A 284,459-nucleotide genomic window follows, 5' to 3' on the forward strand; every position below is an offset into this window, starting at 1 on the left:
CTCCCATTTACACAGGGGCTTATTGGATGTGAATATGAGCCTGTGTGTAGCTTTCCTTTCAGCTCAGGCCAGTGAGTTTGAGTTCTTTTGAACAGGCAGCAACATGAGACAACTATGACAGGCAGGGACGACCCTTGATCACTGTTAATTATCTAAGTGGACGTGAGGCTCCCAAACCACCAGTGCAGAGCAGCAAGCGCTCCTCATCAGGGAGGGTCTGTGCCTGTGAGCGCGCACACACACACACACACTGGTAGGAGAGCCTTTGTGTGTGGACTCGTGCTGTAGTGTGCCATCACTACTTGACATGTTGCCCTTCAAGTGTATGTCACACTCGCAGGGAAATAGCCACGTTCTTAAAGATCATTTAATAGCAAAGCAGAGTTCGTCAGCGCTGCCAAATACAAACACACACAAAGGAGCATGTTCATAAAATGTCTGTATAATGAAGCCGAGGCTGCTTTGACATTTATGAAATAGTTTTGCATACTGCTACAATAGACAACAGACTATCATTACACTTGACTTCATAATGGTTGCATCATCTCTGAGGAAATGATCTGTACTTGGATTGTGGAGATGATGAACTGCATCCCAAGATGATTAACACAAGAAGCACGGTATCAATTTTAGATTTGCTTAAAACATGTGACATGAAAAGGAAGTGAAACCTGATGTAACTTAGTCCTGTAAAATATTTAGTGGAGGTTTTGTGATCAGTCCATCTCACATTTACAGTCTGGTCTGTTAATGTTGTGTCTTTGTGGGAATCATGGCCGTCTTATGGCCAAAACCCAGAGAGCATAGATGGTCAAAGTGTCCTTGGATACGATTGATCGATTGAATCACCACCGCCCACTTTGAGATCTTAATCCTGGTTCTTCTCATGGGAGTGAATCAGTGTGTGCATATTACCTGCTTTTCGGGCTTCAGTCCGCTGCCAAATCGTATAGAAGAGCCAAACAAATAATGATCTGTTTTGCACAATAAACCAGTAAGGAAAATAGGTTGACTGCTTTGTACAGCCCAGTTTGTTGATATTCACTGGTGCTGCCTACATTTTTGGATAGAAACAGAGCTATTGATGTTTACTTTGATTCGTGGATGAAATAAGGAAATTAGTTTTACATTTTGTTTTTTGCTTTTTGTCTTTGTCTGGGATCTATTTAAGCTCAAAAGCTAGTCTGTCATATTAAAATAATCTCAAACACACAATAAGTCATAAAAAATGTTTTAGTAGTCAATAAATACTCTAAGTCAGGGGTGGGCAACCTCCGGCCCGTGGGCCATGTACGAAACAATTTTGGCTCTTTCGATGATGGCACATAAATAATTATTATGTGATCATAATCTCCCCGTCAGACCGGCAGATCGCAGCGCAAATTTCGACTTTTGACTGGTAGTGTATTTAATTTTAAGCAATGCACACATAAGGGACACACAGGAGGAGAGGAGGAAAAAAATCTTTGTCCACTGATCTGTGATAGAAATGTAATTATTTTATCATTCCAATCATTCCAATGATTTTTATAGTGAATATCGCTGAATGTGTGTAATTTCCTGTTGAAATACGGGGGAAAGACGTGAAAGGAGGCAGCGACTGGCTGAGCCTCCTCTCGGGTTGCGCAATCCCTCACAAAGTGGCCAAAACCGGCCCGCTAGGGAGTTCAATCCGGCCTGCAGGATGCATTTTGAATGTGAAAAAATGCATGAAAGACACGAACTAGGAATTTGGGATGATGTCGTTTTTTTTCCCATGGGGGGAAACCGACTTATTACTAGTCTTGCTGATCTGACATAACGCTACAGTGAAAAAGCAGGAGGGGAGGCAGCCAGTACCTCTGCCTCACTGAGGGGGGCGTGTGTGTCTGTGTGAGCACACAGGCTTGTTCTACTATTGTTCTTCTTCAGGTGTTACAGACAAATGGCATTGTGGGTAGCTAAAAAAGTCAGGTAGAAAAAGTCAAGTGCGCCGCATCACGACTTTCATCCCTAGCAATAATTATCTCTATTGACAGAGAGACTTTTAAAACTAAAAGTAGATAAAGAGGACTTTTACACCAATGTCATAGAGATGTTTGTCCAGAAGGACAGGCCAATGGACTTCATTTACAAGTAAAGGTAAGACATGCATCCACTCACTGCTGTACAATCTACGACAACAATGAAAGACCAGCCCTTTTTTTAATAATAAATAAAAAAAATATATACAAAACAAGGTAATAGAGAGAGGGTTTTAGAGAATAAAACTACATTTGTCTTTTTGTTGTGGACTGTATATGCTTTCGTTTGTATTGAATGAGTATAAATTGTGGAATTGTGATGGCAAATTAAGAAGACACGGAGGGTACAGCAGAGCAAATGCGCTCTCTCTGAGCCGCTATAGATTTTTGTTCTTCTTGGGCTACATATGTACCTATGTGTGTGTAAAGAATGTTTATATGAGGTATGAAACATAACCAGTAGTCAATGTACAAGCAGCCAATTGAATGGTGTGAATTTATGCTACTCTGTTGAATTCATATATTTGTAAATCTAACTTTGAAAGAGTCAGTGCCTCCCCAGCCAGGAACCTCACCGCACCTCACTGGCTTGAATAGCTTAGAATTGAATGCACAATAACAGGGTAGCTATGTTTATACTGTACATGGCACTAGGCCCAGTTTGATATAAAACACAATTTTATATATAGTAGGGGGTCCCTGCTCCATCTCTCCATCAGTTCGGGGGTCCTTGGCCTGAAAAAGGTTGAAGATCCCTGCTCTAGACAATAAGAACAGTGTACAAAACACTATTCAGGCAAAGTTTTAAGCACCTCTGTTACATCCGAACTTCCCACAGGATGCTGAGCAAATATTCCCGTTTTTCAGCTTAAACATGATCTGTTCGTGTCTTCTGTCACTTTTTTTCCATCAGCTCCAAACAATAACAACCATTTAACAAGTGAGAGTTTGTTGTCGGTGTTCCTAAGCAGGAACCGTATTGCATTAGCTGTATAGGTGCTTGATAGAGAAATATTCATTTCATTCATTTCATTTACATCATGTCCATGGACTTTGTCTTTATCTTGATCTTGTCATTCCTTAGTCATAGCAAGAGATGATAGTGTAATGGCCCCCAGGTACCACAGTGAATCCATTTCCAGCAGTTCAGGGTCATTGGACTGACTGAACATATTGTGTGTGTGTGTGTGTGTGTGTGTGTGTGTGTGTGTGTGTGTGTGTGATTAGGCCATTGTGCCGATTAATGCTTGCAAATGACATTGTGTGTGAAAAGAAGAAGCAAGGGAAAGATGGTGGGAGAGAGATGCAGGGGAGTGCAGAAAACAACACTATCAAAGGAGGGCTTCAAAGACTATCAGCTACGTCTCCTGGGTAATTTGCGATCCTGCATTCTTTCGACTTCAAAGGGGCCGCTGTGTGTCGGAATACTGCAAGTGGGAGAGAGTGAGCGGGAGGGTGGGGTGGGGTGGGGGGAGGCGGGAGGCGGGGGGACGGAGAAGGGGGAGAATCTGATTTCTTTAATAAATGCTGACACCAGGCCTGTTTGATATTAGATTCAGGGAACAGTTTGATTTGTTATCGCCTTTGAAACTCTTCGGATGTCCTTCAGAGAGGCATGGCTGACTACTGCCGCAGCACTCAGTGCAGCACAGGAGACACACAGGGTCAGACTGGTAGGACAACTGTCCCAACATGAATAAAATGACCACTCAGCCGCTATCGATCAGGAGTGCGTCTCTCTGTCTCAGACCAAGTCCATACACATTTAAATACGCAATTGACAATGCGCCTCAGACACATTTTAAACGTCTACCAACTCAATACGATTCGATCCAGATCTGTGCGTCGGAGCAATATTATGTCTTTCAATATAGCGTTCTGTGATGCAATGAGATTTAATAGTTCCATTTTGTTTCTCGGTTCGTCCACCAGTTGTAAGGAGGAAAGTATAGGACGCCTTAAATAAATCCATTGACTTGTATGAGAAAAGACTAAACTTGTCTTCTTCGCATTGTGATGTCTCATAGGATAGGTTGGCACACAGGATATTTCCCTGCTGCAGTTCTGGAAGATTCCAGTTTCTTGAAAGCAAATTTGTAAGCTTTACGTTTGTGGGTCTTTGTGCTGTCCACTGTCTGACTTGACAGGGACTGTGAAGCTGCTCTGTGATTGAGGGTGAGGATGCAAGATACAAGCTTGCACTGATCTGACAATAATCAATAACCAGTTGGAGTTATGAAATGAAATAACGATGAAGAGAATCCACACTGGTTTCCCGTTAAAATCTGTCTTTTTTGGCTACAACATATTGAAGGACATTTAGATTGTCCTGTGGGAATTCAACAGGATTATTCAGAGATTTTGTTGTCTTAGCTCACCTGTTCATGCTGGAGTTCCAGAGAAGATGCAGACATACAACGCCAATTCTTACTTTAAATCTGGCAAACTCGTCTGTTGATTAACTTAACCACTTTGCCTAGTTTCCAAATAAACAATATGGTGTGCTGTGCATTTTTGGCTTAATGGTCAAAGTTAGAACTGAAAGGTCACTAGATGCCTTCAGGCCCAGAAGGACTATTAACTCACTATTTTGCTGTTTTCATTCATTCTTACTAACATATGATAGTGTAGTATTATGAGCCTCACCGCTAATTACACAACTTTTGTTTGAAACTTGTGATAATATTAAAGATGTTACATGCCGTTGTTGAGGTCATAGGGTCACTGTTAAAAAGATTTAAAAAGACAGAGATTTCAGGAATAAAGTTGTAATGTTTGTAGCAAAAAGTCATAATGTCAGGAGAATACAGTGAGGATATTTTTAGATGAAAGTGTGTGTTGTAGTTTTAGGAGCAAAAGGAAGAGAACAATCCATCAGCCTGCGCGTCAAAGTGAAGAATGTGGAGGCTCTGAAGTGAACGCTTCACTCATTACAACTTTAATCGAACATTTAAACTTTTATCTCAAATTGCTGGAACTTTATTCTCCAAATCCTTTTCTCTCTCTTTTTTATTATAGTGCCACCAAAACTCTGCTGCAGACACAAAAATCAGCCTGTCAGAAAATGATGGTGTGCAGTGTAATGTTTTTCAACCGTCTAATGTCCTCCAGCAGCGCTACCAAGCCATCTGAGCTACACATTGTTGTTATTAAGCTCAAACTAAATGGCCCCAACACCAAACTTCTCCAAAAAACAGAACTTTTGCTGCAGTTTTTAGAAATATTTCACAATAGTCGTCAGTGCTGATGCTTTTGCAAAAAGGCCTTTAAGAAGAAGATGTTGTAATATTTCAACAGCTTAATGTCCTCGTTATCATTATTCCATTGATTGACTGTACAGCAAATGGTGTTTATAGGCTCCACTAAGTCTGCTCCACTTATCAACAAGCCCAAATGTGAACTTACATCATACATCCAATCTGTAGATACATTTACATATACCTGACACACACACACACACTCAGACACACACACAGGTACAGGTAGAGCCGCTTTAAGCAGATACAGCTGTGGTGTCATCATCTTGCTTGACGCTGACAGTATTCAGTGACCCAAGGGAGGTGAGCGGTCTTTGATTATTCCGCAGGGTGATTGATGTATCTTACAGCGATGTGGTTTGTATGCGTACAGAAAGCATGCATCGCCATTGATCTCCTGATGCATGGGATAGTGTAATGAATATGCACCATTCAGCGTGTCCGCGTGATTGAATATTGATGATATCCTGCGTAAGTCACAGGTGTTTGATTCGCGCTGTCCAGACACAACATCCTCCAGGCCCGTAAATGAGATGTAATCCGTACTAACACTCCTGCAACAGCGCCAGATGAAAAATACGCCATCACACTGTGCTCAAATCTCTTGCCCCTCCCACTGCTTTTTCTTCTTCTATCTCCTCATTAGTGCTGGGTTTGGAACAAGGAGCCATCTGGGTACAGGCTGCCTGCCAGCTCAGGTGGGTCTTTACACAGAAAAGACAGCGTCTCTTCAACAGCTGTCTGCGTGGATCAAAGACATTTCTGTTTACCCCCTTAACTCCCCCTCTTTCCATCCCTCGCTTTCTCTCCTCCTGCACCTCTCTCGCTTTCTCTGCCTTCCTCTCACTGCCCCTAAAAACTTCCCCACATTAGACGGTAAACATGCTTGATGCCCTCCTCCCTCCCCCCTTCATGTCCCTCTCAAATGTGGATTGGGAACTTCATTCTGCTTTTTATCTCAGCTGTCATTTATATATATCCAGTTCATTATCTTCTTATCTTACATTTGGATTTTAGATCAGAAACTAGTTTTTTTTGTTTAATGAGAAATGTTTTGTGTATTTATACATCATATATACTTACATTATACAGTATTCTTATATATACATTTTGGGTTTAAACATGTTACTGACATCGTTTGTGAATGAGACAACTTTGTGAATTTTGTGAATTTTGTATCATAAAATTATCTATTTTTACAAATTTAGTGTTTATTCCTTTTCGTCGTCAAACTTCTTCCACCGCTGATGCCTGGAGAACCTGTCGACAGTTTGGTATAAAAGCGGCTGAAACTGATTGCCGACATTTTTATGAGAGTTCGTACGACATATTAGTCCACGTCTGGTAAAATCAATAACGGTGCTGGGTCATATCCTGTATGGGGCAACAGTAAAAAAAGCCTGAGCCAGATTTACAGTTTGTAATCAGATGCAGATTGGTCCCCAGTCCCTTGGTGAGCGCGGGTCATATCATGGACGGTATCGATGTATTTTTGTGCACTATCCACTTTGAGAGAAACCATGCTGGCTGCTGTTGCCGTAAGTAACCCGGCTTCTGCTTGTGCGATGGTGTACACAGCTAGCCTGGACCAGCAGACACGCGGGATCAGTGGGAGCGTTATCCTTTAAGCCAGGTGCTGCTGTTCAACACACTCAGTTCCTGCTGACTGAAACGTTTTCCTACACGCTTCTGTCTGCTCGTCTGTCTCCGTTCTCACTGCGCGTGCGTGTGTGTGTGTGTGTGAAGAGGTTACTCAGGCCGGATCTGTTTGACAGAGAGTGTGTTGTGTTTGTTTGCGTTTGATTGTCTAAGAACAGAGTTTCTGGAAGGCCCTTCAATAAAATGTGGTTGTGTTTCTGTTGTTCTTTCCGGCCCGGTGCACAGAACTAATAAAGATTGATTAGTCCTTTGTTGGAGATCAATGGGGACGCTATTTTGGTTATGCCTTATTGCCAGGATGCACTCGGATCAATGACAAAGCTATTTTTTGTGTGGAGGGCAGGGCCCAGTTTGCTTTAGAGAGCGGTTCTGCCGATGGAGCACTCAAGGCCACAGACACTCCTCTTTTCTCTCCTGTCCTGTTGCTTACAGAAAGTGTTGACAGTGAATACATTTTGAGAGGCTTCACATGCACCAAGTCACACATATTACCAGCAGGGAGAATCAGATCACTGTCAGATTACAAATTGCCGCCCTCTGCTCTGCCAGTTAATAGAAACACTGCCAGGAAACACTAACTAAAGCGTTATTTGATGTTTGTTTTTTACCCTCCTCCTTCGACACTCCTGCATTGACTCAGAACAGGGAGGTCATTGCCTGCTTTTCTCCTGCATCGTATTCAGCAGGAGACGGCCAACTGGAGCATAAAACAAGGCTGCAGTCTGCAGGCAGGCACCGGCTGATCTCACCTGCCACTAAATTCACTCTGACAGGTGAGATCACAGCCTCCTGGCGGGGCATCGCACCCGACAGAGAGGAGAGAAGCTTGTGGGTGTAACAGCTCAGCCTCGTAGCGCCGACTTCTGTGCTGCAGCTCAGTGGAACAAGATGGTTAACAGCAGCACCTCTCACAGTTTACAATGCTGCGCAGGCTTTAGTCATTCTGTTGAATGGAAATGTTCTGGTCCAAATAATACTTCCAGCTGGACAGAGTGACTCAGGCTACTTGTTAAAATTGCTACAGTAAGTACAGTTGCTCAAGTGCTGCTCTTATGTAAGGGTTTACTAGTATTTCCATTTTGAGAGACTCTTTGTTTACTCCCCAACATCTCCAAGTGAATAACTATACTTATAGTCATAAGTTACTTTGCAGATTCAGACTTTACCTCCATGTTTTTCCCTATTTCCCTATTTATGTTTCCCTTCTTTCCTTATTTTCAACATTTATCTTTTTCTGTTTGTGGCCACTGTAAATGCTTGTTTCAAGTCTATTGAAAATAGACTTGATTCTCTAATATGAGACTTACAAAATGTTAAACACTGTCAAGAAAGGGCAGCAATACGTTCTACTCTTTCACAAATTACATAGTTTTCATGAAATAATGATTTGACAAATAACAATCCCCTTTCTTTACCAATAGTTTTGTAAGAGTTTCATGAGAGAAGAGAATTCAATAAATGCATACATTCTATTACTTGCAGGAAAAGTCTATCATTTCTGGAAATCAGGTTGCAAAAAGTTGAATAAATTGCAGTCAAGGCCATCGGAGATTTCACAATCAGCTGTCAAACAAAAGCTTTTCCACTGTATAAAATTACCAGCGGGAAGTTTCTCTTTTTACTCTGTATTTTTGCTTTTCTATCACTTTTCAAAATCACCACTTATCGTTACAAATGGATCTCTTCCAGATTGTGCAGATGAGACCACATGTGCACTTTGAAGTGCAACTCTTGACCATATATGTGATTTTATTGGTTTAATTTATACCGAAATGGAGTTTAATCTTTCATTACCCGAGGGAGGCTAAGGCCTTGTGGTCCTAACAAGCTGAGAATTAATGGCTACTCTAAAAATAGATTCTACTCTAGGGTCACAGATAACATTTGTTTGCCAGCAGGAGCCGAATGACACATTGACCAAGTTTTGTCTCATTAACAGCACCAAAGTCACCCCGTGCCTGTAATCATATGGTATTACGCCTGCACGCTTTGAGTCATAAAGCAGTTAAATGTTCATTATTTGAATGTTTCTGTAGAATGACAGGCATCTCATAAACCTTTAGTGTTCTGTGGAATACTTGTATGTGGCATTTGATTTTCCCCTTTTCGCATTTTGAGTGTTTTTATTTGTTTCACTCCACACACCCCTACACACAAACACACACACACAGGCACTCACAAACCCTTAGTCCCCACTCCAACTTATCCACCGCTGCAACTCAGCAAATGTGGCGGGCAGGGTTTAATTTTCTGGCCCCCCGCCTCAGCCCCAGCCTCATGCATTTTTCATCACCACCATCCTGTTCCCACCCAGCCGCTGCAGCTGCACAATGCTATTGATTGGGCGATTAAGCCATCAAACTGTTATAAAGAGGTTAATATTTTAAAGCTGTTACACTTTTCCACCCTCCTTCCGTTAATGTGTACCCTCTAGTACAGTTTCAAGGGTTTTTAAGAGTTTCCGCTCTTTTGCCAGGTCAGGTTATAAATGTTTGATGTATTGCAATGTAGTTTTTGTAAGTGTGTGTGTGTGTGCGTGTGTGTGTGTAATTGTGTAAGTGTGTGCGCGTTTCCCGACTCCTCTACAGCGCTTACTGCAGCTCTGAGGTGGTCCGTTCGATCAGCTCACTGCGCCAAAGGTCAAGGGGGAGCAGTGTCAGTCAGCAGGGAGGAGGAGGAGGAGGAGGGTCACAAGCTGCTAACCCCAAATGTGGAATATGTCGTGTTGTTGACCAATTTGTTTATGGTAATTGTAATAGATCTCTGGGGGACCGCTTGGCAATATTGAAGGTTCAGCGTTAATTGTGACCACTGGGCAAAGAATCTGCAGTCTCATGCTCTTCTATTAGTAACTGACGAGCATCCTGTGTTATTTTTAGGCATTAATCCCGAGGAGGTGGTCTTCTCTCCTGCTACTTAAAATAATATGTGAAAATATATTCAAGAACATTGTCTCTCTTGCATACCGACCAAAATATATTCACAACGGTTCGTCTTACTCATGGCACTACGCTCATCTTCACTATTTGTGTGAAAAGTGGATATAAAGAACAACATCAATCTTTGTGCGTGTTTTTGCTCATTTTTACGCCACCACTGGTCTTCATCCAAAGCTTTTCCTATAGTTTGAGAATTGATATCCAAGCAGCATCAGCAAGTATCAGTCCATTTATAACAAAATACTACAAAAATCAATTTGCACAAACATGAAACTCTACAGAAACACACCTTTTAGTTCAGTTATAACCAGGACACTGTGTAAAAGGGAATGTTGCTTGCAGATTTCTACTGGTTGCTTGGGTGTGAATGGAAGTTGCAATTAGTGGGTGGGAGGGGCGGGGGGTGAGACAGCTTGAACTTCCAAGCTCAGAGTGAAGCTCCCCACTGGTGGGATTTCACAACCACTCCAGGCCAACAGTAAGAGCTGGAAGTGACAAGGACCATATTGGAAGGCAAAGTGTATGGCCCAGATCTGACAAGAAAAAAAAGCAAAAATACAGAGTAAAAAGAGAAACTTCCCGCTGGTAATTTTACACAGTGGAAAAGCTTTTGTTTGACAGCTGATTCTGAAATCTCAGATGTCCTTGAATGCAATTTATTCAACTTTTTGCAACCTGATTTCCAGAAATTATTTGAAAACAAATAGCTGAATGAAACGTAGTAATTCCGTCTAAAAGCATTCATCACACCTTTTCCTTTGAGCAGTATTTTTTGTTTTCAGTCTTGGTGTATTCTGTTGAGCGACTGAGACAGGGGGGTGGTGTGTGAACAAAGGAGAGAGGTGAGAATGGACACAGAGAGGGAGAAGGAGAAGAAGAGGGAGAGAGAGGAGCGTTGTGAATGAATGAGATTCATAACAGCAGACTGGTTGGTCACAACGTCGGGGTGGCAGGGATGGGAGGAAATATTACTAAATGAACCCCTTTGCTGTCGTGCGTTTCCTTGGAGATATTCAAAGGCTCTTTCATAAAGGCCAATGTCGTACACTGGAAAGGCACAGATTTCACCTGCCATGTTTATCTCCCACTTAATCCCACTCACCGTACACAAACCGGAATCCGTTCTGTCGATCTTCTATTTCTGTATTTGTCAATCATCTTCCCTCTCCCCCTCCGTGTTCTTGTCAGCACAGTGGAAGTGACTTGTATGATGAGAGTGGTGCTCTCTCCATTAGTGCCAGTCAATTTGTCCTGTTTAGGTCCTTATGTAGCTTCTCCTTCAGGGCAGAGCTGGATAACACGCTCCAGCAGTGTCCCAATCACTGTGATCACCTGTGACAAACCACACCGAGGTCCAATCAATACGCGACTCTCCTGGGTGGGGAGTGGGGGGATTAATGTAACACATGCTGCTTTGAGTGTGGATGTGTGGCGCTCTATACCCATTACCAAAGCTCCCTATACATTTGGAATTAATCAAATAAGGATAAAGCATCAGACTGTCGGCGTGCCAATATGGTTATTTTAAATGTTTAAACGTTTACTCTAATATCTCTAGTTATTCAGATTTTACATTCAACATGAAACATTATTGTTGTCGGGTTTGTTTAAAAGCAGATATTAGCTAGGAAATTCAGTGTACCTGATCTGAAAGCATGAAAATAACTGGAATGTGAAGGGTAAAAAGGCAGTGTGTCCATTTTTGGGATGAAAAACATTACATTTTACATAATTAACAATGAGCACTTACTACTTCTACTTAAAGGAGAATGTTGAATGAAGAACATAAACATGTAATGTAGCATTTTCCAAATGCAGTGTACGAGTTTAGTGCTTTAAATGAAACGTAATTCTTCGGGTAAAGGATTTAAGTTTGTCCACCAAGTAACTAAAACAAATTGGGCACTTTTGGCCAAAGCTGAAAAAAAGATCAGATTGTCGTAGGAGAAGTTTTGAAAGAGCTGAAATGATGGGAGTGTGTGGGAGATGGTGTATGGGGGTGGGGAGTGGTGAGCTCAGGCGCCGACTCCTATGGGAGAACTTTCACAGCTATATTAATATAACACAGAGGGGGTAGATACAGCTTTGTTTGTCTTGGGCTAAATTAACACCCCCCCATATCTTATATGATAATAGTCGTGCCGTTACAGGCTGGAGGATGAAGAGGATGACGAGGATGAAGAGCGTTTATGTCATTGCCCCCCCCCCCACCCCCACCTTCTGCTTAATTAGGCGGGACTACTCCCTTACAAATAAGCAAGCAGCTGAGCTGACGGAGATGTTGGTGAGGTACAGCCATTCGCCCGGACATCTAAGTTTCTTCATCTTTTTAGAGCCCTGAGCTGCAAGTTTCACACACAACGTCACACACCATACACACATGCACACAGTGTACCAAGATGTCCAGCTGTTCTTTAATCTTTTGTGGGAGGTATTTTTTTCACCCTTTTCTTCTCCTCTGATTGCTTCTTTCTGCAGCATTTCACCGTCTTGCCTTTTGTTTCCGTCTTTCTGGGCTTCTCCTCTTCTTCCTCCAACTCCCTCCCAGCTCGCGCCGAACCTCCCGCTGCGGTTGCCTACAAACGCCAACCGCCCACTGCCGCTACCCCCATGCCTCAGAGAGTTTGTCCCTCATTATCGGTCCTTACTGCACCCTAACCAACCTTCCCACCCAGCATGGTGTCGTAGCTTCAGTGCAGCATTGTCTCATTATTTCCACAGACACCAGAGAGGCAGGGCATTGTGGGACGTCAGACACTCCCCCTCGGTCAGAGGCCTGTGGGCGACTGACAGAGCCGACAGGTGATTAAGACGGGCCAAAGGTTTCTCTCGGTTCCTATCCGTCGCACAGCTACAAAGATATCATTTGACACGATCGCCGCACATTTACAACAATTAGTGTAAAGCCAGTGAGCGGTCAAAGGCAAACGTGCACAAACTTAGCAGCCTTACACTCTTCAAAGTATTAACACTGTTGAGAAACGCCCTGTCTCAAAGTGCTTTATGTGGCGGTAGAGTTGAACGATGCAAAACAAGAAATGGATTTAGAGCAAGAAGCATTATTCAAACTGCTGGATTGGGTCAATTGGGAAGCACTTTACCCCGGCTTTGTTCCAATTATCTCTAAGCTGCAACCTCCTTTATTTCACAACCCACCAATTCCACCAAGAGTGTTTAAAATGAACAACATTACATTAACCTTCCATTTCAAAGCAGATGGATTGTAGACGGTGCCGAGGAGACGACCAGGAGCACGAGCAGATGTCTGTAATTAGACAGCGATGTCTGTGGACAGAAATGTGAGAATCATGCATGTTGTGAAATTCATTCGCCTGTTGGTATGACAGAATATGTTAATGTTTAACGTGTGCAGATTGGGCGTAACTGACTCTGACTTCTTTAGATATTCTCTCTTTTCCATCTTCCGCTGTTTCCAAAGATGTGACCACATTATGTTAAATCATGTTAAATAAGTAAATAAGAGAAGAATGTTAATGTTAATGTTTTTAATTCTAAGGATAAATCCTCTTTACAGCTCTTTATATGTTTCAGTGCTCTTGGCGCTCCGTCTCTGCCATGAGTCATCTCCAAATTCCTTCTGTCTTCCCAGTGTTCCAAAAAGCAACGCGTAACGTTCATGTAACTGTTGGGCCTGTTTGCTCGGTTTGGTGGGGGGGGTTTGGCGAGGACACACCGCTGAGAAGGAGGAAGGAGGAGGGGTTGTCTGTCCTCGGAGACAGATGGCGCGGGGGGCTGGTCCGTTATGGGCTGGTGCTGGACGGGCTCCATGTGCTGTAGTGGGTAACTGGGGCCCAGGGTGGAACGTAGGCGGCACTCTGATCCTCAGCGCCACAGTATTCCTCAGGCACAGGAGTCCACTTCCCCCGCCCATCTGTTCCCTCCATCGCAGCTATGGCACAAGTTCCTGCACGCACATGCACACGCAGATACACACGCGTACTCCAACATATACACACATACTGTACGTCAGAGACTGCCCCCCCACCCCCCTGCTCATTCGGTGAGTTCAGTTATAGTGCAGCAGCAGCAGCTCTTCCCCCAACATTCCGCCTCCCCATCTCACAAAATTAGCCTCCAGCTTTGACTTGATCCTGCACCCGTTTGGTGTCACACTGACTGTATCTGTTATCGAGACGCTTAATCTCTCCCACTCAACCGTTGTTGGTGTAATCCTACATAATATTTCACGCCGCCCACGCATGCTTGTCGATGTCCGCAACCTTTGCCTGGATTTAATTGCCCTGCTGTCACCTGAGCAGGTAGATCCACAATCTGGGAGCCACAGAGCGGAACAAAACAAGCTCTTAGAAAAAACAAGTCGCCATAATTTGTGTCACGTATGACGGAGGGCGATGTGTTGTTTCTGTGACTGATCCGTGTCCCCGGTGATTTTTTTTTTCCTTTTTCACAAATCATAAATGGTTTCATAATCAGGGTGGTAATATATGTGCTAACACATGTGCTGCATTCGAAGTGATAATGACATAAATGGGAGAGATGACATGAATTTAGATCAGGAGGCTGTTTGTGAGTAAAGGTCAGATGGAGGCAGAGCACAGGGAGATATTTCCATGTGGAATCGGAATATTTGTCATCATCAGAGCGTGATTTCAAACTTTTTATGTGCCGTTTTAGATGAAAACTGTCATTCTTAACATGCTTAATGGTTTGTCTTTATTCCCTCCTTTCCTCTGGGTTTCATGCCGGGCTGAAGCCAATCCCATAATACAATGTGTGGACAGCAGGAAAAAACGCCTTCAACAGGTTGCTGCTACAACACGAACACAGACGCCACCACTTCCGCTTACAGTCACACATAGAATATTGGCTGTTTAAGGGTTGAATCTACATGATTTTGCATTATTTTATTCTAGATTCTGCTTGTAAACTGAGGCTCTCAGAAACCTGAATCATTCTAACCCCAAGCAGACATTGCAAAAAAGTCAACTTTGTAACAGACATTTGGAAAGTAAATGACTCACAAACACAACCTGCTCAGTTCATTTTAAAATAACTGAATTTGTCTTGGACTTTCGAAAGCTGTCAGTGTTTGCATCCATTTCACATTTCATACAAAACCATTTCCCTCCTCTACCAAACACACATATGCAATTCTGCATATAAAATAATACTCAGAATAAATACATAATAGTACATAGAACAAATACTACATCCTTAACATTAAGTAGCTTGATGGACAAAGGGACAAGCCTCAATAAAAAGGACGGACATTGAATACATATAGGTAGCCACATGTTCAATCGCTTCCCTGTGAATTAAAATTGAATTAGAATCAAACTAATTCAACATGAATCTGCCGTTAATGCTTGTGATTTAACTTTTAGCTGCAGCTTTTGAGCAAGATTTAAGTGTCAGAAAATCCAATATAAATAAACAACCACAATAAGGATTTTGTATTTCCACACTTAACAATTCACAATCAAACAAGCATACATGACTTTTCCTGCTGAGCTTGACACGCTTTTACACAGGGACCCTTAGCCAACTGTCTGAATGCCAGTTAGGGAAACATGAGACCTTAAATATTAATGCAGTAATATGGCATTGTTGGAATGCTTACTGAGCTGTGGGCTCCGGGCCTGCTGGGTTATTTGTCACACTCCAGAAAGCACACAGCAGCCAGAAGAGAAACCTTTATGAGCCAGAGAGCCAGAGAGCCAGAGAGCCAACACGCTGTGCTGTGCTGTGCTGTGCTGTGCTGTGCTGAGCTGAGCTGAGCCGCGGCCTCCTCAGCTGATAAGGCAAAATACGGTACCTTTTCATAACGTTTGTCATTTATTAGATATTGGCGTAACGTTTGGCCTTATCTTGTTGGTTTATAGTTAATGCTTTGGAGTAGCTGTGTGGAATTCACGATGACCCTGAAGGAGATAAGTGATACACTCTTTCTTATATGAAAGCCGGAGTGTAACAGATCACGTTTGTCTTTACTTTGTTGCCGGACCCCGAATGAAATGTGATGGCTCGCTCAGAATCTGTTTGCGATTATATCATTTACACACAAAAAAAGAAAATGAATTAAACTAATAGTCAAAGTCGCTCTCCCCCTCTCTTTCTATCTCTCTCTCTCTGGAATCTTCTAGCAACAGATGGCTGATGGAGAAAGCAGCAACACATTTATTTTCTCTGTCCTTTATTTGAACAAAAAAGTGTCATAATTGGACCGCCATCCTAACACACATATTTTAGTAGATATTGATTCTGTTCCAGTAGAGATATTTTCATCATCTACCGAGCGAACATGAGCCCCTTTGGGAATCGTTTTTCACCGAGAGCATGTTTAATATTAAGTTACAGAAAAATGTGCAAATATGGTAAAAAAAAAATATTATAAAAAAATAAGATACACCTCGCGTACACACACACACCACAGTTTTCTGCCTGGCTGCCTGTAATGTATTGAGTTAACCTTGAAGACGCCCTATGGAGCTTCATCTACGGAGGGCCGGGCTGGCATTGATGTGTGCTGTGCATCCTGCTTTGCTTCCACTCTGCAGGGAGCAAGGAGATGAGAAGACGGGAGAGAAGAAGAGTTATCGATATGTTAAATGTTGGAGTTCAACTTCAGAGAAAGAGTGAAAAAGGGGGAGTGTAGTTTGTGGCCACCTTCTTTAATATGCCACGGGCTTATTTTTCAACATTTTCTCCGCGTGTGTGTGTGTGTGTGTTTGTGTGTGTGTGTGTGTGTGTGTGTGTGTGTGTGTGTGTGTGTGTGTGTGTGTGGATGTTCGTGTGTGTGCGCGCTTGTGTGTCAAGAGGTTATGTTGGAGCTTCAGATCTGCCTGATTGGATATGTAAAGAAATGCAAATGGGAATTCAGCGATGGGATGCTGGAGCAGGATCACGACTGAGGGAAGCGTTGCGGCTGGGTACTTTGGAGAGGTCGGGAATGTGGGGGGTGGGTGAGGGGGGTTTGGGGTTGAACGGGGGAGTGGGGGTCAATGATGTGAATTCTATCGATCCCCAGTTTCCTGACAAGTGTTCAGTGATTTCCTGTCCCTGGCAGAAATATTGTGCTTGTTAATCCATTTGAGTCAGAGCAGCGAGGGGGCTCAGTGAAAGAGGCAGAGAGAGTCTGTGTGTGTTGGTTTGCGCGCGTGCGTTTGTGTGTGTTGGAAAATGGTGGGGGTCAACGCAAACAGGATGCTAATGAGCCTGCACAAATCAATGTGTGCTTAATCAGCGATTCAGCTCTGAGTGGCCAGGGGAAGGGTGGAGGAGGAGGTGAGGGGAGGAGAGGGAGCAAGGGTGGTGGAGGTGTGGAGGTGTGTGTGTCGGGGGGGGGGGGGGGGGGGGGGGGGGTGATTAGTGTTGGGAGGAGTTCATGAGAAAGTGCAGGCCCAACCTCTGATTCACTCCCTTTGTGGAGAACATTGGTGCTGTGGAGCTCCTGTGTGAATGCAGATGTAGATTCTTTCAGACGGAGCAGCAGCCGATCGCCTCTTAGTTTGTTGAACCGGCGCTCACCAGAAACAAAAGATGATCTCATTGTAAATCATTGTTCAGATTCTGTTTTTCACCTGAATGAATGAATTGGATCAAGGCAAACCTGTTTTATTATGAATTTAATCTCATTTATTTTTGGAGGCATTTGTATATTTGGTGAGGGTTTTTGAGGCGTCTGCTTTCCGGCGTTGATGCAAAATGATCCTAAATCTGCAACATCCGCTGTCTTCTGATGAGGCTGAGAGACTGAGAGCTCGTCAAGTCTGTTCCCTTCTTACAGAATCATGCAGGAATTGTGTCAAGCTGTGTCAATTCTTAATTACTCTTAAAGAAGATTATGTTCCGCTAGACAAAAGCGTTTATGTTATTATGAGAGTTATTATGAAAACTGATTCCTCTCTTATTATACTATGAAAGAAAGGCTCAGTAATGCTTTGTGCAACTAAGTGATTTCAATTAATAATAAATCATCATTCATAATAAGCTATTTACACCTACTGTACTTACCACAAGCTGTTCTTTTCATGTCCCCACAGTCTCATGGATGATCACACACAAGTTTAACATACAATTTGGATCTTATTGAACATAATCCTCTTGTTCATAAACTTTGATTATTTGACCCTCTCCCACAGGACATTTTCTCGCTTTTTTCCCCCCTCGGCAGGATGGTTACAAGAGTTCTGCATTAATCCTGCTCTTTACCCACTCACAAAAAGGCCACAACTCAATCAGTCTCCCGTCCCCAGGAACGGCGGCCTTTAAAAAATGACTCCATACCCTGAGCTGACAGCCCAAAGATGGGAAAAGAGGAATTAATCTCACAGAAAGACCCCGGATAAAAAGGGGGGGAAAATAAACTATAAAAGAAAGAACGTGGGGAGGGGAAGAGGGAGGGAGGTGCGGGAACAAGCTGTGTGTTTGCTGAATGCGAGGTTCACACTGAGGTCTGTATACAAATTGTACACAAATTCTTCAGCGGACTCGTATACACATTGCACAAACACACGTACACAAACCCAGTGTGTGTGAAGAGTAGAGGCAGGAGGGAGTAAGCGGGGATCAATCCATATTACGGTCTAATCTGTATCGCCCCTGGGCTGCTGCAGACCCGGGCTTTTGGGGGACTTTATGAAGTGTTGTCAACATGTTGTGATTCCAGCTGGAGCAGTGCCAGGCAAATAGGCCCACTGCATTCAGCTGTTAATATTCTATAACAGGAGCCTCTCCATGCAAACATTCTGCGTGTGGTGTTTTCTTGCAGCTAACACGAGGAATCTTTATTTGGATGTGACCTGATGGTGCAAACTGATGAAGGGTGAAGTAGTTTGTAATGTGCTGATTAGTTACATTAGTGACATTTAAGTAGAAATTGGTAACAAGCACGGAGCCGTCAGCAAGCTCATAAAATAAAATAAAATCCAAATTCAGTGATATTTAATTAGAAACACTGATCGATGAAGTAAAACAGCATCACAACCTTTTTCAGCTTTTCAACTGCAGCTGCTGAAAAATTGAGATGAAATCACGCCACAAGATCAATCCTTTAATTCTTATTTGTTAATTTGCACGTGCCCTTCAGAGGCAGATTTCACACAGAATTGACCCTCACTATTTGACACTTGCAGAGAATACTTAATTAAGCACACTTATAATATCCCCGCCTCCCTTAAATGCATATGTGCAGAAATGAGAATAAGGAGGTGCAATTTCCAGGCCACAGATGCATGTTTGATACATAACATGCATGTTTTCTTGAGTGGGATGCGTCACACCTGCGCCCCAAACCAGCGCCGGAGGCTTTGGACATCCGGCCCGGAGTGTTGATTTCTGCCGCCTATCCTTATCGATGCACACGCATCGAGAATGTCGGTGCGTTTGCATCAGCGTGTGCGATTTTGTAATGGAATCTGGACGGAGAGAACAGAGGAGACGCGGAGGCAGATAGGGGGAGGGATAAATGAAGTGAAAGTTAGATCACAAAGGAAAAATGTGAATCCCTGAGAGCGAAGCATCTCTGTGAAGTCGTCCTTTGTGACTCGCGAACTTCAGTAAATTTATCACATCACAGCCGACATGCATACAACACTCCTCATTCTGTTTCATTGCTGCTCTTGATCATCCTGGTCATTCATCCTTGGAAACGGCTGCGTGGACACGATGATGCCAATTGATTAACTGTTTGGACAAATACACATTAACATGCCTAACAGCAGTCATGTGCTTAATCTGTGACTGTAATTTAAATGGCTCAAGTCTGGTGTCATCTTGTTAGTGTTGGCGAATATCTGATGAGGCGACATCATTACAAACCCCCCTATCTATCTACATATCTGTTGGGGTAAATGAGCAATGGCTCCCGTTTGAGCAGGAGAGCCGAGCCGTCATTAGTGCGTCTGTGAATCCGCCCCGTTCCCCTAATGATGCAAAAACACGCCTGGCTATGCCTGAGCACGAGCCGTTTGAAGCGCGTGAAAAAAGTGAAATAAAAAGATTTTGAAGAAAGATGGATGCAGGGAGAAATGATAGGGTCTTTTACTGTGGTGGGGCTGCGTGTGTGTGTGTGTGTGTGTGTGTGTGTGTGTGTGTGTGTGTGTGTGTGTGTGTGTGTGTGTGTGTGTATGTTTCATTTTTATTTTCATTTTAAGGAGGAACGGCCTTTTAACATGCAACTCAGAATCTGTCTGTCTGTCAACCGCTCTTTGATGTCCTGCTGCTTGTGCAGCCTTTGAGAGGGCTTGGGTATCATTAAGCACTTCCAATGAGTTGTGCATTGAAAGATGACTGGATCCCCATACTTTTTCATCATGAATGAAAAGGAGTCTGCCTCTAATTTAACTGGCAACCTCAGTCAGCCTTAATTCATTTATTTGTCTGAAAAGAAAAAAACGGCCTGTGATTGACCAAATGATATTCTCCCACCATTGTTAGTCCATCTCTCTTTGTCACAGATGCTTCGTCGTGGCAACGTCCGGTATGTGATCGGTATTGATGTGCAGGTATGCGTCGTAGGGATGGGATTGGCTAATAGGTGGAGATATAATATATGCTTGTCACTGGTGAAGCAGAGCATTCCAGGGGGCTCCGCGTGTGGAATCTGAACGAGGAGGAAAGACATTAAATATTCTTTTTGATTGCATATCCAGCTGCATATTCTCACAGAGGGATTTCACTTTTAACTCGATGTGCTGTACACAAGCACTTTGCAGTTTAACAAATATTTTTCCCCTGGCAGCGACTCAGCGCAACGGTGGTTTAGCACTTAATCCTTCCCAACAAATCCAACGACTAGATTCACCCAGAGGTGGGCGGGGAGCTGCCATCTCTACAAAGGGAATTATTGACATTATTAAGCTATCGGTTTACCATATAAAACGCATTTTATATCATAAACAATTGTACGGTTTCCAAATCTCAAGCCCTCTTTGGGCAACAACTTAGCTGATAATGATGAAAGTGACCTTCCTCTAGACAGTTGAGTGGGCAGGTTTTATTAATGCAGTTAGGAATACTTCAGGGAATACTAATGTTAGTTGAGGCAGCATCTTAGACCTGCTTAAAACAGTTTTCACCACAAGTATCCCTTAGAATCAAGGGTCCTTTTGAAAAAAAGACCATCTTCTCATCTCTGACTCTGTTCTGAAAGCTCATTAGGGCGAGAGATCAAAGAGTGGGGCAGCCAGCTCTGTGAACTGTACACTGTGGGCTATTTCCATCTATTTATCACTCACACGGCTATTTTGGCTCTTCGTCGAGGTGATCTGCATCCAGAATGCACCACAGCTTTCCTCTGTAAGCTTGCCATTCTGGTGACATCCATCAGCGGCCCTCGGTGCAGTTTGGCACCCGGCGTTCGCTGAATTGAACGTCCATTTCCACCAAACGCTGGCCTGCACATCAAAGGTTTTTATACCTCCAAGTTACAGTAACAAACTGCTTCAACCTTGCCAAAAGGAGACCCAGATATTTATCTCTGGAGAGGAAAATAGATGGTCCAGGGCTAATTTTACAATGTGCCATGCAGCTGAAAGTATACTGGCATACAATGTGAGATACAGTATGCACAGTAATATGTCACAGTCCCGGATAATCAGAAATATTCCAAGGGCAAATAGTGATGCAATGAGGATTGTTCTTTCACTCAGGAATCACGTGTGTGTGTTGAAGTTGCTGAACTGTGCTATTCTCATCATTTTGACCTTAGCTGGATGCATCTTTCACATGCCCCAGATTTCAAGGGCCATCAAATTATTACTCTAAAAGACTGATTTTAAACTTGTTATTTGAAATTCCTGTAAAAAATTAACTGAAAAGGGAACTAAGGCTTTGTTTTGAGGAAAAATGACCTGAAGGAAGGATAGAGAGAAAACTGATTCAATGCATTCTGGTATTTTTTTAATATGTCTTTCCTAAAAAGCAACAGCAAATACTTGATAACTTTGCTACCGAAGACACAATTATGGTATGAAATTGAAGGCTGCATCAGTTAGTTAAGCTTAGAGGGGCAGAAAGACTTTTGTCATAGATATGGATTATAAGCGAGACATATCAACAGGAATAACAGCTCACACTTCCAGTTTCATTCCTCTCCAAGGGGCACAGACATGGCAGGGTTTCTCCCAGATTGAATTCCATCAGTAGGTCCATTTTCACAGAGCACTCTACTAAAAACAGTGTGTAAAAAGTTACATTGTCACATTAGAATATGTTGTATTACATCCAACTTCCTAACAAGCCTTTCTAGAATATGTTTGGGTATATTGTGGTACCTTTTTATGGCAGGCTGTGTGTTTGCTGTCTGCTTACTCACCTGTGTATGTGTGGATGTCGTTTACCTCAGGCTGGATGCCAAGTGGAAACTTGACCAGCTGAGTGGGAGGAGGACATGACTAACAACAACACAACCTGTCTCTAAGGAGGAGGGGGGAGAAAGAGAAAAAAGTGGCATATTGTTGCTTCAAACGTCTCCTAGCTTTTCTTTTTTTTCTTTGCTTTGCTTAGTCTGGGACCAACCTCCCTGCAAGAGCCCATATTTACACACGTGGACGGAAACACACCTGTGTCTGCATCGCTGGATTGGTGTGACTGCTCGGCGCAGGTGATGAGCAGGATGATGGAACATCTGTCAGTCTGCCTTTTACAGATGTTCAACTGTGACGCGTCGAGCGGGCGTATTGAAAGCATAGAGCGAGGACGCGTGGTGTAACTCGACTCTACCTGGAGAACATGCAGTATTTATATAATATTTAAAACCTTTTTTTGCTTACGGCTTACCGGACAAGAGAGAACGCAAAGGGGAGAAAACAGAAGGCTGTGATGGACGAGCCATTAGGGAGGGCGTGTGACGGACAGTGTGTCCTCTCTATGCGTACTTTATACATTATAGATGACACACACATACACACGCATCGCACACGTGCATATGCACTCAAACAGGATGCGTACCCTCATTTGTGCAATGTAGGTGCACTGACCCGTTCCCTGGAGCAAACGTTTGGTTCTCACAGGCCTGTCCAAACATTTCCTCTTCTGAAGGCCCTGTCTCCGTAAAAGTAACACTCACCTGATTCGTTCTTCAGAGACGCAGGAGAGGAAAAGAATGTATACACATATAAATGTGTGTCTGTGTGTGCGTGTGTGTGTGTCTGTATGTGTGTGGATGTTTCATTGCAGGGCTTTTTCTTTTTTTATTTAATTAAATACACGCTACAAAATCTGTCAGGGCATCTGAGCGGTGAGACTCGGGGGTTCCAGGTTGCTGTTGTCGCAGCGTTGCAGAGGAAACTAGGTTACTCCGTCTACATAAAGAAGCTGAGTGGAGTGCAGCACATCACAGCCAAAACAGCCCCGACAACCCAATGGCTGTCGGAGCTCAACAGATGTAACTGCCTTTTGCTAAATCGGCTCCTGGAAAGTTGTCAACACGACTCCGCCAGAACTGGTGCTTCCCTTCTTTGCGTTTGATATAGTTGCTTTTTTTTTCTGTCTGCTTCAGTGTTTTGTGTTTGCTGACTGACGGAGGGACAGATAATGAGGAAGATGTTCTTTCTTTTTTGTCCATGTTCCTCTTTGAGTCTTGTTTTTTTCTTTGCCCCGCCGCACACACGTTCACACAGCATGATGCTCGTATGTGTGGTTTGGTTTCATCTGTGTGTGTATGCGTGTGTATGTGTGTGTGTTTGTGTGTGTGTGTGTGTGTGTGTGTGTGTGTGTGTGTGTGTGTGTGTGTGTGTGTGTGTGTGTGTGTGTAACTACAAAATCTCGGTATATATAGTTGACTCTACTGGAATTAAGACAAAAAACAGAGTAAGACATATACAGTGCATGGATGGTGTTGCCTCTTGTGGATACTTTTGTTTCATCCTGCACTTGTGTGTGTGTGTGTGTGTGTGTGTGTGTGTGTCTGTGTGTGTGTGTGTCTGTGTCTGTGTGAGCCATGTGTCCTGGTCTTTACTCCCCCTCTGTGTACTGCATTCAGCCATAGAATTTGCCCCAAACTGTCACCCAAATGACAGCGAAATATTAAGGTGACTAGAGTGCCCATGAGTGGTATGTGTGTGTGTGTGTGTGTGTGTGTGTGTGTGTGTTCGTGTGTGTGTGTGCGTGCGTGTGTGTGTAAGTAGGACACTCCTACATTAATAATGGCCTGTCACAATGTATTTTTCTAAGCAATGGGAACGATTAGGCCTGACTTACTCCCAGCTTGTGACAGTGGGAGCAACACATGAAATACGTCAGAGGAGAAAGTACTTGCTTTCGTTTCTCCACCGTAGCACCTTGCGTATTCATAAATGAACGCACGCTGAGAACCCATCACGCGTACTCACACATGCATAGACGAGCTCAAACCGCTCTCCTACATCATTTAGCTGTAGATATATAAATACGCTAAGAGAAAGTCCTTGAGAATGTTGTTTAAGAAATCAGATCTGTGATAATTAAAAGCAGAATGAATATGAGGGTTAAATGATGCTCTTCTCATCTAATTTAGCCGTTAATATTATTCCATCCAAATCTCAGTACGGCTGCACAATTCCTAATTCATTTAATCAAAGCCTTCATCACTGAGGCTGTTAGATGTCCCTCGTGATGATGTGTCGTGTATCGATGGTCCGCCAAGCCATGTTGGAGGACTACCAGGCGAGCAGAACAGCGAGCTCATAAACTGCGTCCCTGTGACACCCACAGACACTCCGTTCCTAGTTCAGATTACGCGCTCCTGTCAAAAAACTGAGCTCCGGTGTGATCTAGTGTGAACAATGATGCATCCTGGTTAACAGCCATGTCTGCTCAAAAACACCTACCAGTAATAGACACTGAAATAGTGGCGTGATTTGTGTGAGGCGGTAAACACTCAGAGGGCAAATTTTACTGCGTCTGATTCGAAAACAAGGGCAGGTGCTGAAATTTAGTGTCGCTCAAACGATAAATAAGCATGAGGTGCGTCGCTGGGAGGTAAAAGTAGAATTTGTAATATCACAAAGGGAAAATGATTTACTACAGGGTGTTAAGTGAAAGTAAATATATTAGTGTTAGCAGTGGAGTGTACTTGTCGACTACTTTTAGAGCAATGCATTACTATTGGAGTTGACATGCATCAGTTATAAGATTCCCAAAACTGGACACCTGGATGGGATGAAAACCCTCGTGTCTCCCATTTTACAGGGTCTGGCAATTAAATGCCCCCGAAAATTGAATTTTTTTGCGTTTACAGGTTGATGTTCTGTTCTACAATTCTTGAGATAATATCAAAAAAATGCATTGTGACATCAGCCTAACACCAAGGATGAGATAGAGGGCTTTCACCTGACAATAGTGATATGATTTAAGAGTTTAACTGCAGAATGTACCTTACTCTGCGTTGCATCATCTAAAGGAGAATAAGCATAAAGAATGTCATCAGAAGTGAGACCTTCATGTGCCTCTGACCTGTTGTGCAGAATAAAGTAGAGGATGCACGCTAACGTTTAACATTCCAAATCACTGCAAAGGAGATCCAGACTCGCTGAGATAATGATGTAAATAGGTGTAAATTGTCCTCTGTGTCTCCACTTCACAGGGTTGACCTGTGAACTCCCGGGTATTTGTCCTTTTCTACCCCTGGCCGTGAGTTCATCTCTCAAGCTGAGGGTGCCTGTGGTCCCCAGGGACTGGTGCGGCTAATGAACAGAGGTTCCGGATGGGGGAGTGGCCAGTCTCACTGTGCCACCTGCTGCCTGTATCATTTAATGCTCTTTGGCCCTCTTTACTGTGGCCTTGGACTTAAATGTCAGTCAGGAGGACCGGTGCAGCGACAGTGGCAGGTCCTGCCTTTTGAACGCACCACGGAGGTAAAGAAAGAGAGACGACAGTGATGGAGAGACACAGAGTGATAGAGCGAGAGTTTAGGGAGTGAGACTTTCGCTGTCATGGCAATAGGACAGAGCAATCTTGAAAGGCAAACAGCTCTGCTTTCTAAAAGCCAGGGCCGCCACCCTGTAGCGCTCCAAAGAGCAGCACAACAATGCCTGCCTCAGCACATAAATAATTCCTGTGTTAGACCGCGTACGCATCTGCAAAACTGTTTTGTCTCTTATATGGCCTGTCATATACGTCATAAAAACAACTCTATGCCACATTACTTAACCTTTGTGTGCCTTTGACTGTGTGGGAGTTATACTGTATGCACAAAGTGTTTGTTAAGTACTCATCACGTTATGTGTGCATCGGAAACAGCGTCCCTGTCTGTGTTGGTTTTTCCATTGGCTGCTGTCAATGACCGCCATCTACTTTACCCAACCGTGTCAACATGTGTCTCTGTGTGTTTGTCTACTCTGCTGCGATAGCGACCAGGTTATGACCTAGACGTTTTGTCCTCGTCCGCCAGCTCCTCTCTGTCTTCAATCCGCGCTGAGTTGAGTCAGACCCCCACTCGCCGTCCATCTTTATTCCACTGTGAAGAAGACATGAAAAATCACCCAGTGGTTCCTTATCAGAGAGAGACCAAAGATGGAGAACCCTACTGGTTGTGGAGGCATTTCTCCCCGTACTCTGTCGTTTAAGCCCCTCTGATTCCTGCCCTCTTCCACTAACTCTCAGATGTGAGGCAGACGGCAGGCCCTAACCGCTGGCCAAGGTTAACAGAGCCTTCGACTGTGTTTGAGCTCTGCATCATACGCCCACCACCGTAGAGATCAAACACTGTTCTTCTCTCAGCTACCAGCTTACAACTCCCAGCCAACAAAACTGTCTCACGTCTGCCGTCTCTGCCCTTTGTATCATAAACCAAATCAGAGCTACATAATATAAAAACAAATGTGTTCGATGGAGGTTTTTAGTGACTTTTATTTTCTATTATCAACTAAACTTTTGTTCAATTATTCTCATCAGTAAAGCATTAATTTTACTGTTGTCATGCCATATTCTGGTACATCAAGCTAATTTCTTTCTGATTAGTTTTCTTTCCAACTGTGCATAAGGTTACAAATAAGCCATTACAGCGTGGACATGTCTGAGCCCCAAACCACACAAATGATCAACAGTCCATCAGCACCACCCTGTGGTAAAATGGTAGAACAGCAGCATTTGCATTGCACTGAGTCATGTAGCCAGTAGATAGCAGCAAAGAGTTTGAGTGCAAGTGAATGACACCACTGAGTTTGACTGACAGGATCGAAATTGACATGGCAAACTGACAGATGTCAATGATCTGGCTGAATGCACTTACTTTAGGAGGCAAACGTCAAATTTTTCTTGTTCACGTTCTTGTTAACGTTAATGAGACAAGTTGCTTGAATGACAGAAAGCAAAAGGCCTTGTGGAGCCAATATTTTGGAGCCAGTTGTGTAAATGACCTTTGAGTCAGGCAGCTGCTGGGCTGCCTCAAGTTACGCTTCAGACAGCCTGTGTTTAGCCTGTCAAAGAGAGCGAGGTACTTTACAGAGACCTGCTGTGTTCTGTGAGCCCTTTCCTGCCCTGACAGGTCTGACACTGCACAAGAATCCATTGTCATACTCCTGTGACTTAACCATAGCTCGAGGGAAGGCATTCCAGCATCTCCACACACACACAAGCACGCACACACACCTACACATTCCACCACATTCTCATATCACACACACACACACTCACCAGCACGCCCACAGCAAGCACTTCACATTTGTTATGGGTGTGGTTTCTGCTGTGCAATTCAACGGCACAAGGAACAGTATCAGGCTTAATGACTGCCAGTGTAAATATGAACTTTTGACTCTCTTGGGCTTCGTTTGATAAGTGGAAATGTTTGACGATAAGGAGAGCAACACTAGGCATAAAGAAAAAAGCCTCTATGCTGAACGCAGCGTTTGTAACACACGCTTCTGGTCTTAAATGTACACACGGACCCAGAGATCATACAAGAGAATGTAGATCATTCTGTCAGTCAGATCAATTATTCATAAAGAGATGACAGGGCTTGGTTGTTACTTGTTGACATGCCAGAGACATGATCTAATGCTTGCTCCTTAATGGACGACGTAATGTGCAGCCCTCGGTGGGCAAAAGCCAATGTCAGCACTTAACTGAAATCATCGTTAAGATATAGGTTAGCCTTCCCCTGTCTGCTCTGCTTCACCCCTTTTCATTTTCCTCTCAGGAGACAGGGAGTGTAACTGGGGAATGGAAGGCAGATGATAAACTCTAAACTATTCAACAGCTGCATCCTGGACATTGGAGTCAGGTTTTCAACATGTCCATTAGGGGGCTCTCTGTTATTGCAGTTGCAAATGCTTTGAAACAACATAAACGGAAATAAACTGTTGAATATCAAATTAGCTATTTCTATTTCATTCACAATGTTTTCTATAGATTTAAGTTTGGTAATCAATCTAGCTTTACAATTAAGCTCAATGTAAACTCAGCGGGACTAACATGTTGTACATGCACTGGTTTATCAGTAAGTCAGTAAGCAGAATGGTCAAGTGTTTGATTGTCTATGTACAGAACAACACAGTGCTTTAGGAAAGAAGATGTCGATCACAGCACAGCAAATACATCGCCAGGAGGGATCTTTTGAGGGGCAACAGGAAAGTTAGTTGAACTTGAAAACTGTTTGAATGTGGCCATCAAAATATAAACATCAATTCAACACCAAAGTATGTTTACAACCAGAAATCTCAAAAAGTGGCTGACTGAGAAGTTTGTGTTATGCAAACCCAAGGAAGAACATCCATGCATGAATTAGAAGTGGCTGCAAAGACAGGAAGCAAACAAACATACATATACAATACGTTTAACAGAGATAAACAGAGATAACTACAACAGAGATAAATGAATAAAGAGATGAGATGAATAAAGGCAGAACTCCATGAAAACATGCATTAGCAGCAGATATACCTATGTATACCTATGCAGACTGACACTGCTGTGGATCTGCTCAAGCCACAGTCGCTCTCAGTTCACTTAGGAATTAGGAATTAAATATGTGTGATAATGGCAGAGGAAAACATTCACTGGAGCGAAAATGACCTGAATACAAAGCTTGAAATGTGGATAGAAAGTGAATCTCGAGATTTTGAAACCGCTTTATATTATGAAAACAAACAATGCAGTTTCTTCTTAAATGAAATTTACATCTATTTGAGTGGTTTTGTTGAACGGGTTTTTTGAACTAGGCAGGACATTTGAGTCACTTTTAGCATCTGTCATATAACATAAAAAGGGGCTTGGATCATATGTGTAACTCCCACAACATGTGTTGTGTTTGTGTGCAACTGAACATACAGTGGAAAATCTATAATGTTCTAATTAGCTGCTGATGTTATTATTCAAACAGAACCACTAGTTACATATATATATTTTAGCTTATCCAACTGTACCTACAGCATGTCAAGTTGTTTGATTTTTGTTGCACATTTGCCATCTGTTTAGAGGGAAACACAGAGAAAAAACACTTGTGATTTCCCGAGAAATCATCATTTTGTTTTCATCGTACAGTAACTCGTTCGTCTTGTCATGACATGATATAAAGTTCAACAACAATAGTAGGGATAACACAAGCTTCCTCCCTTCTCTCTTTCTTTCTCTCTCCTCTTTCCCCTCTTTCTATATAAAAAAAATGATCTCCAAAATATTCTACACCTGTATGCACAATGTCATGTACAATGTCTGCTTCGATAAAAACAAATTGCAAATAAGTGATTTCCCGACAAATCATTATTTTGTTTTCATCGTACAGTAACTCATTTGTCTTGTCATGACATGCATGCACAAGACTTTATTTGTGAACAACACTTTCATACTCCTCTCTGCCTCCACAAAATGCTTTTCCTCCCAACAGGTCTCCACCCCCCCGCACACACACACACACACACACACACACACACACACACACACACACACACACACACACACACACAACTCTGAATTGGAAATTGAATCCCACCCATCCTCTTGTTGACAGATTAATATTTCTAATTCCTAACACAGGGGGGCGCTGTTGTACCGGACCAGAGCTCCCCCTCCAGTTCGCGGCTGCCTGAGTTCAAGACAGTAACGTGTGTATGTGTGCAGTGTGTGTGTGTGTGTGTGTGTACATCCAGTGAAAATCAACCAGGGACAGACTGAGGACAGATTCGGACCGTACAGATGCGTGTGTGTGGCCCGTAAATCTGCTCCACTAAGCCCCAGCGAAATCATCTCATGGACACAACCGCGTATGGAAAATGAGGGGATAATCGGAGGAGATACGCAGGGGGAGGCTCGACTGTAGCTAACGTTTTGTTCAACTGCGAGTGGGATCACAGCTGCTGGCTACGAAAATGTCGGGGAAAATAGAAAGCAAGCAAGGTAAGAACTGCCCGGCTACACTCCAGCGTTACTGGGCTGCTTCGGGGGTGCTGTTATAACGGCGTTCATCACACACGGAGGGCAACGGGAAGGGCCGGCTGTGTTCACGGACCGATATGTTTGCTCGTTCCATCTCCCAATAAAAGATATTGGGCGAACGTATTTAAATGTTAATTATCATTTAATTGGGCCTTTTAATGGTTTTTCTTTTTGCTACCCAGACAAAATAGACCGTCACCCTAATGGCTAGCTGCTGTTAGCTCGCGTTACTCATTGGAACAAACGGTTCTCTGTGGTGTTTTTGGTCTTTAATTCTGGCTAGCTGCTTCAGATACGTCAATGGTTCTTCACTCTAGGTTAATTAGTTTTCCGACAGTTTAACGAAACATTGACGCTGTGGGCTTTATCTCATTAATATGTGCAACTGTGTGCTTCTTCACCGGCAAGCTTGTCAACCATTCACACACACAGCTCAACCAAACGTAGTAAATACACCGTGCTGTGATTGTTTGAAAGCGCCGCTCAGTGCCAAAGCTCAAGAACAAAATGTGGCTTTATGTATTATTATGAATTGTGTGACCGAATTACGCCAGATGACGAAACAAAAGAGCTTGTGCTACTTGTTTGCGGGGGTTTTATCTCCCAGCTTCAGCGCCTAGCCACGGAGGTTAGCTAGACGTTAGCTCCGCTCAAGCTAACCTAGCTACGTCCATACACTTAACACACTGAAGTTGTGTTGCGTTCACGCCCAAGATGCTTGTGTGTGCGTGTGTTTGCTTTGTGTTGATTTCAACATTGCGCACGTGGCATATTCGATCGGACAGATATTGTTCGTGTGTGTGTGTTAAGCACCGCGTCGTTCATTTTGACACAAACACAGTTTATTAAAGCGTAGATAGAGGTAGTGATGGTGGGAGGGAAACGGGTGGTCTCGGCTCTGCTTTGGGAAGGAAACTTTATACGTGCCAGCTACACTTGCATCCCACCCCGCCAGCTGTCTCCCTGCTTTCCCCCCCAAACACACTCCTGTCTAGTGATGCCTGCAGTTAAGACACGCACACACGCACACACTCAAAATATTAGCTCCAAGCAGCAGCAGACAGGGAGGGAGTGTCATCCACCACTAGCTCACTCATTCTCCTCATAGGCGTAAAAGTTTCCGATCCTTTCGCGTCGTGCAGACAGATGACTACATATGGTCACATTTGAATGAAAATGGTTGAGGGCTGTAGTTTAAATGTTGAAAGAGGTGAGTTTGTTTGGGTTGCAGTCAGTGTTTAGGTGCAGTGTGTATGGGTTATGTTTACTGGCTCACTTGTTGGTCAGTTGACTCTGCGCCCTGTTCAACATGTGCCATTGATCCCCAGATATGTGAGGTGGAAAGTGGGGCTGAGTGAGGTCCGAGCTTTATGGTAACACTGAAAACTTTTGTGTAGCTTCATCGTCATCCCTTTCAGCATCTTCCTCAGAGGGGAACTCGGGCTGGAAGAAATGGATTCTGTTGAAAGGAGACTACTGTTGTCTGCGTGGGCTTAAAGCCAGTGTGGAGACTGTAAAGAAGGGACCAGTTTTAGACCTTAAAAGATGGAGATTAATTCGCTGATGTAGATATAGAGATAGATGTAGGTATAGACATGGGTTATTGTTTAAATTGTGGTTACAGCACAGTTGTATCTTGTAAATGGTCTCCATAGCGGACATACTGTGTCAAGTAGGCCTATTCAAGCACATTGCATGGACATTAAGTCCTTGTAGGAGACTTATGGCCGTGCTTTTTGTTTTTCCCAGAGTCACTAGCTGCATTAACACACTTCCTCATCACCATGGATACTGTGTCTGTACTGCTGTCCTTGAGTTTTTGTCTTTTGAGGGGGTGAACGCTGACACTGTGTCGCCTGTTTCAAGCTGTCTCTGCACTCTCTGTTGTGTGCAGCTTTAGAGGATGGCATAACCAAAGTTGTCTGGTGGCAACGGAGATGAATGGTAGAGTAGAGCAGTGTTTCCCCAACCTTTTTTGAGCCTAGGCACATTTTTGCATGAAAAAATTCTTGAGTCAAATCACCAACCAAAAGTGTTCCAAAATGACACAAAACGGGGGTGTGTTTGGGAGGGTGCGCGCATGCTTCGAAATTTGCGCTGCGATCTGTCTCCCGGGCCGGATCGCCGGATCGGATCGCGGACTAATTAAGTGAACTTGGATAGTTTCCCACGGCACACCTGACGATCTCTGCCGATGTCTGTGTGCAGCGGTTGAAAAACACTGGAGTAGCTGCAGGTTGTCAGTCAAACCAAGCCGAACCCTTCGCCAGCTGAACTTGCCCATTAATTACTCCTATCTGATTTGAAGGTGTGTTAGTCCTTGGAATCAGCTTGTGTTGTTTACCCGATCAAAAAGACAAGAAACTGAAATGAATTCAGCCCGATTACATAAATTGAACTCAACTGCAAACAATCATTGTTTTCTCTGATTCATTGCCTCAAGTCATAAAGTTGTTTCTCGAATTGTGCATTTCACAATTTTCTTTTCTGATAATGAAATGAGCTCGGCTGTGACTCAACTACAAGGTTATGTAACAACCATGACACCCCCAGAATATTCCCCTTTCGTGACTTTGGAGGAATGTGTTGTGACTGTCTGAGTGTATTTTTTCAATCTTGCTGTAAAATTGCATTTGCTTCAAAGCGTATATGTAAAACAAACATCTGAACATCAGGGCGCTCAATGCGTATGTGCTAAATTAGATCTGGACACAATTTACTGCAGGAACTATGCAAACACAATGGCATGACTTCAGGAAACGAGCCTTAATTTAGACAAAACTATTGCAGTACTTTGCACCTCTGATGCCAAACTGCATTTTGTTGTCTAGTAGTTTTACTGCAATGAGAAATAGGGTCAAGTCTGACTTGGACAATGATACAGCTGATAATAGCACTTTTTTGCACTTTTTGCATCCTGTTTGTATATTTTAGAATCTGTTTTTCCTCATAGAAATACAATTTTCAAACAGTGTTCACATGTATGTATTAGTAACAAAGTTATGACAGAAACATAATTAGCCCCAGGACTCGTCTGGCACTGGACAGTCAATTGGTAGTAGCCAACCGTAGGAGAACTGATCCATCAGTTCCTTATTTTAGCCTCCCTGCCCCCCAACATAGTGTTTGAGTGTGTATCTGCGTGTTTGCCTTTCACAGCGTCGGCCGTGATGCCGAGTTTACGCTTAAGCATTCCAGGAGTTAACACTTGTGTGCGAGTCATTTTGATGGCTTCGTGTTGGCTAAGTGGTTACTGCATCGCTTCATACTGGAATATCTTTTTGTCTGTCATTTAAAAATAGCAGGCCCTGCATACCTTAGTCACCAGGGCTGTGAGCAAGAGTTAAAGTTGTTGTGATTACCAAAGGGTTCCCCAGTTGATTACACTCACACCCAATGAATGATCCCGATGTTGCACAGGGCGAAGCTGTGGGCCTCGGTTTGACATGCTGCAATTTTGAGGTTTGATGCCTTCGAGCGTTTCACCCGGCCTCTCCCCGCAGAATGAGAGGCTTGCTTTTCCCATATAGGTTTAGCTGTTTTGTAATTAGTTTTCTGTGCGCTTTGTACGGGGAGAGCAAGAAGAGGGAGGGAACAAGGCTTAGGTGGAGATGGACAGAGGGCAAGAAGAAGCATTGATGGGAATCGAGTCCCTGCGCAGAGAGAGAATCTGGAAGAACGATGGACGGCTCAGATGTTGGCTAATAACTGGACCGAGGATAGCAAACGGAAACGGGAGACTGCGCCGCACGTCTGGGGTCTTTGCTGCAATAATACTGTCAAGACTAAAGAGGTTTCTTTCAGCATCATTGGGTTTTCTCCACAACATCTCCAAAGGATCTAAAGAAGGCAATTAGAATTTTGAACAGCTGTTGTTTGTCGCCCGAGGACTTTCTTTTATTGGTCTCATCCTTCCGTGTTCTTCTATCTCTGAGGAGTTATGAGACGATGCTTTACCTGATTCCGCTGCAGCCTGCTGGCCTACATGCCAGTGAACAGGTGATTTATCCCCACATGTGGTCTGCTCCTCTGCCTGTTCAGTGCATCCACAGTTCAGACAACTGTGGGTTGGACCATCTCCGGCACCACTGATGATTTAGACTGCTTCCCTCTGACACTCTGCTCAGGATTATGTGATCATTCTAATCACATTTTACAGACATTTACAAGATTTGTCGAATTAGCGCCCGGCCGGGGGAAAAGTGCACTACTTTTCAATTCCCGCCGTCTTCTCACAGTGCTATTTGTGGATCGTTCCTCTGAAGTGCTGTGCACCGCCTCTGAGTCAAGTGAGAATGATCATGAGGGCCCGTTAGTGTGTGACTAACCCTCAGCAGTGCCCTTTTGAAGGATGCGAAAATGACCAACCTGGCCAGCAAGTCATCAGTATACATAAACTGTAACAATTGGTAGCAAAATTGAAGAGCTCCCTCAGGTGTCACTGAACAGTCGCCGGGCTGTGATAGCCTTTCATAGCCACTCGGTGCCACCTGGATCAGTCGCTGAGTGGACAGAGGCGTCTTGGATGGGGAATATAAACTGGAGGAGCCAGGCCTCCTCGGAGGACACAGACTCCTCTCTTCAGGGGGACCTGGATGAGGACACAGGTAAAGACATGCAAATTATCTCCCTCTCCTGATTGCAAGCAGACTGCTGTTATCCCCTTCATCCTGAATTATTCCATCGCACGAAAACAGGCTTGTGGACTCTAATTACTCCCTAAAGTTAAAGTCTTTTGAATATGCTTTTGTTAGGCTATTGCAAGCGATAATGATACACGGAGAAGAAAGTGGATGTAGATGCGATTGATGTTCTTGTGTTTGGTTTAATGATTCAAAAAGCACAAAAGCTAGTTGGAAAAATGAATGTGAACTCATCAGGGAGAAGGCAGAGGCATAGGCCTTAACAGAGTCTATTTGCTACTTTAAATGTAAGATTATACTCCAGCACAGCACTTGGTTTGTCTTGCGAACTTTGTTTGTCTTAGAAATACATACTTACACTGTCACCCCCCCCCTCGCCCCCCACCCCAGCAGTTGCAAGTTTGGTTCGCTTTAATGTATTGTAAAATAAGCGCAGCCTGGCGGGATGAAATGCAGGGGACATTCCTCGCTGTGCTTTTTGTGTCGTGCGGCTTTTTGGAAGGTGCTCATTTGCTCCGCTCAAGGCTTGGCTGGACCCGGCCGGAGGAGGCTGCTCTGCATATTCTTCCCACACTGGCCGTCTGCTTTCCCTATCACCTCATCCTGTCAGGCCAATACACCGACACTGGTCGCGACCGAAGTTGCGCAATCCCCCCCGCCCCAAGGAAGAAAAAATCTTAGCATTTTTAACCAAAGCTCCCTGCCTCCCTTGGCTGAGCTTATTTATTGACCCACATTCGGGGTTAACAGTGTTTGAGTTATTAATGTTTGCAGTGAGCTGGCGCTTCCCCTGTTAAGCTGTGTGAACTTATCCACCCTGGTGAGCCACTTGCACATAGAGGCGCCATAATTAAGGTAGTTGAGTCCATTATTGTGTAATTACACAGTGCCGAGCGCCATAATACTGTGTTTCGAAAACATGTCAGCCTCTGGTGCGCTCGGCTTAATAAATCTGTGCATTTAGGCCCAGCAGGCCTCTGTTTGTGCGCTGTGTGTGTATCTTGTCCGTCCAGCCCTAGTCTCCACAGCCGAAACGGACCTAATGAAAGACGGGCAGAGTGAGTAATGTGTCTCAAACAGAGGGACTAAAATGTGGTTGATGGTAAAGACCTTCTACAGAAGAAAAGGTCTCGGTTCAGCCGCGTTGGCCGTGCAGCACGTCTGCTTCTGTTGCCTCGAATAGAACAGTTGCAGCACAGCGGGTTCAGACTACAAAAGCTCCGCTCATTCTTCATCTACGTTAGACTTGCATAACATTACAGATGCATCCTGGGATTTCGTTTCTTCCTGTGGAATCTGCTGATGGCAATCTGTGCAACAAAATGGAAGCAGCAAATATTCGAAAGACAGTAGGAAGCTTTGACACTGAAGCTAATTACACAGTGTCTCCTGTGTCTTAATTCTTTAATTGTAGGTGGAACGAAATCTGTTTCCGTTCCGAATCTGAATAATATTGTAGGACAAATAATGAAACTGGAGGATTTGAAGTCCTGATCTAATTACCCAGGGTGCTGCTGGTTTATGTGCACCTTCTAATTAATTGTGTTCAAGCCTTCCACCTGATGTCGCAGGTATAAATTAGTCCCTGATTAGATACTGGAACAAGAACCAGCAGGACTGAGAACCACAACTGAAAGTCAACATGTGGCGTTTTCTCTTAGTTCTTTTTTTGTTTTTGTGTGTTTGTTTTCAACGAGATTTCCACAGTGTCTATATTTGTTTCGCTGACCTGTCGTTTCCTTTGTCTGTAGTTTTTGTGAACTGCAACAGTTCTGGACACACAATTACACTTCAAACCAGAGCACATTAGCAATGCTTTGATCTAAAAATACCAGACAGAGCTGTTTTGCTATTTTTACACTACTTTACACATACTATACCCGGAATGCCACATATTTAGTACAGTTAGTCTGAATCACACAACTTCAAAGGATACGCTGTAGATCTCGAAGCTTTTCCTTAAAATCTGTTGTTCAGTCCGACTGCGCAGACCACCGGCGCTGTCGATGCCTGCAGGGGTGATCTGATAAACGATCCGTACCGAAATGGACTGAAAATAACTTACCGTGTAACCATTAATACTAACAGTACATTACATCATCTTGGTCCAAGTTACTGTGTGATACATTTCAGAAATAATGCCACCGTGAATGTAGAACTTGCATGTTTTGTCTTTTCTATGTAGCAAAGAGCAGAGGAGAGCATATATCAAAAATGGCTTATTGTTGAAGCGTGTGTGCCTGTGTGTTTGTGTGTGTGTGTGTGTGTGAGAGAGAGAGAGAGAGAGAGGGGCAGTGTGGGAGAGAGAGTGTGAATGAGTGTGTCAAATTATTCAGGCTCTGTGGTGGCATGGCTGGGTCAGTGAGATGGCATACAATGAAGGGGATGTCCCTAAGCCGGTGCCAGTTTCCGACGCCTGTCTAAATCAGGAAAAGACAGAGAAGATGACATTGCTTTGCGAATAAGTCATCGTTGTTATGGCGTGCGCGCGCGCGCGTGTGTTTGGTCCATCAGATAATGCGACAGAGCCCCTTGCCCTGTGGGTAAACCCTGGGCTTTCTGTCTTTCAATTGTGCCCGCCTTCACATGACCCATTTCCTCTTAGATGTTCTCCTTTACTCCACTCTGAATGACAAAAGGTTTATTTAAAACAGCATTAAGACATATAACTGAAAAAATGACAAAATATTTATACATTATTTAACAAATCCTCTCTGTACATGTATCTTTGTCTATGTATCTTTGTCTATGCAGGTTTCTTTCAGCATTAGACCTACATATGTGTGTTTAATTTCTTACTACCACAGGTTTGTGTTTTAAAGGTTCTGCCATGTTGTTTGTTGGGTGAAATGTGTGCTAAAGGTTTTGTTGACATACCTAAACTATGATGTATACATGTGCTGTGATGAGACCTGATTTGTCCACGGTCTAGGTGTGTGTTCAGTGTTCAGCATTCTGAGAGGGGCAAGGGGACAAAACCCCAAGTCCGATCAATTCGCCAGCGGAGGCTTATGTGCAGATATGCAGACGCAATTTTTAAAAATTAATTATTTAATAGCATGAGTACAACATAATGTAGGTTAATGTGTATAGCCTGCTCTTATTTATCATTCCAGTCGTCTCTCTGCGCCTGTTTGTTAAAAAATTTAAAAACTGACAAGGTTTTAGAATTCATCTAACACACGGCAACTTTGCTACCACAGCTTTTTAACGCTATGAGCTGATAGGAATATATTCAAATAGGGCATAAATAACTACAAAATTATACATGACACCGTGTGGGGCCGAATGCAAATGTGCCTGGAGAGGAATGATTGCATTGCCCAGCATTTGCAGCCGAAGGTAATGTAGTTGCGGGAAGAGCACCTTTAACCCCCCAAACACGTCGGATATAGAGCATAACACATAAATTTGCGGAACGTGTGCATGCTGTGTGCTGCTTCCATGCTGCTTTCTCTGTTTTGATGAATTCTTAAATCCAGCAGTTAGTTCAGTGTTGGGTATCACTTGCAGAGTCTCGCCAGCCACCGACTCCAGTTACTCTTCTCCTTTGAATCCAGTTTTTTTTTCACGCAGAGCTGAGAAACAATCGTATTGCGATTTATTCCGTTTGACACAATGCTTTCAAATGGCAACATCTGATATTTTTATTTGGGATAGATCTGTCAGTCCTGCCCAATACAGAGGTTGTATAGAGGATGTCAAGAGGTTGACAAGTAGCCTGCTGTGTGGACAAGAACAGCTTTGTACAGCACTCCAGCATGGGGAGAGTGGAACCACTCCTCACTGCTTGAGGCCATTTACTCACAAGAACACTGATGCTTATGCTACATGTCTTCCTCTATCGCTGTCTTGTTCTACGGGAGTGAAGTGATTGGTCCTCTTCTGGCTGTTTGTCCATGTGTAGGATCCGTCCCCTATCTCAAGAGCTTTATAGTGCCTATTTGCCTCTTACTCGTCTCGCCAAACAGCTGCCGTCCACTGAGAACCCATCTCCATGCTGGAGATCAGAGGATTTCTGGTTGTCACAGTTTCTCTGTTCTGCTACAGCTTGATGTCGGAGATACTGACAAGCTCTGTATTTATAGCACTTTGTGGTTCTTCAGCATATCAGTCACCCCAGGTGAAACTGCCGCCTGCTCTCAGCAAAGCACAGTCTGCTGAAACACTCGGTTCATAGGCCATCTTAAAATGGAATGCAAGAAAAAATACTACTGTAGCAAGAAGGAAGGTCACGTAAAGAATCAGACTATTATGAGCATATTTGCGCTGTTGAGAGCTTCCTTGTCTTCTGCGGGTTTCCATCTAGCTGTGTGCGGGTTGTGCTATTAACCACTGAGATAAGTTTTTGTACAGTGGAGCTGCCGAGGCAAGCGGCTCGAGTCTAGACTGCGAATATGTCATAGAAAAGAGGGAGTGGTCCTGAAGGAGGGAGACAAGGGACAGGAAATGGTGCCACTGACCTCAGCGTCAGGGGGGAAGGAACAGGAGGGGTACCCAGGATTGTGTGTGTGTGTGTGTGTGTGTGTGTGTGTGTGTGTGTGTGTGTGTGTGTGTGTGTGTGTGTGTGTGTGTGTGTGTGTGTGTGTGTGTGTGTGTGTGTGTGTGTGTGTGTGTGTGTGTGTGTGTGTGTGTGTGTGTGTGTGTGTGTGTGTGTGTGTGTGTGTGTGTGTGTGTGTGTGTGTGTGTGTGTGTGAGAGACTTGTGTTTTTAGTGGAGAAGGACTGGATTTCTTCTGAGGTCGCTCTCACTGTATTACTGGGATTACATGAATTTGACTGCAGGAGTATTTATGCAGTCCATGTTTTTATGCCACACGCCGGATACACTGACAGTGCAGATGTTTACTGGAGCTACCTAACAACATTCTCTGTGTGTTTCTGTGTCTATGTGTCTCAGCTCAGACTCGGCACTCAGAAGGAATGCATTTTCTGTTATATTTCCTCTCCGAACCGTTCTTTACCCTCATTCAGTACAGTAACCTCAGATCAGAGGAATTCACTTTTTTTTGGTGTCCTTATTCTGTAGCAAGCAGCATACACAGTGTGTGTCAGCTGCTAGACGCACAGGGAAACGTTTCTATCAAATCTTGGTCAAGTACAAAAAGTAGTATAACGGACAACACACAAATGTACACACTCACTTACACCACATGAGTAATTGGGATCTTGTCTCAACAAAAGCTGGGCGCTTGCGTTCTATAGGCTGTGCCGTGTACTATTTGTTGTTGAAAACCGTAGCCTATGGCGTCCCCTCAGCAACCTTGCCTTGTGAATGAATAGTTTAAAGAGGCTCTTTGTGTACTCATTTGTGTCTGTCTGGAAGTAGATGTGTGTGTGTTGTGTGTGTGTGTGGGCATGCGTGTGTGCGTTGTACAAAGCACAATTGAATGACCCAGACCTCAGGCCTCCCTCCACGTCTTACAATGCTCCTCCAATGAGCTGCTACGCCAAGTGCCCCAGTGAACCAGATCCATTAGATCCTACAATCGGCCCTACTATCAGACCTCTGCTCACTAAATCCATCAAACATGAGTACATACAATACAAGCAGAGTATCAAGAAAATTGAAATATTCATAATCACCTAAAGGTTACTTATAGCCGACAGCTATGTGTTGTTTGATGCAATTGTCTCCACGTTGGTCTATCAGTCATAGTATCAGTAGTTAGTACAGCGAGTCGTACATAAGGATGCGAAGAAAAACAGATGGAAAGGATGGCGTTTACTTGGCAGATGGAGGGAGCTCTGTGGAAGGAGGAGTTTTGTCGGGCTACATAGTTAAACAGAGAAAGCATTGAGGCAAGAGACTTGTAAATGTTTATGCCACCACACAATACACAGGCCCAATGGTTCCACCCTCTTCTAAAACACCACCTTCCAGGCCACTTGCCTTCATTTTTCACAGAGCATAGCGCTGTTTCAGGCAGATGTTGTAGTTTAAATAAATTGACCGGTCCGATAATGAGCATCAGAACTGGGCTCGGCGAGTTTGACTTGTAAGAACACACACACGTACAGAGCGCGGTGTATTCTAACCTACAGTAGATTGCCTTTAGTAAGAGATTCCGAAACAGTTCAGCTCCCAACTTGGATTGAACTTCATATGCTTTGCAAAGGTTCTGCTTTCATACAACAGACGTATTAGATTGGTACATTGTATTTTGATGTGATGTCGTATTGCCTAACCTCAGCTACTAGTCCAAGGGAATAATAGGATTACACCACCATACAAGCATGAAATCCAGGAATGCAAGGTGTGTCACTGGAGATTAAGGTGGGTTTTTCCTCAATGTGTCCCTACATGCTACCTGAAGACACTTTTTATTTTTTTGGTTTTCTTCCTCTGCCGCAGACGTTTTGACTTGTCGTTGCAGGAGAAGCACAGGTGTAACTAAACGCACCAAGGACGGTTCAATTCCATGTAGGTGTGCCAATGAGTTAACATAGTTGCGAAAAACGTCCACCGCAAGAAACTTCTACACTCCTTATTGTGACTTCACAATTGAATGTGTTAATATTCTATTCTCATAGGGGCACTGGTGCTTAACAGGAGATCTCACAGATCCAGCAGTTATCTGTCAAATATCCCCGTGCAACTCCTTCCCAACACTTTCTCACTAATTTTATGGACCTGGTTTCTATTTTTAATTTTATCGACCCGGTTTCTATTTTTTTGCCAATATGGATCTGCCGTATAGATTGCCGCCGTCATGCTCTGTTAGTCATGGTTGAGCGGCCCATCTGCTCCCATGCAACATCACGCACATAGCACTTCCATCAACACATTGATATTTGCTCCCAGCCATTGACCCGTGGCTCGGTGGGCTTGCTTTACCAGTCACTGACATGTGAAGGGCATGTTTGTGTAAATTGTTAATTGTGTGAAGTATCGGCCGGGGTCTTTATCCTTTATAGATGCAGAGGTCGGCGAAAGGTTGCGCGGTTATTCCCTTCATCACAAACCCATAAGCATTTCTATTATCAAAACCTCTGATGCCTGCGATCACTGGGAAGTCACTGGAAAATGGCGGCCGGAAGAACTGCAATATTTGGGACGTGTCGGTTTCTGTTGATAATCCGATTGTCCACATGGAAACCATCTCCTGTGTCTCGTTTACCCGTTTGCCGATTGAAATACAATAGATTTTAAGTGGACTGAGCACTTAGTATCCGCTGTATGTCATTTACGTGATCTGTAAGTGTGCCCGGCTGCGTTCAGTCTTCGCGCCATCCCGTCGGTGAACTGCAGACCCGAGCGGGAACAGCTGGAAAACCACCACTAGAAGTCTTCCTCCATTACTCAGCTCAACCTTTAACAGGGAGCACGTTCCATGCTGTTTCTGGCTTGTCCTTGGAGAATAGTGTCACTTTCTGCTGATAACCAAGAAGCCTCTGAAGACTCCAAGTGAAAACAACAAACCAACGACTACAATGGAGAGGATTAAATAATTCACTAAGCACTCAACTATTTCCTGTTGGATTTTTCTCTCTTTCCTCCTTATTTGCTTCTCTGCTGTCCATCTCACGTGCCTTGGGCTTACATTCCATTCTCTTGCTCCACAGCAGGTCTCGCCTGTGGAGATATGATACTTGGCACGGCTCTGCTGCGGTTTTTGTTTTACAGTGTAGCAGACAGTATGTCGCGCACTATGCTGTCGGTTTATAGACAAATCACGCTTCATTACAGTCAGAATTGCTCGCTAACAATGCTCATTAACAATCTATTTAAATGCATCTCGGGGCAGGGTTTCGCTGATATTTCGAAGTGATTAAGTGCGCAGTTAAGTTTGTCTGTATTTGTGTGTCAAGTACAGTAAATAATGTGAGACCAGTTACAGAAAGATTGAAACTGAATACAGCACGACTTCTGCGTCCATTTATAGCAGAGGCTTTTTATAATAGGCTATTTACCGTAATGCGCCTTTCTCACCACATTGTCTCACTTTTAGGTTATTATTGAACGCGTGCATGAGAAAATTGGATGTCAACATTAGAGCTACTAGAAAGCAGTACAGTAGATGTGTCTTGCGTTACAGTATGTCCTGTTCTCCCACTTTGAGATGATTTTCCATTTTACTGCCTTTGCAAACAGATGGCGCGGTGACCTCTACGACTCTAGATTGTAATTTTTTAGCAAGCTCAACAAGTCACACACACACACACACACACACACACACACCTCTGAAGGAGTGCAGCAGGAGGGTGACAGCTGTGTGTGTAACCTTAAGCTCAGTCTCCCCTTCATCCCTCCACTCCCATAGTCATCTTTTCTCAGGACCGGGGGGCCAACGAGGGGCCGGCCAGCTGTCCCGTATAGATCACACCTGTACCGAACAACAGCCAGATCAATCTGTCAGCCTGTCAGGCCTTTAAGTCAGATCTGGACAAGCTCATATGTCACCAGTCAAACGTGTAGGAATCATTGCCAGGAGCAAGCGAGATATGGTGTATCAGCTGTCCAGGAATCCAGTCAGACACCACGAAAGTAAATAATAATATATTTGTGACTTATTTCTGTGCATATGGAGATGCACTACAATATATAATATTAAGCACTGTGTTTTTACTAATTACGTGGATATACAGTCTGTCCTGGTGCTTTTAATTTTGATGGAGAAATGTGCCTGAAAATAGAACAACACCCACAGACTGTGTCACACTCGCATATCAAAACCTCTTATTATTACAGGCCAGTGTTTCAAGGCAGTCTCTCTCTCTTTCTCTCCAACTGCCTCTCAGGCACGCAAAGCTTTCTTTATGCAGCATACATCTGTGTGAAATCGATCTGATGTCGACGCGGAAAGCGGTGAATTTCGCACTTATAGCGTGAAGGTCAGACAGGCTGTGGCTGTTATCGTTCTGGCATAGGATGAAACCTCTAGCACAGACGCAGATACGCACGGAAAACCCCATTCATGTTTAGGCAAACTAATGTAAATGTGGTGGTATTTTAGATATGTTACTTTGAACATCTTGTTAACTGGGCTAAGGGGTCACACTCGAGCTGGTGGGCCCTCTGAGGCGGCGGTGTAATAGGGGAAACCCTGAACTTGCTGAGTTTCCATGATGTACACCACATGCACTATGGCATGAGCTGTGGGGTCTGTGAGGGTCTGATTACAAACATTTAATAACATTAGCTGTATGTACACAATATCTCGGAAGAAATTCAATTATGTTTGCCCATTTCAGATTATTATTTTTTTTATTTGGATTTGTTGTTGTTGTAAACCTCGTATATAACAAAGCTGAGCATTTGAAATGGTCCCAATAGATATTTATATAATTCTTTTAAACAAATTCATTTCCGAATGATTTTGAATGACTGTTTTTGTTTACTTTTCCAGATTTACTTTATTAAATGTCGTAACAACTCCCCCAAAACTGATACTTTGCCGCCCATCCCCAGGTAGAGATTATAACAATCGCAGGCTGTTCACCGCGTGTAGTTTTATTGTTGTGTTGCTCACAGTAACAAAGAGACAGTGAGGTTGTGGCATGTAACACAGTGAGGCTCAGGGGAGCAGTGAGTGTATCCTCCATGGAACAGGAGCACTTAACAACAAAGGAGACAACCCCGACTCTTTATGGAGGCGCTAGTGCTGTTTATAACCTGTGTCGGCTGAACACAACATACAGTGCTGTGAAAGAGTATTTGCCCCTTACAGATTTCTTCTCTTTTTGCTTTTTGCCCCCTTACAGATTTCTTCTGTTTCTTGCTTTTTTGTCACACTTAAACCTTTCAAATTATCAAACAAATTGCAATATCAGACATCAGAAGATTACCTGAGTAAATACAAAAAGGAGTTTTTAAATGATGATTTCATTTATTAAGGGAAAAAATCTATCCAAACCAACCTGGAAAAAGTAATTGCCGCCCTTGTTAGATTATAAATTAACAGTGATTTACCAAATTTGTTGGAAAGTTGAGTTCAATTTCACTATCCACAACCAGGCCTGATTACTACCAGACCTGTAGAATTAAGAAATCACTTAAATAGAACCTGTCTGACCACATGAAGTACGCTCAAGGGTCTCAAAAAGCAACACATCATGCCCTCGTACTACAAGAGCGCATCCACAACTCCGCAGGAGGTCACAAAAGAAGCCGGAACAACATCCTAAGCCCTACAGGCCTCACTTGAATCATGAACACTGACCTTAACTGAGGCAACAATTGGAAAGAGACTGGGTAAAAATGGCATCCATGGGAGAGTTCCAAGGCGAAGCCATTGCCGACCAAAACGAACACAAAGGCCTGTCTCACATTTGGTAAAAAACATCTCGGTGATCCCCGAGACTTTTGAGAAAATATTCTGTGGACTGACGAGACAAAGGTGGAACTTTTTTCGAAGGTGTGCGTCCCGATACATCTGGCGTAAAAACAAACACAGCATTCCAGAAAAAGAACATCCTACCGACAGTCAAACATGGTGGTGGTAGTGTGATAGTCTGGTCTTTGCTGCTTCAGGACCTGGACAACTTGCCGTAATTGATGGAACCATGAATTTTTCCCTCTACCAGAAAATCTTGAAGGAGATTGTCTGGTCATCAGTTTGTGACCTTAAACTCAAGCTCACTTGGGTTATGCAACAGGACAATGATCTGAAACACACCAGCAAGTCTTCTTCAGAATGGTTCAAAAACAACAAAATGAAGGTTTGTGGAGTGGCTTAGTCCAAGTCCGGACTTAAATCTGATTGAGATGACCTTAAACAGGCCGTTCATGCTCGAAAACCCTCCGAAGTGGCTGATTTAAAACAAGTCTGCAGAGCCATACGCAGCAGAAAGGGAAGATTATTGGGAAATTCTGTGAAAATCTAACTAGAAGCTATGAAGAAATAGTTATTTATGCAAGTAGGTTCTCCTGTGTTATAGAGCAGTGTTTTTCAACCTTTTTTGAGCGCTTCGAAATTTGCGCTGGTGATCTGGCGGTGGTCTGTCTCGCGGGCCGGATCGTGGGCCGGGCGGGCTGGATCGATGGGCTTGCGGGCCAGAGGAAAATAATATTCTTTGGGACTAATTAAGTGAATTTCCCACAGCACACAGGTTGAAAACACTGTTATAGAGTTTGGCTTGTTGTTGTTGTGGCCCGGAGAGCTGAAAAATGTCAAAGTTTTTACTGTGCTGATTCTGTCGCTCTATCATTCAGTCCATGACTCGTCTGATTCGGTTCGTGAGACATTACAACCCATGGTGTCATCGCCTTATAACTACCAGCGACAGCAGACAGGCAGCTGGCCAGAGCAAGGGTGGAGGCTGACTTGTCTCTTTCTGAACGCTGAGTAGTCGATGTGACTTTAACAGAGACTATTTACGATACATTTTATTCTCTCCCTGTCACTCTCCCTATCCCGCTCCCTCTGCCTCTCCCTCTTGATGATGTCATTTCCAGGCTTGGCCAGACTACCAGCGAACTCTAGAGTAAGGGGGAGTTTCCACGCTCAAAGCAGAAGGCCTGTGGGGGGAGTTTGTGGGTTGTGTGTAGAGAACTGTGTAGAGAGAGGACGAGAAAGGGAACAAGGCCCAGTGTGCTGAATGCCTGACAAACAGTTGAGGTCGGCGCTCAGGCTGATGACCAAGGGCCAGCTGTATCGATCATGGACGTGACTCACAGTGCTGATGTCACTGCTTTTTAACTCAGGGGCTGGGACTTGCAATTGCAGCTGTAACCTCAAACACAGTCCTCCTGGGCCTGCCCGGGCCCGGATTTGAGCGGGAGGGTCTCGCATATTAGCGACGTTAGCCACAGTCCCTGTGTTCATACCAGTATTAAAGGGGCAACGGGGTCAAGTAGATAGGATTAGGCTGTGACTAAATTCGTATGTAGGCTACCGTGCAATCAAAAGCACATGGTGTGTTCGACACATAACCATGAACTGAAACCTTGCCACTAAAGCCTGCAGCCAGCGGCAAAGCTGGAATACCACAGGTATGTAATGCCTCAGGGTACCCTCACACACTATCAGCCATAGTGGTGCTATTCTGCCGCTGGAACACACACACACGCATCCCCTGTGGCTTATGAATATGGATTGTTAAATGTAGGAATATGTCAAGTTGTAGACTATTGATTCAGACAGCTGCAGAAAGGGGCTGAGACGAGCAGGTTGTCCCCTTTTCCCCCGGGGGTCTCAACCGTGTCTGCTCACCACACGCAGTTCTGATTCTCTCCCCCTCTGAATCTTGTCTGGCTGACTAGCTGACGTTTTATCTCTTTATTACGCTGGCTCAATGAGACGAAAAGCTAACTATTTTTAACACCCCCGCAGAACCTGTTATCTGTCGCTCAGTGTGATGCGGCAGGTTCAAAGTGAGTTTGTGTAAATCATTGCGTAAATGATTTTCTCTGAAGTGGCATAACTAGGTTACCGGTGACATTTACGGCAATATATTTGACCTTCTCCTGTGTTCTTCTAACATGGAAGTTATTTTGTATCTGTTTAACTTGAGTAAGCGCAGTTAATTAGGATTATATACTGTATTTCACAAACGGAAGTAAGGTTAAGAGGTTATTTTATTGAATCGGCTTTGTTAATTATTGTTATTCTCTTATAACATCATTGACAGCCTGAAGAATCATATGTGCCTAATCTCATGTGCTGGAAGGAAACGCCACTGGAAGTGTTGTCATCGACATTTTTAATGAGACGCACAGTAGTCCTTGGCTGCCTCGGCAAACCCTGGCTTTTGCTCGGAATAGGGATGAGGAGGATTAGAGTTGCAGAGGAAGAACAGCAGGGGGATTTGTGCGCGTGGCATGTGGATCGATGGAGCACATGAAAGCACGGCCCCAACTGGAAGTCTGGTTTGAGGCACTTTTCCTGCTGTTGGTTGCTATTCGCCGTTTACGCTGATGGCACAGGAATGTCAAATCCCGCCGCCACCGAGCTGAGGGAAGATGAGAACACATAGAGGTGTATGTTGGTTACTGATGAAGCCCACACTTCCTCGCTGCATCTAGGCAGGCAGTGGCTCAGTGGGTAGAGCTTCCGCTTGGGAATTGGAGGGTTGCCGGTTCGAGCCCCTGCCGAGGCGCCCCTGAGCAAGGCACCGAACCCTCAATTGCTCCCCCCTCTGCGAAGGGTGGTATTGTAATGTAAGTCGCTTTGGATAAAAGCGTCTGCCAAATGATCGTAATGTAATGTAATGTAATGTAATCTATCGCTCGTGTCTATTTTTGTTTAACTCGTGGTTCTGTCTGGTTAGGAAGGAAGGTGGTGGGGTGTGAGGGAGACGGTGTGTGATCAATGATTCTTCTGGGGTCAGTGTAGTGGGCAACTCTTCTGTCCCTGGATGCTGTCAGCACGTGTGGATCGTGGCAAATCACAGGCCCAGCATAAGAGTTGTTAGTTATATGATGAATGTATGATAATTCCTACACGGATCAAGGAGGGAGAATGGGCCTTAAGAGCGTGGCAGCCGGTTTACTGACATCTGATGGCAGCACTCCTTTGCTTCCAAGTCAGTTTCAATTTTAGTTTAAAGTTGGTAACTTCATAATTTGAGATGAGTGACATTGCGAGTGACATCACCTCTGCCACTGTGCTGTTGCCATCTGTTTTTATTTCATTTCTTTTCCGCCCGATCATTGTACATCTCTCCTCCTTGACAACACCACTCACCATCCTTCTCTGTTTCTCTGCCCCCCTCTAACCCTCCCAGACTCGCAGCGGTCCCACCTGTCCTCTTTCACCATGAAACTGATGGACAAGTTCCACTCTCCCAAGATCAAGAGGACTCCATCCAAGAAGGGCAAGCAACTGCAGCCCGAGCCAGCTGCTAAGAACACTGAGAAACCCGTCAACAAGGTGTGTGCTCCTCGTCCCATTCAACCTACAGTACGCTTGTGTATTGTGGGAACCTTTTCTGTGTGTTTGCCAGTTTGTGAGACGGGTTGTTTTCCTGCCTTAATGTTTTGTGCTGCCATATTCCATTGTGTCTGCGGTGTGTGTGTGTGTGCATGTTCCCCCGCTGGTTCCCACAGCTTCCCAGCCTCTGCGGTGGCTGGCCGCGGGACAGCAGGTGTCTGGACCTATAAAGGAATGAATGAAACTGGGCCGTTTCCTGGATCGGCTCCTCCACTCCCCCTTTAGGCTTTCGGTGTAATGAGTATATTACCCTAACAGCTCTGACGTGAAAGCAGAAAGAAAGAGTCTGTTCCTGTTGTACCAAGATGGCTCCGAGCCACGTCGCTTGATATATGGCGCTTCAAAACTGCAGACTGATTGCGAGTAGAATGTGGGAATAATGATGTCATAGTTCCTGTGATGCTCCACATACTGTATAGGTTAGGTTGTGCATCAGAAGTACAGCTCAGCTTTACTGAGGGAATGTCTAGACGCATTTAACAGATTGTACATTCTGCAGCAGCATCACCATAATCCTGTAAAGTTCCCCAGTACCTTTCAGCGATATTAAGCTGCTGTTCTTGAGGTTGACCTGACTGACCCTTTTTTAGAAGGTGAGTCGGCTGGAGGAGCAAGAGAAGGAGGTGGTCAGTGCCCTGCGCTACTTCAAGACAATCGTGGACAAAATGGTGGTGGAGAAGAAGGTGCTGGAAATGCTGCCAGGCTCAGCCAGCAAGGTACTGGAAGCCATCCTGCCTCTGGTTCAGGTAGAGGCCCGGATACAGCACAGGTGAGCTGCATATTGATTGGTTGATTTGATTTGATTGATTTCACTGGCCCACTCTAGATCCTCCTTTATTTGAAATTGGAATGTTCAATCTTCTCATTCTTGAGTCTTGAAAACATCACCTACAATAATACCTGCATTGTAGGTGGGGGACTTGTTTGAACTAGTAGAGCGACTTACTGCTTATTTATGCCGTGATGGAGGATATACCTCACGTTAATGCTTCCTGAAAGAGTACAAGATGTTTAGAGAATTTCCACTTCTTCTTCTCCTGCTAAAGTGCAAAAGTCTAACATCGGACTGTCAGACATGTTAGAACTCCTCTTTCTTTTGTCTCTGTGCCATGCCTCATCCATCAGCGTAGATGAAGCAATGGAGGTCAGAGGTGACAGATTTCGTAGCTCACAGTCCTGTGTTGAGAAGAGATGATGGATGGCTGCCACAGTATGCGAAAAGAAGCCATCTCCAGGGATTTGACACCAGTCTGATGGAGTGTTTCGATGTGTGTCTCCTCACATGATTCTCTCCCTTCAATCCTGTATGCAGTGAGATTAAAATCTTGTGAAATCTGCGAACTAGACACAGCGTCATTCAAAGCAATACCGTTTTAATAACAACGTCAGCAGTGGCCGTAATGCATGCCAGCTGTCTGACACACAGATTATGCCCAAAGGGTTTTGTGTCCATCCAAATCATATTTTGCCAGATTCATACCTACTGGTCCACTTCAAGATGACTTATTCACAACATCTTACTCGGCTGTATCGTAACCCACAGTCCCTAGAACACGTCTGCCTTCTGGCGCAGACCGCCGCACCCTCCCACCATCCCTTAAATCCTTCTTTCTAACCCCTTTAGCTACAGATGTCTCCAGCTCACCTTAGGGGTGAGCTACGCGGAAAGAGTACATGCGTATTCCAGTGCTGTGAATCAGCTTTGGCGTGTTGGTACAGGCCCAGGCCACACCCCGGCGTTGGCTCTGAACACGCTATTCACCACTGGTAGCAAGAGCTCACAATCTGCCTCTGCGGACATACTGAACATTCTCCTGTCAGCACTACCACAAACAAGCTTCTACAAGACCCCCCAAGCTCTTAATCGAGGCAGTTCCTCAAATGCCCACTAGAATTTCCGTCAAATAGTTGGTAGATTGGTCTTATGTGTTCATGCTCCTACGTGAATATTTGTGTCCCTGTGCTTTCTGTCTCCTTTCTGCCACATTTCTCTCTCTCCTTCCTGAATTCCTCTTATGCTCCCCCACCACCACCAATAGCTCGGCGCTCTCTTCCTGCCATAATCGTGTGTACCAGAGTCTGGCCAACCTCATCCGCTGGTCAGACCAGGTGATGCTGGATGGCATCGACTTGGAGGACAAGGAAAATGTTGCCGCCGTCACCAGTGTCATCAAAGCAGTGCTGGATGGAGTAAAGGTGGGTTGTGCACCATTCAAGAGTAACGCTCCTGTCTGTTGAACTGAAAACCCAGTCATTACTATGCCTTTAGTGTGGTATTGTTCACTGTGGCATTTTCGTGAAGAATTTAGAGCGTTGTGTTTCTGTTAACAGGAACTGGTGAAACTGACCATAGAGAAACAGGAGCAGCCTTCACCAACCACCCCGAACAAACCAGCACCACCTGCTACCACAGCAGAGAGGTGAGCACAAAGCATGTTCTACAGAATACAAATATGGTCATGCACACACACACACGCACACACACACCTACACGCAGTGATGGACTTACTTTTCGTCTGTACTCTGTAGCAATGTGTCACCAGAGGTGCCCTCGCTCGAGCTGGAGACTTCGAATAAGTCGCCCCCTGCAGCTCCTACAGCAGAGGCCGTCTCTGATGCACCGGAGGAGGACGTAGCCCCGCCCAAACCCCCCCTTCCTGAGGCCAAGATGGCAGAGCTCAGGTAGGGAAGACACACATCAATGTCATGAATCATACACTTCTGCGCTGAAAAGTCGTGGACTCCACATAACTTCACTTTGTGTATCAACTTGAAATGAACTGTGAAGGGCTTGAGATACATCAGTGAGTCTGCCATCATAAGTGTACAGGCAGTAACATTGAGACATTATAACAACAATATAACACTGTATGTAAAAGAACAACTGCAATAGGGAGTGCTTAATTACTGCGTAATTCAAGGTTTCTCGTTGCTGTTTGGTGTTAGTCCCCAGTGAGACACAGAGAGTCGTCTGTGCTGCGCTGTGGTCGAAAAGCAGAAGCGCCCCATTTACATGACAAATTGTTCCATGAGAAGTTATAAACTTTTACTTTCTCTGAGAATGTCATGTATGCCTCTAATGAGGAATGAGGAAGTTATTTTTAGGATGTGGAAAGGTATAGTGATTTTCACTTCACATCGCTTTCATTCGCTCTCGTTCCACCTACCTGCGTTGAAAATCAGCCATGGTGGCGGCTGTGTTTTCTTGTGTATTTTTAGTCCTCGCCGCGGGAATCAGCTGCTTATCCGTCTATCCAAACATGTAAAAACCCTTGACTCCTTAAAACTCTTTGTCTACTCTCCCACTTCATAGGCTCTGGGTATGGCACACTTTAGCTGATTTGTTGCTCTTTCTCTTTCCTTCTTATTCCTTCTGCTCTGTCTCTCCCCATTTGTTTTATCTGTGGTTTCTCTGTGGGAACAGAGCACAGTTGAGTGCTGACGCTGGCCAAAGGAGACCCTCCCAGAAGGAGAAGTATGTTAGACCATAGGATCACCCCGTCCCCCGTCCCCCTCTCTCCATTATAACATCCCATTTATTGGCAACCCCCCATCCTCCCTATAAACCTTCTGGATTGGATGAAAGTTGCTTTGACTTGCATGGTTGCATCCGTCCTGAAGTTTGTGTCGTATACGCACTTCCTGAAACCTTCTTTATCCAATCAGAAGCGCCAACATTGCATGAGAGTGTGTGACTGACCAATCCAGTGTCTTCTGCTGGGCTTGTCGTAGCCCCCTTTCTCCAGTATTTTGCCCCATTTTGACCTGGTATTTATTTGCCAAAGAAAAATTCTAAAATAGCATTAATTACCAGGGAGGCATCATGTCATAGCTGAGAGAGGCTTACATGAGACACCCTCATCCTCATTTCATGATTTCCTGGAGGGATAATGTGTCCTCATGTATTCATACATTAATTTGTGTGTGCACACATGTTCGAGACAGTGTGTTTATAGAGTGCTTGTTGTAATCTTCACATTGACATTCCAAATTCCAATCTTGCTGTTGTTTTATTTTTCTCTTTCTGTTTATCTGTGAATAGTCCTCCTCCAGCTCTACCCCCTAAGAAGCGCCAGTCAGCCCCTTCGCCTACACGGGTGGCGGTGGTCGCCCCCATGAGCCGCGGCTCCAGCCTCCCCTGCAGCGTTCACAGACAGGTGAGGGTTTAACCTCATTGGGGGATGTACTGTTTGTACATTGTGGCCCAGTTTGGCGTCACAGGCAGGCAAACTAATCCGTCAAGCTATCAGCAAACGTGTTCGCTTCAGCACACGTGTGATTTCAAACAAAGCTACTTTGAACATATTTGAACCAAACTCACGTTCTTGTCTTTGTGCACAGCAGCAGGACTACGAACAGGAGTTCCTTCAGAGGCGTTTCTCTGGGGGGAGTCAGTCGTATGGTGGCAACTCTCCACGACTCTCCCCAAGTAGCAGCATGGGGAAGCTCAGCAAGTCTGATGAACAACTCTCTTCCATGGAGCAAGACAGCGGCCAGTGCTCTCGTAACACCAGCTGTGAGACGCTCGGTGAGAAGACACACACACGTACGCGCTTCCGTTAATCTGTGTGGGCAGATGAATACTTAATACATCTCGATGTAATATCCCATGAAAGGGTTTAATTTAGGAGCAGCATTACAGCAACATGCTCTTGGTCATTGTGTTATGTAAGGAATCTAATTTGTTCCCTTTTCACCGATACAGACAACACAGAGAATTACGACCCAGATTACGACTTCCTACACCAGGACTTGTCAGTTGGGGACAACCTGCCCCCGATACCTGTGGGAGGGTGCCTGAGCCCCCTGCCCGAGTCTCACAGCGAGTCGTCGTCCCCAGTCCCCGGACAATATTCCTCACATCCCCGATTTAGCGCCCCCCCGCCCACGCAGCCCCCAGAATACTGGACCCCACAACCCAACCAGACGAATCCCTTACAGTCCTCCCGCATAAGCGCACCCCCCGCCCTGCCACAGAAGAAGCGGCGGAGCACCCAGATGTCGCCCTTCCCTGATGGTGGCTCCAGGGTCCAGTATGAGCGCTACCCCTCCCAATACGACAACTTGTCCGAAGAGGAATTGCACCCGACGCCGCCTTTTCCCCTTTTCACGGCCATCTCGCCCATGCCCCAGACCAACGGCTCGGTGTTTGTCTCCCAATACATCGCCAGCGAGAATGCAGACGTTCCCGACAACCCACCTCCGCTGCCAGAGAAGAAGAGCAGACACAGTAAGTGAGGGAAAGGGAGGCAGGGGGGTAGTGGGGGACTAATGATGAGTTTAGGAAATGATTTAGGACGGAGCATTTGGACATTGGCTGCACTGTGTAGTCAGTTTGTGCGCAACGCTGATGTCAAGGAAATATTCCAGTGTGAATAGAGGCAGGAAGTGAATACCAGGATGTGCTACAATGGGCGCAGCTCCAGGGGCACATAGGGAAACATTTGGTCATTTCCTTACAAACTTGTTACATCACTTCCTCCAAAGCTACTGTATGATCATTCTGTACTGTCACTCCTTCCTGCCATTTCAACCACATTTCTGGAATTACAGCTTTATTTTCCGATATAATGTAATCCCATGTATGCATAGATTGATTGATTGGTTGGGAAAAGAAGGCGTCCAACTTGGTTAAAGTCGGGTAATCTAATCTGCCCCTCGCCCCCTTTCTTCCTTCCTTCCTTCCTTCCTTCCTTCCTTCCTTCCTTCCTTCCAGTCCTCCAGTACATGCAGTTTGTGGAAGACTACTCGGAGCCACAGCCTTCCGTGTTCTACCAGATGCCGCAGAGCGAGAGCATCTACGAGCAGCGCAACAAGCGCTTCCAGGAAGTCTACGGCTTCAACGACTCCTTCAGCAGCACCGACTCCGTCCACGAGCCGCTGCTGCCCCCGGCGTTGCCCCCTAAGCAAAGGCAACTGGTAAGGGAACCCCCGCCCCCCTTTCCCCCTCTCTGTGGACCTCCCCAGGTGTATTTTTTTGAAAATGTAAGAGCAATGATTGTGGATGGGACGCTCTTGTTGATGGCAGTGTTTAGGATCAGCTCACACAACAGTTGCCAGCAGAGATGGAGGGTTGCGGAGACAGGCTCGCCAGTTACTGCTCTTTATGAGAGTGGTGTATTGAACCGACATAAACAATATAAACAACCTCCCGGAGTGGAGCTTGGTGCAGATCCCTGTTTCCTCATGTTTTTCTCTGGCGGGAAAGGAAAGAGTGGAGAAGATTCGCTGGTTGCATTCTGGGGCTGAACTCTCCGTGGTAATTCCCATCAGCTTTCTCTCGAGCCGCACTCCTATCTTGTTATCTCTTTCCCCTATTCAACCCCTCTTTTCCCGACTCTCTCCCTCCCCCTCTTTTCTTGTAATCCAGCAGTCGTCTGCCTGTATGGGGGGCGTTTGGCTGCCAATGAGAGATAAGACGCGCCTCTATCAGCCCCGTCCCCCCCGTCCCCCCGTCCCCTATCAGATACAGTCCACTTATCTTAATCTGGGTCAGCGTCGCGATTAATTGAGACAACTGTCTGACAGGTGGTCAATGGAGAGACCCACACACAGAGAGAGACAGAGAGAGAGAGACAGTAGGATAACCCGCCACATGTGAGGTCACACTGCGGTCAGCTGTTTTATTCTGATCCAGCGGCAGAGATCAGCAGAGGTCATTTTGGATTGAAACCCTCATACAGCTACAACATCAGCCAAACACTGTGCAGATGAGCGACAAACACTGTGCGGTGCATGTCGCTCATCTCCCCCCTCACTTAAACTGGTTAATATTTGAAATAATGACGTTAATTCCCACTTGAAATTGGATGGCATTCACAAACCAACGCCTGCTAAACAAGCTCAGAAGTGACACATTGATCTAGAATAGGGTAGAAGTAGTAGAAGTAGTTTCTTGTGGAAAATGATTCAATAAAGAAGCCTCTGAAATAAATAAACTAAACAAACTAAGACTGTAAAAACTGCATAACAACCACACACACAGTACATTTTCACACTTTCACATTCAGCTTGTATACATTTGCATTACATGAAGCATCATCTCTTGGCAGCATTTAGTGCAGTTATGGCTCTGGGGTCTGTTTGTCTATGTTTTAATTGCTTTGTAACAGTTGAAACAGACGGTGACCTGGGAGGGATGGGTCCCTCAGGACGCCATGAGCTGTGGTGATCTTAGCGCTTAGTAATCGCGTTGAGGACAGTAGACTTGCAATGACCTTCTCCAGGGTTTTGCAGAAGTGTCTGAGAACAGTCTGGCCCCCTCATAGAGTCATTTTGTCTTTCTCTCCCCCCCGTCGCCATTGTCCGTCCTTTATGTCACCAAAGCTGTGTGATTGGAGCCGCGTGCCGGCTTTTGTTTGTGCCATTCTTGTCCGAGCACCGAGTCAAACTGCACTCATCTCCATTTCCTGCCACAAGGCCCTAATCCGGCTTCATGTATTGGACTTGATGAGCGGCTGCCGAGCGAAAGAAGCCTGTTTGCCTCCTCCATAAACCCGTGTTCCAGGCTTTACACGCTTTGGCGACTTTTCACAGCTTTGCAAAAAAAAAATAATAATAATTTCAGCTGCTGTGCGGATAAGGAAATGGGTGGGAAAAAATGGAACAGATCATATTGGCCCTTTTAAGAACTCTGCTGTAGTTGGCCTGGTTTTATCTAAAGCCTTTAAAGCCCAGCACATAAAACGAGTTGGGTTTTTTTAAGTGTGACACAAAGACAGCGAGTATACTGTATGTGACCCATGATGGTCACAGGACACATTCGGATTTAGGTCTCTCCAGAATTAAGTTTAGCCCTAACAGAACACAGCATATTGACAGTGGGTCAGCCTACGGTCCTAAGAGGTGTCACGTCTCTGTAGTTGAGCTGCACGTCTCCAGTCATCAGGTTGATCAACTACAACGAACCCCCCCTCAGCTTTCAACACTTTTGACTTTACTACTCCTCAACTTTGATTAAATCTGCTCTAATTCAGCTATCTGCTTACTAGTGTAATCAACTGTCCCCCCTTTTTTTCTTCTCTTCCTCCCATAACACCCGCCTTTCCTTTTCATAATCCCCGTTGCTCTCCCTCTCTTTCTACCTGCCTCTCTTTCTCTCTCTCTCTCGCTCTCTCCTCTCGCTCTCTCCTCTCTCTTTGTCGTCCCTTTTGTTTTCTTCTCCAGGCCTCGCACTCTTCCTCCCCCTCTTCCTCCTCCTCCTCCTCTCTCTCCTGCCACCTCCAGCCGTCTGTGGCGGCCATGGAGGAGGCGGGCTCTGGGCTGGGCCTCAGCATGTCCGTCTCTAACTCCTACCTGATTGGTCAAGCGTCTTTGACCACGCCCACGGTGAGTTCTCCAGCCCCACCCAGTCTCTTCCTGTCAGGTCCTGGGTGCCGTGTGGCCCTGGATCCAATCCAGCGGCAGTGTGAGCTGCGTGTGCTGTGTGTGTGACACTGTCTGCCCCTTTAAGGCTCTGATGTTACATCCCCTGTTTGCTTTCTAAATTGTATTCATCCCAATCACCCATTTGTGTTCCATATGTGTGTTTTGCCTGTGTGAATTGGTTGGATATGGTACGATCAGTGTGTGCTTATCTGTGACCGTGTGCTCATGAGTGTGTGCAGTTACTTGCTGTGTGTGTGTGTGTGTGTTGCACTGAAACGATTCGCCAGATGCTTCTTGTCTGGGCATTTTTTTGACCCTTTTTTCAAAAATGTTTTGCCTCTGAGATTCAGTCAGCCAGTTAAGCGTCTGCAGAAAATTAATTAAATGCAAAAACAACTCGTTTATCAATCAAATATGTCAGCTGCCTGTCAGGTTTGTGGTAGGTAAGTGTTTGCCGGTCGAACAGGTTCCTGTTAATGAATTAGCTCGTGGTTAATCGACACCATATTCAAGGAATAGCCGAAACAAACCCGCGAGCCTTTGACCCTGTAGTGGACATGGATGTGTCCCTGCAATGTCTTCAGGGTTATTTGCTTGGTGGGGGTTGACCCATGGTGACCCTCACAGTGTGTGGGGTGCACTGTGAGACGGTATGGATCTCCCCTAGGATAACTCCAGCGGAACGCTGCTCCAGATGGACCTGATCGAAAACACATTCCTCCCATTTCTGCTCCTCTTCCATCCTTCCGTCCCTCCTCTGTCTTGCACATCCTCCGGCGTCAGACACTTTCCTCTTTTTCTTGCTCCCATTGCTCTTGCCTCAACTCCCCCCCCCCCCCCCACACACACCACCCACACACACACACACACACACACACACACACATTTGTCAGTTCCATTGGAATGTTTGCATTCCTCAGCTCCTTGGGGCATGATGTTTTTTGGGGGGAATGTCACGGGAGAAGGAAAGCCAGTAAAATCAAGCTGGGGGGGGGGGGGGGGTGCATTTGTTGGATAGAAGGCGAAGGAAATATTCAATTGTTCATTTGAATGTGGAAATCTGTCTCTCCCTGTGTGTCGTCGCTGTTAGTATAGCAAGTATTTTGTAATTACTCCCGACTACTTCTTGGAAAGAATGTGGAAAATGTGCAGCTTTAATTTCCAGTTGATCCCGTGTGTGTGTGTGTGTGTGTGTGTGTGTGTGTGTGTGTGTGTGTGTGTGTGTGTGTGTGTGTGTGTGTGTGTCGGTGATCTGTATTCGCTGCTCTGTGCTGGTATGCAGAAACGGGGCTGGTATGTACAACGTGTTAAAACAGGTTCAGACTACCTCCCTACTGACAGGCATCTCCTGGGCTGGCCAATCTGACCCCCCCATCCTCAACACACACACAGACATGCTCATGCTCACTGCCAAGACATCTTCCATACGCACATATAAGTGCTCACACGTGACTCGCTTGTCTCTGCGTTTCCGCCTCAGAGGTCCTGTCTTGTGTGTCGACATGTTATCCGGAGTTTCCGTCACTTGAGGGGTTGACTTTTTAGTTTTCCGGTGTGTGTGCATTTGTGCTGCGCATTTCACGTTCAGGCACATCATCCCCATGGTGGAGGCGTAACAGAGGTTGCGGAGAAAGAGGCCAAACCCTTTCCATCCTTCCTACTGTTCAGCTTCGTTTTCTGTCTGCTCTCTCTTCACCTCTTTTAGTCCTTTATTTTTTTTTCCTCCTTTCGTTCTTCTCCACCAATCGCAGAGCTCCGACCAGGTTGCCTTGACCAATGCCACTATACTGGATGGCAGCGGGGGCGGGCCCAACGGTTCCCTTGCTGGCGCTATGGGCTCTGTGGCCGTCTGTCTTCCTTCTGAGTCTTCTCTCACTGACTCTCTCCACAACTCAGCGGTGAGCTTCCAGTCTACAGACAGACGTCGGACACAGGCGTCGGACACAACCGGTCACTGCATTATATCAGGAGATAACTGAAACATTTCTCCAAATATAGATGTGATACGGGTCCCATGGCAGTTAGGTGTTAGATTAACAGTGTGGGATTACTTCATTATTGTTGCTCAGATGGTGACACAGTGACTCATTCACTTAGAAGTGTCTTGTTGTCATTATCACTGCCCACAAACTGTCTGCTGTCTGATTATTGGTCTTAAAAGAATCCTAGTAGAGCATCTTTGCACTGCATGTTCTTCTTGCCACCTCTACAAATGATGCACTCCAGTGCCACCTGGTGGCCAAAACCAGACTGAGCTGGGAAGCACATTGCTCACTGAACCACACCAGACTTTGGCTAGTCACTCTCTCTCCTCAGCCATTTTTTTTTTGTTCATACTTGACATCTGTCCCACCCCTACCGAACACTCTGTGCCCCTCTTCGCTCCCTCACGCCGTGGTTTGTGTCCCTCCTCTTTTCTCGTAGAGTGAGAGCGCGAATGACGAGGGCGGGGAGGGGGAGTATGTCAACCTGTACTCATCCAGCCAGGCCAATGGAGAGCTGCCTCTCTCCCTCAGAGTAAGTAGCTGACCGCCAAGGGTGAAAGGTCAATTCCATTTACAAAGCAGCATCCCTTCAGGATATGAATCAATACAAAAGCAGGCGGAGGATTGAGTGTGACGAGGCCTGTTTGACTCACAGCGCAAAACCAGCGGCGCCTATTGATTCATCTCCTGAGTTGATCGCGCTGGAATGGAATTTGAATGAAGGCAAACTTGACTGAACATGACTTCAGGTTCACAGGTTTGCGTGCTTGTCAGGGCCTCATGTGCTGTGGTGGTGTCTGTGGATAGATGTCCATCCATGTGTTGTGCTGACTGCCTGGCTGGTGATTACTGTTTTCCTGACTGCGCTTTAGACTGCACCGAGCACTTAACCTCGTTCTGATCTAACACCTGACATGCTGCTGCTTTAAAAAAAAAAAAAAAAAAAAAGGATTCTCAACGTTTCACCGGTTTCCAATTTCCCAATAACATTCCTCATAACAGCTTTTGTGTCCTTTTTGTGTGCGTGTGTGATTATATGTGGTTGTGTTTAAATTCCTTTGGGTCATCGCGTGCGTTTTGATTGGATGTTAGTCATGTGGGGGTGTGGTGTGTGTATGTCTATGTGTGTAATATTTGTACTGAGAAAGAGGAACTAAACAAATGAATATATGTGGGGGTGGTTGTATTTTTAGTTAGTTTAGTGCTAGTTTGTTTTCTACCCTCTGGTCAACATGTGTCTGTAGTTCTGTACTGGGTCTCTTCTATTTGGTTTGCCTTTGCTCATACTGAGACAACTACACATCTAATCTTATTAAATCTAATCTTAGTCAACACTAATAGGAATAACATTCTTTGTTTACGTGCTAGTAGACATTGTTGTATAGCCTCCCATCTTCCGCTCCACCAAATGTCCTGCATGAGATCTTGGTGGTTCAACGATCTCATCCTTAGCCAGCGTTCTGTCACTGCATGGCGTTTTTTCTCTGACGTGTCGTGCAACCTACAAATGTTGATAATCGCTTTTCCCCCCCCTCGTTAATTAGGAAACGATCACGGATGATGATGCGCTTCAAGACCCCACACCACAGATGCCAACCACCAATAGCAAAGAAGCTTTGGACAAGGAAAGGTAAAGGCCGTCCATGTGGGACAACGGGCTACTGTTAAGACATCGGGAAGCTATGGTCGTCTTGCTGTCTGTGTCCGATTGATGACGGCTGTGTCGTTTGTTTTCAGGAGGCAGAAGCCGTCAGAATCGGCCGGGAGCGACGAGGAGGACGTGGACGAGCTCTCCCTCATAGACCACAAAGAGATCATGAGTAGGATAACACTAAAACAAGAGGTAGGGCTGCTGCTGCTGCTGCTCGGTGATGTCGTTGATGTGTTTTCAATCTTAAGTTTGAAGAGCATAACCGCTGGAGCACACAAAGCACATTTTATCATGTTTATCAAGCACAGGGTAAAGGTCGTGTGAGTCACTCGGGTGTAAAATCTGATTCAGAGATGCACCACTGATAGCCATTGCTGCCCCCTGGAGTTAAGCTTTAGAAAATGCAGGCTGCCCCCCCCCCACCCCCCACCCCCCACCCTTCCTCTTCCTCCTCCTGCTCCTCCACTCCTTTTTTTTCAGTTTGGTGCAGTCTGATAGACAGAAGTGTGTGTGTCTGTGTGCAACGGGCAAAGGCACAGCAGCGATTAATAACCGATCGATCCGAAGAGCAAAAAGGGAGAAAGAAAGCCGAACAAATGCCGGCTGATGACATTTACAGCCTGTAAAGAGGACACGTTTACCACCACTGCACACAAGTCTCACTTTTTCCTCCATCATCAGTCTAGCTGCTGCAGGAGCGTGAGAGGTGGGGGCTCACTATTCAGCAAGACAGGGTGGGAGGCAATAGTCTAGACTGCATCCCCCGCTGTAACTCCCATCAACTCTTAACCTTCCTTCTCCCTTCATCTTCCTCCTCTCCACTCTCTCTCTCTCTCTCTCTCTCCCCCGCGCTCGCCTGACCCAGAGTGACGACGGCCCTGACGTCCGCGCCGGATCGGGAGACATCCTTTTAGTCCACGCCACAGAAACGGACCGCAAAGGTACGGCCCAGGACACATTCATGACTCATCTTAATCGTGCTTTATTGTCTCAGGTTTGATTTGAAGGCGGTAATCATTTTATGTTCGAATGCCGTGATTTATATTTGTCTGTTAAGTGTGTTTTTAGTCATCCCAGTTGTTCGGATCACTTTAGAAACGCCTCAGTCTTCCTCTGGTTGTTATTTGTGTTGTATCAGTCAGGTGTATGTGCTGTGTTTTCAGCTTTGGTTGGTTAATTGGGGGACTTGAGCTGCACGTCAACTGAAATGTGCCACTTCTCTCTCTCTCTCTCTCTCTCTCTCTCTCTCTCTCTCTCTTTTCGCTTGACAGACCTCGTTTTGTACTGTGAAGCCTTCCTGACTACATATAGGACGTTTATAACCCCAGAGGACCTCATTAAGAAGCTACACTACAGATATCCTTCATCAAACTGCTCAACGTGTCACTCGGCTTCAATGTTATGTATTTGGGGGGATTTGAAGACAGATCTGCACTCGGTGAAGATGTGCGACTGTACTTCTCCACTGAAAGTTGTTGTATTCTAAACTATTATCAGTATTGGGATAGTGTGACTTGCTCAATGGCTCTTTAGTAAGTACTTTCACTCCCAGAATTCTCTAGTGCCGATCAATCCAGGGCCGACAAGCATTAATGTGTTGAAGAGTGCCAACAAATGAGTTTGATGTTAAGACACATGTCTGTATAATGAGAACAAGTGAAACAGCCATGTTTCACCACAGATTTTGACCCTTTGTGCCCAAAAATACAAAAATGAAATAATGATATGATATATCAGGGGAGCTCTAATAAAAGTCCAGAAATGGTGGGTTATATGGTTAAAACCATGAGGGTTTGTGTGTGTTGGGAAATCCCAAATTTGTGCATTATTTGCAGTGCAACAGTATTTATGTCATGGTCCTTGACCACTCGGCACATACACCAGGTTCTGCCACAGTCCGGACACTTTCAAAAAGCGAGTCAGCAAAAACACTTTCTTCGTGCTGGTTCGCGTGGTGGATGAGCTGTGGTGAGTACGACTCCAAAGTTCTCGTCTTCGGCAAATGAATGAACAAACTTTGAAGTCCGCCGTTGAAGGAAACAAACCCATTTCCAGACCTGGGGTTTTGGTTGAAACCGAGTTAAGAACTTGTAAACTTAGTCAGTGACAGATCCTTTTGTGTTCTTGTACGATTATTTTTGTATTTTTCAAATTGTGGGTTCAATATATTCAAATGTCAGTCTATGTAAGAGATTTGCTGTTGCGTGTAAGTCAGATATCTTTGTTGAGAAATTCCTCTTGTCACACGGCATTGTTTTAGTTCCGACTGAGTCATTCATTTCCAAAGCCAGAGCAGCAGAACTGTGGTATTATCAAACACAAGACACGCCCCCTACACACACACACACACACACACATACACACACACACACACACACACACACACACACACACACACACACACACACACACACACACACACACACACACACACACAGCTACCCCACTGACTGTGAATTGGAGCCCAACTTTAGGGGATTAAAATCCTCATTTGAACTACATAATCCAAAACTATATTGTTCTGCTGACAGCTGCAACCAGAAAAACTTTCCCAAACTGATGCAACGTCACCCTGAGACCTCATTGTTCCAAGTTTTAGCACTCTGGGGTTTAAGTTGCTTCACATGTTTTCTCACTTTTCAAGACTTCACAATTCGGATCTATTATAGGGACATTTATGAATCTGACTTCTTTCCTCTCCCCTCACCAGCCTGGTGGAGCTGACGGAGGACATCCTGAAGCAGCTGATGGACCTGGTGTTCACCCTGGTGTGCAACGGCGAGCTCAGTCTCGCCCGCGTGCTCCGCAAGAACATCTTGGACAAAGTCGAGCAGAAGAAGCTGCTGCGCTACACTAACTCCCTCAAGCCACTTGCCGCCCGCGGGGTCTCCGCCAGGTACTGCAGGGGGTCACGGTGCCAATATTTAGGCCTTTACGAGCCTCTCCAGTGATCTTCTCCCACTGACGTTCCACTTATACAGACAGTGTAATCTTTGTGTTCATTTTCAAATCTGTTCCGCCATCTAGCTGTACCACAGAAAATTACCGCGACACAACCAAGAAGCGTGTTTTCTCTCCAATCCAGTTCTGTGGCCGCAGCAGTGTAACAATTTTGTGTGTGTCATCACAGGCCCGGAACTCTCCACGACTTCCGCAGTCACGAGATTGCCGATCAGCTCACTCTCCTAGATGCGGAACTCTTTTACAAAATTGAGGTACGGCAGATTTCCACAGTGTTCAGTCTGTTTGTTTGGTGTCAAAGCTTTGGCACTGACGTCCCCTCGCACTTTTCCCCTCTACATTTAGATTCCAGAGGTACTGCTTTGGGCCAAGGAGCAGAATGAGGAGAAGAGTCCAAACCTGACTCAGTTCACAGAGCACTTTAACAACATGAGCTATTGGTATGACATCATCAGGTCCCTCAGATCTAATCGGTATGCTGCCATCGCCTCCCCATTAGTCAGACGTTACATAACATGTTTTTCTCTATCCTGTAGGGTGCGCTCTTTGATAATTCAACAGGAGAAAGCCCAAGATAGGGAGAAACTGCTTCTCAAATTCATCAAGATCATGAAGGTTAGTCACCTCACATTTCTAAAACCTTAAGCACTGTTTCTTTTTCTCAAGTGCATACGGCTAAAACGTACTTGCAATTATGTCATCGCAGCACTTACGGAAGTTGAATAATTTCAACTCCTACTTGGCGATACTGTCCGCTTTGGACTCCGCCCCGATTCGAAGGCTGGAGTGGCAGAAACAGACCTCAGAGGTGAGACGAGATTTATTTAGAGAGACGCGTCAAGACCTTTCCTCACTCATTGCTCATCTCCTGTTCATCTCTTCTTGTTCTCTTTTCAGGGATTGGAAGAGTACTGCACGTTGATCGACAGCTCCTCATCCTTTCGAGCGTACAGAGCAGCTCTGTCTGAAGTGGAGCCGCCGTGCATCCCCTACCTGTAAGTGGATTAAAGTGCACATGTGTTTGAAACTAAAGTCTTCAGTCGAAATGTCCTGCAATGAACCAGGATGTGATGTGACAGTATTGTTTATGTTTGCTGCTCCTTCTGTTCCATCAAGGGGTCTTATTCTCCAGGACCTGACCTTTGTCCACCTGGGGAACCCCGATTTCATCGACGGGAAGGTCAATTTCTCTAAACGCTGGCAGCAGTTCAACATTCTGGACAGCATGCGGCGCTTCCAGCAAGCGTAAGTTGGCCACATCAGTTGTGTACCAATAATGCCCACTTTGTTGTTCTTATTTTAACAAATGCAAAACTTTCCTTTTCTTCACCCCAGGCATTATGACCTTAAGCGCAACGAAGACATTGTCTGTTTCTTCAACGACTTCAGCGACCACCTGGCAGAGGAGGCCCTGTGGGAGCTCTCACTAAAGATCAAGCCCAAGAACATCACCAGGCGTAAGACAGAACGCGAGGAGAAGACCTAGGGCCCATGGGACCTCCGCCCTGAGGCTCAGACACTGACCTCCAACTGTGCTTCATGACACTAACTCCACTTTACTACAGACTGAGAGAAAGATGAATGGAAGACATCCTCTGGAGCGAACGGGGAGACTCGTTGTGGCGAATGCAGAACAAACTACACTACACGATATCCTGAAGCGTGGGCCAGGGTTTACGAGGAGCTCCTCCACTACAGGAGAGATTGGGATTAGGATTACAGCGGCTCTTGGCGTTGGGGACGGGGGAAGAGATCCGGTGACTGCAGCGAAACGAGGAGGATGCCTGGTGCTATGAAAGAGTGGTGTGTCGCTCGGAGCTGACGAGGGGATAACGGAAATAACCAAAGTCTGCTCCCCGGACTCTCGATTTTAGAGATTTAGAGCTCTGGCGCGTGTGTGTTTGTGTGTGGGTGGGTGTGAGTGCGAGTGATTACGGTGAATGGTCCATTACTCTCTGAGATGCTCCTCCCTTTCCTTCATTTACGTGCCATTTGTTGGTCAGCCTCTGCCACCCTCCTCCTCCGTGACTCCCGACCCCCCCCCCCCCGAAACAGCAGAACCTCCCGAACGGTGCACAGCGACCTTCCGTGAACTGTGACGTCACCAAGCCCCCCGTGCACCCCCCCCAGGGTCGGCTGCTGGTGTGTGTGTGTGTGTGTGTGTGTGTGTGTGTGTGTGTGTGTGTGTGTGTGTGTGTGTGTGTGTGTGTGTGTGTGTGTGTGTGTGTGTGTGTGTGTGTGTGTGTGTGTGTGTGTGTACTTGAAGAGAGAGAGAGAGAGAGAATGACCATTAGAGACTGGAACTGATGAGTTTGTTTTGAAACATTTTGTGTAAGAATCATGTATGGTTATGAAATGTATTATATACAGTGCTCCTTTTGTTCTTAAAAAGGATGTTTATGCTTATGAGAAGAGTTTAGCTTCTCCCAAAGTGCCATACATATGTGCACTAAAAAAAGCAAAGCAAAAACACAAAAAGAGAATTACTAAAGATGCTGTGATCTATGTATGTCATACTGAATCATTGTGTGCCATGTTCAAGTGTAGAGGAACCATCAGGCAATCAATCATGTCCCATCATATCGGCGTGTGAAAGAGTGTCCATGTGCGACTGAAGTCCTCGGCGACTTGCCTGTTCGTCATTCCAAAATGTGCTGTAGTAAATCATTTCAATTTCTCTTTGGGATTACGGTCAAAACCCAACACATCACACTGTGCTCTCAAACTCCAATAAAACAGCTCTGTTTCTACATAACCTGTTGGTCGCAAGCTCGATTTCCCGATATTTCAATAGCACTTGCACTTTGCTTTTTAGCATTAATTTTCCGTTTACTGTTGGACAGAATACTCAGCAGAAAAAAATGCACATTTCCATGAATTCCAACTGTTTTTTTACATCATAACAATGAGGCCATGAACCTTAAATATCTCTACCCTCGTAACTTCCTACTTCTCCTACAGCTTGCCGTTGCCATGCCAACTCATGATAGGCCGCCCAGGCCAGGAACATCCTCAGGTGACATAAAACTACAACCATTATGTATCTCCCATCTGTTTCTTGTCACATCATCTACAGACTTGTGTGTAGGTGTGTTGCTGTATGTACAAAGACACCTGACAAATAGGGATCAGATGGCAAGGTGAAGAGTGAAGTTCCTGCAGTTTATGTAAATGTCCATAATCATACAAGTTTTAATGTGTATTTTTTTTAATTTTATTCATGGTTGAAAGACAGAGTGCCATAAAACAGGTGGCAGTATTAAATCTGTACATGACACATTTAACCTGGAAGTAGTTGAGTTGGAGAATGTACTGTGGGATGACAGAAATGGAAGCCATAGTTACAAGAACTGTAGTCTTTCTCAGCACAATATATTTTTAAAATTACAGAAAAACCAGCTTTGAAATAAACTCCCCAAATTGGTTTACAAAACAAATTGATCTGGATAGTATGGATACATTTAAATCTACAGGACTTGGATGTCCTTCAGAAAAATGTCCAATGGATTTTTAGTACAGATGGACTCACATTGTAGAAACAGATCAATACTCATTAATGGAAACTTGTGGTGTGTATAATATAACCATGTCACAGTCGAGTGAAGAAAACTTTAAAAGTGGATTTCCATTTATTGTTGTACAGAATGCTCAGTGAAAAAAAGTTAAGGCATGAATTTAGTTTAGAGTAATCCACAGGTTCGTATACCAACCAGTCATACCACTAAAACACCACCATTGGGCCTGCACATATAAATACGATACAATTAATTATCAAAAACAAACAGGGAAAGCAAAAGGATAACTTGTGCGTGATAGTTTAAATATGAATTTCAACTTAAAAGCAACACAAAAAGCAGTAGTCGATACAAACAAGGTAAACCTAAAAGTGCAAAAGCTTACACTGATATGATCGTTCCTATACCTTGGAAGACAGCAATTCATGACAAGCCCATTTAATATCTCTTAACCAATAGGAACCGTGAAATTCTGCGAATATCGCAGAACTATGCGCTTGCACAATAGGATTGTGTGTGCGTGTGAGTATTTTTATATATATATATATATCTTTATATTTTAAAAGACTGAAGGGAGTGGGACTCGTGCAACAGTTGCAGGCTATTATATGCAAATCACGAGCAGTAATTCTTACACAAAGATCACATTCACAGTCTGGACACATCCATTCATCCAACTGTCCGCTGCCTCTCAGTGAGGGCGACTGCTGGGCTCCATCAACACCCTTTTAGTGGTTGTGTTAGGCAGGTCACACTGCTCTGAAACGGCCCGTTTGAGGCTTCGCCCTTGGCTGTTCATGGACCCACGCTGCCACTTACAGATGTCACCATTCAGAATGTCCTGAATGTGCTGCACTATGAGGTTGATGGCCACTGGTGAGACAAATGCGCAAACGTTTAGTATTGGCCATGTTGCTGTGGGTGGATCTCGTTACAAGAGATAACTTACCCATATTGTCAACGCCCCGTGGGATGATGACGTCTGCATACTTCTTGGTCTGGTAGAGAAGAAATCATATAAAGTTTACTCAAAGAGTATTTGTTGACTGAATGTCTGACACTGGAAAATAAGCATGCAGTCCGTGAGGGGCATCATACTTACAGGCAAACAGAACTCCTCAAAGGCGGGCTTGACGAACGTGGTGTACTGAGTTAGAATCTGCTCTAGGTCCCTCCCTCTGCTCATGTCTCGCAGAACTAGGAAAAAAGATACAATGATCCGGGGGAATGATAATCTAGTAACCTCTGGAATTGTGTTTTTGTACTGTATACGTGATAAAGACGGCAATACCTCTGCGAGAGAGTCTGACGTCGGAGTCTGTGTCCACAAACAGCTTCATATGAAACATGTCACGCACTTGCTGAGGATAGAAGACGAGGATCCCCTCAAAGAGGACCACATCGGCTGGGTACATGGTGATCCTGTCTTCTAACCTACAAGCACACACACACAGTTTTCATATAAGGGAATCATAAGTAGTAATTTTGTAATAATACATTTCTGCATTGGGGCTGAATCAATCAATTCTCACCTGGAATGAGTGACAAAGTCATATGTTGGCACTTCCACCACCCTCCCCTCAACGATGTCGTTCAAGGTTTGGTACATTAACTCGTTGTCAAATGCATCTGCAAAACAAAAGTATAGAATCTGAATAACAATACACATGCATGAACAATGTTCCAGATAATCATGAGATACTGCCAAAGGTCTTTCTCAATCAACATAATCGGAAATTTATTTTGCAGTGTAATAAACAAATGTAAATCTTTTGCAATTACATATACACCAATTCAATATCTGGATTGACCAACAGCTTCAAAGTGTGTGTGCGCGCGCGAACATCCAACCTGGATGGTCGAAGTTGTACTGGCCCTTCAGTGCTTTTGCTTTCTGTTCTGGTGTCAAGACTCTGTAGAAGCAATCCTGGCTTAAGATCGCCACCTTCCTCTGGCGGTGGTCCACCTTGTTCTGGCCCAAGAGCTCCATGATCTTGGCACACACTGTTGACTTGAGACAAAAAACGTGTTTCACTAGATAGTGATAAGTTAAGGGTTTAGGGAACAAGAACCCGACTTGACTAAATGTATCTTGAAATGTGTCTATACTGTGTGTTCTGAGAGATGAGGGTAAGAAAGCTGCCTTACTGTGAACTAAACATCATGATTACCAAACCGTGACCTTTGCCGCTGTTTATTAGCATTTCGGGGTTTACACATTCAATTACACGAGTTAGCCAGCTAGCTAGTTTTAAATGAACACTTCAGACCTGTGTGTTTGAAAAAAGACGGGAAATTCAAAGTAAATACTCTAATGGGCGTGCGAAGTGCTTTGACAACTTCAGTGTGAACGCTAACGCCGCTACTGTTAGCAGATTAAGCTAAGCTAAATTAAACGCTCATTTGCTTCCTTTGCCTAGATTTCCCTCCGGCTGATATTAACTCACCTTGCCACTGGCGGTTCCTCCGCTAACCCCAATCAAGAAAGGGTGATGCCGAGGCCTGTCCGCCTCGTCTAGGGGTGCGATAGCAGCCATGACAGGTGAAAACACAAGACTCTTGAGCGCTAGATAGCTTTGCTAGCAACAACAAAACAAACACTTGTTCTCGCGAGATTTCACGAACCAAAACATAAGTGAAAATAACAATAATGGTCCTGATGTCACCTTGTCAGTGTAGTCATAACGAAATTCTACCTTTCCTTGTATCATTCAAATTTGGCTGTTAATAACGCTGTATACAAACATTCTTTTAATATATCACGTTTAAAGTAAAGTAAGCCTTTTCTTATAGTAATCTAAAAAAAAAGATCAGTACCTGGAAAGACAGTTTTAATCAGCCACTGCTATCATAAGCAACTTTCCCATGACCATGATACATGGCAACAAAGATATTTACAATTATGTTTTGTATTTATTATTAAACTAGATATTAAAAAAACTATTTCACATCATACAATTGTAGAGATGTTATTGTTTTTCTGGGTCACTGTCCACTTTTCCTGTGTCTTCACCACACTCGGACTTGTCTTTCCTGGATTCCTGCAACACTATCTCCAAAGCATCACTCCCTTCCACCCTCTTCACAAGCTCTCCTTTGGCTGCAAGAATTTCCTCAATGTTTCTGAAAGAAAAGGCATGTTGCATGGATCACCACAACATAGAAATGCAGCTGTTGATCATTCAGATATGTCAGTTTCAAACCAGCACTCACCTTTTCCCTTCCAAGTCAGAGAACCAGCCCAGGTTATCAGCAATAATGTGGTGATTCTCACACCCAGGACAAGTCACGATCACTACACCTTTGTGGTAAGACAGCTTGGATATTCTCTGTGTAGATCTGGTGGAGCAAACCTGCACAAAGACAATCATCATCATACAATAGTATTTTATACATGCCATTGCTTATGTTTTGGTCAATTTGTTTACATGTAGACAAACGGACAAGTTCTCTTACCTTGCATGTGTAAACCAGATTATAATGTGTTGAGTGAATCTTTCCAATGGAGTCACTTGTGATGCAGGGAGTAGTTGAGAATCCTCTGCTAAGGTGCAGTCCGGCAGGAGACAACCAGTGAAAAGCTCTCTGATGGTTCTGAGCGGTAAGCGGGTGTGGACCACTGACAGAACCAGCAGACAGCAGAAAAACAGCTGGTCTGCTGTCATAACACCGAAACACCCGACTGCCACTGCCACATACTGGACTCAAAGAAACAGGTGAGCACGGAAAAGAAAGACGCCTCAGTAACAACGCCATGCTAGAAATACTGACTGTGTTACCCCAACATCCGCGCGATTTGATGACGTCACTTACACAACTGGTAGCTTATTTGCAGTTGTCGACCCAGAAGCGAAACTCCAACTGATTAAAGTGTCTGGTTTCGTGGAGTCTGGGTCGATGAGAGGCCATTGCTTTCGACACATAGCCAGAGCGAGGAATTCATGTAAATAATCAAATGTATGTCGTTTCTTTGTTGAATTCCATCTAAATAAAACTCAATATTCAACCAACAGCCTTTAATGATTTCTTGTTTTTAGTTTTAGTATAGTTGATTTAAGTTAATTCGTCATGGTTCGATGTCATGTAACAGCACTACTCAACTTTGGAGTGACTTTCACAATTGCTTCACAAAACATTTCGTATCATCATTCTATATTATAATTAATCACAAACAATACTAATAATCTCATGTGTTCATGTTTAAATATTTGGGTAACTTAAAAATAATATTTCAAGGGAAAAAGTAGATGTAAGATGTAGTAAGATGTTATTAAAATAGTGTTTAGAGTAATAGAGTTTTTCGGGGTAGTTTAGGTGATCACTTTGGTGACCGATCCACGGATTCGATTGATTATTAATGATTAACAGCTTTGAACTGTGTTTAATTCAACATTATTTGTGTCGTTTTAATTCTTACGTACACCCATTTGTGTCATGTTCTCTGAGACAGTATCTGATACTACTTCCGTGCCTTTATTTTGGTACCTCGTAAGTGCATCCGCCAGTGGCGTAGAGTATCAGTAGCTTTACGCGGGCGGACCGACCCGCCTGCACTCACGCACCGTCCGGGTTTCTCTCCATGCCTGTGGTGCGGAGTCCCGGCCCGGTGTGGAAACAACCTCAGCCGCGGACGAACGTGTGAGAAATGTGTCAGTCGTGTGCGGAGGAGGCGAAAGGCAGACATTTTTGGAAAACAGGTGGGCTTTTCCCTACTCCTGACTGTACCATTTAGCTGTGGGGTTGAGAGTGTTTCCACTGCCTCGGCTAGCTAACCGGGAATCGCTGTGGTTCGTATGACAACGCTTCCCTTCGCTGTGGTGGCGGAGATCCCGACAAAGAAACACAAGTAAAAGGTCATGATCTGGATTATGTTACTTGTTTTTAATCTGATTCATTGGCTGCAGGCAAATCTTTAATCCCAGATAAATATCAAATTATCCCAATCATATCAGTAATGCGATGTCCAGACAGTGCTGAAGGCCAATGTGGGGTTTGTTCTGTTTATTATGGATCGCACAAACTGCAGGATTTATACTTAATTATGAATGGTGATGTAAAATGCTGTATTTGTATTGTAGGTTGTCAATACTGAAATTCAACAAACCACTCAGTTTAAACTGCAGTGATTAAATTGACGGTCACTGTGTGTCTGTGGAGTCTCAGTGTTTGATGCTCCTATAATATTGCAGTAATTGCTGTGTTATTTATTATTACCATTTACAACGTTTTTAATTGTGGAAAACCATGGTTTATTAACAATCACACTGATAAAACACATATCCATGATATAAATGTTGTACTTTCAGGTATCTAGAGTGTTTTTCTGTCACCATTCCTTTGGGATTTCCTTGCCATGAGTCATTTGTGTGTGTGTCATCATAAGTGTTGGCATAATTTGCTGGCCAGAACCAGTTTGTCCCGGTTAAAAAGGAAACTTTTACCTCCTCACATTTACTTCATGTCTTGTCTTAAGGCCATGATAGTTTTATTGGTGAGATTGCGTGAGATCTGAAGCTGTGATACCTTTCACAGGGCTCTTAGTCACATCTATAGATGTGAATTACATGTCGATGAGCCCTTGGGAACTACAGCTTTGTTCATACCTCGAAAGTGTACTTGTACACCGAAAATGGGTTTCTACTAAACCCATCGACAACGCAATCCCATTGAAACACACACAGATGGGTTATAATTACTGTTTGAGAAATGACAATTGAACTGACAAATTAACAACAGGCATTCTATTCTCTCTTTTTAAAAGGGCTATCTATACGCATTACAGTTTATTTGCAGTACCTGAAGTTGACCGGAGAAATATGTTATTCAACAAAGTATAATGTGTTATGTATGATATCACATTGGAACTTGCAGTCAAAGGCAGTGTTTACCTGGATTTCTCTGAGGCGAACTGTATCTCAGAGTGCTGTCAACAAAGGCGGCTCAAACAAAAGCTGCTCTGTTTTAGGAACTGAACTGGGCTAAGGGGTACAAACAGGGAGGCAAGAGCAGAGGTGCTATATGATCCAGTCTTGACTTGTTTATCACATTCAGTTTTAATTTTTAGGAAACCCTGTTCCTCTTTAGGGCCTCTGTATGTCAGTGTTACAGGGGTCAGATTGCTTTACAATAGAGGAGGAACTCCTGATTGAATGATTTTTATCAACCTATGATTTACAGTAACAGCCTCAAAATCGGAAACATTTATTTTTTGAGGCATGTTACCTGATTGTTGTTTTTTATTAGTTGATTGACCTTACCAGACAAGCCGCCTACCTATTTCTAAAATATAAGAAGACACCTACTGCTTCAGGTTTCTCATCTGTCTTATGTCTGGGAACAGGATAACAATCTGCATGATATACTGTTTACATGTTACACTCTCAGGGTCTTGACTCTTACTTTGAGATGAGACGTTTACTTGTTCTGGCACTTTGGAATGAACGTGCCAGTCTTTGTGCCATGTGGACTGAAAGGCTTTCACTCTCACTGGAATCCTACACAGAATTAATTTCTGAGATTTCATGTCCTGTTAAGACGGCAGTGTGGGAGTTGATGTGTAAAGCAGTGACTCAAACAAAGAGGCCCAGAGACACTGTCCCTGACTGTTCTGCCAGTCTGGTTTGAACTGGATAACAAGGCTGTTTTGTTACTGGCTCTCTCCTTTTATCCTTTTCCTTGGGGAATGTCGAGCGAGCAGAGAGATGGAGTGGAAGTTTTTTAATCCACTCCTCCCAAATTTCCTTTTCTGGAAAAGGAAAACGGTGATAAGATAAGGGTGTTATGCACATCCATTACAGCGTGAGATGGGAGAAACTCTTTTCTTCCTCCTAACAAATGAGAGTAAGTTGGTCAAAAGGAAACTACAGAAAAACTGAACAATACAAAAATGCTTAGATTGCTACTTTTGCCACTCTTTTTTGCACTATTTGGACTTTAAACTGATTAAGGAAGTAGCCTAGTTGTGTTTTCTCAAATATGTCCTTTTATAGTAGATGCTTGGGGTAGTGGGGGTCATAGGGTGTGCTTGATGATTTGTCAGCATGTTGACGTTACTGGATTGTTCTCTTCTTGCTCTCTACATGCAAAGATGACAACATTGGTCTCACTGCTCGCTCTGATAACATACTGTACTGCTCATATACTGTCAAGACATTCAATAACTTTGTTCATGTATTAGCTTTGTAAAATATTTCCATGTAAAAGTCATTTGTATCTGCATTGTTTTTCTATATGGATTTGATATTTGACACTTTGGTTGTAAAGACTGTACCTGCACCTTTCATCCAGAGAAGACACTGAGGTAACTTGCAGTGAGTGTGAACATGCTTGGAGGGAGCGTGTGCTGTGTCAGGATTCCTTCCCGCTTGCTCGGCACACTGGCTGAAACTGCAGTGTGCCGTTTGTCACATGCTGCATATCTGGGGTCTCCCTGACGCACAGTAGACTGCACAGCTGCTCTAACCCTGCTGCCATTTTGGTCACAAAGAGAACAAATTTAGCCTTCCACATGCTGACTGGGAGGCCTAACTTGACTAACTGAATTGGAGTCTGATTTGTTTTATACGCTGAATGTATGGAATCAATTATTTTGTTACTGTGCCTCGATCTTTATTCTGTAGATTTTAGATGCACTGTTTATAACTCAACAAGGTTTAACTTGTTTAACAGCGAGGTTTCCTCTATTCCACAGAACAAAGGTGAAATGCTCAGCCGAACTCGAGCTGAATTGTTGAAAGACATTAAGGCTTCCAAAGTCTATAATAAATTGTAATAAAAGGTGTTTTTAATTTGACTCGTCCCTAATTCAGTGTTTTCTCTGTCTGTGTAGAAAAGCCATCATGATTCCCATCACAGAGCTCCGGTACTTTGCTGACACTCAGCCAGCGTACCGCATCCTGAAGCCATGGTGGGACGTCTTCACTGATTACATCTCGATCATCATGCTGATGATCGCCGTGTTCGGTGGGACGCTGCAGGTCACGCAGGACAAGATGATCTGCCTGCCTTGCAAGTGGGTGATCAACCGGACTTGTGAGACCATCCCCATCCCCAATGTGACTATCCCCTACGCGCCAGAACCCAAAGGTATTCAGTACGACCTAGACCGTCACCAGTATAATTATGTCGATGCTGTTTGCTATGAGAACAAACTGCACTGGTTTGCCAAATACTTCCCCTATCTGGTGCTGCTCCACACCCTTATCTTCCTGGCCTGCAGCAACTTCTGGTTCAAGTTCCCCCGCACAAGCTCTAAGCTGGAGCACTTTGTCTCCATCCTCCTCAAGTGCTTCGACTCCCCGTGGACAACGAGAGCTTTGTCCGAGACAGTGGTGGAGGAAAGTGACCCCAAGCCTCTGGGGAAAATGAATGGTTCATTGGACAAGAAGGCCTCGAGTGTAAGTGAGGACGTGGAAGCCAGTGTGCCCATGCTCCAGAGGACAAAGTCCAGAATCGAGCAGGGGATTGTCGATCGCTTGGAAACAGGGGTTTTAGACAAAAAGGAAGGTGAGCAGGCCAAGGCTCTTTTTGAGAAGGTGAAGAAGTTCAGGATCCATGTCGAAGAAGGCGACATAGTCTACCGCCTTTACATACGTCAGACCATCATCAAAGTATTCCAGTTTATATTAATAATTTGCTACACGGCCTACTACGTACGCAATATCAAGTTCAGTGTGGTGTGTTCGGTGGACATCGAGAAGCTAACAGGGTACAGCATGTATCACTGTGCTCACCCCTTAGCCACTCTGTTCAAGATTTTAGCCTGTTTCTATATCAGCCTGGTGGTGGTTTATGGTCTCATCTGCATGTACACTCTTTGTTGGATGCTTGGCCGCTCGCTCAAGCGGTACTCTTTCGAATCCATCCGCGAGGAAAGCAGCTACAGCGACATCCCGGACGTGAAGAACGACTTTGCCTTCATGCTACACATGATAGATCAGTATGACCCGCTCTACTCCAAACGCTTTGCGGTATTTCTGTCGGAGGTCAGCGAGAACAAGCTGAGGCAGCTGAACCTGAACAACGAGTGGACACTGGAGAAGCTGAGGCAGCGCATCACCAAGAATTCCCAGGATAAGCTGGAGCTGCATCTCTTCATGCTCATTGGGATTCCAGACACAGTATTTGATCTGTTAGAGCTGGAAGTGCTCAAGTTGGAGCTCATCCCAGATGTCACCATACCGCCAATCATAGCCCAGCTGGCCAACCTGGGGGAGATGTGGCTCTATCACACACCAGCCAAAATTGAGGCCCCAGCTTTGGCTTTCCTGAGGGAGAACCTCAAATCTCTGCACATAAAGTTCACTGACATCAAGGAAATCCCTCTGTGGATCTATAGCCTGAAGAACCTCTGCGAGCTGCACCTGACCGGGAACTTGAGTGCTGAGAACAACCGGTACATTGTCATCGATGGACTCCGTGAACTCAAAAGGCTCAAAGTGCTACGTCTGAAAAGCAACCTGACCAAGCTTCCTCAGGTGGTGACCGACGTGGGCGTCCATCTCCAGAAGCTCTCCATTAATAATGAAGGCACCAAGCTGATGGTGCTCAACAGCCTGAAGAAAATGGTCAACCTAACAGAGCTTGAGCTTGTCCGCTGTGACCTCGAGCGCATCCCACACTCCATATTCAGCCTTCACAACCTGCAGGAGATCGACCTGAAGGACAACAACCTGAAGACGATAGAGGAGATCATCAGCTTCCAGCACCTTCATCGCTTGGTGTGCCTGAAGCTGTGGTACAACCAGATCGCCTATATCCCCATTCAGATCGGCACCCTCACCAACATGGAGAGGCTGTATCTCAACCGGAACAAGATCGAGAAAATCCCCAGCCAGCTCTTCTTCTGCCGCAAGCTGCGTTTCTTAGACCTGAGCCACAACAACCTGACCAGCATCCACGCTGACATCGGCTTCCTTCAGAACCTGCAGTACTTTGCTGTGACAGCCAATAGGGTAAGAAGGAATATGTTTTCCTCTTGTGTGTGTGTGTGTGTGTGTGTGTGTGTGTGTGTGTGTGTGTGTGTGTGTGTGTGTGTGTGTGTGTGTGTGTGTGTGTGTGTGTGTGTGTGTGTGTGTGTGTGTGTGTGTGTGTGTGTGTGTGTGTGTGGTGTTTACATCACAGTATATGTTTGTCACGTGTCCTGACTGAAGCTTGGACGGTTCATCCCACTCCTGCTGGAATGAGGCTACTAAAATGTTCCTTTGGTGTTAAAAGGCTCACAACTGAGCACCAAGTAATGCTGACAAACCTGAAGCTGTGGGCAGAGATGAGCGGTACTTTAAACAATGACATTTCCATGTCCTAAGGGTGCAATTACACAGTCTTAATTCAGTGGCATGCTGTAACGCACGCTGCTCTACACGCTCTGCTCTACACGCCCTGCTCTACACGCCCTGCTCTACACACATGATTTGCTTTAGTTGGATTCATCAATAAATGATCATTATTTTGACATGAAGCTATTTATGACATGGATTATGTCACAGGATTCCATGTGGCTTCGGCCGGTGAGAAGCCGATCTATCATAACAATCTATTCTCATTACAGATTAATCGGTCTGCACAGGAATTCAATTGACATGGAGATCATTTACTCTTTTTAGAATTGAGAATGGACATTTGTGCACGCTCATGTGTTTTCTCTAAAGCATTCTGTTAGAGCTCTGCTGGATGCTGAAAATAGATTCCAGCAGGTTTGTCCTTTGCTGTAAATATCTACTTTTATAAGCACCTTCTGGTGTCTCTGCTGTTTTCAAAGCCAGTCTAGAACCGCTTTATACCAGCTTCAGTTATGTGCGCTTGCTTTTTAGACGATTAACAAGAAGAATTACCAATTGGATGAATAGTTCACACACATACAGGAAACATGAGCATGCAAAGTACAACAGTACAGTACTGTACTGCTTTGATTGCCTCTTAGTCTCACTTTGATTTGTTTACTGCGCTGAGATGAGGTTTGTGTTACACTTGTGTAACATCTGAAGCGAAGAGAATATTGAATTGAAGCATTCTCCCCAGTGACGAAAGGGGAAACAGGCGCCTGTCCATTGTTCCTATATTCATTTTGCCGTGACATATGCATTGTTAATCACAGAACTCAATCCTTTGTGTCTCCCGCACTTCCCCACCCAGATCGAGACTTTGCCCCCTGAGCTGTTCCAGTGTAAGAAGCTGCGCACCCTCAACCTGGGAAACAACTGCCTGTTCACATTGCCGTCGCGCTTCGGCGAGCTGACCGGTCTGACCCAGCTGGAGCTGAGAGGCAACCGTCTGGAATGTCTCCCGGTGGAGCTAGGCGAGTGTCGGTTGCTGAAGAGGAGCGGCCTGGTTGTGGAGGAGGACCTGTTCAACACGCTGCCGACGGAAGTCAAAGAGCAGCTATGGCGGGCTGACAAGGAGCAAGCTTGAGCCAAACCGGAGCGGCAAGATGCAAACTTTTAAAAAGGCTCGAAGGGAGAAAAGTGCAAGTGGCGATCGGGACGCAGTTGAGAATTGATGAGGCAAACCATCAGAGGGTTACAGGGATGACGGCCGTGCTGGAAAGGTGGTTCGAGTGTCAGTTGGCGCCTGTGGCTTTCTTGTTAAAGCTCTGATTGTCAAACGTCCACACCAGGCATGGGGAAGTCACCGCTTTCATTGCTGTCACAGAGATGTCTCGTAACCAAGCTCAGTGGCCAAAGCTGCTGTTTCTGACTCTGCTTTTCCTCCTGAACACAAAGTTGCGAGGGACAAACGCGCGATGTCGCACACGCAGGCACACACACAGCAGGTCCTCTGATGAAGATGAACGGCTGATGAAAGACTTGAATACGGCCACAATTTGGGCCTTAACTTAAAAGATTGACGAAACGGCACAACCAACATGTTGAGAACTATCCAGTGGGAGAAATGGGCTGAAACTCTCCAGTTTAGTGTCCAAACGCCCACTGATTTAGAATAACAAGCCTTGTGTGGCACGGCTACTTGTTAGTTATCCGGGCGCTGTGACGAGCAACGCATCATTTCCTCTGGACTCTATTTTGCTTGACTAATCATGACACATAATTCCTGAAATGTCTCAATTAGGCTTGTTAGGGTAAGCCGAGAAATAAGGTCAAAGTGCAGAGTTTCCATTTACGGTACAGAAATGTACGCCATGTATGTCACGTTTGGGCCTTTGAAGTGATTTTATTTCCATTAGTTCAGACGCCTTCTATATCGCCATCGACTTAGAGTTTTGTTTGAGGATTCGAATTTCAAAAAGATTCATATATGATAGTTGTATGTTGTATAATGGTACATACTGTAAATGTGTTGTAAAGGATTGTTACCTTTGTTTGTGTAGTATAAGTTGCTTCACTCAGTACATTTACATGCACGGTAAAATTGCTATAATACTGCGATTCAGGCGGTTAATCGGCCTCTTCACACCTCATGAATACACCTTAACGCGCCGGACATTCACACAAATTGACGTAGATTATGAATCGATATATTCAGACGTCTTCATCGCAGTATACTCGCCTTGTGATGTGATTTAGGCAACAGCCCACTCTTACTCGGAGAGCGGTGGACTGCGTGCATGTATACGGCTGAATCGCTTTAAATCGCAGTAAGGACAACAAACCTCAAGTATACAGTGCATGTAAGCGTACTGACCGATTGGATCCTAACGGCACAGCGTGTCCCTCACTGAGACAATTTGATGTCCTTGTATGATAGCCACAGGGTCAGAGACACTTCTTTCTTTATCCGAGTGAAAGCTATGCAAGCTTGCGCAACTCTAATACAACAGTCGGCTGTTATGGCCTAAATATGAAATGTGGACGTCTTTGCGCTGTACGATTTTCGAAGTAATGAGACCACAAATGATTATTACTCTTTATAAGCACCTTCAAGTGGATGAACTCCTGGCAATGTGCACATTAGCTGCCAGGTACTGCCAGTGTCCAAGAGAGGTGTGTCAGCGTGTGCGTGTGTGACTCAAGTGCCCGGGCGGTTTCGTACTCTTAGCTCTTCTTGATTATCCTCCTCGGTTTGCTTCAGAGTAAACTGGACATTTGTCAGCAATCTATTTGTTCATTCAAGAGCAAGAGGAGGATAAACAGGAAACGGAACCCCAACAGTGAAGGAAAGTTTTGGCTTTGACCGAGTCACGCACAGCAAACATTTACTTGCCTAGAGAGTAAATGCAGAATATTTGATTTCTACATCTACAGTTCAAAATGTGTGCAATGTGCTCTGTCTGCCTGAAATGTGCTCCTGTTAATACCTTGGATTTAATAGCATCATTTGGAGTAAACGTGCTGTGTTTACTCCAGCCAGGCATCTCCTGTTGATAATATGGCCTTACCTTTTACAAGCTGTATGTCTGTTTAATGAGTGCAAACATCACAACATGACCTTTTTTGTTGTTTTTGTTTCTGTTGTAAAATGTATAGCTGATATGTCTTAGGTGCATGCCAGTCATATAGCATGTGGTCTTATTGTTTGCAGATGTCCCTCTTATGTTCTCAGCTTCTGGGAGAGTTAAGGGTGTTTCATTACGTTGATACTACTGCACCTTTTCTTCAAAGTGAATTTTCTTTCACAGAGGCCTTGGCAATATCTGACTACCCCTGCGGCGGGTTAATAGAAGTGCTGCCCGCCGGCTTTATGTTCTGACAAAGAGCTGCAGTCTTCATTTTGTTGAGGGCAGGCTACAGTCAGTGATCTGTAAAGAGACACGAGGACAGACAGCCATATAGGAACAGAAAGACTATGACGTCCTCAGTCACCAAAGCAGCATGTCCACCTTGGTTCTTCTGCTCTGGACTCGGTTCATTGTTTCGAGTGCCAAGTAAGAACAAAACCATGATTTTTTCCTCGAGGTTCATCGATAGGTCGGATGCCAAACAATGTCTTTGAATAAGGTACCGGCATACTTATGGGAGGACATTTGTTCAAAAACAAAATATAGTGTTGCATCTGGTCAACAAATATAGAAACAAGCTGATTATGTTTTATTTATGCATCAATCTAAAGAGCATCTGAGATGGTAACAAAGCTCACAAGTCTCAAATTAGCACCTTGAAATCATGCACGTCCGTTTTGTGTCTCGTGTGTTCGGATGTTATCTTGCTGGTCAAGTGATGAGAGTTTGGTTGGTTAGTTTGCAATAATGCAAAACATTAATATTAAACATAATTTTACACACAAAAATTGACAGCTGACCTACATTCTGGGTGCAGCGGCCATAGTTGTATGTTAGTTTTTAAGTTCAGAGTGCCATAGAAATCTTTCTCAGGGTGTCACTGAGAGCTCATGCACAGTGTGTCGCAGTATCACAATCATTAGTTTTCCAAAGATTTATTTTATTCTCCATTCTTTTCTCACTTTCAGCTTTATCATACCAGGCCTACTCGTGTCTTAAACGTGCTTTAACCCACATGTTTGGGTTCTGTTTTCATTCTGCTCCTTATCGCCAACCGTCTTGCCAACACTTTGAGTTACATGCACAGATATTTTGAGGAGGGTTTGTCTGAGAGTCAGTTGTTACTCCAGACCGGCAGCGCTCACACTCACTTCCCTCTGAGTCATGGGATGAGTGCATTTCCCCCATTGCTCCACTCCCCTCCTGCATGTCAACGTCAGGGAAACGGTCGACGAAGGTCTGAGATGAGGTCAGCTTAACCATTTAACAGAGGGTAGCTTGAGTGACTAAGTGCAATGTCAGAAAGCCTGTTCTCATCTAACACTATGGAAAATAGTTTTGTGTCATACTTTTTCTTCCATCTCCTGCATTTAACAGATTAAAGTTAATGTTAACAGATGAAATTTCAGAAGTGGCCTTGAGTTTCTCTGGTCGATCATTTCATACCTAACAGAATGAACTCATTTGGACAGTGTGTTGAGTGTATGTGTTGGTTGATGAGTGGACACAGCTGTTTAATGAGCAGCAGGATATTCACAACACAACTAAACAGAATAATTGACAATCTAAGTAAAATGAAACAGGGCTCGTGCTCCTGTGGGCATTGTGTAACAGCACTCATCATCTGTATTATCTGCATTCATTGAATAAGGTTATGTACATATTTCATTTGGGTTACAACCCCAAAATGGTATCCTTAAACTGCCATGATTGCATAAAATGTATTTAATCTTTATCTTATCTCAGCCTCTGTTTGATGTGTTTGGATACATGATTCGTTTTGACGAAACGGAAACCATGTGAAAACAGCAGTTGCAGTTTTGTTTCCTGTTTGGGTTTTTTGCATTCGTTTCGTGTTGCATCGTGGGTGATGCAGTGGAGCCACACTCAAAGCCGCCTAGTGACCCTAAGAAAGAGCAATGAAATATAGGTTAATATAGATTTAAAAAAAATTAGCGATGTTGGACAGACTCAATCAGCACAGTATGTACGATGCCTTCATTATTGTTGCCAGGCAGACAGAACACCAGCTTTTCAAGTGGGACGTCTGTAAAAAAAGGACAACTGAACTTTGAATTCCTAATGTTTAGATGCTACTTTTCTACCATTCTGACACAATAATAAAGACTAACATTAATATCTGTCGTCAAGTGTGATAATTCCAAAAGATGCAAATGTTGTCCGCTTTTTTTTTAAACCAAATAGTCGCAAGAAATTTCACCGCTTGTCAACAATGGCATTGATATTGTTACTTCCATTATTGTCGTTCACGTGACCGCGTGGCCTAATGGATAAGGCGTCTGACTTCGAATCAGAAGATTGAGGGTTCGAGTCCCTTCGTGGTCGTCTTTTATGGATGAAGAAAGCATTTATAATCCGAGTGCAAAATCAATCAATTCAGACTCCATTGTTTCGTTTTCCTCTTTCACTGGGGAGATTTACTAACTCCACTTTAACGACACACTTAAGAGAGGAAAATAAAACAATTGCCACAACAATTGAATCCGAACAGGTTCCTGAACTACCCAGAGTGGCCTCCAGATGGTACTGTTACATGTTCTTTACTCCTGTAGAAAGTCCACATTGTCCTCTTAGAGAGGCTGCGGGCAATTCACGGCCGGCCACGACTCGCCTCCCATGCTTACGCTTTAATTGGAGCTGACAGAATCACGTCACATGGTCAGAAAATCCGTGCGGCTAGTCTCGACCAAACTGCCCGACCGAGGCTCTCCGCCATCCGAGCAGACAGACATGGATTTTATGACGGATCGTGATGTGCAACAGGTAAGAAATGAGTGAAACAGAACCAAACAACACCGTAGTTACGATCAGTCAGTGTGTGCTTCAACATAACTGCAGTAAGTAACACACAAACCGAAATTCAACCAACCATTTATTCAAATGTAAGGCGACGTTTTGAATCAGAATCTGCAATTGAACATGCTAGTGATTACATAAGTGCATTTTGTTAATAGATCACAGCTTTGCACTTACACTCACATCACATAACACGACGTACTGCAGCCTCAAACCCTCTTTCAAGAAAGAAGGTGACATTACACATTCTCAGATAACTGTCTCAGCAGGGTCATCGGATTTAGTTACATTTTATTGTAAATTGCATTTCATGGTTTTAAATGTAGCATATTTACTAGATCTATTCTATTGAGGTGTTTTCTAAGTAAACCCCTTAAATAAGCCTCAATTTCTTCTCACTAAATGCATTTTCATTGTCACTGTTGTTGCATCTTGCATTGATGAGTGACTTAATTGTACCTTTCAGAATAATATTGTACTTCATTATTATACTTCATGAAATACTAATCATCACCAATTATTTGTGTTGCGTATAAAATAATGGATATTAACGTCTTTGTCTGAATCTGTTGGCCGTAGTGTTTTTGTTGTGTGGTGGCAGCAATAGACTCCAGTGGTTCTCTTTAAAATCCCCTATGTCGCAATATTGCAATTCCAATCTACTTGTACTCTACCTCAGGGTCTATGTGTAAAGTTTAACAACAACCATAGTAGTGATAATACAACCTTCCTTATTTCTCTCTACCTCTCTCTCTCCTCTTTCCCCTCTTTCTATATAAAAAAATATCTCCAAAATATCCTACAACTGTATGCGCAATGTCATGTACAATGTTTGCTTCAATAAAAACAAATTGCAAAAAAAAAAAAATAAATCCCCTATGTCATGGGAGATGTTGACTCAGTACTCTATGGGACAGTTTGTAAGTGTCAGACATGTTTATGTTGGTCAAACAAGCATTATTATTGCTGATGTGTTTTTATCTTCCAGCTTCAGTTTGAAACAGTTTCACGATTACTTTATTCCCTCTTGATAGTACCAGAGGGATGGATATGTGGTTCTGGATGGGCTGCTGACTTCGCAGGAGTGTGATGCACTGAAGCAGGGTATGAAGGAGATTGTGGACCGAATGGACGTCCCAGAGCACTGCAGGGTCACTTTCTCCACCGATCAAGACGAGCAGGTCAAAGGACAGGTACACTTGTGTACAATAACCTATGATGCAAGCATTAATACAGTGTGACTGACCTACACATTTCTTTCTTTCATCTGCTTACCGTCGTATTGCACTTTACAGATGCAGGTAAGGCTCCTACACGTGTTCTCTGGCTGTAGAGAGTCAGTCTGTGTCACTGGGTACATTGTTACCCTGTCCCCATGTGCACTAATTAGTAGCACAACGTAGTCACTGTCCCTGGAGTCTTTTGTCAGGAAAATTATTTTCTTCATTACATTACGATCATTTGGCAGACGCTTTTATCCAAAGCGACTTGCATTACATTACCACCCTTCGCAGAGGGGGGAGCAATTGAGGGTTCGGTGCCTTGCTCAGGGGCGCCTTGGCAGGGGCTCGAACCGGCAACCCTCCAGTTCCCAAGCAGAAGCTCTAACCACTGAGCCACTGCCTGCCTTTTCTTCAGGCACGGAGACTTCAGAACACTTGGGTTGAGAATTTATTGCTGCAGCAAGAGTCAAGTCAGTTACAATGTGTGGTCATTGCAGTCTGGGTTGACTGATTTTCAGTAGTTCAAATCATCACCTTATACATGGTTGCCAGAGGACTTTGTCCCTGTCACTCACAGTCTTGATCAGATTAACAATAACAACAGGCCACACCACCTGAGTAAATCACAAGTTATCAATATCAGGAGGAAACATCTTAGTGCACACTGTCTAAGTCAATCATAAGACTGTCTCTAATCAGACTGCTTGTTTCCTCCTGTACTGGACTTCAGCATGCTCTTATCCCATAGTATAACTCAATCAACATTTTTCTAACATTTCCCTCCTGTTTATACTAAATGGGATAAGAACATTGTCATAAGAATATCATCTCACTTACAGAGAGGTAAATCATATATGTACATAGTTTTGTGACAACAGTATTTGTACATCATCTGTTTCACCAATCAGGTCATCGTTGTTTAACTCTTCGGTAGATTTTCATCAAACAAGTCATCGTCAGATTTCACTCAATAGTGTTGTCTCAACATCCACTCTCAGCATCATTCAGGATGACCTCATCTAGATCATCTTCACCCTGGATCTGCTGCTTGGTTTTCGTCATGGTAGTGTCTATGAGTTTCTGTAGAAAGCCCGTATGCACCGAATGCAGCCACATCCACAGGTTGCCAGAACAGCGATGCCAATGGTGATGGAGTGATGAGTTTGCTCCATTTCCCAACCATTGTTCCATCATCTGGTTGAAGGGGTCGCCAATTCCTGAATTCCCTGCGAGCTCCTCCAAGTGTGATGTGATACTGCCATCTAGGAAGTGTTATTAGGGATAAAGGTGCAACAGAAAGTTCCAAACATTTTGCACACCCCTCTTTCTTTGGCTCTTACTATTAGAAGGGTCATAATCGTCAGACATGCAGTCTACAGTTTGTACAAAAGGTTTCTGGTAATTCGGTAAGCCCAGTACTGCTGATCCCACCAAGACCTTTTTCACATCAACAAAAGCACTTTCTGCTTCTGGTGTCCATGACAACGGATCTGATGCTGCCATGGGTGTGTCGTACATTAATGCAGTCAAAGGTGCTGTGATTGCTGCATAATTAGAAATCCAGCTCCTACAAAAGTTGGTCATCCCCAAAAATGACATCATTTGCTTCTTAGTTCTAGGTTTGGGTGCTCGTAGAATAGCTGTTTTTCTATTTTCGTCCAAAAGTTTTCCCTCATGTGACAAGTTATATCCTAAGTATTTAACTGTATCCTGCCATAGTTGTAACTTTCCTTTACTAACTCGATGCCCTTGTTCAGCTAAGAACTTTAGCATTGCTATGTGTCGGTTATGCATTCTTCCTTGCTCCTAGATGCTATGAGAATATCATCTACATAGAGTAGGATTTGACTTTCAGCCGGCGGTATAAACTTAGCCAAATTAGCAGACATTGCTTGTGAGAAAATGGTAGGTGATTCACAATAACCTTGTGGTATCCTAGTGTAGGTGTACCTCTTCTTCCTATATGTGAATGCAAACCAAAATTGACTATCTTGATGTACCGGGACTGAGAAGAATGCATTGCTGATATCTACCACAGAAAATAATTTATTGTACGGACGTAGGTCATTCAAAAGTGTGTGTGGGTCAGGTACTGTAGGCGCACGAGGCACTACAGCTTTATTTACAGCTTGCAAATCCTGAACCATTCTCCATCCCGATGAGGGTGGAGCCTTTTTTACTGGAAAAAGTGGAGTATTACACGCTGAATCCGGACAATCAATTATCACTGTATCGCTGTATTTGCAGCCCCCTCCAACCTGGTCCCAGTCATAGGCTTCCTCCCCCCGGGTTACAAGTTTTCCCACATCACACCATCTGTCCATTACCCTTTGATAATGAGACATGTGGCGTGTCCCAGGACCTTAACAATTTTTGAATGTCTGGCTGTAACTTGCAACTAGTTCCACAATTTCCACTTTTGTCCCAGTATAAATTTGTTAGGTGTAGTGTTGTTTGTCCAAAACTTCTTTTCATAGCCAAAATCTGGTCCTGATGTGTGTTTGAAAAACATAGTGCAATGTAAATCTTCTGGTCTCATTACTTGTGCCCCAGGTGGCACCTTTTGTTTAGCTTTTTCCATTAGGTCAGAGGTTATTGACCCTGGTCCAGTGGTGGATAGGTCAAGACTGTACCAATAATCTGCCGGTCCCATGCCTTGGACCACACAAATTCGTGTCATTCGGTGCGCCCGCATACCCCTGTCAGATGGGACCGTCCCAATGTTCAACAATTGCATCATATCTCTACCCAATAAGTTGCAGGGACACACTTTTAATAATACAAGTTGGCATTTGCCAGAGACAGCCGTCTCTGGATCTATAAGTTCTGATAAGTCCTCTCTGTGTATCTGCCCATTTGCTGCTTTTACATAGATATGTGCCGTGGATGCCCTGACATTGGGTACGTCATCGGGGTGCACTACAGTTCTGGAAGCTCCAGAGTCACACAAAAATGTTACAGACTTTCTCCCAATCACCAATGTTACTTCAGGTTTCTCATCATTCTGTAACATCATTATTGCATCACTTAACTCCAACACTTCCTCATCCTCTATTGCTTCCCCTGTCTCATTCCTTCCACTATTCTCTTCACTCTCCTTTCCTAGTCATGCCATTCCTTCCCCACGATCATAAGGTTGTGGAGGACCTCGAAAACCTCTGTTTTTATTGTTTATGTTCTGTCTACAATCTCTTGCCCAATGATCCATTCTACCACACACAAAGCATCCTTCATTAGATCTTAGTGCACACTGTCTAAGTCAATCATAAGACTGTCTCTCATATCATAAGACTGTCTCTAATCAGACTGCTTGTTTCCTCCTGTACTGGACTTCAGCATGCTCTTATCTTAACTCAATCAACCTTTTTCTAACATCTGTGCAGCCCCTCCTCTCTGTAATGTAATCATTGCCTGCAGGATCAAATGACTGATGTTTAACCTTCTGGCCTGCAGGGAAGTGCTGACTATTTCATCACCAGTGGCGATAAGATCCGCTTTTTCTTTGAGAAAGGAGTTTTTGATGACAAAGGTGAGCTCTGTTTAACTTTGATTCAGCCTATTTGCAGTGTTCTGTAATGTGAAACAGCTTCCAAAGAAGAGGTAGAAGTAAAGTGCTCCTATTCTTGCAGGGGAATTTGTCGTGCCTAAGGAGAGGTCACTCAATAAGGTCGGACACGGTGAGCAAACGGGATTGGATGTTTTCTTCACATGTTCAAAATCCTTTCCACAAAATTCAATCCCTGATTTTGTTTTGGCCTTTTTGTAGCGCTTCATGCTCATGAGCCTCTGTACCAAAATGCTACACAGTCACCCAAGATTCAGGTCAGTCGGCTGAAGATCAGTATCAAAGAATTCTGTCTTCGATGACGCATCACTTATGTATATTCCTCTTGTTCTCGCAGGGTATCGCGAAGAAGTTGGGGCTGATACATCCTGTGATTGTGCAAAGCATGTATATTTTTAAGGTAAGGTCACATCTGTGTCTCTCTGATAGATGATGCTTCAAATTGGTTCGATCTAAGATTTCACTTCTATTTCCCTGTTGTCTAGCAACCAGGCATTGGTGGAGAAGGTAAGAAGAAAATATTATGAATATGGAGGGTTGTGTCCATGGCTTTTATCACGTCAAAACTTCGTCTTAGGAATATTCCTTGACGGTATGTATAGCAGTTTCTTCTCTTATTCTTAGTGATGCCGCACCAGGACGCCACGTTTTTGTACACGGAGCCACTGGGCAGAGTTATGGGGCTGTGGATAGCGCTGGAAGACGCTACGGTCAACAACGGCTGTCTATGGTTCATCCCAGGGTCACATATAAGTAAGACCACAGTTTGACGGCCTGACGAGACCAAACATGGTGTCATCCAGCCCATAATAACCTTTACCTACGTGCACCTCTGCTGCTCCCAGGTGGAATATCAAGGCGCTTTGTACGGACACCAAAGGGCGCCAATGTCGTGACAGACTTTATCGGTACAGAGAAGACGTACGATGAAGAGAAATTTGAGGCCACTCCCGTTAAAAAAGGTCAGACATACTTCACTCACTTCACCAGTGCGTTGCTTGGAGCTTAAAGTGTAGGAGGGCAAAGGGTTATGCGCAAAGTACACGTTACCCGTTCCATCCATCACCTGTGTGTGTGTGTATAGGCAGTGCAGTCCTGATCCACGGGGAGGTTGTGCATCGCAGTGCTGAAAACAGCTCGGAAGACTCTCGCCATGTTTACGCCTTCCACATTATGGAAACTCAGGACACACGCTGGAGCCCCGACAACTGGTGAGATATACGAGAGTCACGTCATGTCAGCACTTTCTGGGCGTCTTCCCCTTTGCCGTGTCTCGGATGTTGGGTTCCAGTTCCATATTGTAGCCTGACCATCATCATCAACATCATCTTTGAGTTATATTACATACAATAAACCACCTCCACATGCTTTCCCTCAACGGGTGGACACGTCATGTTCAGTCCCATCCATGCATACGCCTTCATTCCAGCACAAACAAATAATCGTATTTTTTTTAATCCATTCCATCTCTTTGGCCCCTCAAGGTTGCAGCCCACTGAAGAGCTCCCTTTCCCATCCCTCTACACTAAATGAAGGATGCCAGATCATTCCTTAATCCTAAAGGACCAACATGTATGAAGAAATTTTACTAATTTCTAATTACTATGTAAGCTTCACCCAGAATCACTGAAACACTTTTAATGGAGACAACCTCACTTTTTTAATAGGCTCGGATACAACATACCAATTTGAATAAATATTTTTCATCTTGTTTGTTCGACTTTCCCTGGATATTCAAAAACGACACTAAACCAAATGTACTTTCCTCATCAAAACTGTTGCTTTATTCCTGATCAAGGTGATTCAAAGGGGGATGGCAGAGTTTGTATGTTTATTATCGGGAGCAAGCATGTTCTGTGTTCAAGTAAGTTCATTGTTAAGACATTTATGCAAATTAAACATCAAAACCTTGTGTATAGGCAAGTATAATCCACAACACACAACATCCAAACCTGTTCATGGTCACTTTACCACAAAACTGAGGGAGCAAAGGTGTTAGTTTGTGTAAGTCAAAGTCCAATCAGTCACTCACACAGGTCCTCACTTGCAATCCACAAATGAGTATTAAATAAATGGATTAAAAAGTAGGAAGCATTGATTATCACTCGACATGCAGTACTACACTTCCAAAAATGTGAGGATATTGGCAAAATCAACATACCGCAAGGACCATGCAAATAAAGTCATCATATGAAACATCAAATATCCTCCTAAGACATCTTCATCCTCCTCCTGTTGGAGTGATGATGGTAATGATGATGGAGAGCTCAAACCTTGTAGATATTTCTAGAAAACAAATGTTCAATGGCAATTATTGCTAGTAAATGGAGGAAGGAAGGGTCTGTCATTGTCATTATTTTGGCCAAATACATGTCTTCCAAAAATATCTCAAGTTTGAAGGCTCAGTATCGCAAGGAAACTTACCAGTGTGTTTGTTTTGAGAAGATCATACCAAAGAAATCAAGGTAAAATAACCATAAATAATCCAGAATTTCACATTGGTGACATGCAGGAAAGTATAGAAAGTATAAATCGGCTTCTTTACAAACACCAATGCTTCCATTAATGTTATGTACAACACTGGGTGCTAGAAAATATACTTGTTAAGGCAAATACGATCAGATGTAAGTCCTTCTTATTGCCACAGGGGAGGCAAGATGTAATATTTCAATATGCTGAAATGAAAATGTTGGTTTAAAAAAAAATAAAGACATCAAGACTCCGACTTCAAATCTGTTGTTCAAAGACCATATGCAAAAAAATAAAAAAGGACCAAATATGAACAGCAATAACCCCCACTGATGACAGAAATGAGCCTTTTCTAGCAGTGTTTGGATTTCTACATGTGTATGTGAAGGACATTTCCCATTATTCTAAATTCCATCTCCCGTTATATAATTCAGGAGTTGTTGCTGTCAGCAGCATTCGTACCTCAGGGACGGAGCAGTGACGCACAGAAACCGTACACCACTGCTGCTATTTTCATTCCCCCCCCAAATGACTTTCATTGTTCTTCCTTTTACCCCAGAAAGGACTGAGAACAGGGGGGGAAGGGGTCTGCATACACATGTGTGTTTGTCTGTCTGTCTGCCTTTGTGCCATTCAGAGCAACAGCAGGATGAAGAGGTAGAGCGGGAGCAGGAGGTTGTCTATTTGGGAAGTGTAGGCCTCCAGCATGGCCACCAAAGTGATGGAACCCACGATCCACGAGTAGGTCGAGTTCAGATTGATGCTGGCGTCGAAGATGAGGAACACGGCCACGGCGATGATCTGGGCAAACACGGACGTCGCCGTGCCCTCCATGGTTTTCCTCGTGCCAGGCCAGCGGATTTCCCCCATGGTGCTGCCGAAGACGGACGCAACCGTGTCTCCCACTCCCACGGCCAGCACGCCCGCATAAGGCACCAGGCCACCCGCTCCGGGAAGAATCCCCTTAGGGGCGCAGGGTCCGGGAAAGAGCCATATGGGCAGAGACATGCCCAGCAGCAGGTAGACGTGCGTTAGAATGAGAGGCCCGCAGTCCCGCTCATCCAGGAACAAGGTGAGTAACTGCCTGAGCAGCTGGCCCAGAGGCTGGATTCTAAAGTATCGCACGTACTCCAGGAACAAGAAAACGGCCAAGCAGCCCACAGACGCCACGTGGAGCAGCTGCCTGTCGTATATGAGCCCTGGAACATACGTGGCCACAACTATAAGATGGAAGTATTTCCTGACAACAGTTGAGGCCTGGTGCTTCTTTGACCCCGACTGGCGCTGGTAGTTTTGGTGCAACACGACACAGGTTGCAACGACAGCCAGAAGCAGCCAGTACCCCAGCAGACAGAGTCGTCTGTCATTCAACGTTACAAAATCTAACAGCCACATGATGGGATGCCGCCCTATGAACAGGGAGAGCCACGGCAGGAGGATTCCCAGGCCGAGAACTGCCGTCATCATGTGAAAGAATAGCGATGACACCCAGGTCTCAGATTCCATGAAGCAGAAGAGCAGAGCGAAGAAAACGCCCAGCAACAGTGAGCCCACCACCACCACCGGCAGGAAATAGTTGACCGGATCCCCTTTCACTTCTGCCAGGTTCAGGGAGCGCTTGATGAGCTGGTTGACGATGAAACTGATTCCCCCGACGATGAGGAGCGCCTCTCCGGGAGTGAAGCAGCGCGGCAGCAGGTAAAGCACAATGAGGCTGAGATAGACGAAGATCAGCAGTACCTCCAAGACTTCGATGACCTCGGACACAGTTAGCGTCTGTTTGGTCGTGTACAGAATTGCACTTCCGGCCAAGCCTGCTATCACGCAAGTGTTTGTGGGAACGGGTCTGGTGATTCCCAGAGCAATCAGGGAGAGGAACAGAGCCAGCATCATACCTGTGATGGTGATCACCATGGAGAAGCGCTCAAAGTAGACATTCCCTGAGGCGGAGCACTTTTCTTTGAGTGCCAGGCCCAGCAAGGGCATCACCATGGAGGCCGGGACGATGCCGCTGTTTGCCGCCGGACGGAACTGGAACACGGCGCTGCCTGACCTGAGCAGCCTGTCCCATTTATGCTGCACGTAGAAAGCCTGGATGACGAGGGCGATGCTGCACCACGAGTGCTGGTTCCATACCGCCATGTGGACGCACAGCACCACAGCCAAGACCACAGTGGACTCCACCAGCACCGGGCTGATCTGCATGGCTGGAGGGTGGAGGGTGGAGGTTTACCAGCGAGGGAGGAGGGTCAGAGCAGATGGTCTGTGGCACTGAAGGCGCTTGATGTCTCACTTCCTCCCTCTGGCACACATCATGTGGCAGCTCGGACTCTAGATCTGTGAAAAGGAAGGAAAATTCAATCAAATCAGACCATTTCTAAAAGTGCCACTCTTGTTTTGATGATAGCAGAGTTCACATTGGTAATAAAGCCGCTGTATAGAATTCAGCTGCCAGAATTTTAAATGGTATCAGCACACTTAATCGTATGTCACCGATATGGTCTCTGCACTGCTGTACTGCTAATGTGTTATTGATAAGTTATGCAGCTCAAATGGACCTTGCTCACAGCTTTTAACCCTTTGTGTCCCTCCTGTCCTCATGAGCTCCCAAGATGCTTCCTGAATGAGTACTTTACAAATGAGCTATTAAGTAGATTCATTATTTTACAGTTTAATGTATGTCTACGCTCATTAAAACACTGTGTTGCTGTATTTAAAGATAGTTTCATATGATTCAATCCATATTGCACTGTATTATGCTTATTTTGAAATGAGCTCATCTGACGGATGCACTTTGCTCAGCTATCTACCATGAACTATGGTCAGGTAAACATTCACCCAGTCGTTGTGAAATCCGTACTTCTGCCTGGTCAGAAAGGTGAAGGAGACACAGAAGCCATGATGTCTCCTGATCAGCTGCCACCTTTTGTCCTGCCTTCTGTCCACAGCTGTGGGGGTGGGAGACTTCTGGCCTGCATCGGCTTACTGCGTTATTAGATCGGTCCGATGAAAATAAAAACTCCTACATTCATTCATTCATTCATTCATTCATTCCTTGCTTGGTAACTTTGACCGACAATAGTAATGAGATGGAGAGAGGGGATGCTGCAGCCCCGGACAGCATCGAGCTAGCGGACACACAAACGCACACACAGCTGATTGTACCGAGTTAGCACGACGACACACAGCACAGCAGCGCAGGAGGGATTTAAAGAAGATCAAGACCGGTCAAGGCAGGTTTACGTACCGCATAAGTGTCGTGTTGTTTGGAAGGTGTGTGAGATAAGAGGCGGCGATTGTCCGGTTTCCACGCTCTTCCTCTCTCTCGTGCAGCAGCAGCCTCTCAAGCCCAGTAGGAGGGAGCCATGTTTGACAACCGGATCACGTGGTACAACAAATTTACATACTTTTAACACCTTTTTTAACTATATTTTCTAGGTATATGTTTTCCTTTTAAAACATTATGAATGTTTATCGTGTACTGATTGGCAAACAGTGTCTCTAAATTGAATTCAAATTCAGTGGGCAGATGGCGGACGGCTTTTGTCTAATACACATCAAATAGCTAATTACACAATCGTCTTGTTGATAAACATAATAAATCTGCGTTTTGTTCCGATTTTTGGGAGATTATGTTCATTTTCATTTTATATAACATGTTTAAACAATTATATATTATCTATAGGCTGATAATAAACATATTTCGGTACTACTACTGCTTACGATAAACTGTCATGTTTGTTATGATTACCTTTTGGTCTTTGCTTTAGCTTTCTCGTTATTAATTTTTCACTTAGACATATGGGCAGTTTAATGTTTTGTGAATAAAAAATGACCTCAAAAGTGGACTGGGCTGAACTACATAATGACATTGCACAAGTACATGTTTTGCCCTTTAATGCTCTCTGTCAATGTTGAACTAACAGATAACATTGTTCTTCTTATACAAGTAAATGATCAATAACACTTGACAGAGAATTCAGACCAAAAGCAGCACGAATCTGAACACGATTTATACCCATGTTGCAGTATAAACATGTCCACTAAATGGCAGTCACGTCCTACAGAGCGCATTAAAAAAAGAAGAAGAAAGTAGGCGTTACGTGAGTGATGACCACCCAGGACAACAACCAATCAGCTGGCAGGGTCAAAGATGGCGGACTCCGAGGTATGCACAAGGTAAGGAATCGGAATTAAACTTTTCCCTCTACACCGGAGTATATGTTAACGTTTCGTATTCGAGTAGATACATCTACACAGTGTGAATATATACTATTGTAGCGCCTTGTCAACAGTAAAATAGAACAATGATAACGTGTGTTTTAAGTTGTTAGCACCGCGCTAACTTAGCTTAGCCGTTACTTGTCGTTAGATTTGAATGGTTTCATGTTAGCGCCGTGTGCGAGCAACTATCAAGCTGCTTGTTTAGTCGCATCTTGGCTTTGAAATAGTTCACAAGCACCATTTACTGCAGTAACCGCCGATACGTCACTATATGGTCAGCATATTGGTGGCATGAGATGGTGCATGCGTAGTTTTCCCCCTCATGTTTCATAAGATTGAGGTCAGTAATTGATTTGTTTAAATGGAAACCGTACTTATGTATCCATTTATCATGTATTGTACTATATTCAGTGCGTGTTTATATTTGTGTGTACCTTTGTTCCATTCGTCTCTTAACTTGCCAAAAACATTAACTTTACCTTTCTTGGCAAAGTCTGTTTTTCATTTTATTTTAAGATAAAATACGCTTATTGTCCCGAGGGAAATTACTTAGTTTTATTTACATGAAACTCACTTTTATTTCATTTTTTATTACCAAATAATTTTTAATCTAAATAGATTTATCGGGAAATGAATGGAACCACCTGACAGAATGATGTCATGATGGGAGACATAAATGTGACATTCCTACAATCTCCTCCAAACTTCTCTCAAATGGAAAGAGTCATTCAAGGAGCATTTGCATAAGATGCTTTTTAAAAAGAAAACAAAAATATGGAATTATCATTTACATAAAACAAATATCATCCAAGCACCCCACATAATGACATCATGAATGACATCACAGTTGACCTATCATCCCTCGCCCCCACCCTATAATGGCATCAACAATGACTAACCATAACAATGACCATAACGACCCCTCAACACACTAGTTTGAGAATACGTCAGAGACAAACAGTAAGCATTGTCATCATGCTGAAGTCAGGACCAGTAAGCCACAATGCAAGACGTCTGGTTGGCTTGAGCGAACAAATCTCCACAAAAGCCAGGTAACTGGGTTTAGGGGTAACGGGTATGACCGGGGTGAACTTTCCTTACTAATGGACCAATATGGAAGACAAAATGATCGCGGGTTTGAAAGAGGAGCGTGTTTCAGTGTCAGTGTTTTGCTAATATACTGTACTTTTGCTATTAGGAGCAGTCGAGAATTATGGACTATACTATTGGGAAGATCGGCACTGCGAGAGCCGGTATGTCTGCTTGTCGTCATCATCATGCATATATACTGTATGTTTGCAATATTTGACAGAATAATCTTTCTCACAACCAACTCTCTGATCAATGGTCAAAGGCTCAGATAGAGGCAGAGCTCGAAAGACACTGGGACAGACTACATCAAGGACTCACTTACTACAAGCCACCCAGGTATGTTTACGGTTATTTCTGATCCAAACATAAGCCAAACTCTTATTCTAAACTACCTGAAGGGCTAACTGACTGCCAACATCCCATGTTCCAGCTCGTCATCTGCTGGGAAAGTGAAGGAGAACAAAGATGTTGCAAAATCGCTGAAGGAGTTTGGTTTGCGAATCAGTAAACTTTTGGTGAGAGTTTGAAACTTTGTTTTATCCAGAATCATATGGTCACCTTATAACAGTCACCTTTTAACAGTTGTGGTTCTATGTAGTGATTATTATTGGCTTGTTGCAGGGTCTTGATGAACAGCAGAGTGTTCAGCTATTACAGTGCTACTTACAGGAGGACTACAGAGGAACCCGGAACTCCTTAAAGGTGCCTGCACTGAATTTGATTTCAGAATTAGATTTTTTATTTATTTATGCCTGGTTGGATTGATAAAATAATTAATATGATAGAGTTAAACAGTGAAAATGATTTCTCTTCATTATAGGGTGTTCTTCAGGACGATCGACAAAGCCAAGCGCTGCTGCTGAAGGTCAGTAGGGGAGATGTGCAGACATTCTCAGTGTTTTGTCTCACTGTTTGTTAAATTATGATTCAACTTGACCGCTGTGTCCCCATTTCAGTCTTTTAAGTATGATTGTCTCTGTGCACACACAGATTGCGGACTATTACTATGAGGAGCGCGTGTGTCTACTCAGATGTGTTCTGCTTCTGCTGACATACTTTCAGGATGAGCGACATCCCTATAGGGTAAGATTGCTGATGAAGACTGAAAGCTGGAATTTGGAGACTTCATAAATGAGATATTCAGCCATATATGAGTCATTTCTGATGAGAAATTAGTTGGTTTACAATCTGCAACCAATTTTTGCTGTTTGTTGCTGTGCAGGCCGAGTACTGTAACTGTGTAAACAAACTAGAGAAGGATCTGGTGAGCAACTATCAGTCCCAGTTTGAGACCCTCTTCAAGGCAGAGGCTCCAACATGGGAGACCCATGGAAACCTGATGGTAGTCATTTGCTTTATATTTTTTCATGTTTCAGTCATTCATGTTATATTGATTGTCCATTAAACGACATGAAATCATTTGTCCTCTCTTGCAGACGGAGAGGCAGGTGTCACGGTGGTTCCTCCAGTGTCTGAGAGAACAGTCTCTGCTGCTGGAGATCATCTTCCTGTATTATGCTTATTTTGAAATGAGCCCATCTGACCTGCTGAGCTTCACCAAGATGTTCAAGGAGCAGGGCTTTGGTCTGCGGCAGACCAACAGACACCTTGTGAACAAGAGCATGGATGCGCTCGTAGACCGCATTGGGTAAGAACACTTGGCTGATTGTGTTGTTCATGTTAATACACTAATGTGTAAAAATATGACAAACTCCTACATCTCACTGGGTTTCTTGACCATGAAAGAGATAACACTGAATCGGATCGTCCTGTTTTTGGTAATTTAACACAGAACGACAACAGAATCTGAGTTATTGATATTTGATGGCTGTAATGTTTAAGGTCAATGATCTTTGTAAACAAGGCCTTTAAAAAACCTGTCTCTATGTACATTATTCAACAGTGATTAGGTTTGAAATGTCTTGTATGTTCTGGCCTGCAGATACTTGAGCAGTCTTATCCTGGTAGAGGGAATGGACATTGACTTCCTTCACAAGTGTGCTCTGGAGGACTGTACAGTGCAGCATCAGTTCTCCAACGCTGCTGACATCATTAAGGTTTGAATTAAGTCTCTGAACAGCAAGAACCCAGATTTGCAGCACTGAACTTGACACATACAATCCGTCTAAGGAAGCCTGCATTCTCAGGCGCTCTAATGTTATTAGTTTTTCACAAATTGTATCTAGACTCATTGTATTGTTCCTTTAAGGTTGATGAAGCTGTCTGTCTTCCAGGAAATGGATCAACTGCTGCTGACATTTGGTGACATCCCTCATCATGGGCCGGTGCTGCTGGCTTGGGTCCTGCTCAGACACACACTGAGACCAGAGGAGTCCAGTCCCGTGGTCAGGCGGATCGGCAACACCGCCCTGCAGCTCGGGGTGTTCAAGTATCTTTCAGCCATGCTGAAGGGCCTTGGACTCTCAGGGAATAATGTAAGGAAGCACACATGGGTCAGATCAAATGCTGAATTACACTTTTGAAATAGATTCTAATTGATGGTGACCTCTTTTTGGACTGAAAGCCAAATAAACAAATTCAACACTGCGCAATCTGACTCGCTGTTGCTCTCATTACCCCAAAACTGCCTAAATAATATCCAGGTGCCGCGTGCTTGTAATGATCCTTCATTGTATCGGATCCTACCTACGTCCAGGATCAACAGAAATCATATAAGAAAGTTGCACATTGTTTCACGGTGCCTTAATCAAAGACTGTAGAGTAATGTGCGCCTGGTTTTACTTTACAAGCTTGTTAAATATAATCACACAGTGCCGGTCTAAATCTGTCCTTAATTAGACGCCCGGAGTGAATTCCAGCTGGTGGAATGGAAAACCTGCTGTGCTCCACATCGGCATTGTGTTTGTATGGGAAATATCAAGATCGCTAAGGTTTAGACGAGAAGATGCTGTGGATGTGATTTCAAAGTGATTTCAGTACATCTATATTTTCTAAGTGTGATAATCTGAACACGACATGAGCAGTATTTATTGGTTAATCTCTCTCTCTCTTTCTCTCTCTCCTCTCTCTCTCTAGTGCACAGCGAGCACAGCAAAGATGTGCATCTATGGCCTCCTTTCATTTGTGGTCACGTCTTTTGAAGAGGAGAGCTTACAGGTACAAAGTCGGTTTTTACACATCTGTCTCGTAAAATGTCCCGACTCGCATTTTATGTTTGTAACCCTTTTTTTTGGGGTCATTTGCTCCCACCGTAATGGATCTGACAGGCTGACGGCGTGGCGACGCAGTGCTCCCACCTGATCGACGCTGCATGCGAGGTCCTCTCTGCCCCCAGTCTGGCTGAAGTGTTCTGGGAAATGGTGAGCGTCTGTTTGATCCATGAGACAAAAGAGGATGACGAAGAAGAAATAAGAATGAGTGAATGTTCATCCCGTGTGTGTGTGTGTGTGTGTTCTTTTAAATCCAGAAGCCAAACATGGGATTGGGGATGATCCTGGACAGCGCTGTCGGGATGTTCCCTCATAAGATTGGACCACTGTTACAGCTTCTAACTGTGTTACTGTCAAACAAGTCAACTGTTAAAAAGGTAGCTTACACATTCTCTCTCTCTCTCTCTCTCTCTCCTCCCCCCCCCCCCTCCCTCCCTCCCTCCCTCCCCCCTGCCTTGTCCCAATGAGTCATCGATGTGTTTCTGTCCCTGTGCGACAGGTGTACAACTTTTTGGACAAGATGTCGTTCTACACACAAGTTTACAAGCACAAACCCAACGATATAGTATCCAAGGACGACGGAACACTGTGGAGGAGACAGACACCGAAGCTTCTCTACCCACTAGGTCAGTTTGTTGATTGTCACTGTGATATGTGAGTGCTGACACCATTTTTGTGCGCCCTAGCATGCCACAAAGATGGAGCTGAATGATAATCTCATACTCTTAACGCAACGTAACGTAACAGCTGATTCTTTGTGTCTCCATTGCAGGCGTGGGGCAAACGAACCTGTGGATGCCCCAGGGAGTGCTGGGCCAGGTGGTGATAGGAGGGGAACAGGGCTACATGGTGCGCTGGGAGCACTCCTACAGCTCCTGGACCCTCTTCACCTGTGAGGTCGAGATGCTGCTCCATGTCGTTTCTACTGCAGGTACACACACCTGCCAAGCTCGTCCGCTACCTAATAAACTGATTCATTGGATTCAAATTGAATCATTAAGACGATGTAAATGAATTGCCTTGTATTTCTCTCTTTTGGTGCTAGATGTCCTCGCTCACTGTGCACGTGTCAAACCCATCCTGGACCTGGTGCATAAAATCATCAGCACAGACTGGACCGTGTCGGATTGTTTGTTGCCTCTGACTTCACGCATCTACATGTTGCTGCAGAGGTAAACTAACTTTACAAAAGCTGTTATTCTGCTCCTTCTCTTTCAACCGGTTTCAATCTGGTCCGTCTCGTCTTCTCCTGCTCTGCGTCTGTCAGGTTAACATCCGTCATCAACCCTCCAGTGGACGTGATCGCCTCCTGTGTCAACTGCCTGACCGTGCTGGCTGCAAGGATGCCCGGGAAGGTCGGTGCACCGGGTACCTCAAATGTAAAAGTTTTACACCCTTTCCTCACATTCATGCGTCATCCAGCTTCTCCTCTTTTTTTCTCTTCTGTTCAGGTGTGGTCCAGCCTGCACCACACAGGTTTCCTCCCCTTCGCCTCCAGCCCTTTGGCTACCATGGCTCAGTCTGTAAGGTAATAAGTCGGTTAACTGTGTCCTCCCTAAATATTGACTTTGACTGTCAAACATCACAAATTCTTAGCAAATTGGGTTTTATTTTTTAGCGCTGAGGGCATGAAGGCGGGTAACTATGGCAACTTGCTAGTCCAGATAGAGCAGCCCAGGGGGGAGTATGACGTGACCATCGCCTTCCTCCGTCTCATCACAAGTCTGGTCAAGGTAATGATGAATTATACTGAATAAAATAAGAGCACCCAGTTCAACATCCCTGTAAGTAGTACGGAAGAGTTTGTGTGTTGGTTCATTTTGTTGTCCTAGAATCCTTATGCAGTTTATGTCTCATGTCAGGGCCAGCTTGGCAGCACCCAGAGCAAAGGACTGATCCCCTGCGTGCTGCTGGTGTTAAAGGAGATGCTGCCCACGTACCACAAGTGGCGTTACAACACCTACGGAGTCAGGGAGAGGATCGGTAAGGGCACAGCTGACAGAACTCCAGTACAGGGGTCCCCAACCCAAGAGTTAATGGGAGACGATGACACCCGAAGTGTGTTCCTTATGTCCAGTCTACTCACTCACTCTGTCACTGCATAAACCCTGCTTCACAAAGAGAGGGTGTGTGAAATGGAAGCAGAGTTTTCAGTGTTTTTGTGGCGATCTCGGGATTTTCTGCCTTGATTTGAATCCAGAAACATCGGAGTTGTCGTCTGAAATTAATGTTTAAGGCCACCGTCATTTGCAATATGGGTTGCGGACCCATTCTTTCGCGTCCGTGGGTCTTTTGTTGCTGAGAAGTACCGCTCGAACTCTTTTAAAAGCAAAGACACAAAGAGTACAAAATGACCCACGGACAGGTACTGGTCTGCGGACCGGTGGTTGGGGGCCGCTGCTCTATTAGATACTTTCTACCTGACTGGACAGTAAAGTGAAATCGGATTAAACTCCTCTTTGTTGCTGCAGGCTGCCTGATATTGGAGCTGATCCACGCTATTCTCAATCTGAGCCCAGAGGGAGAGAACCAGGGCAGGTAAGATCTGGTCCCTTTATTATTCAACGCCTTAAATCTGCAACTGTGCTTAACGTGGTGAATGGTCAATATTTTGTAAGCTTTCCTAGTTTATGTTATACAAATCTTGTACGTTTTAGTTGAATGCATCTTCTTCTTCTCTTGCCGCAGCACACCCACCCTGCAGTCTCTGTGCATCTACAGCCTGGCAAACACAGAGGCTGGCCAGGCGGTGGTCAATATCATGGGAGTGGGCGTCGACACCATTGACATCGTGCTGGCAGCACATCCCAGCAGGTCAGACTACATCAGATGCAGCAAGAGTAGTAATTGTTCCCATAGTGGTGGTTTCGGTTTGTAACACGCCCTCCCCCTTCCGTTTACCATCTGTAGCGGAGGTTCTGAGGGTCCAGGACAGATCCTGATCCAGACGGTCAAACTGGCCTTCTCGGTCACCAACAACGTCATCCGCCTAAAGCCGCCCTCGGACGTTGTGTCTCCTCTGGAGCAAGCGCTGACACAGCATGGGGGCAACGGCAACAACCTCATCGCCGTCCTGGCCAAATATATTTATCACAAACACGACCCAGCGCTGCCTCGCCTGGCCATCCAGCTGCTGAAGAGGCTTGCCACAGTAAGTCCGCTCCACTTTATGCGTTGTAATCGCCTGTAGCTGCCGCCAATCGCGCCTGACGTGTTAATGTTTGTCCTCAGGTGGCTCCCATGTCCGTCTACGCCTGCCTCGGCAGCGACGCGACAGCCATCCGAGACGCCTTCCTAACTCGGCTGCAGAGCAAAACCGAAGACATGCGAATCAAGGTCATGATTCTGGAGTTTCTCACCGTAGCTGTGGAAACGCAGCCCGGCCTCATTGAGCTCTTCCTGAACCTGGAAGTCAAAGATGGCAGCAAAGGCTCAAAGGTGTGAATTTTGGGAGGAAAAGTGAGCAAAAGGTGCATTTTGCGTTGAGGTTTGTGTTGAGGTTTTGAGTTTTTCTCTCCCACTGTAGGAGTTCCTGCTGGGCGAGTGGAGCTGTCTGCAGGTGGTCTTAGACCTGATCGACTCCAAACAACAGGGGAAGTACTGGTGCCCTCCGCTGCTGCACCGGGCTGCCCTCGCCTTCCTCCTCGCCCTCTGGCAGGATCGCAGGGACAGCGCCATCTCTGTCTTACGCACAAAGTAAGCACATTATTGGGAGGAAAACCTCTTTCAGCACTTTTTTTTTTAATGTTCCGTTGCCTCTGAAGTAAAGTGATGATGAGGCAGATTGCACTAGTTATTATGAATGAAAGCTGCAGAATGGACTGTTTTTGATGCTTCTATGACTAATAAGTGATATTCCTTACTATAGACTCAAACCCAATAGTCCTGGGTGATCAGGAGAGCAGGGGATAAGAATGACACATATGGAGAATGTGTGTTCTTTGAAACATTGAATTTGAATCATGATCCACATGCTTTTCCCTCAGAGAAAGATTTTGGGAAAATCTGACAACGCCTCTCTTTGGAACCCTGCCACCTCCTTCAGACACCACAGAGGTACGGCACCGTCCTCATCAATGATCCACTGACAACGATGATGATGATGCATTGATGATGATGTATTTCCTCTCCCCCACGCAGCCTTGTGTTCTGGAGACTTGTGCCTTTGTCATGAAAATTATCGGATTGGAGATCTACTATGTCGTCAGGTACTTTCACAGTTTTTGCGGCTCGGATGTCGATGTGATGAAATTGACGTCTTCGTTGCCGCTTTAAGAGGCGATGTCTGAAATGTCTCGTAACCACGGCCTGTGTGTTGTTGCAGCGGCCCCTTGGAGAAGTCGCTGAAGGACGGGCTGCAGAAGTTCTCCAACGGGCGGCGCTACGAGTACTGGTCCCAGTACGTCAAGTCTCTTGTCTGCCACATGGCCCAGGCGGAGGAGGACGGCATCTGCTCCTTCCCCGAGACCCAGATGCTGATATCGGCCTGGCGGATGCTGCTGATCCTCTCCACCGTCCACGTGTGTAGCATTAAACCTGAAACGGTCTGAAGTCGTCCCCCACATGCGACTCTGCTGCAGTAATGCTGTTTATGTTTGGTTTTCAGGCTGATGTGATGCAGGTAACAGACGACGCGACTAAACTGAAGCTCTTCATGGACGTCCTGGATGGAACTAAAGCTACTGTGAGTCACATCCTGTCAGTAAAATTGTTTTGCTTTTTATTTTTAAAAATCTCTTGTTGCGTTGTTGAATTAGTTTTGTCTATTTCTAGTTGACAGTGCCCACATCTGAGCCGTGTCTCCGCCTTGGATCCATGATGGCCACTTTACTACTCATCCTCCTTAAACAGTGGAAAAGGTGTGTGTGTGTGTGTGTGTGTGTGTGTGTGTGTGTGTGTGTGTGTGTGTGTGTGTGTGTGTGTGTGTGTGTGTGTGTGTGTGTGTGTGTGTGTGTGTGTGTGTGTGTGTGTGTGTGTGTGTGTGTGTCTCATCTGTAAGTAAAGCCTGTGGCTCAGTCACAGCCAGTGCAAGAATGTGTGTGTAGATACTTACAAAGTACACACATGCAGCAGATCTGTGTGCATGAAGAACTCAGTTTATTTTACTGTCAGGTTTTGGGAACAAGCGGGCTTCAAGTTCCCCATTTCATGATTTGGTTAGGTGTGTGTGCGCGCAATAACATTTCTAAAGGTTTTTTTTCTTTAACATTACACTTATGATTTTCTCATGCACATACATGACATACATTGTTATTTGTTAAGTCACCTACACACACAGGTCCACTCGTGTGTGTGTGTGTGTGTGAAGTCAATGGCGAGTGGCTTCCTGATAGTTACACTCAATACCAGATCTGACCTTTTGACCTTGTGTCTGTCCCCAGCGTGGTAGCCACAGCCCCTGACATCCTGTCTCCCCTGTCCCTCATCCTGGAGAGTGTCCAGCAAGCTGACAAGCAGCTGATGGAGAGGACGAAGACCAAGATCTTCTCTGCACTCATATCTGTTCTGCAGATACAAGGACTCAATGGTGAGCAGCTTGTGTCTTTCATGTCCTGCCAGATGTTACAGAGGCGGATGGTTTTGTGTTTTTGAACGCCTTTTGACTTCTTGTCAACTAGGCGGGGAGATTTCCCAGCTGCCCCAGCTGCTGCTCTCAGTGTGTGAAACGGTGAAGGATGAGGCCCTCGCACTAATTGACAACACACGCCACATTAGCCAAATGGGAGACGTGCCGGAGGACGAGGACAGCATGGAGACGGACTCTCCCCGCAACCTACAGAAGGACCAGAGGGACGGGGTGAGTCGGGACGAGGAATGGAGCCTCAAAGTCTCAAAGCTGTTTGTTGATAATCTCTCCACAGGCGTATAAATTATTATCTTGACTTTCTATCCCCGCTGAGGGTTTACAAACACAAGTACACTAAAGTCTACATGATGTAGCTTGTAAAGTTAAGTTATATTTAAGAGTTGTTCATAGGAACAATGAGGAATACATTTGCTTCCTGTGTGCATTAAGCATAGCAGCTGAATAGGGTCGGCCTACGCTACTGTATTTTAACATGGCCATAGTGGTGTGTACTTGGAGAGCCAAATACTTTCTGAGGTGGTACCCGATGTAAAAACTTTGAGAACCACTGATCTAAAGCTTCTGTGGCAAACGGTCAAAGCCGCAGCACTACATAGTCCGATTTACTGCTTTTTCTGTTGATTAAAAGGTTTTTCCACATGAATCCATTTTTATTCATCACGGCATCTTAATTCCTCAGGTGTGTGTGCTGGCGCTACATTTAGCCAAGGAGCTGTGCCGCACCGACGAGGACGGCGAGCACTGGGTGTCTGTGATGAGGAAGGTGCCGATGCTTCCCTCCGTCCTGAGCGCCGTGGAGCTCAGCCTGCGCTTCAAACGCAACCTCTACTTCACCGAGGCGGCGCTCCACCTGCTGCTCACGCTGTCTCACACACCTCAGGTACACACTCGCACAAACACACACCGCCATGTCAAAAGGCATCGACCCTTTACTGCATCTTAATTGTGTCCTGCAGGGGGCAGCAGCCGTTGCCGGAGCCGGAGTCATCCAGACCATTTGCCTCCCTCTGCTCAGTGTGTATGAGCTCTCTCCAAACGGGACATCACAGGTAAACACAAGATGAAACCTTTATCTACTTTACATGTACAGCGCCCCAGCTTAATGACACACACAGATCACTGATTTGTGTGTATTAATATGACATAATAACGTAGCGTGTCCATGTCTCTGGACAGGGTTTCTCCCGTAAGACCCAGGACTCGGCCTGTTGGCCCGGAGTGTACCGCCTCTGCATGTCCTTAATGGAGAGTCTGCTCAAGACTCTGCGCTACAACTTTATCAACGAAGCACTGGACTTTGTTGGAGTCCATCAGGAACGCATACTACAGGTACGACTGCAGAGCTACGGACAGCTCACTGCATAGGAGAGCAAAAGTCTCTCCACTTTTCTTTGCAAAGACCTGAGTGAACCTATCCGCTGCCTCAGTGAAGATGATGCCAAGGTTTAATTTCTAAACCTTGACGCCGCCGCTTTCTCTCCCGCTCAGTGTCTGAACGCAGTACGGACCGTGCAGAGTCTGGCGTGTCTGGACGAGGCCGACCACACCGTTGGCTTCCTGCTGCAGCTCTCTAGCTTCTGTAAGGAGTGGCAGTTCCACCTGCCCAAGCTGCTCAGGGATGTCCAGGTAAGTCCAGAGGGACGCACGTCACGGCCCAGGTAACGCAGCTCCACAGAGCAAAGTTTCACCAGCATTTCTTCCATCTCTCCTCCACCCAGGTGAACCTGTGTTATCTGTGCCAGGCATGCACGTATCTCCTCCACAGCAAGAAGATGCTCCATCACTACCTCCAGGTCCGAAAGCAGGACATTTGTGGAAAAGTCTATATTGCACTTCTCTTGCTATCTGTAAAAATGAGAACTGCATGTGATTGTATCTGCTCCTCATTAATGGCTGAATGTTGTCTATTCTCAGGCCAAGAATGGGGAAGCGTTGCCCCCTGGTCCCCTCCCCAGGAGCAGTCGGCCCCCGCAGACGTCCTCTAAGGAGGCAGCAGGGGGAGGAGAGAGGGAGGAGGCAGAGCAGAAGGCCCTGCTGGCCGTGCAGTGCAGCCTCCTCAAGATCCTCAGCAAAACGTTGGCCACCCTGCAGCATTTCACTCCAGACTGCTGCCAGATCCTCCTGGACCAGGTGAGTCTGCCGATCAACCTCAGGTGAGTTTCCTGATCCGATGCCGAGTGTGATTTAATTTCTTCTTCTTCTTCTAATGCAGTGTATGGACCTGGCAGAGTACAGGACCCTGTTTGTCCTCAGCTTCACCACGCCGGCGTTTGGACCCGACGTGGCTCCGTCGTTTGGAACTCTGCTGGCCACCATCAACGTGGCCCTGAGCATGTTAAGTGATGTAAGTGTTTGGTGCTCTCAGTGCATTTGGTAATTAATTGCATTCCTCCGTCAGACTGCATTCCTGATTCTGTTTTGTGGCGTTTCTGGGTGTAGATGGAGAAGAAGAAAGAACCGTCTTCCTTGAGTATAGCCTCACTCGCTTCATCAGACGAGATGCAAGCACTCAAGTAAATACATTTAGACAAATTCCTCCTTGTGTTCATGTGTTCACTCCAGGGCACAAATTGAGTGTTTGAACATGTCATTCATCTTCAGGTCTTTGCTGATGTTCAGCATGGAGAACTGCTTCTACGTGTTGATCTCTCAGGCCGTCCGCTGTCTGAAGGATCCGTCCATCCTCCCCCGCGACAAGCAGAGGCTGAAGCAAGAGCTTGGCTCTGAGCTGGTGAGACGGGTTCCCTCTCTCTCTCAGGCCTCTCCAGCTTTCATTTATGCATTTATAATACAATAAAGAGCAATAGGAATTAGTTTGATTCGTTTTTTTTTTGTTGCGTCCTCTCCTCTAGAGCACTCTCCTGTCAAGCCTGTCCCGCCACTTCCGCAGGGGTTCTCCCTCATCCCCGGCCAGCGGCATCCTCCCCTCCACCCAGAAACCGCCCACGCCAGGCTCCAAGGGCAGCCACGAAGGCCAGGAGCAGATCATCCAACTCGTACAGGCGTTTGTCAGACTCGTGCAGAGATAAAAGACGTGGATCCCTAATAAAATGCTCAACGTTGCATTTTGCCAAAAAAAAAAAAACTTACTCGAGTCCTGCAAGACTACAACTAAAATGTTTACAAAATGCCACCAGTCTGGAAACACTGGTGGCATTTGGAAGAAAGACATTTGGAGGAAAAAAAGTCTCTGGAAGGGAATGTGTAGATCTTGGTGCTAGTTGACATCAGCCAGACTGATCCATCTTTCCTAGGCCTAGTTTTATAGGTCACACAATGACCGGGGCCCATTGAAGTGCTACACATGACCGCAGACCATTTCATTTTCTCTATTCCCTCTAGTAAAATCAAGTATAAAAGCCGACTCTTTAGTTGTGTAGACACGCTTAACTTTTCTAACTCTTAAAGGTTCTTTGATGTGAATTTGGCTATTTTCTTCATGTATTCATTTTCAAGCAGCTGCCAAAATTTGTACTTATGTATATGCTAATAAAAACAAGTTTTGTACCCCGATTTCTGAATTGGAATTTAATTGGTGTGTGTGTGCGATGAGATTAAAGGAGAATGAAATACAATTCGAATACATAGTTTGAGTTTTCTTTACTGCATTTGCACATAATTCTTGGAACAAGCAGAAGACCTGAACGATTTAAAACAACTGGAAACATTAAGGTAAACAAACAAAACAAGCCAGTAATAAAATATTTTCATGTAAAATAATTCTATCATATAAAAAGGAATAAGGGAAAACATTTCAATTTGTATTTACAGAGGCTTTTCTGTGGAGAAAAAACTTTTACAACTTTAGTACCCAAAATAAATGTCATAAGCAGGTCGTGTGCAAAGCTCTGGTATCTGGAGAAAGAGCGGACGGACAGTCTTCCAGCAGGACGGGATCAGAAAGAAACGGCAACAGGCAGCTACGTTACAATAGACAGTGTTGGGCAGCAGGTTTAGTAGCCGCGGAGGGACGAGGCGTCGCTGGTGCGCTCCTCAGAGGCGTCAGAGTGCTGGTCGCTCTGTCTGGAAACTGGACTGAGTGAGTGTTCGTGCTGAGGGTCGGCGCTGCCCTCTAGTGGCCATTGACTGGAACCTCCTGTGAGAAGAAAAAGGAAAATTATGACACCAGGCCACTGACGCCAAACAAAGACACGCATGCAGGAATGGGGAAAAGAGCAACATTTACTCAAAATAACAAACTGCTTGAAGCTCCATTGATCTTGCACATTAAATGCATCTTGCTGGTCATGGGTAGATCTATTCTGCATGTAAGTAAAGCACTTTCCTTACCCATATTACATCACAACTAAAGACACTTGAGTAGTTGTGAGGTTAATAGTTCAAAAGTGGCTTTAGTTTTACAGCTTTCAGCGCCAATATGAACAAACCCTTATGATGTCATAAGAGTGGTGCAGAATGAGAGCTCCACCCCGATCACTGAGATGAACCTCATGTGCAGCGCCGCCTCCACACGCATGCGTCTGACATCGTCACAAGCCGAGATGTCTGGGTCACGTACACGACTCGCCATGCATTGCACAACGGCTCAACCGCCGTCTTTCTCTCTCGTGATACTTTGGTATCTGCTTCATGCAAGAAATTGAAACCAAGTCAACAGCCCTCGCCACTTTCATGCAGCACTTCACTCGGCTTTAAAAGAGGAATTCGCTGATTTGTACGCCTCAAATTCAGTCATCGGGGAAACTGATGTTCCCTGTCGTTGCGAGGCTTGCTTCCTGTTTTTACTGGATTCAGCAAGGAGGGGCTTCAGCACCAACAGGAAGTAATGCCTTGATGCCTTGTAAAGTTTCCCAGACTTCCGCATGGCACTTCATTGGATTTAATGAGTAAACGTCAGCGTAAGTCCCCTTTTAAAGCACTTTACACCTCAGCCCCACTAACCTTCATGTGATCCTCCAGACGGGCCTTTCAGCCCAAAGAGGGTACAGTAATTTGTCTACCATGATCCCACACAGAGAATGAGAGGAAGAGGAAGAGGAAGAGTCGTTGAAGGACAAGTGACAACTGCCGAGTCAAACCACTGTGTATGTAACTGTTATTTGTGTGTAAACTTACCTCTAAATTCCCCCTGGCTTTCTTTAGCACTCCGTGTGTTAGAGCCACTACATCGGAGACAAACAAAGACACCGTCACACACTCGCCGCTTACAAACCGGAATGCAAACGCCTTCTCTTTTAAAGCGAGAAACTCACGCTGATCGATGATGACTCTCTCCATTCCCTCTTTGAGCTGGTTGGTGGAGCGGAGCCTCTTCACCGCTCCGCTCAGCATCCTCTCCTGCTGGGACAACCTGCTCTTCAGCCGGGCGATCTCGATTTTCAACAGCTCGTCCTTGACGTGTGGAGGATGAGACGATTAGAATTGAGCCTAAGAGCCTAAGATGCTGTTAATGTGCGTTGCATGTGTTTGAGGCTTCTTTGTACCTGCTGGTTGTTGTCTCCGGCGATGGTTCCGGCCGGCAGAGAGACCCTCCACACCAGCTTGAGCAGCCTTCCAGCCTCCTCCAGCACTTGCTGCATGGTGTTGGTGCTGCTGGTCAGATTCTTCATATGCTGCTGTTCAACCACCTTCAAAAACGCAGAACGGTTCCTCGTTTTAACAGATCAAAAAGTTAGATTTTCCGTACACGTTAAAGAGAACGGCGCCCCTCTTTACCTTGCTGTTGGAGCCCTGCTGTTTGAGTGCGTGCACACACTCCTGCAGCTGCGAGTCCATGCTGCGCGACAGCCTGCGGCCCTCTGAGATCTGCTTGCGGAGGGCGTTGTAGTCCTCGATCAAGCCCAAAATATGGCGGCCGTTGCGACTGGCCCACAGCTGGTGGCCCGGCACGAGGCGAGAGGGAGCGCCCCAGACGCTGTCGTTGGAGCTGCCGCTGTAAAGGGAGTCGCCGTCTACCTCCAGCTGAACGTGACGCTTCTCTTCTGAAGAGAGAAACGCATGATGGTGTGTTTAATGACACTAAATCACCTCCTGTACATTTGAGAACCAGTTTGTTCATAGATATCTTTGGCCTTTTACACGCCGACTCCTTTACCGTGGAGAATGCTGGTGTGTTCGTTGTGCAGCTGAGAGGACAGACGGACCGAGTCGAATCCTTCGCGACCCGGTGACCTGCCTCCCTCATCTGGGACACAAGCAGATCAAAGACTGAATGAGCCGATCCAAAGATGTGTGTGTGTCTTTGTACAGACGATGAGTGTTGCTGTGTGTGTGTGTTTACCTGGACTAGACCGCAGGTAGTTGATGTTGATGGTGTCAGATCGGTTGGGTCCTCTGAGCAGCTGCTCCTCCAGCCTCTGTCTCAGCGCCGTGTTGGTCTGGATGCTTCTCTCCAGCTGCAGCCGCAGGTGTCTGATCTCAGAGAGCAGCTCGCTCAGGTCCACCGAGCCCGACTGAGGGGCGGGAGGAGACGCCTCGTTGGATTCTGGACGGGTAGAGAAGAATCATCAGAATGAGCAAACAGGTGAAATATGTCAAAGTACATTTCTCAGTGTTTTCACTCAGCAGCTGAAACATTAACAAAACTCTGCAGAAAGAAGTGTAAACTAAAGCATTTTGCGCAAGTTTTTCTCCCCATCTCAAACACAACTGTGCAGATTTACAGCTTCCACTCTCAATCTGTCTAATTAGCACTCAAACCAAATCAAACATTGCATCATCGCTGTACCGTTGTTGTGTGTGCGAGCGTCCGTCTTGATTTTTTCGTAGACTTGCAGCTCGACGCGCAGAGACCGGAGGAGATGCTGGGAGTCGGACAGCTGCTGCCTCTGGAGCGTCACCTCCGACTGCAACCTAAGCACACACACACGATTCTCTAAAAAGGTTCAAGAGTTTCACAAATACTTCAAACTCTGTACTATGAAGGAAAGGGAGAGAATTGAGGAGGATGGGTTTGTGTCGTAGTGTCACGTTGCATTGGGACAGTGCAGGAACGCGCATGTGTGTGTGTGTGTGTGTGTGTGTGTGTGTGTGTGTGTGTGTGTGTGTGTGTGTGTGTGTGTGTGTGTGTGTGTGTGTGTGTGTGTACCTGTGCAGCTCCTCCCTGTTGCAGTGCAGTGCCTCCTGCAGCTGTGTGTTTTCCAGGCTGCTGCGCTCCAGCCGCTCCTGCAGTCGGCCGTTCTCCTGCCTCAGAGCGTCGCAGTCCGTCCGGCTCTGCTCGAGCTTGGCCGTGCGCCTGGCCAGCGTCTCTCGCAGCTTCTCGTTCTCTTTCTGCTTATCTGAGGGGAGCGAGTGTTTCTCCTTTAGTGTTAGACGCCATTTCAGTGACAGAATGGCTGCGTGTGGGTTTGAAGTGTCTTCAACGTGTGTGTGTGTGTGTGTGTGTGTGTGTGTGTGTGTGTGTGTGTGTGTGTGTGTGTGTGTGTGTGTGTGTGTGTGTGTGAGTGAGTGAGTGAGAGCGCTTTACCTCTGGAGCCCAGGTTGAGCTGCTCCTTCAGCGCTTGGTTCTGTCCCCAGAGGAAGCGCATTTCATTGACCAGCTGACTGTGCTCCTCGCTGCCGTTTATGAAGATGTTGGTAGCTGCTGTGCACAGACACACACACACACACACTCTTATCAGTCACTAAATGAAGAGTGTAAAGCGAATAGGAGACGCTGTTCTGTCCACACAGAGGTCCGACGTGTACCTGGGTCCTTCTCCACCTCAGCCAGTCTCCTCTCCAGCTGCTCCCTGAGACGGTCGTTGATTTGGATGCTTTCCTCCAGACGCTGACGCAAAGCTCGGATCTCCTGCAGGTGCTCCACCAGCAGGTCTGACAGGAACACGTTCAAGTTCTCTCAGGTGTTTACAGCAATGAGGCCTTGGAAGTATTAGTATAGTAATATTCCATCCTTACCTTGATTCATCACGTGAGTCTGTTTTCCGGACGCATCCTGCTGCGAGGCGACGTCGCCCTCTCCTTTCCAGCCTCCCGCCTGAGGCCCTGAGCCGTCCCTGTCCCGGTCGTGGCCTTGCTCCTGCTCCTGCTCCTGCTCCTCTTGCTGGGCGCTGCTCTGGGCCATGATGGAGCGGTGCAGGTCTAGCTCGCTACGTAAGGTGGCGTTGAGCTCCTCCCTGCCCCTCAGCTGCTCCTGCAGTCGCCCGTTCTCCCTCCGCAGGCCCTGCAGTCTGCCGACGGCGTCCCTCTGGCCGGGCACGCCTTCCCCCTCGGCTCCTCCTAGGGGAGGGACTTGCTGCTGGACTCCGGGATGCTCAGTGGGATACCGCTGGCCTGGAAATGAGCAGGGAGGCATCAGCCATTAGAGAAAATTAACACTAAAATGCAAAGAAACGTCCAACTTGTCCAACTTTGGCCTTCACTGTGTTTTTCCCTTCACTTAAAATAACCTTAACTCTACTTTGTGCTGTAGTAGCACTTTGGGAAATGTGACCTCAGGTCTGCGGGCCTCTGGGTTCTCACGTGTCCATGTACAGAACTTTGTCCCGGGCCTTCCCTGCCTCTCGTCTCTCCTAAGGAAACGCAATTTGAAGATTGAACCGGATAGCCGGCCACTGAATAATGCAGCTTTAAGTGGCGGCGGATTGAAACGGGACTCCCACTCTGCCCTCGGTCGCCGCGCTTTGTCCCGCAGGACGCCTGGCTGCAGCAGAATGCAGCTGAGTGGAAAAGAAGTGCCATTACCAGAGGGCACTAAGCTAACCGGACCCAAGGACAAGGACTCGGCCAAACTCAATATCATTCCATCAGAGCGAGCAAAGGGGAAAAATATGAATATTTAATGAAGATCACCGAGTTCAGTCACTTGCTGGTCCGGTCGTCTGTGACACCGAATACTATAATTGGATTTGGCTTTCAAACTCATTCCAGGGAAAAAGGAACTATGACTCCATTCTTTTTAAAACCGACGGCTCAAACCGTCTGGAACCTCTTTGGCGTGATGTGATGTGATGCGTTCATACCGTGAAGTACGCTGCCCCCTTGTGTTCCCAGGCTGCTGTGGCAGGAGGCGGTGGCTCTGTCCGAGTGGAACAGGTCGGACTGGGAGCTGTGGTGGCTGCTGGGACTCGGGCCTCTGAACTGGCTCTGCAGGCTCTGGATGAGACGGTTCTTCTCCTGCAGCTCTTTGGACAACCTGCGAGAATGAAGGAGTTTATCACGTCAGTATCTACTCACTGCGATGGATCAAACCACACAGCGAGAAGAGCAGCACTCGAGAGGGACGGACGGAGCTAAAGGCTAATCTGAGGGACGATCGAGGTGGAAACACGCAGCTGGAAAAGAGGACAGAGATCACAGCAAGCTTCCGGCGGCCTCTCTGCGTCGCACGTCCACTCACAGGTCCAACTGCTCCCGGGTGCATTCGGCCAGGCTGAGGTTTTGCTGGACGAGGAGGCCGACGTGCCGCTGCAGCAGCTCTCTCTCGCCCTCCAGCTCCACACGCAGGTCGTCTAGTTCCTGCTGGATCAGAACTGGGCTGTCCGGCTCTACGGCGCTCCCTGGCCCAAGCTCGCCGAGACTTTCCACATCCGCCACAGAGAAACAACGCCTGATATAAGTGAGCCTACACCCGATCAGTACCGTGTTACAATTGAGGTCATTTTGTGTAAACGTGTGTGTGTTCATATCCTGTCAGGCACCCCCGTCTAGACAACCATGACCTCGTTAACGTGTTGATTGACACAGAAGAAAGTATCAGCTAGGTTAAACAACAGGACGCTTTTCCAGCCACAGCCCGGGGTCAAAGGTCAAAGGGTGAACTAGAGGTGAGAGGGGTGTCTTCAAAATCAAAACAGCTCAGCTAACAATCCTCAAAACCAACTAACTAACGACCATAAACAGGGATTTCCTGTGTGAGGCTGAGACGTACCGGTCAGAGAGCTCCAGAGCAGCCGTGCTCTCACTGTCCAGATGAGCATTGCCTAGCAACAGAGGAGTTCAACAAAATAGCAAATTACAATCAAGCTTCCATAAGTACTGAGGTTCTACATGATGATGTTGGGATGCAGTCGGCGGCTTCCGTACCTCTGTCCAGCCGTCCCTCCACCCTGTCCAGGATGCCCAGGCTCTTGTCCAGCTGCTCTTTCACCGCCTCCCCCGTGTAAAAGTCGACTCTGCCGGCCTGCAGCAAGTCCTTCAACGCCCCGCTCAGCTCCTCCAGCTGCCGGCGGTGCAGCGCGCCCAGGTCGCGGCTCTCCTTTATCTGCTGCCTGAGCTGCGACAGCTCCCTGGCCTGAGACTGCACCAGCGAGTCCAGCCTGAGGAGAGGACGGGGACGAAGGGACGATTAGGAATGATTACAAACAAAAAAGGAGGCGAAGGAGAGGTGAGACTCTGATTGGATTTGGGACCTGGCAGGTGAGGCGGAGCGGCTGTGCTGCAGCTGCTCGCCGCTTTGGTTCATCTTCTCCGTCTCTGCATTGGCTCGGCTCTTCTTCTCTTTCACGGCCTGGCTGTTGCCTTCCCTCTTCTCTCTGAGCTGCCCGGCCCTGTGGCTCCTGCCTTGTCCGTGCTCCTCCTTTTGTGCGGAGTTGTCCGAGGTGCAGGTGAGCAGGTCGCTCGACAGGGAGCTCCTGCGCAGTGTGCTTTGCATGTGGAGGATGACTCTGGTCTGGTTTTCCAGTTGTGTCTTCAGCTCTCTGACCTGGGAGCGGAGCTGGTGAGGATCCTCCGAGACGCCGTAGTCCTCGTACATCTGCAGGCTTTTCAGACTCACCTGGAGACAAGATGCGAGACGAGGTTAGGACGGTGTACAAGCGCTTGGTGAATAGTTATGTAGCCTGGAGGAAACGTAGTCTCGGTGTCGTTTACCTTTGGTGAGCTGAGAGCGGGAGAGCTGGGATACGGGGTGGTAGAGGTGGAGTCCAGGTTCTCAGTGGAGGAGAACGTGGCCTGGTCCTGTTTAAGCAGGGACGGCAGGCTTGATGCGCTGCGACTGGGCTTGACTCCAACCTCCAGATCTGGCAACACAGCGGACACAGAGACAGTCAAACAGGGAGGAGACAAGCAGATGAAACCAACTTGGAATTTACGGCAGGATAAGAGAGGAATAGAAAGTGGAAAGCGTTCCCAAACAGAGTGACATCATGCAAGAAACCAAATAGCCGTCCGTTAAAATGAGTTCCACCAAATCCCGGGTTAAGACCAGAAGAGAGAGAGTGTGTGTGTGGTTATGAGAACACAAAGTGAGAGAGACTGTGTCGTTCGCTCCTCATGCAGAGACAGAGAAGAGAGAGAATCCATCCAACAGTTTTGAGATTAGTGTCCCCTCAGGAGACAGACAGACATGCAGCGTCTGCCCGGGCGTCCCCGTCTACCTGTGCTACTGCTCTCTTCTCTATCGTTCTCACTCTTGCCACTGGTTTCGTAACCCAGGTCCTGCAAATCCACCTGCACGCCCTTGTCATCCTGCTCCTGAGCCGGCGCTGGAGGCAATATGCGTTACGTTAGGAGAAGAATGTGATTGAACATCGACTTGTGTCCAAAATGGATCATTTAAGAGGGATTTTGCTGTGTCGGCTAAATCAGTCGTCACTCCAAGTTTCGACTTTGTAAAACAAAAACAAAGCAAATTTGGATTGGATTGAAAGTGAAGCCGGTTTGCGAGCTTTACCTTTCAGTGACGCCTCCATGAGAGGAGTCTTGGCTGAGTTCTGCACGGTGATGATGGATTGCGCTGAGGCCAGTTTCTCCTCCAGGCTTTTGCACGCTCTCTTCTTCTCTCTCAGGGCTTTGTGCAGAGTCTCCAGCTGGACCTGTACGCCCGGCAGCAACCCTCCGCTCACCTCCCCGCAGCCCCTTTCCTGTCGCAGGGAGGCCTGGAGGTCGGAAACCCTTTGGCTCTGCTCGCCGAAGACATCGTAGAGGAGACGCAGGTTGTAATGGAGCTCCTGCTGGGGTTGTTGTTGTTGTCCCCTCCTTTCAGCTGCAGCGGTGGCGGACTGATGGCCGCTGGGTTCCATCGGCCCTCCCAGCTCCGCCCTCGCCTCCAGAGCACCCTGAAGTCTGTCTAAACACACCCACAGGTCCGGGCTGGTCTGCGATGAGTCGTTGTGAGTAAAGGTACAGGTACAGTGAGCGGCCAGAGAGGCTGCCGCAGACTCGGCTGCACTCAGACAGTCAGTCAGAACTTCGATCGTCTGTTTCTGACTTAACATATTAGCAAAAAGTCCCAGATTGTCGTGGCGTTCCTCTACTTCCTCTTTCCTGTGCGAATCTGCTGCTTTAGGCCCAGAGGAGGGACCATGCAGCAGATTGGTGGAGCCCTCTGGACCTGCTGGTGAGATTGAAGATGGCGTGACCTGTTGTAAGGCAGCACTGATGTCCAGACATAAATCACTGACTTGTGCTAGGCTGTCAGAGGCGCTTGGAGGGGAACTTAGCAAGGTGATGGCCTTGTCAGCCATGCCCAGGAGCTCTATAAGCTGGCTGTTGAGCTTCTCCTTCTCCTGCAATGCTTTCTGGAGGTCCATGAATCGGCTGTGGAGAGCGGCGTCGGACCCTGCCGAACCAGAACCCATGCTAGACCCGATCCCGCCCTGGCTATCCAGACTGCAGGCCGTCAGGTAAGCGATGGTGGATTGGGCGGCTTGCAGGGCCTCCACGTACTTGCGGTTGAGCTGGTCCTTCTCCTGGAGCTGCGCGTGGAGCTCCTCCCAGTCGGCCAGCTGCTCGTTCAGCTTGTTGATCAGGGTTTCCTTCTCCTGGCACTCCTGATGCAGGAGCTCCAACTGCGTGAAGAGACTCGAGTCCGCCTGGTGCTGGGTGTGTCCGGCGTCGGGTCTCTGATCAGATCCTGACGCGGCGCTGCTGCTATAAGGTGCGTAACCAAGTGTGGAACCCGGGGAGTCGCTGTCGTCAGGCGATCTGGGGCCATCGCAGTCCGTGGATGATGGATGGCGGTCAGGGCCGATAGCCAAATGAAGCGAGTCATGCGACGTCGGGAGGTCGGAGTCGTGTTGTGACTGGAGAACAACAGTCCGCCAGCCGCTGCTCACCTCCTTCGTCAGCCTCACGGGGACGGGGAGTCGGGATTTGACGCCATCCTGCAATAGAGGCAAAGATGCGTCATTCACACCTTCACACACACACAAAGTCACCTGGATCGCCGTCTGTCTCTCTTCTTCTGCCACGGTGTGAATCTTACCTCGTATCTCGTGAGATGCTGCTTTGCTTTCCTGCTGGTTGAATGACCTTTACTTAGTTGGCTCTCCCTTTCGTTGCAGGCAGCATCGCTTTGCTCGGCGATCACCTCCGCCCTCTGTTCCGTCTTTCTCACTTCACGTCCGTCGCTGCTGTCCCCTGAGGCGTCCCTGCTTTCCTTCTCCTTGGCCTCAGCAGACTGTCCTTCTTTCAGGAGACCCCGCAGCTCCGCCATCTCTGACTGAAGCCTGAGGAGCTCCCCTCTGCCATGAGGGGGGGAAACGTTGATCGTGAGTGAAGGCGGCACTGAGACATTTAACTTTGACCAGCAGAATGAAAGAGAGCTTCTGGATAATGAACGAAATGAACCCAAAAGTGTGTTTGACTCACTTAAGTTGCGAGACTGACGTGGCCCCGCAATCGGCTAGAAGAGATTTCAGTGTCTTGGTGTCTACAATCTTCTCCCCAGAATCTGCCTCCCATATGTCCACGGCGTCACCGCCAGACTGAGCGTGTTCTCTAGTCTGGCCACTGCATATGCTACCATCAACCATCTACAAGTGGAAATGTGGAAATAGGGTTAAAGTTAAGTAGAAAATATGAGGTCTGGTAGTATTTCAAAGCTCCGAATCCCCAATTACAAAAGCTGATCTACTTGGTACCTGTCCCAGTTGGCTGTCTGTCTGGCTCTCTTTGTCCTGACCGGAGTGTTGCGCTCTCTTAATAGCCTTCGTCTCCTGCGTCTTGTCTAGCTGCTAGAGTAATGGGATGGGAGGCGAGTATGACACACATGGCTTGGTAAAAGAAAACTTAATGATGGAACAGAATCCATAAAACACACTGCACAGCAACAGCAGAATGGCGTGACGTGTCTAATGTGGCATGGAAAGAGAGGAGGAGGAGGAGAGAGAGAGAGAGAGAGGCCGTTTCATGGGAGACAGAGATAAAAACAGGGACTGGTTAGGAAAGGTGAAGGAGAGGAGGGAATTTTCTACTACAGACAAGAAATACACTTAGTTAGTGAACAAAGTACCACGAGAGGAAAGAGACATTGGTAAGAGAGAGAGAACGAGCTAAACAGAGCAGAGGTGGAGGTTCAGAGGTTAGATTGAAGTTACTACTACAGGTGGATGTCAGGTGATGACTCAAAGAGAACTTACTACAGATGGACATATATAAAATGTCCCAGATGAATAAAGGAAAGCGTCTCTTTAATTGTACGTTTACGAAACAAAAGTTAGTCGCTGCATCTTGACATCACATCATTCGGAGGTATTTTGCAGTTTCTTACCTGTTTCCAAGGGCTGGTGTTGGCCAGAACTGGGTCGTCTTTGTGCTCTGACCTCTCCGCTAGCAGGAGCCTGTTCTGCAGCTCTGCATTCAGCGCCTGCAGTCTGCTGACGCCGTCCTGCAGCTCCAGCACCTGAGGCCCGAAAAACAAGTACGTGAAGTTAATAAATACGCTCCAGTTCTACTATATAATTGTCCTTCCTGTCTCCGGTTTGGAAAAAAAGCCACACACCTTCTGCTTGAGCTCCGGTGCAGAGAGCAGCGACAAACTCTCTTCCTGCCCTTCGCCCACGCAGATGCTCATGTACGACGTCTGATCGCCAATGAAACTCAAAGTGTCACCTGCGGCACAGAAAACACCAGGTCAGCACCCAGGTGACCGGCCCTGAAGACAGACTGTTGATCGCTAAAAGACCCGGCTGAACCACGTTTACAAACGTAAACTGAAGCGTGTTATCTGGGCCTTACCGCTGTCTTCGGCTCCGCCCACCCCTCCACCGCGGTTCTGGATGGCTCCCAGTCGGGCCTGCAGGGAGGTGTTCCAGCGCTGAGCGTCTTCAAGCTGATGCCTCATGCTCTCCAGTTCTTTAGGATCAACCAGATCCATACCTGGACACACACACACACACACACACACACACACACACACACACACACACACACACACACACACACACACACACACACACACACACACACACACACACACACACACACACACACACACACACACACACACACACACACACACACACACACACACACACACACACACACACACACACACACACACACACACACACACACACACAGCAATGAGTGGACCTGTGTGTGTAGGTGACTTAACAAATAACAATGTATGTCATGTATGTGCATGAGAAAATCATAAGTGTAATGTTAAAGAAAAAAAACCTTTAGAAATGTTATTGCGCGCACACACACCTAACCAAATCATGAAATGGGGAACTTGAAGCCCGCTTGTTCCCAAAACCTGACAGTAAAATAAACTGAGTTCTTCATGCACACAGATCTGCTGCATGTGTGTACTTTGTAAGTATCTACACACACGTTCTTGCACTGGCTGTGACTGAGCCACAGGCTTTACTTACAGATGACCTATTTATACACCTGACTCACTTATGAATAGCACACACACAGGCTGAACACAGAGGCATGTGCATGTTTGTCCACACCAAAGTGCAGCTCTAAGCAATGAACTCATTCCTGTGTGATGTCATAAACTAATATATATTCTGATGAAAACATACGCGGGGAAATGGTTTTCACTTTTTACCTGATATGCATGTTGAATTCCCTCAACAATAAAATATGACAACCTACTTGTGCAATTAAACAATATGGAGGTGGCAGATGGTTGGATGAGTTAGATTAATGAAAAGCATGGAAGAGGAGCGATGAGGTCGACAAATAATTGTTTGTATGGATAACAAGCAGACCTGTGTGCGTGAGAGATACATGATGATGAAGAACAGGAGGATTTAAACATGCAGATGAGAAGGTGAGGACGTACAGAGCAGCTGTGTACAGTACAGTGGGGGGAGGAGAACATGTCATCAGGACAGATCATTGGAGTAAACACAGTGGACGACAAAGACGGGTGTGTTTGTGCATGTGTGTAAGTGTAAGCACTTGTCTGGTCTTGTGTGTTTGCACAGCACCTTCTCTGAGTTTGGCTCTGTGCCGCTCCGTCTCCATGGCCTCCCTTAGCTCCTCATTAGTTTGGATGCTCTTCTCTAGCTGCTGCCTCAGGAGCTGCACGGCTGTCAGCTCCAGCTGCAGAGCGTGGAGACGCTGCGCACTGCAAACACACACAGATACACACAGTAAGGCGTGTTTACTGTTCTTCCATTTCAAAATTGACTAATTCAAAAAAAATCTGCCCGATAAAATAAACTCTATCTTTGATAATTGTTAGCAGTAATTGTGTGTTATTTCCAGTTCTTTACCTGTCCTGCTCTTTGACAGTCTTGACCAGGCTGGAGTAGAGCTGCTGTTCTGTTCTCAGGGCTTTGTTCATGGCCTCGCGCTCCTGCTGCACGGCTGTGAGGTTTGGCAAAGCCTGATGAAGATGAAGAGCAGACAAAGCAGTGGCCTTGATATCACTGTATCGAGTTTTGATGAGTGATATTTCATTCGGCAGCAGAAAATAGTTAGTGGTATACTTTTAGCTGGCTGTCGCCTCCGATCATGGTCCTCTCCCTCTGAGGGAGGCTGGGTGGCGACCTCTCCATGCCCCCGACGGTGACCTGATCCTTGGTGTGATCAGTGCGACTGTCCCCTCTCTGCCTGAGCTGCTGATGAAGAACCTGCTCAGGAACATAATATACTCAATTACTTTCAGCAGAGGTCATCAAGTTCAAACACAGCCAGACAAAAAAGCAAATATCCAAAGCAACTGTGTGTGTGTTTCAATGTGTGATAAGCATTCAGTTCTACTAACAGCGATAATCTCATCCTTGGTTGTCAGAGTGGCGGTCAGGGACTCGATATTGGCCGCCTGACCTTCACTGTGTGCTTCCAGATCGTTTAACAATGACTGGAGCTCTGTTAGTGCAATCTGGAGAAAGAAAAACAAAAAAGCAAGAATATTATAAATGACACAAAAAAGTATAAAAACTTCAAATGGACAAAATCCTTTCTTATTTGCTAACCTTAAGTTCATTCTCCCTCTTCAAAGCTTTATTCAGTGCCTCGGTTTTCTGTGCGAGCTCCTTCTTGAGGATGACGACTGTTTTTTTGGGGAGAGGAATGTTCTCCACATCTTCTTCACTGTTCCTCCTGGACAACTCAGCTGCATAGTACATTCAAATAAACATCAAACACGGGACCAACAGGTACTCTCAAACTCCCCAATGCAGGGGTGTTAAGACCTTTGAATGCCTCACCTTCTCTTTCTTCCAGCTTCTCCTGCATGATCTTGATGGTCTGCCTGAGCTCCCACACGCGAGCTGGCTCCTCTTGCTGGCTCGTCTCAAACACAAACTCACCTCTCTGTTGAGCATGTAGCAGACGCTTCTGCAAAATTTGAAAAGCAAAAAGCACTTTCAGCCACGTCTAAAGATCCAACAGGTACATAAGCCTCACAATCAATTATGGAAATACATTGAATTGCATAAATGTGCGTTGACGCGTAACCATTACGTAAGGTGGCAGCTCTTCCAAACTTCCTCTAAACAGTCATGTATGAGTGAGCTGAATGCTGAATTATGTTCTTCTTCACAACTCAAGACACACATAGAGAGGGAGTGTGTGTGTGTGTGTATGTGCTTGGGTGATGTAATTGACATTTGATTTAAATTTCAAAGTTTTCATTATTCTTGTGTTACTCAAATTTTACTGCAAGATGATTTTATGTTGGACTGCTAAACTTGAGGTTGTAGTTATTGTTTCTGAAAGTGACTTGAAAATTACATTGCCTAATGAATTTTTCTCGAAGGATTGCAAACTGCAGATTGCACTAGATCACTTTTACTTGAATTGAATAAGCAATATAGTTGTACAACGCAGATTATAAGCTAAAACCAGGCTATTATTTGTTGTGGAATAATGCAGTGCATGTTTTGTTACATTTGCTTAAAGATGATTGAAGAAAATATTGAAATATTAACATGGTTGATATTTATTTTGGGAGAATTGCTTGTTATATTAATTGTGTAATAAAACACGATCTGTGGATGAATCATCTAATCGAAAAAAATTATCTGTAGATTAATCATTTAAAAAAAAAAGATCGTTAGGTACAGCCCTACCTCACATTGACCTTCAAGTCATTTAAAGACAAAACGAAGGAAAAGGTTATTCGTATGTTCCCCGGTAGCTTTGATTTTCTTGTACAAAGCTTCTCAGCGTTGTACATCTTGTGTATTTTCCCGGTGGGTGACTGAGTCCCGGAGGATCTTACATTTTCAGCCAGCAGGGCTCGCAGCTCTGCGGTGTCTAGATTGCTCTCCTGGGCCGAGGTGGCACAGTGGTGCTTCTCAGCGGAGGCAAGTAGGTGCTGTCTGTCACACAGCTGCTTCCTCAGCTCCTGGATCTCTTGAGTGTGTTTAGACAGCAGGTGGTTGTAGTGTTCAGCAGACTCCTGGAAAGACGGGGTTAATAATTAGGTAAAGTTGGAAAAGGGATTTTCCTGTCATTTAAATTCAACGCAAATGCTATGTCTGTATATATTCTGTTAATGCATTTGCGGAAAATGTGGAATTAATAAGGCCCTGCTATAATGACCCAGCTTCCCCATAGGGATCATTAAAACCTTATTATTGTGACTATAATTAAGGCTGACCTTGAGGAGTTGGTCCTTGCTGCTAATAGTAGCCAGAAGTCCCTCCACAGCGCTTTCGTTGTCAGCAACCAGCCGTTCCCTGGCCTTCACTGCCTCAGCTAACATAGCCTCTGTGACCTTTAACCTCTGGCCCATCTGCTCAGCGAGGTCGTGCGTGCAGCTCTGCGACTGGCTCAGCATTGCGTCGGCCATTTGCTGAAAAAAAGAGAAGAGGGCGAGGAAGTGAGACACATCAAAGCTTACTTCAGCGACATATATAGAGTAAACACAGTTAGCGTCTAACCTCCATGTCCTTGGTCTTGCCCTGCAGGGAGAGCTGCAACTGGCTGATGATAGCGTCCTTCTCCCTCAGCGATCTGCTCAGGTTCTCCTCCACATCTTGCTTGGATCTCTGGAGGTTCTTCAGTGTGTTGGCAAGGTGCTGTAGCTCTACATCCTTCTCCTTAATCAGGCTGTCAAAGCTCTGGAAGGAGAGAAGAGCAGCAGAGAAGTAACACAGACCGAAAAGACTAATTTGTGATCTCGACTTAGCTTAACGCTAACGCTAGCTAACGGCTGCAACTCACGTTGATGGTTTCCTCGTTGTGAGCGAGCAGGTTGTGGAGTCTCTCAAGATCACGCTCTTTCTCCCTTAGACACAGCTGCAGCTGGTGGATCTCATTGTCTTTCTCCTCAATCGCGGCAAACTTCTCATCCAGTGCTTGCTGCAAGTGGGAAATGACAAAATGGCAGAATCAGAAAACGATGGGCATGGTCTCGATGACAAGATTCTACAGAAGTGAAGCAGACATTGAGCAGACCTCCAGAGCCTTCTCCTTCTCTTTCAGCCTCTCTCGCAGCTTGGTCAGCATGATGTCGCTTCCTCCAGGGCTTCTGCTGTGTTCAAAGTCTCTGAACATGTTCATGTACTCCTGAGGTACACATAGAGAAACAGTTTTAAACTTTTTTTTTATGTCTTATCTTGAGGGTTACTCAAGATTTAAATCAGTCTGCATCATTTACCTGCAGTTGCTGCTCTTTATCAGCCAGGCTGGAGGTGAGCCGTGTGATGGTGACCTCAAGGGCCTGTAATTTCCTGTTAGTTTGGTCCAGCATCTCCTGGTACTGCTGCTCCAGGGCGCACTCCCTGGCCCCGATCTCTGCACTCAGCTTCTTCAGCTGATTTTGGAGATCCTGGAGGGGGAACAAATAGATTCAGAATGACTATCTTTCCACCAAACCTGTTTTCGCTGGAACCCGACAACTGCAGCACTGTCTTACATTCTGTGCTTTGTCGCCCTTTGTCTTTTGCTGTTGCAGATCGTCAAGTTCAGCCTCCAGCTGCTTCTTTGCCTGCTGCACGTCTGCCAGCTCCTGCTCCTTCCTGCCCAGGGAACGCTGCAACTTCTGGGCTTCCAACACTTTGGTGTGGTGCTCCCCCTGGAGTTGGGCCAGCTCTGTTTGTTTGGCCATCAACAGATTCTGGTGTTCCTCCGCCCCCTGTGGAGAAAGACGCAACAATGTTAATGGCAACCAAATGGTAATGTCTAGGATACAGAGCGATCAGCAGGGAGAAGGTGACCTGCCTGATATTTCTTTAGTTGGGCTTTGTGTGCTGCATCTCTGGCCTTGGCCAAAGCCTCATCTCTGTCCTCAATCTCATGACACAGCTCCGTAATCTGGCCACAGCATTAGGACAGGAACAGGAAACAACGAGGGGTAACTGTTAATCACAAATCTAAATCCAGTGTTGTTGTGGTTTCAATTGTTCTACAGTCAAAAATGAGTGAAACTATGGTGACATGCTGCATTGATCTCACCTCTTTTTCCTTTTCCCTAAGGACCTGAGTGAGCCCCTGGATCATTTTATCTCGCTTCAGAGCATTTTTCTTCTCAGAGTCGAGTTCTTGCTCGTTCACCTCCAGTTTCCCAGACAGGTGCTGTTAAATATAGTTTATCTTTATCTTAACCTCACAGTCCGACTGATCACAGTGACAACATTTGTCTCCATCCGTATACCTTGTTCTGATTCTGGGCTTCATCCAGTGTTTTTGACAGGTTCGCATTGGTTGTCTTTACCAGGGTGAGCTCTTCAGTCAGCAGTTTATTATTGGACTCCAATCGCTGAACCTCACCTGGCTTCAAGGCAAATTCACAGAACACACAAAAACACAGAAGTGAAAATCATATTAATATCTGTGGGTAAATTAAGTGACAAGGCTGCTATTTGTCACTGCACATTACCAGTGCCGGTTAAGTGGTTTGTCCTGTAGAGCACTCTTCCTCAAATCTGACACGTCAATCTGACACTCATCATCAAATTCCTCTGCAAGGTCAGGAGTAGACTCTTTCTCTATTTGTTTGTGCTTGGTAGTTTAAACCTTTAACTACCTCTGTGAGGTTTGTTGAAACAATAAGGAACACTAAACAAATGAAAAACAAATCTGAGTGGCTCCCTGAGATAAATACATCAGCGTGAATGTTTGAGATTCTGTGTTTTAATTCTTAAACCAATGTTGTTTCCGTCTTTGTTGCTCTGTGCTCATCAGTGTCCTGTCCCTGGACAAAGTTCACCGTTCAGTCAGACAGTATGAGCGTTACTGTCGTGATCTGTTTGTTTGGGGAGGGGAGCCTCAGGAAATTCCTCTCGGGAGTTTTCCCTGAACTGCACTTATCTGTGTGACAGTAAGTCAGAGTGGCACGTCCCTGAATGACTTCCCCATCTTAGACAATACTGCAGTGCCGACAGAGCATTATGCTCGCATGCTCTATGTGGCCATGCAGCTCAGCTGACAAACAACAGGTTGGCCTTGGGAACTGACTGAGGTGATTGCTGTCTATCCATTTGGCTCCCATAACCAACCTGCTGAAAACGGGTTGTGTATCTACAGCTTGCAATAATAGTGTTTTGCACTGAACATGTAGAGAGTGCAGGCTGCTTCTATGTGACTGCAATATCCTGAAATTACCTAAGGTTAGGTTCATTTTCCTCCATCTCAGCTAATTCAGCTTTCCTTGTGGTACACGTAACTGTATAGCCACAGGAGTCACTGGCTTGTTTAGAACCCTGCACATCTGAACCCTCAGTTGCCTTTAAGACGAGGCCTTGACTCAAACACGTGGCTTATGGTCGATCATCTCTGTGGGTCTGTCACTCTTCTAAACAACACTATGATATACTATGAAGTCCTTGGTTTGCTCCCCTCCCCAACAGCAAACGAGCAGATCATAACAGTAACACACCTTAGCCATCGTTCTCAGCAGTGCTGTGGTGGTTGCATGGAAAACTCATGGAGAAAATAAGCTCTGATGTGACACCGGTCAGATCCCAGTTAACTACAGTACAGAGAGTCTGACTAGATGGTTTAGTCAAGTCAATTTTATTTGCATAGCCCAGTGGTACAAAAGGTTGGTTATGAGAGCTTGGGTAAACACCAGTCTACTCAGTCGACTGGACCAATGTGTTTGCTGGTGAAATGCAAGGCACTAGTCTACCTTGCTGTCCTTGTGTGCAGCAGGCAAAATTATACGCAGTAGACTTTCTGATCACTGCTCAATTCAGGTCACTGGGTTATGATGTGGTTGTGCTGGAGCTTCTGTGAGTTAATACAATCTTTGCACACATATTGCCAAACTGTAGTATCCCCTGCTGAAATCATCAGCACATAACCTGCAATGCTACTAGCTGAGATGGGGAGGTCACTCCGAGTCACGTGCCAAGTGCAAGTAATGATGTAAACGATGTAAGAAAAGACAAGCCAAACCGGAAAAACCCAAGCTTTATATAACAAAGCAACCAAAACAAAAAAATCCCAGTCACTAAAACATGCCAAAGCACATAACCTCAAGGAGAGCAACACACATCATCTGAGAGACAGCATGACGCTTTCAGCAGCACAACAAAGAACATAGCCTGTGTGCTTCTGTTGGTGTGTGAGTGTTTGTGCTTGGGTGACCTAAACGCTTATGGCCTGAACCAAGACTATAACTGAGAACAGTGACATAACAACAAATGACATAAAGAATCTCCTGGTTGAGAAGACAGAAGTGTCAAGAAAACATTGATGAGTGGAACGGAGCCACAAAAGCAGATTCTAAGAGCGCATGGTGGCAAATGTTGTGACGATTGATTGAAAAATTGTGACCAAGAAAAACAAATCACAGACCTGGTTGCTTTGCTGGGCTTTGTCCTTCTCTTGATGTAAATCAGCCCTGAGTATCTAGAACAAAAACAATGAAGGTCATTTGATAGATGAAATCAGTTTGGAATTGTTTCTGGAAGACGACTGGCAAAGAAAAGGTCATACCTCAAGTTCCTGATCTTTCTTGGCGATGAGAGCAGACAGCTGTCGCACAGAGTCGGCGGATGGTGCATCTGCTACCGGGTCTGCGTTGTTCTTCTGATGGACTGCAGCTTCCTGGTTTTGTAAAGTGATCTTGAGCTGCTCGATGATGCTGGTGTGACGAAAAAGGAATGGAAGCACTTTAAAGCTGAACAAAAACAAATAAAGGTTAACATGCACCTATATCTAATCAACGTGTATTTCCAGAGGTCCTACCCGTCTTTCTCCTGCAGGGCCTGCTGCAGGTCGTGGACCTGGCTCGGGATGGGGTGAAGGGCGCTGGACAGACCCAGGGCTTGGAGCTGCTTCTCCATGGCAATATTCTTCAGCTTCTGCTGCTCAGCAATGGCTGCCATCTTCTCAACCTCCTCCTCAGATGTTTGCAGACACTGATTGAAGGCACAAAGACGAAATGAGGAAAGTCCCAAAGCAGGAATTAATGAATACAGCCCAGATCAGGTAGTATGGTAATAAATCTAAATGAATTTGTAGTAGCTCTTGAAGGCTTTAATATGAACCTGTTGGAGCTCAGCTAGCCTCTTGTTAAATGCATCTCTCAGTGCATCCATCTCCCTCTGAGCTTGCTCCCTCACACGCTGAGGTTCTCCAGATTCCCGGCCTGCTAGACTCTCCAGGGCTTTCCTTCAAATAAACACAGGCAAGAATGAGTCGATGCCCTCACACATTGCCAACAAACAACATTTTACCGCCTTCTGAGGCTCTTGCTTCGGTCCAAATCCCAAAAACAATTTGATTCTATTTGAGAGGTTGAACTAAATATTGTGAATGTTAAAACAATTGTCTTCAATAGCTTTATTTCACAGTTGTGTACTTACGATGCCGACACAAGCAGCTCCTGTTTCTCAGCCATCTCTCGCTTCATGGACTCCAACTCCACCTTCAGCTCAATGTTCTATGCACAGACAACATTCAAGCCATTAATGCACACAGTTTGGAGTTTTGGAGCTCTTGCAAAAATATGTTTCTCTTCATGACAGCCCCACTCCTGATATGGCCAAGTATGATTTCTTTTTATAATGTGTACATACAGATAAAATTCTTTCATGACACCCCATTTCTCACATATAGTGTAAAAAGACGAGGAGAATCCAGGTCTCAATCCCAAAAAATACAAGAAGCTGGTTATACCAACACCAATGTGGTAGAACAAAGGCCAGCTGTTGGCAGGGCTGGTGATCGCATTCAGTCTCAGCAGGAAACACTGAGTCACATGTGGGCCACCAGGGGCGCACACACAAAAACACAAGACAAAGCCAGAGAGACCCAACCACCTTTTTGCATATTAACAGAATACAACACACCGTTTTGAATACGTCCTCTGTGGAGTCGTCGCATTTCTGCTGCATGCGCTCCTCCATGAAGTAAATCCGCAGCTTCAGGTTAAAGTTCTCTTTCTTCAGAGCTGTGATTTGCTGCAAATGGAACAAAAGGAGGAAAACGCACGGCACGTCATTTTGACTTATGACTTTGGACATGAGAAAAAAAAAGGCAAGGGCAGACAAATCAGGTCAAAGAATAACAAACGTTAAGCATTATATCCCTGGAGAAAAATGGGAGGGAATGTTAACATGGCGGTATGAAAGCTGGATGTGTATGGTTATTGTTAAAATGAAGGGAGGCCTTCATGCTCGTATGTCTGCATCTGAGGGCACACACTCAATCCTGTGTGTGTGTGTGTGTGTGTGTGTGTGTGTGTGTGTGTGTGTGTGTGTGTGTGTGTGTGTGTGTGTGTGTGTGTGTGTGTGTGTGTGTGTGTGTGTGTGTGTGTGTGTGTGTGAAGTAGACTGTGCATCATTGTGCTCCAGGCTCAGAGCGGCATACATCTGGTAATGGGGGTTGAGGGGGAGACTGTCCAAAAAAAGGGGGGAGGATGTGTGGGGGTAGGAGTTTGGACCACTCTGTCAACCTCTAATCACAGAGCCAGCCAGTTAGCCGCAGCCAAACGTCGGAGGATGCATTCCGATGAAATGCTGAAATGTAGGCTTCAACCCACCTCCATCGTCCCGCTGCGCACACACATTCAATCTCCATAAATGGTCACTACAGCCTGATTTAGCCAGACAGAGAAGGAGGTTTAATAAATTGTGTTCAGGGTTTTGTGCGGTGGGGAGATGTAAGAGTTTGAGAGTTGATTTTCGTGTGTTTTTAATTTAATTTAATTTCTTCTGCACAGTTGTTGTTTTTATATGTTTATCGCACCAATAACCAGACAAAATCCCTTTCAAGTGTAAACTTAATTGGCCATAAAAGCTATTCTGATGTTCATCGTCTGAAATGTGATCAAAGAATACTGAAGTCCCTCTTCGCATGAATCAAGCGCATATCAGCACTTCTCCGCCTACTGCAATCCTCTGCCGTTACACGTCACCCAATGAAAATCACTTACATTCTCATAGTCCTTCATGGTGAGCGCTTTAATGGGGGACATCTTCTCTGAGAAGGATGGAGCTGTAAAAGAGCAAGAACATGGAAAACAAGACAGAGTTATTTCTGCTCTGCTGGGTCACGACTGCGCTGTGTCGTCTCTGCTTACATATACACTCAGGAATGAACCTCAGTATCTACATATCAGAGAAAGAGAGAACAATCATATTTTTTCCACTTCAGAGGAATCAGAGTGAGAGAACATTTGGAGAGCTGCCCTGTTTCAACCGGTTGAAAGCGGGCCGGCAGCTGATCATATAACAAGCCGCGTTAGTCAACAGCCCATTTCGCAACATCAGCTCGGCATTTCTGGTTTGACTGTGTGACAGTTAAAGCCCCTTCACCTCTCACCACCGCGCCAACAGCTGCTTGTTTGGTCACATGTCAGTCCTAAATCAGACAGATGTGGTTTCAGTCCTCATTGCTTTCGTCAGTGTAACAATAATCTGTATTTGTGGAGAAGCCATGAGCATGTCAGCCCCTGACGCAGCAGCAGGACGCAAGATTATGCGGCTGCCATGGATGGGAATGAAGAAGATCCCACGGTTTGAGGTGATTCCTATAATTAAGGAATAATTTGGGTTATTTCCACCCTCTGCCTAATTTAATCGTTTCTGCTCTCATGGCGACTGACTTCAGTGATGTAATCGGACATTAAGTCATGGTTGAAGGGCTGAGATCATCTTTGTAGAGATTTATTGTATTCTTTTCTCTCTCCGCCCTTGGACAGCCCGGGGGTCACTAGGCAACACAGCAGCTGTCCCAGTTAGGAACAGACACTTCCCAGTATGTACGCACTGAGGAAATCATGGATTACCTCACATTTTATAACCTGCTGTCAGAATACACTTCTCTGGAAAGCAAGGAAACCAAAGAGATGCAACACAGGGGTTGAGCTGCAGGCTGCACCATTAACCAGGTAAATAAGGGCCCAGATGCTGGAAACAAACAGTGGCAGAGCTTTGCATCAGTTTCTGAGCAGTTCCACAGAAAGGGACAAAAGGAAACACAGCTGTGGGAAGTTTCACTCTAGGCAGTTACGTTTTGATGCCAGTGCCAATTCCCTAAGAGAAAATGAGGGTGGGTGTGTGTGTGTGAGACAACTGGTGACAGAGGGCTTGAAACCATCTTTAAGGACGAATTAGAAGACGACCAGCATCCACAGTAACAAGACAAGAGCCGAGTCTGTGACCAAATACAGTAACGTATGGACACAATTAATATTACTGTAGCCACTTACAAAAGCCAGAAAGCTGAGGTCACCCGGTCATGTTCTTTTTTGATGTCTGCCACTTCCCAAAAATTCAAAAAGAGGCATTGTTTGGCTGATAACACCATTTTAACTTCACACAACAAGCACAGATACTAGACTCCTTAAAATACCTGCGCTGACCTGACTCTGTAAAAGCATGCATGTGTGTGTAAAAGGGGCATGCAAGACACATTTCAGATTGCCTAGTTTGCATGGTGACGTGTTCGCATGTGTGATTTGACCCAATAAAGATTCTATCTATCTATTATGTTTGTTTGACAACAGTTTTCTTTACTTGAAATGGTCCTGTCCTTGCATTAGTCCACACGTGACACCCAGACAGACAAAGCTGTTGACCTTGGATCAATAAGCAGTTGTTAAGTGACATACACATATTATTAGCCTCAACCTTAGTATGTTATTGGCCCACAACAAGAGCTTGAGAGTAAATAAGAAGAGAGTTTGGCTGGTTAACATCGCCCTGTCAGTCCCTCAGCACCGCTTAAGAGAAACTACAGGAGGTCACGGCAACGATTCGACAGCAGTATTAATTAACACACAGGGGAGTGAAACCTAAAAAGACAGAGAGACGGAGAGAAAGAACACAGGAAAGCCTCACTGTACCTGTCATGCTGCCTGAGGAAAAGTCTCCCACATCTATGGAGTCTGGCAGTCTGCAGCTGGGAACAAAAAAATATTCCGTTAGAAATGCCGCCCAGTTCCTATGGACCACTGTTATTGGAACATTGTCACATTTTCATCAGATTCAAAACCAGACAATTTTAAAAACAGGATTCCAGCTGAGCCACTACCCTTATACACAAACATGCAGCTGATTTTTGTTTTTCTTCAAATAACACAAATCTGTGATGTTTACGCAATACTCACATTGGCCAGTTCCCCTGAGCCCTTGGGACGCTCCATAAATAGCTCAAGAATTACTCTCTGCTTCATCTACATCCACTCTGACACTGCCTCCCCTCTTTGTGTGTGTGTGTGTGCGTGTGCGTGTGTGTGACCATGTGCCAGTGACAGCCTAGCTCTCATGTTCAACCAGGCAAGAGGGGAGAAAAACAAATGGGTAGACGGAGAAGGCTTTCATTGGTAGACAAGTAGCCTACTGTCACTGTGATCAGTCAAGCATCACACAACGACAGGAACACTGGCGTCACTCAGCGAGATGATACAATGCACCAAACATCAGCAATACACATCTGGACCACAGTCACACTTAGTGCAGAGCCACAAAACGTGGGCACACTAATCACCATCATTATCGCATCTTATCATGTTGGTTCTTTAACCGTGAACCAGCAAATCCATCTGCTTTTAAAAGGGAAACTGTGTGGCAATGACTTTGATCCCTGTGAGTAATCAGCTACAACAGATTTTGTGAACCTGAAGAAGAACTATTTGTGTTCAAGGTGACCGTAATTTGATCGTTTGGTATGAATATCACTCGAGTTGCATTTGTCTGCTGCAACAACAACCTTTATGCAACCGTAAAGACATGGAAGAACTAACATCAAAATATGACACAATGGGAAATGATCAAATACTTCTACTGATAAAATGATATACAAGAAGAAGAAGAAGAAACGTAGTAATTCTGCAGAATTCTGGTGGTTTATATATCATATGTATGGACTGAATCATTGCATTACTGAGGTTTCACATGCCTGGCAGCTTCTTCCTGTATACAGACAGGAAGCATCTCAAACACGAGTTATATCGTCTAAAAGCCTCGAACATAAACGCGTCCAAACATCTGCAACTGCCCAAATTAAACCTCTACAAAAAGACCAGACGAGATTAAAAACGAAGTTAAAAGTGAAAACTACACGAGCACACAGTGGAAACAATGTATGAGGTTGTAAACAGCGACTTCCCCCCCTCCCCTGTGATCAGCTGCCAGAAAACCATCAAGTATAAAGAACAGTTTAAACGAGGATACAGAGGCATATGTCCTTATATCTGCAGTGAATCGGGTTTCAAAATTACAGAAATTAGTAATTCAAACCGCACATATCAGCTAACATCTTGGATTACCGAAGGCACGCTTACCACCTGGATGAACCATTTTAAGCACACATACACACGCAGCACACTGTGTCACGTCGGGAGTGTGTGTTTACAAGAAACGAAGGGACGTTACAAACTAAAAACACACAAGAGACGCGATCTATAATTATAGCATTGTTGTTGAGCAGAGCTATTAATGCATAATTTACCTACCAAATCACACTCTTCTCTGCTGTCCAGCACACAGGAAGAAAACAAATACATCACGATTTAACCCCACGTTTTGTAAGAGCGTAGAGACGTGGCTGCAGCGTCTGAACCCCGCTGAGAACTAGTTTCCTCTGATAATTTCCGCTTTCTTTCCCTCCCTGAAGCCTGCATACATCAGATTCATGACATTGTACAATAACATAAAGGTGATTACTCGCGATTTTAACAAGCGTTATGCATGACATGACACTAAACATCTGAGACATATTGCCAATTTTCGTATTTCTTTTGATTTAGTTTGTATTGTATAGCTCCAACCTTCAACACAAACACTAATACAAACGTGTCAAACTTCCTTATGTGTCTGTCTGTGATGCACAAAGACATTTTGTGTCAGTGTAACCAGTGTTATTCAAATAAATCTGTGTTCGTGAAGGAGCTCAGTACTACCAAATTAAGACATTAGATAACAAATACTTAGATAAACTGTTCGCGTAACGTACATCACGTTAGAATCCGGTTATAAACAAGTTAAGTTTTGTAATGTGGTGAAGCCTAAAACGTGTAAATACAAACAGCTAGCATGTAGGTTAGTTAAACTTTTTATCCAGAAAGAGTACAACATTATTTTCTCTATAGTTATAAAGCTAACTTTACATTTGACGTAGCTACTTGTGGTACAACTAATTAAATATGAAGAATAAAATCGTGATGTGCGAGTGAAGCTGTGTTGTTCCAGTAAACAGTCGGTACCGCCTGCAGAGGGATTACCAGGTTCCGCAGGGTTACCGTATCCTATAGCAGCGTCTTTTATGCTAACACTGGATCGCTAGCTAACATTCGTAATCTTACCTTCCGTTGATATCAACGGGGAGCGTCTGATCCTGTCCTAGGACGGAATCCATCATACTGGTTCACCTATTCCGTGTTTTCGTCAAAGTAATCCGCCATTTTAACAAATAACCGCAATGTAATCTTCAAAAAGCGGGACGCATTTCAAAATAGTCCTGGCTACCGCCATCATGATATGGTAAACGTCACCACTGTGCACGCTGAAGATTCCTGCTACCTTCACGTGCTATACAAAATTTGGGATTTACTCACCAAAACTCCCTCTATTAATAACATTCAAATATAGACTTGATTATGTATAACGATAAACATGTGTTCTTAAATATATTCATGCTCAGCGAAGTGATTTTTGTCACAATTTTGCTTATTCGCTCAACAGTTTCGGACGTAGAGACACAGGATTTACGAGGTACATGGGAATGCAGCATGAATCCGGGTGGATACTGGGACAAAGTGATTGGCTCAAACAAAAACGTAGGCAGGTTAGAAAAATAACGACGCGGTGCGGAAAAATATTTGACCCGTTTGTTTTTATGGCGCTGTCAAATCACTGAAGTAAGGGAGTGACACTTTTTAACCAAGAGTTCAAAGCTGCGTGATACTGTATTTGACTGGAAGAACACATATATTACGAGAAAATCCCTCCCTAAAGTGGAACATCAGTTCAACACAATACTCGCACTTCTTTAACATGACTGATTAAAGCAGTGCAACTGATAAAATCATCTTCACGTGATTGACACTGCAAGGACGTTACAGAGAGGGGGGGGGGGGGGGGGGGGGGGGGGGGTAAACACTTGATGCGTATGCAGTGGGATGGTGGGTGTTTTCCGTGGCCTCTTATAATAATTAACCTTAACACGAAGGGAATTCAGTCTCCAGCAAAATGTTTCATTATTTCGCAATCATTATAGGGAAGGAACGAATATCTATAATTTTGTGAACGTGTCGCGTCCTTGTAAACATGAAACGGGTTCCTCCCACAGCATGACTATGTTCAGCAATTCTCTCTCTTCTACGTGTCATGAATACACAGAACAATAGCGACACCAAGCGGTGTAACTGTTAGTTGCAACGGTGCACCATTCCCTGGATTTGTAATGATTTCATCAGTCCCAAACATCAATACACTGAAATTATATAGGGGATGTTAAGCAGCGGCTGTGAGGTACCAAAGGATAGATATTTGCCTTTTTGTGCATGTGTGAACTTGACTGCTCCCCAAAGTAACCTGCAGATCTACCACATTAAACTAGGATTTGCTGGCAAACTGCAAAAGATTAAAATGTAGCGATAGTAGCAGCATGCATCAGTCTCTGTCTTAAGTCATCACTGAGGTCTTGGGCATCACTGGCACATTAAGTAATCCATCTCATGGTATGTGACTTTGTAAAGACAGAGTCTTTTGTTTGTTTCCTCCCAAAGAAAGATTTGTTCAAATCAACTTGTACAACGGAAAGCATTTCATTTATCTTCTTGATAGAAGAAATACAGACAAATATCAGCAGAAATTTCGGGAAAAACACAATGTATTCTGGGAAATTCAAGGCTGGGAAGAATATATCAGTTATAGCCTCCTTTTCTCTGCTGCAATTGACAGATCCTCTTAAACTTAACAGTTTAGTCAAGCCACTATGATGCAAGTGGTCTACAGATGCCATCTTGATACAATGGGTCCCATGAAATGAGATTGTCTTCTTCTATATAGTTCGACTTATGGTTTAGTTGTAAAAATAAAGTGATTCCCCCTAATGGATGTTTGAACAGCAGTGTAAATAAAACTGCAGCAGGTATTTAATGCTTTAGAAATCAATAATCCACCCAAAAATTGAAAGTATTTATTGAACAAATGGACATGGAACAATGAATCAAGGGGTAAACAGATAAAGACTGTAAGCACCAGAAATGGTCTTGTTAGGGATTTCATGACTTTTGGCTGATACTTTCCAAACATGTTTTAATTATAAAGACAATACAAAAAATCTTCTCTCCAAGTAATATGTAAAAATGTGAGGTATTCTTAGCTCGTTTTAATGTCTACAACGGATTTACAAAAAGAAGAAACAATTTTCACATATTGGTATAATTTCTTTAAACACAAGTTATAGTATAGCACAGAGTCCTGATACAGTACATGGTTGACTATCATAGAGGAGAAACAACATGAAGCAAAATACCAAACAAAAACAAAAAAAGATAATTAACATTGCAATAAATTTGTTCTCTGGAGCCCCAAATTTACACATAAAAATCTATAAACTCCAAGACCAGTTGGGCAAACTGATATATAAAGTTGAACGAGTAGTATTGCTTCAACCAACAGAACCTTGCTCAGTCAACAACCATGTTTACAGCATTAAATAACATTAAATTAGCAACAGGGGATCCACTGTATACAGCAAGGGTTGCACAATTATACACACTTGTGTCCAGCTACAAAAAAAAAACTATCTCCATTAGTTGTATTTCTAAAAATAAAAAAATTACATACAGCTGTGAGTGGGCTTTGTACAGATATAAAGACATTACTTTTTTTTGAACAACAAAATTTGAAACCCTGTGATTTATAAATGACCCACGAGGAGAAATCTGTTTTATAATAGTAACCACTAAAATAACTTCCCTCTGTGTAAAATCCGAACCAAATTTGAAATAGTTTTGAAGCAAGAGATTGGATAGCACATCGTGGAAGCCATGGCATCATATTATACCTTTATGGAATTTAGTTTTTGCCATTTGAGCAAGCACACAATGAACTACAAGCATCAGAATGGTTGGGCAGAGTGGTGTAGTTAAAGTATTACGATTAGCACCTCAGATATCTGACTTAGCACCATGCACGAGAGAGGGGACGGGATAGGACATGGAGTTGCGTTTTCATTCCTGCACCCACTCTCTCTTCGTTCTGTCGTGGCTCAGTTCTCCTATATGTAATGCTGCACTTGTAGTCTGTCTACTGTATACGGGGGTAAAGGAGAGAATCATGGTCTCGGGTGATGCTGGGTAGACAAACAAACGTCGTCCCCTCCTACATGTGGTCAGTGAGTAAGGAGTATGTCAGGCTTTATTTGAGTGTCTAGGCCTGACTTCCAAAATCAACAGCTGCACGAAAAGGAATTCAACTCTACTGAGAAGTGATGCTCCTTCCTACAAAGACACAGGTAGTTTGCAATGATCTGTAATCGACACAGCCATTTTTTTCCCGAATCGTCAGTGACATCCAGTCTTTTTTAAATAAACATCGGCACCGATTTTCCCTATGGGTGGAATGTCTGCATTCCTTTTTTATGGGATGAATGCATAATTTACTAAAAGATAACTGGGTGTCACTGGTTTTCCCACAAGAAAGGAGAGAAAACTGAAATTCATAATCTTCACTTTGGAGCACCACAGATTAATTTTCTGCTCGGTTTGACGAATAAGCATTTTTGTGGAAAATTCATATAGACGAGACTGAGAGGAGACGAGCACAAAAATAAAATAAAATAAATGATACCCCTGAAAAATCCTTCCATATCACTTAAAATATCAAATTATCTTCTCATTTTCTATTGCACTTGAAGATTATTTCTTTACATAAGATACACATGTATAAAAGTTAAGGAATAAGCATACATATATATACATTTAACTGATCCCAATAGTTTTAATTCTTCTCTTCTGACAGAATGGAATTCCTGGTAAGTACACACAGTATGCAGACTGTATACAGTTACAAAAATAAGTTACTATAATGTCCACTGATTGGTTAAATTGGCAATATTATCTTGGCCGTCATCTCCCTCCACTTAGCAATGTTCCAGAGAGATAGTGTGGCATGAAGCCTTTTTTCCTCCAAGTGGGCACACATGAGGGGAACCTTCTTGAAGAGCTTGACAAAGCTATTGCCTTTTCTTTTTTTTTTGAGAAGCCTATTAGTGCAAGAACTCCCCTGCTGCTCCTCTTGAGCTCTTCCTCGTCCCCTGTTGTGTTTGTGTCACCCCGTCTCCTCCCCGTGCTTTCTCCCCTCTGTGTCTGCAGTCCAATGGGAGTTTGGCAGAGTGAACCTTGAGCGTTTAAGGAGGGGGGGGGGACTCGTTTCCCAGCTTGGCCGCGGCAGGAGACTGCTCCGTTCTCCACACCCGCATGAAGGTGTCATCCAGGGGTGACGTTTAGTACCTTCACGCTCAGAGGACTTGCACAGCAGCCCTCACAGGAAGCATACAGGACCTACTTCTAGGTGGTAATGTGAACCAGGAGCGGTATTCGGGAGGTTGTAGATATCGACCACAGGGAGCAGGGAAGGGTCCAGCGAGTGGAACACAAAATGAGTTTGGTGCCAGCGGCCATCTTTTATCTGAAATGCAGACACAAGAGTCATCACCATAATCCAAAACATGAGCCTCACATTTAGAAGACCGAGACCAACAGAGACCTGTGGCTGAATGAGACTACAAAGACATTTAGGGACAAAGTGGGTTCAAAGTCTTGTACCCTGGTCTTTATATCAATGAACCAGATATTTGTCCCAGTTGATAAATATTTGTAGTTCCAGAGTTTTTACTTATGTGCTCCAAATGTCACTTAACTCCCCAAACCGCTGTTACACAACTCAGTTACAGATGAAAACTGTGGCAGCTCAGAGCATTCTCGCTCAAAGTCAAGCAGGATATCAACTAAAGGGTACTAATGTTGGTCCTACCCAGCACGAGTCCTCCATGACCTGTGGCTCCAGCTCCCCTCCCACCTCCAATATCTCTCCACTCCAGGCCTTGAAGCTCACCGCCCCCTCAGTGGCTGGTTGATCCTCGGCCGACCTCCACACAGAGACGTTCAGGCAGTGGATGGTGACGTGTTGCACGGCCTCTGAGCTCAGCAGGTGCAGGAAGTTCATCTGGACACGGCCGACGCTGACTGCTGGCTGCTCAAACGGGCAGAACGGGTGTTGGTTAACAAATCCGTGATGAGCTCTGAAGGCTTTGGGGGTCTAATTAATAGCGTCTTCATACCTTGGACACTGTTATTGGTTTCAGGCAAGTCTGTCCACCGCCAGTAAAATTGCAAGAGACTTCTATTGTATCTGACGAGCAGCCCAGGTTGGGGTCAATCCAATAAGTGCCTGAAAATCGCACAAAAAGGTGATGTAATCAGTCCATCTAAAGAAAAAAGATACTGTTTCCTTGTGTCTCTGCATCTCCAGCTCACTATTCGCACTCACTCACCATCGTTTAACTTCTGTTCACAGCTGTGCAGGTCCCTGCAGATGCGGACAGGGTTGTCTCGAGTGCCCAGTGGGTTCTTCAGGCTTTGGATCAGGTTACTGAGGTAGTGGAGGGTCTTGAATATCTCTGCACCCTGGTCCAGCATTGGCAGGTCCATCACTGGCTTATTCTGGCAGCGGAGGATAGAGGATTATGGGTCTGTATGGTCTGCAAATGATTACTGACCTGAGGAATAGAGGAATAAAGCTGAATGCATCCTCCACTGACCTCAGTCCTCCTGAGTGGGGCGTGTGAATCCACAAACAAATGAAGTCCATCCTCTCTCTGAGCCAGAATAACAAAACAAATACAGACAGTGGAGTTATTTCATCAGTGCTGCGCAACATCATTCAATATATTTCAAATACGTTAGGCCATTGAACAGTCATATAATGAAATCAGCAAACATAGAATGTCTTACAAATGATGCAGGAACACTTGGTGGACCCTAAAGGAAAAAGAGGAAACAATGAATTCTGGAATTAACAAATCATGCAACAATGACATCATGCTTTCTTTTTTGATTAAGCCTGTAAATTGGAGAACTCACTGGAAGTCCAGGGACCCCACGAGGACCAGGAGATCCCTGATGAAGATGAAAAACACACACTCTTGATGAGGTTATGTGTTATTAGTCAAACATAAGAGAGGAATAGAGGTAAAGATAATAGAATGCAAACATACCATTGGTCCCTGAAATCCCTGTTCAGAAAAAGAAGATAGGTTTTCAGCCTATATATATTGATTTAAATATATCACTTATACAGTAAGTGATGATGTCTGTACATTAGAAGTAGTTAAAAGCTTTAGGAATACTCACAGTTTCTCCACGATTGCCTTTTTCTCCTCGAGGACCCTGTAAGCGACGTATGCAGGTCAGGTACATGCAAAATATAAGCATAGAAATGAAATGAAAGTTTATAAATCTGTGCAACACATACTGCGCTTCCACTGGGACCGATAAATCCTACAGGGCCCCCGACTCCTCCTCTGCCCTGAGGGAGAGAAAAAAAGATACGAGAGAAGAATTAAACAGGAACAGGAACAGGCTTCACAAGACTTTGTCTTTTTTAATCAATCATTTATTTACCATTACACCCTGTGGCCCCTTTGGTCCTCGTATGCCCTTTGGCCCAAAGTCTCCTGGAGGCCCCTGGAAACAACAGTGGTATATACAGTATATCCACTCATTGCAACCAAACAAATGTAATACCTGATGACTTCTTTTCATTGTTGAACATCTGACATAATGTACAGTTAAGTGTTTCCATATTGAAGACGCTGACACTAACTGTCCTGATAGATTTGGGCTTTTGTGGAGGTTTTAGAATACAAATGCAGAAATGAAAGACAAAATTGGAGACAGATGTTTGGATCGTGACGGAAATGCTGCTTCATACTTATGTTACAGACATGATGTCATGTTGTAGTGTAAGCGCAACTAAAGTAGCACAACCCATATGTACATACCCTTGGTCCAAATACTCCTAGAATGCCTGGGAAACCTGATTCTCCCGGATCACCCTGCAAAATAATTGAATCTAGCATAAACATACAGAACCTTCAAAATAAAGTTAATTGTGTGCGTCTGATGTGGCTACTTACATGCTGTCCTTTAGGACCCTGGTCTCCTTGTGAGCCTGGCAGTCCCATTCCACCTTGGAAGCCCCTCTTCCCTGGGGGACCAGCCTGGCCGCGAAAACCCTGCTCACCCTGGGTGTATGAATAAACGAGCAAGTGGTTAAGTGAAGGCGTGATGTGCGAAATTAAAATGAGAAAATGCGTCTCGCTATCGTGTCAAAACATTGCTTCTGTGTCTATTATTTCTTTCTGTACATCAAGCATACACCATGCTTTTCCTCTCTTACCTTGGGCCCAATGACACCCTGATCTCCTGGATGTCCTGGGACACCAGCTTTACCACGTGAGCCAGCTTTGCCATGGAGTCCGAATTCCCCATCGTCCCCATGCTCTCCCTAAATACAGAAATTTAGAGTAATTAGATTCACCCATAAAACAACCTAATGCCAAAATGCCACAACAACTGCCCATCTTGCAGTCTTTTCATTTTGTTTTGTTTTGTTTATCTCACCGGCATTCCTTTACTGCCATCCTTTCCTGGGACTCCATCCGGCCCTGGCACACCCTCCAGCCCCTCTCGTCCCACCACACCTCTAGGACCAAGCGCACCAATCAAACCCTGAGGAGAAGAGCAGGAAGACAGAGCTTATTAGAAATGTAGTTGGTAAAATTTGGGTTAGTAAAGTTTCATATACTTCAGGAACTTAAGGCATGAAACACCCATTTTTGATCTATTTATAGAGGGAGGCAGTGGCTCAGTGGGTAGTGCTTCCGCTTGGGAACCGGAGGGCCCCTGCCGAGGTGCCCCTGAGCTAGGCACCGAACCCTCAATTGCTCCCCCCTCTGCGAAGGGTGGTAATGTAATGTAAGTCGCTTTGGATAAAAGCGTCTGCCAAATGATCGTAATGTAATGTAATGTAATGTATTTGGATCAAAGAGGAGGATGTGCACTTTTCCAGACACGGAATCGATGGGGTTTCTGCAGATGCTGGTGCTGTAACCTGAACCAGCACCCTCATCTTTACAGCCTCATCAAAAAACTACAGTGTGGATCTTTGTTTGTACCTTGTTTCTAAGGGTTGTAGTCAAGAATACAAATGTTGTAAATGCAAGGCTGAGAATGAGCAAACATCTGTCTTTTGTAATGTAATCCCGTTCAAATGAAACCTATTAGAGAAATTGTGGATGTAGCGAGAATCGCTGCTTTACCTCTGTTCCTCTGCTGCCTTTTTGTCCGATATGACCTTTTTTGCCTTTTTGACCCTAAGGGAAGAAAGAAACACAACAAATTATTAAAGGTGTGAAAAGTGGGTGGATCTATTTGTAACACTCGCAATGACCAAACAATCACTTGAGCCAATGCTGAAAGTGCTGAAAGCACTGAAAGTTCTGGAAGTGCCAGTGCTTTAAATTCACTGTCACGCCTTTCAACAAAGATGAGGTAAGGGAATACTACACGCAAGTAAGCGAGCACTGTAGGGATTTAATTTTGGATCCAAAAATGTAATAATGATGCAGTGTTGTTGTTTCTGTTGGAACTTTGCCCTTATTAGTTCACCTTTTCAGTTTATACATTTTACTGCATTTTTCAGTCTCCAAATAGCAGAGGTGTGATGAAGGTGCTGTAAAATGACAATAGATTAAATAATGCGCCTGCAGACTAATTCGGGTGTTTCTCTCTTTTTTTCCATTAAGGCTTTAACATACATAAAGCTGTTATGTTTGTGTGCAGTTTAGTTTGTGTCGTGGGCGCCAGTAGCTCAGTCCATAGGGATTCAGCTTGGGAACTGGAGGGTCGCCGGTTCAAGTCCTGTACGGACCAAGTAAGCAGACTGGTAGCTGGTGAGTTGCCAGTTTGCCTCCAGGGCACTGCCGACGTGCACGCAAGGCACCGAACCCCCAACTGCTCCATGGACGCCGTATAATGGCTGCCCTGCACCCCCTCTGTAATGCATGTGTTTGTGTGTGTGTGATATGAGGGGGATATGAGGGGGGGGATACTTTTATTACTCATGCAAAATGATGAGTAATAAAAGTATCAGTATAAGTGTCTGCTAAATGACTGTAAATTAAAATTAAATTAAATTAAAATGGTCATTTCTACACGTGTCATTGGTAAGCACCGAAAGCGCTTTTGGTTTGACATACTTACATGATCTCCTTTTGCGCCTTTAGGCCCTTGGTGTCCCCGCAGTCCAGGCTGCCCCTGAAAATTAAGTAATGTTGGTAAAAAAGCATATATCAGCAACCTGTGTGAGCATGACTGACGGTTGTTTGTAAATACTGTAGTCCATGTCTGACTTACAGGTAGTCCAGGAGCTCCAGATCTGCCTCTTTCTCCATCCAGACCAATTTGACCCTGAAACAGAATTCCAAGACATCGATTACAAACTGTATATCCACAGAGATAACTAAACAGTCAGCCGGAGTGAAGATACTTACGATGTACCCTGGATCTCCTGATTCCCCTCTCTCTCCCCTGTCGCCTGGAGGACCCTGGTGAGACACAGAATATATATATATGAGTCAAACGCAATTTGTGCAAGCTTATAGCAGACATACAAGGAGAGAGAAATGTAAGTCAAATGCGACTTACGATGTCACCTGGAGAACCAGGAGGACCTTCTACTTTCCCATCATCCCCCTGCTCGCCCTAAAAAGGAAGATCAGAACAGTGAATATTTGAGCACACATCCTTAATGTTTCACTACACTGCACTGGACACTTGCCTAAATGTCTCCTAAAATATTATATACCGCATTATGTAAGGTCTGCTCTCTGTATCCCACCTTTTCCCAACCCATATTTCTGTCTGCCTATGATTTGTAATCACAAAGTAAATATAACAGCAGAGACATCCTCCCACATGTGTAAGATCACTTCTCTCTGCCTTTATGTATTTACAGAAGGTTGTCTTCAGCACTGAAATATTAACAACAGGTTGACGAGTACAAGTTGCTTTGAGGGAGAAGTGCATTCTGGGATTACATTTGGTGCTGCTGACCCACAGATGAACTGAGGTCAATCACAACAATGTGGTGATATATGTTCATTGCTAGGATATGTAAGGTATTGATAATCGGACTTAATGATGAGGAAGAATGACAGATTTGTGTTACACAGAAAGTGAAGAAGATGTACCTTTTCACCTTTTACTCCTGGAGACCCCATGGGGCCCTGTGGTCCCTGATGACCCTGTTAAAAAGACATTACCATTATATTAAATCATTAAATTAATATGTTAAACCTCACATGAATCAGCAATTATACCTCATAACCTGCAAGTCCGGGTTCCCCTTGCTGACCCATGCGACCAGGAGCCCCCTAAGGAGGATACAAGTTAGTCTCTTCAGTCATCGTGATAAGTACTAACATTAGATTAAGCATTCTAAATGATTGTGTTCTGATTAAATGATTGAAAATATCTATAATGTTATTAATCTCCTTTACCACATGTCCGATGGTCCCTCTGGATCCCTTAGGTCCAATGAAACCTGGTGGTCCAGTCTTCCCCACCGTCCCAGTCTCCCCAAGGTGACCAAGGTGACCTTTGGCTCCCTTGATATAAACAAAGTGTATCGAGACTCTAAATTACAACATTTCTAAAACAGTGTGTGCATATATTTGTAGAGACCATAATGAATTAAACTAGTGTCAGAGATAATCTGATGTTTATACCTTTGGCCCTAGTTTGCCTCTTTCACCAATCTTGCCAGATTTACCCTCTTGACCCTACAGAGTGGAAAAGAACCAAGAAAATGACTGAAGGTGTGGCCTGAGAGTCTAGTCACATAAGCACAAGCACATGAGACGGGCGCCTTACCCGGACGCCTGAGAGTCCTGGACTTCCAGGTGGGCCCTCTTTTCCTTTTAGCCCAAGTTCACCCTTGTCTCCTTTGTCACCCTCTTGACCCATGTCACCTTTTTCACCCTGGATATAAACACATAAAAACAAGACTGAGGCGCACAACAACCCAACAACTAACAAATATATTACTTCCCACTTGACCAAAACATGTCAACATCAGTAGACTTGGGCTCACTAATGGCTCACCTTGGTTCCATCAGGACCAGCTGGACCAGCCTCTCCCTCTAGACCTGCCTCACCCTACACAAAAACACACACATATGACACATAAACACACACCTCAATGACATGGACAGTAGCTTTACCTATAAGGAAAGCAAATTATTTGAGGGTTAAATTGTAAAAACATACCCGCTGTCCAATCAGTCCCTGCTCTCCGATATTCCCAAGAGGTCCAATGGCTCCCTGGCACACACAGAACACAAACAGCGTCATTTCCATTATTATGTGTTTGTATTTAAGTGTGAACTAATGTCTTGAAATGTGAGAAAATATTCCAAGAGTATATGGCTACTCTGTCTCACCTTCTCCCCTGGCTCCCCGTGCAGTCCTGGTTCACCCAATTGCCCTGGAGGACCCTAATAAATTGACAATTGAAAACGTATTAGTTTTTTTACTGCAGAGAGGGAAATGCGACGTAACGTAGGTTAATTAGTTTAATAGGAAGGATTAGTTCAATCAGAAAGCATCACTGGAGTCGGGTGAGCAGATGTCTCCCTGGCAATGGGTCAACAAGGCAAACACATATTTAATCATTTAGCCTAGTTTGTGTGTGTGTGTGTGTGTGTGTGTGTGTGTGTGTGTGTGTGTGTGCATGTGTGTGTGTGTGTTTGCATCTTCTTACCTTCAGACCCATATCTCCCAGCAGTCCTACAGTTCCAGGTGGCCCAGTTGGTCCCTATAGATGAGAAACACAAACACTGAGTCTAACCAGAATGAAACCAGGGCTTATTAATACTAATTACTATCATTCCTTATCAAATTTATACAAAAATACATAACCTAAGATGAGCCAATGAAAGATCACTCAGTACCGCATCTGTTCCCGAGTTTGACTTGAATTGAACGACCAACTCTGTCTCTAATTATGTCTCTTAACCGATGATGCTTTGATATGGATCTTTCTTCATCTCAGCATGAAGGAATAATTTCCGTTCCTTAGTTTAGTCACATTCAATCCAAACAATAGCGATGTAGTTTAATTGGAATGACCCAGGACCAGAGCAAATGTATTGTCTATCAGTAAGAAGCAGGGATGAGAGAATGGACAAGGAAAGTTTAGAAGGAAAGAAGAAAGAGGAGAAGGTGGTGGTGTGGAATATACTGTGTATAGATCCTATAAAAAAGGGATTAGCATGTGGGCTTTAAAGAGACTCCCTAAGTCCTATTACAAAATGTACTGTATCTTGTTTACAGGCAACCACAGCAGCCTAATTCTATTTTCTTTCTAACTCTAAAGTGCTTCTGTATCGCTTTCAACAATCTAGTGAGTCAGTCAGTCAGTAAGTCAGCGAGTCTGCCATCTGAAAATTCACTTGCCTGACACGACAGAAACTGTGTGATGGATGAGATCATTGGCTGACAACTTTGCAAAGGAACATTTTATCCAAACAAAAAACATTTTTTATAGTTTTAAATGGTTAGGAGTTAATATTGCTAGATAGAGAGAATCAAGCGGCTGTTTGCTGCAGAGGAGTAGAACTAAAACTAACTAAGAGTAGTTGTGAGAAGGGAGAGACGAAGGTCGAGGACAAAGGGATGAAGTTTAGAGTGCAAGGCTTGAAGCTCTAATGTAAGAGCAGAATGAGGATGAAAGAGAAAGTCAAGGATATCAGTAAATAGAACAAGAAAGAATTGAAGGCAGAATCGAGGGTCTTACCGGCTCGCCAACAATTCCCTTGTCCCCTGGAGGTCCCGAGGGGCCTTGGATACCCTGGAAACAGACACGTCAGGGAGTTTAATACAGTTAAACGAGGCTGCAACACCTTTCATTGTGACACCAAACATCAGCATTTGAGCAGGGATATGAATATTTATTTTTCCTATATGTGTGCATGTGTGTTTGTTTGGCAAACTCACAGGAAAACCTTTAGGCCCCAGCTCCCCATGTTCACCGATTGGTCCCTGTAGCAGCAAAATAAAAACAAAGACACCCTTGATGAGACAAACCTCTTTCAGATGTATTCAGCGACTTATTCATTTTAAAGGAGATAACACAGATGGGACGCTCTGCTTTCTTTCATTTGAGACACAGCTTGTGTGTGTACAAAGCGTATATTTACTCTTATTTCAGAAATACGAAGTGTAGCTGTGGGTACATTTGCCCTTGAATGAAGGTACAATGAGGGAATGTTGTGGTGGTGTGGAGAATATGTAATTGAACCTGCATTCTACAAGAAATCTAACAATGGGTGAACAAACCACAAAACTGTACGCAATAGAGCTGCACTGCTGTGTTGATTTAGTGAGCTACAAAGAGTAAAAGTGCACAAATAAATGAAGATGACATTAGATCATGTTATAGCATACCACAGGATGGCATTGTGGTTATACAGGATCTAGATTTCCGCCTCGAGTTGCAGATTCACTATGGCAATTAATTTTTTTATAGAAACAAATCCGTCTGTATTTAAATCCAGCCTTGTGGGGCCTGCAGACATTGTTGGTATTATGCAGGTTCTCTAAATCAAGCTGGTGACTCGCCCCTCCTGAGGAACATAAGCAGCAATAATATATGAGAGGCAGAAATTGAAAAGTTAAAGAGTGCCCCAGTGCTTTTACCTGTGGTCCAGGGAAACCTATTTTTCCTGGAGGACCATCAAGACCCTGTGGAGGGGAAGAAAATGAGGGATGAGACATGCCAATGTGCTGCACAGTTCCTGCCTCCTGCTTGGATGTAAATGGATGTAGAAGATGTGGAGCTTTATGTGTCTTTATGATACATTTCCCTTCCTTTCCTTGCCTATATATGTCCAACTGTGTTTATATCAAAAACTGGAATCATTACTCTTGTTTCTGTACTGTCTAGTTTCATATCTGAACAAGGAAATCCTGATAATTACACACAATCAACAACCCGACAGGAATTCTTACCTTCTTGCCCTCTAACCCCATCTCCCCTGTTGGACCGTCAGGCCCGATCGCTCCCTGAAACACAAGACAAGTGTCACTTCACCAATAGAGGTCACTATAACACAGCCAGACAGCCGCAATGTAAACAAACATGCATGTGCAGTGTGCTCGTTTGTCACCAATAATAGCAACATGTAATGTATGTGTCACCATCTACACATACTTTGCAGCCTCAATGTGTATATGTTTGTATTTGTGCCTTTGTTGGTGTGTGTGTGTGTGTGTGTGTGTGTGTGTGTGTGTGTGTGTATGAGAGTGAGATTGACACTCCTCGTCTCTCCTTAGGGTGTCACACATGACATCAAACTCCCCTGGTCACTGATTGTTGACTTAATCCCTTCTAATACCAGAATCAGAACACATACGCGCTTACACACACACAGGTATACTGTACACTGTTCGCCTTAAAACACAAACACACACACCAGGATAGTCGGACTGTTTAGATTTCATGGGTGCAACTGTCAAACATAATCAATCTAGAGTGTTAAAAGGCCCACAAGTCCAATAAGCAACGATGATTAATTGAAGCCAGGCAGTGGCCCAATACAGTCATCTGCTCTGCACCTGCGCCTGGAAAAGGTTTCCTCTCTGCTGACGAAGATGATCGTTGATAATGATATTGACGTGATGTGATTATGAAAAACAAGTTGGAGTGATTTTTTTAAAGCAGAATGGAGTTCAACATGACAAAGCCACACAGTCAGCCTCGTTGTGTCAGTGGTTAATGACTGGAGTAGTGGGAGTCTGTAGGTGAACACCCCTAGTTGAAGTGTTATAAGCCTATTGTATATAGAGCTGGATTAGCAGCACTCATTAACATTCCTGTCTGAGGTACCTGCTCCCCACTGCTTGAGTTTACATAGTCTGATTAGCCAGTGTGTAGGAGAAATATTCCAACCTCACAGGCCTCTGAAAAACACTTATGCTCCAATGTTTTTCCTCAAAGTTAATTAATCGCTTAAATTTGTAAAACAAGTGTCTGCCCTTTTCAAAACAAGGGCAGAAAAGGAGCCCTGAGAGCGTGGATTTAAAACAATCAAACCCATAAAATTAAGCTCATTTAATGACAACCGTCCACTACTGAGAAGGAAGGAACGTTTGGGCTACAATATGGAAAACATCAGCTGGAGATTTGTGAGGCAGACGTCACGAGAAGCTATTAGATACAACGCATGGTTTGTCAAATTGGTGATTCCTCATGATCAATATTCATGAGCTGGCTAAAGCTTTGGTTTATGGGAACAGGTCAGGCCCAAGACGCAAAACACAGAGAGAGAGAAGCGCAAACAGAGAGATGTGGTTGTAGATTCCTGGGTGGTTTGATGCGTCATGTTTAATCCCTCAATTTGTACGGCAGAAAACAGTCCGGTCCCATGTTTCTGACAGTCACACCACATGTTATGCTTCTGTGCCGCAAGCCAAGTAGCAATCATCTCAGAGACACACTGCAAGGTGTTAAAAACTGCACGTTTGCATAAAAGTGTTTAAGTTTATGGAGTCTCATTTTACACTTGAATTGCATGTTATCTGAGCTGGCAAAGGTTGAAGTTGACGGATTAAACAATGAGCGAGAGACGAATGAGCAAGCCAGCATTTAGAGGAACCATCCTCCCTAATTAGATTTTATTGGCTGTTGAATTGTCTGCCTCAGTGAAGACAAACCCTTAAGATGTCGAATAAAAGGACATTCTTACTGCCTCCTAAATTAAGTTTTATTTTGTTTTACATTTACATGTTATACTAGTAATGGAAAGTTTTCCCCATCCAGACAGGTCAAGATTTGTGTATGGTGGAACACACACACACACACGCACACACACACACACACAGATAAACATGCTGTATGTGCAAGTTTTTGGGGTGGACATCTCGGTATGTTCTAGGTTTGCACATCTTAATGTGTGCAGGAGGACCATCACAGTTGGACGTCTTCAGGCAGATTTACTGGCAGTGGGAGCTGCTGACACTGGAATTAATTGAAAGCACAGCTTGAGGTATGAGAGTGTGTCCAGGCCGACCACAGCTACAGTAGACCAATCTCCCACAGACGCCGCAGACAAAAGACACTCAATGCTATTTCATCCCTCTTGCCAGCTGGCTCAGTGGACACTCAATAGGCCGCAGCTATAAAATGGATCCTTTAAAAGGCTTTGAGGAAGGTCAACAACAGGGTCCACACACCACAGGAGACCTTCATCGACAGACAGAGAACAAGACCAGCAGGAGAAACTGAGGTGCCTCCAACACTGACGTCAACAGTATTTGTTTTACTGCATCTTGCAGTTCCAAACTGCAACCATCATCATTAGAATCAATCATCATCGACATCATCATCATCATCAATACCTTTGCCACTAATGTTGAGTATTCTATGATAAATCCATTTATTCACATGCTCCTAGGTCAGCTTTACTTTAGTCTGTGAATAGTGTTGTACAGTGCTTTATTCTAGAAAGTCTCACTTTCACAAAAAATATCCCGTTTCTGCATTGACAGCCTGTCATTCCTATCATATCATAAGTACTCATTGCACTGTTTTACAGAATAATAAATGAGCAGATTGTTTTACACATGCTTGGAGCTCTTCCAGTGGTTATAATGCGTGCCACCTTGCGAAACAGAAGAAATTGTCTCATTCCCTTTGACTTTGACCCCAGGAATGTGTTGTGCAAGCACCCCTGAGAAGTAAACACGCGACATGAGCGGAGAAAGAGTTCCATATCACTTCATTATGTGCTCACACACATTCTTTCCAATGGCTGAACAACAATGGTGCAACTGTAAACAAAACTGTACATAGAACAGAATTTTGATGTGTTTCTAAACACATTTGGCAAGTGAACATTGACGTCAAGATCTGACAATGACGCTGCAGAAAACACAGGTGCAAAACCTACCCGTAAGCCTTTGGGTCCTCTGGTACCGCTTGGCCCGGCAGCTCCAGCGGGGCCCTGATGCACAAAAGAAAACGTGAATAAAGAGCGAAAAGAGGAGGAAAGGAGAAAGAGAAAAAGACATAAAACAAAGGTTTCCACTGACAGAGCACAGAGCCCCACGCTTGTTGACCCTGGGGGCAGCCTGACCTTGAGAGCACACTATGGGGTTTGTTGTTAGATCTGTCACTCACACCAATTACAGGCCTTGCTCTGGAATCCTGCTCCCCTGCACCCCTGAGCCCTGTATTTATGTTTGTTTTGGTGGCTCACTGGCCCCCACCTTCCACCGCTGGTCGCCCCGCACTCGTCTGCTGCAAGGCCGCCGCTCGGGTAGACGGGGGCAGGGGCAGCTTCTAATTGGATAGAGGTGTTGGGCTTTTGATTGACAGGGAGCTAATGCAGCTTCAGCAGGAGGCTGCCAGCCCTCATAATAGTCAGAAATGTCTTCTGCACACTGCGAGTTATTAACACTGTGCAGCACTATCATATGCAGAAGGACGCAATGGCTTAGGTATGATGTGTGTCCTTCCCAGTTGCTAATCTAAGCATTGGAGAAGCCTGTCTGGACTATTTATGGTGAACAATAGCACTTCAAATCCAAAATATCAGATAAAAAAGTGTAAAACCAAGCAGTGATGGCTCATATAATGATTGATTGCATTGGAGTCAAAGGAAGAGAGGAAGGGCCAGGAGAGCGAAAGAGTGATGTCTTACTGGTCTTCCTGGTGGTCCTGAAGGCCCAGTCTCACCTGGCGTCCCAGGGTGACCCTAATTACACATATGTAAACACAATATGCAATAGATCAGAACTGATACAAAACAGGACATCCTGCAATTGACTGGTTTCATTACAAAATCTGAGAACAATACACAATGACACATCACATATCAGCTTTCCAAATGTGTCTTTATACCAGGGGGAATCACACACATAACCTCACTACTTAATGTTGTGCTTTGTTCTGCATAAGATTGAATGAACACACCCACACACACCCACACACACCCACACACACACACACACACACACACACACACACACACACACACACACACAGTATATGTAGATGCACATAGCAGCTTATGTACCAACAAATGAAATGAAATGCCATCTGCAGCATTCATTAATTCAAACAGTAGACAAAAAGACAGACATTTTAAATCTATTGGATCTTGCTTTCCTTTCTCCTTGACTAGGCCATTGGTAAACATTTGAACATATAATGGGGAGAATCTGAGGTCACTCGTGCAAATCCAATAAAGTTTTCCAATATCCACAGCTATGACGCAGTAGGCAACTCTGAACTCACACTGCACCTCCACGGTACTAAATCACACATACCAGCAGTATGAGCTGTCTATTACTAACTATAGATCACTGTTGGTCAGCTCTGTTCACTCTGCATGATGCAGTCTTTTCCAGAGGGTCTGTTTCTGTTTTACAGCTGAGAGGAGTAGAGAGGATTGGGCCAACGGAGAAGTTCCTTATGTGTGTGTGTGTCTGTGTGTGTCTCTGTCTGTGTCTGTGTCTGTGTGTGGTGAAGCCCTCGGAGGAAAACTGACTGGCTGTCAGCCGGCAGGAAAGTGCTATCTGTTTCATCAGGAATGATGACTAAATCCTTACCCACTCCAGTCAGTCACACACAGCAGAGGGCCCCATATCAAATATATCAATTTTTATTACATAAACGCCTGTTGCTCTTTGGTTGGAGAGACAAGAGTGCAGTAAAGGTTCATTTCAATTCCCACGAATCTCAAAAGCTTTGCAGGCACGTTTTAACTGCGATGTGAAGACAAACCAGCATATTGTGATGTCATTAACTATTAAGCGGCCATCTAAGTGCAGTAAATCATTGGAAAAGATCCATTTTCTACTTTGTTGTTGCACTCCATTACCGTTATTGTGAAAGGTTGTCAAACATGCTTTAAGTCTCCTGCTGAGCAATGACATCAGCACCAATGTACATTCACTGAAATCAGGGAAAATCATCCAATGTTTCTTTTCCTATTTCCCATAATTCTGTGCCACTGATCTAATCCCAGACACTGGATTATTCCCATGGGAATACCACACAGATTTAAGTCCAAGATGAGCATTTCTTAGTCAATCCCAGAAAGCCTTGTCTGTCATACAAAACCACTCTTAGAGTTTAAACACTTGCAGCACTCTCAAGTTTGATACTGATGTTTACATTGACCTTCTTTGTGGCTTACCGTTGATCCCTTTTCTCCAGGTGGTCCAGGCAGGCCCACCTCGCCTCGATCCCCCTTAAAACACATAAGCAGAACACTGAATCTCTGAAAACACACATCTTGACAAGAAGAGAAGATTGGACGTGGAATGATGCACAATTAGGTTACAATGGAAGCAGAAGCTAATTCACCTTCTCTCCTGCCAGTCCTGCCTCCCCCACAGGTCCAATGAAACCCACCAAGCCCTGAAAACAAAGACTCAAAGTTAGACAGATGGATGAACACATCAAAAAGACATAATTGTTCCAGATACTGTAGCATGCAGCCAGGTTAGAGTGTCTTACCATTTCTCCCATGGTTCCAACTATCCCTGTGATTCCAGATTCTCCCTGCAGGGACAGAAATGCACTATTAGTCACGTAGATTACTTTAATTATCAACAAAATTATTGTTTATTTTGCTGTCACCTTAACTCCCTCTGCCCCGATCTTCCCAGGAAATCCTTTTCTGCCCTGTCTACCCTGAAAAAGGCCACAGAAAAATGTGATGAATGGCAAAAATAGATATATGAAGCGATATATGCCATGTCAGGTCTTATTCACTGTACATGCTGCTGCGACAGGCAAAAGCATTACATATACTGTAGTAGCAATAGTACATTGTGGCATGCTGGGGCTGTGAAAGCGCTCAGCGATGGTGAGTGCCATTCCTGCAGACACAGTCATTCTTGGGGTTAAGAGGAGGGTAAGTGTGTTTTTCCAAACCAGCAATAAGTCCAAGTCAAAAAAAAATGTAACTCCTAAAGACTATGTGAATGAAATTACTTAACAACCCTAAATCCATACACCAGAATCCTTGGCAGCTTTCACGAGAAAACACAACCTCGCCTTTTATTTCAATCAGAAGCAGATAGTAAAAGTAGATTCTTGTAGTAGCATAAGAATTAATATGCTCTGCCTGTTTTTGTGACTTCTTATTGCCTGATTTTGATTTATGTTTGGATCCGACTACATTAACAAGAAGAAGAAGAAGAGGAAATAAAGACATAAAAAATACTAAAGGACCTAAGTGCCAAAGCTGAGGGGGGGAACAAACAAAACCTGCACTGATACATGAAATAAATGGTATCTGAGCAGAGCAGAGGGTCTAAAATACAGCTGGATGAGAAGGATGAAGTAGTGGAGGAGGAGGAGGAATCAGACCTGTGGCACGTGGCCAGAAATCACTCTGCTCCTGAAGGAGTCATACACGACTTCCCCTTGGATGAGGGATAAAGCAGGTCAGCGAATGAGGTGTAGGAGTGGGAAGGTGGGAGACAGGGGGGAGTACGGAAAGGCTGGAGTGGGGAGAATGTGCAAGAAAGTAGAGATTATACAAAGAAAGGAAAAATAAAAGCGGGGGGTGGTATAATTGATGAGGAAAAACATGTAGCGGGTGGGTTAAAGTGGGGGAAACAAGAAAAAGAGCTGATTTCGTCGAAACACCTTGTAAAAGCATTTGTAGAGCTCTCTGCCATACAATTACGCCTTTGAAAAACAAAGTCAACACGTTTTCTAATTCTGCTGTGGCCCATTAACATCTTCTGGCACTTTACAGCAGCTGTAAATTTGACCGGTCATAAACTGTGTGATGGCAGTTATCACCCCCTGGTGGTTAAGAACAGGGATTGCATCCTGTTGTGAGATGGCATTCTTCCAGAATAACCATGCCTATAAACTCCCAGCTACACACACACACACACACACACACACACACACAGACAGCTTCTCTCTGATGCAAACGAAGAAGAATCCATAACAGTGAAATTTTACTACCCCGAGTAAATTTCAAATTAGCTCCAAAGGCCGCAAATATAAGTGCTGACCCTTGAAATTAAAGTAAAGCAATTACGCAAACCGCATCTGCACTGCTGATTGTGAAACTTCAATACGTGTGAATTGGACTAAACACTGATCACATCAGCTGATATCAGTTACATCAGCTGACACCATGCCAGCAATTCATTGTTCTGTTAAAGATGAAGCCATAACACATGCATGCAGATGTAGCTTCATACACACACACACACACACACACACACACACACACACACACACACACACACACACTCTCTCTCTCTCTCTCTTTCTCTCTCTCTCTCTCAAGCGGTGGGTTAACTACAGATGTAAAGCGGATGAATGAAACCACAACCATGCAAGCAACCAGGTGGTTTGATTGTTAAGCATGAGACTTTAGTGTAAACACCGTAAACAAAATGGCTGACTAACACGCACACATGCACACATGCACACACACATGCACACATTATTCCTCCACATGCTGAATTCCTACAAAGCGAACAAGCAGCGGTTAAGAGGGCCTTGGGGGCTGGGCAGACTCAATCAAAAGAACTGACTCATTCCTGTCATTGGTTCAATTCCCACCAGATAAGTGACAACTTACCTCGAGTCCTGCTGGTCCTGGTGGTCCGATCGGACCCTCATCTCCCTGGAAACAGATGAAATTGATCTTAGGAGCCTGAATCATGTTCTGGAACATTCAGCAGACAGTGTTTCAGCCATTAAAAAAAAACATTGTATGCCTTTTGCTGCTATCCTATCTTACCTCTAAGCCAGGGACCCCTCTTGGGCCTGGTAAACCTCTGAGCCCCAGCTTTCCCTGTTGGTTAAACACATGTATACTGTAAATGTCTTGCAGTTTGGAGAGTTAAATGGAGTTTTTACACACATGACATTTTTAAATGTAGGTTTTTAAGTATCTTAGTATTCTAAGTATAGAAGGCAGATCTATATTGAATACCCTGTTATATTTATGTCATATTTTGCCATAATTAGGTTTTTAAAATGATGGTTTCACCCACCTTTGGTCCTTCAAGGCCGTTATCCCCAGGGGGTCCCATGTCACCAGGGAAACCCTGTTATGATCAATGTAATGGATTCAACATTTGAAACTGAAATACAGACTCACACATTCTATATGGAACTAGTATATGTTAATTTCACTCACACACACATACAGTACATACACAATTTATATACATGGATAGCTGAGAGCAGGCATGATCCGATGATGTTATATCCTATCTCATTATTCTCTCACAACCGTTATTGGCCAAAATCATGCATTGTGTCAGAAGCTTTAGATCCATGAACTGACCTCCAGGCCTGGTGGTCCAGATGCACCATCAGGACCTCTCTCTCCTGCCTTGCCCTGTGACAAACCCAGACAAGAGAAAAACATGAAAAAACTCAATATGCCTTGGCAACAAAATCCAAGGAAATGTCTTTACCGAAAGGCGTATTTTCACACATCATCATTGTGTCTTTATAACATTCTCTGTATGCATTTCCCCATTGTTGTTGTTGTTGTTATTGTTATAGCCAGGACAAGATGTTGTAGGGTTGTAGGACTAACCTGTGGTCCTGGTGTCCCACGCACACCTGGTAACCCTGGAGCTCCTTGGATGCCCTGTCCAATACAAACACAACCATAATAAAACTAAGACAGACAGCGGGACACGCTTCAGAAGCATAAACCAGAACTTTAAATTCTGTTCTGAGGGAGGAAACATTAGACATGCAGCACTCTGTTCTGTATATCTGTTATCTCATGGGACAACTGCGCTCTACGAATCTCAGAGGGTTCGATTTTTGCTTACACACACAAAAATTAGGAGGGTTTACATAAGAATTTCCATCGGCACACATCTGGCTAAGTCGTTCTCCAAAGCTCTGCAACAAAGGCTGTGTAATGTGCGGTGTGTGTGTGTGTGTGTGTGTGTGTGTGTGTGTGTGAGAGAGAGCTTTTGGGGCATGGGGGCAAGGGGCTGATGAGGGGAAAAGAACTTGGGGGGAGGGGGGTGACAGGAGTCTGGAGTAGTTATTTGAGCTTTTGTGTTAGAGTGTCAATCTACCTTGTCTCCTTGGTAACCAATCTCCCCTTGCTCTCCGGGAATCCCGATTTCACCCTGATGGAGAGAAGATGAAGAAATATAGGAAGATGGAAGGAATACAGACAGAAAGGAAAAGAAAGAAAGAAATTAGGGGGAGTGATACAAGAATGATGAAGTCCCACTTCACATTTAGCTTTTGCTTTTAGACAATCACAGGTCTGCTGAAATGAGCATTCACACACAGCAATCTACCCAAGTGTCAGAGAGGAGATATTACAACTAGAACATAAGCCAACCTCTCTTTAAGTGGTGTCAATCTGTTTTTTACAGAAGTATTTGATGGAAGTTACTCCATACACCCCCTACACACACACACGTCATATAGAATAGGCCAGTGTTCAACAGACGACTGTAGATGACAGCTTAGAAATGATTGGCGGGGCAAGTCTAGGTTACTTTAAACTACGACACAATGGCTTTCATTGATATGACACAGGAAAGACTCACACGGGTGGAAATTGCAGAAATGAGACAAACCCCATGCTTTACCAAGGAGCAAGAAATCATGTTGAGTTTTGTATTGCTTCGGTCAAAGGTGGCCGCTCATGAAAGCATGCTCTATGTTTAAAGGCCGGACAGAGACGGCTAAGATGCAAAGGAGAACATATCCATCACATGCTGCTCAAACTCAGGCCAATAACGGGAATATTCAGATCACCTTATCACCTTTCAGTCCTGGTTCTCCAGGGTTCCCAGGCACCCCCTGGAACAAACACCAACACATGGGTTAGGAAGGGACCCTCCAAACCTAAACCCCTGCTACATTCACACCCTCAGCAGGAACACACTGACTACTGTTGACTCTGCTGGATGTTTGACTCTGGTAAGGTATGAAGGGCACTAATGAAATTCTTACCCAAATTCTGCTCATTAACTGTAAATACATGTATGATGCAATATATGGCAGCCAGCGCAGGACAAACTGTGAGCACGGCAGGTAGGTTTTCATTTGAGTGTGGGATTACCTTCAGTCCATTAGGTCCTGGAAGACCCATTTCTCCGAGAGGTCCCATGTCACCCTTATACCAGAAGAGGAAACACATATATTCAGTGATTGCATGTGTGTGACTTGAAGCTAAACAAAGGGCTCAGTTCAATTGGACACACACATATGTATTTGGCATTCATTACATGGTCATGAAAGTCATTTTTGTTTTTCACAATTATCAAGACTGCCATCATATTGGACACTGTGCACAATGTTGGACCATGATAGACAGTGAAATACAGAAGAATAGAAATGGATCCTTCGATCTGAAGCCAAGCCTCTGTAGCTGATTCTCTTTCATGAAGTGCCGGAATCAGATGCTGGGAATGCTAATGAATAAATGGTTGGGATCACATCTGTGCCATCGCTGAAAACAGAGCTAGCACCAGTATACGAGATGAGATTACAATTATCAAGGAGAGGGGGAGAGTGGTTTTTGAGACATTCCTCAAGGATCATACCAATTATACATACAATGTCAGACATAATTGGATTATTTTTGTTCTTGTTGGTGTGTAAGGCAAAGAGGATAGACATGACTGCAGTCACCTCCGTTAAATCTCTCCTGAAATGTGCGTCACCCTGACGAGAACACGAGACTCCACAGGCGGCTGCTACTTGTTAAGCTTCAGGGTGGCCGCAGCACAGTGCATTCTGCTTTACAGTGCATTTGAACCATCATTCTTAAGCTGCTTTATGTGGTGTTGGGGGTTAAAATGTTAAATGTCATTCATCAAGTCAAATAAAATGTAGTTATGAGGTTGTTTTAAGAGAGGTTTGTGTTTTATGGAGCAATTTACAGATCAACACAGGTCACATAAAAAATAATAACAAATGAGAATTAACAGGATACTGCTAGAACGATCCTACGAGTAATGAACAGCTAAATACTTAACAAGAGTACAACTATGTAAGTGCTGTCCGGCTCCAGGCCTGTAGGGGGCCCACTGACATTACACTCTGTATTCGACAACATACTATTTCCCGCTGACCAATCAAAACCTGTTATGCATTAATAAATAAAACATACACAGTTGTTTGCACAACTTATACATCAATTCTGCATTATACTGCAATAATTTGACTTGAAGTGGATTTGTCACAGGTTCAATTCTTTAGCCCCGTTGATAGCACATCTGCATATAATGGGAGTGTTGATGGGGTCCAACAAAAGCTGGCTTCAGCACAAAGGACAATTATTTCGGGCTACTGTTAAAGTAGAACAATTTTCTGCTTGTTTTAGAAAATGTGATTTTAAAGCAATGACTTGTTAAGACAGATGTTGTATATACTTTCTGACATAGGAATGAGAGCTGTAACGTGGTGTTTATAGATTTGTAGGCTAGACACACTTCATGTCAAACGGATAATCAGAGGTACAAAGTCAGCAACATTTTCAGGTTAGCACACTACATTTTGTCTTTATTCCTTTAAACTAACATTTTCGCTCCTTTAACGGTGGCCTGCTTGCAGCCTCCTGAAGGGTGTTTGTATATTTATATCGTGAAGTGCAGCTCAGTGCTGCTGGTGTGTGTACTGTCAGCTCAGATGGACAGAGGGGATACGGAGCTTAGAGCAGAGCTGTAATCACGGCCCTCCATACTTCCAATTACAGACCTACTACCACCGCTGGTGGCCTAGAATAGACCAGGAGGAGCAGCATTGATGAGAAGACGGGACACGACAAGAGAAACCAGTGAGACGTTATAATCAGACACAATTATGTGGCTGGGGCTGAGCGGGCAAGGAGGGATGGTGATGGGTGGGCGGCTGGTGAGAAAAGGGGAGTTCCTGTTCAAAAACACTTGATTAAAGAGAGATTTACAGGGGAAGCATGACACCAGGGACAGGGGCTGCTGATTAACTGCTGGATCATCTACAGATCAATGCCATGTTTGTCATGCAAGGAAGCGGGTTTGACAAACAGCAAGTTTTAAATGCAAATCATAGAGTGCATGCAAAAAATAACTTTCAGTGTGTGATTGGTTCCATCCACTTTCGGCATTTTCCCAACTAAATATGTTTACAGCGGTAAACAACTTAGAGTTGACGGTTAGTTTCCCACCAAAGTGTCTGGCAGTATAAAGACTGCCCAGGGTTAGATAATGAGAGGCAATTGAAAGCGTTTTCTCAATTAACCAAGCATATAAATACCCAGTATATGTCTTTAATGGCTGTGTAGTTATGGGCTGTAGTAGTATGTTAAAAGAGGATGTTTCAAAACAGGAAAACAGAACACACTTGATACCGAGATATACAAACTCCACTACTCACAATAAGTCCAAGAACTCCGTTTGGACCAGGGGCTCCCATCTGGCCCTAGTAAGAGAGGAGAGGAGGAGGAGAAAGAGTGAGAGTGAGTGAGATGAAGGGGCAGAGGGAGAAGGAGCAAGTTTCTGGGGTTATTGGCTCTTTTTTAAACAAACATGCTCTGAAGAGTGGCTCAGTGTTCCTCGTAGGCTTATGAGAGAGGGCTGTGTGTATGTGGGAGAGTGTGTGTGTGAGGTGAGGGTGGGGGGGGGGGGGGGGGGGGTTCTGAGCCCTTCGTCCTACAGTGGCAATTTCAAATCTGCAGGTTCATTCTCTCTCAAACAACAAGAGTGAGACAGATACTCACGAATGTAGAAACACAATGTTTCATGTATACTTTCATTATTTCATAGACAAACAGAGGGAATCACCTTCTTCTAGGGAACCCAGACCGCAGAAATATAGGGGGAAAAGGTGAATTTACAGAAACATGTACCTGTTTGCATAATGGGGCTTCAGTATTACACAAAGTTGCTAGAAATCAAAAATGAGAAACTTCCAGAAAGATGAAGAGTTTGAACGAAATCCAAACACATCGAAGGAATTGAATGTAAGAACACACGTGGCTTAAATGTCTCTCAAAGTAAGCACATGAAAAGTGTTTTATGATTGAAAACTAGCTGTTGGCCTTGAAAGATTTATAAGGAGTTTGGGTGTCGAGGTGTAAGACTGAACCATTGCAAAACTTTAATTAAATTACAACTTTTTTTACTTGGAACTACAGCTGTGCACTTCTGTATGTACTTCTATTTATCATGTTTATGTTTATGTTTAAGTGTGCTACTGAGCAACTTGCTGGGGTGTTTATGTTTTTATTTGAGGGCTTCTCACTTTGACTGATGAAGTGTTAAATAAAAAAAAAGTTAAAAAAATCACACTGGATCTCTATAAATAGTGAAAACACTAATGTGATGTTTTCCATATGGGCACAGACATGCAGCAGACTGTGTTAATAGTCTGTGCTGACCTGTCGTTGCGGACACAGGAATTATTAGTCAAAATGACATCCTATTACATCATTTACTGTTCTTGGATATCACCTTCTAATATGTGTGTGTGCGTGTGTGTGTGTATGTGGCCAATTTACAGTTGGGAATGGAAAAAAGTTGCATTTGCAAAGCCAAGCCAGTTAGCTGGTTGAATTTTAATAGGGAGGCTTTGAAAAGAAGGCCAAAGGGAAATTATCTGAAGCATGAGATGGGATGAAATCAAATGCAGCGACTTCACCCGAAAACTCCCTTTAAACAAAACACAAGGAACCTCAAGTTTCTGTCCAGACCTTTGTATGTATGTGTGTGCGTGTGTATGTGTGGGAGAGAGTGTGTACAGTGCATGCATACTGTAATGTAAAGTATCTATTTATGTAGGTGTGTGACTGTGAGTAAGTGTGTGACTGTGACGTACAGGTTCACCATCTGGTCCCGGCGGTCCTCTCTCCCCAAAGTCCCCAGGAAACCCCTGAAGAGCGAGTGAGCCCGTGAGGGAGGCAGAGAAAGAGAGAGAGAGAGAGAGGGAGGCTTTTAAGTTCACACGCAAAAAAAATCACCAACAAAGCTCAAACACCCAACAAAACAAATTGCTATACAGTTCACCGCCTGCTTTATGAAATGTGCAGCGCCAATTATGAGCTTGTGTGGTTTGATTGTGCAAAAACCCCTGCGATAAGAAGGAATTTCAAAACCCTAAATTATAGCATTAAAAGTAAATCTGTGTAAAAACACCTTTCATCTGCACAGTTCCACTCCAAAATGCACATATAGATTATATAATTATGTTTCTACTGTTACACAACCAAACTACTACTTGCAATTATACTGCACTTATATCAATTTCGCTGTGACAAATTTAACATTAGACTCAAAAAAACAAAAATCGACGAAATTAGTACATAAACGCCCCATTATGAGGCATTAAATCTATCAGCTAAGGGGTGTAGACGGTAAATGATTGTACTAAGGCTGAGTGGGATCTAAATGTGACGAGAGAGACCCGGCAGCTGAGCAATTATTCCGTCCACTTAGCAGTAAATGAGGAGTTGATGTGAGCGACGCTGACAGACGGCGGTGTAAGAAGAAGAAGAAGAAAGCACAGTGGCCGAGCCAGCGTCCAGAGCAGTGAACGGCTCGAAGCGGCTGCAATTACACCGGTAAGAGCAGCGTGTGTGTGTTTGGTCTAATCTCTCACCTGACCTGCCATAAATGTGATGGGATGTTGTGTGCAGATTGTTTGGTACAATCTGCACACAACATCCCATCACATTTATGAACTCAATACAGCTCTGTCCTCTTTTGTTCTCGAGTGCTATTAAGCCATTTTTACTTTGGAGATCCAACCAACTTCAGTCCTCCTTGGGCTGTACTATGCTGCTGAGAAATGGGACGTACAGGGAGGGGGAAATCTGTCTCCCAGACCACGGCGGATGCTTTGGAAACAGTGGACGCACAGGTTTTCACATCGAGCGCCCTAGGAGAGGGGCTGTGGGTGGGGGGGGGGTGGGGAGGATGGAACACAAGTGCAGCAAAACCTTCCAAAGCATAACGCTGACCCCCAGAAGATAAATCATCCAGCTGTTACCGCTGCCGTATAAACAAGGGACAAATGTGGGAAACCCAGCTGAGCCAAGTGCAGATCTTAGAAGAATCAGGCTTTGATCAGAGGCCTCAGTGTCTGCGCATTTTAAAAACGACGATGGGACGCCCTGTCCCCGAAGCCGCTGACCCTTCCAGATCAAAACACATCGCATGGGAGCGTTGTGCACTCTTGTTTTGATGAAGAGAGTGCGACTGATGAACCCAGAAAAACGATTTAAAGAACTAAAAAAATTCCGAACACAACGAAGGAATTGAATGTAAGAAACACACGTGGCTTAAATGTCTCTCAAAGTAACCACATGAAAAGTGTTATATGATTGAAAAGAAAAAGAAAAAGAACTGTTGGCCTTGAGTTTTTATGCTCTCCAGCTTTTTTGTGATCATATTTATTCTCCCCCCCCGCTGCTATGTCAATCTATTCAGGACTTCCTGGCTCGGTGTGTTTATCCTCGACGGAGCACAAACGCGGCGGTGATGGCCGTTAAAACGCCTGGCTGGGGTTCAGGTGCTTCTCCTGTTCACTCTCCTCTGTCATGGAGGAGAAGAAGGATCCCTCATGAAATCCTCTTGTAAACGGCCGACATTTTCCATCCAGGAGCCCCAAAAAAACGAGAGGGTTGTGCGTTAAAGTGGGTTGTGAGGGTCTGCGTGCATTCAAAGTACCTGAATGTGCACGGATGCATGGGTTCGTGATGTGCGATGCTTTCTGTTTCTGCTCTTCACAAATTGCAATGACTGCTTCGCCTTATGCATGCATTTAACTTCTGCATGACCTGCGCCCCAGTGAAACAGTGAAAATGCCATAATGGGCTTTTTACGTTGCAGTAAAGGATAAATGGGTTAAGGAGTCTCAATAGTCCCTTAGGTGGAGGCTGTTCCGACGCAGCTGCATTAAAGTGGGGATAACAGCAAACACACACTCCGTCCCGCTCTGTTTCCCTCTCATAAACACCACGCACACACACAACAATCGAATGCAAATGTGCACTGGTGACGCCTCACACACGGCAAATACGCAACTAGGTGTCACACACACACAGATACATACATCCGCGGCTACCTCGACTTGTTTCATTGGCCTTCCGATTTGCAGATCTAGAAGCCACACACACACTTGCTGAGCTGCCACCGGCTTTCGCGTGCAGTCAGACTATCGAGGCCTTTAAATGCCTTATAGTATTTACTGAGAAGCCCAATAAGCAACAGCTGCAGGATGATCTCAGCAGTGTGTGTGTAAGGGTTCCATACGCTTCTCTGAAACACACTGTCAAACCGGCTTTGAACACTCTCGGACACACACAACAGAACTCGCAGCTTCCTCCAAATGGCTCGGTTCCATCCTCCAAGGGGGGTGACCGAAAGCCCCTTTACTTCAACAAAAGACTTTCTTGTTGCAAGACCCCAACATGCGACTGGTGGGACTTGACAGCATTCACACTGCTGTTAACCCTTCCAGCAACCATGGAAACAGTGAGCGTCAGAGTCCAACAATGACGCATATGTGGAGCGTATAAATTTTGACATGTGTAGGTGTGTGACCAAATGTGACCCAAATGGAAAACGCGAAGAGGTGAAACCAGATTATAACCGCGGGAATATTCACACGCACATCAAATGCACAGACAAAGACAAAGACATTTCACACTTTGGAATGATTATTTGTAAAGTATGTTGAGACAAAACTTTACCGGCCTACCCATCTTGCCCCTCTTCCCTGGTTCACCGGGAATACCCTGGAAATGAAAACAAGAGAGAGAGGACAGATGTAAGGACAGAATCAAGGATGTCCAGAGAGAGAGAGAGAGAGAGAGAGACAGAGAGAGAGAGAGAGAGAGAGCGACCGAGCAGGAGGGAGAGAGATGGGAATTGAGAAGCGAGTAAAACAAGGAGGAAAGGAGACAGGAGAACAAACAGATGTTATGTAAACACCATATCAAAAACCCAAACACAACTCTCTTGGGCATGAAACAAGCCGCAAAACACAATATAAAAGCTGCGGCTGTGTGCTTCTGTCAGCTGGTGCTTTATCAGATGAGGGGAACAGCTGAGCAGCGGATCGCCCATCATTTTTCGGGCTCATTGCGGGACATTTAGTGCCGCTTCTCATGTATGTATGTTAAATAAACATGGTCATCTCGCTTGGGAGAGGACAGGCAGGAGGGGTTAACTTAAGTGGACTAATAGCGCCATGTTTAAGAGGCTGGGCACAGGGTGTGTGTGTGTGTGTGTGAGGGGGGGGGGCCTTTGAACTGAGGAGTATAGCCAGTTCAGAGGGCTCTAACGGGGTTAGTCGGGGTTTAATCATATGAGTCATCAACACTCTCTACAGTAGTGTCTCATCTCAGACAGCTGGGTTCTGCTCCTGTGTTACAACAATAACAAGACAGCTGAGGGGCACGACAGAGGAGGCACCCCTGTCATCATACAGTCATTAGCTCGGGTCGGCTGGTCTCAAACTAGACTTCACGTCAAGGAAGAGATGGAAAGTACTCCAGTAGTTATAACTCAGCAGATTTTGCAGAGTTTACTTTGTTGGCTTTCCATTTCTCTTCCCTCCAAAGTTCACTATTTCTCTTTCATTCATTTCCTTCTCTACTTTTTCTCCAATTATTCCATCCTGTCACTTCCCCTCTGTTATTCCCTTATTTCTTCCTTAATCCTCCTTCATATTTCCATTGTTATCTTCAAATGATCCAACACTCTGCCTTTCTTCACCATGTATATGTTTTACTTTTGAGTCAATTTTAGAGCTGAAACATGACACTGACATTTTCCCTTTACTGCAATGCATTTCTCTTAAGTGGCACCGCTATGTTTGTTCCAAGTCATTGCATTGTGCTTGACCATAGAGAGAATCAATATACACAGAGAGGAACTCACTCTTTCGCCATCAGGACCGGGCAGGCCAAACAGCCCCGGGATTCCAATGAAACCCTGCACAGAGAAGAGGAGGAGAGAGGAGAACGAGAAAAGGAGGAGAGAAGAGGAATACGTGATCCCGGTGTGACGCCGTTGCAAATTACAGGAAGGACAACACACACACTCCTGTTGGTTTTATGGCCACAAAGTTTGGAGGGCTGCAGACAATTGACAGCTTGAATAGGTTGGGGCTTCCACGAAGAACCAAGCCATGAGGCAAGTGTATATGCCCATGGACTGCATGGTGCTGGCTTCCACGATGTAGTCCAAGGGCACATACCCTCACGCCAGGGATCTCTGAAGATAGAGCAGGGCGTCACACTTGGCTGTCGGCACAGGGAGACGGGCGAGCAGACACTACGAGTGACTGTCGCAGTCGCAGGTGAAAGTAGGGTAGAGTCGCCATATGTGTACACAATGTGGAGAGAGCGGAGGGAGAGAGAGAGAGATAGAGAGAGAGAGAGAGAGAGAGAGAGAGAGGACTAGAATGCCTCCTTAAGACAGCAGGGCCTCATACAGAGCTTAAACAGGAAATTCCAGCCAGTGGGGGCAGGGGAAGCTTCGGAGCAGCCAAGGAGAGCTGATAAAGAACCTTTATTGGAATGCAAGATTTAAAAAAAATAAAAATCAGAACTTGTGTCTTGTGTGTGTGTTTCTCTATTTGTGTACTTACAGGGCGTGTGTGTTTGTGTGTTGAAGCTTATCAAGGGTTGCAGTCTTTTCCCTGAATGGCGTACAGTTATGTGTGTGTGTGTGTGTGTGTGTGTGTTTATGTGTGTGTGTGTCTGTGTGTGTGTGTGTACATCACAGCTAAGGGTCCTAAGTTTAGCATACTAATAATAGTGGCACACACGCCGCCAGGCTGTATCTACATGTATGAATGTGTTTGTGCGTGCTTGGGCCGGTGCCGCTGCCATGTTGCACTGCATGTTTATACTGGTTGAAAATGCATGCATTTACATATAGCATGCATGCATTACATAACCTAAATACATTGGGTTTAGAGCACAAATCAGCGATAATATGAAGTGTTGCATTTAATTAATTTGCTGCTTGAGTCTCTTCATATTAAATGTCGGTGCATTAAGTGACAACCTTGCAATTCTCCATCCTGTCAAAGCAACCAGTGTTACCAGTGAGACGCACGAGAGGGAAATCAAACAGGTAAAGAAATTCAGTGAACCTACCCTGACGCCTTTAGGCCCCAATGGTCCTATAGGCCCTGGTAAACCCTGGAAAACAAAGAGAGGAACTTCATTTCAGAGGTTCCACAATCTACACTGATGCACACCTGAATAGACACTGTGATTATGTTTTTGTCATTGTGCATCATGAAGGGATTGAGAAGTGGCAAACTGAAGTAAAACAATTAACAAAATACAACAAAAACATATTGAAAATGTCATTGGCTTCTATAATGCAGCAGCATCCTGTTTCCAGGTGCATTTTACCCGAGAGAAGCTCTAAATCAGCTGTCTTAACGTAACCAAACATTCCCCTCTGACCCGCACTAAAGCCCTCATTATTGTACCAGTCACAGTAGAGGATTTACTGCACCTGCCTGCCAGGATAACCTTTGGCACCTGGACTTCCGTCTGGACCTTGCTCTCCCTGCAGAGGAGAGAGAGAGAGAGAAAGCGGGCGGGGGGGAGAAAATCATAGTAAGTCAAACACACAGACAGGGCATTCTGCACAGTAGCAGTAGTTTCGGAGCGAGAGAGAGAGAGAGAGACAGAGAGAGAGAGAGAGAGAGACAGAGAGAGGGAGAGGGAGAGAATGAACAGAGGGGATGAACAAGGATAACATGGACTTAAATGTTAAACTACCATTTTGATTTCACTATTTATTACAGTATTTAACTGAATACTCTCTTTGTTTGGTGAGCTTAATGTTAATGTTTGCCACTATTTTCAGATGTGGTCACAAAAACAAATCAGGAGTTTAGTATGTGTGCATGCATGCGTGCGTCTGTTTGAGTGTGCACTACATGAAGTACACACACAGCAAAGCAGTGTGGGGGCCAAGAGGGAGCAGAAGTGTTCATGTATAACTTCCTTTGACACACTCCGGACGTGCAGCCACGTGCACTGCTTGCCATTCACTCCCTTGGATAAATATAGAGCATAATGCAGCCAGTTCAAAACCAGACAGTTTGGAGGAGTTTGGCAGGAGCGGGAGCTGAAACTGCAAATCCTGGAAATAACAAAGTAACAAAGTCGATTCCCGAGAGTCATCAACGCTTTACGCAGAGCAGCCAGGCCCTTTTCGCTCTCGTAGCTGCCAAACAGTTGTGCTTATTACTCAATCGCCATTGCCGTGGCGATTCAGACCCGCAGCCAGGGAGGGTGATCGGCGTCAGCAGGCCTCTGTGGGAAAGAGGGGGGCGTTTGAGGATGGACAGAGGAGGATGGAGGAGGACATGAGAGAGGGAACGCACACCTCCTCTCCTCTGAGTGTGGGAACTCCCCGCGCTGGTGACATCACCCGGCGAGCTGGAAGTTACTGTACTCACACTGTGTGACAGTGAGGAGAATGTTCCACTCAGAGCTCCCTGACTAAGGCCTTTCCTCAGTACCAACAGTAGTATGACCCAGCCTGACTGAAAATAGCTCTGGATGCTCCGTACTTAAAATAGTCCTGTTGAGCTGGACCCAGCATGACACGGGCAGGACTCCTCCCATTTGTTCCAGAAGAAGAAAATAAGCAAACAAAAGTTCAATGAATTGCACTTTCAGCTGAATCAGTCAGTTCAACAGACTTAAGATGAAGATGAAGCTAAAATGATGTAGTGAGAGACTGAACATTGATGCTGAACGTGGAATGCCAAGTGACAAAGAAAATGGCAGTGTAATGACTGTGTGTGTGTGTGGGTGTGAGTGTGTGTGAGTGTAACACTGTTGGCCTAGTTGCCTCTTTCTCGTCTCTGTTCCCTCTATTTTCTCTCTGTCTCTCTCTTTCTCTCTTTGGCAGGGCGTTCTGATATCCTGGAGAGCATTGCTGCAGCTCAGTGCATTAGCCAGATGTCTCTCCTCACCAGTACCTCATAACAGGCACAGATATCTGGCTGCCTGCGGCTACACTACGCTTCGGTGCTAGCACACACACACACACACACACACACACACACACACACACACACACGCTATGAAAGATTAGCAACCGTAGAGAGAATGTGAGGGATTAGTCATTGATAACAGCTTTGATGGTCGACACTCTAATGTACTATGATGTTCACACTGTTAATTTAAAAAGGCAAATACAGCAGGTTCTGGTTTGTCCATCAGGTAAAGGGTTCTAAAACATCATCTATGAACAAAAACACAAGAATTTAACTATCATACATACACATTACATCATCTGTTGCATTAGTTTGAAAGTAAAGATACGTTAATGTTTGATAGTTTGTTTTTCATGAGGGTTTCAGTTAAGACTCTGTCGACATTGGTAGATAATGGGGGATAATGATACTCACAGGCTCTCCGGGGAGTCCAGGTGGACCAGGGTAACCTTTCTGTCCCTGCAGAGACACACATACACAACATGTGGTTGAGACATGGAGGCACTGAAATGATTGAATAAGGAAAAGGTGAAAGAAAACACAAGAAAGAAGGAAAACCTGACGAGCACTGGAGACATTTTCTCTCCTGCGCAGGGGTGGGGGGGTTGGGGGTGGGGGGTGACAAGTAGAGTTTTGTGCCGAGTAAAATATGCATGTTAACACTAACAGCACCAGCAGAAAATTTCAGTGCCATGTGCAAGGAATCAATCTGCTCTACTGTCAAGGGATCAGACTTTCCACTGGCCGTGTTCACAGAGAAACGGAGGCTCTGCCAGGATCGTGGCACGTCGAGGATATAAATGCCTTCCTGTTTGAGTCAGATAGCAGGTCCCTCCTCCCACGGCCTCCACTGCAGTCTGACAACCTGACTTAGTGCTTTCGAGAGTTTTGCTGACTCCGGCAACGCAGACCTCCAGCAACACACAGAGAGAGAAGACGGAAAAAGCAGAAAATCCAAGGTGGGAAGACGTGCGTGCCCAGACCACACTTTGACAGAGAAGAAAGGAGAGGGGAAAAGGGGAAAAAAAGAGAGAGAGAAGACTCCCGTTGTCCCGTTTTCCTAAACCACAGCACCAGAGTCTCAAGCCAAGACTCCCAGAGTTCCTGTAAGCCGTTGTTTAGCTCTGTTATGTGACTACAGCATGGAATGAAGATGCAGCATCCCTCCATTCATTATATTACGTGTTACACCTTTACTGCCACTACAACTGTGATTACAAAAATGATCAACTGCCTCTCAACAATGTATTTGTTTAGCAAAATTAGTATCAACAATCTGATATAGGGGCAGGATTCTTCATTATACATTTTCTCTCAAGCCTGAAAAGACCACTAGGTGAAGGCGCTCAGAACTTGTATAACAATACATTGAGTATGCAACATCCCAGTGTTTGTAGACTATAGTTAGTTATCCTCTATATTTTACCAGGATCTAAAATGTCTGTTTAAAAGAAGACAGGCCCTAACCCAAGCTACACCCTCTCTGATCCTTATCTCACTCATTGTCAGCCTTCCTAATGATTGCGATCATTCCCACAGACACGCCTATGTTTGCTGATGCCATTCACAGTTTAATCAGTAGTACTTTCTTGTTTACAACTGCTCCCCGTTAGCAACATATAAGCATTTGGCCCAAGGATTGACCCAAGTAAGGACACAAAAGACTTAAGTATTCAGTTGCTGCCTTTTTTTCTGGCATGAATGATGAATTAAACCAGACAATGGATGGACAAATGAAAGGAAAAGTTGCATACTATCATTTGTTTTCTCAGTTAATTCACTCTTTACTGCAGCTGCAAAGGCCAATGTGTCCGTTAACAGCTACACACCAGTGCTGATGAATATGCTGTGTGCCTCCAGTGGACAGCACTCTGGTAGCAGAAGTTTATCTCTCACCTCATTAATCTTAAAGCCTTCATCTTTCCACCTCTCTCTCTCTCTCTCTCGCTCTCTCTCTCTCTCTCTCTCTCTCTCTCTCTCTCTCTCTCTCTCTCTCGCTAGGAAAATTCAATCTGCCGCAGGGAGCCAGATGATTGCTCAAAGCACACAACGACAGTGTTTCTGGATATGGAGAATGTGAAACGTTTGCCTGGGACAGACAGAGCGAAACATTATCAGGAACCTTTTGGACGATTTGTTTGTAATCTAGCCTCTGGAAAAAGACGACTCTCGTCTCGACTGCAATTTATGCAGCCATGTTTATTAAAATACTTACGAGGGGAGAAGAGTTAAGCAGTAATTGGTTGTACTTCCTGTGAAACCTGCAAAGAAAATTATGGTTGATTTGAATTCTCCCATAATTACGCTTGTGATGAGCATTTGGATTTGTTAGTTTGAAGAGTGGAAAAGGAGATCCTTTGGGTTTCGGATCTGGCCTTGGAGAGGAGAGGAGAGGCTCAGACAGATTAATGTCACAGAGCTAAACCGTCTTACATAAATGAGGGAGGCGAGGGTGATGAATGTACGGAATAGCTCCTGCAGGAAAATTACAGTTTACCATTGTTCTTCGTGTTTCGGGAAGTTTCTGGAGAGCAGATTTATGGTTTGGATTCAGTTTGAAAGGAAAATATATGCATGAAATCTAAACAATACAGCAGCAGTGGCTGGCCAATCGGCTGCCAGGGCTGATGTATAGCGAGAGCGTTTTCACTGCGTGCTAAGAGGGAATGAAAGAGAGCGATATTCCATGTAGAGTTGTGTTGATACTGGATTTTTTTTTTAGATTACCAAGCTTCATGCAAGTGCAGTACAGCACATATATACACAATCCATGTGCAGAACAGAGAAGCACAGAGAAGCATATGTAGGCCCTTAGAAAATGAAACCCAGTGGTAATGTGTCCCAAGGGCATATTTCCTCACAATGTAACATGTAACACCAAGTCCACACGAGTGTGTGTGGATCAGTTGACTGCTGTCTAGACACATTCTGCCTCTCTAACTGATCTTTACACCCTTCGCTACGCTGATCTGAACATTGTTTTTCCAGATTTGAATTCCACAGATGGTGATAAAATGGGATTATTAATGAAGTCGGTTCCGCTGATTACTCGCTGACCTGCTGATTCTTGCCGATGCATCACGCAACTCCGGTGAAGCTTTATGTGTAGTAGAAAGGAAACGTCACAACAGTATGATTCCAGTCCAGACACCGAGTGGATGGAAAAAAAGACTTTGTGTCGTCCATCTAGCTTACAGCTCCATTTAAAAGCGAAATAGGAGATGAGCTTTAATAACCAAACCCACACAACATGGAGCAAGTACGCAACCTTAAACCTTACATGATGAATTTTGTCTCAGGAAACTTCAAGACCATGCATGTTATTATGTACCGATAACAGATGTCCCTAGAATATTAGAATAACAAAAGCTCCTGAATCAACATATTGCAAAGCTCTCAAACTGAAAATAAAAGAAACCAGTCCTCTTAGGAACAATCAATAAATCAGATATAATGGAAAAACAGTAATGGAGTACTGATATGAAACCTCAAAATAGGTCCAAAAAATGCCACTGGACAGTTTAGATGGTCTGAGTGCAAGTCTAGACTCCAAACAGTGAAAAAGCTGAACATGAATGAGAATACATCTGACTTTCAGAAAACAAACCACGAAGTGGTGAAGAGAGACGCAGAAGAAAAACAGAAGTGAAGAGTAAAGTGAGAAGTGCAGTTTGTAACGTCGTCTTGTAGCTGAGGTTTGGCCATGTGCATGTGTGTGTGAGTGTGATCCCCTCTCCCTGACCCTGCTTGCCATACTGAAAAGCCATTCACAGAGCCCGTTTGCTAGAACAAATGTTGTAGAGAGCGGAACACGGTTGGCTTGTCTCAAAGTGTAAAATCACACTCTCCTATCACAGCTCCACTGCTTTCCCCATTAAAGTTTTCCATGGAAAAGCAACGGTCCAAATTCCAGAATTCCCGGTCAAAGCATCAGGCCAGAAGTGATTTAGAGCACTTGTGTGAACGTGCATGTGTGTGTGTGAAAGGGAAAATACAGAGAACAAAGGAAAAGCTGCTGTTGTCCTGTTTTTCCTTAACCGCAGCTTTGGGAGTAACGAGTCGAGTAAGCAGAACGCAGCGAGACAACGACACAGACACAGAGGAAGAGGGAGACTTAAAAGATGGCCCAGCAGATGGCTATGATGTGAGACCAGGCGTTAGAGTTAGGGTTAGGCCCTGCCTGTCAGCGGAGTGACAGGCATCAGGTCAGGACAGGACAAGCCGAGGTTTGAACAGTCAGCAACACAACAGCTCGGGCATTAACTCAGACGTCTGTCGAGGTTTTGGGCTTAAGAGGGAATTGAAGGGTAAATGTATGAAGTATTTGACAATAAAGGAGTCTGACGTAAGCCTCATATCAGGTTGCATTGTTTTGTACAGGATGAAAAAGAGTTAATCAGCGTCTCCCAGTTTGTCTCCGGGAAGCGAGTCGACTCCCTGCGGTCATTTTTACAAGTTTCCTTGAGAGTCATCGCATCTGTGGTCGACTGACAATACCTGTGGCACACTCTGATGATGTAAGGGAGTGCGTGTTGACGGGGTTGCTATGGCGACCACCTCCTAGACGTGATGGTACGATGACGCCCTAATAGACTCCTAAGTAGCAGCTAATGCTCCCTCGGGCTTCATTAAGAGCAAATCCTGTTTACTGACTGCATGTGTGCCCCACACGTCTCCGTGCAGACGGGGGTTAAGAGAGAGAGTGTGTGTTTGTGGGTGTGTGTGTGTGGGGGGGGGATTTGTCATGCCTATCAGGGGGAAAATCTGAGGTTAATTTCAGAGTCCTAAGAGGTCAGGCTGCTCCCGCAAGTTAACCAATCAGACGTCTGTCTCGATTTGAACGCACTCACCTTCAGCTGTGATTCACATGTCAGCTTCTAACCCTCTGACAGGCTGTCCAATCACTGCCAAGACTCATTTAGTGAAGTAGAAAGAAGTGAATGTTTTCCACCAGTTTGCATTTTCCATTGTAGCTGTGTGTGTGTGTGTGTGTGTGTGTGTGTGTGTGTGTGTGTGTGTGTGTGTGTATGTAAGAGAGGGAGAGACAGACAGACAGACAGACAGACATAGAAATGGTCGGTGAGAGATAGAGTGATGCAGTCCATAACACAAGCCATATGTTCAGCTCCAGGCAGCTACCCAGCTTCAGTCTGACGTGCTGTTCCAGAGCGCCATGGACCTCAAATGTACACAACTGTCCCGCATATGTCACATTCACGTTATCAACGCATCTTGTAATGTGCGATAGAATCTGTCTACTGTTTGCGGGACGACGAGATTACAGTCACAGGCATAAACGCATGCAAACACACACATTCACAGCTCAAACTTTCAATCTGCCTTTGTTCCAGGAACGCCGTCCCAATCTTTCATTCATAGATTCGTGAATCAATGGACAAATGATATACTTGTCATTTTGCAGCATACAGGTTTCTCTTCATCCCCATTCTCTCATTCTTGATCAAAACATGGCTCCAGCCCCCCTCCCCCCCTCCTCTGAGCCTCTTACATCCTTCCTGACCCGGCCAATAATAAGACCCCCAAACGCTGGATCTGGCTAAGACCGACGGCAGAAACGATGAGCTCAGCACGAAAGGAGGAAGAAAGGATAAAGAGAGAGAGAAAGAGATCGACAAAGGGAGAGAGAGGGATGGTACAACTTCTTCACAGAGGTGACACATGTACAAATGCATAGACATAGACATAACATGGCAACAATGACTCACGTGAAACACTTTTCGAGACGTCTTTGAATGTTTCAAAGGCCTCCATTATTCATACATTGCAGATCCAAGCGCTAAGCTCACTTACAGGCCACAATAGCTGTCATTGTGGTCAACTGAAGAGCTCTTTGAAGCAGTTGAAACTACAATTAGAAGTAATTTGGTAAGATAATCTTGAGAGCTGAAGAGGCAGCTGGGATGTTCTTTGGTTCTTACCGTGCGACCTAATTGTCCGATCAGTCCAACAGGGCCAAGAATCCCTGAGTCTCCCTAGAAGGAAAAATCAAAGACATCAAAACACACAGAAACAAAGCAAATCCCAAAAGTGTGAGAAGCAGGAGGCACAGACGCTTGCAAAGGAATGACATCATACCTTCTCTCCTTTAGGTGCTGGCCCAGGTGACATGCCGGGGTCTCCTTTCCTCCCCTGACGAGACGAAAACACAAAAAGGAAGGACTTATTGAAACTCATCCATGTCGTTCTTACTTTGATTTGATTGTTCAAACAGATGGAATACCCTCACATCCAACTAACTATCAACCCTATCTAATTTGTCATCAATTCCACCTGCCAGGTCCTCTGAATTGGTGACGGGATTCTAGGTGTTACGATAGAATTGAAAGAGTAAAAATGTTTGCATATGTTCCTCTTTGGGGCACAATTGGCCGTGTGATACTGTGCCCCTCCAGTCAAACACACTCACACACCGGTCGTTGTCAGCGGGTAACAATAACGGGGCTCCGCACATCAAAGTAGCGGGTCGGAAATTAAACCCCAGAGCGCTGACTCCCTCTCCTCCCAGGACCCCCTGCTGTTTACAACTCTGTTTCATTTCTTAATGATGAAAGGAGCAAAGATCAGGGTGCCCGGGTTCCCCCCCCTTACCCCTCCTCCCAACACTCAGTACATCAAACACTTCGGAAACCTTCTATCAACACACCTGCCCCCCTCTCCCTCGCCTAAAGGTTGCCTGCCTCCACTGCTCTGCCAAGAAAATAGGTTGCATTCACCGAGGCCACATGGCTGCTCCATGCTCGTCCTGTAATGACTCAATTAGCATTCCTGCAATCCTCTACGGGATGTACCTGATGTTTGTTTGACACTCTGGGATTGTACGGCGTCGCTGTCGATATTGCCAAATGCCTTCAACAGTGTTAGGCTGAGGTTTGCTGTTAATCATTTGTAATTTTTTGTAAATTTTGTTGATCTATTTTGGGGTTTAGTATGAGTACTCCATTACTGTTTTTCCATTATATCTGATTGATTGTTCGTACGAGGACTGGGGCCTGTTATTGTCAGTTTGAGAGCTTTGAAATATGGTGATTCAGTGTGGATCTGATCTTATCTTATCTGTTTAAGTGAATCAAAAAGAGGAAGGATAACAGTGTTGCAGTCAGGGAGACGGCATTTTCATAATGCAGCTCAAATACGGGCGGCGCTTCTCTCTGTGTACCCTGAGCACACAGCGTCAGGGGTCAACTGTCGCAGGGACACAGATAATTTGTCCTGGTCAGGGTCACGTCCTGTTCACACATTCAAATGAGACAGATTTATTTGGAGTTCTCACTTTTCCGTCTCCTAATGTCTTTCCCTTGGTGCTCTGATAAATCACAACCTGCCCCAAAAGTGTCTTGCTATCCTTCTCTCTGCCCTCACTTTGGGTCTCAATGGAGGCACGCAGACTCCCGTTCTTTCACGGGCATGCGAGTGCATGACTACACACAAACATACATGTGTATTTCCATACGTGCATGAGAGCTTAAATGGAGCAGATCTTGCGTGAGCTTGTAAAGCCTGGTTGACCTGTGCGGCACACATGTTAAAGTGATGATGGCTCATCAATACGAAGTGCTGCTGCTGCTGTGGCGTCTGTAGTGTCTGAAAACACCAGGTGTGAGCAGACTGCCTGTGAACCTAAATGGCCGTAAAACACTATTACCTTTGTAGGGTCATTATGCATTCTAGCTGAGAGGGAAAAAACGATAATATACACTTAAATTAAAGAGCAGAATTCAAGTTCGAGGCAGGAGAGGATCGTAACCTGGGTGATTAAGAAGGTGATTATTTAATAAGGGAAAAAATGGAAAAATTGCTGCCGGGCTGGCTTGTGTTTGCATACCTTTAGCCCGGGCGGACCGGATCGGCCAGGGTTCCCATGGGGACCGAGGGTGCCCTGTGGGAAGGCCAGACAGAGGGAAACATAATCAAACTGATGATCTTAATCAATCTTCATATTGAGGCAGAGCTGATGGAGACAGTGGCTTATTACTGCGAGTGAGGGAGTGAGTGAGGGGTGGGGGTTGGGGTTGCGAGGCTGTCTGGAGTACCTCAGTACCTCAGTCCTTATGTTGCTCTAACCTATTTTCCTATACATGTACCGGCTACATGTGTGAGTTGTGCAGATAGGTATTTGGGGGTAGAGGCTTATGGAAAATGGGGCTCTGTGGAGGAGCTGCTGCTGCTGCTGCTGCTGCTGCTCCACCATATGGATGTGGTTTTCCTGCCCCCCACCGCTGCCTCACACCCCCTCGCAACACACAGACACACACACAGACACACACACACATTTGCCAAGCATCTTAATGAGTAACGCAGATCATCCCGAATCATAACATTTTGAATTCCTCCGCTGGTGTGTGTGTGTTTCTGGCTGCTGCTGAGGGAATGAACAAGGCCGAGTCGGAAGGCAAACAGAGGGAGATGGACAGTAGCAGCGTACTGGTAATATGAACGGTTTCTGCTCTATCCAGCAGCCCCCCATGGGAAGATTTAGCGGAAAACCACTAGAAGCCTGAGGCTGAATCTACAGCTAATGATATAAACAGCAGCTGCCACTCATTTATACACACACACACACACACACACACACACACACACACACACACACACACACACACACACATATAGAGCGGCACATGAGAGCGACACCTCATCGCCACCGTCCATCCACCGATCTGTCAATATGGCTCACTCCGCTACATCCCGTCTGCCCTTTTACACGTGGCATGGCACCCTCGGGCCCCTTCACCTACCGCCCCCCACCCTCAGGCACTGTGTCAAAGGTCGAGCGAGTCAGAGAGGGCGGAAAAAGTAGTCACGACTGCTTTAAGAGCCGGGTCAGTGAGTTCCAGCCGGGGGTAAGTCAAAACAAAATCAGGAAGCCATTATATTAGCAATCTCGTCTGCTCCATCATCAAACGCTGACTATTAACATCCAGCCACGCAGTTACATTACACAGAGAGAGATCATCTGGGTTTGGGCTGAGTTACACTACACAACAAGCACAAGAGCAACACAAAGCTCAAAAACAGACGCGCCGGTCGGAGGCAGACGTGACAACATCAGCCGATTTTCATTGTAACTGCTGTTTTTGTTGAAAGCCTCTTTGATGAACTAACAGGGAGATTCTTTTTAGAGGCCAAATGTTTAATGAATGAGATTAATAAGAATTTTTAGCTTTGTAGCTGTAAACGGTTGTTCGCGGCTGATGTGAAACGCAGAAAATCCAACAGGCGTTGACAAACCTCAGGCGGGATTTCGAACATTCATAGTGGATTTGAGGGCTCATTTGGGATATTTGGTGACATCAGCGATATTTTCATGACGGGAATTCTCACATTTTAATCCTCCTGCACGCTCGCTCTTCTCCCTCTCTCACTCTCCTCCCTCTCTCTCTCATCCCTTTTCCCTTTCAGTCCCTTCTCTGGGGAGCACTGTGCCCCCAGACAGTGTTAAGACAAGCTCTTGTGCCCTGAATAAACTTAAAAAAACGAGACACGTTTGAATTACATGCTTCAAAATGAAACCCAGTGGCTCACCACAGTTTGGGCAGAACACGCTGGTGAAGCCGTGTTGGCATCAGCACTTGTGCGCCCGCTTGTTGTGTCCCCTTTTTTTCTCTCACAGCAGGTGTCTAATTAGAGAAGACCAGGGTGGGGCCGATGCAAACTGAGGGCTATCAAATGGAAAACCGCCGACCTCTGTACATCGGCGCAGGGCGTCACTGTGGTTCGTGTGGTAATAACTCTGCAAGCGCTGCACCATTTGTACCATCAAAACAGAGTCAACATGCAGACAATGTAAACAAACGACAGCCTGCATCTTGTCTGCTGTGAGGTATAGATGTACGCCTCTAACCCTGACTTTGTACATCAACACCATGCAGAACGTACAACCTAAACCCAAGAAAATCTACATATATTTGATCTTGGTTGGACCTTAAATCTGGACCCATGACATCACTCTGAAGGTTACATTCCTATACTGAATATTGTGGAGCAGCTCTTTTTTAATGGGCTGTGCTGTAAACACAGTCTGACTCTCGGCGCCAGCTCATAAAAGGACAGTTTGAACGTAGATGTGGGTACCACATAAAGATAAAAGACAATCTCTATGATGCTGTGCCAAATGAGACCCAAGGGGGCAAACGGGGTGGGGTGGGTGGGTTGTGGGGAGGTTGGGGGGGGGAGTCCCTGTGAAAGTTATAATTTAAATTTCCAGCAAGCGACTTTGCAAAAAACAGAATAAACTTTATAAAAATGCAAAAAAGCTATAATTGGTTGCCTCGTTTTGATGACTCTCATCCGAATCCAGCACCAATCAATAAACACGTTCAAAAAATGCAGACAATTGGATTGGATGCCGTGCAACACATCAGCGCCGTATTACAGCAATGTTCCACGAAAGAAATCCACACACACACACAGACGGGGATCAGCCAGGCCCTTAAAATGCTGTTCCGCCTCCTTACATGTCACCATAAACAGCCCGACACTTTCCCTCACAGGAGCTCAATACCTTTACACATTTGGTATTATTTTCCTCGCCACAGTTTTCCAGTTAAGCACTTTATTAGGTTTTTCTCTTTTTTTTGGTCCATCTGGTTCCATCTGCATTTAGCTGTAAGTGTAGGTGAGGCAGAGTTGTGGAGTAATGTTTAGTGACAGATGAGCGGTTTGGGGTTGAGGCGATGGGAAAGATGGGCGACGGTGTTTTTGTTTTCCCTCAGTCAGACAAAGGCCCTTTTGACCCGGCAGGCTCCAGACGGATGGGTCCGAGTCTCGGATAGATACTCGCCCGCATCCGTCCCGCATTTTTCCTTTCGCACTATTCCACCACCACCGTCGTCTTGTGCACCTACAGACAAACTCACAGGGACCTTGCAGTGTATGCATGGCAACCCCTGGCCAATACCCTACCAACAGCTCCTGTTGTTACCATAGGGACGGCGTCTCACACTCATGTGTGGGATCAGGGGTCACGGTTCACGGCCGGTGCCCTGTGGGCCTCAATGGTACTCCAGTGATGGGGAAGTTTACATACGCATATCAACCGGCCGAGAGCTGCCAAAAGCAAAATCCTGCCACAGCAATTTTCATTGTTTCACATGGAAGACGATCAAACCATGCTACTCTGTTAAAAGCCTCTCAGCTGATTTATTCCTCACCAGATAATAGGTCACAGTTGACAGTGAGCCTTGTTGCACATAAGGGAACAGTTTGGAAATTTGTGTATTTGCGTATTTGCAAGTATGCAAGTGTGCAAGTGTGCAAGTTTGCATACATGTGTCTCACTGTTTGCACACATGCATGGCAGCCGCAATTAAAGTTGATAAATGCTTTTGTTTACAAGAACGGTCCATATCTGTCTCCCTTTACATAAACTGGCTGTAAACAAAGCCACATATGTCTGTAGTACGGTAGTATGAATATGTCTCTTGGTGTGTGTGTGTGTGTGTGTGTGTGTGTGTGTGTGTGTGTGTGTGTGTTTTCCGCGTGTGTGCACACGTTTGACAAAATTACTGAGGTTAGAGTCTGGCGGCGTGTTTGTCAATGACCCCTGTAAATCTGAATCAAAACCAACAGCCTTTTACGAGTGCTTTTTTTATAAAAGAGTCTTGTGTTTTGGTTGTTTGCACTTTACAAACCGACCACTTCCACTGACAATGCCTCACGCAAGTTAAACAGCTTGTTTGGTGTGGCTGACAAAGGCCCACGTCTGAGCCACAGCCACATAAATCACTCTGACTGAAGCTGATTGGTTGATACATACTGCTGACGAATGGGCTTTGAGGCACACACACACACACATATGCACTTGCACATTCTCTATAGCTCATTTCAACTTAAACCATAGATGATGAATTTGTTAATTTGTTTGGGAGTGATTCAAACTGCATAACTGCTCGTTAATGTTGGGAAGAGAAATGCTCCGGTTAAACGAGCTTATTCTGAAAAAAAGCTGCTTCATTATACAAAAATAGCTCAGTTTGAGGACACAGGCTTGTGAAATAGGACAAAGATGAGGGTGTGGACCAGGACCCGGACCTGGCTCAGGCAGGCTCTGTGCTTGCATTTTTGCGGAAAATCAAAGTTTTATTCCAGGTAGGGCTTGATTCGGATCATGAAAAATGGACCTAAGTGGGACTGATGTGGTGAAACCACCACTACAGAGGGGATGGGAGGTGCTGCTGTGGCTTAAATAGCTTTAAATATAGCCAGACAAAGACCTCTTTATACTTCTGTAGTAGTGGGGGATCTCTCTCTCTTTCTCACACTACTTAAAAAATGAAAATCAACCGAATTAATTAAAAATATGTCATGTCAGTCATCCTGCGTTATAATATGACGACAGATCTAGAGTTGTGAAAGTGTGTGTCTGGAAAGTGTTAGTGTGAGTGTTAGCTATTTCACTATTCAAAGGCTTTTCATGAGTCTGGGATGGGATGAAGTGTTGGTGTCGGCCACTGCAGCAGCTCAGTCAGGAGTAGAAGAAGAAGAGGAAGAAAGTGCAGTGGAGCCATGTGTTCTCTGTCTGTTTACAGTGCTTTTATTAGGCATCCTGTGGCACAGGCAGCCTTTTGAAAGGCCGTCTTTATAGTAGCTTTCCTGTTTATCCTTAGGGGTGGGAGGTCAGCACTCGCAGGCATGTGCTGAATATGGTCAATCTGCCTGCATAGGAAAACTGTGTGTGTGTGTGTGTGTGTGTGTGTGTGTGTGTGTGTGTGTGTGTGTGTAAGCTGGGTGACAGAAATTTTAACTACAGAAAATGGCTTTGCCTCCTAAGCTGGAACACACTGTCCTCTCTGTCCCCATGTGTCTGTCCCTCTGTCTCTCTCTTTCTGTTTTGGTGTCATACTCTATGTCCTTCAGTCACTTCCCCTCCAGGGCTTATTAATGGCTGCTTGTTTGTGTTTGAGCATTCAGTCAGCATGTACCTCAGCATGCGCAGCAACAAAAACAAACACACACACACACACAAACACACACACACACACACGTAGGATACCCACAATAAACTGAATGGCTAAATAAAGACACCTATTAACACAAAGGCGTCAAAATTCAACTTGAGGTAAAGCAACATACAAAATCAACAGGGAACAGATAGCGGCATAGAAAGGTTATGAACATAAATGTGTTTCATGTGATCAGAGGTGTTTTGGAGTGAACAGCTGAGTAGAAGGAGGAGGAGGAGAAGGAGGAGGAGGAGGGAAAAAAAACATTCTCCGGGGAGAAAGAGCACAGACTCACCCGAGGACCCCTCTTTCCTGGCAGGCCCGCCTTCCCTGGAGGTCCTGGCAGTCCCTGGAGAGACAGACAGTGACAGAGAGAGAGAGAGAGAGAGAGAGAGAGAGAGAGAGAGAGAGAGAGAGAAAGAGAGAGAGAGAGAGAGAGAGCATTGTGCATTCAGTCGAAATTATATATTCACAGATAACAAACTAAACCCAGCCGATACCTCGCTATTTGGAAATTAGGCCGTTAACTAAGACACACTCTTTCCTTCCCTGTCTGTGAAATCGCAGGGTAGAAGAGTGACGCCTTGTTCCTCTGAAGTAAATCCATCCCCAGGTGATGAGAGGTCAGATTATCCCGTCAGGCGGCTGTGTGCCTGTGTGGCTGTGTGGCAGGAAACCGTAGAAACACTAGAAATAACAGGTCATTTCCTGCCGGGGCCCGGTGCCCCTGTTTGCCTTATCGGGCTCGGGCTCATTCGTTTTCTTTTAATCAAATAAGAGGAAAAGGAGCAGCAAGGAAAAACAGTGAGCTTGCGGCGAGTGCGGCCTGCCAAAACTATCCCAAACTGCCCAGAATCCTGAACGACAACCCCATTAAAGTACAGTCACACCCCCGCTAGCACACTTGCACGCCCATTTATAAGATGGATGTCGCAATTTCTCTCTCTCTTCTGCTCTTTATCGGATCATTTGAAATAATAATGGACCTTCAACGTCCAATTTTATGCACATTTAAAAACCATCAAATGTCGCAAATCCATTTTCAACATTTCTATGCTGTTAAATGCTTGTGGAAATGTGCATGTACATTTAAAATAATTTCTATATCTTGACTAGTTGTATACTGTATTGTTATCATTGTTTATTGTTGAAACTGGACTTGATTTACTTAAGAAACTTCCGGTTGTTCATAATATGTTTTGTAAAAAGATAGTTTAATAAAAGTAAACATCTGCAATATGAACTTTTACCTCTTTGCACTTAAACAAAGGGAAAACTTTGAGTTGTCCATTTACATACATTTACAGATTATTATGCTATGATTTTACTAAACCGGCCCACTTGAGTTTAAATTAGGCTGAATCTGGCCCCAAACTAAAATGACTATGACACCCCTCCTATTCAGGGACATGGGCAGCTTATTAGCCTCTACCTGCACGCAACATTTTCTGTCTATGATCTGGTTTGCATCCCCCAGACGACCACCACTGGTTCCCCCACCACCCCAAGGAGGATGACCTCCATGGTTGAGACCACCCCAATTGTAACACGCGCAAGTGTGCCAGAAGGTGGTCTGGAAAAGTGTCATTTATACAACACACCCCTGTCCATCATCACACCTCCAGGCCGTGCCTTCCTTACACTTGTTTGTTTAATTCCTACCTGCCTCTCCTCCTCGCACCAGTCGGACTTTAATATCAGACTTGAATTGAATTTGAATGATGATGTGTTTTGAATTAGGGATCACTGAAAGCAAATGTTATTAGGAATGCTCACGACTGGAATCCATTCAGGAAAAGGTGAGTATCTTCAACAATCGCAAACAAACGTATGATCTTCTAGTCAGATTCAGATCTCGTTGCTTCAGATCTCGTCCTGGAGGAACGAGCAAGGAAGTCCTTGCTAAGAGGCAGCGAGTATGCAAGCATCTGTATCCTCGGGTTTGCATCAGGCGCGTGTACGCTTACCTGCAAGAGCGAGAGAGGAAGAGTGTGTGCATATGGATGTGTTTATAGAATTCAAAGTATGTTGAGCGGCTGGGCATGAATGGGTTAATCTGGGATTGAGGCAGTAGAAGGAGACGACAATTTAGGTTAATGACCCTTACCGTCTACACTTATCTCACAGGCAAGGACCCTCTAGCTATGTGGTGCTGTGAGGAGAGGAGCCAGACACACACACACACACACACACACACATGCACACACACACACACACACACACACACACACACACACACACACACACACACACACACACGCACAGACACATACATGGACATACATGCGTACATGCAGCCACTTCACAGGATGCACCTGTCTAATCCCTGACATATTCCCGTTACAAATAATTCCAACACGATTACGTGGCATTTAAGACGAAAGCCAGACACACGCAAACACACATTTTACACACGGCGAAGGCTTAAAGCATATAAACAGACTCAATGTAGCGTCACTCACTCCTTAACCGTGACTTGGCCACATGTCACACTTTTGGTTGGGTTTCTTGTGAGGTAGGGATCTTCTTGAGGCTGAGACTTGAATTTGAACACAGCATGAATAATACAGGCACATGTGAATCCGAGTTCTTCAGTGAATCGGGCTCTAAACGAGCTGCTCCTGTGCTAAATTACGGTGCTTCACGTTGGGAATGTATTGTTATTGTTCTTCCTCGCAGTCATTTGGCTCGCTGCAAAAACAGCCGGTTCCGCTGTGGACGTCGGCACAGTTCGCCAGCTTAACACACGCCGCCACACTTTAAAGTCCACAGTCGCGGAATTACAGGGCCAGCGGCGGAGACCAGGCAAAGGCACACGTGTCAAGCACAAAGGCTCTGCTTTGTGTTCACATGTGTCTCGGATGATCAGATTCAGCTTTCAATGCGAATGCAGATGCATATCCTGAGGCGACGTTGTGATATGAGTGTTCCGGGCCACATTATGGGTTAAGAAACTGCACACTCAGCGATGTATAACGTTGGTAATAACACGATGAACCTCCCAAACACAGATGGCTTGACCGTGCCAAACAGCTTGGACAAGATTTGGAAGGCTGTGTCCCAGACGAGGCATGAAACATTTACCACAAGCGTTTCCCAGCTGTACTGGCCAACCGCAGAAATGTGTGTGCCTTTGTATGTGTGGTGTGTGTGTTTTCTTGTTAAGCAGCAATTACACTTTTCCCCATATAACTTCTATATCTGTGAGAGAGGAGAGGCCGCAGATAACCAACATCCTTTCAATGTTTGAGAATGACTTTGGTGGATGATTCCAATGTCTGAAGGCTTGAGCGTGTGGTCACATAATCCTCCTTATATCAGACTTTTTCAGAAATAAGTGAAATGTCAGTGATAAGTGTGAAGTCCCATATTCCAGGCAGCCAACCAGCAAGACTGGAAATCAAACACCAGAGATCCATGGCGACGGTGAACAAGGTCCTGCCCGACTCAGTGTTTCCTCTCTTTAGTGATACAGCCCCCTTGCCGCCTTTACAGCTGCTAAAAACCCAAGAGGCTGAATGATGGTGTTGACTGACTGCTTCGACCTTTGACCTGGCTTTCAAAGCGGGGCCATGTGACCTACGCCCTAGCCCTTCTTATGACAGAGGAATCTGGTGTGGAGACGGCAAGGCGTCAGACCTGACACGTCACACCCGGGCCTGGAGGGGTCTGCGGCCGGTGTGAGGGGAGGGCAGGGGAGGGAGGGAAGGAGGGAGGGGCAGAGGTGAGAAAAAGTGGGATTTCTAACCTGTGTGGGAAAGGAGGAGCTGGCATATTAGCCTACATATCTTTGAATCTCAGCCACACTGTACCAGATTGAAACCCGGGCCTTCCGCTTTGACGGATGAAAGAGGCCAGTATATGGGCCGCTTTGACCCAAATTGAAGGTGCTCCACTTTGCTCACATCAATCACCCAATCAACCCCCCCCCCCCTCGCACACACACACACACACACACACAAGTGCCTCTCCTCCAGCATAATCAGCCAAAGCATAACCCACCTTTCTTCTTTGTTCCTCTATAGATGCGTGCAATATTCCTTTTTCATCTAAACCTCCATGCATAAAGCACTGTAACATGTTTGGTGTGAAAGAAAGTGAAGATAGCGCAGCAACCTCCACATTCCACAAACCAGCACTACCACAAATTCAAACACATACCAGTCCCAGATGGAAAAAAGGGGAGGGTCTTACCTGTGTGCCTGGTTCTCCTTTCTGTCCTACAGGTCCACCCAGCAGGGAGAACTGAGTAGGTGCCACGTCCCAGCTCTGGAAGCCATCAGTAGCAGGTTGGGTCACCGGGCTATACGTGGTGGGACGCTGGGTGACAGGGGCTTTGGTGGTCTTAGCTTGCTTTGGAGGCTTTGTGACTTGTTTGGACACTGGCTTGGGGGTCTTAGCCAGCGCAGGTTTGGAAATGGTGGATTTTGATGGGTTGACTTTGGATATGGTTGGTTTTGAAGATGTAACTTTGACAGAATTTGCTTTGGACATTGTAGGTTTGGATGGAGTGGTTTTGGAGGTTGTGCCTTTAGGCTTGGGGGTCGTCTTCTTGGCTGTGGTGGGCTGCGGCTTCTTTGGGAGGACACCTTGATCTGATGAGGCCGAGTCAGGCTTGGTCTTCGAGGGTTTGGTGCTGGACGTGGCTGGTATTGTGGGCTTCTTCTTGCTGTCCAATTCCAATGTTGTTTTGAGGGGGCTGCTGTGAGGATTGAGCTTTGGCGTGGTGGGCTTAGAGGGTTTCTGAAGAGGCGCTTTAGCTGTGGTGGGTTTGAGAGTTGGGGCTTTTGTTGGGGGTATTCTTGTCCTGAGTGGTGCTGTGACGGTCTCAGCCCTGGCCTTAGGAGGTGGAGAGGCCAACCCAGGCTGTTCTGTGACTGACATCACAGTTCCAAGCAGGAGTGGAGAAATGGTCCTGGGGTTGGGTTTTACTGTTGGGGTGAGGGCCACATACCTGACAGCTGAGGCTGCAGCAGCAACACTCTGAGCGAGGCTCAGCCCCGTAGTCTTCTTGACTGTTTGCTGGCCACCACGTTTAGGGGTAACAGGCGTAACTGTGATGTTTGCATCTCGTGGCAGGATAGGCAGTAGGGGAGAGAGGTTGGGCCTGTAAGTGTCAGCTTCCCTGCACTGTTTTTTAATGTACCTGCAGTAGTTGTGAGCTGCCTGTGCAGAGGGGACCAGATCAAACTGGCAGATGGCTCCCTCAAAGTGTGCTGAGGCTTGCTGCTGGCTCGTTCTCCCCAGCAGGAAGGAGCCCTGCAGCTCTGCAGCCAGTCCCTCCTCACTGTCCCACCCAAAGTCTGCATGAACACTCTGCGCTCCGCAGGAGGCATATAGAGTCACCCTCTGTCCACTTACTACCACCGCCAGCTGATGCCACTGGCCATCATGGGGGTTATAGGGCAATGCCACCGAGGTGTTTGGTCCGGCATGAAGGACCAGCTTGCCCGGTGTAAGCTGCAGGCCGAGAAGGAGATTCCTGCGGCCTGAGAGCAGGGTGAAGAGGAAAGCACTGTTAACACGGTGTGAGCGCACACTCAGGACCAGTGCCAAGTTGGGCCAGATGGCCGCTGGGATGACCGAGCGCAGTGGAGCCTCAACGTGCGCCCGCTGGTTGAGGATGATTCCTGATCGGAATGGAATGACCCCTGCTGGCACCGATCGTGACGGCTTCTCTCCCTTAAGCCCCAGCCTTTGGAGGATGTCGACATCTGCATTGGAGAGAGAGAGAGAGCGCAAAATTATTATTATTACACTTTTTATGGTAACAACAGTGCAGTAAAACCTGAAAACCACAACTGTTGTTATGTACCGCTGGATAAGTAAATGTTCAGTGCTGTTCAGTATATTCCAGGCTAAGTATAATACATTTGTGACTCACTTGTGACTCACTTGCAACTTTTATTAAACTATCAGCCCACAGCATACATGCAGAGATGAACCCATACACAGCTATGACACACACAAACGCACATATGTGCACCATACAGGCCATACGCACACATGCATACAATAACACATGAATTACAGGAATTTACACACTCAACAGACGTCTAGACTGCATGATTACAAACCCAACTTAAAGTCAGTAATGCCAACACACAGTCAAGCTGAGGGAAAAGTGATAAACATCACTAGGGAGCAGAATAATGCTTCCTGAGAACTAATCAAGCAGGAACAGGGAGATGTTTAATCTCTCTACTCAAACTGCAACACAAAGTAGCAGTGTGCAAAGCAGCGGAGCTCTAACAAAACCGGATGAAGAGAAGAATGAAGACAAATTAATGAAAAAAGTTCCTTCACCTCTCTGTACTTCTCATCACCATATCATAAGAGAAACCACATGCAGGAGTGCAGCATCTCTGCCTGGAAGCTGACTACAGTTTCCAACATTGGGGCCAGATATGACTCTATATGTTCAGCGTTTGTGTCTCTGTAGTTCCAGTTTTCACTCTCTGTGAGAGGACGTGTGAGCTCAGACTCGGGGCCCCTCACCATCCATATTGTGTCTGAGCTCATTCTGACCTGTGGTCTCTGGGCCTCCTTTAATGACACTATCTGTACAGAAAGACTGTGTGTAGAATGATAGAAAAGTGAATCAAACATAAAGCATTCCTTTCACGTGACAGCGAGGGCATGCATCCTTTGTTTAGATGAGAGAGACAGAAGGATGAGAGGAACCGAGCAGCTTTCAGGGAATTAAATCTGATCACAACCGCAGCTCAGAACAGAGACTTTCATCATCATATCAAACAACTTCCATCATCATATCAAACATCATCATATGGAATGTTCAGTCACAATCTGAATCCAGTGAAATTGTACACTCAACAATTGAGCCCAAATTTAGGCAGATACTCCTTATTTAGACAGTTGTTGTGTTGTCATGATCTATGCATTAAGATGTTCCCTTGCCTCAGAACATTGGGGTTTCATAAGTCTGAGGAAACCAGACCCACTTGAGAATCAGTATACTGTGCACCAACACACTCATTCTGCTCTCTGTGTGGTCTCTCCTGCACAAAAGGACAACAGCCCTTGGCAGCGAGGCAGAGGGCACATTACGTTTTCAGCTAAAAACGTCTTCTTTTACAAAAAGATAAAAGTTGCACTATAGCTAAACTATACATTAACCATGTGGTTTTCAGATATATATTGCAGAGATGTGAAAACATACAGAGGGCTGTGTTTAACACATGGCTGGAGTTCAGAGCTCCACTCTGTGCCAAGAGCAGAGAGACAGTCCAAGGCTCTTCACTCTGTAATGTTATCCCTGGAAGTGAATGAAGTCACCGATTCATCTGAACACACTCGAAAGGTCTCTGTTTAAAACAAAAGCAAGCTGGCTGAGGCAAGCTGGCTCCACTCTATTGCTTTTGAAATTCTCAATTTCAGCTTCAATAAGCCTCATTTAAGAAGAAAATAGGAAAATGTCTCTTTCATTTACGGCTAATTTATGCACTGGTGAATGTGTGTTAGTCAGATTAAGATAAATTTTAGAATGATAACAAAAATCATTTTTTGGCTTTATATTATGTATGATTAATTTCCTCAGATTTGAGCTCAGGTCTATAGCACATATGGAACAAAGAAAATTATGAACAATATGAGGCTACAGATGCTCTGGCACTCTGATCTCAGAAACTGTCACTGCTGTCGTGTCTAAAGCTGCTTTACTGTGATGTCGATAAATTATCCAAATCCTGGATAGGCTACATGTTTATATAATACATATCATGTATCATTGAACAACTGTACAAATGAATGCTGTAAATCACAGGACTGTTTTGAAAGTGGATTTGTAAGCTTTGGACCTATCCGATAGCTTTCCCTTGTTCACTGAACAAGCCGACACAACACTGCCTTTCATGGCAGTGGTTGGTGCAAATTGCATAGCTATGTGTTTACGTGCTTGGTCTAAGACCAACAGAGTAACTCCAAACACCAATGCTCCCTCAAGTTTTACAGGTTTATCTCTGCTAGTGAAGACAGTGAAGAAGAAGAAGAAGAAGAAGAAGAAGAAGAAGAAGAAGAAGAAGAAGAAGAAGAAGAAGAAGAAGGTGTATAAATTGAGATCAATGGAGGTGGAATGTTCTTACCTTCAGAGGGTGCTTCTGTAAGTCCCAGGGAACAAGTACAGTATAAAATGGTACAGAGCAATAGGGCTCTCCTGAGGGGAAAACACAGAGGACATTAGAAAGAGGCAACAGTGGAACAACACTGACTCAAAAAACTTTTAACACACAGGTTTTCCCTTTCCCCCCATAAGCTTTTCTTAATACACTATTGCTATCATAAGGGGCTCATTGTATTTACATAACTAGAAGATCACAAAATCATGTAACAGACCAACCACTTGGGGATAGTACAATTGTACTTGAACTGAGGTTAAAAAAAAAATCACACCCACATGCTTAGTAAGTAATTTATTGTTGTCATGTGAATTACAAATGGACTGAGCACGTGCAGCTCAGAGTGAAGAAGGACATCATTCTCCACACACATACATAGAGAGGGACAGGGGCTCACTTTCAACACACTCGGCACATCCAGGTGTGCAGCAGAGCTAATGAGACTGACTGGCAAGTGGGCTTGCTGCTCAGTAGGGGACCAAGACCTGGTGACAGGCAGGGGAGCCACTGTTTACCGCTGGAGGTCATCCAGGCACACATGGTCACACATTTAAGTAGGAAATGTGTATAGCAGCTGTGGTTGGAGGGATATAGGCAGGCAGGCAGGCAGGCAGATGAGGGGGGGGGGGGGGGGGGGGGGGCGGCAAGTACATACATTTATGCAGCTTGGGCAAAAACAAAAGCTATTTACTGTGTCTGCAGCAACACTAGCGCAGCCACACAGAGGTTTTCTCTCTAACTACTTTGCAATTGACTGAATGATTAGATTGAGGCTGTCAGTCTATCTGTGTGCAAGTCTGTGCTTACATGTGTGTATTGCGGTGTCAGGTTACAACTCAGTCTGACTGCAGACTGACTCAGCCATCCCCAAGTCACTAACAAAGCTTCATCACCATCTAACCAACACCACACACAGCTGGTGGTGGTTAGTCAGGATACTTGGTGTGTGTGTGTGTGTGTGTGTGAGTGTGTGTGTGTGTGTGCGTGCGTGCGTGCCTGCGTGTGTTCCAGACTCTGAGCTAGTAACAGTGTCATTTGATGCATGGACAGCTCAAAATGAATTATAAACGCTGACAAATTAACTACAGTTAAAATGGCTTATGGTAAATCTCAAGCTGTTGAGTTCATGGGCCAACTGAGCCTGGTGTCTGTGGGAACAGCAATGTTTTCCTTTGCATTTCTTACTAAAAGTTCTCCAAAGCACGCACAGGTTTCTTTAACAAGCTTTCGAGGTGAGTGTGACACAGTAGGAGTTTCATCTGTGCGTGCTGCAGAGTGTTTCTGGTCCCGGTAAGAGGGATTTAAACCAGTGGGTTGTGAATCAGTCTGTTCTGGTTCTCACACTGCAGCCATGAGCACATGACTCATCAGGGGAATTCTCAGATAAGCTGAGTGGACAAAAACAGAGCGATTTATAGATAGATGGAACGAGTGATGGTCACATTGATTGAGCGATAGGAGAGAGGAAGACAAGAAAGAGTAAGAGATTTATACGTATAGGGTCCTTTCAACTGCATATATCTAATCATATATATATTTAAATATATAACCACATGCTTTGATTTATTTGAGTTATTTTTATCTCATGTCACTATCCTCTTTATTGCTTTTCCTAACCCTCCAATGCAATACACATGCTCAGACCTCTCTGATTCTAACCTCTTGACCCCCAGCCTAGCCCCCCTTCTGCCCTCACTCAAACAGCAGTCCGTCTTAAGGCCAGCGACCAGTCAAAGGTTGCAAAAAGAGCAACTGCAGAGCCACTATAGCTTCCTCTGCACAGGCTTGGACGACTCACTGATACCGGGAGAGGATGTCCCAAAGGCAATCCTGCCCCCTGAGCATGTACACACACATTTACAAAGGAAATACTCACACACAGTGGAAAATTCAGAGGGATGAGTTGTCACTGGCAGATGCTGATAAGAGGGACAGCCTTAACTTGTGTCTAATAAAACGAATTTACAGCTTGGTTGCTTTCTGACAAATTTATATATCATGTATCTGATTACCAGGTTTAGATTTGCTGATTCTATTGCGTCTGGAAGGATAAAAAGATTTAAGTAAACTTTCTGTGACTTATTGAAACTTATAAGCCTGTTAAGATTCATTAATTTAGAAAGTTTCCGTGTGGTAAAGGATTCTTAGAAAGATCATTAATAACTCGTAATTTAAACTCTCTGGCTATGTTATCTTTCAAAACATACTTTGTGCCATTATAATTGCAGGGGGGGAACAGTAAAGATGTGATTCGCCATAAAGTGAAGCTTGAAGGGCGACACCAAGTGGACATAAAGTGAATAACTCTCCATGCAGCTGGCACATCACAGGTAAGCAATCCCTGCACACCATTGAAGCAATACTGTACTTACATTACACTGCCGCTGGATTTGTGTAGATTGTACACATTTTTGAAAAATGTCTTCGATGTGGTCAACTGATGACGTAACAATGTTGACAACATCCAGGCCAGTTTGCTTTAATGAAATAAACATACATACTGGGGACAGGAGGTCATATCTTATTAGGAGTTTGTTTTATTTGACTTTCAATTCACATAAGGGTGAGCATGACCAATGTAAACCAGAAATTATGGTTTAGAGCATGAATGAATGAATGAATGAATTTGGAACTACTTGAGTTGTGCAGGATCCAAAACACAGACAACATACTCATCTAGAGTAAAGACGTCTGTCCGTGTGTTATTTTCTATGGAAGCCCTTGAGGCTCATGCATCCATAAACCATCTGCGTCGTGTTACTGAACAGTATAAACACTGTCAAGTTTCTTAAGATTGTTCTTTATTGAAAGTGACAAGGAATCTGACTGAGTAGCTACTGAAACTATTAGGCATTACAGCATCGTGTTTTAGCTGTAAATTCTAACAACAAACAGCAAAATCATACAAATTGGATTGGATGCTCAGCAACCACTTATTGTGTTTGTCCCAATCACAAGTCGGAACTGCTCAGTATGATCAATAACTGGGGACAGATCACATACACAATTTGGCAGGTATCCTGTAAAGTCATGCATCGATATTGCTCGATTGAACTTGATTGGATACATTTTGATTGATCTCGGTGATGTTATGGCGACTGTCACACCTTACCAACTTTAAAATCCTGATCCAAATAGACACCAGAGCCTCAACATTCCCCAGTGGAGACCAAATCCTGCACGGTGAGCTGGACCTCTGCCAGCCGGCACAGCACAGGTACGCACACGGAGCCTTAGATTCCTTTAATTAGTAACAAGCTATCCAAACCCCCGCCTGATTGATCTTCCCTCAGCCTTTTCCAACTCCAACTCCCCATCGCAAGCGCCCACAGGTATATAACAAAAATGAAATACAAACATAAAATCACTTACTTTGTGTCGAGATGAGAGGTTCTGCAATCTCTCCTTTGGGTGCCTAAATTCATTTGTATTCATTTGTCCTGGCAGTCAAAAACCTGATCCGTTAATCACAGCGTGACTCCTTTGCAAAGGGGGCAGAAGAAACCCGTCGCCGCTCTACGCATTAGAGAAGCTTGAGGTGAAGTTCCAGAGGGAAAAACTCATGTTGATTTGCTTGTCAAAGCCCGACAATAAATTCCTTGGGTCGCTCTGGCAGGCTGCTTTGACACAGAGTTTTCCCCGTGTGGCTGTGTTGCGGATATTCCCCCTTGTGTGTTTCATTCATTTAGGCCGATCCAGAGTGAGGGACGCGCGGCCGGAGAGTGCAGCTGGGTTCCGTGGACTGGTGGGGTAACGGAGTCAGGAGGGCAGGATTCATCCCTTTCCTTTTTAAATAGGCTTTCTGCGGGTAAAGCCCGATGGCAAAACGCGCCCGCACAGTCAGGTGTCAAGTTACAACAAACCCAGCGGTCGTGATGAGGAACTGCACGCCGTCTACAGCGGGTGGCCTGCACGGAACAAAACCCAACCGAACCTCGTGGCCCGGCGAGCCAGATCAGACACACACACACACACACACACACACACACACACTCCTGGGAATATTTTCCAGCATCGTTACTTTATGATTGTCCTCTGTCCAGTCCAGTTTCTCTGAACTATTGGTTTGTGGAAAGTCATCAGTGAGGAGCTTTATGGCTCTAAACTTGGCTGGTGTCGCTAATTTCCCCCTACACCGTAATTAGAAAAGGTGAAACATGTTTAACTCATAAATCATGAAATGTTATTGCGCAACATCCTGTATCTGACCAAGCACATTATGTAATATTATCTGGTGAAATATTGATGGATAGGGAAACATTGGTGGATAAGGAGTCACACCTGCATGGTCCAACCCCCATTATCCTTAAGCGGGGTCAGAGCCTGGTGCAGGAACAGGCCCACTAGAGACCTCTGCAAAGCCACACCACGTAGTAATTACCAGATGACATCTGTTAAAGCTATCATAAAGCGTGCAAACTCTACATGGCAATAATATATCTGTGTTCGGACAGGAGATTGTGGTTCATCTCCTGCAGAGCGTCGAGGAGGATGGAAACACATCTATCTGTCTGTTTCACCATCAGTGCATGAACTCATGGGCGTGAGGAAGGTATTTAAATGTTGAGAGAGAAGGAAGAGAGGTGGACAAGGAGACAAAAAAGTAAAATATAGACTCCACACAGGACATTTGATTATGATGAAATAGCATGATAAGGACGTGGACATGAGTAAGCTTTGCTCTAATTAAAGTCTCCAGTAATAAATGAAACCTCCAATTTCAGCTGACGCAATGGCTCTGACCATTACTGGCAAACTCACAGTTGCTTGGCATCAGCGTCTCATCTGTCCACTGATTTTTAAAGTTAGGAATAATAATTCTTAGAGAAGTTGTTTTGACTCTTTATAATTAAATCAAGAGAGTAATCATGAGACTTCTGCGATAAGAGGATCTTATCACCAACACCACACCTTGAATTCATTACATTTGGATAAAGAGCTTCACTCTCATGGTGAAGTACAATTAACGGCCAGTTCACATAGATGCTGCATCAGGGGTCAAACAGCTGAGGCTGACGAGGGTACAGAATATCACAAGAACACATGAATGACTTCAGCCTGTCCTGGCACTTGCTGACCAAGGGCCTGAGGCAGAAGCACGGAAAGGTCACCATGAATGACACTCTGTTTGGGTGGGGCTGATTGAGTGTGTCCGCCACGGTGATCTCCCTGCATCTCTGCCTGAAGCTGCTGCTCAGTCAGCCCCAGGGGTGGGTGCTAATGGAGCCAAGTCATTAACATCTTCTTTACAGTCCCCTTCACACACTCTGTCCCTTGTGTTTCAGCGCTGGGTGCCACCCGGCCCTCCCCTGTACTTCCAATGAGCCACAGCAGCTCTGCCCCCTTCTTCCAAATTACAAACTCTGAGCTTGCTCGCGCGCTCACTGCCACCCCTTAAAGCTGCTTAATTATGGTCATTGGCACCAGGTCTGAAAGCTCCCTTTATCCCCCCCACGCTCCAGAAATAGGCCTTGCAGAGGCACAGAGGCAGCCCAGATCAAACACTCCCCATAGGGAAGGGGTCATTACTGGTACGCAGGGCGGACACAGCCCAACGGGTGCCGGACCACGCCTTGAGCCTAAATTGCAGCTTGGGCCTAGTGAGGACATAAGACTGTTCTTTGATGCACGGCAACAGCAACAGTGACACAGGCTGTTTAGATACCAGTGAGCTGGGTACAGTACCAACACACAACAACCAACACAGGGCTTTGCTGACTGAGAGCGAAGAAGAAGACTGGGCAACAGAACCGGATGGATCCTGGATATATGAGGACAATCCTGATACCTATGAGGAAATGTATGAGCAAAACAAAGTTGATATTCCAGATGATATTTAGATTTTGCATGGACACAAATCTTTGCCTATAATTTTATTGTTAAAATGAAATAACAGATGAAAACACAAATGTTATAGTTTGATTTATAAAGTGATTAAAGAATAAACTTAAAATAGAATTAAACATTTTTCTATTTCCATTTCTTTGAGAATATCAGCTAAAATATGCATTTGTAATGTGTGTCATGTCACATATTAATCCATAAATGACTTCAGTTTGTAATAGATTCATAAACCTTACAGACAATATCTGTCATTTCTACAAAGTACAACAACTTTGAAGGAAAAGTTTGAAGGAGCTAAAATAAACTGTGGCGTATTCAGTCCTTATGTGGAAATTAAATAAGTCAGTGTCACCCAACAAATAAATAGGTTGTAAAGACAGACACCTCTGTGTTGGTGTGTTTTCATGCTGGGCAGTAGCAGAGGTTATGGAGGTGGTGGTGGTGAACCAGACAGTGCTGTCTCTCTCAGCTCCACTGCACACAAGAAGACTGTTCATACTAGGAATGTGTGTATATGTGTGTGTGTGTGTGTGAGAGTGTGTGTATGTGTGGTTTGTGTTTTTCCCTTTACAGGTGGTTCTGTCCAGCCATTTAAGCTCCTGGTTGCTATTTTTTTCTTCCTCCTCTGCAGGTCTGGTTGGGTGATGAACCAGAAGGGCAGAAGGTTGTGAAACAAGCCTCTGCCTGCTATGATGTCTGTCACTCTTCCTCTCTCCTTTCTTGTCCCTCTTCATCTGCATTTCTTTCCCTTTTACCTATCACACCCCATAACAATTCTCTATCTCTCTAACTCACACACACACACTCTTTTCTTCTCCCTGTCATTCCTTCACCGCAAGCATTTGCAACGTTGGCACACCAGCGTAGTCAGCCACCCCGAAAGCAGTGCCACAACCATAATGAGCAGTTGTGTTCTCATACAACACCAGAATAACCTGCTAGGGGGAGGTAGCTCTTTTTTTTGGAGGGGGGACAGGCTTTCAGACCTGGCAACCCATGTATTAAAAGTATCAGCACCACACAAACTTGCATGTGTAAAGTGTGAAATGCGGTATGGAATTGTTTACCTAATATTTATTTATTCATATGCTGCTGTTGGAAGATGTCAGGATGGTTTTTCAGCTTCAGCAAAGGTAAATATTTCACTAGACTTCCAACCAATGTAGCGAGCCGGCTGACAGGGGGGGAAAGAGATTCTAGAAGTGGGGCAGAGGGGTCCTGCAGTATATCGCACCGTGGTATCTTTTGCCCCTTTTTCATTCCCGGGCACATTTTTTGGCAGCCGAGAGGAAATATTGACAACATCAGAAAAGCCAAACACACTCTGAAAGTCAGTCGGCACCTGTGTGAGCACAAGCATAGAAGATGTACTGTATATGAGTGAGGCGTGCAGGTCTTAGATATGTGTGTGAAAGAGAGAAACGGCCCCGTGCGGATTGGGTGCCATGGAATTCCGCCTTCCAAGCTCCGCCCTTCATAAACACACAAACTACGCTGGCAAACACATTTGCAGAAACCTAGTAATCAAATACGACAATGAGCATGTAAACAATCTTCTGATACAAGCAGACCAACACAAATTCAATCCCTGATCGGCGGAGTATCATTTGTCAAACACAGTCATAATTTCAGTCTTATTCCGAACACAAGGCGCTGTATTGAATCTGGATTGGGCCACCAGAGACCAAGTTAGCCTAAGTGGAAACAGCAGGGCCCAGTGAAACCTGCTCTCTCTGGCATAAAAATCACTGTCCAGATTCCAGTGATGCCTTCTCTAAAAGGACTTCATTATGCTCTCAGAATATGGACTAGACAAATATTTGGCTTGGTCATTATGATGCCCTACCCACTCCCTTTCCCCCCCCTCCCCCACATGGAACCAGTTCCTACACCAGGCCCAGTGTTCTTCATCCCAGAGATGGCCCTCTTTCTGTCCCCCCCCCCCCCCCCCCCCCCCCGCCAACACGAGCCGAATCGGCCAGAAACACCCTTTATCTGCATTGCTTTAATATAAACGATTGAGGGAAGGGAATTAGGATAATATCGGAAATGGATCATCGTTAAATATCAGTTGTGGGATTACTCGGTGAATGCTGGCACTTAGTGATGTGGAGGTGTGCTTAAGGGGGAAAAACACTCTCAGCTTTTTTGAATGATCCTGTAGCTCCTCTGCCATCACTCTGACATAATTCAGTAATGGTCAGGAAGCATCAATCCCCCAGACCCCCAGATCCCTCCAAACAGATGGTCTTTCACTCCGATTTCTCAGCTACTGCTACACTACTCCCTTCCTTACCCTCACTCCCACCTTCCTCTGCCTTGATCCGACACACACACACACACACACACACACACACACACACACACACACACACACACACACACACACACACACACACACACACACACACACACACACACACAGAGCCAACCGGAGCTGTTTCCCCCTCACACTGAAGGCAGGCTCTGTGTGTATCCGGGTGTAAGATTTTAAATGACAGTGACAGCGAGGACACTGGCTGAGCTTTTGTAAACATTTTGACTGAACGTTCACAAGGAGCGAGTGCGAGGACAGGACGGGTGTGTCCACAGGGTGAATGCGCTCACAACATTTGCATAACCAATATTTGTAAGTTTGCTCGATCCCTCACTGTCCATGCCGTATAAGTCATTCATTCAGGGAGTCAGGTTGAGGCGGCGCTAAAAGTGGGATATTATCCAAGTCATTGTGGCCACAGTGAGTGCAGGAAATTGGAGAATCTTCCTATAGACAGCCGCCATGGAGACATCTGACCGTGAATCCTGTCCACAGTAATGAGAATACTTACAATCCCAGGCCTGTTTGTGTTTAGCATTGTATTACATTTGTAAAAAAAAGCACACAAGACAAGAATTGTTTTATTTCAGTCACTGTTTATTGAGTTTAGTTGGCAATAAGTTGCATGTTAGGTTCTTTGTTCACCTGCCTGTCACCTATCACATCCTGAGAGCAGATGAACCTTTTCAATTCACTTCAATATGTGTTGGATGATGCAGGACTGTGTGAGGTCAAAGCTGAGGCAGATGGAACCCCATGTATGCTTTGTCCAGTCCAGCAGAGAACTCAGAGCCTGGTAGAGGAAGAACGCCCTTTGCGCTCTCATTCCTCAGTCATTCTTTCTATTACGACTCTACTGTTAGCCCACCTCTACCTTCCCTCTCCCTTATGCCACGAGAGGAAGCCAAGTGTGGAGGGTTAGAGAGGAAAAAACTTATCCTTTCTTTAAATCTACCAAAAACTTTCTCTGAAAAAGTCCTGAGGGCTTCATAATAAACTTTTCATTTCCTCTGGCAAGCATTAGGAAAGCATATATGATGTAAAAGAGCAGAAGAGAGAGAGTCAGAGTGAAAAATGATTGTCATTCTGTATATCTCCGACTACGTTGACTCCATCTGTTGAAGGACTTGGTTGTTTTATGAAGAGATGATTCATTTTGAAAGAATTCAGTTATCTTTTGCAACCTTATACTTCATGGAATGATTAAGCAAAGGAGATTCATTCCAACAGTTTTTTGATTTCAAGAGGTTTGAACCATAGACAAGGAAGTAATATTTCTTATAGACCAACAATTAAGATTAAGTATAAATGCAGGAAGTCAATACTTGGTGACTCACTCAAATGAAGGAGTGAATCCTGGCAAGGGATTGGTTGTCTTCTATTCTTCTTCTATCATCTTGACACTAAGCTTCTCCCAAAAGTATTCAGGGAAACATTTGGAAAATAAACAAAATATCCTTAAACACATTTCAAAGTTGCATTAAAATGTGATTGAATCAAAGGTCACAACAATAAGATAAGTAGAAAAGTATGAGAATAAAGCCAACAGTGATAGTTTGTCATGGTCCAGGCTTTGTACCCTTATGTCTCTGATGTGTGTGTGTGTGCGTGTGTGTGTGCGTGTGTGTGTGTCAGCTCACCTGTAACTCATCAAGCCTCTGATGGCGTAACCTGCACACCTGTATTAATGCACCAAGCTCCTGGTGTAACTTAGGGCTCAATGTTAGTGGTTATGATTCTTATAGATGTATGTGTGCATCTCAGACTTTGTTCAACTTGACCACACTGTCACCTTTGACCTCACTGATTGCCTCAATACACACTCTGTGATACACAAGTGATACACACTCTATAGCTGTTTCAATTAAGTTGATTTCAACAAAATAGAATAGATGAGACTGTATGAATTAAGTTTAAGTGCTCTGGATGAGGGTTTGTCGTCAGCTATGGAAAGAAAAGAGAAAGTATTCTATATGCTATATAATACACCATTTACCAAAAGACCATAGTTCTAATGAAAACACTGCCCATTGTTTATCATAACAGTAACAAAAATCCAAACAATTTACTTAGTTTGACCTCTATAGCTCAGATATAATGCATAGTGCAGGAAAATAACAACACATGAAGTATTACTGCACTTAACTGTATATTAAAGGTCAGACAATGCAATCCTCCTATATTACTTTCATTCATTCAGATTAGTGTCTCAGCAGAGTTTCCCTGACTCACATCTGACCTGTGTGCAAAATTTCATCAAACTCTGTCTGTTGTTGGATATTTAACAGAAATCACACAAATAATCAGTGATGTGTAAAGCAGATGTACTTATGCGGTAACAGTGTGTATGCATTTCTCTGCTTCGTCTGCGTCTAGACCGGCACAGGGACTCTTCGCCTTCTCTTCTCCTCTTCTTCCAGTGCCAGACAGTGTGCTACTCCCAACACACATTACCATTTAGTCACCATAGCCGAAACAAATACAAGTAATGATAATACTTAGATTTGATGTTTATACCTGTAGTATATTTAGGCATGAAAGACAGGCATCTTCCATACTGCTGCTTACATTATACATGGGATGGAACCAAGATTAGTGAAATATAATGTTTGCATTAGACTGTATGCTTATTTTCTCTTGGACAAATAACACCTTTGCTGCTCTCAGCTCCTGCATCTGCGCTGCATCTTCAAGGTCCTGCAGTCTGATTGTTGAGTCATGGCGTCCATTACGTCCAATTGTGCTCAAATTACCTTTATTTTTATTTTTTTTCTTTGTTTTCTTGTTCAAGAGGAGGTTTTTGTGCATTTGTTGTGAAATAAAGACGGCATTTTCATTCTGCCAGTGGAATACGACGACGTTTGCCCATGTGACTGCATATAAATGGTAATGATAGAGCAGGATTTGACCTTTTGGATGTGGAGATGCTGTGAGAGAGAGAGAGAGAATTGCCAGGCGCGGAGCATCATCTGCCCACAAAGATGACTGAGAGCGACGCAAAAGGAAGTTGGAACGTAGGATGAGTAAGTTTCTTAACACTATAATCCTGCTGATGCGTGGTGGATGTTTTGCATTTACGTCGGCTTTCCAGTAGCACTTCTTCCAAAAATGTCCTCATCCCTGTAATTTCTGCTCCAGCTGAAATACTTTCTGATACGCGCAGCACAAAGTTTGTCTTTACCCACAGCCACCAAATAAAAACGGCATAATTTTCTCACATAAAACATTGTTGCATGGTTTTATGACTCCATGAATACAATCTGGAAATAGTCTGTTTTTAAGCACAGCATTGAAGGAGATGCAAGTGACCATTGTATCGTCTTAAAACATAGGAGATAATTACAACCTAGCATGAATTACTGCCCCTTCTGGACTGAATCTTCAAGCAGCCTGTTCCATAACTTTACTTACTTCTTTTGCTGTCTTGCCTCACATTGTCTTCATTGTATAATATATTTGGAATTTCCACCTTCTCATCCAGTGAATGACACATGAGAGGATTTATGACTTGTAATATCCGTCGTGATGCATTTGCAGTAGGTGAGCCCTTAATAAAGGTCTTACTCTTTAGCTGTACTGTCAAAATGTATCATGGTTTCACTCCAATAATGCATTAAGTTCATGTCTTAGAAGGAAATGATGGAAAATCAATGGATGCTCACGGAACCAATCTTTCAATGCCAAAGGCTCTGATGTTAACCTACCTAAAACTCTTTATTTAGAGAATTGCAGTATCCTCCACCAGGTGCTCCCCAGCAAAATAACCAGAATCCCTTTATATTTATGCATGACCATTAATGATGCATCAAACCATCTGCAAGGCTTTGAATCAGCCTCATTCCAGCTAAACATTCATGGCTGTTATAAATGTCTGTCCGTATTAGTTCCATTAATGTGCCAGATCCAGATCTGGTCCAATTTGCACCTTTAAGATCTTTGGAGGAGGCAGTGACGCCACCCATGCCTCTTCTTCACTTTCCCCAGGGAGATTTAGGCCCTGGAGAGATGACAGCCTCTCTTGGGAGGTTCAACCCCCCTGATCACAGGCTTGTCTAAACCTCTGGGATCGTCTGTGTGGTGATACGTTCACACAAATTAGAAACATGGCTTGAAAATGTGCTTGTGACTTGCTTGGTGTAAGATCGGCCTCCCGCTCTACAGTACATGGAGCCATGTTAATCTGTGTCTGTGGCACATGCGTCTGACCCGAGCCAGAATGACTCTACTTACATTGAATACCGTCTCTATGCGCCTTCTGTTATTTCTGTGGGAGGAAGGGAGCCAAGGAGAGACGGGGCCATTCCACTGCCATTTCCAGTGGCAGTCGACGAACGCTGGCCCTCTCATAGCACACAAGGCTGTGAAACGCGTAGAGCTCCTTGCGTGTTCGAGTAAACACCCTCTTTTGGTCTGGGGCCCCTCCAAGGGTCAATACACTGTTACATCACAAAAGCTGAATTCATGGTTAGCTGCTCCAAGGTCTGGAGGAGGAGAAGAAGGGCGCAGCACCACCTCTCTTGTCTTTCTTGTCGCTTTTATATGACTAGCCTGTGTAGCTGCGTCTTACTATTGTTATTCTCCATCCCTCTAATCTTTCACCTACTTCCTTTCTAATTAACGAACGCCTTTTTCTTTCATCTCTCAAGGCCCACTCCTTTACGCTGCCTTGTTTATCTTTCATTCATTCTAATTTTGCCTGCACTGTTTCACTCCTCCCTTTCTCTCTCATCTAATTTAACACACACACACACACTGTCTCCAGTCCTCTTTCTGTCGCTCAGTGTTTCCTGGATACAGGTAACTAAGGATTTGGAGAGTTTTGAGACTCATGGATGGTGGAGGAGATAAGATCAGCCTTTTTGTGGACTGCAAATAGAATTCAGGGTACATTTCCACACAAAACTAACAATACAATCACTGAATATGCTGTGTGGATGAATGGTGCTTTTGTAGGGAAAATTGCATTTAAACTATATTTAAGAAAGGCTGGTGTCCAGGCTCTAAAACAAAGTGCAAATGTTCATGTGGTGCTTGAAACTGCTGCTTCTGTAGAGGAACAACGCTGTCTCTGCTGGTCGTAGGTGGACAATGCATGCAATGGAACCAGTTACCATGTAAATGCTGGAGGTTAGGTGGGACAGTGTCACACTTTTGATATTAGGAAATTCTCTGGATTTGTGCAGCATGGACTAGAACATAAACACTGCAGTATTACAGCTGATGCATGTGATCTGAGAAGCAAAATGCAAGAAAACCATCAATATACCCCCAACAAGGTCCGACAAAACAAATGCAATCTCATAATCCTCTTATACATGGAAAGAGCTTGTTACTCAAAGTCTAATAGTCAAGAGACAGGGAGAAAATTAGTAGTTAGCGACAGCCTGCTATATTTTTCTGTGAGCATATACAATAATTAAGTTTATATATACGTTCCCAAACCCAATGCTTAGCCATCCCCAGCTGTGTATTTTTGGTGCCAGCGAGCAGGCGGAGGCCGCTGTCAGTTCCCAACATGGATTCAGTCTTATGCTGCCTTGTCTCATATGAAGCTTCCAGGCTTAAACCGCCACACTTGTCCCAGTAAACCAAACCTTAATGACAGGCTTGTCTAAAGCTGGAGTCTGTAAAAATGCCTCTGGGCACTTCGTCTAGTGTCTATTTCCTATATTCTGTTCTGAGTTTGTGTGTACTTTTCTTTTATACTCATGGTTTTTGCTTCCGGTTATGGCAGAAAATGTTGTTGTAGCCAACAAAAAAAGGCCCAAGACAGTTATCCTGTTCCACTGTCTCTGCTTCCAGCGACTGAAATAGAAGATAAGTGTGCAGTTTATAAAATCTGATTTCATTCCACCTCTCTGAGGCAGGCAGGATGCAAGCTCAAATGAGATCCCAGTGGGGCCCTGTTTTTCTCTTTTTTTCAGGGCCTATTTTGAATGGGCCCTTTCTACAGAACTCATTAATATCATAGTACAGTCACACCTATATTCGCTTGCTGAACTTCCTGCAGAAATCCAAACAGGTCAGGAAGAGACAGATGGACGTTTGAGAATTCCCCATGTTTGCCTCCCGCTAGAACAGCAGGCCTGTGTAGAGCCAGGCCTCTGCCTTATGAAGGGCACTCACTAAGGCATCATTGAGACTCGTTTCACAGAAAACATCCATCAAAAGGCTTCATTTAACTAGAGATGAAAGCTGAGCCTTTTAACTCCTTCCTCTCTCTACCCTCTACCTGTTGACTTTCTCATCTGTTTACGTTCCGATGCACAAACGCCGAAAGCTCCTTCTGTATATGAGGCTCTTCCCTGCACATGATTGGGGGATCAAATGAAATCCTCATTTTCTACATCATGAAAAAATATGGCTGCTCGGATGAAACATTTTCTCCTCTCTGTTTCTCTCTCTCTCACTAGAAAATGCAAGCATGTATCGCTGAACTTTGATACGCACTTAAACGTGTTTGTACAGAATATTGTGTTTAAACAAAATTACCTAGAATGCCTGAAAGGAATAGAATTCAAAATGGAAGTCACTCAAAGGGCACATACCTCTGCCAAGGCTGAGTTGTCCTCCGATTATGACTCCGTGACTCAATGATGAAATTGAACATTTGTGAACAGATAAGATGTCACACTTTGGTTAAGTAAGCCAGCCACACCCACTCACAGTACATGTACGTTTTTGTGGTTTTTGATTCAAACTTGTTTTGGCAGAATGTCTAGTTGAGTACAAATGAGTGTGGCCAAAGAATTCAGGTAGAAGAATCATTTGGATTCTGTGCCTTCACCATCATCAGGCCTTTTGGTACCTAAACATAGGAAGTTCTTCCCTGGATCATGTCCAACCAGTCCAGCAAATTCCACTGTCCCTCAATAACAAATAGAGGACAGACAGGAGATATTTGCATAGACACTCATGTTGATTGTGGTGTAGGCTCAGGTCACGGGATTACAACCTGCGCCCCTGCACACCTGTATTTTTATGTGTGGTATTTTCACAAATAACGACATCATATTTCTCCACCAAAAAAAGGTGCAGAGCCAATAGAGGGTTGTCAATACAAATGAGCAGTTGCAGTGTGACGCATCTAAGAGAAGTGCAAATGCTGTTACTTGCTGAGGCTGGAGGGACATTTCTTTCGTTAAATTGTCAAAGAATGCTCACAAATTAATCTTCACTAGTTCCTTAAACAAAATAAGTAAGTGAAATAAGTAAGTGAGTAAAGGTGGGTAACTTGGATGAGTATGAGGTGTTCACCTTGGGGATTTAGTTCAAATGCCTGAAAAACAATCTTAAATAAGCTCTTTCAAATTTCTATCAGCCATCTGTCTATAGCAGAAGAGCTGCATTTCATTTCCTCTCTGCAATTTAAAGGGATGCGTTGCACATTTTCAAAGTGTTGTGCATCTCTTGTTTTCCAATGCTGGTGCTGAAATTAAATGTTGTGCATGTAGCACCAATTAACCTTGTGCCTCCAGTGAGATGTTAGTGTAAAATGAACATGTGTGCGCGTTTTGTTGACGCCACAAGGACTGGCTGCTGCACACAGGTCTGCCCCTCTAACATTCCAAGGTTATGTTACATCTCAATGTAAAAAATGAAGAGAGAGAGAGAGAAACATTTCTACAATTCTCTCAAAAAAGTTTTATGCAGATGATATGAAAAAAGGGAAAATGTAAGATTACATTCCTATAATTGCCTTAAACAAATTTATAGCATCACAATGGGTCGACATTTTTAGAAACATTACCAAATCTTCATATGTGTCTAAATTGGTATTCTTCATCACTTTTCCTCTTTTGGGAAACTGATCTGGACTCTGCCCTCAATCACTGCACGGGATCTCGATGTGAACAAAGCATGTGATTCGTTCAGCCATGACCGACGCCAAGGCCACAACACACCAGTGATCACTTATTCCATCTGATCCGAGCCCTTTTCCAGCTGCTCCACAGGTGCTGCACCAGCGTTCCTGTTTACAAAGTTACAGAAAACCTTTTGGTTGCGGCCACTTAATCGTGCATCGTAAACTTGGACGATGGACCGAGACTTCGCTTCACCAAAATAGAGCCCGTCATCTTGCAAGGACTCTGCTTTGACCACAGCACTAAATGCGGCTTTCCTGGAAACGTATAGGACAGAAAACCATATGAATTACAAAATAAAGTAAATGCTCCTGTTTTTATGTTCGTATTTTATGTTTTGTGTGTTAGTATTTGGGTTATTTTTGCTGTAACTAAGGGCAAGAATGATACTTAATGTAAATACTGAGGCTTTGCCTTTGTGTCCCACGTGTCATGAGTCTGGACCCCTTAAATTCTAGTTTGGTACAGCTACAGTCTTTCTTTTACAACCAAACCTGAAGGACAATGAATTAAATTAATCTAAAATGACAAAGAATTTCGCATGTAAATGTAATTCTAAACTATGCGTATGCTTGTCTCTCTGGACACTTGAGCCTTTTTCTTACTTCTTACTCAATTGTTATTGCCATGCCAGTTTACTTCCTAATATTATGGTGCAATTGTGCAATACATCCATTTCACTAACATTCAAACAGCTCTTGCTTCCCTAATCAAATTATAATCAAATAGTCTAACTTCTTAACAAATCTCTTTAAATTTGACACAGAGAATTTCAGTAGAGTGGTGTCGGAGCTGTTAGTGTAAGAAGAGATGACACATGAAAGAATCCCATTAAAGTTGGAGTATGAGTTTGAAGTACGTGTATCTAGCCACATATTCCTTAAATCTAAAACTTTAAACTTAAAAAGGCGGAGCTCCTGCTGGCTTAAAGACTATATTCATGCACGGTTAGGAGGAATGTTTGTGGGTGTGTTCGGCGTGTCCACACTGTATGTACACACACAAACAGCAAACATACTGTACGTCAACATCAGAGAAAGTTCCTCGCCTTCCACTTCGAATATTCTAGAATTTCATTTCCTCGTCTTTATAATTCCTTCTATTTCCACGCCTTGTTGTAAATTCTCGACCAGTGTGTGGTGAGCGTGTCCGAACGCAGGCTGAAAGAGTGTATTGAGGATGAGACGACTCTTTTCCAGCCCTCATAAAACTCTGGAGTGAAAGAATTTCCCTTATGAATATGGTTGCTTGTTTAAGGACCCCGCGTGGTGCCCCTGAAGATGCCAGCTGGACTGTCTGCGCCTCCCAGTGGATTAAACAGCGGTTTTGATGTTTAGGGAGGGACCACAATAGATGGAAAGCTGTTAGGATAAAAAATATAACTGGCACTGGCACGCGCTGACATGGCAACAATGGTGAATTTCCACTCTAGTTTGTGCTACTGGGACAAAAAGAGACTAAACCACACACACATACACACACACACACACACACACACACATTCAATAAAGAGTCAAACCTGTCTTTTATGATTTATATTTGGAAAAACTCAGCTACACAAATACGGAGTAAACTCGCCAGACCCCTGCAAAGTTTGGGACTATGTTTGCTAAACGGTAGCGAAAGTGACTGAAAATTATCTAGAGTTAGTAAACGAGCAAAACAGGGACAAAAGTGGGTTTAGCCAGATACAATCATCCTCAAAAACCAAGCAGCGTAATTTGGTACTAGAATAGAGCTCATATAGCTGAGTACAACCAGTCAGAGCTATGATTACAGGCCAGTCACTCCTCTTCCTCAGCAACACACACACACACACACACACACACACACACACACACACACACACACACTGAGCCATTGTACTCTCAGCGCATAACTGTTTGTTCCCATTCATAAAAAGACGGCAACAAGAATACATTTTGTCAGAGGCTCAATACAAACAGTGTTAACGCTTGAATGATTCTGGGTACAGATAACGAAGGCCAGTCACACTCACAGTGAGAGCTCTGACTGGAGCCTTTTGCAAAGGAAAATCAGCTTACAGTGCGTGTGTATGTGTGTGTGTGTTTCACGTCTGAAAGTCCTCGCTGAAACAAAACTCCATTCAGGTCAGATTAAGATCACATTCTGAGGCGGGGGTAGAGGAGGGCGCACTGATCTGGAGGCAGCAGAAATAGGAGAGATTGTTTCACTGACCTTCACTTGAGAGATGCTGTACTTTCTTGCAGGAGCTGGGAAGTAATAAATCTGAATGTAAAGCTTCAGTCTGCAAGGAGCTATTTGACTGAAGCTAGATGACCTGCAAAATTTTACTATTTCACTTGTTTCTGCATTTACATGTTCCAGCATTTAGGGCTGAATACAGGAGATAAGTTGAGGGATGCAGGTAAGAAATGTAGAAATACATATGGAAAGCATCAAACCTTGTGCAATTAATGGTTTAACAGGACTATACCACAACTTTGAGCATCTGGGACTTGAATTGTTAGTGTCTTTATATTCAAATACATGGTTTTAACACAGCTAAAGTGGTTTTATTAGAGGGATGTGAGCTGCAGGATACTGGCAGCACCACCCCTGACGATAGCAGCTCACATCTGCGGTCAGCGTACAACTACAGCCTCAGCCGTAACAGCAGGTGTTGGGGTTTGCTTTGATGAACAGATTGTACATATGTTCTTATTAAAGACAACAATCCTCCACCGCCCCTCAACATTCAATACGCATATAAGTCAGAGGTTCCACAGGGGATTGAATGAGAGCAGCTTTATTGAGACGTGCTGCATGATGAGGTGGTTTTATTGGAAAACCCTGCTTTGTAATTACTGTTATTGCAAGTCCACACACACACTCACACGCGCACACACACACACACAGCTTTTCCTACGCAGCTAAAATGATTACAAAGCAGTTCCTGGACAGGAGACTCTCTAGGAAATTACTCCTTTTGCAAACTGTTGCATTAAAACACATCAATACAGTGAAGGAATCTTTGCATATTTATCTGGATTAAACATACAGTATATTATCAATTAGGCCATTTCATATTGGACATGTTCGCTTATTTGAAGTGATTTTAGTGGCAGTAAAAGCAAAATAGTCACATTAAAGAGTTCAAAGTAATTTTGATTCAGTGTAAACAAAAATATCTGTCAATGCAGGTAAATTTAACAAACCGTCTTTGATTTTTAATGCAGTTGCAACACGAAAAGATGCACAACAGTAGAGCGTTTAGGTAAAGAGGTGAATCGCTGCAGTCGAACACTTGGTGTAATGGAGTGTTTGCAGATGTCTTGTTCATCTGGCAGCAGAGGATAAGGGACAAAGTAGAGGGGAAGGCACAGTTTGGCAATAACCACACTAGAGCCCATCAACAAATTGAGCCTCTAATAACATGTGATCTGATACGCTCTATTACAGATTGAGCCTCCACCCAGCACTGATCCTGACAGCAGTAATTGAAGATCCCTTTGATAAATCACTCAGTGCCTGTGTACTCTGACGGTCCCTCGTCCATGGAGGTACAACTCGCAGTACCAGTAGCAATTACCAGAGAGTCTTTTTGAATGGACTGCTCGGAAACATCCAAGAGCCGACCGCGTTTTAACTTGCCAGAAGTCTTGGGAAGAACATGGAAGGTGGCGCTATTTTGTTTTCATCTGCGTCCAGGGGAGCCACCAGAAGGTTCTGAGTGTGGTGGCCAAACTGTGACAAGTGGTTTTAAAGGATCAGGGAGCTGCTTGAGTTCCCCAAGCTGCCCTCATATGGCCTCCAAAAGCACATGTTGCTAGATAAACATGTATAGAACATCCTTAAATTAACAGATAAACGTTTCAAGTATGCAATATGTACTTTAAATGTTGCCACATTCTATCATAGCTATAACCACAGAGGTCTTTTGCACATACTTGGCTGTAAATGACAAATAGTTATATGAGAACTCTTGTAGTATTTAGCTCTAGGCCTAAAATGCAGCAAAAAATACTAACATTTATTGGATTCAACTTCATTCAGACCTCACAGTTAAAAAGTGTTGTCTTTGGTGTGTTTGCTTACTGTAAAAACAGCCAAAAGCAACAGAATGCATAATTAAAACACAAGAAGCCAAAAGCAGCAGCAGCAGCAGCAGGTACTGTTCTGGAGGCACAAACTACCAGGCTGGCCCGGCTACTGAAACCTCAAGTGAAAGATTATGCCGTTTACAAAAAGGGAAAAGGGAAGAAACCACAGATGTCGTCAAAAAAGAGGGGTTTATCGTTGCGGTTACTCCCTCTACGTAAATGAAAGTGGGCTGGAAGGGCCACATGAATACTCGGCCTTAGTTTCTCTGCCTCTGCACAGAAAAAAAAACCTCCAATACGAATCTATAAAGATTGTACACTCATGCATAAACACGCTCTGCACTGTATGTTCTAATGAAAGGCACATGCGCACACATGCAACATCAAAAATGACAAACAAGCGTGTCTTTCATCAGTCCAGCCATTGATTCGGCGCTGACCCTGCCCTTCAAATCAGCGGCGGCGGCGACGGAGCCCCTGACTGCTTTAGTCAGTGCAAACAGTCTAAATAAAACGCGTTTCTCTGGTTTGATGAGTCCCTCGCTGCAGAGATGCGTCCCTGTGAGTGGAGGCATTCATTAGAGCGCTGCACCACCCACATGCAGTTTACCGACCCCTCGACCTCACATTAACAATCTCTGCTGCCTGTATTATGTGTGTGTGTGTGTGTACGTGTGTGTGTGTGTACGTGTGGTTTAGAGGTCTGATGGCTTTCCCCTCTTCCCCTCTTCCCCTCTTCCCCTCTTTCCGTCGCTCCTGAGCCTGTTTCCACTTTCTTTTCGGAAAATCCTACCAGACCTTGACAAGGTTTCTGAGCTGTTGGGTTATGTTGACAACTCCGTACAAACAATATCTGCACTCACAAACGCCTTTTTGCAGCTTTGTAGACTTTTTGTGGCAAGGAAGCAAACATGCTGTGTGTCGTACTCATCCCCTCTCACCCTGTAAGCTTTATTTCCATAAGATCAAGTTGATCTTAATACAGGAGGTATTTTCCTGAACAGAATATGATGTGATTTATTATTTGTGTCATTCACAAGCAATCATCGCCTTAGTGGGATTGTAAAAATCAATAAAAGTCCTAAACTGATGTGGGAGTTATTTTTAGATATACATTTATGAAATTCAAAATTGTTCCTATTGTTCACCAGCCAGAACATGCTGAGCTGTTATTCTCTAGCTGGCCAAGGTGGAGTGAGGGTTACAGCTGGAATACATCAGCTGGAAAATGGAAGAGAAAAGGTTGTTAAAATGCCAAAACATTTTGTTTAGACAGCCAATTGTTCTGGGACAGAGGCCAAACTTTCCTTAAAGGACGTTGAATTACTTTAAATCTGAATTGGAAATGAGTCACAAACTTCCTGCAATACATTTAGTTTTAGTTAATATATACTTAATGTTTACTTGGAGTATTACTCCTATTGCTTCTTTAACTAACATGTTTACTTTTGTCATTCTTTCAGGCTTTGTAATGTAAGCAGTCTGTGTGTGTGTGTGTGTGTGTGTGTGTGTGTGTGTGTGTGTGTGTGTGTGTGTATGTGTGTGTGTGTGTGTGTGTGTGTGTGTGTGTGTGTGCGCACGCGCGTGTGTGCGTGTGGGCGTGTGTGTGCGTGGTTGTGTGTCTCTCTCTCTCCATTAATGCACATTTTCTGTTTGTGTTATATGATATGCAATATATGATATGTTACAAGTATGTATATTGTGTTGTATACAAGATTTACAACATTTCTTTATGAGACATATTAAGCTGACCCTTGACCTCTCACCTCTGTATTCTTTCATTCCCATTGTTACGCTACAGCTCAAATCGTTCAATTAGTTGCATTGAGTGTCAGGGAAATATAAAAAATGTAAACCAAAGACCAAATTATTTTGAGTGAGTGGAATGGTTCGGGAGGCAGTAGCTCAGTGGGTAGAGCTTCCGCTTGTGAACTGGAGGGTTGCCGGTTCGAGTCCCTGCCGAGGTGCCCCTGGGCAAGGCACCGAACCCACAACTGCTCCCCCCTCTGCGAAGGGTGGTAATGTAATGTAATGTAAGTCGCTTTGGATAAAAGCGTCTGCCAAATGCTCGTAATGTAATGTAATGGTTCAGTCCAAAGGTGTTGCTGTATCCAATATTGCCCACTAGATGTCCTCATTTGTCTCTAATGTCAGCTTGTCCTCAGCTGCTCCTCAAATTACAAACTATTAAATGCCTCAGAAGATATCGAAGTAGTCAGTAATTTGTTTCCAGTATATAGAATTATACAAGTAATTATATATTTTCTTATTATAGACCATTTTCCCTTCCACTAAAGGCCCTCTAAATGAATAGTTCTATGGACAGATGAATAGATAGAATACTTTATTAATCCCAGTGTTGTAGCAGCAAAAACAACAAATTAGTTCTAAGTAATACCAAAAAATGAGCAAGTAGTAGAAAACAACACCACGCAACAACTGAAAGATGAGGACAAAACTATATAAACAAAGACTATATAAAGAATATACTGTATACATAAAGATAACATAACATATATAAAGGATATATAAGGAAAGAGTGTATTGTACAATCAATATATATAAAGGAAACAGCTTTACAAGGTGCAGCGATTCTGTCCATTTATAGTGTGAGTATAAATAAAGTGCTGCAATAAATACAATCATTACATATTTTGTTTTTACATTACAATTGAGGGCAAAATAAGTATTTGAAAATGCACATTAAGGACTGAAAATGTGTTTTGTTTTCCAACACACTGAGAAGCAAACCTGTCAATACTATGCTGGCCACTCAAACACAATCACCCATTCGGACTCTCTTTCACTCATACACATGCATACGTGCTGTATGTGCCGTGGACACATCACACACACATCAATTAACCATCAGCTTGTCCCTGGGAGTTGAAGAAGGACAGTTTATCCAGGTATGTGAGAGCCTTGCAGGTCACCAGGCCGTAGTAGGTCTCGAATACTGAGCATCCTCCATCTTTCTGGCTCAGGTCTGCCCACACAGCATCCAGTTCTTTGCCTCCTACTTCTGCTGAGCTGAACAGATAGCGGTAACAACAGGCATTGTAGCGTATGTGCTTCTCTCCTGAGAATCTGGCGCTGTGTGTGGGTGAGACTCCAGCCTTTTGTGCACAGAGGCCCACAAACACATCGGCAGGCACAGGTGCACGAACTACCTCGGATGCTACGAAGACTTTTCGGACTACATCCTGCGAAAGAACGTAGGCCGTCCCCGCACAGTAATCCGGGAGGTACTTATTAGGGTAGAGGGGATAGGGAAGGTAGCCAGGGCTAATGGGATCTCTATCAGGGGAGTCTCTCTGGATCACTCTGCCCAGATAAATGTCCTCAGGGTGCCGATGTAACCCCAACAGGTAGGGCCCAAGAGCGGGGAGGTTGACAAACACGGAGTCTTTGGTCAGCAGGACAAATCGAGCCACAGGACAGAAGGTGATCACCCAGCGGAGTAAAAGCACGCTCCTTTCAGTCGGACCACGGATGGATGAGTCCGGCGCAGCGTGACCCTGGACCATGTCGCCATGACGCTCAGACTCCTTCACGACGGCCTCTTGTGCGTTGGCAGTCTGAGTCGACCCTAAGAAGAACAGAATCTGCACCGGGAATCCTTGGATCTGCGTTATGTTTGCCCAGGTCCTCCTGATCGCGTCTCTTTGTGTGACATTGGCAGGGGAGCTGAAGACGACAGTGAGGAGGAAGAGGTCAGAGTTCATGCAGGCATTAGGATTTGCAATGGGGTAGGCCTGGGACACGTTCTCCCTGGCATTTCTCAGGTCCAGTTTCCTCGCTTTCTCCCTCACTTCAACAACCGTGCCATCCGTGTAGACTCCCGGTGTGGGTTGGAGCAGATACTCCTCGACGAAATCTGCCCCAAACAACAGGGCATGGAACAATAACACGTTGAAGAGGAGGAAACACCACTGGTGGGTACGCAAGTTGCAAAGAAAGCACTGGAATATGACACAAAAACAAAGATCGTATGAATTTCTATGCAGTTCGATCCACCTTAAACTCAACGAAAATGTTACATCATACCTGCATGACAGCTGCTCTGATGGTCTTTAGCGTCCTGATCGACGACGGATACCTGAGCACCTCCCACCTCAGTCAGGTCTGCAACAACACTAACTGACATACAGGGTTTCAACTGCCATGCAACTCAATCTGCATGTAACTTTACACCCTGACCCAAACAGAAGAGGATCCTACTTCATCCATACAACATTAATGATATAAACAAGGAGGAAAAGATGAAGGATGAAACTGTTGAAATTAAACAACTTGCAAACGCATCAAAAGATACTTTCTCAGCAAGTTTCTTTTGTCAGACATTGTAGATTATTCTCTGAGATGTTGACGTGTTGTAAGCACTCCTAAATAAGCTTTTACGAGTGTTGAGTAGTAACAGTTTGGATTTATTACTTTGATATTGCCAAACGCGCTGCTCCCCCACTAAGTATTTGCACTGTACAGACTTACTTTTCCCAATCTGATGTCTGCTTAACTTCACAGACAATTACATCACAAGCTAGACCTCGAATTTGAACTTCAAAAATATGCGACATCACGTTAAGTGTGAGGGCAGGCAGACGTATGACGCAATCCCACCACCAAATTTCGGCGCATGTTGCTTAACCTAGAGAGACAAAGTAAGCGGAGGGGAAAGTGAGAGGGAAGGGATCCTGTGGTGTTAAGGCCGTGGATGAGCGCGTTGATCCAGATTCATTCGGACTAAACCTGGGGAGCGATCCAGGTGCACATCAATGGTATGTCACTGGCTGTGATTGGTCACCAGCCAGTATATATAAACACGCTGAGCTGTTATCCTCTAAGGAGCTTGGCCTGATGTGGGGTGACAGCTGTAGAAAGCTTTGCGGACACAATGGAATCCAGCCAAAGTGCAGCAGGGTGTTGTAGTGTGAATCACTGGTAAGGAAACATGTCTGGGGGCCTTCAGAGAGTGAGGAAGGGGGCTTGATTCAACATTCTGACAGAATGCTGAAAGACTGCAGGGCAAAGCAAAAGAGGGGTGAAAGCAGAAAAGGGGTGAAATGGATGTCAGTGCATGGACGCCTGTATATTATTCTTTTCTTTTCTGTTGTTTCTGCTTCAGTACGAGTCAAGCACAATCACTGTAACTGTTGTATTTTGAACTTTACTACACACTACTCGAAAGAGCCAAACAAACTAGATTTAGTAAAAATGACATCATTGTTGTGACTTTGAGTTTGTGTGACATCACTGTTGTAGCTTTGTTAGTTTGATGACATCACTGTTGATTATTAACGTTGCTTTAGAGGCTGACACTGTTGTCAGCAACATTGAATGCAACATACTTCTATAGATTTAAGGTTGTAATTTTGTGTTTTCTAATCAAATATTTAGGGAAAGCTATCTGCCAGGTAAATGCTATTTTGTTCAGATTGTCCTACTTTCCATCGTGATGTATTTAGCACTTTAATTTCAGAAAAACAAAGAAACAAAACCAGCACATGACACAGCTGGACGCTTTAACTCTTGGCCACTAGGGGGCAGCACATCAACCAATCTGAGCTTTAACCACCTATAATAGGACGGAAGAAGAACATTTGACAACACGTGATTGCGTTCGTCTGGAGTTCTTCCTAAACATTGAAGTCATGGCTGCTTCAATCGGGAGTTTACTGGGGGAGATCTCCTCTGTGGACGATCCTATCGAAGAATTGCAAAGTTTAAAAACGGCGCTTTTATCGATACCTGTCAACGCGCTGAGGAGCTCGGTCAGCGGGCAGCGTTTGAACGGCATCTTCTCGCTCCTGAACACGAATGAAAGGTTCGTCTCATTTGCGCTGTTGTTGGTGTTATGATGAGCCAGTCCGCTGTGTGATTAGTGTTTATTAGTTCAACATTAATCAGTTAGTTACTCGCTAAATAGGCTGCATTTTGGAGCTTTGTTATCCGCGTTTGCTAGCTACATGTTTACCGCGCTCGTCTCTTTCGTTTCTTCGTTTACCTGCCAAAACACACGCGGAAAGAGTGTTTTGAAGTGTGTTGGTGTTGTGTGTATGCGGTCGTCCTCCACAGAGAGCAGATCGAGCTGTGTGTGGACATCCTGGATCGCATCCTAATGGCCCTCAGTCCTGTGGACCTGGTCCAGAACTACAGAGCGGAGCTGCAGGGGGGTCTGACTCATCCTGATGGAGCTGTGAAGATACTGGCGCTCACACAGGTGGGCTTCTCTCTCGCTCTCTTGCTCTCTCTCTCACACAGCCAAGTATCATCATTATCATCATCATCTGTGTGTGTTCCAGATTGGCAGGATGGTGGAGCATCCCGACGCCATCACCCAGATCCTCAATAACCTCGACATTCTTCAAGATGTGATTCGCTGCATTGGAGAAGAGAAGATGGCCGTGGCAAAACAGGTGATGACGGTGACCAATCAAAATGTTTAATCGTAATCCATTTTTACGGTGTGTGTGTATGTAACTTGTTTGTTGTTTTGTGTTGTAGGCCATTCACTCCCTGTCCAAGCTGAGTCACTCCAAGCCCGGCTTAGACTCACTCTTTCAGGGTGAGCTGCTGAAAGTTATGAAGGATGTGATGGCTACAAGTGATGTTGTCAGATATAGAATATATGAGGTACAGTGTAACACTCCACACTCTTTATAAACGCATTATTCAGGAAGATTGAGGGCAGAATGTTTTATATGTGCACTCACTCGCAGGTATAAGAAGATTCTCTTATGAGCAAACTTGCCCAGGCTCAGTTTCACTCTTCCTCCATGCTGATTTTCAAAACAAATCAATCCGCTCTTCCTTCTCCCCGCAGCTGATTGTTGACATCTCATCTGTGTCGCCCATTTCCCTCGGTTACTGCGCCAACAGCCGCCTCGTCACTCAGCTGCTTGGCGAGCTGACGGGAGACGACGTGCTGATCAGGTAACAGGATGGAGGATGAACGCGCTGCCGCACTTTGGAGGATGATGATGTTCCACCACTGTCGGTTTATTACAGGTATCTACTCTTGTTCTCTCTCCAGGGCCACGGCCATTGAGATGGTGACCGCGCTGGCCCGCAGCCAACACGGCCGCCAGTACTTGGCTCAACAGGGCATCATGAAGAAGATCTCCAATATGATCACAGGGGCAGATACTGACCCGTATTCCTCCTTCTACCTCCCAGGTGAGCGATCAGACCAAGAGAGACAATTTAATACAAATATGATCATAAACTCTATCAATTTAACTTGAATTACTCCTTTTCTGTTGTGTTTTAATATGTAATATTTCCTCCTAATAGGTTTAGTGAAGTTCTTTGGGAACTTGGCCATCATGGACAGTCCTCAGCAGGTTTGCGAGTCGTACCCCATCTTCCACAACAAGGTGTTTGAGATGGCGATGGACCCGGACCCGGCCATGATGGGGGTTGCCCTGGACACTCTGGGCTTACTTGGATCTACCGTGGAGGGCAAACAGGTCCTCCAGAAAACAGGTGAGCTTGCGACCCTTCACGCGACTCGACTCAATGTTACAGTTACATGGTTACGCTTCAGTTCCTGCTGTGTGTTTTCTCGACTCATTTGCTGGGTTACGACTCATTTTTGTTGTTTATTTCAAGTGTTTTCATTTCATCATCAAGGTCACCTCACTATAGGTGTCGAAGCAGCAACACATTCTCGCGCACTGTGTTTATATATCTGAATTTCTGTCCCCAGGAGAGAAATTTAAGTCCGTTTTGGTCAGAATGAGCCAGGTGGCCAGTTCCGGAGCCACTGAGCTCAGAGTGCGCAGCCTGGACGCCATTGCGCAACTGCTGACACTGCAGGTACGCGTGTGCATACACAACAAGGAATAAGTCTTCAGCGAAAAGCTTGTCTTCAGTCCTTGATGTTTCATGTCTCACTGCAGATGGAGCAGCAGACGGAAGACCTGTTGGCCTTGACAGAATCCTGGTTCCGGCTCTTGTCCAAGCAGCCCATGGATCTGATCTGCAACATCAGCACACAGCCGTTCCCTGAGCTGCACTGTGGAGCTCTGCGCATCTTCACTGTGAGTGCCAAGCTCCTTCAAATACCCTCATTACCCCTAATCGCCCAACTGATCTATTCATAAAAGTGTGTGTGTGTGTGTGTGTGTGTGTGTGTGTGTGTGTGTGTGTGTGTGTGTGTGTGTGTGTGTGTGTGTGTGTGTGTGTGTGTGTGTGTGTGTGTGTGTGTGTGTGTGTGTGTGTGTGTGTGTTTCTTTTCAGGCCATTGCTACCCAGCCTTGGGGTCAAAGGTTAATGATTAACACTCCCAGCTTCATGGAGTTCATTCTGGATCGCTCGACGGGTCAAACCAAAGAGGCCAAGGATGCTAAGTTTGAACTGGTGAGGTCTCTTGTGAGCTCATCCACAACTGCAGCCATACTGGGCAGCCAGCATTACCTGCGACTGAAGTCTTACCTGAGAGAGGGACCGTACTACGTGTCAGCCGTGGCCGCCGTGGGCATAGAAGGAGCAGACTGAGCCGCCACCGCTGACTGATACGCTCTTAATCGGTGTTGGGATTCATGAGACATTAACTTTTGAGTAACTGGTGTATTGCAGGAGTAAAACTTGCTTGTTTGGTTGAAACATTCATCTCGCATTCGTTGCTTTTCCTACATTGATTAGCCATTTCTCTTAACATGCAGTAACTGATCACCTTCATTTCCAACCAGTACATTGACACTCTGTGGCCCCAATTTTGAGAGCATTATATTCTTTAAACACACCTGAAAGCACTACGTTTTTATTATTTAATTCCAGATGAATGATTTAGTTCCATATTCAATGAAGGTGCGAGCTTCTTCCCATTGTCTGATGAATACGTCTTCATAATGATTACATTCACTTTTGATATTTAAATGCATTTTCCTGCTGATACATGTTTACTTCTACTCAAATGGAAAAGATGAACGCTTTACTTATTAAATTGAAGCAGTGTTTGTCGAAATTTGTCCATTCTATATCTTGTCCAGTAGATGGCGCCAGTCCCTCGCCTTCATTTGTAGTTGGATGCCAAATCAACATGTATGTCATTAGGTGCACCTCAGGAGGGAGAGCTGTCACCACTGTGCTGTGCAGTGCTGCGTTGGTCTTCTTCCTCACCACATACTCACCCTCAGCTGTTGTGGGTTCAATTCCCTCAGAAACTAAAGCTTCCTTCTTCATCTCTCTGCTTGTTTACTCGGAAGAGTTTCTTATCTTGTTGCCACTTCTGTAAACTGCGTTGTTCTACGCGCGTAGGCTGGCGTAACAACAGATCATACCTTCAAGATGCACCTGAATAGGTGAGAGTACACACAGACACACACACTCCACCCGGGCTTTGTAAAGCGTGCGTCCCTCTCCAGGAGTCCGCTCCTCGGCAGATCATCCTCCGATGCAATTAACCCAGGCAGAGCCCGTTAACCAGAGGGACTCCACGCCGACCACCGCCGCGCTCCAGCCGCCCGACGCCTCTGTCGGATCTCCGGCCACAATGTGCAGCGAATGTTACGTGAACCAGTCATTCGTGCACGATGATGGAACTGCGAACGAGCACAAGGCAAGGTAAGAAAGACGCCAAGTCAACTTCAGCTTGTATCACTATTTCACTATAATATAAACTAATTGGAATATCTTGGCTTGTCTTGAGTTCTGAAGAAAGTTATTGATTTTCCATCCCGCTCACAGTCTGCTTTGGTGTTTTGCTTGTGTTGAATGAGAATAACGAAGGTGGACTTTGGTTTTATTTAACAGACAATAGGTTTGTTGTAGCGCAGTGATGCATGTTGGATTAGCGTCATGAGTTTGTAATGGAGCTGTATCTTTCTGAATCATCACCCATAAGCTTCTCACTGTGTCTCCACTCCTCTGTGCTCACCCATCTCCGCTCTCTCCCTTGTTAACTCATAGCATAAATGTAAAGAATATGTACATTATATACGATCCCTTACTATAAAACAAAATAGCGTAATGTTGTTTACCGGGCTGGACTGTATGCACCTGTATATGTTGTCTAATTATTTAGTTTTCCCAAAAAAACAACAATATGAAGTATGAATGTGAAGTCATTTGTGTATTATACAATCAAAGGCACATGTTCTTCCTCAGTGTTTGTGTTCAGTGATCTGTTTCAAATGGAGATCTGCATAGTGCAAGTTTGGGTTGGGGTTGTGTTCGATTTTGTTACACATTTGTTCTTAATAAGAAGCACAGGGAGCTGTACCCTTCATCTATTATTCAAGAGGTATATGCAAACTCTGCTATATATTAGCAAAGAGCAAGCTGGAGAGTTGAGTGTGGAGGAGAGATGGAGGGAAGATGAAAGAGGTTTGGGAAGTTTTGTGTTGTACTTGACGTCCTCAAATGAAGGTGGACGTATTTACTGCGCCACTTGGCCTTAGATGAAAACAAACAAGCTCCTATGTGATCTGTGTGTGACTTTGTTATGCTATTTGAACAAGCGGCACGAGATCATCTGCTTACTGAATGGAGGTTAATTACGTTTTTTTGTGTGCGTGTGTGAGTTTGTGTGTGCGTGTGTGTGTCTGTGACTTTGAGGGCGAGGCCGTATTTCATCATGCGTATATGTGTGTGGATCTATGTCGCTCTCCTAAATCCCCTGCTATATGTGTTTATTTCCACACCTGTGCACCACCTTCACCCTTCACTCCTCCTTCCCACGTCTTCCCTATATTTCCTCTCAACCATCTTTCCAACTCCTTCCTCCTTAGCTCTTCCCTCTCTCTTTACATTCTCCTCCACCCCCTACCCCCCCAGCTCCTCTCCGGCGCCTGCACCACAGACCGGCGGCCGCATGAGCAGCGGGGTCATCCTGGACATCTCCGCCCTGGACATGCAGGAGCAGCCGGAGAGCGAGGTGCTGCCGCTGCCGCCCCGCTTCCGCTTCAGAGACCTGCTGCTCGGGGACCAGAGCTTCCAGAATGACGACAGGTAAGGCGACAGAGGACAGGAATAAGACAGGAGACATAGAGGATATGCGCTGAAAAGTATTTAGACGTGACGAAACACTGTAAATCACATGGTTTTAGCTCGTATAGGGGACACAGGTGAGTCGTATTGGATTGCAAACGAATAGAAAAAGCCAATTTGCCTTTGCTGCCCCCCTGTATGACTGAGTTTGTGCGCGTTTTTTGCTAATTACCGCTGAAAAGTCTCGCTAATTTTCTTTGAAACAAACAACCGGCAAGTTTTTACAATTCTGATCAAAGTACTTCTCAACTTGCTTCGTCGATACTCCTGCAGAATGTACACAAGTCCAGTTAGGAAGGTTCCGTAGTCGTATGTAGGCCGGTTTAGACAGATTGTTGTCAGACGATCCAATCGATGGCAGGGATGGTGACGCTGTCCGTGGTGCTGAACAAAGATTTGGAGTTTCTGGTGCTCTCTTTGTTTTGAGATTGGAGGTAGATGTGTGTGTGTGTGGGGGAGGGGTTATGCAACCTATTGCGTAACTCCCTTGTTTGACTGTGATTGACTTTCACCATATCCGCGTCTATCTACCTTGTCTACCTTTTCGCCTCATTCTCCTTTGGCAGGTTAATCAGTTTCTCTGAGATTGATTGATTGAAAGACTTTGGACCAAGTACGGTCTTAAATGATTGGCCTGCAGGTTTTTAGTGGTTCTTTCTTCTATTTCCCTTTTTTTAATTGTTATTATAAGAAGCAAATTCCCTTCATTTACTTTCCCCTAAAATATTTATTCAGCACATAATCTCGGATTCTGCTCGCTCGACCTCATTATTAACTGTTTGTTTTTTTAGATGTGATTGCACTGCCGTCAAAGCTTTGAGATGGAAATGTATGGAATATTTGACATTTGGCAGAATTAAACAGGAGCCCAAATGCAACCTTTCTTCATATGACATCCCTTTTATGCCAGCATGTTCTGATCATTATAACACAATTATTGGCATTAGCTTCTCTCTATCTGTATATAAAACCGTCCTCTGTTCCAGGCAGATAGTGCTGCTGGACCTGGATGATATTTCTGGATAAGTTTTATAATTGTTCAGCGTCTGGTTGTGCCGCCGCTGCCTGTGAACTCAAACAATGTAACCGGAAACACACAGAGACACACACACACATTACCAGCCCTGTATCTTCAGCCTTATACCCCTCTTTTCTTCAGTATTCTCAAATCTTCTTTCTCACACAGCCCCATTTTTCATCCATGCTCACTATCAATGTGCTACAATTAGACAAACATAAGTACGCAAATGCAAATTAGAGGGTTTCACGGGTAAGAGTCGTAATGCAAAAGGCCCTCAGACTCAGGAGCCACTTTGAGTGCTGCTGCCGGTGTGGGCGATGGGTTCAAGAGGAAGGCGCGCTTCCAGTATGTTCCAAAGCCCTGACTGACTCACAGAGGAGGACGTCATCTGCAAATTGCCGCTTCAAATTGAGAGGAAACAGAAAGGTGGGAGGGACGGGTAGGGTCAGAGAGGGAGGGAGAGCAAGGCAGAGAAGAAGAGAGCGGCGCGTTAAATGATTCATTTCTTCCCTAAACTGCAGCTTCTATACCTCTCGGCGTTTGCTTTTTCACCCAAACTTGTGTCACCCAAAAGATCAAAACACAAGAACATACGGCGTGACAGTCTGACAGACCGTCTGTGTTTTGACTTGTGGGGCTATAAATGATGAAAGAGATCACATTTGACACCCATTCAGTCTGACGCTGCACCTGGCTGATTCCTCATTTAACTCTCTGACATCTCTCACAGTGGAATGATCCATAAAAGTCATAAAGTCGCTGGCGCCAAAGGAGAGACGAGTCCAATTGATCTGGACAGATGTTGCGAGCTGACTGTTCTTTTATAACAGCTGACAGGTTTTGTCAGGGGCAACAAGCGAGCGAACGAGCGAGCGAGCAAGGAAGCGAGGACCAAGCATCTGCATCGCATTGGGTTATTCCTGTCATAAAAACGTTGCTGTGGCAACAGGCCCGAGAGCAAGCGAGCGAGAGAGGGAGAGAGAGAGCAAAAGAGAGAGAGGGAGAGATTTAAGTTGAAACACTACCATAGTCACTTTATTCTCAAAACAGTTTATTAAACAAATACAACCAACTATTTGCTCTCGTCTTCCTCAAAGCTCTCCGCTCTTCTCGGCGCGTTCTTAGGCTCAAACCTTGCGACAGTTCGGTTCGGAGGTGCTGGGATCGAGGCGCGTTGCCACTGCGGGATTCTTATTAAAGCTCCGCGGCTACAGGTGCTTCCTCCTCACGATGGATCCCAAGATCATCATCCCCACTTGGGTCAACGTGGGCGCCTGGAGGTCGGACACATTTGGCAGTGACACCGGTCAGAGGTAGGGGGCGTAGGGGGCGCGCTGGGGGGGGGGGGAGGGGGGTGAGGGGGGGTTACTAATTGGCTGAGGAGAAGCCTGAGATTTGACTTCCAATTAAGGTTTTATTGATTTTCACCTCGAGCGATTTTGACTTGATGTTCCTCGTGTTGCACCTTTGCAACCAATAACACGATAAACAATAACAAGATATGGACGTGCGTGTATTTTTTCACGTTACTGTTGTGATTTGTGTTGTTTTCACGTTGTTGGACTAACTCGTATTGGTTTGTTGTTGATAGAGACTAGTGCAGCGAAATGATTACACTTGCTGAGCTCCCTGGGTATAAATACATCATACAGAGGTGTGTGTGTGTGTGTGTGCGTGCGTGCGTGCGTGCGTGAGAGTGAGACAGACAGACAGACAGACTACCAAACCCCAACATGACACCACAGTGTGACTAATGTCAGACCACTCCATCTCCTAATTGTGTGCACTGCAGGAGCTGACTAAGGGCCATTGGGAGCATCATTTTGTGTTTTTGTGTGTGTGCGGTGAGAGAGAACATTCTGTTGGACAGGCAACTATTTGTGTGATGTGTGATCTGTCTTCAGTTTTCAGAGACCCATTCTGTTTCTCTCTGCTGTGGAATCTCCTCAAGACTTTCTCTACACGTGGCTTGAAATAGCTGTTGTTGTGCAGCCTGCAGGATGTGTGTGTATATTTGTGTGTCTGTGTGGGCAGCCCACATTCCCCTCCTTCCCCACTGAGACCTTTCCAGTCACCAATGTGGAATTGGTGCCGCAACATTCGCGCGCATACTCTCTCTGCCTTTCCCCATCTTTCTTAAGCTTATACACACAAATAGGAGAATTCCGTCTAAAGGGAATGTTGCAAACTACCTGCACCTGCATCTGGCCTGATGAGTCAGACAGAAATGTTCCCATTGCAGGTGGCAAATGAATGTCCCTTCAATCAGAGCATTGCTTTTTCCAGACTTGTTGCTCTGTGTTGTGCCATGTCTAACACGTCCATATGTAAATTATGCAGGACAAATGGGGAAACTACATTAATTACTTAGATAGTTATCCTCCTCCACTCAGGCAGGTGATTAGTAAAACAGCATTAGGGGTATTTGTACTGGGTAAAGACATGTGTGTCCTCCCTCTTAGGGTGCAGGTCGAGTTTTACGTAAATGAAAACACGTTCAAGGAGCGCCTGAAGCTTTTCTTCATCAAAAATCAAAGATCAAGTAAGTAGATACAGGTCGTGTTGCGTCTCAAAATGGGCATTGCATTGTTGCTGCCGATTCCCACTTTTCACTGCACTTCTGATTGTCCCTCCTCTTCCCCTCAGGCTTGAGAATTCGTGTGTTTAACTTCTCCCTGAAGCTGCTGACCTGCCTGCTGTACATCATCAGAGTGATGACGGATAATCCTGGTCAGAGCAGCAGCACCAGCCACAATCCAGGGCAGCTGGTCGGCACCAGCGGAAACAACAAATGGTTTGTTCATGCTGAAACCGTTTCATGCTGCAGCTTTAGCGTGAAATCCTTTTTGCAACCATCATCACTGGTTTCATTGTACGTTTCTTATTATTTTTGCAGTGTTGATTGCCAGTGGAATGGATCAGTGCAGGACAGGGAAATTAACTGGTGAGCCGAAGATGATATGTCTGTTGATACAAGGATGAAGTGAGCGATTAAGTAGCTCTTTATTTCACATCTGTTTATCCCTTCCCATATAACTCAACCTGGCATGAGATCAGTATAGGAAATAGTCTCTAACTGGCTGCAGAATCATTGTCAAGCTTTGTCTCTAACCGATGGGATTCATATAAATAACAAAACACATTTTCACTGATCTGAAATGTATTACTGCGACAGAAGGTTTGTCTTCTCTCTCTGTCAGGGAGTTGATCTTCTGGGTGGATAGAAAGGTTCCTGTGTGGGCCATTCAAGTGAGTTACAACAGATCAAACGCCACAAAAAGTTCACATTCATTCAAATAGAGGTTTAAAATTGAAGTGCATCAACTATCAATGTACGTTATTATATGTACTGTACAGCCTTTCTCTCTGATTACGTACTGGTTGTGTTTGCTCTCAGGTGATTGTGGCCATCATCAGTTTCCTGGAAACTATGTTGTTGATGTACCTGAGCTACAAGGTGACACCCACAAACACACACACATATTTTCACACATCAGCATACAGGTTTGTTTACGATTTACAAGGAATAAACTTCATATAATTTAATCTGATATTGAGTTTGTCTTCCATAACAACACAGAATGATTTGATGATGACTGTTGTAAATTGAATATGCAGCAATAATTGAAGCTTCAATGTTGAAAATGAGCAGGAAGAGCAGGAAAGTGTTCTGCATTTGGAGTTTTGCACATTGAAACTCTTGTGCAAAATGAGTCAAAGCAATTGTAAAAATTACAATACATTCAGTGCAATTAGTCTCTTATAGTTGGTTGAGATTGGCAATGCATAAGTGGCATAATTGGCACGAGTCATTCCTCACAAATACATTAAGGATCAACGGTAATTACAGGATCTGGTTGAGGTGAAGGATTAAGTATGTGCTAAAAGTGACACTGAAGAGGTGGATCAGTGTGGTGACTCACAGACGTGTGTGTGTGTGTGTGTGTGTGTGTGTGTGTGTGTGTGTGTGTGTGTGTGTGTGTGTGTGTGTGTGTGTGTGTGTGTGTGTGTGTGTGTGTGTGTGTGTGTGTGTGTGTGTGTGTGTGTGTGTGTGTGTGTGTGTGTGTGTGTGTGTGTGTGTGATATTAGGGGAATATATGGGAACAGATGTTCCAGGTGTCATTTCTTCTGGAGATGATCAACACAGTACCCTTCATCATCACGGTGAGATAGTTGTTGTCTCCCCCTTCCTGTGCCAAATACTCTCATCATTTCACTCTTCTCACTCTTTTGACAGAACAAATTTAAATAACAAAAATGTCAGCAAGCTTTCTGTGTTCTACTGTTTTGATTGCAAAATGGTAGCTTGAGGCTGTAAAAAGGCCATAAAAGGTACTTCAAGGACCTTAGTCAAGAACAGAGGCTGATCCAGGCTCAATCTGCACCACACTGACAAATTCCTTGCAAACATATTTTTGTCAATTTCTGCAAAAGTAATAAAACATTCTTAATGAAAAATCCAGGCGTATTCAACAAAGTCCAGGCTCAGATCCAGATAAGGATCCAGGTGTTTTCTTGCTGTACTGTGACAAAAAGGCAACAAGCACTAATGTGAGGCCATTAGAACTGCATTATCCAGACTGGCCAAGGTCATCTTGAATATGTAACCAGATGTACCTTGATAAATTCAGGTTAAAAGTGTTTGTAACGTCACGTCATTTGCAGCTTTATTTGTAGTTCATTTTAGTGAGTGAAGCAGCAGTCTGCAAGGTTGATGAGTGGGTGGAATCACAGAGAGACTCTTCTTCTTCTTATATGTGGTACCTCAGTCATTCAAATCAGAATTCAGATTCTGACAAGTGAAGGGACTCCACAGGTCGTTCCCTCATTCTGTCTTTCTTCGACACTAAACACTCGCAGCCTTAAGATGTCCCCATCATATCGTAACCTGGATCACAGCGCTGACCTCCATTTGATATCCTCCTCAGATATTCTGGCCCTCCATACGGAACATCTTCATCCCTGTGTTTCTCAACTGCTGGCTGGCAAAGTGCGCCTTGGAGAACATGATCGTGAGTCGGAGGCATATTTACGTTAGGGTTTCTGTTAATGAGATGGTTTAAATCAACACTTAAAGCCTTGCATGGCCGATGTAATCTATCAGCCTCACTGCACTGATTTGGTGATCCATGAATTTGGTGATCTCATTCTGTGCGTGACTGCTTAAGCTCCTTCGACTTGGCTCTGTTTCATGCATCCTGCAGGGATTCTGATCCAAATTTAATTCCCACGGTGGAATTATGTGCAGTTCTCCCCGTGAAATCAGATTTTGCAGTGATTGCTAATGAATCTTTGTGTGCCCTGAAGTTTGTAGCCATAAATGTAACAGGTGTGTGTTATGATGTAGAATGACGTCCACAGAGCCATCCAAAGGACCAACTCAGCCATGTTCAACCAGGTCCTCATTCTCATCTGCACCCTGCTGTGCCTCGTCTTCACTGGGTGAGGCTTGATGTTCGTGCCATTGTTCAGTATGAATTATTTCTCAGCTATTGTTTCCTTCTCTTCTACGACTGAATAACAAATCCATCCATGAGCTTAATTGATGATGGTGTCCCATACAGGACGTGTGGAATCCAGCACCTGGAGCGAGCAGGCAAAAACCTCTCCCTCTTTAATTCCTTCTACTTCTGCATCGTCACCTTTTCAACCGTTGGATTTGGCGACGTCACCCCCCGCATATGGCCGTCCCAGCTTCTAGTCGTCATCATGATCTGCGTGGCTCTGGTGGTTCTGCCTCTACAGGTTAGAAAATACTGACATATCTATGTATAACATCTCAATTTTAACACGGTGTCTGCGTGATTGTGTTTGAGTTTGCTGTGTTTGTAGTTTGAGGAGCTTATCTACCTGTGGATGGAGAGACAAAAGTCTGGAGGAAACTACAGCCGCCATCGAGCGCAGACTGAGAAACACGTCGTGCTGTGCGTCAGCTCGCTCAAAATCGACCTGCTCATGGATTTCCTCAATGAGTTCTATGCTCATCCCAGATTGCAGGTAAAACTAAACACCACCAATCATCTTTTGAAATCATTGGGATTGAGATTTATAGTTTTTATAATTTTTATTGCCTCCCTACTTTCATTTCCATTTTATGGCCCGGTATTCCACAGGGAGTCAGTGAGTTAAGGAGCTGGACAGAAAAGTGCGTCCTGGAGTTCTTCAGACCTGAGTCAGCTGAATGGTAGACTTTATCTTCTCCAGGGAACACAGCCAAGCACATGTTGTTGATGTCTCTAATATCCCTGTTCAGGAGTGTATGAGTGTATACAGTGCCTCTGAGAAGGTTCTCTTTGCTCACCACATCCTTTCTGGAAGTCAGGGAAGGTCAGATCCTTCACAGAGTGATTTGGAGGAATCTGGACCTGAACTTCACTCTACCAGTGTTTTACTTCTCCCAAATCAAGGAGTTAGCTGTGGAGAACTGCTCTTCCTCTCCTTGGCAGTCCTTAGCTGTCTCTTTGAAAGACCTGTACTTATGCCCTCGTACATCTGAAAGTCCTCATAGCTCTGTGGGCCCCTGATATGAACCAATAGCAACATCAAATAATTTATCCCTGGACGGCTGACACGTTACACATCCTATCATCTTGGGCTCATTCTATGTGTCGGTGCTCTGGAATCTTAATGTACACATATTGTCAGCTTGCTTCAAGGTCACTCCTGTTTTGCTTGAAGAAGCTCAGTGTCTTTGGCCTCATTCAGGGCCTCTTTTGAAATGAGATGCTATTCATCATGCAGGAATAGTTACTGTTGGCTGTACCACAGTACAGCAGGTGTAAATGTGTTGTGGTGTTGTTTTGTAACATGTCAGGATTACTACGTGGTGATCCTGTGCCCGAGTGAGGTGGACCTTCAGGTACGCAGAGTCCTGCAGATCCCTCTGTGGTCCCAGAGAGTCATCTACCTGCAAGGATCTGTCCTCAAAGACCAGGACCTGCTGAGAGCCAAGTAAGTGAAAGACTGCATAACCGCTGGACCGCGTGACTTTTGACAGTTAAGTCTGGTAGCAGTTTCAGACGTAAGACAGCAGGTTTGAGTCATGCAGCCTGCGTGACATGTGGAAGGAGGCTGGATGGTATATAGGGATAAATGCTTTAATTAAAGACAAAAAAGTTAATGTTCTAGTTTTGACATTTTCATTCTTGGCTCACTGAAGTAATGACACATTTCAGCTACTAACCCCAAATGACACTTGCATCATTTGTGATGGCAGTGGGTGAGGTGAGGGTGGTGGTGGTGGTGGTGGTGGTGGTGGTGGGGGGGGGGGGGGGGGGGGGGGGTGAGTGATGTCGCTCACTCGCCTGCATCATCTCCTTGTTCGTTCGGAGGCTTCGTGCGAACACATTTGACAGCTTTCCAGATTTTGTTTGAATCATCTCAACCAGTCAGACGGTTCAACACGCACCTGCAGCAACTGTTCAGATCTCTCACTCACGTCAGATCCGCTCTAACGTTTGTCACTTTGGATATTGGTGTAAGCTACTACATCAGTATCACAGATCTGAGTTTACTGAAACATGTCTGGTTAGACACATTTACCTTTTTCTGACGAGAGTTAACAGGATTTGCTTCCGGTCAAGTCAGGTTATTCGAGTAGCCATTTATTGGAAAAGCACCGCCTAATTGAAGGAGCCAAGTCTCTATTTAACTGCACTGCAAAGACTCCACTGAGGCGTGTGTGTATACTGAGTGTACATTCTCTCTCTGGCAGTGTTCCAAAGCCTCCCACGCTGATTTTGTGTTAGGCACTCTATCATATGCAAAATAAAATTCATTCCAACACTCGCTGCATGTATACAGCCCGGTACAGTGCAATTCAGGCGGATCTGTGTGTCTCTGTGTCTGTATGTATGCAGACAATGTGTATGATGATAAAGAATACCAAATGAATGAAAGCGAGTGTTTCCACTTAATTTGTACTTAAGTATTATTTCATTTGTGACTTACTTATTTCCATCTTGTGAGGCTTTCACAATACTTCTTCCATGGCATTTCTTAGGGAAGTGTATGTTTTACTTCACTTGATTCTATACTAGTTATTTTAATAATTCTGACATCATATTCAGAGTGAAATAAGGCCTACTTGATGTTAATCTCATTGCAAATTTCTGGGGAAAAACTTCTGATCTATAAAAGGTGATCTGATCTGTGAGCATGACAACACACAAAACTCCTGATACTAGTCACTATACAGTACATACTAAATACTTAGATAGAATGATACAATGTTTACTAAGGTAGACTTAACTGCTAATATTTATTAATGAATGGAGGTTTTCATTGCTTCTTCTCACTTGTACCATGTTATGACATTTGTGAGCATTTTTGTAATTTGGTAAATTTCCTTTTGGCTGTGATGAACAATCTTTCTTTGTTTTGTTATTTTAGTAATTGTTCCTTTTGTCCCACTGCTGCTGCAGGATGGATGATGCAGAGGCTTGTTTCATTCTGAGCAGCCGTAACGAGGTGGATCGCATGGCCGCAGTAAGAATGGCATTTACTAAACTATGAGTCGAAATTCAGTTGTTTAAGTAATTTACGCTGTGACTCAATTCAATATATGCTGTAGTTATTAACCTCTGGGACTTTCCCTCTCAGGACCACCAGACCATCCTGAGGGCCTGGGCAGTGAAGGACTTTGCACCAAACTGCCCCCTTTATGTCCAGATACTCAAACCTGAAAATAAGTTCCATGTTAAATTTGCAGGTAAGCAATCATCCACGCTTACAGTTAGCTTTCCTGTAGTTTATTGTATGATATAATTATATTGTATCTATAATCTATACTTCTTTATTATAATGTAATTGTATATTATATATTATATTTCAGGACATTTTGACCCTTTCTGCTCTTTTCAGACCATGTTGTGTGTGAGGAAGAGTTCAAGTATGCCATGTTGGCTCTCAACTGTGTGTGTCCTGCAACCTCCACCTTGGTCACGCTGCTTGTACACACCTCCCGTGGAAGGTCAGCAAATCCATAGACACAGATCATCGAGGCTTAGGAAAATCAATGAAACCGAGTAAAATAGACAAGACGGCTTTGGAGAAGTGACTTCGGTCTCAGCTTTTTTATAAGACAATCGCACAACTGCTCTCAAATGAAAATGATCAAATCCATTAATAAAGATAAAGGTCTGAAGAAGCAGCTTAGTGTGATGTGATAAAGTGTTCACTTTGACAACTGATTTATACATAACTACTAAAGAAGCAGCACAGAGATGGGACTAATCCCAATAATAGACTAAAATCAAAGTCTCATTGCTGTTCGCAGCAGGTAGGAAAGTGGCAGCATTATGATGAAAACATAAAAACATGCAGTGTCTGAAGGAAAACTGGATTTTTTTTTTTTTGGTGGGGAAGTAGAGGAGCGGGGGGGTGAGGCTGTTCTCTTAACAACAGCCTGAAAAGCTCTCCAGAGGAAAATGATTTTTTCACAGCATGAAAACAGATCTCTTTTTACTTCTGATGTCAAAGGCAGGGGGAAACCACATTACAGGGAAATCAACGGGCGACAGCACTCACTGCCGTGCTGACAACTCTTTACAAAGTTGAGGCTTTGTGCGAATTGATTAGACAAAAGCTTACGTAACAGGCTTTGAGAGAGCACACGGCCGTGGCAGGCACTAAAGGTGTATATGGTGTGTGTGTGTGTGTGTTTGTGTGTGCGTGCATTTGCATGAGTAGGTGTTTGTGAGTGTGTGATGGAATGAGAGAACAGCAGCTCATCAAGGTTTTTCAGTGTGACATTATTTTAAAATGGACCTGCAGATGCTCTTGATAATTAGTTATTATTATTGAGCCTTTAACCAGGAATGATCAAACGTAGAAAGACTAAAACAAAATAATATAATTTAAGTCATCCTCTGTACCTACTACAGTATGACCACCATTCTTTCAGGGTTCCTTATAGTCCATTACACTCAGCCGGGTGCTTGAGTAATTAGCATAATTACCACAATTTGTTAAAAAAGGGCAATATTAGAGCCAAGCAGGCTGACTGACAGATGGATCCAGATGATTTCAGGGGTGCAAAGAGAAGATGGCGACTTCCCAGATTGTACATCATGACACACGTTTTTGCTTTTAACACGAATAATAATAATCAATTCAGATGTAGTTTGACTGACAAAAGTAGAGCACGGCTGAGATTGTCGTGACTGCACAAATGCCACTTTAAAAGGAGAATTGGCTTTGCTCATTGATGGTGTGTTTTCCCTGGTTGAATGCAGAGAAGGACAGCAGTCTCCAGAACAGTGGCAGAGAATGTATGGATGTTGCTCTGGCAACGAGGTTTACCACATCCGAGTGTGCGACAGCAAGTTCTTCGGGGAGTACAATGGCAAAAGCTTCACGTATGCCTCCTTTCATGCTCATAAGAAGTGAGTGGATACGACATGTTTGCAAACAAACTGAACATATATGAGAGGATTCAGTGCCTCTGTTGTCATTCTATGGGATATACTTAAAGATGAAATTGTGACATTTTCCCTAATGGTTGTTGGTTTAAAATTTGCTGTACACCTTGCTAAATTCTGCTTTATGTCACTATCCAACAACGAGAATGTTCAAGAACTATTTCCAATTCTAATAAGCATTACAATTTTATTTTATTTATTTTAAATTACATTTTATTTTATTTAAAACAGGAATTTCAAGTAGTTTGTTTTGTTTGTGACTTGTGACTTGTTAGATAGAAGAATAATAGTAAGGAGTAGATTTGCTGTATAGTTGATGCAGTGGTTCCCCTAGGGCGGGTGTAGAGCTACTGCTCGGCTTGGCGTAGGATCGGAAGAGGAGCGATATGAATAAGTACCGCCTCAGATAAATGAATGAGGCGATACTTCTTCATCTCGCTACAGGAGAATGAGCGTCCTTTCCCCCTTGTTTATAATGTCTTCCTGCCTCAAATCTATGCTTAACAACCAGTGTGGTTTCCAGGTACGGTGTGTGCCTGATTGGTATTAAGAGAGAGGACAATAAGAGCATCCTACTGAATCCTGGTCCACACCACATCATGGCTGCAACAGACACCTGCTACTACATCAACATCACCAAAGAGGAAAACTCGGCCTTCATCTTCAACCAGGAGGAGAGGAAGGGTCACAAGGTGGGGAGGATGTATGATGGACCCTCACAGCTCCCTGTGCACAGCATCATCGCCAGCATGGGTGAGACATGATCTTGACGTAACTGTTGATTGATGATAGATTTGGGTGATGCCGGCTTCCTTGTCTGCGATTTGAGACTAAAGTTAATACATTCGAAAGGCACCGTTGCCATGGATCTGCAGAATTCAAGTCCGCCTGGCATGTCGGGTGGTAAACTGGTCCCACCTACAGTGAATGGGACAGGGGGCCGCCGCCCCAGCATTGCTCCGGTTCAGGAGATCGCTGACTCCTCCTCCATTTTGCCCTGTGACCTCTTGAGTGACCAATCTGAAGATGACAGCACCTTCTTAGATGAGAAGGGCCGCACTTCTACTGAGTGAGGAGCTCTTCTTTCTAAATATGCTGTGATTACTACAATATCGTAAATAGTATCTCAAGTTTACTTAATACTTATTTATACTTACTTATTAATGACAATCTGTACATTTACATGCACATTGTGTCAGTCAGTGAAGATGATTTAGAGGGTGAAACTGGAAAAGCACAAACATGCAAGAACAGGAATACCAGACTGAATCTTTCTGAGATTCCTCTAAAATTGTGTGATTTTAGTTTTGTTTTTGTCTTGTTGCCAGGTATGTCAAAGGTTATCCCCCTAACTCTCCATACATTGGGAGCTCGCCTACTTTATGCCATCTGTTGGCTGAGAAAGCCCCGTTTTGCTGCCTACGGCTGGACCAGGTGGGCAGTCAATGTCGCACCAACTTAGTCACTCAGTTACCTAATGCCTCAATCATTTATTCCACCCATCCCTCCTCTTTCTGTCTGTCTGTCTGTCTGTCTTTCCTTCACACTGTAAAGCCGTGATATGTCTATTCATTGCTTTCCTCGTGCAGGGCTGCAGGCACAACAGCTTTGAGGATGCCAAAGCATACGGTTTTAAGAACAAACTCATCATTGTGTCTGCGGAGACTGCGGGGAACGGTCTGTATAACTTCATCGTGCCCCTGAGAGCCTATTACAGACCCAGGAAAGAACTCAACCCCATTGTGTTGCTGCTGGATAACCCGTGAGTAATCTCCACATGCACACACGCATACTGTCTGCTCTTTTCTTTCTCCTTCGCCTGCCTTTCATGGCTTCACACTGGGGGGGAAACACGTATATGGAGCGCTGACGCAAGCCTCGCTGCCAGGACAAAGCTGTGGAGGTGGGCCTCCATTGTCAGGCCTGATGTTGAGGTTATTACTGTGGCTCACAGTGACGGTGTGTTTTGAGCGACAAAGAAAATAAAATCCCAGCCCTCTGTAGCTCTAGACAGTAACCATAGCAACTTGCTTTGCCTTGAACCTGATTTATATATATTGCTGCAAGGGGAGAAAAACGATGGAGGGAAATTATTTCTTTGGAGAACACTAAGCAGGAATTAATGAGCAGCCCTGATGTGTCGCTTTTCAGCACGAAATCTGCGCTCATCTCTCTATTGCTGCAGTCTCACACACATGTACACACACCCAACAGCTCTGGATGTATTATCCGGAGCTCTGTCGGTGCCAGTGGCCGAGCAATCCACAATAATAATGATAATAATAATAAGTAATAATGAGTAATAAAGTGACTAAATCTCTCTAACTGTGTTCAGCACCTGGCAGGATGATTTGTGCTTACAAGCTGTGTAATAACACTCACCTTTTTATATGGCGCTTCCCTCTGAACTATAACTCGGATGATGACTCATGACTGCAAGGTCACTTTAACCACTGCTCTGCATCTTCTACTCCTCTCTCCTTCTGTTCTCCTTCTGATCTGTAATTTAACCTCCACCCTTCTTTCATCCTTTCTCTCTCTGGCCCAAATACACAAACAGTTCTCCTCCCACTTACTGTAAGCATTAAGCAGATCCCAGGGAGTCGCCCACAGTCTAATTATCAATTTGATCCCTTTCCATATAATGAATTAGATCACATTCCGTATCCATACATCATGGAAATCCAAAATTAGACACTTTCTACCCCAGCTTTCCTTGATTAAAATGACTTTTCTGCAAAAAATTGTCTTCAATCACGGCGGAATGTTCCAGAATTCTCCCCACCACAAAACACAGGCCCCGGTGCTGAATGTTACACTCCCTGATCACACACGTCCTTTAACGAGCTATAAACAAGCTGTCGGTGTGTTTAGTGTGGAACGTTGATGGCTTCAGCTTGGTTAATTGTAAAGCGCATATCTCAACTCATTTGTTGAATGCATGTGCTGGGGAATGTGCTCGCACGAATTGATGTAAGAAAAAGAACATTACTACATTATTGCATCATGATTCTTTTTAAAATCTTAACCTCTGGGACGTTTAGTCTTTGAAGTTTGAAGCTCTTTTAGCCCTCGCCTTTACAGTCGGCTTGTGATCGCCCCTTTTATAGCCCCTTTTATAGCCCCTTTTAATTACTGGGCTGAATGTCTCTCTGCTGTCATCTATTGTGGACTTTTCTTCACCTCATGAGCCGTTAATCATCGTCCCTTACTTGACCACTGCTCAGCTTGCCTGCCAGCGTCCTGAGGCCTGCTGGCGACACACTGTGATCCTCCATCTGCTGCTGACAGGAGCGGGAAGTGAGGATCAAGTTTCAAGTTTATTGTCATTTTTTTGATTTTTTTTCAAAGATTTTGGTGCCAGGTCTGGATTGCCTCACAGACCTGGTCTGGCTCTGCCTGCCGGTCTGGTTGTCTGGGTTCTGTTGCTACCGCTCGCTGAAACACACAGTCGTTGCATCAACAATATCTCATGGACTGCATTACGCAATATCGCAACACACCTCCCATTCCTCTCTCAGCACAGCATTGAAGACCTGGTTACTGTAACTTCTCTGTCGGTTCAAAATCCTTTGACCCCAGTCCTTTGACCCTATCACACTCCTCCTCACTTCCTGTTCAGCAACGGATTCACTACAAAATTCTTCTGCTTACTTTAAAAACTCATGCTGTTTTAATTCCTTTTCTGTTGTACTGTACAGTGTCCTTGGGTGTTTTGAAAGGTACCAACAAATACAATTTATTATTATTATCTTAAGTAATGAATGCATGTGTGACGTATAACTTTGATCTGTGATATATTCCCTACAGACCAGATAACCACTTTCTGGAGGCCATCTGCTGTTTTCCAATGGTCTACTACATGGCTGGAACCATAGACAAGTGAGTCATAAAAACGTTTCTTTAGAATTTCTTTGTATTCTTTGTATGTTAGTGTTTTACAAATTTCTCTCTGTGTCAGTCTGGACAGTCTCTTACAATGTGGCATAATCTACGCTGATAACTTAGTTGTGGTGGATAAAGAGAGCACAATGAGCGCTGAGGAGGACTACATGGCCGACGCAAAAACGATCGTCAACGTACAGACAATGTTCAGGTAATTTCTGACGTCATCGTTTATCACTCACCACATTCCCCAACATCAGTTCCGTCGGATCACTGCGCGAGGATTCTGACGACGTGAAAAGAAATAACAAGATGAAAGTCTCGACCTGTGTGTGTGTGTGTGTGTGTGTGTGTGTCCGCAGGTTGTTTCCCAGCCTCAGCATCATCACAGAGCTCACTCATCCCTCCAACATGAGGTTCATGCAGTTCCGAGCTAAGGACTGCTACTCGCTGGCTCTCTCTAAGCTGGAGAAGGTACAGCAGAGAAAATAATCTACAAAAGCGGTGAAATACGGCCGTTGGTGTGAATTATACTACGATGTGAGCAGTAGCAATACCTGGCAGATTATTTTCCATTCCACTAACGCAGAAGAAAACACCCTGCTTTGTTTGTGTCCTGGCTCTCGCCCACAGAAAGAGCGCGATAAAGGCTCCAACCTGGCCTTCATGTTTCGCCTACCCTTCGCTGCGGGCAGAGTGTTCAGCATCAGCATGTTGGACACGCTGCTCTATCAGGTGGGCAAACTCCTCACAGGTTAGCGTTTAGCCGCAGGTGGCTCTTTTGAGTCATACAAGAAAATGGTAATGAGGTGTAACAACAGTGAGGTAACAGGAAAAGAATCACAAAGCAGATGTGCCCCCTTGTGTTCAGAGTTTTCTCCACATCTGCTGTGTTAAATTGTGTATTTTCTGTGATTCCCTGTCAGTCTTTTGTAAAGGACTACATGATCCTTATTGCCAGACTGTTGCTTGGATTGGACACAACTCCAGGATCAGGATATCTCTGCGCCGTGAGTTCCCCCTTTTGCCCGTGAAGCAGCTTTTCCAAACAGATAATCAGAATTGTACATGATTGTGAGTGCACACAGTAAACTGATGGTCCCGTCCCTTCCAGATGAAAGTGACTGAGGAAGATTTATGGATTCGAACTTATGGCAGACTGTTCCAGAAGCTCTGCTCCTCCAGTGCGGAAATCCCCATTGGAATCTATCGGACTGAATCCCACGTGTTCTCTACTTCTGAGGTGAGAGTGATGAGATATTAGAGAACACACCTGCTGGAACCAGTGGCGGGCCGTGCATTTCACACCTAGGCCTTCAGTGATGTTCTACACAGTCCTACCTGAAGTATTCCACCTCTTAATACCATCATTATGACGCCATGGCTCTAGAAACTATACAATTTGACAGAAACGCAGTACAACCGGGCGTTGCATCACCTCAACATAGTCAAGTACAACAGAGTTTTATTAATATTTCTGAAGCATTTATAATCAATAAATCCGCATTTACAATTTAAAGTGTTAAACTACCAACTTTAAGATAGCTTGGATTGCCAGCGTCGGGGTTGGCAGTTCTCTTCTCACGATGTCTAGCTCTTCTTGAAAAGTTCGTCTTGAAAATGGCGTTGTAATCATATCTGCGACCAAATCGATCTCTTCTCCTCCTTCAGCCATTGTGGGTTGAAAAAAAAAACAGCTTGTAGAACTCTACACAAAGTAGCTCGTTCAAGTTCAGTTTGCTAGCTCTGCCTCTCAATAGTGCGTATCCAATCAAAAGACGTGCATGTGCTGACGTTATCGTACGCCTGCTAGCTGGCTCGTTCTCGCCAACTCCAAATCTGAACGCCACTGTTTTGTTTTCGTTCACTTTAAACTACAGGCGACCGCACTGTTGATTCTGAAGGCCTAAGGGCGGATTTCATGGACCCTGGCAACACATTTAGGCTGAAATATAATTGGATAAAAGCTCTAACATAAAGGCCAGCCCTCCAAATCTCGTTCTGTGGCTGGAAGCAGCGCAACCAAGACGAAAGCTATGAAATGAAGAGAATAGACTATGGGGAATAATTTATTACATATTTGTGGAAAAAATATATCAAAATTAAATTTATATTCTGATGATGTTTAGGCCAGCAGAGAAGGCCTTGCTGGCCCTGACGGCCCACCACTGACTGGAACGTGCATCTTACTTTTCTTTTTATAATCAACTTCCTGTCCTCCACCCCCCAGTCTCAGGTGTCGGTCAGCGTCGATGACTGCGAAGACACCAAAGAAAGGGGCGCTGACTCAGCCCGCAGCAATGACCAGTCGGATCACCCGCTGCTGAGGAAGAAGAGCATGCAGTGGGCGCGCCGCCTGAGCAAGAAAAGCGTGAGGTTCCAGTCGGCAAGCCGGGAATCCACAAAGGAAAGGGACCACGCCCAGCGCATCGCTCAGCAGCGCCTCAGCCTGTACCGACGCTCCGAGAGGGAAGAGCTGTCCGAACTGGTGCGCAACCGCATGAAGCATCTGGGCCTCCCCACATCTGGATACGGTCAGGAGGCCTGCAAGTTGTATTTTGAGAAGCAGGTTAATCTGCACCGATGTCTGCTCCTGTTTAACACTTTCTTTTATCGCACTTTAGAGGATCTAACTAATCTTACAGCCAGTGATGTCATGAACAGAGTCAATTTGGGATATTTACAAGGTCAGCAGCTACACTACTTTACTATCCAACAGCAGGTTTGCTTGTATATGATCGTCATATGGGTTTGATTGACGTTTCTTGTTTCAGATGAGCAGAATGATCACCAAAACACCCTCTCCTACGTCCTGATTAACCCGTCTCCTGACACCAGGCTTGAGATCAATGATGTTGTGTAAGGACTCCTTGCTGCTCCTTCTGCGTGTGCGTGTGTGTGTGTGTGTGTGTGTGTGTGTGTGTGTGTGTGTGTGTGTGTGTGACTCTGTCTGTCTGTCTGTCTGTCTGTCTGTCTGTGTGTTGGTATTTGAGTCATGGAATACCTGTGAACCCGTAGAATTCAAACTTTAAAAAAAATGTGTCGCTGTGTATTTCCCACGTTTCTCAAGATTCCCTTGTTTAGATGCAAGCAGCAAATCCTCACATTTGACAAGCATAACACACTTGTCCAATTTGTGTGTGTGTGTATACAGTGCCATTCTCACTTCCTTTCTCACTTCGTCCGCCTGTCTGCTGTTTCTGCTGTCAGGTACTTAATTCGTTCCGACCCCTTGGCCCACGTCCCGGAGGAGCCGCCAGTGCACAGCAGCAGCAGCCTGAGAGGGAGATACGAGTCCAGCTCAGACACCAGAGACACCAGAGACACCAGAGAGGACGCACAGCTCTGATAAACCACCCCGATACACACTGTGGCCGCTTCCCTCTGCGCTCACGGGGGCTTCGCATACTTTCACGCGAGCCCAACATCTGGAAGAGGATAAGTTGTGCTCCTGTGTTACAGCAGCGCGGCCTCGTTGTAATATAACTGTGCCTACTGTTTGACAGACATATGTATGAATAGTGTATTTATGTAATTTAAAGCAGGGAAAGTTTTAAGTTAAGGCGTGAGTGCCGCTGCCTAGAAGTGGTTTCAGCTCAGTGTCTACAGTCTCGCCTCTTGCTTGCATGTCAGTATGAGGGATAAGTTATTTTATAAGGACATTTTTGCAGATGAAGCCCAATCCCATCAAAATTAAACTTTCCAACATGTTTGCAAACCACCTGTATGGATTCACAGTGCCACACCATGAAATATTTAGAAACACCCTGAACCTTAAACCAAACCAGAAGTGCTGCTTCTCACACGTTCTCCCGCATTACAACCTGAGGAAGGATAAAGTACTAAAGTGTGGCAGGTGAACATGCTGGAGAACTGCTAGTTGATAAGATTCGGAATGCAGAAACCTGAGGCATTTAAAGTAAAGGTTAGTATGTTCAGATATTTTGCAGGGATAAATCGATGCAGAGCTACATTTTGTGTCATCACTAGAAACACTGAGTCGTACACTAACTTTGGGCCCCACATTCATTACATTTACAGTGTGTGCACACTTCAGAGCTTATTTTGTAGCTAAGCCATAGATAAACAGTAATTATTTAGTGGTATGAAGATTGATAAGTAATGTACTAACATGATGGTTACTTCTATGTTTGTGATAATACGTTGTGTAGGTTAGAGGAAGTTTTGCACTACTCAAGGTGAATGTAAGCCTTTAAAAGGGCCGTGCCATGTACTCAATATTGTGCCAGAGCAGATTTGTTTGAAATTTAACTCATTATTCAGCTTTGCTCAGTGAAATAAGCTTATTGATTTTTTTTACATGTGGGTATTTGGGCAAAATATGTATTTCTTATACGCTACATCATGTACACAAAAATGCTCTCTGACCTATTTCATTTGATTTGTTTGTATATTACCAAATTGTTCTGCTAAACATTTTTGCCTCGATACTGCTGCTAAAAAATAGAATAAAACAGAATCAGAAAATGTAGCCAGTTTCACTTTATTATTTCTCTTCAAAAAAAAACGACATACAGTAGAACACAAATAAATAAATAACATTTCTGAAAGCTTGAAACAGAATAAATCAACACAGTATTAGTCAACATAAATTGTACAGAATGTACAAAAAAATACCAGTCAAAATTGTACAAAATGCAGCAAACAAATATCAAATATTACATTGTGCAGTTTTCCCCCCTGCAGCTTTACTTCAAACAAGATAGGCTCTTGTCAAGTCTTGGTGGGGAAATGACCAGTGCTGCCCGAAGCTACGTGAACATCTCATCTCTGATCCCCGCGAGCAGGCGAAGGGCAGCAAACAGCTCCAATTTGGTTCAGTAATATGAGCCAGTTAGATATTAGGAGATATTACAAGGGCTCGTCTGGGCGGTGGAATACGTGTTGTCCCAGTTAATACAGTATAATGTGCTAATCGTGAGATATAACGCACCGAGCTTTAAAAGCACTGCTGTGTGGGATAAATACTCCATTTTCCCTCCTGTAATACCATTCCATTATTCATGAGACCTTTGGGGGGCTCTCACACGCGCAGCTCGCAAACTCCCAGCATAAAGACGTGGTGGTGTTTGTGTTTTACTCCATTGTTCGTCTGCGTGACAATAAATTCAAAGCATAGGCGACGGTAAACACATTCAGAGGAGGATAACACTTCGCAGCACATTCAGTCTCTATACCCCAAACACACTACAAAACAGGAACACTCACAGGCATTCATTCCCCCTCACATTAAAGCACTCAAATACAGACCGATCATAGTGATGAATAAATGCAGCGTCTATGTGAATGAGATGAATCAGAGCTTCCAGACTGAAACAACAAACCTTATAATCAATATTGAGCCAATGTTCCCATCTGTAGTCGCAGTTAGTAGTCATAGTATCTCCTCCTCCGCTGCCTCAAAGAACTCAGCACATTATTAAGGCTATTTAATGCTAAAGAAATTCATGTTAGATGTGCTGAAAATGTGCAAAACATAGAAAAGTGACGTGCAGAATTAAATGTTAGCCGTAAAGCTGTGACTTCAGTTGGCAGGTGGCTCCACTTCACTGACCACAGGACACCAACACAGAGTTCCACCACATCCACTCCAAACCAGCCCACAGTTTCACCACATAATCACGTGTCAATCATTGCAAAAGATCATTGGGTCCCGCCCAACTCTTCTCCTCCTCCTCCTCCTCCTCCTCCTCCTCCTCCTCCTCCTCCTCTTCTTCATTTCCTCCTGGAGCTGCCCAGCCTCTTCACCTGCCAGAGGTAGTTGTGGATAGTCAGGGCGTCCACACTGACAGACACGCTCTTGGCCGGGATGACGGTGAACTGCTTTCGGTCCGAGCTGTATTTGAAAAGTTTGTCGATCATCTTTGGGCTGATTGATCGCGGCCCCGTGCCTGTGAACTTCACAATTTCCTCCGTGTCCGGGGAGTAAGAGTAGATGGCGCGGAACTGGCAACCGCCATCACGGAAAAGGAGTATCAGGTGATTGGACTCGCACTTTTCCAGCTCCTGTGACAGGAATCAAAAATGACTTGAGTACTGTATATCAATTTTTTTTTGGCAACTGGAGCTCAGATTGAATTCATGACATCACACTGACCTCCAGGACGACGTTCTTCTGCGTCTCATTGACCTTTCCAGCGAGGCAGCAGTGGGCAATGGCATTGATGATGATTGGCTTGTTGGACTTGGAACTTGGCTCCTTGAAAAGTTTGGGCCCTTTAACGAAGATTGAAAACATTCATTAAGTTTGTAAGCATTTGAAGTATGTATTTCCAAAAAATTGTTCGAAAAGCGTCCTTGCGTTTTCTCACCGTGGTACTCAGCGATTGAGTTGATGGATGAAGAGATGGAGCCGTTCTCCCAGTCCCGCTCCATGTTCCTGCTGGGTCCCCGGCTAAATATGGGGAATGACTCCATGGAGCACACAGACGCAGCCCTGCAGGACACACACACACACACACACACACACACACACACACACACACACACACACACACACACACACACACACACACACACACACACACACACACACACACACACACACACACACACACACACACACACACACACACACGTCAGTGAGTCAGTGAGTCAGATCACTACAGACACAGAAGCTACAGCAGGACCAGCTTCTCCTCTGCTCATATCCAGCACCTCTGTGACTCGGCTCCTCCCGACATGACGCTGTCTGCCTCCGTGGCCAGAGAGAGCGTGGATCCTCTATGGCTGCAGCTCAGATCGGCTGGAAGACAGAGACGGCAGGAGTTAGTGCGAGTTACTAAATTCAATCTGTGATTAAACTACAGCCCTTAAGCAAGCCTGTGCTCTGTTAAATCTAATCCTAAACCAAATTAAGACGAGGACACAAGAGGAGACAACAAGAGCACAAATGGATGAAAGAGTGCGTGAGAAGCAGCAATGTTAAGGTCCCATCATGCAGAGCAGCTTAGAAGGTTCACCTCCCCTGCTGCCTGCTGCTGAGACCTGGGCTTTGGGTAAGAGGGACCGCTTCAGAGAATGACCTGCACAACACATGTACACGTTCAGGACCATACTAAACACAACACACAGTAAATGTACACAGGTTAACTGACACACACACACACACACACAATTTGTAAATGGAGACGCAAAGACAACACGGGGTGCTGTGTGGTGAAATGTTCGATTTGTGTGGAGCTCTTACGTGTGGATCCTTTGGAGAGGCTGTTGGACTCGTCGCGGTGCAGGGACTTGGGTCTGTTCCTGCGTGTCTTGGCTCTGGGCCGCGGCTTGACCTGACCCTGTTCCTCCATCAGCTCCTGCTGCTTCCGCCGCAAGTACTCCTGCTTGATAATCTCCCGTCGGGCCTTCTCCTCCTCCTTGCGTATGCGCTCCTCTTCAGCCTTACGTCTTTGAGAGAAGGACAGCGACAGTTTCAGTGTGTGACAGAAGCTGGGCGTTGGGTAATTAAGAGTTAAGTGTTGTGAGTACATACCTGGCCTCGTCGCGTTTGGCCTCGCTCTCGCCCTCTTGCTGTTGTTTGCGTAGTCTGGTCTCTGCGGCTTTGCGCTGTTGTTTGAGGAGGAAAGCAGCGCGACGCTTCACCATCTCATCCTCTGCCTTCTCTTCATCCTGGAAGACAGAGAAGTATGATCACTCACGCCTGATTCAGATGTCACAAAATTAGCACCAAGGAGCAGAACACTTGAATGGTACCTTGAAGAAGAAGCCCAGCACGTTCTTCTGATTGCCTTCCGCTGAGCCGTCCTCTGCGGCATCCTTAAGATCTGACAGGTCCACTTCAATCAGCTGAGCTTTGACTATGGAATTTTCATTGCCGCCTTCAGCTTCCTCCCCTGAGTTTGCTGGGATGTTCCTATCTGCCTCTGCGGCCTCTGAGCTGGAGTCAACCGGCGGATCTGGAGATGCCGGTTTGTCCGAGAAACACACTTCTCTGGCCGTCTGCTGGTTGGGGTCATCCTGGACTCTGAAGGTCGTGCTCCTGAGGCTCTTTCTGTCCAACTTGGGGTTCTCGGCACTCACTCTTCCCTCCTGGTCTTCGCTGGCGCTTCCTTTGGAGCGCTCGGCTTGTGGAGGTGGCGTAGGCAGGCTGACGGACGCCACCCTGCTCGTGTCCTTAGTCTGTTTAGAATCGGAGGTTTTGGTGCGTTGGCTGGAGCTCAGCTTGGGCGGATGGCGAACGGGCGTCGATTCGTTTCCGCCGAAATCTATAAAGTGAGCAACCGCGTAAGATCTGGAGTCTGAGGTAGCTGCTTTTGCTTCTATTGTGCTGAGTTGCTGCGTTGTGGGAGGGCCCGATATTTTGGATCCTGGAGGTGACGCTGTGTTCCGCTTCATCAACAAGTCCTGCTTCAAGGAGAGCTGCGTCATCTGCTGCTGAATGGAACTAATGGCGTCGTTGAGTATCTCAATGGAACGGCTGCAATCGCCCAAATCAGATTCGGATCCATTATCCTGCGTCTGTGTGTTCAGCCTGTTGTCCGTGTTCACCTGCTCTCTCTCCAGGTGTCCGGCCTTAGACTGGAGCCTTAGCGCCTCCAGACAGGAGTCGTCCCTGCAGGCTCGGGTCTTCGCCAGGCTTCTATCAGCGTTAGTGGTTTCTGAGTTTTCCTGCGGGTGTTTCAGGGGCTGGGGGAGCGTGTCACTCTTCCCTCCTCCCTTCTTCACAATGTTCAGGAAGGCAGCTTTCCCTAGCTTTAGTCTGTGCCGCGCCGACAGGGTCTCCATTTTCTTTTTCTGATACTCGATGGCGCGCCGTTGCTCTTCCAGCTTCATGTGAAGTTGCACCAGTTCTGAAGGCACTGCCGGGGCGCTGACCATCGCGTCCTTCCCTAACACAGGCCCGGGCTCCTTACTTTGGCAGCAGGGGATGTCGTCGCTCCTGAGTCGCCAGGGGCCTCCGAAGGGGTAGGGCGTGGTCTCGGAGCCGTCGGGCGTGGTCTTCTGGGAACTGCTAGTGCTTGATACTCCATCGCAGAAGCCAATCTTGTGCAGTTTCCGCTCTGCAAAGCTGGTCATCCTCACGCTAGAGCTGCCAGAAGCGCTGCAGCTGCTCCCCCAGGATATGGTGCTGAGACACGGGCTGGATCGTCCACTGCCGTCCTCCTTATCATCCCGCTCGCTCACCTTCAAGTCCTCCCTCAGCTTGGCCGACTCCACCTCTCCTCTGATATCAAACATGTCTCCCTCATCTAAGTACTTTCCACTCACTCTCCTCTCTAGCTCTTTCGACAGCTCCTCGTCCTCCTCGTCCTCCTCTAGGTCTGCGATGTCAGAGTCTGAGTCATTTCCCACATCTGACGCGGCGCTGAAAGCACTGTGGTTTTGCCCAGGGAGAGGCGTGTGGACTTGATCCTCTTGTTCTCCTGATGAATGGAGGAAGAAGCCGCAGGTCTGCATCCTGTTTGAACGGGACGTGGCTGCTGCTCCTTCTGTGGGTGGTCTGGAAGTGCTCAGAATGGACTCGGCCACATGGGTCCTCCTCTGTGAAGTGCTGGGGACACTGGTGTTCATTTTCCTTGTTCGTCTCTCACCGCTTTCCTCCTCCTTGTTGAGACTGATGCTCTTCTCTTTGGCTTGTTTGCAGACAGCAGGCATCAAGGGCTCCAGATAATAGCAGTCTGCCTGGCGGCCTGTTGGGAAGGCACCAGGGTCAAAGCAGGGAGAGCGGCGAGAATTAGGTATTCTCCTCACAGGTTTTCCATTCTGGATCTCCAGCTCATCCTGCTCGATGTCGCTCTCACGCACAGGTCGAGGAAACGCGGCCGGATGTATAACGGCGACCAACTCCTCCTCTACTACTTCCTCTTCCTCGTCCTCGATGCGAATGTGACCCATGAGGCTCTGGCCGGGGAGCCTGTGTTGGGGCAGCTGGGGAACGGACCCCAGCATGTGTTTGGGAGTGACGCTCAGGATGTTAGAGGCCAGGCTGTCTTTGCTGATGGAGCGAGCGAGGCTGATGCTGTCACCATCGTCCTCCGGTGGGAAATGCAGGGCGTAGGGCACCGGCTGTGATAAAGGTCTAAACAAGGCAGAATTGAGGGATGTAAGGAAAGTGAGAGGAGCATGAAACTGTAACAAGAAATCATCATTCATCATCGTCATTGTTGCATGAACGACAGTAACTGGTTTCATCAAGCTGCTGACCTGGATCTCCTCTTCGGCCAGGACAGTATTGAGCTCTGATGCTGGCCGTCCCTCTGCGTTACAGAGTTGGAACGGTTCCTCAGGTCTGCTGAATGAAAATAGAAAGTGTGATATTGTTGGAGTCTGGCCCAATAGATTGGACAGATGATTCCGCCGAAGTGTAACCAAACTACATTCTGGAAGATTCTGATTCTGTCTTACAAAAATGGGCTTGAATTCACACCTCATTATGTACGGTTCTCAATCTCAATTGTGAACTGGATCTCAGGTAAATGTTTGCTGGTATTACCTGAGGGGCCGTCGTTGTTCATCTTCTGTTGTCTCTGTCTCAGGGACATGAATGAGTGAGACGGGGTCGGCGAGGTCGGTTTGCTGTGAATGAAACATATAGTTGTTTGTTAATATAGTTAACTAGAACGTCAGGAGGCTTCGTTTCAATTTCACTCTGTCTGTAGTCACCTGAGGTCCGGGCCGGGGGGTGTGGTTAAGACATCAGCAGAGTTTGATGTTGTCAGGAAATTACGCTTGATGCCGCTAGAGACGGGAAGCTGGGGTCGCGAACTCTTCGGCTGCAGCAGCAATCTCACTGCAAGAACAAGAGAAGAAGTGGGTTTGAATCATTTTAACCAAATTCTTTCAAGCAGTGCACCAGTCCAAAAGTTATTTTACCATCTCTGATTTCCTGGAGGTCTCTGGGCTGCACAAAGTCCGGCTTCACGACCTCAAACCACCAGAAGAGCTCAGCGATGAAGACCATAATGTTGCTCTGAATCACAAACATGAAGTTCAAAGTCAACAACGAGAAAAGACGCAGACGGAATTTGTTTCTAAGAGGGATTCACATGGAGCGTTCCTGCACTCACCTTCAGCACTGGTGGAGAGTACAACATGTCCTCCAGCTTCAGATACAGACATTTGTTCAGGTACTCATTGGAGAACTCCATCAGCAGGTGGATGTTGTACACACTATCCGTTATGGATGGCACCTCCTTCAGACAGATATCTGCACAAAAACAGCACAGCAGTCCATCTGTTTATTCGAATACAGGGAGAAGCAGCACAGCCAGACGTTTGAGCGATGACATCGAACATATCGCCTTCCGTGTACCTTCAAGTCTAATGAGTTCTGTGCAATAGAAGTGGATGACAGCCAGCAGAGCGGTGCCGTCACACACGTCCTTCAGCAAGTCGTCCACCAGGGGGAAGTGCTGAAGCGAGCGACCCGACAGATGATCTCTACGGTAACGCACCTACGAAGCAAACATCCAAACATTTGAGGGATTCATTTCAATGCTTTCAAGTCAAGTTATCGCTCACATGCACATATGGGACTTGTTGTACAGCTGTATTGAAAATTCTTAAAGTCATAAACAACTGTAAGTGTAAGTGTGTGTAAGTGATGAATAAAATAAAAGGGGAAAACAAGGATTGCTGACGCTGAAACTGACATCGGGGTCAAAGGTGAGCATATTACATCATGGGAGAACTCCACCGGCTCAAACACTCACAGTGAGGCCATGCAAAATATCAGGCCATTCAGCAAGTGTGTGAAGTGTATTGTGTGTGTGTTTTATGGGGGAGAGAGGAGGGTTAGGGAGTCCATTCTGCCTAAAGTTATTCATGCAAGGTTTTAAAAAAAAAAGTTAAATACGGAAAACCAAGCGTTATGGGAGCAGTTCCCACTTTTGCCAGCAAGGGGCGCTGTGTCCTCTTTTTTATGGTTGGGTTTCACTGCATTGTCTGTAGTCTATGTTCAAAGTCATACAGACATACTTCTCTCCACTGTGCTTTCCTAACAAACACTGATACACTGATATATACAGACTGCAAACACACACACACACACACACACACACACACACACACACACACACTGATACAGGTATCTATTGCACTTACAGGCACAAGCTTCCAGTACCACTTGGAGGGGGACTAGTATCCAAGAGGCAGGAAGGGGAAGACAGTATTGAGGGGGAGGGAGACACAAAGAGGAAAAAGCAGCAGACAGGTTGAGATACAGTGACAGGGAGATCAGATGTCAAAGATTTACAGACGACGCCGAAGAGGAAATAGAACAACTTTATCACGTGACATTATAATTACTGTTATTATGCGCCGACAATCAATTATAGTCACGCAAACTTGTTACACTCTTCTTCCAATGGTGAAGGCAGATTGTTGGTGGTTTCGCTTGTCTAGAAGAATTTGACTTGTACGATTAGCTGATGGGAAAACTGTCGTTGTCCATGTCCCACACTGGACAACATTCAAGTCCGCGACTGAAAACAATGTGACAGAGAGAAAGACGACACACAGGAGGTAGAGAAATAGAGGGGCGACGCAGAAAAAGAGGAAGATGAGCCTGTTACCTTCTGGTGACTGGGCGACTCCAGCAGGTGTTGCTTCATTCTCAGCTCTTTATCCGTGATCTCCCTCATCTTCATGTTCACCTGTGTAACGATAGAAGTCAGCGCCGACGAAATGACGCACGAAAAAAATTCCAAAGCAGACCAAAACACCACAATCTTCTCACCTTGTTGATCCAGAAGACCATTGCGTCTTCCAGGTCATACGGCAGCTCCTTGGAGACATTGAAGTTTGAGAAGCGAGTGACGCTGGCGACAACCTTCTCTATGCTGATCATCTCCACTGTGTAGGCCATCATCAGGGAGTCGATAAGGTGGATGTGAGAGTTCTGGAAAAGCAAATGGGAATGAAACAAATGAGGACCTGTGTGTGTATGTTTTGCAGAAAGCCTATCTGCTGCCAGTGAATACAGCTTAGCGACTCACCATCTTGATGGGAGATGCACTGAGGTCCATATCAGAAACGGGGGTGTTGTCGCTCTCCAGGACCAAAATCCCTTTCCTGGACAGCACCTGCATGACCGACTGGTGGCTTTTGAGCGAGGCGGCCTGGTCCGTGCGCAGGATCAGCCCGCAAACCCTGCAGTACAACTCCCCGGACAGCAGCAGGCGGATGATTGGTGGCTTGATGTGCTCCTGCTCATACTGGTCTGTGTAGAAGGGGTCTCGCAGGTCTACGGGGATGTGATCTGGAACACAAAGGGGATTCGTTGCGGGTAATTCCGGCACGTGATCACACAGAACGTGATTTAAACCATATTCCACCATGACAGAATCTATTTTTATTAGCACACATAGACACGTGAGGGCAAATCCTCGCCGCCTTACATAATCCACAACAGGCTGAGACGGTTTTAGACTGTCTAAGACGCCACCGGTGGACGAGGAGAATGCTGAGATTGAAAGTCATCAGGTTGAACCGCACCTGTCGGAGGCCTGGAATCTTTAAGCCAATCAACTGGCAGGATTTAAGCTGACTACATTCTCCTGAGCCGGCGTGTTGTTGTTGTTTATTTCCTTCCTGGTGGTGAACACAGAAACAGGGCTGCTATTTTTATAAGCTCAGCCATATTAATCCACAGTTAAGGCCTAAAGCACTCAGGGGAATTTTGCCGTTGTCCCTCCGTTTGATTTTCGTTGTTGTCATTATTTCTTATCGACTCAGCCTTCAAGGGGATATTGTCCGAGTCATGCTCAGAGTGCTGGTGAGTGCACACAAGCAGACAGACAGACAGACTTTTAGTGCGATGTTACTCACTGAAACGTCTGCTGTAAACATCCATTAACGTCCATTAAGTTCCTTCAGAGCTACTTTCACTTCAACGATGGTCTGGCATACTTACACACACGCAGCCTTGCAATTATACAGACAATTATAACAGAGATTTTTGGGATGTATTCATTTTCTTTTACTTTTGTTGACAGCCTGTCTTTATGACTGACATGTCGTTTGCCATAATGGCTCGCTGAGTCACTGAATCGTACAACAACTATCGACGATGAAACGGAAGATACCGCTAAATAATTCATGTGATCGTAAAAATGAAGATGAAAGCAACAAAACCAAGACCCAGTCTGCATCAATGTTTCACAATAGCTTCTCTTCTTCTCATTTGCTTGACAATGCTGACACAGATAAACCGACTTACTAGGACATCGATCGAGGCCAACACACACCCACACACACCAGACACACAAACACACACACACGCACACATCAGGGGGAATTTAAAACTACAGTTCACTGACCACCAGTGCCCACTTTGCCTTTTTACGACTGCTTGCTTGGCACACACTGTTCTCTCTCTCTCTCTCTCTCTCTCTCTCTCTGCCTGCTGAGGCATCACGCTGCCATCCAGGCGTCCCAGATAATGTGGAATCCCGCACATTACGCAACCCTCCACTCTGTTTATCATTGTATTCCTAACCCTTCTAAAATACTCCCTACAATCACACACAGCGCTTTCCTCGCCCTGCTGGTTTCTGAGCTAATAAGGAAAACCACACGCTGTCCCTGGCTGACCTCTCATCCTCACTGGTTGCCGTGGAGATGGCGATCATGGGTGCCAGTGTGGCAGAAGGTGGGGGCTGTCCACTCACCAGGGCCCTGCTTACTGGATCGTTTTATGGCTGCTGACACTAAAAGGGGAGTGTGTGTGTGTGTGTGTGTGTGTGTGCGTGTGTGCGTGTGTGTGTGCGTGCGAGCGTCTGAAAGAGGGGGAGTGGAGGTAATGGCTACTCTATAATCCTAGCTGCTAATACTCCTTAGATATTTAACATCCACCTGATCCAAGTGTAAATGCCCGCCACACTGTGCGTGTGTTTGTGTGTGTGTGTGTGTGTGTGTGCGTGCGTGCGTGCGTGCGTGCGTGCGTGCGTGCGTGCGTGCGTGCGTGCGTGCGTGCGTGCGTGCGTGCGTGCGTGCGTGTGTGTGCAGGGGAAGCCTTTGTTCTCGCTCTTTTGGAGACAAGGTCAGATTGAGCTACACTTATCTTGCTGACAGCGAGGACAGAGCAGCCTGGCACTGAGCCAACACAAAGCACAGAGGCTCAGTGGGGAATCCTCCAAAACTGTTACTAAACACACAAACCTATGGAATGTGAAACTTTGGCGACTTAAGTGTTACCAACATTTTGTCATATTATACTGTTGTATTATTAACTGGACTCTGACATCTCCAAACGTATACTGTTAATCTAAACATCAACATAACATTAACATTACACTGGAAATGTGTGACATTTACATAGATCAACATCAACACTGTGAACATATTTAAAAATGTAAGATTCTATAGGTTTGAATAGTTCAAAATGTCATAAGAAAAACTGCCGTGACTTCGCCTAAACAAACAAGCATTCACAATCCCATTACACGCTTAACCATGTGACTTGCAGTCCTGAGTCTCGCATCAGCAGAGAACCACAGCACACACACACACACACACACACACACACACTGTCCTTCCAGCAGGACTGTGGTGGTGACGCTGCACTCTAATCCCAGGAGAGCAGTTGCCCCCCCACAGTGTCTGTCAATGAGCAGGGATTCTACCACAGAAAGCAAATACAAGACTGACTTCATTTCAAACTGGACAGATTCCTTCTTTGTGTGTTGGAGGAGTGAATCACCTGTCAGCTTCAGCTATGACATGACATTTTTTCACAGCTTTCACTTTTTAAATAAGATAAACAACCCTTAATCTCACGAATGAGAAATTCCCTGTTTCAGAGCCATGCATTTGTTACATGCACACACACACAATGCGGTGCATGTGTGTCTGCCCGTGGAGGACCTCCGGTTACCAAGCCAAGACCCCTTAGCACTCCACACGGGACTCAAACTGGCTACCCTCCGGTTCCCAAGCCAAGTCCCTTTGGACTGGGCCACTGCCGCCCCCAAATGCCCCTTTAACGGCTAAAAGATTGTAGGCTAAACTTAAAACGTGATTATTATTGAAAAGTGTTTGTTGCACGATAGGAAGTCTGGCTCTGTCTCCTTCACGAATGCCCTATTATCACACAGTCACAGTGAGCTGCACGGCTGACCCCTCGCTTACTCTCTCCAGCTCGCATTTTCAGCTTGTGACACAAAAATCCACATTCAAGGCGTAACTTCCATATTTGCTCGCAGCATTGATATGGAAAGAAATCTTTTTTAACTGTAAAGTGAAGCTCCTCAGCGCTCACAGGGCCAGTGACCGACGGATATGACGCATGATGTCATCACGTAGACCAGATAACAAACCAGACAATAACCTGGAGCTGCTGGTCTCTGGTCTGCTCACATCCTTTACTGATAGGAAGGATGACTGGTCAATGTCTCCTCATGACATTTACGCAAAACACTCATAATATATATGCTTCTTCATCACAGAGTTCTGAAAATGATGAGTCACAGCAGCCTCACTGAACTAAAAATGTACTTAGGTGAAATAAGACCTGATCTGACTATGAGTTCTATCGAAACCTTATCTGGAGACAGATCAGGCGCACTGTCTCCTCTGTCAACTTCAGGGGCAATACTCTCTATAAACAACATCTGGCTTCACAAAGATACCACTTATTGCAGCGCTACTGTGTTGGATTGCATCAGATAGTACAAGCGTTTGTTTATACGATTCTAATCACCTCGTCTCTGACTTGTAAAGATTTGAATGGGGAAAGAATCAGCCACAATCCTGCAGACACTTTGATTACTGTATTATCGAGGATCTAGATCCAGAATATATTGTAAATACCTGATAAGAATACTGCTGTTATACTTAGTTTACGTGTTCATGTCCAAACTGCACAATGTGAAGTTAATAGTAAACCCCTGGGCTGCATAATTCTAGGTTTGCAGGGCAGATGCATCCCCCTGTGCAGTGTGAGTGGGAAAAGTGAGAGATCCTTACCTATGCCATAAGCTTTGGCAAACAACCAGCGCAGATCTGCATCGATTTTGGCTCTTGCCGAGTCGTAGTGCTCCAGTGGCACAACCTGGATCTCCATGACTCCTCCGGCGTCACCTTGTGCTGGATCCGCTCCCCTCCTCCAGGGGCTGTCCCGGGCAGCACTCACCTCCACGTCCATCCTACCTACTTACACTACAAACAGCAACACAGAAGAGGCAAAAAACCTTACATGTCACTGAGCCTCACAGAGCAGCTGATAGTCATTACAGCATAGGTGTGGATAAACAACACTATGCCTGGCCTGCTAACATCCACCGACTATGATGATGATGATGACGATGAAAGCAGGTGTAGCCTGACCTCTCATCTTGGCTGATACAGTGCAGCCGGTGTTGTTGCTGTAGGTCAGCGTTCAGCCATTATGATTCATCCATTCTACTCCATGCAAGTAGGCTACAAATCCAAACCATAAATCACCAAATTCTCGTATTGTCTCGTCTGCTATCCACATCACGTCTAGTCAGTTGGTGTAAGATACTTCAAGATACTTCACATCTGTATCTGATCTAATCTATATTGCTGCTTTAGGAGCCGCCCTGTGTTGATTTACAAGCGCTTATAAACACAATATCCTAAATATCCTGTGAGCCGATAATTAGCTCTGTCCAGTTCAGGCTCATTAGCCAATGAATGACCCGATGTTAACCTAGCAGCGTTTTTCTCTTTATTAACGCGTTATAGCTAAACTGCACGGACACAAAAGGACAGTTTCACCCGAAAATAGGAAAATAACCTTCGTTACCTTCAGGTGCGCATTGAATCCTTTGTGGGGCTTTGTGTGGTTGAGGTTTAGCTTAGAAAAAAGAAGCTCAATTGCAATGCTAGCGGTGAAATAACGGAGGACTCCTCCCTGCCTAGCAACACCTCCGGCCTCTCTCGGCTCGCGACAAAATGGTTAATTATCCGTTAATTATATAAATATGGTGAATATCCGTTTATTTATCTATCCGAGGGAATGTTAATGTCCAAGAGCCGGCAGGTCCGTGCTCGCCGTCACTGCCTGTGAGTGAGGGCGAGCGGATCCAATGGAAGCAGATAGCCCTGTTGTAGGAGCCTGTCTCTATGGGGACGGGCAGTATCTCCGTGCAATGCATCGGACAACCTACTGGAGGCGCTGTAGTGCGCGAGAGAGAGAGAAAGAGAGAGAGAGAGAGAGAGAGAGAGAGAGAGAGAGAGAGAGAGATACGGACGACCCGGGTCAGCACCACGGACAGCGGCGCTTTGATCTGTCCGGCTCGGTCCAAACATTCTACGTGTACTTGTATATTTTTACGAAAATAAGAGAAAATAGATTAAATGATGGAGGACACACGCGACATTTCTTTTAGCTCCATTTAGTCTATGTGTTACATGGGAACAGCAGCGTGGCTTTAAACTATTGCTGTTATTATTGTGTTAATATGTCTGATCTTCAAAGACCTGTTTATTTATCCTAGATTAACCTATAGATGATCTATCATAATAGACACATAGCCTCCAGGTGATATGTGCATCAGATACCATGTCAGAAGAATTTACAAGTTGCAAGATGATTATAGCCATTGTAGATCATTTAACTATCAAACTGAGTGTCATAATTAGTGGAACATTATATCTATTAAAATTATTTCTTTTCAATTGTAAATAGCCTGTGAGCATCTACTGTAATGTCACACAATAATGTCTACAATTCCCAAATATATACCACAGACACTGACAGAGAAGGAATTATGTCTACTCTTGCTGGCTATTATGTTACTCCACAGCCAAACATGTATAGAACACATATTTATTTGCTTGTATTTATTATATATTTACTTCTTCAGCCAGGCCTTTGTCTTCTTTTCCTTCTCTGTCATGGTTCACATTTTCACTTTGGTATTTCTCAGTCGTGGCCCCTAGAGGGAGGCAGACACCAGCCATCACAGTGTTTGCCTTTCACAGCTCTTCAACAGATGTGGCACCAAATGTAAAGACCTACAGACCACCTGGCAGTCTGAACCCAATCCATTTAGAAAAGAAGAACAAGAGAATAATCCCGTAAGGAAAAGCTTGGCAGCTGCTTTTATTGAACAAAGACAAATTCTTTTACAAATTCTTTAAATCAGGAAATACTTCTTTGCAAACTACAACTTTGCATGGACATTGATTTTGAATTACATCTTTAATTAGAAACATCTTTAGCTCTGGATTAGTTTATAAAACATGACATTTAGACACCTTTTTCTACACTCCTTGCAAAGTGCAGGTGATGCCATTTTACACACTAATGAAGGTCCCCATGTCTTTCACTTCTTAAAGACATTTTCACATGAAATCTCACAAATACATTGCTTTTCTCAGGAAAAACAAAAATCAGACTGGTACTATTCAAACTGTGGTGAATGTAACATTTGAGCTTTAAACAACACCGTTACAAGTTAATACTTAATAGGTCGATCATTGTAACCATATATCACTGAATTGGGATACACACCAGTTTGTTTATCCTTGCATCATAAGTTATCACAAAACTTGTTACACATACTCAACATCAGTCCAGCCTCTATATTTAAATAGATAGTTTTAAATACATTTAGATGCATCTATCAACTGCCAATTGTGTCATCAGGTCCAAAATGTCCAAAGTAAATTGCGAGTTTCATTACATTATATGGTTTTCCTTGTTCTGCTTTCGTTTCGTTTTCTGTTACAAGAGGAAGTGGTTGTATGCAAACATTACGAAAGGTGACACTTTGGGTATATCATATATACTCTCAAATACACATTTGATCAGCATCTAAACTCAGTGATAAGACTTGGTGAATTGAAGTTTAGTAACAAATTCTGTGTCACTTAAAGACAAATCAAAGGTTAAAGTCTAAATAATTAATACTGAAACTTTAAAAATGATCTATAAAAGACAAAACAATTTTGTACAAATAACGCAGACTATATTAAGTCCCAAAATAAAACTTGCAAGGACTGGTGAGCCCCAAAAATACAAATAAAGCCAGTGAATAAAGCAACAAAAGACACAAATAAATAGCCAGTGTAAAGATCCAGGAGTCTCTTTCTGATATACTACACTCCTTTAAACAGTTCCTGATCTCCCTATACAAAACAAAACAAACAAATCAGCATAAATATAAAAGCATCTTCTTTATATCTCATAACAAAAAAGCACATAAATAAATACAAAATTACTAAAATGTTCTTATCATTAGTATAAAAACTGATAATGAAACAGGAGCATCTTCAGGTTTGTCACTCTCTTCATGTATGAAGTTTCTCTTGTATAATATTGTTTTCCACTAAATAGTTCCGTCCGTTTCCAAGTCTCTACTTAAACTGTTCTGGGATGAGATTCATTTGAGAATGGATACTTGTCGGAGGGCTGGAGATGCCCTCTGACCAGTCAGACATATTGGAATGTGGAGAGGAGCTGGACCACTGGTCAGGGGAGCCAGGTGAAGGTGTTAGAAATGGATGGTCAGGCACCTGTAGCTGGTGGTTTGGCGTGTTGTCCATGTGTCCAGAATAGCTGTGCTGGGAAGGAGGGGTAAGAAACTGGGCCCCGAGAATCTGCGTCTCCTGGGGCATGACGGTGTGGATGGACATGGAGCGGACTAGGCCGTTACTTTGCTGCATGTCGGATCCGTTGAGCTCGATGCTTGGGAAGGTCTGGTTGAGGGACTGCCCGGCTGTGGTGGAGTTGGAGTTCTGGTGCTGGAGCTGGCGGGCGCGAGCCTGCTGCTGCATCATGTGTGGCGCCGAGGCAAGATGGCTGGTCTGCAGACCCTGGTAGCCCAGGATCTGCGTCAGAGTGGCAGTGTTGACCCCGTGGAGAGCACCCATCATGTTGTGGGACATGGGTGGGGCCTGGGTAAAGCCTCCTTGCTGCCCTAGACCGTGGTGCATCCTAGAGACCCAATCACATTGGCCTCCTCTGCCCCCGACTATTGACGTTGTCCCCTGACTGACGGGGCTGGACACAGGTAGGTGGGAGAGACGGGGTGGGTTGGGGTCGAAAGACATGCAACCCATGTCCTGGCCCTTACCTATGTTCATCTGTCCCATATGGGAGTCTGCATTGCCCTGTAGGTGATTCAGAGTCATGGGCGGGGACTGCTGGAAGGGTGAAGTCATGGGAGGAGATGCCACATCAGACAGGTAGCCATGTGGTGACGCAAGGGAATCAACCGGTGACAGAACAGCTGAGGTGTCCAGCAGATGACCCTTCTCATCCAGTGACTTTTTCTTCTTCAGTCGACTTTCTTTGCTCCCGTCCTTCCCGCCTTTACCACCAGAGCTTATCTTACGAACCTTCTTGACAGAAAGGTTCGGCTTGAGGTTGCCAAGGTAGTCGGTAGGGGAGCAGAGAGGTGGCGAGAGGCTGGAGTTGCTCAGTGGTGCACTGTGGATCCCTGGACTCCTGACCACATTGTACTCATCGAGCAGATGGACGATGTCATGGTGCATGCGCTCTTGGGCAATGTCTCTGGGTAACTGGTCCAGATGGTCAGTAATCTCACGGTTGGCAAAGTGCTCCAGCAGAACCTTGGCTGTCTCAAAGCTTCCTTCACGGGCTGCAAGGAACAGGGGAGTCTCCTCCTACAGAATCACAACAAAAACACAGTCAATAAACCAAACATACTACTGAGAATGTAAGGATCTAAACAATTCACACACCACACAGCTTCATGGTGGTAGCATCTCACATACCTTATTGTCTTGCATGTCTTTGTTGGCACCATTCTTTAGCAGCACCACAGCAGCCTCCACATTGTTTACAGCGGCAGCCCAGTGAAGAGCCGATTTACCTGCAGAGAGAGAGAGAGAAAAAAGTGTGAGGGTGGATTAGCATCACAAACTCACTGCTAAGCTCCAGGTATTCGTGTGGAGATGGCGGCGGTGATAAAATGATAGATACCAGAGTCGTCGGTGGCATTAGCATCGGCGTGGCAGTTGATAAGCTCGTCCACCATGCCGTCAACTGCCAATCGAGCTGCCAGAATCAGCGGCGTTGTTCCATCGTGCATGCGGGCATCAAGGTCAGTTGCACGGTTCCGGATTAAAATCTGGAATTACACAGGCTTGTTTTAATTGTTTGTTTAAAGATGCAGGGCTGTGTTTATGAAATCAAAGCTTAGTGGGAGCTGTGAAGCTGTTGTGGATGAAGCGCTTACCTGGAACACTCCCTGCGCATCTGCAGCCACGGCGGCGTGAAGCGGGGTGCGGCCCATGTTGTCCTGAACGTTGGCATCAGCGCTGGACTCCAGGAGTCTCTTGGCGGCATCGGAGCGGGCGTAGCGGGCAGCCAGGTGGAGGGCGGTCTCGCCGGTGCGGTCAGTCTGATTGTGGAGGTTCGCCCCCTGGTAAATAAAGTCGGTGATGATTTCTGCCGAGGGATCCTCTTCCTCTTCAATGTTACCGGTCTCCAGTCCTCCGCCACTGCAGGAAGCAATCATCAAGGGGGTGAAGCCATCTGAAAGGAGAAGTGAGAGGAATTTCATCGGTCATGTGTCTGACTTGTATATAGCACTATAAATGGAGAAAACGCTATTAGAGGATTTTGATCTCTTATCGTGTTACAAATCTATTCCACGTTACTATTGTTTTTAGCCGAACATACCAGGACCCCTGACGTTAACATCCATGCAGTCGTTCTCGATCTCTCCCTGAGGAGGAGTCGGGGCAATTGAGGGGATACGTAGGTCAGCTGCGTCCATGTGCTGCTGTGTCCACTTCCTATGGTCAGTGTGGTCACTCAAATCCAACATGGCTTGTTCCTCAAACTGCGAATGAGGTCAATAGTTTCAGCATGAACACGCGTGACTGTTGTTCTGAAAAGGTAGTTCAGCGAAGTGAAACAAATACATGAAAACATAGAAAATGCTCGACTTACTCTAAAACGCTGGCAGTCTGGATCCTCGTCGCCCCATTCGTTTTGATTGTCGTCCATGAGATTGATGTCAGATATTTTCATGGGCCTATTTCAAAGAGGAGGAAAGTTAGATGAGTGACATCATAACACAAAAGACACAACTGCTGACACTTATATTTTTACATTAGACAATCTAAATATTCCCCATACTTTAGTCCAACAGAATCCTCTCCAACAGGCTCTCTGCGTTTCTTTTTGCTGGGTTCAGACGCTTTGAATCCTTCAGGGAACCACAGCTGGCCGTGCTCACGCCTCCGCTTACGGGATACCAGGACGCCAAGACAGACGAAGCCCAAAGCGGCCAAGCCGAAGAAGACCACATACATTGGATAGAGCTCTGAATTGGGAGGAGTCGGTCTCACACCTGGAAAGATAGCCAATGTCATTTGTTTAGTATTACAACAGAAATGACCTGAAGAATATGATGTGGTGTGTAATGTATTAATTTGAATGGAAAGAGCTGCTACATACTCGTCACAGCTTCAATATAGGGAACATTAAGATTCCCGCTGGAGGCCAGCGCTCCGAGGAATGCAGCCACGTCTGTAGCACTCTGGAAACATTCACTGGACTGCTGGTAACACTGACGGTTGTCAATTTCCAGATACACCACAGACCTGCAAGCAGACGGACAAGTGTTAACACTCAACTAAACTTTCAATAAATCAAGTTGGCTTCAGTACTGCTTTAAAAGATTCCACATTTGGGAGCTGTTGTGACACTTACCCTTTGATTTGCATGGGGTCCAGCTCTCTGCGTTTCCGCGGGCTGACCATGGCAGTCACACTCTCCTTCATTTGACCTAAGACGTTAGCAGGCACTGCAGCCCATTCAGGCCAGCCATCTGCTGAACGCTTCATATTATGCTTGACCAGCTCTTGCTCGTTGCCATAGTACGGGAAGATCATCGGTTCCCCTTTTGCGTCACGGCGGAAGACAATGTTAGTGTGGAGAACACTGCTGAGTTCTCTGAGGAAGGCTGAGGAGCCGTTTTTCAGCTGCTCCGGGGGGATGTGGACCACCAGGACTAAGTGCCCATCTGCAAGCTTCTCCGGCATATTGTTGGCACAGTCCAGGCCGTCCCATTCACATTCTGCATTATTGCAGCCCTGGTCGCAATGCCCATCAGCATAGTGGTCTTTGCAGTACTGGTCATACAGTGGGCTGAAAGAAAATTAAGTGTGTTATTCTAAATGGCATTTCAGCAAGAACAGAAAATAGTCAATTAATATCTATTGTAGTCAGTTTTCCAAGTTTATAATTTGAGACTCACTTGCACTGGCCTTCCTGTCCCTGGCAATCAAAGCCATCATAGAGACACCCAGGACTGTTGCACTGCCCATCACACTTGCCATCGTTGAAGTACCGCCAGCATTGCAAAGCTGCAGAGCAGTTTTGCCAGGGGTCATCAAAGTTTAGCGAGCAGTCTCCCCCATCCCAGCCACAGGCATGGTTGTTGCACAGGGAGTCGCAGATGTGGTTGCCTGCCCACTCATCACACTGAGGAATCTCACAGCTCACCTCCACTTCCGGAGGCGGGGTGATGTCACGGCCAAACCCTCCGGCAAAGGAATAATCTAAGATGTGGCACAACAGGCCATTGAAATTGCTGGGGCAGCTGCAGTGGAAGAAGGGGGCATCCGGGGTGATCTGGCAAGTGCCGCCATTGTAGCAGGGGTTGGAGATGCAGAGGCTGTCAGTGGGGGTCTGGCACTCGGGCCCGGTGAAGGCTGGCGGACACAGGCAGCGCGGGCTAAGATGGCCTGAAACACATGTTCCACCGTTTCTACAACTCAGACTCCCACAGGAGCGAGAATCATATTCACAAGACGATCCGGTGAATCCCTACAATGAGAGAAATTTACCAGGGTTAAGACCATTGTACTTTAGTAAAATGATATTAAATGACTTATACTACACTCACTGGTGGGCATTTGCAGATGAAACCATGAGGAGTGTTACTGGCAACGGCACAGGTTCCTCCGTTTCTGCAGGGTCTCCCCTTACATCCATCAAACACCTTGTCACAACGTTGGCCTGGGGAACAGAAGCAAATAAGTCCCATATGTGTCAGGTACACTTAGAAACACAAAGACACTGGACAAAGACACACAGCCCCTTGTTACACACACACACACACACACACTTGCAGAGCTCAGTACCTGTATATCCAGTGCGGCACTCGCATCGGTAGCTGTTGGTGAGCTGAATGCAGTTATAGGAGCCTCGAGGATCGCAGGGATCTGACAGACACTCGTTGACGTCGCCTTCGCATCGCTCGCCCACATAGCCTGCCGGACACACACACTGGTAGCCGCCAATCCGGTCCACACATTTACCATTGTTGAAGCACTTGGGCTCATTGGTCAGCGGGTCACTAGAGGGGTTGCAGTCATCCAAATTGATCTCGCAGTGGACACCTGGGGGAAATGCAAATGTTAGAACACATCCATATGTTCCCCTTTTTCCATTTTCTTTAGCGAATTGTGTTCTTGTACATATTATTCTGCATATATTGGCTTTAGTGTCGAGGCAAATACCTTGGGTTCCTCTGGGACAGGAGCATTTGTATGTGTTGATGAGATCAATGCAGGTCCCTCCATTCTGGCAGGGCTGCGACTGACATTCATTGATCTCTTTAGAGCAGTTCACACCATGGTAACCAGGGAGACACTAACAAAGAAAATACAAGTCAGTAATGGTTTCTCCCCCAACATTGTCATAAATGTGCTTAAACCATGGGTTACACCCAAAGGAAACACATTTTGTGTGACTTGAATCAGTATTCCTACCTCACAGCTGTAGCCTCCCAGATAGTCAGTACAGGTGGCTCCATTCTGGCAAGGATTGGGTGAGCACTCATCCACTTGCTCCTGGCAGTAGCTGCCTGTGTATCCTGCTTGGCAACGGCAGTAATGTGTGTTTCCAGCATCCAGACACTGGCCAGAATTCCGACAGAGGTGAGCAACATCTACGCCTAAGAATAAGAGAGTGAGGAATAGATTGTAGAATTAGCAAATTGAATTCAGACACAGGGTCTTTAGATTCAAAACAGCTTTTGCTTGTCTGCTTATTGTACCTTGCTGTTTGGCTGCTACTTCACAGGACACGCTGGGGATGTCACAATAAAGGCCAGTCCACCCAGTCTGACACTGGCAGGTATACGATGCTCCCTGCTGCCAGCATGAGCCGCCATTTTTACAGGGGAAAGAGTCACACCAGCGTACCAGATTCTACAAAAACAAGATAGAACATGTTAAAATGAGACCGTGCAAAACGGAACCAACACCGATTCTAGACTATTCCACACAACATCTCATAGCAAATATGGCAGCTTTCTTATCTACCTGACAGTTAACTCCTGTGTAGCCGTGAGGACAGGTGCACTTGTAGGTCCCGTAGCTGTCCTGGCATGTGCCTCCGTTGAGACACGGTTTGGAGTCACACTCGTTGATATCATACTGGCAGTAGCTACCAGTGAAGCCGGGGAGACACAAGCAGGTGAAGGCGTTGATTCCATCCACACAGGTTCCACCATTGAAGCAAGAGCTGAAGAGGAATAAGACATTACAAAACATTACATTACAGCAAACACAGAGCAGTGAGAAATGTGTCTAGTCATGCATCTGGATCAAACTATTAATAACAATGTCCTGACTTGACCTACCTGTCAGTGCAATCATTGGTGTTGATTTCACAGTTGATGCCACTGAAGCCAGGTGGGCAGGTGCAAGTGTAGCTGTTGACGCAATCCGTGCAATTAGCCCCATTCCTGCAGGGGTTACTCTCGCACTCGTTTATATCCTGCTCACACCTGCCCCCACGGAAACCTGGCAGACAGGTGCACACAAAGCTGTTGGTGCCGTCCCTGCACAGACCGCCGTTACTGCAGGGATCTGAAACAAGAGGGAAGGCGGTGAGTTTATTTGTGGATGTTTTAAATGTGAAGCAGGATGAGAGTGAGGGATGTGAATCTCCCGCTTACTTGGTTTGCAGTCGTCGATGTCCATCTCACACCTCTGGCCGGTGTAACCTGGCTGGCACTTGCACTGGTAACTGCCCATTGTGTTGTGGCAAATGGCGCCGTTTCGGCACGGGCTCTTCACGCATTCATTGATGTCAACTTCACATGTTTGGCCTGGAGGGTAAAAGAGGGCGAAAGGACATTTATTCAGATCAGCCAGACAACAAATAAATGGATGGATTGATGGATGGATGGATGGATGGATGGTTGGGTGGATGGATACCTTGCCATCCTTCGGGGCATATGCAGGAGAAGCTCTGGTAGTCTTCAGACTCCTTACACACTCCACCATTTTTACAGGGTCTGGGGCTGCAGGGAGCCAGCAACGTCTCACAGTTCTCACCTATGATTGGCAGAGAGTAGAAACATGCTATTATGTGTAAACAAACAAACTAAACTGTAACTTGCCATTCCTCCCGATTTCATTTTAACACCAATTTTAAAGCCCAGTTTCCATCCCACTTCCTTATCCATTTCCATGGCAACCTAACCAAACAGGAAGGGCCTTCCTGTTTCCTGCTATTGTGCGATCCCAGACAGGAAACAGGATGTAGCGGAAGTGGGAATAGCGCTGGGAGCAGGCTGCAGTTCTCATGCTTGTACTGGCCACGACAGTGTGTTATTGCAAAACACACACTATCATCCACGGAAAAGCAAATCTTTCCACACAGATGACACAAACATACATCGCAGTATGTGGCCAGTGGGCGATGTTTGCTAAAATAACAAATGGCAGGATAGGACACACCTACTGTGTGGAAAACATGAAATGTGTTTGTCAGATCTTTGTAAATGGCTGAGTCAGCAGATGCCCAAGATCATCAATCCAGGGGATATCAGACAGTAATAAGTCATACCAGTATAGGGCAGTAAACAGTTGCACTTGTATCCAGCCACATCGTCAATGCAGGTGCCCTGGTTGAGGCATGGGTTGGATGCACACTCGTTGATGTTAGTTTGGCAGTTAGGTCCTATGGTGGCGGGATTAGAGAAACACACTTTTGGTTAGGGAGTGTCAAAAAAAAACACACACCCCGGGTGTGAGAGAAAAACAAAAAGGCAGAGAGGTTGGAGTTAGAACTGACCACTGAATCCGGCTCGGCATGTGCAGTGGTATCCGCTGGTCATGTCTTTGCAGGTTCCACCGTTCATACACGGGTTGGATTCGCACTCGTTGTTATTGATGTCGCAGTTCGGGCCACTCCAGCCGGAATCGCAGGTACATTTATAGCTTTAACACACACACACACACACAATGACATGTCAGTACACAGCGGTGTTCTGGTTTGCTTTGATGCCTATCCATGCCGCTTTCAAGTCTATAACAAACAGATATGTGCTCACCCATTGACAAGATCGTGGCATCTGCCATGGATGCAGGGATTACTGCCACACTCATCCACCTGAGACAAACAGGTGGCATCGTTGTAGCCCACTGGACAAAGGCAGGTGAAGCTGTTGATGCCGTCAACACAGGTGCCTCCATTGTGGCAAGGGTTGATGGCGCAATCATCGATATTGATGTTACACATTGCTCCTGAAAGGCAATGAGACATAGTTTTAAGAGAGTAGGTATCAGTAGCTATCCCATTGTGCTGGGTGGTTATGAATGTCTCTTCTTTATGGTGTGGGATTCGTGGACTTTGGAGTGCGTTAACACTTTTAAGATTGCCGCCGCATTCAACACGCCGAGGCTGTAGCTGATGAAGTGTGTGCCTAGCCTGGCTGCCCCTGGAGGCCTTTTTGCCTGTCTGAATAGAGGCCCTTTGAATTGGCAGAAGGAGGATTTCAGCTGGATGTGATAGGGGGAGGTGCTGCTCGGGGAAGGGACACACACACACGCTACCCCCCATCCAGGGAGAACTAACCTCACCCAGGGCTGTTTACAGGAACAGAAGGCCAGACCCATTTCACACACGGCCGAGTAACAATTAACCCCCCCAGCCCCACCCCCGCCCCAGTCCCCTACCCACCACTCTCCTCCTCTGCCCTTCATCAATCAGAAAGGGGAGGGCCCAACTGCCTGATCTTCAGTTACAATAGTCCTCTGTCCCCCTGTGTCTGAATCCCGCCATGCCCTCTGCACTCACCCCATGAGCACAAAAAGATGGAGGGGAGGAAGAGGAGGAGGGGGAGGAGGAGGAGGAGGGATGCACAGCAGCCAACACTTGTTCCTCCCTGCCCCCTCTTTAGCACAATCAAACTCACAGCCACTACCGGTCAGAACCGGCTCTACTGAGCCATGAAAGGGAACCCTGATGGGACAAAGCCAAGGAGTGGTACACTCGAATACTCAGACTGCAACCTAAATTTTGTGTTATATAAGTTTGGGGCTACAAGTGGAAGTGTGTCAGATCGTGGTGTGAAATCCTTTTTGCCATTAGTGGGATTTGTCAAGCAGCTACACACAAATAAACATCAGATATGTGTTTAAGACCAAACTCTTTTCCTTTTAAAATATCACCTTACAGGCCCTTTTAAAGCTCAACGTCACAGTCCTTTCAAATGGCAAACAAAGTTAGTGCTTTGTGCGAGTGTGTGTGTATCAGGTTGGGGACTATGTTCCTTTCTGTGTGTCCTCCCCTCATTCCACACAAGAAATCTGACACCATTGTTCTGCAGAAGTGGACCCGTCAGCCACCTGTCCTACCTGCCCCTCCCTATGCTCCAGGGACAATCCCACCAGCAAAGCTCCACCCTTTGCTCACCTGTGTAGCCCGGCTCACATGCACACTCATAGCCGTTGATCTTGTCGATACACCTCCCATAGTCGCAGGGTTTGCTCTTACAGTCGTCCAGGTTCACCTCACAGTTGAAACCTGTACAGCAGAGCACAAGCAAAGTGAGGGATGTAAGAAAATCCAACTCCAAATTGTACTATTGTATTACATTATATTGTACATTAAATACTTGAAATATTGCTATTTACCTGTTGTTCCCTTGGGGCAAACACAGGTGTATGTGTTCTCCCGGTCCTGGCATGAGCCGCCGTTTTTGCAGGGTTGGCTTAGACACTCATTGATGTTTGTCTCACACAGACGGCCAGTGTAGCCAGAGCGGCAGTAGCATGTGAAAGAGGCCAGGCCGTCCTTACAGGTGCCATAATGACAAGGGTCAGAGTAGCACTCGTTGATGTCAACCTCACAGTGCTGGCCGGTGTAACCTGAACAGGAATATTAACGTGTCAATGGAACAATGGTACCTAATATTAGCAAGTATTGGGGTGTTGGGTAACAAATTGTTGATCAAATCATTAGTTTGGTTTACCTTCAGTGCATTCACATGTGTACTTGTTGGGACCATCTGTACACTTAGCTCCATTCTTGCATGGGGTGCTGGCACATTCATCAATATCCACCTGACACAGATGCCCTGAAAAACCTGGAGATACCGCAGAAAAAGAAATTGAATGTGTTTTTCCTTCATAAAATTTGATATGTGTATTTCCAAAATCGCTTAAGCTCATGTATATGCTCATACTGTATATATATATATATATATATATATAATAGCTATAGTGTGCATACAGTGAAAAGGAGGGAATGTGAAACTAATTTACTTTTCAAGCAAATCTGGATCAAGCTGCAGGTCATAACAAACTACCCCCCGCCCCCCTTCCTCAAAACTAACTGTGCTGTGAAAGTTTTCAAACCACTGCACAATGGCCTCCAGCTTACCACCCATAACCAAATCCCTGCCCCCAGCTTTGGCGCTAAGCTCCTACACAAACTCTCATGCCCGCCAAATATGCAAATGTTTCTGTAGCCTGTTCCACTCTCTCCTCCTCACTCCTCACCAGGAAATGCTACATGATACCGTTAGGGTAGTAAATCAGTAACATTCACTTTGTGTGGTATACTCATTGACAGATAAGTCAATGATTCACTTTACTATAGCCTCTTCTCACACAAATGGGGGTGAAAAGAGGCCGACAGAAGACTAAAAGCGCCAAAGAGGTCATTCATTTCACTCGATTACTCTGTTATATGCTACAATCCCTGAAGTTGTCTCACCTTTGGGGCACTCGCAGTGGAAGGAGTTGATCTTGTCAATGCACTTGCCATTGTTGAGGCAAGGCTGGCTGGCACACTCATCTGTGTTGATGTGGCAGAACACACCCTCATACCCTGAAAATAAAAGGAAGAAAAGAGTGATTACTCAAATCAGTGTTATTCCCTTTTCTAATTCTTTTTTTAGTGTAACAATAGTAAAACATAGAATAATAGAACAATAAGAATCTAGTTTTGCTTTTCCTTGTCCCACTTTCTACATTATACCAAAGTTCCCACCTGGCATACAGATGCAGTGGAACCCTCCAATCTGGTCCAGGCAGGTGGCATCATTGTGGCATGGATTAGACATACATTCATTGACATCCATCTCACATCGTGGGCCTTCATATCCTTGGAGGCATTTACACTGGAAAGAGCCTTTGGTGTTTAGGCAGCGGCCACCATGCTCACAAGGGTTGGCGCCTGAAAATGAAAAGTGGTCATTAAAGACATTTGCAGTCGACTAATCCTCATCAATTGTGGCATAATAAAAGCAAAGCGCACATTAATGACAAATCTGACTTACCAAGGGAGCACTCATCGATGTCCAGGTTGCAGGCTGACCCGGTGTATCCGGGGGGACAGGTGCAGATGGCCTTGCCATTGACTGGGTTGGTGTCGCAGTTGGAGCCCTTTTGACAAGGATTGCTTATACAAGCATCATCGAGGTGGCACAGCAAACCTGTCAGCGCCGTTATAAGCATTTAGTCAAACTCTATGAATAATGATTCATAGTGTTATTATGAATGATCAATGGCCTGCGTGTCATACCTGTGCGTCCATGTGGACACTCGCAAAAGAACGAGGCCACGCGGTCGTGGCACGTCGCCCCATGGTAACAAGCTGCGCTGGCACAGTCGTCAATGTTCTCGCTGCAGTCGTCGCCTGTCCATCCGTTAACACACACGCAGTGATAGCTGCCATGGGTATCATGGCATGTCCCGCCATTCTGACACGCATTAGGCATCAACTCACACTCATCCACATTCTCAGTGCAGTACTGGCCTGAAAGCGGGAGACAGAAACACCAGCACAGTGGGTTAGTTTTATTGCAAATGTACAGAAGATAAAAACTATTTTCATGGCTACAAAAAGGGATAATAAGCTCACCTGTGTAATGAGGTGGGCACTGGCAATTGTAAGTGTTGACCCCATCCACACACACACCGCCATTCAAACAGTTGTGGCCTGGACAGTCGTCGATGTTATGCTCACAATGCTGACCTGTGAAGCCTGGCAAACAGAGAGAGAAGACAAAAAGACACAGATGTCAAACAAAAGCGTGATGCAACACAGGTAGAGCGACATTTGCTTTTAGTTAATAATCAGAAAAGCTTTTCCGCTTGTTATCACTGCACACTTAAGTAAGAGATAAGCTCAGTATAGCCTCGTGGCTGTTTGTTTTAATGCTGCGAGGTGAGGCTTGATCCGGTCTCCTCCCTCCAGATCAAAGCCTCGAGTGGGTGTTTTACAGCCGCCATATTCTGATTACCTATCAACCCACAGCCCTGCAGGTGCCTGTGCAGCTTTACCGTCCATCTGCATTCCAGCACGGACACCCGCCAGAGCCACACAGCATGAGTTAAACTTTAACACACAATTCAATAGCCCTCAGTTATCTGTATATCCAAACAAATTGCCCTTCACCCAAGTCCTAAGCACACAGACACACGCACAAACACAATCAGCTGAAACGATACAAATAGAGAAGTGTGATTCCTAATTGTGGTTTAGACTTGGTGGGAAAGTGTCTACAGTTGCACTCTCAAAACGAACAGCATGACCGCAATTACTCACACTCACGTTGTTGCAATGGCTTTCAATGCCAACGCACTTAACAACTTAACTTAACTTAACAAGCCAAATATATCAGTAATATCTGGCTGTGTGTGTGTGTGTGTGTGTGTGTGTGTGTGTGTGTGTGTGTGTGTGTGTGTGTGTGCGTGCGTGCATGACTAGGTTGTGGAATATGTAAGTTCATTTGTCTGTGCATACTGTATGTGTATGTATCCTTGGTTGGTGTTGCAGGGTGCATGAGTAACTATCAGAAGGAAACGTCTGTGTGACTGCATCCTGCCTGCCATTCTGGGTGTCAGACTGGTGTGTGTCCGTGCGTGTGTACCTGGCAGGCAGCTACAGTCGTAAGTGGTGTCTCCCTTCTGGACACAGGTGCCTCCGCTCTGGCATGGCGAGGGGCTGCACGGCGTGTAGGGGGTCTCGCAGTGCTGGCCGGCATACTCCTGAGGACAGCGGCAGTGGTAGGAGCCCACCTCGTTCACACACACGCCGCCGTTTTGGCAAGGGGAAGGGGTCAGAGCGCACTCGTTGATGTCTTGCTTGCATGTTTGCCCGTGGAAGGTGGGCGGACACGTGCAGATGAAATTTGAATCAAAGGCTGAACACTGGCCGCCGTTGGCACACGGATTAGACGCACACGGGTTGGCGATCTGGCAGGTTTTACCTGGAAAGCGTGACAGAATGAGAGAAATGTAATCCTTCTTTATAGACTTTATAACAACATATAAAAGCTCTTACTAATTTTATAAGAGACTGGAATGCAGTGGAAAAAGCTGGATTGTTTGTTTTCTAACATACCTGACCAGCCAGGTGGGCAGCGACAGCGATAGATAGTGAGGGAGATGAGTTCACATGTTCCACCATTACGACACGGGGAGCTCATGCAGGCATGGTTGGTCGGCGTCAGGCACAGCTGGTCGGTGAATCCCAGGCGGCACAGACAACGGAAATCAAAGGTATTGCCTTGGGAAACAGGCCGGCATTCGCCACCGTTGCGGCAGGGCGAAGGGCTGCAGGGACTCGGGTACTGGCACCGGTTCCCCACATAGTCACTGGGGCATCTGCGGGGAGAGAATCAGTGATAATCAGACAGGGTGGAGGGAAAAAGAAGTCCTACATCAGCTTTTTTAAAGAATAAAAATAGCTCTTCTTATTTACTCTGCACTCGTTTTTTCATGCCTGGAGCAATTATCTCACCACAAAGGCACAGAGGGGAGGGGAGAGGAGAAAGTAAAGGGGGCTGAACGTTTCCCGCCCAATATTTCCACTGCAGCGGCACATGGACAGCCTGTTGTTCTTGTATGTCTCGCTTGATTAGATTCCCTCAGAACTTTGAAAACACATTCTGCCCGGGAAGTCAGACGCTGCAAAACAGTCTAGTCGTTAACAACCCGTTCCCATCTACCTTTGGCCCTACGCTGTCCACACTCATCCTGAATGACCAGAGAGATCAAGGGGACCGCCGCCGCTCTGGATGTCCCTGCATGAAGCGACACATTCAGGCTTTAAGCCCCTGGGTGCTTCCCTCCCATCTAGACTAAAACCAAGGACAGACACAGCTACAGAGACAGAGTCCAGGCTGATGTCTGAGTGGGGAAAATTTGTATGGCTTTAAAAGACAAATCAACAGGTTTTCCACTTTTTCCAAATTGCAAAAGTGCTAAGAGATCAACTTCTCATATATTATGTGATATATTACATGTCTATTATGTCTTTGCATTAAAAACAATCAATAAAGAGTGTTTATGTTTGAATCGGTGCTTGTGTGAGTGCGTTGGTGTGTATTTGTGTGTGAGTGTGTATGTGTGTAAGGGAGGGCATCTGTTGGCCTCCTAGAATCTCCACAGGGAGCAGGTGCGCATCCTAATGAAGGCAGCTGTTGGATTGAACTCCTCCCCCCTCCCCCATTTCTATCTCTCACTCCTCCTTTCTCCTCCACTTCTGCCCCCGATACTTCCCCCCCTCCTGTCTCCTCGTTCCCCTCTGTCCCCTTGTCAGATGGGGGGTGCTGACAAGCCCACCTCTCCTACAGGGACATAAAGAACCCCATGTGAAGTCAGCTGTTGCAACTTCTGTCTCCCCGTCCACCCCCCCCTTCCCCACCTTCGCGCTCCTCCTCAGTTCCTCTCTTCCTTACCTGTTCCCCTTTGGATCGCCTTCTCCCCCGACACAGTATTAACTCCTCTTTCCTTCCACTTCTCTTCCTCTACCCCCACTTTGCTTTCATTGCCATTCTCTCACGTCTCCCGTGTGTACGCCCGACTGTTTGCTTTTTACAGCGTTCCCCTCATGTCACATGGGACTGCTGAAAGCTCCCTCGTTGACTTAAGTTTCGTGAGACCAATCAGGGAGTTTTTAACAGTCCGGTGCGCTCTGCAGGGAGCCCAGACAGTCGCAATTGGCAGAAGCTTGTCAGGGCATTTGAGGTTGCTTTGAAGTTTGGCTACTCCCCATTTCACTTAAGCATGAAAATCTACTGAATAAGCACTATGGGATTTATCATTTTTCTATTAGAGGTTTCTCTTACTTAATACTTACAGAGAGAGAGACACAATGTTATATAACAATTATTGTTATTAACGTTAATAACAATAATTGAGCAAATGTGTGTGTATGTGTGTGTGACCCACATTAGTTAACTGTAATAGATCCCCTTTGTCATAAAGTCATTGCAGTCCGAGATAAAGATCCACCCACATGCTGAAAAGCTGAACAACACACACCCCGGCAACAGGTCTCTCCCAGCGATGCAATGTCCCCTCAGGCCACAGCAGATGCTTCGCCGACCTCTGACCTCAAACACTTTTGTGACTGAGGAACAGCCTCCTTGCCTTCTCTCTCTTGTCTCCCTGCTGGGCCTGGTCTGCCATCTGCCACTCTGGATGTGACTTTATGCTCCGACACAAAACCAGCCACACTCTCACTGAGCAAGTGGAAAATGCCACAGCTTTGGAACATGTAATGTACATGACTTAAGGGTGTGTTTGTGGGTGTAAATGTTTCACTCTTTTCTTGATCAAAGTAACACAGGATCAACATCTGTAGCTTCTCTCAGCTCTGCTAAATCTCTTCTTTCTATCCTCTATTCTTTATTCTTTTTCATTCATAAGCTGATGTTCCCTTGGCTGTGTCCAATCATTAGCCAAGGTCTGACCCCTGGGGTCCACATCTGTTTTTAAGACAAAGAACAGAAGAAAGTACAACAGTTTTGCTGGATGAAATAAGAACTGTACTGTGTCTGGAATGCAAAGCTCCCACTATTAAAACAAGCCAGCAGTTTAAAATCATTGCAGGATGTATTGTGATTCATGTGTCTGTGTGAGATCCACACTGTGTTAGCAGGTGGATGTCTAATTGCAGCAATGACTGTTAATACTGGAATAATTCAAAGAAGTGTATGAACTAAAAACTAACTAAACTAAATTGTGGTGCAGTGACATGTTGGAAAATACAAACACTGTGAGTTGATCTCTAAGAGATGTGACGATGTAAGGGTTATGAGGGTCACTCAGCAACTGCTTTACCTGTGCAATCAACATGTATGCACCAAATACTAAACTGGGGCCATTACTCAGATTAAAAATGGCATCTTAATTTACCACCAGAGCAGGAAGCAAGAATTTTGATCTTAATTAAATGACTGTAGTTGCTTATAATACTGTTTGTACAGTATGTCATTAAAACTCAGATATGGAAACTCACACACACCTAACCCAGCTCCCCCTTGCCCCTGTGCCCTGTAGTGCAATGTGAGTGTCTGTGTCTACATTTGACAGCCTGTGATGGTGTATGTGAACTTTCAGCACCCACTCGAGCCAAACGGCGTCTTATCTCTTTGCTCTGACAGCAGATCTTTGATCACTCTGCTTTGAGAATCTCCAGACACACCGGTTCTTGATCAGTGCCCAGGTTTGATGTGTTCCTCCCGGACCATATCTGAACCAATACTGGCAAATCAGACGAGCTTTAGCTACACATGGAAGATTTTCCATCACTTAACTGAAATCATGTGTGACTAATGCTAGGTAGTCCAAACACCCACTGAGAATAGATTTTTAACTTCATCCTGGTTGGTGTGGACGTGGTCTCTGCTTCCATTTTGGGTAAAGAAGATTGGACCTTGAGTCCTGGCCCCCAACCAACCCTATTCATTGCTGTATCAGAGGGGTCCTGGCATGTAGGGAATGGGCCCAAGCAAGGGAGTGGCCGCTTTAGAGCTTAAACCCCAATAAAAGCCCAACACCAGCGGGCACACTTGACCCAGCCGTGCACTTGTATACTCCTGATTCACTTAAGCCCACATGGAGCTGAGCTTTAACAGAGTCCCCCCCGAGTAATCCTATAGGAGGACAAATCAAGAGCAGCATTCCTTGAGGAAGGGTAGAAGACTTCTTCAGCGATGTTGGGCTCCCTTTAGAGTCTATGTTGGTGGGGAATTCTTATCATCATTATGCAGCGTGTTACCAGGTTGGAGCAGTCTGATCCCACATACAAGACCAACCATAAGGACTGGGAATGTTAATTTTCTGTCTCTGGTCTATTTCTGTTAGACAACTTATTTTTGAAACATGTCACGGGACAGTTGAGATGTTTTATTATTAACAGTGACCTCAAACCAAAACAGTGTCTATTTCAGCAAAGCAGCACTGACAGTCATACACAGGCAGTCAATAAGGTCAAGAGGTGTAAGGGCAACAACCTCTCAACCTTGCAGAACCTCTCATTACTGTTTCACAAATGGAATCTAAATTTGACTTGCACATCAGCTGCCTACATAGCAAAAAGTCCAGTGCTTAATGGGAAACAGGAAGCTCTACACTGTCAGATAACCTCTCACTTCACAGAAACACAAACAGGGCGAACAAGGCCTCCCCCATAAGACCAAGATTGTTGTCTGCTGCCACCGCAAAAATACAACTTTCAGGTCTTTGCAGTGACATTACACTGATTCTCCACACACTGACCTACTTTACGGCAATGATCAGTGGAGCTATGTTGTGTTTTCCACCAAATAACTTAAGTAAGTAACATTTAAATACAAGTTTGATGTAAAAAGCAAATGCTCTTGTGTTTGTTTCCACTTGTTTTCCCTCTTTGCATTTCACATACCTGCAGACTCACAAGGAATTGAAAATTCTGAGTCCGTTCAAATTGAAAATACACACCAACCAGATAAACAGGACACAGGCGGTTCCTGTTTTGTGGATAATCCCTTTTGAGGTGATATAAATGAGGTTATTTATAGCAATAGGAAGGACAGAAAGCAGAGTTTGCAGGAAGGGGGCTGTGGAATACCGATTTTGTCTTGTCACATTCTAATTCCTGTAAACCCAGCCGTAACACATCCGATTGACCACAGTAAAAACCGAGCCTAACCCTGTTTTCTGTGCCGGAACGTCATTTCACTCTCACTCCATTTCTCTCTGTCTCTGTCTGTTTTCGCCCTTGTGCGAAAGAAGAAATCTTCTCATTTGTAGGATTTACATCTGCCTAACTGCTCAAATCTGTGTTACCATGCAACCCAATCCACCGCAACTCACCAGTTGATTCAACTGACTTAGACTGATGAGAACGGCACATTTTAACACAACACAACTGGGTCACTGTTTTCACTCCTGACAGTGCAGACGTCTTACCCTGTGCAGTTTCCATTTACCTTCAACAAAATACTAAATAGTACACAAAACAATTCCATACAGAGGCCGGTCCAACATAGACAGTATACCCCGACCCCTCACACTGAGACTCCCAATGCGCCTTGTGACTGATGGCTGCTTGGCTTGGTGAGGATGAATGATTAATGAGAGGAAAAGCAAAGCAAGGAGGAAGGGAGAGAGAGAGGGTGGGTGAAGTGATGCTCTTATCCTGTCTGTTTTAATTGGGACTGAGCAGGGACGAAGACCACAATAACAGCTTTGTGGGGGAGGAGGAGGAGGGTGGATGGACGGAGAGTTGCTCTGTGTGTGTGTGTGTGTGTGTGTGTGTGTGTGTGTGTGTGTGTGTGTGTGTGTGTGTGTGTGTGTATGTGTGTGTGTGTGTGTGTGTGATATATGCACACGTGTGGAGGTCTGTGTGTGTGTGTCTGTGTGCACGCGTGTGTCAGTTGGGGAGGGTGCAGATTAGATATTATGAATGTGGCCCTGGGCTGCTTAAGGGGGTCCCTCAATGCCCCCCTCCGCTGTTCCCGCAGACCAGAGCAGCGCCTGCCATGACCACATGCCCTCAGGGTGGACCAGGCCACCCCTGAGCTTCTTTACAAAGATAAGAAATGACACCGCAACTGGAAAATGATCTGTGTAAGAAGTCTCAGATCTTCCTGCTTGACCAAAGATGAGGCCACCTGCCGCAAAGTTGAACCTGAAAAAGTCACATCGTACGTCCACTTTCTCCTCAGCTTTTGTTTCTTTGCATGCTGACATTTGTGACTGGATCGTCCAGCCGCACATCTGGAGTTAGATACAGGTCAGCTAAAAGGAATATGTTGGCATATTAAGTCTCACCTACATACTATTAACATCAATCCATAACCTAAACAAACAGCTCACAATCTGTCCCACTGTCTGTTCCCACTTGTTTGCCTTCAAATTTCTGCACTTTATTCCAATTAATCTCACTCTCTCAACATCCAATCCAATTACATTTCACAGCCATCTGGCTTTCTAATGGAGATCACAAGCAGATAGGGTGGGGGTGGGTCCATTCAGAAAGCAGGAGACAAGCCTTTTGTAGGGGGGTATTAAGGTTAGAAGGGGGTGGGGACGAGGGGTTTGTGGCAGAGGTTTGGTGTGTGTTGTGGTGTTTGGGGTGACTGTGGCATGATGGGAAGCCCCTCTCAGATTAGTCACACAGCATTACTTTGACTACAGGACAATGGGTGACGGGCGGCGGGCGAGCCCCAGCTGTCGCCCATGAAAGAACAGAAAAACAAGATTTAGGACTGGACGCGTCCTCTCACTTTGCTGGTGAAGGAGTCTTGCATTCATTAAAAGACCCACTGATGGCGGGGAGGAGGGGGGGGGGGGGCATGGTTGCCTTTTGTCCAGCCACCCTTCGCTCTCCTCTCTCACTCTGGAACTGGACCCTCTCTCTTTTTTTTTACTTCTTCTAACTCTTTTCTTTAATGGAATGCGTGCAGCTTCACACAGCTCCGGCACTCCTGGAGGGGTACAGGAGCGCAGCAGCCCGGAGGAAACTCAAGGGCCCCTGGTTGCCGGGGCGCAGGGCTTCTCTCAAAGGATGGAATGAAGCGGTGGAATACGTGGCCCCTCTATTATAACTGACGAAAGTACAACCAAGTACCAAAACTACACACCACTATTAAGTCTGCAAAAAGGGCCAAAACAATTCAACAAATGACATCGGCAAACTGTGGACTTCACACAAAACCATGAAGGGCAAAGTTACTCACTTGCAGTCTCCGTTTCCATTGGAGGTGGCTTCACATCTTCCTCCATTCAGACATGATTCAGTGGGCAGTGTGCATTTTAGACCTGTTGAAGTATGGGAACATTATTTAAACACCTTTTTTTTTATCTTAGCCAGCTGAGTTTACACATGTGGGCTGCAGCATACACACCAAAAACTGCATATCATTAGAAAGGAAAATCGATTAGGACTGTGAGGATCATTCACACCAGGTGGTTATATCACAATGATTAATCACCCATAACAATTTTGGTTTTTATTTAAATCGATACTGATCCTAATCTTTAATTGATTTGTGACTCTTGGGGTCCGTAGGGAGAATATTTGGCGGCGCTGGATTGGACACCAGCGAGTCCAGTACGCGTGGTGCTTGCGTGTGCGTGTGCGTGTGTGTGAGAGAGAGCACGCTTTGGCTTTGCTGGGGGAAAGGCGCAACAGCTGCGGGACTCGAACCCGGAACAAAAGGAATCCGAGTCCAGCACGAGCCATAAAACACTCTCCTGCGGCATTGTTTACCGGCAGACGGGAATAACAGCGCCACCCCCACCCCGTCTCCCTCCTCCACCCACTCACGACACTCTCCCACACTTACGGACAAAAGGTGCCCTCCCCGCCCCCCATCACCACCCTCACGTCACCCCCCACGCACCCAACTTCTATACTCGCATTTGTCTCTCATGTTATATTAAAAAAAAACACTTTCACGGAGGTCACATTTACAGATGCAGATGCATTTTCTATCCGTATATTCGTCTAAAACTTTTAAAAGAAAAACACCCCGCAATAGGTACAAGCAACATAATGTGCGCACCTGGTAAAGAAAGTAGTAAAAAAAAGAAAAGAAAAAGGGATACGATCCGATCAGCTGTGTGTGTTGAATCATTGTTAACTGTTACTTTATCGCATTAACCAGTAAGTGAAATACTTTTGCCCCAGTTTAAATCAACGCTCAGGTCCTCAGCAGCGCAGCTCACCGCTGCTGCACTTGTAAAAGAATCGTTTCCCTCTCAGATTGTTTAAAATTAAGTTAATTCACAAACTTATAAGCACATTTTCACAGCAAGCATTCAGATCTCATTATATATTCAAGCAAGTATTAAAATGTAGTCAAATTAATTGAAGTATCGTCTGTGCACCTATTATTACTTTATATGACGTGATTTCGGTTTGTTTAAATTTTTAAACAAACATTACTCCACCAATGCATTTGTACATATATTTTGATAACTGTGATATCTTTTCTGTTTGTTTGCAGCATTTTTAGGAAGGGAAGCTTTACCTTGTGAGAAGACGATTGCTGGAATCAGAAATGTTAGTTTCACAAAGAAACGATACATTCCTCCTCTTCTACTTCACACACGTCGTTGACTCCCAAGTAGGGTTAGCATAGATCCACCGCTTTTCTCTTAGTCCAGATGGTAGCTTTGTAAAAAAAAGTATCCTCGGCACGCAAAAAAAATTAAAATCCAAAATAGTTAGAAATCTCCGAGAGCATTCAATTCAAAGGTGTTTGCGTGGTGCCTTCTGAATTCTCAATGAAAACTATGAGCGATTCTACAAGTTCCTCCTCCCACCCCCCTCTTCCTCTTCCTCCTCCTCCTCCTCCTCCTCCTCCCTCCTCCTCTCCACAGACCAAATAAAAGCTGCCCCTCACCCTGCACGCTAGCAAATAAGTCATCGTCCAAACATTAAACAGGGAGACGAATTCTATGTAAAATTGGAAATTAATACAAATGGCTGAGTTTTGGTCTCTAAACTCTTTCAAATCGAAACTTTTTTTGGAAAATTTGAGTATTTTTTGAGTCTCTTTTCGAAGTTTTGTGTTCACAAGTAAGAATTATGAAATCTTAAATTCAACACATTTATATGTGCAGTTGTGTTACAGTTTCATTCTTACATCATCCACCATGTATGTCTTCCCAACACACCCCATACTGGTTGATGCACTGCACATATGCCTTCTCCCATGACAGCCTGTGATCTAACTTGAACTAAGTCTTTTCACAGGGATGAGTTTACATTATTTCATGTGGTGTTGCTACGACGACGCATTTCATGTGAAAGTACATGTCAGAGCCAGATTGTCCTTTTTTTTCCTCCTCTCGGGAAAAATGAAACTGTCAGAGAGTAGCTGTGCAGTTTCAACACCCGAGGGCAAAGATTATTTTATTATGAAGCCACGCTCATGCTGGTCCTTATGTTGGTGTGACTGCCAAATGGAGCGTTGCCAAAAGGGGCTAGGTCTCTTGAGGTGGATGCAGTGTGGGAACCAGTGAGAAAACAGAGAGAGAAAAAGGGAGGCGAGAGCAATCGACCACAATTTGATTGCATAATACATAAGCAAATATGAAGCATTGAAGGAAAATGTTGGATTTATGAATTTCAAAAAATTAGATGCATTTGGACATGCATTGTAGGCAGACGCTGTGTGAGAAAGAACTAATCTGTTTGGCACACAATCTGTTAAAGTCATGCCACACACGTGCGTTATGTACATGGCGAGGTGTGGTGTTGTCTTCCAATTTTGCTGATACTCACAAGTGCTGGCAGTGAGCGTGTGTCTTTTTATCTGACATGAAATCTGAGCTTGTGCAGTTGCTTGTGAGGCTTTTCTCTGACTTGCATGTGTGTTTGTTTGGGGAAAGTATAAGGCCATGAGAAAATGCTCAGCAATGGATTCACAAGGTTGGAGAGGGGGAAAACCCAAGACAGGGAAAACAAACTCTATTTCTGCTTAATATAGAAACACAACATGAAGAGGTCAAGACAATGTGCAGAAGAGTTGGATGAATATCTTTGAGATTAAATATGTGAGTAACAGCCCTGGATCGTATGAACCCTGGCCGCCCCGAGCTGCACAGCCTGACCTGGAGCAATTCCTTATTCCTCAGATCCACTTCCTTCCTTCCCTGGGAGCAGGAGTGGTGAGGCTAGAGGTTACGATAAAACAGCAACCCTCCTCAACAAGGAGCAATGATGTCATTCTACTATCAAACCTTGAATACTGTCCAGAGCTGGAGTTATTATTCTTGGTTCACACCCACACATTTGTTAGAAAAAAGCCCTAAAATAAAGCGCTATGACAGAGTAGAGCTGACCTACAAGCTGTTATTGTGCAATATTACTTTTCTTGAACATGAACAATGTAAAATGTTACATCCAATCAAAATAACAATGAGCACTAAGAATGATAAATGTATTGAGTTTGTTACATATCAACAAAGACTTTTTTTTACTGAAATTGCCTAACTTGAAGGAAATGTTTTAGATAGAAATATGATCTATGTTCATCTTTTACAATTCTGAAGATTATGAAATGAAGACGAGCAAATCTGAAAATCAACATTTGATCAAGAACAATGCCTTTGATAGAGCAATTATCCTGCATAGAACGTCTTATCTGCCTGATCTAAAGGTACTTCACACCTTTGTTTCTGCCAATCTGATAGCCTGCTGTTTGCTAAAGGGTTCTGGCTGAATAGGCTGATGTTAGTGGGAAAACAGAGACTCTGTTGGCTGTTTGAAGAGAGCTCAACAGGGCCCAAGTAATATAGACCCCATGCGGTTGTGAGGCCTCGGTTTATCTTCCCCCTGGTGACATGCGGTGCTGGGGCGCAGAACAGAGGTCCTCAGGTGTCCCAATTATCACCTCCCTATGATGGCCTTCGCAAGCCTCGGATAGCAAACATGCCCAGACACTCCAGTGATGAGAATACAGTAAAGCAGATCTGGGACTTATCTCACATATGCAACATACCCAGTCCTTCATCGCAGGTCAGCAGAGGAAGACAGAGATGATCAAGGTGATGTATGTGGGAAGAACCTCACACTACACTGAGATTGTTCTGAGAATCAGTGGAAATTATTACACAATCTTTTTTCTTAAGCTCCTCGTGTCACCATGGATACAGAAATGAGTGAAGCGTGTTGTGCACTAAAGACCAAATGTGTGTCACCTTATGGGCTGATTAAGTGTCATTTAGGCTTTGTATAAACAATAACAATCACTTTTGTGTCTGAAACAAGGGCATTTAGTCAGTTTCAATATTTATCTTAGATATTTTAGAGTGTTATAAGGAAATTTTGTCCATTCTGTCTTCACTGCCTTATAAGTTTAGGTCATTGCCTTGCAATCAGTGATTCACGTACCATCTGTGGTTCTTCGAGAGCCAATTTAAATGTAAAAGAAAAAACTTAAAGACGCACTGGTTTGTGTTGATAAGATTATTGGCGGCATCAGGACTTGTCTGCAGTGATCCAAGACAGCCTTGCTCCATTGGCTCTCCATTTGGTTCAGACCACACAGGTTTGGCTTATTATGATCAACATTAAGTGTGTTTAACGACTAAATGAGTGCTTTATTCACTGTATTTCAAACAGAGTGCTCCACTTCCAGCACATATGTAAACACTAAAAGGTGTTGGAATATTGTGTGAGCCTGTGAACAAAGAGGACAAATGAGACGAATGAATGAAACTCTGGCAAAGGATTTGAATCTTGGAGAATGTGAGCTTCCGTGTGTTATGACTCATGATGAGACATTTAGTAGGTGTGTCAAAAGAGTGTTTTGGAGTCAAGTCTGTGTTCAACTGAAGACTTGTTAAAAAGAAAAATAACTGAAGCACAGCAAATGCAGAGCAGAGTAAAGCTGTTAGAAGTCCATTTGAAAAGCATGAAAAGGCTCATCCGGGTGCACTAAAGTCATCAAATCCTAGTAGGCATTTTATCACTTATGATCCATAATAATACCTGTCTGATAATAACATTACCACCAAAAAAATTTAAAATACCCCATCATCTGACACAAAAGTAGCTCCTCTGGTCATTTGTAGTATCTTGTAGTATAATAATATAATAAATTCATTATTTGTTTTTAAAATCTTTTATTCTGAGTTTTGTATCAGTTTGCAGAAAAACCAGGGATCTTTAAATATTTTTCTTGTTGACAGAAGGCTGAAACTGTGTGTTTCATGCAGCACTTTCTAGGTTTTGTGTGTTTGTTTCAGTGTTTGTGTTTGTAAGATGTGTGTGTGTTCCAGGACAATGGAACGCAGGAAGTGCCTGGCTCCATGCTGGCCAGTGGGACAAGGCACACATACCTGTGTACTACAAACCCCCGCCGTGCGCGCACACACACACACACACACATACACACACACACACACACACACACACACACACACACACACACACACACACACACACACACACACATGCACACACCCCCACACACACTTTTCTTTTTGTGTGCTTCCCGAGTGAATAGCCTGGAGTGAGAAGAGAGCCACCTTCTTTTAACACAGCAGGAAATGGGCTCTAATTCACAACCTTGTGACACAAAAGACAACTGAAGAAACACACACGGCACCAAACGCAGATATAACCTGTATCAGCAAATCCAAAAAAAGAAGATAAATTCAATTTACTGCCCCACTAAGCAGACTTTCAGGGCTTCTACAACGGAACACTGCTTGGTTTTGGCTGAGGATCGGAGCGGTGCAGTAGGCCGAGAAGTTGGCCTTTACAGATCCACTGATCCGAACCATACAAGCTGCATGGACGGGTCAGGATTAGACAGTTGAGGACCTGTGCTCTCAGTAGCAGGCATATCTGTTTCCGTCTGTCCTCCTGTCTGCCCGTCCTCCCAGTCCTCCCAGTCCTCCCTATCCTGCCCTAAGGTCTCTCTCTCTCTGGGCAGCGTGTCTCTCTTGCCAGCCAAATGCTGGAACCCTGGAACAAAGATACTCGTTATCCTGCTCAACACTCCACCCCCAACTTCCACCTCCGCTTTCAGCGCTGACCACAGCGCCATCACACCAAATCCTGCTCCCCTCTTCTCCTGCCAATTTGTCTGACTTGTGTCCCTCAATTAGAGGGAAAAAGTGGCTAACAGAGGAAGAGAGGACACAGACAAGAACAACAAAAAATGAAAGAGTGAAATAAGAATCTGAAGTCCAGAGCAGAGAGTTGATACAAAATAAATTCACTATGTAGTAAAGGGATCAAAAATAAAATACAGCCTGGAAAACAGGGCATGTGTGTTTCTATGCATGCACTGTGTCTGCACATGTGTGTACTCTCTGTGGACAAAAAGAGTGAGAATATTCAGACTGAGAGGAGATATTTGTTCAGCCGGAGAATTTACTGATGAGATTAAACACTGGAGCTTTGGTATGGGTTTCTTTAGGGGTGTGGAATGTAAACAAGAGACAATCTGAGAGAAAGGACTTTTTTTAGTGAGGAGAAGATTTCAAACCCCCCCCCCCCCCCCCCCCCCCCCCCCGCCTGCCCGCCCCCATCTCCTGTCATCCTTCCTCTCTCCCTCAATCCACAGACGAGTGTCGTTCAGGAAAGAGCCCAAGTGGAGGTGCTGGTAACAACAGATATTGTGTTTTCTGATCCATGTGAGTGTAGCAAAGTACAGGTAGAAGTACAAAATATAAGTACAAGTTTAACATAAGCGCTCACAGCTGGAGAATCCCAGAATGCATTGGCTGTGGGGGTCGAGTACCCTCTGAATGTTTGTGCCTCTTTCACATTTTGAAGGAACCTTTACTAAGTGACAGTGACTAATGTTCTCCCTGTATTTCATACATTACTGATGCTGCTACTAATGGACACTAATGGAGTCATGTATGCATTCACCCTTGAGCTGAGAGCAGGTCTGAGTCTGGGGTACACAAGTGTATAACAGTGCCTGAAAAATGAACACGGTCTGAATTTTTCGTGTGTGTGTGTGAGTGTGTGTATGTACAAAAATTACGCTATTGGACATCAACATGTAAAAAACATATATAGTTTCTTACTTCTTTCAAATTGCTCAACAGGGACTTGAGCAAAATTAATGAATTCAAAATTTTGCTCAGACATAAGTAAATAAATATGATCAGTTGGATTTACTCAAGTATCCAAAAGTAAAAGTACTAGATGTGAAAAGTGATCCCTGTCAGCATGTTCAATAGTTAATACATCAACAACTGCCTCATACTGGAAATCCACAAATTAGAAAAATAATTTGAATTCAGATTTTGAAAAGTTTGGAACAAATGTACACAAAGCTGAAATACAAGATTTTTTTATCCAATAACTAATAGCTTAAAATGTTTATTGTTTTCTTATTTCTATTTTCTTATTATTTCATGATGAATTAAAGTCATAATCCTAGTAGTATGAAGAAGTTGTCAAGTTATCCGATAAATGCAGAAGTAGAAGAAAAAGCACATGCAAAATCTGAAAATTTGACTGCTAATCACAAATTAACCTCCCATGGAAAGTGCACACTCAGCACACACTACACACTTTGTATGTACAGACGTGGCGTTTGACTGATTAACACTTTGCTGCTCGATCCATCTTATTCTCAAATATGTATCTTAGTATCCACACGCAGGCAGTCGAAGCATGTGTGGAACTCCTGGAGAGTCTCATCCTGTTTCCTCCATGTTTATTTTAGGGCCCGACTG

General features: G+C 44.9%; 14 protein-coding genes and 1 non-coding gene across 27 annotated transcripts; 7 read left to right on the plus strand and 8 right to left on the minus strand.

Annotated features, from left to right (window-relative positions):
- Positions 1-29,817: 29,817 nt before the first annotated feature.
- rapgef1b (Rap guanine nucleotide exchange factor (GEF) 1b) lies at positions 29,818-66,308 on the plus strand. 4 transcript variants are annotated; one of them, XM_076158631.1, is made up of 26 exons: positions 29,818-30,150; positions 48,500-48,645; positions 49,296-49,474; positions 50,745-50,901; positions 51,037-51,125; positions 51,235-51,387; positions 52,748-52,862; positions 53,047-53,233; positions 53,411-53,935; positions 54,422-54,624; positions 56,872-57,033; positions 58,824-58,970; positions 59,497-59,589; positions 60,602-60,687; positions 60,795-60,900; positions 61,574-61,649; positions 61,980-62,064; positions 62,584-62,676; positions 63,419-63,604; positions 63,839-63,923; positions 64,015-64,109; positions 64,206-64,284; positions 64,376-64,477; positions 64,567-64,664; positions 64,786-64,914; positions 65,005-66,308. In XM_076158631.1, exons 1-26 carry the CDS (start codon positions 30,123-30,125, stop codon positions 65,153-65,155), a joined length of 3,555 nt encoding a protein of 1,184 aa, XP_076014746.1. In that variant the 5' UTR covers positions 29,818-30,122; the 3' UTR covers positions 65,156-66,308. The 4 variants fall into 4 exon arrangements, with proteins under 4 accessions (XP_076014746.1, XP_076014745.1, XP_076014743.1 ...); XM_076158628.1 differs by lacking the exons at positions 56,872-57,033; positions 58,824-58,970 and having other exon boundaries at positions 29,819-30,150; XM_076158629.1 differs by lacking the exons at positions 56,872-57,033; positions 58,824-58,970 and having other exon boundaries at positions 29,819-30,150; positions 53,050-53,233.
- A 971-nt stretch (positions 66,309-67,279) lies between these two features.
- uck1 (uridine-cytidine kinase 1) lies at positions 67,280-69,796 on the minus strand. The gene is made up of 7 exons (XM_076158632.1): positions 69,632-69,796; positions 69,036-69,195; positions 68,717-68,813; positions 68,476-68,618; positions 68,287-68,381; positions 68,134-68,182; positions 67,280-68,057 (listed from the first exon to the last, which is right to left on the minus strand). The coding sequence occupies exons 1-7, from the start codon at positions 69,719-69,721 to the stop codon at positions 67,876-67,878; spliced, it is 816 nt and encodes a 271-aa protein (XP_076014747.1). The 5' UTR covers positions 69,722-69,796; the 3' UTR covers positions 67,280-67,875.
- Positions 69,797-69,863: 67 nt separating this feature from the next.
- dnlz (DNL-type zinc finger) lies at positions 69,864-71,005 on the minus strand. The gene is made up of 3 exons (XM_076158633.1): positions 70,641-71,005; positions 70,398-70,537; positions 69,864-70,307 (listed from the first exon to the last, which is right to left on the minus strand). The coding sequence occupies exons 1-3, from the start codon at positions 70,938-70,940 to the stop codon at positions 70,154-70,156; spliced, it is 594 nt and encodes a 197-aa protein (XP_076014748.1). The 5' UTR covers positions 70,941-71,005; the 3' UTR covers positions 69,864-70,153.
- Positions 71,006-71,686: 681 nt separating this feature from the next.
- lrrc8aa (leucine rich repeat containing 8 VRAC subunit Aa) lies at positions 71,687-82,621 on the plus strand. 2 transcript variants are annotated; one of them, XM_076158677.1, is made up of 3 exons: positions 71,687-71,881; positions 75,013-77,137; positions 78,318-82,621. In XM_076158677.1, exons 2-3 carry the CDS (start codon positions 75,023-75,025, stop codon positions 78,591-78,593), a joined length of 2,391 nt encoding a protein of 796 aa, XP_076014792.1. In that variant the 5' UTR covers positions 71,687-71,881; positions 75,013-75,022; the 3' UTR covers positions 78,594-82,621. The 2 variants fall into 2 exon arrangements, with proteins under 2 accessions (XP_076014792.1, XP_076014793.1); XM_076158678.1 differs by lacking the exon at positions 71,687-71,881 and adding an exon at positions 71,894-72,037.
- A 229-nt stretch (positions 82,622-82,850) lies between these two features.
- On the plus strand, positions 82,851-82,923 carry trnar-ucg (transfer RNA arginine (anticodon UCG)). The gene has a single exon. It is a non-coding gene; the product is annotated as a tRNA-Arg (tRNA).
- A 280-nt stretch (positions 82,924-83,203) lies between these two features.
- On the plus strand, positions 83,204-89,893 carry phyhd1 (phytanoyl-CoA dioxygenase domain containing 1). Its single transcript, XM_076158660.1, has 11 exons — positions 83,204-83,361; positions 84,429-84,587; positions 88,071-88,146; positions 88,247-88,294; positions 88,384-88,439; positions 88,520-88,582; positions 88,668-88,689; positions 88,807-88,935; positions 89,028-89,144; positions 89,267-89,393; positions 89,667-89,893. Exons 1-11 carry the CDS (start codon positions 83,254-83,256, stop codon positions 89,713-89,715), a joined length of 954 nt encoding a protein of 317 aa, XP_076014775.1. The 5' UTR covers positions 83,204-83,253; the 3' UTR covers positions 89,716-89,893.
- Positions 89,894-89,895: 2 nt separating this feature from the next.
- dolk (dolichol kinase) lies at positions 89,896-94,020 on the minus strand. 3 transcript variants are annotated; one of them, XM_076158657.1, is made up of 2 exons: positions 93,899-94,020; positions 89,896-92,988 (listed from the first exon to the last, which is right to left on the minus strand). In XM_076158657.1, the coding sequence occupies exon 2, from the start codon at positions 92,854-92,856 to the stop codon at positions 91,285-91,287; it is 1,572 nt and encodes a 523-aa protein (XP_076014772.1). In that variant the 5' UTR covers positions 92,857-92,988; positions 93,899-94,020; the 3' UTR covers positions 89,896-91,284. The 3 variants fall into 3 exon arrangements, with proteins under 3 accessions (XP_076014772.1, XP_076014774.1, XP_076014773.1); XM_076158659.1 differs by lacking the exon at positions 93,899-94,020 and adding an exon at positions 93,490-93,671; XM_076158658.1 differs by lacking the exon at positions 93,899-94,020 and adding an exon at positions 93,512-93,570.
- nup188 (nucleoporin 188) lies at positions 93,955-107,893 on the plus strand. The gene is made up of 44 exons (XM_076158656.1): positions 93,955-94,039; positions 94,719-94,830; positions 96,074-96,128; positions 96,230-96,303; positions 96,398-96,482; positions 96,589-96,669; positions 96,788-96,832; positions 96,958-97,050; positions 97,190-97,309; positions 97,404-97,615; positions 97,910-98,024; positions 98,202-98,402; positions 99,004-99,084; positions 99,195-99,287; positions 99,395-99,514; positions 99,637-99,763; positions 99,910-100,068; positions 100,183-100,309; positions 100,405-100,492; positions 100,589-100,665; positions 100,756-100,870; positions 101,000-101,120; positions 101,609-101,675; positions 101,826-101,951; positions 102,048-102,288; positions 102,369-102,575; positions 102,664-102,833; positions 103,124-103,193; positions 103,278-103,345; positions 103,462-103,657; positions 103,744-103,821; positions 103,911-103,996; positions 104,519-104,664; positions 104,756-104,934; positions 105,404-105,604; positions 105,681-105,773; positions 105,901-106,053; positions 106,213-106,350; positions 106,443-106,517; positions 106,639-106,854; positions 106,937-107,068; positions 107,164-107,237; positions 107,326-107,455; positions 107,577-107,893. Exons 2-44 carry the CDS (start codon positions 94,805-94,807, stop codon positions 107,751-107,753), a joined length of 5,238 nt encoding a protein of 1,745 aa, XP_076014771.1. The 5' UTR covers positions 93,955-94,039; positions 94,719-94,804; the 3' UTR covers positions 107,754-107,893.
- Positions 107,894-108,299: 406 nt separating this feature from the next.
- On the minus strand, positions 108,300-134,704 carry cdk5rap2 (CDK5 regulatory subunit associated protein 2). Of its 7 annotated transcripts, none has more exons than XM_076158650.1 (51): positions 134,522-134,704; positions 132,062-132,117; positions 130,148-130,209; positions 129,063-129,173; positions 128,577-128,653; positions 128,259-128,382; positions 127,957-128,129; positions 127,705-127,852; positions 127,564-127,617; positions 125,417-125,536; positions 125,218-125,337; positions 124,984-125,076; positions 124,679-124,897; positions 124,421-124,591; positions 124,219-124,329; positions 123,985-124,122; positions 123,702-123,881; positions 123,419-123,613; positions 123,038-123,217; positions 122,022-122,151; positions 121,788-121,927; positions 121,577-121,693; positions 121,299-121,442; positions 121,083-121,195; positions 120,795-120,934; positions 119,584-119,724; positions 119,348-119,457; positions 119,117-119,248; positions 118,488-118,577; positions 118,216-118,379; positions 117,830-118,088; positions 116,297-117,728; positions 116,001-116,108; positions 115,495-115,643; positions 115,035-115,399; positions 114,709-114,941; positions 114,554-114,605; positions 113,646-113,818; positions 112,582-112,956; positions 112,372-112,497; positions 112,151-112,267; positions 111,773-111,962; positions 111,413-111,537; positions 110,966-111,169; positions 110,780-110,869; positions 110,401-110,666; positions 110,169-110,312; positions 109,938-110,076; positions 109,801-109,847; positions 109,627-109,681; positions 108,300-108,820 (listed from the first exon to the last, which is right to left on the minus strand). In XM_076158650.1, exons 1-51 carry the CDS (start codon positions 134,575-134,577, stop codon positions 108,678-108,680), a joined length of 8,601 nt encoding a protein of 2,866 aa, XP_076014765.1. In that variant the 5' UTR covers positions 134,578-134,704; the 3' UTR covers positions 108,300-108,677. The 7 variants fall into 7 exon arrangements, with proteins under 7 accessions (XP_076014765.1, XP_076014766.1, XP_076014764.1 ...); XM_076158651.1 differs by having other exon boundaries at positions 112,151-112,264; positions 118,488-118,580; XM_076158649.1 differs by having other exon boundaries at positions 118,488-118,580.
- A 1,663-nt stretch (positions 134,705-136,367) lies between these two features.
- On the minus strand, positions 136,368-194,133 carry col27a1a (collagen, type XXVII, alpha 1a). Its single transcript, XM_076158706.1, has 61 exons — positions 193,762-194,133; positions 190,357-190,427; positions 186,449-187,968; positions 182,550-182,603; positions 177,136-177,189; positions 175,389-175,442; positions 175,232-175,285; positions 169,707-169,751; positions 167,792-167,845; positions 167,422-167,466; positions 166,196-166,249; positions 165,004-165,048; positions 162,129-162,182; positions 160,689-160,733; positions 158,392-158,445; positions 158,085-158,129; positions 157,388-157,441; positions 156,889-156,942; positions 156,631-156,684; positions 156,335-156,388; positions 156,079-156,132; positions 155,917-155,961; positions 153,942-153,995; positions 153,819-153,863; positions 153,666-153,719; positions 153,496-153,549; positions 151,996-152,049; positions 151,243-151,296; positions 148,304-148,357; positions 147,992-148,036; positions 147,290-147,334; positions 147,090-147,143; positions 146,055-146,108; positions 145,735-145,788; positions 145,562-145,615; positions 145,397-145,450; positions 145,166-145,273; positions 145,021-145,074; positions 144,793-144,900; positions 144,613-144,666; positions 144,484-144,537; positions 143,939-143,995; positions 143,785-143,838; positions 143,648-143,701; positions 143,495-143,548; positions 142,552-142,605; positions 141,854-141,961; positions 141,630-141,737; positions 141,367-141,474; positions 141,232-141,285; positions 140,852-140,914; positions 140,703-140,756; positions 140,582-140,617; positions 140,446-140,463; positions 140,312-140,347; positions 140,183-140,209; positions 139,990-140,046; positions 139,723-139,891; positions 139,510-139,619; positions 139,203-139,421; positions 136,368-138,857 (listed from the first exon to the last, which is right to left on the minus strand). Exons 1-61 carry the CDS (start codon positions 193,812-193,814, stop codon positions 138,711-138,713), a joined length of 5,310 nt encoding a protein of 1,769 aa, XP_076014821.1. The 5' UTR covers positions 193,815-194,133; the 3' UTR covers positions 136,368-138,710.
- A 19,207-nt stretch (positions 194,134-213,340) lies between these two features.
- b3galt9 (beta-1,3-galactosyltransferase 9) lies at positions 213,341-214,823 on the minus strand. Its single transcript, XM_076158673.1, has 2 exons — positions 214,795-214,823; positions 213,341-214,496 (listed from the first exon to the last, which is right to left on the minus strand). The coding sequence occupies exons 1-2, from the start codon at positions 214,821-214,823 to the stop codon at positions 213,341-213,343; spliced, it is 1,185 nt and encodes a 394-aa protein (XP_076014788.1).
- Positions 214,824-216,071: 1,248 nt separating this feature from the next.
- On the plus strand, positions 216,072-219,447 carry psmd5 (proteasome 26S subunit, non-ATPase 5). The gene is made up of 10 exons (XM_076158745.1): positions 216,072-216,303; positions 216,555-216,699; positions 216,782-216,895; positions 216,984-217,112; positions 217,303-217,412; positions 217,513-217,655; positions 217,773-217,964; positions 218,188-218,297; positions 218,381-218,521; positions 218,721-219,447. The coding sequence occupies exons 1-10, from the start codon at positions 216,131-216,133 to the stop codon at positions 218,976-218,978; spliced, it is 1,515 nt and encodes a 504-aa protein (XP_076014860.1). The 5' UTR covers positions 216,072-216,130; the 3' UTR covers positions 218,979-219,447.
- Positions 219,448-219,876: 429 nt separating this feature from the next.
- kcnt1a (potassium sodium-activated channel subfamily T member 1a) lies at positions 219,877-241,210 on the plus strand. Its single transcript, XM_076158691.1, has 31 exons — positions 219,877-220,046; positions 221,259-221,432; positions 224,955-225,034; positions 225,139-225,286; positions 225,389-225,436; positions 225,693-225,741; positions 225,890-225,949; positions 226,582-226,656; positions 227,421-227,504; positions 227,840-227,934; positions 228,057-228,237; positions 228,325-228,489; positions 229,307-229,443; positions 230,916-230,979; positions 231,094-231,202; positions 231,355-231,463; positions 232,728-232,877; positions 233,437-233,666; positions 233,766-233,982; positions 234,242-234,347; positions 234,503-234,675; positions 236,724-236,795; positions 236,875-237,009; positions 237,161-237,272; positions 237,363-237,533; positions 237,725-237,808; positions 237,913-238,041; positions 239,029-239,332; positions 239,423-239,485; positions 239,573-239,657; positions 240,009-241,210. Exons 1-31 carry the CDS (start codon positions 219,877-219,879, stop codon positions 240,145-240,147), a joined length of 3,918 nt encoding a protein of 1,305 aa, XP_076014806.1. The 3' UTR covers positions 240,148-241,210.
- A 1,324-nt stretch (positions 241,211-242,534) lies between these two features.
- Positions 242,535-253,911, minus strand: camsap1a (calmodulin regulated spectrin-associated protein 1a). The gene is made up of 18 exons (XM_076158690.1): positions 253,734-253,911; positions 249,764-250,026; positions 249,505-249,666; positions 249,341-249,421; positions 248,080-248,221; positions 247,835-247,974; positions 247,641-247,737; positions 247,431-247,557; positions 247,261-247,343; positions 246,972-247,056; positions 244,521-246,846; positions 244,300-244,436; positions 244,009-244,214; positions 243,782-243,844; positions 243,477-243,564; positions 243,131-243,255; positions 242,917-243,035; positions 242,535-242,825 (listed from the first exon to the last, which is right to left on the minus strand). Exons 1-18 carry the CDS (start codon positions 253,909-253,911, stop codon positions 242,535-242,537), a joined length of 4,713 nt encoding a protein of 1,570 aa, XP_076014805.1.
- A 1,902-nt stretch (positions 253,912-255,813) lies between these two features.
- notch1a (notch receptor 1a) lies at positions 255,814-278,515 on the minus strand. Its single transcript, XM_076158685.1, has 34 exons — positions 278,276-278,515; positions 276,980-277,061; positions 270,370-270,632; positions 269,897-270,235; positions 268,885-269,007; positions 268,546-268,779; positions 268,301-268,456; positions 268,012-268,197; positions 267,736-267,849; positions 266,990-267,103; positions 266,652-266,885; positions 266,431-266,541; positions 265,067-265,259; positions 264,808-264,953; positions 264,580-264,693; positions 263,946-264,065; positions 263,684-263,836; positions 263,366-263,594; positions 263,046-263,247; positions 262,778-262,931; positions 262,491-262,675; positions 262,239-262,371; positions 261,861-262,118; positions 261,623-261,735; positions 260,972-261,543; positions 260,425-260,862; positions 260,170-260,315; positions 259,849-260,062; positions 259,660-259,744; positions 259,387-259,549; positions 258,941-259,239; positions 258,685-258,832; positions 258,477-258,574; positions 255,814-258,365 (listed from the first exon to the last, which is right to left on the minus strand). Exons 1-34 carry the CDS (start codon positions 278,331-278,333, stop codon positions 257,094-257,096), a joined length of 7,449 nt encoding a protein of 2,482 aa, XP_076014800.1. The 5' UTR covers positions 278,334-278,515; the 3' UTR covers positions 255,814-257,093.
- Positions 278,516-284,459: the final 5,944 nt, after the last annotated feature.

Source organism: Genypterus blacodes, unplaced genomic scaffold, assembly GCF_046128005.1.
Source record: "Genypterus blacodes isolate CSIRO-AG114 ecotype Tasmania unplaced genomic scaffold, CSIRO-AGI_Gbla_v1 ptg000085l_1, whole genome shotgun sequence".
In the NCBI taxonomy this organism is placed as follows: domain Eukaryota; kingdom Metazoa; phylum Chordata; class Actinopteri; order Ophidiiformes; family Ophidiidae; genus Genypterus; species Genypterus blacodes.

Bases quoted from the DNA above. Each gene is read 5' to 3' on its own strand.
- psmd5 (XM_076158745.1), top strand. From the start codon at position 216,131: ATGGCTGCTTCAATCGGGAGTTTACTGGGGGAGATCTCCTCTGTGGAC. The intron at 216,896-216,983 runs GTGATGACGGTG...TTTGTGTTGTAG, and splicing joins AGATGGCCGTGGCAAAACAG to GCCATTCACTCCCTGTCCAA. The intron at 217,413-217,512 runs GTAACAGGATGG...TTCTCTCTCCAG, and splicing joins GGAGACGACGTGCTGATCAG to GGCCACGGCCATTGAGATGG.
- nup188 (XM_076158656.1), top strand. From the start codon at position 94,805: ATGGCGGACTCCGAGGTATGCACAAG. The intron at 96,304-96,397 runs GTATGTTTACGG...CCCATGTTCCAG, and splicing joins ACTTACTACAAGCCACCCAG to CTCGTCATCTGCTGGGAAAG. The intron at 98,403-99,003 runs GTAAGGAAGCAC...CTCTCTCTCTAG, and splicing joins TTGGACTCTCAGGGAATAAT to TGCACAGCGAGCACAGCAAA.
- notch1a (XM_076158685.1), bottom strand. From the start codon at position 278,333: ATGTATCGTTTCTTTGTGAAACTAACATTTCTGATTCCAGCAATCGTC. The intron at 267,850-268,011 runs GTGGGAACTTTG...TTTTATTTTCAG, and splicing joins CCACTGCATCTGTATGCCAG to GGTATGAGGGTGTGTTCTGC. The intron at 262,932-263,045 runs GTAGATAAGAAA...TTGTTTTTGTAG, and splicing joins ACACAGGAGTTAACTGTCAG to AATCTGGTACGCTGGTGTGA.
- kcnt1a (XM_076158691.1), top strand. From the start codon at position 219,877: ATGCAATTAACCCAGGCAGAGCCCGTTAACCAGAGGGACTCCACGCCG. The intron at 220,047-221,258 runs GTAAGAAAGACG...CTACCCCCCCAG, and splicing joins GCGAACGAGCACAAGGCAAG to CTCCTCTCCGGCGCCTGCAC. The intron at 234,348-234,502 runs GTGGGCAGTCAA...TTCCTCGTGCAG, and splicing joins GCTGCCTACGGCTGGACCAG to GGCTGCAGGCACAACAGCTT.
- rapgef1b (XM_076158631.1), top strand. From the start codon at position 30,123: ATGTCGGGGAAAATAGAAAGCAAGCAAG. The intron at 60,901-61,573 runs GTAGGGCTGCTG...CGCCTGACCCAG, and splicing joins GGATAACACTAAAACAAGAG to AGTGACGACGGCCCTGACGT. The intron at 64,285-64,375 runs GTTAGTCACCTC...ATGTCATCGCAG, and splicing joins AATTCATCAAGATCATGAAG to CACTTACGGAAGTTGAATAA.
- uck1 (XM_076158632.1), bottom strand. From the start codon at position 69,721: ATGGCTGCTATCGCACCCCTAGACGAGGCGGACAGGCCTCGGCATCAC. The intron at 69,196-69,631 runs GTGAGTTAATAT...TTTTGTCTCAAG, and splicing joins GAGGAACCGCCAGTGGCAAG to TCAACAGTGTGTGCCAAGAT. The intron at 68,619-68,716 runs GTGAGAATTGAT...GTGTGCTTGTAG, and splicing joins GACTTTGTCACTCATTCCAG to GTTAGAAGACAGGATCACCA.
- col27a1a (XM_076158706.1), bottom strand. From the start codon at position 193,814: ATGAATTTAGGCACCCAAAGGAGAGATTGCAGAACCTCTCATCTCGAC. The intron at 175,286-175,388 runs GTATGATGTCAT...TTTTCCTTCTAG, and splicing joins CAGCACCTAAAGGAGAGAAG to GGAGACTCAGGGATTCTTGG. The intron at 147,144-147,289 runs GTGAGTTTGCCA...GTCTGTTTCCAG, and splicing joins TGGGGCCTAAAGGTTTTCCT to GGTATCCAAGGCCCCTCGGG.
- b3galt9 (XM_076158673.1), bottom strand. From the start codon at position 214,823: ATGTCTGACAAAAGAAACTTGCTGAGAAA. The intron at 214,497-214,794 runs GTATCTTTTGAT...GTTGAGTTTAAG, and splicing joins AAAAGAAACTTGCTGAGAAA to GTGGATCGAACTGCATAGAA.
- dolk (XM_076158657.1), bottom strand. From the start codon at position 92,856: ATGCAGATCAGCCCGGTGCTGGTGGAGTCCACTGTGGTCTTGGCTGTG.
- dnlz (XM_076158633.1), bottom strand. From the start codon at position 70,940: ATGGCGTTGTTACTGAGGCGTCTTTCTTTTCCGTGCTCACCTGTTTCT. The intron at 70,538-70,640 runs GTAAGAGAACTT...GTCTTTGTGCAG, and splicing joins ATCTGGTTTACACATGCAAG to GTTTGCTCCACCAGATCTAC. The intron at 70,308-70,397 runs GTGAGTGCTGGT...CTTTTCTTTCAG, and splicing joins TCTGACTTGGAAGGGAAAAG to AAACATTGAGGAAATTCTTG.
- phyhd1 (XM_076158660.1), top strand. From the start codon at position 83,254: ATGGTCAGAAAATCCGTGCGGCTAGTCTCGACCAAACTGCCCGACCGA. The intron at 88,295-88,383 runs GTGAGCAAACGG...GCCTTTTTGTAG, and splicing joins ACTCAATAAGGTCGGACACG to CGCTTCATGCTCATGAGCCT. The intron at 89,145-89,266 runs GTCAGACATACT...GTGTGTGTATAG, and splicing joins GGCCACTCCCGTTAAAAAAG to GCAGTGCAGTCCTGATCCAC.
- lrrc8aa (XM_076158677.1), top strand. From the start codon at position 75,023: ATGATTCCCATCACAGAGCTCCGGTACTTTGCTGACACTCAGCCAGCG. The intron at 77,138-78,317 runs GTAAGAAGGAAT...TTCCCCACCCAG, and splicing joins TTGCTGTGACAGCCAATAGG to ATCGAGACTTTGCCCCCTGA.
- cdk5rap2 (XM_076158649.1), bottom strand. From the start codon at position 134,577: ATGATGGATTCCGTCCTAGGACAGGATCAGACGCTCCCCGTTGATATC. The intron at 127,618-127,704 runs GTATGACCTTTT...TTTTTGTTCTAG, and splicing joins AGAAAGATCAGGAACTTGAG to ATACTCAGGGCTGATTTACA. The intron at 114,942-115,034 runs GTCCCAAATCCA...TCCTCTCCTCAG, and splicing joins CGCTCCGCCTCACCTGCCAG to GCTGGACTCGCTGGTGCAGT.
- camsap1a (XM_076158690.1), bottom strand. From the start codon at position 253,911: ATGGACGTGGAGGTGAGTGCTGCCCGGGACAGCCCCTGGAGGAGGGGA. The intron at 247,975-248,079 runs GTACACGGAAGG...GTTTTTGTGCAG, and splicing joins AGAACTCATTAGACTTGAAG to ATATCTGTCTGAAGGAGGTG. The intron at 244,437-244,520 runs GTACCATTCAAG...TCTGTCTTCCAG, and splicing joins TGCTGGGCTTCTTCTTCAAG to GATGAAGAGAAGGCAGAGGA.